At 42.3% G+C, this 215037-nt stretch overlaps 12 protein-coding genes and 1 long non-coding RNA gene across 15 annotated transcripts; 7 read left to right on the top strand and 6 right to left on the bottom strand.

The window, feature by feature from the left end:
• Positions 1–5902: 5902 nt before the first annotated feature.
• LOC147325403 (scavenger receptor cysteine-rich type 1 protein M130-like) lies at positions 5903–16121 on the top strand. The gene is made up of 11 exons (XM_086297735.1): positions 5903–6218; positions 6296–6577; positions 7871–8137; positions 8215–8502; positions 9176–9208; positions 9309–9596; positions 10448–10753; positions 10830–11111; positions 12843–12973; positions 14887–15990; positions 16089–16121. The coding sequence occupies exons 1-11, from the start codon at positions 5903–5905 to the stop codon at positions 16119–16121; spliced, it is 3330 nt and encodes a 1109-aa protein (XP_086153861.1).
• Positions 16122–34030: 17909 nt separating this feature from the next.
• LOC147325404 (uncharacterized) lies at positions 34031–35987 on the top strand. The gene is made up of 2 exons (XM_086299953.1): positions 34031–34562; positions 34627–35987. The coding sequence occupies exons 1-2, from the start codon at positions 34031–34033 to the stop codon at positions 35844–35846; spliced, it is 1752 nt and encodes a 583-aa protein (XP_086156079.1). The 3' UTR covers positions 35847–35987.
• Positions 35988–36528: 541 nt separating this feature from the next.
• LOC147325405 (uncharacterized) lies at positions 36529–45435 on the top strand. The gene is made up of 3 exons (XR_015130323.1): positions 36529–37615; positions 41309–41419; positions 44721–45435. It is a non-coding gene; the product is annotated as an uncharacterized LOC147325405 (long non-coding RNA).
• Positions 45436–48853: 3418 nt separating this feature from the next.
• On the top strand, positions 48854–58997 carry LOC147325406 (scavenger receptor cysteine-rich type 1 protein M130-like). The gene is made up of 7 exons (XM_086299954.1): positions 48854–48906; positions 54129–54158; positions 54257–54547; positions 55170–55475; positions 55553–55840; positions 58200–58505; positions 58584–58997. Exons 1-7 carry the CDS (start codon positions 48867–48869, stop codon positions 58892–58894), a joined length of 1572 nt encoding a protein of 523 aa, XP_086156080.1. The 5' UTR covers positions 48854–48866; the 3' UTR covers positions 58895–58997.
• A 27830-nt stretch (positions 58998–86827) lies between these two features.
• Positions 86828–87879, top strand: LOC147325407 (uncharacterized). Its single transcript, XM_086297736.1, has 3 exons — positions 86828–87128; positions 87259–87585; positions 87848–87879. Exons 1-3 carry the CDS (start codon positions 86828–86830, stop codon positions 87877–87879), a joined length of 660 nt encoding a protein of 219 aa, XP_086153862.1.
• A 332-nt stretch (positions 87880–88211) lies between these two features.
• Positions 88212–97852, top strand: LOC147325408 (uncharacterized). 2 transcript variants are annotated; one of them, XM_086299960.1, is made up of 6 exons: positions 88212–88485; positions 93361–93666; positions 93742–94029; positions 94246–94572; positions 96052–96143; positions 96223–97852. In XM_086299960.1, the coding sequence occupies exons 1-6, from the start codon at positions 88278–88280 to the stop codon at positions 96367–96369; spliced, it is 1368 nt and encodes a 455-aa protein (XP_086156086.1). In that variant the 5' UTR covers positions 88212–88277; the 3' UTR covers positions 96370–97852. The 2 variants fall into 2 exon arrangements, with proteins under 2 accessions (XP_086156086.1, XP_086156087.1); XM_086299961.1 differs by lacking the exon at positions 88212–88485 and having other exon boundaries at positions 93351–93666.
• Positions 97853–98645: 793 nt separating this feature from the next.
• Positions 98646–134840, bottom strand: LOC147325409 (NACHT, LRR and PYD domains-containing protein 3-like). Of its 2 annotated transcripts, XM_086299941.1 has the most exons (8): positions 134721–134782; positions 118436–118515; positions 117159–117441; positions 114995–116804; positions 114733–114906; positions 113423–113596; positions 113096–113251; positions 98646–102192 (listed from the first exon to the last, which is right to left on the bottom strand). In XM_086299941.1, exons 3-8 carry the CDS (start codon positions 117430–117432, stop codon positions 100941–100943), a joined length of 3840 nt encoding a protein of 1279 aa, XP_086156067.1. In that variant the 5' UTR covers positions 117433–117441; positions 118436–118515; positions 134721–134782; the 3' UTR covers positions 98646–100940. The 2 variants fall into 2 exon arrangements, with proteins under 2 accessions (XP_086156067.1, XP_086156068.1); XM_086299942.1 differs by lacking the exon at positions 118436–118515 and having other exon boundaries at positions 134721–134840.
• A 4379-nt stretch (positions 134841–139219) lies between these two features.
• ppp1r3b (protein phosphatase 1, regulatory subunit 3B) lies at positions 139220–144812 on the bottom strand. Its single transcript, XM_086299972.1, has 2 exons — positions 144533–144812; positions 139220–140241 (listed from the first exon to the last, which is right to left on the bottom strand). The coding sequence occupies exon 2, from the start codon at positions 140208–140210 to the stop codon at positions 139368–139370; it is 843 nt and encodes a 280-aa protein (XP_086156098.1). The 5' UTR covers positions 140211–140241; positions 144533–144812; the 3' UTR covers positions 139220–139367.
• A 7826-nt stretch (positions 144813–152638) lies between these two features.
• Positions 152639–177798, top strand: lmbrd2b (LMBR1 domain containing 2b). The gene is made up of 19 exons (XM_086299947.1): positions 152639–152781; positions 158643–158744; positions 166836–167045; positions 168381–168493; positions 168910–169008; positions 169088–169255; positions 169439–169649; positions 169727–169801; positions 169894–170007; positions 170835–171018; positions 171189–171370; positions 171617–171750; positions 172106–172211; positions 172299–172396; positions 172766–172869; positions 172953–172999; positions 173553–173667; positions 173753–173879; positions 177074–177798. Exons 3-19 carry the CDS (start codon positions 166872–166874, stop codon positions 177135–177137), a joined length of 2115 nt encoding a protein of 704 aa, XP_086156073.1. The 5' UTR covers positions 152639–152781; positions 158643–158744; positions 166836–166871; the 3' UTR covers positions 177138–177798.
• LOC147325412 (uncharacterized) lies at positions 155892–158431 on the bottom strand. The gene has a single exon (XM_086299956.1). The coding sequence runs from the start codon at positions 158059–158061 to the stop codon at positions 156553–156555; it is 1509 nt and encodes a 502-aa protein (XP_086156082.1). The 5' UTR covers positions 158062–158431; the 3' UTR covers positions 155892–156552.
• Positions 177799–182972: 5174 nt separating the features above from the next.
• On the bottom strand, positions 182973–186070 carry LOC147325413 (uncharacterized). The gene has a single exon (XM_086299957.1). The coding sequence runs from the start codon at positions 185964–185966 to the stop codon at positions 184464–184466; it is 1503 nt and encodes a 500-aa protein (XP_086156083.1). The 5' UTR covers positions 185967–186070; the 3' UTR covers positions 182973–184463.
• A 1914-nt stretch (positions 186071–187984) lies between these two features.
• On the bottom strand, positions 187985–192606 carry LOC147325414 (uncharacterized). Its single transcript, XM_086299955.1, has 3 exons — positions 192563–192606; positions 192076–192143; positions 187985–189545 (listed from the first exon to the last, which is right to left on the bottom strand). Exons 2-3 carry the CDS (start codon positions 192084–192086, stop codon positions 187985–187987), a joined length of 1572 nt encoding a protein of 523 aa, XP_086156081.1. The 5' UTR covers positions 192087–192143; positions 192563–192606.
• Positions 192607–201920: 9314 nt separating this feature from the next.
• Positions 201921–213189, bottom strand: LOC147325415 (scavenger receptor cysteine-rich type 1 protein M130-like). Its single transcript, XM_086299970.1, has 5 exons — positions 213021–213189; positions 211751–211777; positions 211356–211655; positions 205785–206090; positions 201921–205707 (listed from the first exon to the last, which is right to left on the bottom strand). Exons 1-5 carry the CDS (start codon positions 213070–213072, stop codon positions 205415–205417), a joined length of 978 nt encoding a protein of 325 aa, XP_086156096.1. The 5' UTR covers positions 213073–213189; the 3' UTR covers positions 201921–205414.
• Between the last annotated feature and the right edge of the window lie 1848 nt (positions 213190–215037).

The following is a 215037-nucleotide window of genomic DNA, read 5'->3' on the forward strand; positions in this document are numbered from 1 at the left end:
AAGAGCCGGCTCTTTCAGCTCCCAACTGGCTCTTTGGGTTGTTTTGTTGTTTTAATTAATTTATTATCGACAACAATATAAAATTGTGCACCAAAGGAATTACTAATGTAAACAAATGTGGTTTTATTTATATATGTTTATATAAATATATATGGTGGCCCCTAGAGACAAAGCACGTATAAACTCCAAAACACGTTGCTAGCGTTAACTGAACTTCCAAAACAGAGCTACCTAGATCACTTAAATTACACAATTGGAAGCATATGTCTATTGTGTGTGTATTTATACACAAACACTCATATATATTCCTATACGTCCTGGCTTGTGTAGCCACTAGGTAACCAAAGCTCAACACTACCCCTAGCATCCTGGAACACCTCCATTGTGTTTTGGAATTTGTATCTGTTTTGGAGGTTTCACGTGTTTTGGAGTTTTACGTGCTTCAGAGTTTGTATTAGTTATGTGTCGGTAGCGAACCAATGCGTCTTAGAGCCGACGCATTGAAGTGAAATCTCCTTATTGGGAGCTGTGTTTTTTTGTTTTTGTTTCTTTTCCCTCTCACACTCTCTCTTGCACTTTTTGTCGCTTCACTCTGCACGTGAGCCTTGTGCTTGTGCTGAGCAGAGGGGGGAGGAGCAGTATTTACACTCGCAGTAGCACAGGAACCAGAGGTGGGACCAAGTCATTGTTTTGCAAGTCTCAAGTAAGTCTCAAGTCTTTATCCTCAAGTCTCAAGTCAAGTCTCAAGTAATGTCAGGCAAGTCAGAGTCAAGTCTCAAGTCACTGGTGTAAAAGTCCGAGTCAAGTCACAAGTCTGAAATTTTGAATTTCAAGTCCTTTCGAGTCTTTAAAAAAAAAAAAAAAAATGGTAAATGGTCTGTATTTGTAAATGGTCTGTATTTGTATAGCGCTTTACTAGTCCCTAAGGACCCCAAAGCGCTTTACATATCCAGTCATCCACCCATTCACACACACATTCACACACTGGAAAAAAGCATGTTGCAGTTATGCTAAATGTAAATATTAGACCATGTAATTTTTAAATCTGTGTTTTTCTCAACACATGACGAAATAGTGAACTTAGAAAATATACACAAATTGTGAAATTGCACCTCTTTAAAATACAGCTCAATTAAACCTAGCTCCAAGAATAATTTTCACCGACAGTTCTGAGATAAGCTGCATGTTATTCTTGGATGCGGTTGTAGGACCGGCTTTAAAATTGCATGACAAAAATATCATACACATTAAAAAAAACTGCATCACCAACGTAGCCTGGACAACATTTGCTAGTTAAATGAAGTCAGCTATCTTTACTGACGACAGTTTACCGACGGATGGGTACAGGCCCTTGAAATGCACCGTGTAGAAAGTAAAGACCATCGTACATATCATAAGTTTACCAGTCTCACAAATCGTCATCATAAATACACATTTGTTAACCGTTTATTAATAGGACCTTTGAGCTCAACGGTAATTAATTAGTAGTGGAAATAATTTCTGGTAGCATCACAGAAATGTAGCAGTGACAATAATATTGTATGCTGTAATCGTACTGGGCAATTAGTGATACAAAACAACTGTTTTACCCTGTGAATAAAAGTACATGTTTTTGTCAATGTACCATAATAACAGAAGTGAAACACAATATTGTGTCAGGACAATTCACTATTTATGCACAATAAACACAGGAGCATAGCGCGACAATTTCTGTTCAGCGCCAGACTTGCTTGTAACCTATATCACCAATTATGTTAAGAAAAATGACGCATTAACTACAACAGAAGACTGACCTTTGTGGAAATGCTTGGAGCAGACTAACCTGTGAGCTGGAGTGTTCTGGGACGTTATATTTGGTCTTTGAATGGCAGCAATCTAGGCCATCCGTCGCCTCTTTGTTACTTCGGAAACATGGCTCGAACAATTTCTCTTAAACGTCGTAATCCGATAACAACCGATCTCTTTACCCGTCGGCTTCCCGTGGCTGTCATGCGACCGGCTATTGCAGTTAATAATACAACAGCTTCTTGACATTTTTGTGTTTCTTTTTATCGCTGTGTGACTGATTTCAATTGAAAGCCTGCGTGCGCTAGTACCTCTTGCCACGAGTTTCCAGAATCCTTTGCGGTTTTACCCCTGAATGACGTCACATTTTCAATCTCTATATAATATGCATGTAAAATTTTATATTTGGGGTGAAATATCAATTTGAATTTGAACTCGGTTTCAAATAATGAGCTTAAGTAAAGATTTAAGTTGCAGTTATTTAAATCTTCACTCAAAGACAAGTATCTTTTACAGTGTATATATAGATGTATAATAAACAGGACACAAATATTGTTCTTTTAATATCTTTGCATTACTAAATTTGGCTCAGTGCTTACATATATGAAAATGTACGAGCTGTGAAAACTATTCCTGATAGAATGAAGAGTAGACTGATATATTAAACATTCCTTTATTGGGTGAGAAAATCAGACCATGTCATAACTGCTTTAAGTCATACAGAATAGATATCAGAGCCTTAAACAGGCTGGCTTCTGCTAAATGGGTCAAACTGGGCAGAAAGTATACAAACACATAACATCCTTATAGAATATGATGTAACACTATAGATCAACTTACCTCAGAATATATAAAGCATATAAACAATTACAGCAATATGATGCAACAAACACAGCAGTGCTACTAATCCAAAATACTCAAAGCTTCATAGAACTGAAACAAACATTTATTTTTAGCTCCATTCTGCTGCTGATACATACTTTAGGTTTCTGAACATTAAACTTGTTGCTGCCTTTCATAGTGTGTAACTTGAAGGCCCTGAGTACTTTCTCCCACACTGAAAACACTGGAATGATAAAATTATTTGAATATTACCTAATAAGACTGATTCAGGACAGACAATTAGTTATTTAAACTTTCCTAGCAGTCCTTCACAAACAGGGAACAGTCTATCTATTCTCTCCATCTGTCAGCTGCTGCTGGCTCTTCCTCCTCCTCTTCCTCACACACTGCTGAGTTTGTCCTGGTGGATCATCAGGGGTGCAAAGCCTCACAGATGATGTGCAGCAGTGGGTCCCTCAGTCTGTCCTCACTCTGGACACTTGCAGTTGTCACACATGGAAATCAAAAGTTTGATAAGCTTCAGATGTGACTTTGAGGGATGCAGACCCTGAATTAGGCTGTATCCTTCGGAGCCTGCGTTTGTAGACCAATTACGTTGCAGTAATGCAACAAAGGTTGTCCCAATGTGAAGGCTGCTCCAAATGTGGCCGACAAATGCGTCCTTCATTTCCCTGAATTTGAAGGAAGAGTCGGGTGTATCCTTCATGGCCCAACCTATCCCAGAATTCATAGCACAGCCCAGCCAATTCCAGTTTCCAACAATGGTGGCAGCAACTTACTTTTAATATTACTCTTATTACTCTTTCTGGTTCACAAAATAAACTTTAAAAAAAATTTTAGGCGATGATGTAGGTGTGTAAACTTCAAATATGACTAGAGCCGGTGAGAACAGGCACATCGTTGTCAACCTCCCCCCCCCGTCTTTCGCTAATTAGGTTAAACATGATATACAAGTCATCTAGATAACTTAAAAAGGTTATCGTTTGGCTTTTTCTCAGTGTTTAATTTGTCCCTGAGTAAATCTGTTTGGCTGAGATTAAAGTTAGTTTAGATTAAATAAAACTTTATTAATTCACACAGCTGAATAAATGTCAAACAGAAAACTGATTAAACAGAAGCGTGAGATGGTCGAGAATTTACTCCAGTATCCTGTTATATTTTAGATAGCAAGGAGCAGACGGCTGAGTTTGTTAAACTAAACTGAGTCAGCTGGTGATGCAAATCTGAGGGCTAGACCGTCCAGTTTCACAGCCTCTCACTTCTTGCCTTCTTGGTCTGCAAAGGACCCAGCCCACTTCGACCGCAAAGGCTGGGTTCTCTGAAGGATGCGGCTGAGGTTTTGGGACACAGTCAGTCTCTGTACTGCACGTACGGCACTGTACAGCTGCTTCCTTGTGCTCTGTGTCGAGGAGGCTGCTGATCATTTAACTGTTCTGACTTCTTTTGTTTAGACCAGCTTCTAGGTAGAGTTTTATTTTGATGATGTTATTTGATTAACCATCTGCATTAGTTGAAGTATTTAATAGTTTAAAAGAAAACGCACCCAGCTTTGCTCTCTTGCTTCTTTTTTCAAACTCACTTTTTGTAACTTCCTTTTTTCTTTTGCTGCTCTCCTTCTGTCATAAGTCCCCCCTGACACTCCACCCTGCCTCCACCTCTCTTCTTCCCCTCTTATGTTTGGATGGTTGCCCCCAGATATTTAAACTCATCTACCTTCAGCCAACCCGTTCTCACTCCCAAAGCGTAACATTTTACGCTAGGTGACAAATCGTCACCATATTACGTTTTCGGCTACCCACCACGTTCCTAAATGACGACCTCGGAAAAAAGAGGACATATGAGAACCGTCTGGACTGAATCTACACATGTTCGCTCCTTTTCTTCAAATCGCTTAGAAACACGCTATTTAACATCATTAAAGACCTGGTTAAGGTCAGGAATAAGGTTATGGTCAGGGCTAGGGATAAGGTTAGGTTTAGGGCTGGAATACAGGGCTGGAACGTCTATTACCGCGGGAGCGTCATTGCACTGGATTCCAGCAATAACCCGCCGCGTACCATAAGAACGCCGAAGGTCTCCTTTCGCGTTCCTCAGGAACGCCGCGGGACGTGACAAAACGTCGACATGTTACGCCTCGGGAGTGAGAACGCTCTGTCTCCACACACAGACAACCTCCTTCACTCTGGGCACTTCCTTAATGTAGTGATCCAGTTAGATTTTTTTTAGATTTAGATTAAGATTTTTGGGAGTTTGTTCTAAAATTATTTATTTTGAATTATTAATCTTTTCATAGAAATGCAAAAGATGGAAATTGTTGAAATTATTGCTGAGAAGGAAGGAACATAATAGAGACATCTGCAGGTCGTAATGATGTGGCGTCATTTTGAACATCTTCAAAAATCAGTGAGAGCTGCTCCAGTGTTAAATGTAAATGTCATCACATTCCCACCATCATAGCTACTGTATACTGCCCCCCCAAACCTAACCCTGTCTTCCTCAGTGACTTTGCTAATCTACTAACCCATCTTTCATCTCTCTCCCCAAATGTGATCTTGGTGGGAGATTTCAATATTCACATGGACAATAATGACCTTCTGCTCACCAGAGACCTTTCTTCCTGTTTGGAAGGCTCTGAATTTAAACAATTTATTGACTTTCCCACTCACTCTAAAGGCCACACCCTGGACTTGGTCTGCTGTTCTGGTCTTACTCCCTCGAATCTTTCTGCTACTGAAATCCCCATAAATGACCACTTCCTCCTTTCATTTAACCTCACTCTCTGCTGCTCTTCTACCAAGCCAACCCGTCTCATCTCGTTCCGCAACATCAAGAACATTGATATGGACATTCTCACTACCAGTTTGGACAATGTTCAGATTCCGGACTTCTATTCTACTCCTGATGATTTGTTGTTATCTTATAATAATTGTCTACGCACTGTCCTTGATTCAAATCTGCATATTGACTGTGAATCCACTGTTTGTTAATTTTATCATGTGCTTTTGTTTTATTGTTCTTATCTTGCCATTGTTTTACTATGTGTCTTCTTATTGTAAAGTGTCCTTGGGTGACTTGAAAGGCGCTCGTAAATAAAATTTATTATTATTATTATTATGCTAAAAAGTGTCCAGTGTGTGATGTTATAAAGATGTGTTCTGTTGTTAATGATGAAGTCATGTTGAGTTGTGCTGAGGTTGAATCAGTGAATAGTTGTTTGCTGCCATCTTTTTCTTGTGTGTCTGCTGTCTCTGATCTCTCTGTTTGATCTTCTCTGATGTCTCCAGACTCTGTCAGGCTGCTGAATGGTTCCAGTCTGTGTTCAGGCAGACTGGAGGTGAAGTCTGACCAGAGCTGGTCCTCAGTGTGTGAAGCTGACTTTGACCAGCAGGATGCAGAGGTGGTCTGTAGGCAGCTCGGCTGTGGGCCTCCTTCGGTCCTCCAGGGGGCGCTCTATGGAGAAGTGGAGGCTCCAGCGTGGAGCAAAGAGTTCCAGTGTGGAGGCCATGAGTCTGCTCTCCTGGACTGTAGAAGCTCAGGCTCAGCTAGAAACAGCTGCTCAGCTGGCAAAGCTGTTGGACTCACCTGCTCAGGTAGAAGAGGAGCTGCAGCTTTGATGTGGTTCAAACTCACTTTATTCTTTTACTGATGACTCTCTGCTTTCTTTTAGAGCCTTTCAGGCTGGTGGGAGGAGCCAATCACTGTAAAGGTACAGTGGAGGTGAAACAAGGAGGGTGGAGATCAGTAGGTTCCTCAGACTGGTCCCTGAAGGAGGCAGCTGCTGTTTGCCAACACTTGGACTGTGGATCTGCTGTTTCTGTAGGCCAGAGGAAGGTGGTCTCACTCAGATCTATGTGGAGAATCACTCCTGACTGTGTTCATTCTGGATCTGCTGTGAGAGAGTGTGCAAGACTGAATCTCTTTTTCTATATTCAGCATCTCACCTGCCAAAGTAAGCCCAGTTAAAAAAATAAGTTCAGAGCACAAAAGTGCTTACTGAATAATAAGTTGAACTATTTAGTAAAGAGAAATAAGTGATACACACCTGAAATAGTATTTGCTTACTAAGTGAGGAGCTCGTACAAAGAGTTATTTACAGTCTCTAGTCGGGGCAGGATTTGGGTGACAGATTTACAACTCTGATTTTAACTTAGGTGCTGTAGCAAATTTTAAAGAAGTCATCCCTTAACTGTCATTTTTTACGATGTCATGTGACAATAAAATGCAGAGTAGTTACCTAAACTCTACTCCAGCAGACGTTGGTTGTATAGTTAATACTGTTACATCCTTACTGTGTATGACGCCTAATTACATTTCACTCATTTTAAGACCTTCGTTTGGCCTGAAAAATAGTTTTTGTTGTAGGTTTGGTTTTTTTAGACTCTTGCCAGGCTCAGAGTCAGAGCTTTGTTGAGCCAAACTTAACTTTCAGTAAGTTAACTTTTTGTTTTGCATTTTTTGAGGATGAATTCTTTGCATAAACAAAACCGGTGTGTATATTTGTTACAATCATGCTCGCAATCATAAGACAACTTTTACTTTGAAGATGAACATTCTCCATCTCATGTTTGTGCTGATTTTTTTATTACTTTTACTACAATACAGACAGTAGCTCCAAAAAATTGGTGTATTTCATACAAACTATGCATGACTACTAAAATCTGTGGGTAACCAGTGCAATCACCACCTCCAGCAACCACATTCCAGTCACTTAGGAAATACACATTTTTCCCAATGGTGCAGAGTTTGTGAGGTGGTGGTCAACTGGTCTCTAGTCCTGTTTGACTGAGTTTATGTCTATCGTGTACTGTCTTGAGTTTTACATCCTTTGTGTGATTGTCTTGATTAATTTGAGACGTGTTTCCTTACTCTGCTGTTTCTGTGATTCATAATTTTCCCTCACCTTGTATGACTAGTCCTGTCACTGTTTTGGTACTTTGTCAGAGTGCTAATTGTGCTTACATATGAAGGCAGGTAGCGAAGTCCAGCAAAGGTATGTGAAAGAGAATATTCTAAATAATCCAGTAAGGTTGTAAAAATGGAAAAACAAAGAATAAACACAAGACATTACAGGAAGGCTTAACAGCAAAAAGTAAAAGACAATCTGGCAAGGTTTTTTTCCCCTTATAGTATGCTGTTTTTGTTCACCTTTTCAAAGAACACAAAGTCCTCCTTTTTAAAAAAGTATTTAATATTATTTCTCCAGACTCTGTCAGGCTGCTGAATGGTTCCAGTCTGTGTTCAGGCAGACTGGAGGTGAAGTCTAACCAGAGCTGGTCCTCAGTGTGTGAAGCTGACTTTGACCAGCAGGATGCAGAGGTGGTCTGTAGGGAGCTCGGCTGTGGGCCTCCTTCGGTCCTCCAGGGGGCGCTCTATGGAGAAGTGGAGGCTCCAGTGTGGAGCAAAGAGTTCCAGTGTGGAGGCCATGAGTCTGCTCTCCTGGACTGTAGAAGCTCAGGCTCAGCTAGAAACAGCTGCTCACCTGGCAAAGCTGTTGGACTCACCTGCTCAGGTAGAAGAGGAGCTGCAGCTTTGATGTGGTTCAAACTCACTTTATTCTTTTACTGATGACTCTCTGCTTTCTGTTAGAGCCTGATCGTATCAGGTTGGTGGGAGGAGACAGTCACTGTGAAGGTATACTGGAATTGAAATATTTGGGGGACTGGAAACCAGTTTTTATCCGTCATTGGAACCTGAAGGCAGCAGCTGTTGTTTGTGAACATCTGGGCTGTGGTTCTGCTGTTTCTGCCCAATCTGAAGACTCTACAGAAAAAAATGTGTGGTTAATCAGACCTGACTGTGTCAAACCTGGATCCGCTTTGTGGGAATGTGCAAAATCAGGTTATTCATCCAATGTCCTGAAAGTAACCTGCTCAGGTAAGAACAACAGTGACACATTCTCTGAGCTGATCATTGTTGTATTGAACATTCAATTAGAAGTAAGAGTAATTATACAAACATAACTTTAATTTTTAAGCCAATAGGAAACTTGAGTAAAAATATCAAGGCATGAGTTTAATTTATCTCCTTTGAATGTAACTAACAATTTATCAACCACATAGGATTCCCAATGTTAAAGAGCTGATATTAACAACTGGTTCTACTAATACTAATACTGATGATAGTAATAATAGTGACAATACCCCTCTATGGATTGCCACATTACCATTGTTGAATGGTAGGGGTGTCCCAGTGATATATTCCTGGGCTTTTGATAGAGTCTCCAAAGACAGATTGGTCCTGATTGAGGTGTCAGATAAAGAGTGATTCACAAAAGCCCTGTGGAGAACTGGATCAGGTCAAGGGACAGGTCTACTTTTATATTAAATTCACTTGTTGGCCTGTGTAAAGCACTCTCTGGTCTGTTTTTTCACATGTTCATGTCTCTGAAAGCAGACTGATAAAACGACTCATGGTGAATTTGATAATATGTGAGCTGATAGCAAATTCCTCAAAAACCGGTCTGAGATTTTGTTCTGTCCTCTGCTGAGCTCCAATCAATGTTTTGCCTTAAATATGTGGGTTTTTTCTTCTTTGGTTTCCTACTCAGGACTCCAGGCTGAAGAAAAACACAATGCTACAGGTAAAAGGATGAAATCAGAGAGAATAAAGAATGAAAGTTCAATTAATCTGTTCAGAAGTAAATTCACTTCTTTACTGATGACTCTCTGCTTTCTGTTCAGAGCCGGATGATGTCAGGTTGGTGGGAGGAGCTAATCTCTGTGCAGGTACGGTGGAGGTGAAACACCTCGGAGAGTGGAGACCAGTGGAAGAATCTGACTGGACACTGAAGGCAGCAGCTGTTGTGTGTGAACATCTGGATTGTGGCTCTGCTGTTTCAGTAGAACAGAGACAGAAGTCACTGACATTGGTGTGGCAGCTCAAACCTGATTGTGTTCAGTCTGGATCTGCTCTTAGGGATTGTGTCTCTTCAAGTTTGTCTTTTTTTGTCCTAGATCTCACCTGTTCAGGTAAGCCAATCAGGCAAAAATATTTATGACATCATGTATGGCACAGTAACAGCTTGCAGCACACAGCAGCTAAAGTGAGTTGTACCCTTGTCTCCAGACTATGCTTCCATTTACAGAAGGTATGTCAGTGAGATTTGCGATATCCTCAAAGTATTCCTAAGTGCCAACTCCTCACTCTTTAGATTGTATACAGAAAAGTGGCATGCTCTCCTTAGATGGACCCAACTCTCCAGGATCTTTTTCAGCCTGACCAAAATTTTTGTTCCTTTAACCACACCTAGGTTTTTGATTCTTTAGTCACTAAATCTACCCTTAGCTTGCCCCAGTGATTCTCCCAGCTCCCCTTGGGCACCAAAGCTAACCAATCAATAGGACTCCTTCTTCCGTTCACTTTACATCTGATTATCACAGTCTTTTCAGGAGTGACTGCTGCATCTGTCACTGAAGACCTTACAACCATAGATAATCTGCCTCAGCAATGGAAGTGAATTGGCCTACTTTTCCATCCTGTCTCTCTAAAATCATTAGAACATTTTTTTAAATAGAAGATTTTTATATAGGTTGTATGTGTAGAGCAATAATTGTTGAGTATCAGAAGAGCACAACAAAGAACTGCAGCTGTTTTGCCATCATTTGTAAAACATCATAAATCAGTGAGAGCCTGTCCACTGTATAAAATGTAAATGTGATACTAACATGTCTCCTGTTAGAAAGATGAGTTCTGTTGTTAATGATGAAGTCATGTTACAGTTGTGCTGAGTTTGAATCAGTGAATAGTTGTTTGCTGCCATCTTTTTCTTGTGTGTCTGCTGTCTCTGATCTCTCTGTTTGATCTTCTCTGATGTCTCCAGACTCTGTCAGGCTGCTGAATGGTTCCAGTCTGTGTTCAGGCAGACTGGAGGTGAAGTCTAACCAGAGCTGGTCCTCAGTGTGTGAAGCTGACTTTGACCAGCAGGATGCAGAGGTGGTCTGTAGGGAGCTCGGCTGTGGGCCTCCTTCGGTCCTCCAGGGGGCGCTCTATGGAGAAGTGGAGGCTCCAGTGTGGAGCAAAGAGTACCAGTGTGGAGGCCATGAGTCTGCTCTCCTGGACTGTAGAAGCTCAGGCTCAGCTAGAAACAGCTGCTCACCTGGCAAAGCTGTTGGACTCACCTGCTCAGGTAGAAGAGGAGCTGCAGCTTTTTGTGGTTCAAACTCACTTTATTCTTTTACTGATGACTCTCTGCTTTCTGTTAGAGTCTGTCAGGTTGATGGGAGGAGTCAGTCCCTGTGCAGGTATACTGGAAGTGAAACTGGGAGATTGGAAACCAGTCTTTGTCCCCAACTGGAGCCTGAAGGAGGCAGCTGTTATCTGTGAACATCTGGGCTGTGGTTCTGCTGTTTCTTTGAGAATGATAACAAAGTCCTTAGCCAGACTTCCAACAAGGATCAAACCTGAGTGTGTCCAGTCTTTCTGTGCTGTAAGGGAGTGTGTAACATCAGTTTATTCTCTCAACATCCTCGATTTCACCTGCTCAGGTAGGTCATCTATAACATCCAGTGTTCCCTCTGTCACACTGACAGTTAGTGGTTATTTTTGGTAAAACCCTTGATAGACTTTACCTGGCAGGACACACCTGGGAAAGCTGTGTACTCACTGTTTTTAACCCATTATTTGAATACAGGATGGATGTGACCTCACCTCAGAGCAGACACTCCACAAAGGTTAAAGATGAGTTTATTGCATCAAAACGACCCAGAATGCTTCATGGTAAACTTGAGTAATTTTTTACAGGGATTATGTTCAGTCCCTTACACAGGATTACTTTGCAAGGATTTACAGATAAGTCGTTAATCCATATATTCTTTCATCTAATTTCGATTTGGGGTAAAAACCTGAAGATAAATTCAGTCGTGCTCCTAAGGCTGAAGAGAAAACTTTCCATACCTGTGATGTAAATTGATGGCCACATTCAAAGACTATATTCATTAGGATGCCATGAATGATACCAAGAAAAACATGTCACCCCCCCTACCTGGGTGATATGTAAATCTTGTCACATGCCACAGTGTATCAGAGAAGTAAATGGACATGTTCTGTTTATTTTCTCTATGTTCATGTTTCCTGATTTATTGTGTTAGTCATCTGTCTCCATGCATTGCGTTTAGTTCTACTTCTTGTGTGTTATTAGTCAGATTTGGTTGTAGCTGTGTTCTGACCTGTCTCTTATCATCATCATCACTCCTGTGTATTTAAGTCCTTAGTTTTCTCCTTTTCTGTCTTGTCATCATCGATTTGTGTGTTTCTGGTTCAGTTCAGTCATTCAGTCAGTCTCTATCCTGTTCTGTTCATCCTGTCTCCACAATAAAGACCATCCTTCACCAGCTTGCGAGTGAAGGTCCTCTCTTCCTTCTCTCCACACACCACAATTTGACACTTTGTGGTGATGCCACTTCCCGTCTTCAAGGAAAGCTGGGATCTGGAGTTCTCACCTACTCTTCTTTTCTGCAGGCAGTTGTCTGTCTTGATAGGCAGAGAAACCAATGTTTCAAATGTTTCTGTGTCATCACTTGATGCTACCTCATTCTTCACTTGATCATCTAAACTGTGCAAAACAAACCTCATGATGTGTTTTCAGCACAATCATCAGTGCTCCACTGGCCTTGTCTCAAACTTAGCAACCTATCAGAAGTGTCATCGGGGATAAGGGAATGATCAAACACTAGGGGACGATTCTTCCTCAAAGTTAGAATAATTACACTCCTTATTCAGTAATTGGGTTTGGTGACCGGATGACAATGTAGTAGAAACCTTTGACTCTTCCCTAACTCACCAGAGTGGGCTTCCAGATGTGGAAGGTTGAACTAGGTATACGGGTGGTGAATCAGATGCCAAAGCTGGAGGGCAGGGAGACGCTGTCTGAAGTGGACAGATTGTTCTGATGAGTTTGAGATTTTCAAAAGACTCATAATTTTCTTACTTTCCATATGAATTTCATAAGGATGTCAATCAATTAAAGTAAGAATAAAGTGTTTGGGTGTTAAATATATAACTGTAACTCTAACTTAAACACAAGTTGGGTTCTGTTCTAATAGTTGTTTTGCTGAGTATTTTTGAGTCTTCGTTTGACAATGAAGCCCTCAGTATGTGATGAAGTCAGTCTGATCTATGCACTATCACGTCTCCTCAGGCCAGCAGGAGGCAGAGCTCGAGCAGACGGGAAAACACTGAGCTGGTTTACTCCATTCTCAGTGTTTGTGTACATGAAGGAGAGATGGCTGAAGTGAAAGGAACTAAAGGAGCAGAAGAGGACCTCATCTTACATCCACATGAATTTCCCATCATAGACAGCTTAAGATCAGCTCAGTCAAACTCAGTTTTCTACCAAAGACACAAATCTGTAAACATACCTGACTAACACATTCATTACAAATGAGACCATTAGTATGTGAATCAAAGAATTGTCACTGAAAAATATCCAAAAGTTTCATGTATAAGTTGATTTTGTAAGTTGAGCTAAAAATAATGCACAGCTGAAGTAACCGTGGAACGTGGATCATTTATACAGCCATGACTGTCATCATGTTTATAAGTGCTTTGGCTGATTTTAGTAGCTTACAAACACAAAGGAAGCATTAACTTCTATAACAGCTTTACGTTTAACTTTTACAGTTTTAAGTGTGATTTTCATGAATGAAGCTCAGCCAAGCCATCACAGGCCAAGACTGCTTATTTTTCCATAGTTTTTTGAGTACAACATGAACCAGACTTCACAAATAATTAGAAATAAACATACAAGGCAAAATATCCATCCTTCATTTTTTTCCACATATCCACTCTTGAGTTGTTCATGAGGCCAATGTCACTCAGTGTGTACAGAACCAACGAGATAGGTCCAAAGACCGAACCTCGGGGGAACCGCAGGAGAGGATCCAAAATTAGCAGCAAAAAAGGAAAAACTGCTGTGAATGAGAAGAGAACCACTCCTAAGATGATCCAAAGAGGCCAACATGATTTTTCAGTCAGGATACCGTCATCAACTGTGTCAAAGGCAGCAAGACACGGCAGTACAGAATACTCACCTGGATCTGCATCAAGGTTCTTACAGGTTCTAAAGAACATCACTTATAACCATCATTTCACTAAGCTTATACTTCAGAGGTGTTCAGTTATAATTTAAGGAGAAAATTTCCTCGGACAAAGGTCCAGAATATTATAATTCAGTCAATATATTTTAAAATAGCCTGACTGCTGTGTGTTGATAAAAAGCATAGCAGAAGATGCCAGTGGGTGAATTATGTCCTTTCAGAAAGACAGCTACTGTGATGAAATCTACTCTCCACAGACAAAACTAGACTAAAGCTCTCGCTTTATAAACCCTTTGTGTTAACCGTGGAAGTGACACAGTAAAATTATTATATGTAGAAAGGATACTGACTGATTTTATTTTGAGGTTTATCTTGAAATATTTTGTTATTTCACCTACATCAGAGATATCAAACTCATTTCACATCGTGGGGTCCATACAGGGCACTTCGATCATTTAATAATATATTTAAATATATAAGCAGCTCAATTTTCTGACACGATAAAGAAACACTTCTATACTAAATGAGAGACATATTTCAGTGTCTGACTCTGCATCCTGCAGCACCGAGCTGACGCTGTCTGCAAACCTGTGGAAATATAAAGACTCACTCACTGCTGTTCAACACTTAAACATCAAATCAATTTTCGCCTTCATCCTTTTTCTTTATATTCCCATTTCATTTTACAGAGTTTCACCAGAAGAGTTTTAACAGTGTGACCACTATAAAAAAAAAACCCTACTCATAGGAAAACAAAGGGAGTTGGTGTGAGTGGTGTTCCTGGATTGTAGGACAGAAGTTAACAATGTTATCTCAAAGTTCCTCAGAACAAATTCTCAGGAAAATAACTTGGCACTGTTTAAATAACAACTTATAACCATTAGCATGTGATCAGTTTTAAATCTCCTGTGTGATGAAAGCCTCAGCTTCATGGGAACAAATATTATCATTTTATTCGATGTTATTCTGACCTGTAGTTAGACACTGCATCTTGTAATGCTAATAGTATTCAAACAAAACTCAGATTTGTCTGAGGTTAAAACATTTATTGAATTTAAATGTAATTTTCTTACAATATCTTTCTCTAATAATCTGACAAAACAACATGGCGGCACGTGCACACGCAGCGGCTTCTCTCTCTCCCGAACAAACTACTTTTTCGTGTTTTTCGTCCTGTAAGTTGCAGTGTTTTTGTAAGTCTTTGTCGCGTCTATCTGTGTGCAAGCGAGGATATGCCCGAACACTTCTTCTCGACATCGGCAGAAACAAACTTTTTAAGTTAAACTCTGTGGACATCGAGAAGCTGAAAGATCTGGGTTTGCTCCGAAGGCCTACTCAATCACCGACCCCCACTCCTGCACTTCGCCCACAATGGATGCGCCTCAAGCGGTGTGAGAGGAAGCAGAAGAGGGGTAAGCGCGGTGGCATCCGAGCTAGGCTAGCGGCTAGCCCACACAAACCCGCCATCCCCTCTATCGTTCTGGCCAACGTACGCTCGCTAGAAAATAAACTGGACGACATCCGACTGCTACTTTCATCTCAAAGGAATGTAAAGGACTGCTGTGCTTTTGTGTTCACGGAAACATGGCTTAGCGACAGTGTCCCGGACCGCGCCATTCAGCTCGACCAGCTAACATGCTACCGTGCTGACAGAGTCATCGTCGCGGGAGGTAAGACCCGCGGGGGAGGACTTTGTGTTTACATCAATGACGCCTGGTGTCGCGATGCTGTTGCGGTCTGGAAACACTGCTCACCAGTGCTGGAGTTTATGGTTATTAAGTGCCGGCCATTCTATCTACCGAGGGAATATACAGCCATACTACTGTGCGCTGTGTACATCCCTCCCTCCTCCAATGTCAACAACAGGAGCGAGGCACTGAATGAACTGTACCAGCACATCAGTGAGCAGCAGACAGCCCATGCTGATGCTTTTCTCATCCTGGCTGGGGATTTCAATCATGCAGACTTAAAGTGCGTGTTTCCAAAAATACAACAACACATAGACTTTCCAACAAGGGGAAATAACACACTGGACTTTGTTTACACCACCCAGAGAGGAGCTTACAAAGCTTTTCCCCTCCCCCACCTCGGCGCCTCAGACCACATCACTGTCATGCTAATGCCTGCTTACAGACCGCTCGTTAAAACCACCAAACCGGTTCGTAAGCAGATACAAGTGTGGCCAGAAGGGTCTTCAGAGGCTTTACAGGACTGCTTTAACACCACAGACTGGAACATGTTTAAGCAGGCTGCCACCTACAACAACACCACTGACCTCCAGGAGTACGCAGAGACTGTTACAGCCTACATCAACAAGTGCATTGAGGATGTAACAGTCACGAAAACCATAACTGTCCGGGCCAATCAAAAACCATGGATGACAGGAGAGGTCTACAGGCTGCTGAAAGCTCGGAATGTTGCCTTCAGAGATGGAGACGAGGCGAGCCTGAGGACAGCTAGGGCCAACCTTTCCCGTGGCATCAGAGAGGCTAAGAGACAGTACTCCAGGAAAATATCTCATCACTTCAAAGACAGCAGAGACTCACGGAGCCTGTGGCGGGGCATTCAGACCATCACAGATTACAAGCCCCCACCACAGACTTGTGACAGTACTATCCCCCTGCTGAACGAGCTGAACACTTTCTTTGCTCGCTTTGAAGTCCGAAACAGCACCACTGCACAGAAGACCCCACCCCCTCCTGGTGACCAGGTGATGACTCTGTCCCCGGACAGCGTGAGGAGATCCCTCAGCAGGATCAATGCACGTAAAGCTCCGGGTCCTGACAACATTCCTGGTCGTGCACTGAGAGACTGTGCAGTGGAACTCACTGATGTCTTCACAGACATCTTCAACATATCACTCATCCAGGCTGTCGTCCCCACATGTTTTAAAGCCACCACAATCATTCCGGTCCCAAAAAAGTCATCTCCCTCCTGCTTTAATGACTACCGTCCTGTTGCACTTACTCCCATCCTGATGAAGTGCTTCGAACGACTAGTCATGCAGCACATCAAGACTGTCCTGCCCCCCTCCCTGGACCCCTTCCAGTTTGCGTATCGGCCCAATCGCTCAACCGATGATGCCATCTCCACTGCACTCCACTCAGCACTCACACACCTGGACAAAAAAGATTCATATGTTCGAATGCTGTTCATAGACTTCAGTTCAGCATTCAACACTATAATCCCCCAACAGCTCATTCAAAAACTGGTCCAGCTGGGGCTCAACACCTCACTGTGCAACTGGCTGTTGGATTTCCTCACCGGAAGACCTCAAGCAGTACGGGTCGGCAGTAATACATCCAGCACCATCATTTTAAACACGGGGGCCCCGCAGGGATGTGTGCTGAGCCCCCTCCTCTTCACTCTGCTGACCCATGACTGCACTCCATCACACAGCTCCAACCTCTTCATCAAGTTTGCGGACGACACAACGGTGGTGGGTCTCATTAGCAACAGGGATGAGACCGACTACAGAAGTGAGGTGAGACGCCTGGCCACGTGGTGTGCTGACAACAATCTCTCTCTGAATGTGGAGAAGACGAAGGAGATTGTTGTGGACTTCAGGAGAATGCACACCCAACATGCTCCTCTGACCATTGACGGAGCGTCTGTGGAGAGAGTGAGCAGCACCAAGTTCTTGGGTGTGCACATCACAGAGGATCTCTCCTGGACGTACAACACCACAGCACTGGCCAAGAAATCACAGCAGCGTCTCTTCTTTCTCCGCAAACTAAGAAGAGCAGGAGCTCCAGCCCCCATCATGTACACTTTCTACAGAGGCACCATCGAGAGCATCCTGTCGAGCTGCATCACTGTGTGGTTTGGAGCCTGCAATGCGTCCTGCCATAGAACCCTCCAACGCATAGTGAGAGCTGCAGAGAGGATCATTGGTGTCTCTCTCCCCTCCCTCCAGGACATTTACAGCACCCGTCTCACTAAAAAAGCCCTTTGCATAGCGGCTGATCCCACGCACCCAATGCAAAGCTTCTTCAAGCTGCTGCCGTCAGGGAGGAGACTGCGGAGTCTCCAGGCCAGAACCAGCAGACTGAAGGACAGCTTCATCCATCAGGCTGTCAGGAAGCTAAACTCCCTCCCGATTCTGCCCCCCTCTCCCCTCTTCTCCACCACGGTCTCACTGAACTCTGTCACACACACACACACACTCACTCTCTGACGCACTCACTGGCCTGCTCCAGTCACTTTGTGGAGCATTGGACTGCCATTACCTCATAAGACTTTGCTGTTACACTATCTCTTACCGTACACTACTAAATCTCCATTTGCACTATTTGCCTATTTTGCACCACTATGCCTTCTTACTTGAATATTGTATATTGTATATTGCATAGCTTTTTTTTGTTATACGTAAAATTGTATTGTATTTATTTAAATTTTTACTTTTTAATTATTTTATTTGCATTTTTCTAATCACTAGGGTTTGACAGTAACGCAATTTCTATTCTGTGTATGTCCTGTACATGTGGCAGAATTGACAAATAAAGTTGACTTGACTTGACTTGAAAAACAGCATCTGGTCTCCACTCCACATGTTTCTTACACACTGCATGTTGTTCAGGGTCCTGCTGAGTCAGCAGGTAGTACTACTTCCTTTACACGTTACTGTCATCATCTGAACTCGCTCATTTCAGGCTGTGGAAGCTGCCAGGACACACTGCTTCTTAATGTTTCACTGTGAGACACTAAGGAAGCTCTTTGGTTTGTTCTATGTAGCAGTGCCTTATATCAAAGATAAAAACATTAAAAAAAAACTATGTTCACAGAAATAACATACAGGGTAATTCACACACACACACACACACACACACACACACACACACACACACACACACACACACACAGCATGGTCAGATTAAGTTGTTTTTACAGACAATAGCAATGAGCCAGAACCACACAACAAAAAAGTAATGAATAAAAGACATTTCCACAACAAGTTGTTTGTCTTTGAAAGTTCTCAGTCATCCAGGTCATCATAGTCTAAGTAGCTTGGAAAGAAAAGCGTCTGGACTTAGGTTGTTTGAAGACAGAAGAGCTACCTCGTCAGGCCAGGACTCTGCAGTATATTTACACCTACAGGCCAGTGGACAGTCTTTCAATGATGAGGATGTACACATCTTGGACAGGGAGGAACGCTGGTTTAAGCGCGGAGTCAAGGAGGCCATTTACGTGAAAAGGGAAAGACCATCTCTGAATCAAGGAGGGGGCCTAAGGGTACATCTTTCACCATCTTACAATGCTGTGATTGCAGCCATTCCCCAACTCTCTGTGAATGTTACTCGTGGCCATTGATCAGAGGTTGTTTATCATTGGTCATGAGAATTTGCATAATTAAGATTAAGGAACTGACCTCCCAGCCCATTGTTCCGTCACTGGGCTGGTTTCAGTCATTATGCAAATGTACTGTTTATAAGATTGGGGAAACCTGCAGTCAGGTGAGACTGAAGAAGTCACTTGGATGAGTGACGAAACGTTTCTCCCTCAAAATGCTACGTCCAGATGAACAGAATCAACTTTTGGAGAGTTGCTTGAAGACGTTTCACCTCGCATCTGAGAAGCTTCTTCAGTTCTAGGGTTAAATGGTGGAGAGTCACAGATTTAAGCCCTATGGGAGTGTACCCAAGACGGACATGGACCCCCTAATGATCCTCTACCTAATCATATGAGCCAGCGTGTGAAAACGAGTGTAGGTCACAACCAGCCAAGGTTTTGGGTGAGCTCATTGTGAAACCCAACCCCACCCTATCATGTGATTTCCTGAGGTCAGATGGCCCATGATGTGAGTGGGCGTTACAGTTTTTTACAGACGCTAGGACACATTTCTCAATACTTAGGTCACTTTTGCAAAACTCCTCACACAGTGAGCACAACAGAAGTCTATGTGGGCTAAACTGAGGACCAGTTATCATTGTTTTGGCACAAAATGCATTCAATGACTACATCTCTCAAATTTCATGAATTATCTTCTCACTCAGACACAACAACTGCCAAAAATCTTTGTACGTACAGGACATTTTGCATGTGCTTACATACTGTTTTCAAAACTGTTAAACTTATGATCAAAACAATAACACAATGCAAAACTTAAAAAGACAGCAAAATTCAACAGCAATATTTTAGTGAAACATATTTTAAACTAAAAATGCAGTTTAATCAGCCACAGCTTATTCTCATTGTAGATGAACATCTACACAGGTGTTACTCCTTCAATTTTTCAACTCCTTCAATTCTGGCATGCCAGGAGATTCTTTCCTAGGTGTATTGCCCTAGATGACATAAGATGTGATGTGGATGAGAACCTGTGGCCAAATGGAGAAGACCGAGTAGATTAGCATTACTATTGTATGTGTATCAGTGGATGGTGTGTATACAAATTCTTGTATTTTGGGATTACAAAATGTAATCAAATGGAAAAGTCCCTTTTTTTAAACTTGTTTTATCAGTTTTAATCTTTTAACTTTATGCATCAAGCAAAAATTTAATTATATGCAACATTCTCTGACTGGAAGAAATTTGTTTAACATTTAAACCTATTTTCTGCACATTCCAGCACATGAAATAAAATATTTTTTGTCTTTACACTCACTCTTTCAAATAGATGCAAGTAAAACACAGCAGAAAATAAATAAAGTCAAAGACTAGCGGTCCTGTTGCTCTATTTTCACCTGTAAAGCAGGAGGCGGAGGTTTACCCTGGTGCAGGTGTGCCGCAGCGGTCAGTTGAAGAATCCGCGAGTTTCTCTGTGAGTTTCCCATTACGTCGTTGCGCACTCGGTGCTTGCTTGGAAGTTTAGGGGGTTTTTTTCGCTGTAAAAAGAAGTTTTCTTCCCACGCACAATGGACGCTAATGTTTTTGTCACTTTTTATGGAATCAAACTCAAAGTTAGGTCAGTACGTCCACGTTTTAAACGCTGCACGCTCATACTCTCTCCCACACTTCATATATGATCCATTGTTGATCTGCACACAGCTTTTGTCATGAACTTGCTTACGTCACTGTCATGAGACATTCTCGCAAAAAAATCACGGTTTTAGTAACGCAGTAACGCAGGGTTCCTACGGGAAAGTAACGGTAATCTAATTACCGATTTTGAAATAGTAATCCCTTACTTTACTCGTTACTTGAAAAAAGTAATCAGATTACAGTAACGCGTAACGCGTTACTGTCCATCTCTGCTCTCCACTTGCTGTCCATCTGAGAGCAAGGTGAAATTTGCTATTGGATTAATGTATTATTTAATTATCCACACTTAAAAACTCTCACCAACGTTATATCATTAGTAATAAATTTAAAAAATCTATACTGTATATACTATGGCCACAAGTTTGCATCATGGTGCTGATCCAGAATCCTTCCTTTATTATATATTATAGTGCTATAATTATAAAATAATGATAATACAAAAATAAAGTAATAAATATAAAATGGGGCTAGGGATACGTATTTATGATTATTCAATTTGTTTGACTATCCATTCTGTGCAGCCAGAACGCTAATTAAATGTTTAACCTTTAAAACCGGTCAGAGCGGCATGCTCCGTTTTGCGCAACTACTTTTAAATCCCTGTAGAACTGCAATCACGTAAGCTAGTGCAATAATTTTTTTTGCATATGAAACCGGAGGAGTTGTACTTACATCTTATGCCATCAGCTTGTCCTAGGTCACAGTTTCCTTCCACATATAGCTTTGCAAAAACTGCATAAAAAGCACTTGCACTGTAATATTTGTTTTCGTTTTTCCTGCAGTATATAAAAATTGGTGTATTTCAAAAACAAAACTATGAAGACACTCAAAATAAATTTCCTGTGGTGGGAAACTATTTTGTGCAACTTTTTTGTATTTACAGTTTTGAGGGATAAGCCTCTTAAATTTCTCTAACTAGAAATATATGTTAAAAAAACAAAAACGATTTAAAAATTTTTTTGTAGTTTATTGCACTTTTTGCAATTTATGTAATTACTATGCCCTTAATGCATGCATATTATGAAAATTTGGGCTATAACAGTTGTATTGATGTATAGCAACTTGAAATGCTCCCAAAAATGGCACTACAGCATGTAAAAATATAATATAAGCTCTGGCGGACTTGGGGTAGGTCTTAAAGGGTTAAACTAGAGATAATTTTACTTCTGTAAAATCTGCATTTTGTCATATTTGATACATAAATATAATACAATCTGTCTTTTGATGTATTTTCTTTATAATGTGTGTGTTTTTTATAATCATCCATAATTATGTTGATATGCATATCAGATATTTTTCAGTGAAATATTAGTCCTCCAGAAGGGGGTGCTGCTCTTGTGGCGACCTGCAGCAGGTGTTTACTGGCGTTTTCTTTTTGTTTTTAACTTTGTTTTAATTCTGTTCCTAACTGTGGTTTTAACTTTTTATGAGGTTTTTGCCGAGATGGAGATCTTCTACACCTTATTTTTATTGTTGTTGGCGATATTCACCTGGAGTCAGTCACTCTTTTTTTTTCTTTTTTTCCCAAACTTTATTTGAAATTATAAAGCAAACAGTCAGTCATTCCAGTTCAGTTTGTACAGTAGACATACAAGGCAAATAAGAGTAACAATATACAGTACAATGAAATAAGAAGGATAAATAAATAAAGGGGAAAAAAGGGGGGATTGTGACAGACTTCATAACAACTTTGTACTTGAAAGTGGTGACAGCTCATATGTGTCTATTTTGTGTGCGTGTGCGGGCCAGACGTGGTCTGCGTGAGTGAGTCTGATTGTCATTTTGTATGCAGTCGCTTTTAAGCTGATGAGCAAGCTACACATGTTCAGAGCAGGAGCTGGTTGACCTTATCAGAGGAGAGGGAAACAGAGCTATGATATCTCAAGCATGCAGCTATCCATGAGTTTAGTTTCTTCCTGGCACCCCATATGGGCAACAGCTTTTCTGCATCCTGATTCATGTGTGTGAGACTTTTGTAACATCAGCATCATGTTTTTGTTTTGTCGAAAAGCAGGTGATTGTGTCTGACGTCATGGTGTGTGTGAGTTACAGAGAGGTGTGAAAGTATGTGAGTGAAGTGGTCTCGAACTGGGGAAGACATGATTCTGCAGGTCACCTGCCCAGTGGACACAAAAAAGAAAAAAATTGTTGTGTGGACGAAATATGAATGATAACATGGCAAGTGTTTGGTGTTTCTCAGCCTGAAACAACTGTAATGCCACTTTCTGTTTTTAAGAAAGGAGAGTTCCAAAAAAAAACCAGAGAGAGAGAGATGTGTGTTGTTTAAGCAGTGAGGAGAACAATGAAAATGTCTTAGTTTGTCACTTTCAGGTGAAAAGCAGACCTGGATCAATTTTCCACATGCAGCAGTTGGAAGAAAGTTATAGGTTTCACATCATTAGGAAACACTGAGGCAGAGCTTTTGGCTGAGTGGTGTTTACAGCTTAACTCCCATGTGTTCCTCACCCTGAAAAAACAAGCTCCATGGAAGCTAACCTCTGCCTGAAGACAAGGAGTGCAGTTCCAGAAGCACAGCACATCTACAATTCATAGCAGCCCAAGAGACAACAACAGAGTCCTGAGAGAGGTCCAGCAGCAGTGTGTACAAACGGCATCAGAGAGTAAGAAAACCCCATCATCATGGATGGATGGAGATGCGTTTCCAGCAAGCTGCAACTTCACTGTGTGTGAAGATGACTTTTGAGGAGACTGTCTGAGTGACATTTGCCACTTTTGGAGTGGAATGGCAAGATGAGACAGTGAGGATGACACAGGACAAAGCTGAAGAGAACTGTTTGCCATTGGACTGCAAAGAGTGAGAGGAGCAGGTGAGAACACAGAGGAAGGCTGTCGTTTAGTGTGGGAAATCAAAATTTGGGTTAGCAATCCTGGGAAAAAAGGAAACTGATTTAAGTGGGAAAATTGTGAAGGAGTTTGGACCACAAAATGAGAAAGGTATATAAATCACACACAAGCAGAAAATGCATTAACCATACTAACCCTACATGCATATACACATACAATGACACTCATGAAGACCAGACAGCATCTTAAGCATGAGATTCTGTTTGTCATCTTGTCCAAGTCACTCAGTAAGATGGAAGTGATACGTAGACTAGTGGATTAAATATTATAGGAGGACAGATGATTGTATCATAGGGAGAAAACAGAATGCTGATGAGGAGTTTTGCATGATTGTTGAGTTTCTGGTGGGTGAATAAGTTTTAACATGGCACACATTTGGTTACATCTGCAAGTATGGCTCGTCTGTGAAGCACTTTGTTGTACCTGTGACTTTAAAATGTGCTATAGAAATAAAATTGAAATTGAAATTGAAATTGAAACATGAGAACAGAGATGGGCAGTAACGCGTTACTTGTAACGCGTTACTGTAATCTGATTACTTTTTTACGGTAATGAGTAAAGTAAGGGATTGCTATTGCAAAAACGGTAATTAGATTACAGTTACTTTCCTGTAGGAACGCTGCGTTACTGCATTACTAAAACCGTGATTTTTTTTTGCGAGAATGTCTCATGACAGTGACGTAAGCGAGTGTGACTTTTGTGACAACAGCTGTGTGCAGATCAACAATGGATAATATATCGAGTGCAAGAGAGAGTATGAGCGTGCAGCGTTTAAAGCGTGGAAGTACTGACCTTACTTTAAGTTTGATTCCATAAAAAGTGACAAAAACATTAGCGTCCGTTGTGTGTGGGAAGAAAACTTCTTTTTACACCGAAAAAACCCCCTAAACTTCCGAGCAAGCACTGAGTGCGCAACGACGTAATGGGAAACTCACAGAGAAACTCGCGGATTCTTCAACTGACCGCTGCGGCACACCTGCACCAGGGTAAACCTCCGCCTACCACAGTCCTGCTTTACAGGTGAAAATAGAGCAACAGGACTGCTGAGTCTTTGACTTTATTTATTTTCTGCTGTGTTTTACTTGCATCTATTTGAAAGAGTGAGTGTAAACACAAAAAATATTTTATTTTATGTGTTGGAATGTGTAGAAAATAGGTTTAAATGTTAAACAAATTTCTTCCAGTCAGAGAATGGTGCATATAATTAAATTTTTGCTTGATGCATAAAGTTAAAAGATTAAAACCAATAAAACAAGTATTAAAAAGAGACTTTTCCATTTGATTACATTTTGTATGATGGATTATGCAGAAAAAGTAGAATTGGGCTGAAAGAGCTATCGCTTTATCACCTATTCAGGTGTAATTAATTACTTTTGAAAATAAGTAATCAGTAAAGTAACGGGATTACTTTTTTGGGGAAGTAATTGGTAATTAGTTACTGATTACTTTTTTCAAGTAACTTGACCAACACTGCATGAGAAGAAACTTATTATGTGATGAGACAACAGGGTTATGCTGTATGTTGTGTGTGGTGTGGCTGATTGGATGAATGTTTGAGATTAAACTGGCTGATGATTTGTCTCATGTTACAAAGTTGAGCCTGCCAATTAGGTTTGGTATGATTTATCCCCCTGAAATGAAGAACACGTGTCATGATTTAACAAGGCCTTTCCTTTCCTTTCTTTTCTTTTATTCTTTTTATTTTGTTACTTTCACAGTGCACTGAAAGTTTTGTTCAATATTCTTTGTCATCTAAGCAGATCTAAATGTTTCAATAGGAAGAACTACACAACATGTTGTTGCGAACGGTTGCAAAGTGAGTTTCTCCAAAATTAGAATGGGCTCAGGAGAAAGTCATTTATTTGGGACAATTAGGAAGCGAGTCCCTTTTTCTATAAGGATACAGCGAGGTAATCCAGTCTAAAATTCTTCTTTTTCTTTTCAAAATGTTGTCGTTTTGCTGAGAGTGGAAACGAAATGTGACAATAATTTCCACTATCAGCAAAAGAAAGAATCAATGAGTAAATGAATGAGTGAAAATTAAAAAATGGGGAACTGACTGACTGATTGGTAAAAGCTGACTGGAGAGACAAAAGCTTGACTGACTTGACTCCAGTATGCAAGAGTGCACCTCCACCCAGTGACAAAAGGGTGGATGTATGTATGTATGTTTCTTTTTACAGGAGCAGAAAGATGACAGCAACAGGATGCATGAGCTTTTGGGCTGTGCTGACTTAACCTTTTAATTGCCACTTTCTGTGTCTTTGTGAATTTACCAGCAGTGTGTTATTCATTACCTTGTGTTGCTCACAGAAGTCACTTTGAGAAAGAGTGTATACACCTGCGCAGCGCTAACATTTACATTTCTTTTCTACAACAGAGGGTTAATCATGTGTTTGATCATGTGATTTACAGTATGACACACAATTTAATGTTTTTCTACCACAGGATTACTGAGTTTTTGTGTGAAGAAATGGTATCACTCTTGGCTGGAAGCAGTGCTTAAACAATGGAAAAAACACAAACTTTGTCCAAAAACCTCTCATGTTCAGCTGTTTCCCACTTTTTCTTTGGTCATTTTAGCCTGGGCCCACCTACTATCCTTGGAAACATAAAATGATTGGCTAGAATCTCAAGTGTATCACATCTCAGGGGGGGAAAAAAGCACCGAAATAAAGCTGAGAAATCCTAAATCAGTCTGGTTACCACCGTTTATGCCATAATGGCACCGGATACCGGTACCCATCCCTACTCTCCGGATGCTCCTAATTTTATTCTTCGTGATTTTAACAATTGTAATCTTAAGAAATCACTGAACAATTTCTTTCAATATGTCACTTGTCCTACAAGGCATAACAAAACGCTGGATTTGTGTTATGGACCAATTAAGGGGGCATATAAGTCTGTGGCCAGACCTGCACCAGGTTCTTCGGATCACAATGTTATTCACCTCCTCCCTGCTTACAGATCTGTGATTAGGAGGGAGATGGCCTGTGTCAAGTGGACTAATGTCTGGACAAAAGACAGTTGTGTTGCCCTTCAGGGGTGTATTGATCGCATTGACTGGTCCTTGTTCCAAGACAGCATTTATGATTTGGATGAACTCACTGATGTGGTGTGTAGCTACATCTCTTTTTGCAAAGACTCTGTGATTCCAGTCAGAGAACTTAAGACTTTCCCCAATAACAAACCGTGGCTCTCTAAAGATATTAAGGATCTGATTCTTAGAAGAAAATTGCTTTTAAGGAGGGAGACGTTCCCACTGTGAGAATATTGAAGATGGAGGTGAGGCCTGGAATAAAGATTGCCAAGATGAGGTATAGAAATAAGATTGAGGCAGAACTCAGTAGTAACAACCTCAAAAGAGCTTGGCTTGGTATGAAAACAATGCCAGGGCTACAGACAAAAGGTAAAAATAATATTACCTTAGACGGGTTTACCTCTGACAAACATCTGGCAGACAGTCTTAACAGTTTTTACCTTCGTTTTGAGAACTTTGACTGTTCTAGGCAGACCAGCACACTGAGGGAAAAGACTATCACTCCCCCATCTATTTGTATTGATGAGAGGGGGTAGCTAATCTTTTTAGACACACTAAAAGTAAGAGTCCCGGACCTGACAACATCTGTGGACAGGTACTGAGAACTTGTGCTGATCCGCTGAGTGGGATTTTCACCATATTTTCTCACTTTCTTTAGAGCTACAGACAGTACCTAAGATTTAGAAACATGCTATCATTGTTCCTGTTGCTAAGGGCAGTTCTCCTAAGGTACTGAATGATTTTAGGCCTGTGGCTCTGACTTCTTTAGTGATGAAGACATTTGAGAAGATAATTAAGAAGGAGATTTTAATGCATGTTGAACACCATGAGTGGGGGTGAATCGTGTATTTTCTGATGTGCTCTCCTCCTCTACTGGTTCACCCCAGGGTTGCTGCCTCTCTCCCCTTCTGTTCATTCTGTACACAAATGAGTGTTGCAGCAATTTCACGAACAGACACATCCTGAAGTTTGATGATGACACAGTGATCGTCAGTCTTCTAGTGGGGGACGAGTCAGGCCATGGACAGGTTGTAGATGATTTTGTGAATTGGTGTGATGAGTCCTTCCTTTCACTTAATGTGTCAAAAACTAAAGACATGATTATTGATTTTAGGAAGTCCTCTTATAACTCATCACCTACTATCATTAAAAGTGCTGATATTGGATAGTTGAGAGTTATAAATATCTAGGTGTGGTACTTGACCATAAACTGTGTTTTGAATCTCATGCTGATGACAAACACTGTTCTTTTTAAATTCAAATTCAAATTTTATTTGTCACATACACAGTCATACACAGTACGATATGCAGTGAAATGCTTAGACAACTGCTCGTGACCTAAAACAAAAGACTATGAATAGGATAGGAAATAAATAGGGTAAATTTAACTAAGAAAGAATAAAATAAAATATTAAATTTTAAAATAAAATAACTGTACAACAAAATACACAATACACAAAATATAAATTATAGAAAATGTATAAGAATATATGAAGAAATATAGAACAGTAAGAGCAGCTGTGCAAGTAATAAATGGTAATGGTAAGAAATGTAATGTCCAGGGTTGTGCAATCCACATATTTAAGTGTCTTGTGCAGTGCAAATATGCTTAAAAGTGATTTATTTAAGTGACTTGTGACTAAGTGAGTGATTTTATTAGATGACCATGCAGTGTAGTTGTTCAGTGGCAACTAGTCTAAAGAAATGTCCAGAATGTCCAGTGTGTGTAAGAACTGTATGTGTGGGTCAGTACTGTGTGGTGGTGTGATTGAGAGACCGTATCGCCTGCAGGAAGAAGCTCCTCCTCAGTCTCTCTGTGTTGGTCTTCAGGCAGCGGAATCGCTTTCCTGACCTCAACAGAGAGAACAGTCTGTTGTTGGGATGGCTGAGGTCCTTCACGATCTTCCTGGCCTTGGTCCAGCACCGCCTGCTGTAGACTGAGTGCAGGTCAGGGAGCTCGGAGCGGATGGTGCGCTCGGCTGATCGCACAACCCTCTGTAGAGCTCGTCTGTCCTGCATGGTGCTGTTCCCGAACCAGGTTAAGATGTTTCCCGTCAGGATGCTCTCTATGGTGCACGAGTAAAAGTTCCTGAGCACCTTGGAGGGCAGTCGGAAGTCTCTCAAGCGTCTGAGGTGGTAGAGACGCTGACGGGCCTTTTTCACCACGGTGTTGATGTGACAGGACCATGACAGGTCCTGCGTGATGTAAGCCCCGAGGTATTTGAAGCTTTCCACTTTCTCCACTGGGCACTCGTTGATGACAGGGGTCTGGAAAATTAGATCTTTTAATGTCTCATCTGAGATGCTGTCTTTGTTTTAAAGAAGTTTTATCGAATCTGTGATGTCTGTATCGCTGCCTGGTTTGGTAACCTGACGGTGAAGAATAAGAATCGGTTGGGACTTCTCATAAAAACTGCTAGCAAAATTTTAGGGCGCTGGCAAGATAGACTTTTGGCCATCTACAATAGAAATGTGCTTAGAAAAGCTCATTCTATTATTAATTGTTTGAACCATCTACTTCACAGTGAGTTTGAGTTGTAGCTTTCCGGCCGCCGTTTTAGAGTATCGAGGAGGAGGACTAAAAGACTCCAGGTCTCTTTTATCCCTACTGCATCTTGTCTCCTTAATGGCAAATAACTGTCCTTGGACTTTCTATCACTATTATTGTCATTATTACTTTATAGTATTGTTCTGTTTATTTTTATCCTGCTGCTAAACTAATTTCCCCTTGTGGGACAAAAAAAGAAATTGAATTGAATTGAGAAAGGCAGAGAAAGGCCCTGTAACTTACTTGGTGGATAGAGCTACAGACCCGTGACACCCTTACCCAGTTAGCTACCAGCTATGACCAGTACACGTGTTCAGCTAATAAAATGGTTGTAACTGGCTTCTGTCCAGCTTCTTTTCAGTTATACAGCGATGATGCCCTCTAGTGGTGACTGCAGAGTTAATTGGTACATAATGAGACGTTTGAGTTTTGCCCAGTGTTAAATTTTTTTATCAGGTTTGATTTTTGGGATTTTGGAGACTTGAAGGAAAATACTTTAGGTGAACTTGTATTTTTAATAAGTGCTCTATAAATAGTGATACATTTGATCCAGTTTCATTTCTTCCTGCTTTGCTCCGTAAGCCACTGTGCATTTGCACCTCTGACACTGTCCTTTTTTCATGATCAAATGTAAAGTACAGTGTTCAGCCCTGTTGACCAGGTGGGAAAACAACTGTTTAATGTTTTATATGTTTGCAAGTCCAGCTCCAGATGGGCAAAGTGTGGATTTTGCTATTTGCTTTCAGACCCAGAAAATATCCTGAAGCAGGGTTAGCTACAAGCTGCTTATAGTCTATTCGCTCTGCCAGTTGGCTACTCTCTTTATCACTGAGCAGCAAACTTCAGGCCGACATTCACTGCTTTACAATGCCTGACAGTTTCCATGGTATCTAACCAACAACCCAAAACGTTTGCAGTCACAAACTTTTACTTCGTATCAATGCAGGAAGCCACTACTCTGCCTTAGCTCATCTCGTCTCCCTCAGCCTGCAGCAAAAATCCACACCGTGTACCTGTGTCTGGTTCAATTTAATTGGGGGGGAAACAAAAACAAACCAGCTCTATCAAAGTAAAATGTTTTGTAACAAATTAAATTAAAAACATTACCTAATATAATGATAAATAAATACATCCTTTAACATTTTTAACAGTTTAACCATGAAGTTAATTTGTTATCATGCAACAGAGAATATATTTGAACTTTTTTTAAGCATGTGTTATTTAGCTGTGATTATTGTGAACTGCATATTTATACACATTTTATTCTTTTTTTTTTTTAACTGGGTTACACTCATGTCTCCAAGGTGGTAGACTTTGCTGAAGTGTTGGAGGCACCCAGGTTCAAAGCACCAACCATGTGATTATCAAACATCTGAAACCAGCCTGAAGCAACGTAAACACAGAAAGAGACGAGAACTGATGTTGCAGCACAAATTTGACTTGAAGTATGCAAGTCCCAAATTCAATTTGTCTTAAATTTAGGTGTGTGATTACCATGCCCAAAAGTCCAATCCACCAGCTGTCTGCTGCAAAGTGACACACGATGGCAGAATCTGTCCAAGGCTTCAGCCATGAGGAAAACTGACTAACAACGCAGTGACGTGGGATCAATCCTGGTTTTAGGACCAACGCTAGGGAGGAAATACATGAACATACAACACAAGCACACACAGTTATTAAGTGTCAAACATGCAACACAAATGGTTTAAAAAAACAAAACAAAACTGAATAAAATAAAAACCAATAAAAAGTGAATGTAAAATCCAAATCTCCAAAAGGGTAAAAAATACAAACTGGTGAACTTGAATCATCAAACTTGCAAAAAGAAACCAAAAAGCAGTTCATGAGGACACACAGAAACAGACGGCGATAAAGGCAAATCGACATTGTCTTTATTGACAGAAGGAAAATGAAAGTCTCCCTGGTACTTATTAGGCTGTCAGTGTAAAATGTTCCTTTCTTGAGCAGTGCTGTTGAAATCATGTTTTAGTTATGTAACACCTGCTTAGTATAGTAGGGTTAAACTTATAAACTAGATTCGAGAGGAGTAAAATAAATTTGAGAGAATTGAGTGTTGAACAGCCGGCAGCTTTATTACAATGTTACAATGGTGCAATAACCCAATGTATACAGCACAGAAAATTAACAGAAGATCAACAGAAAAGAGCACTCTTTCGAAAATAACAACAAAATAAAATAAAATGAGTAGTCTCTTTAGACCTGACTCCTGATGAGCAGGATATTGGGACTTCAACAGTTTCCCAGAGAAACAATCTGTATCAAGTAAGCAGTTTATTTGAAATCCTGCGATTCGAAGTATTTCAGACTGTAGCTCTACTCCTGCATCCAGAACAGCTGGCCACACTGCTTTTGGATTCGCCAAGAGTTTTCACAGGGTCTGGCTCGCCATCCATATCCAGAACCACTTCAGATCCAGGATCACAAAAAACCAGTCTGCACATACAGTACAGAGCAATAAACAAAACAGTTCTTAACAGTTTTTCTAAATAAAACGAGATCTTATAGTTTTCAAAATCAAGTACACTGTTGTTTTAACATTGTTCTGTCTCTATGAATTCCATTTGTACTGCTTTACAGCATTACAATCAATTGTATTTATATACCCCTTTTTAAGGCATATGTAATCACATCATGAAATGTTTGTAACGTAAGTAGTTTTACATAACGTATTTACATGAATCAACCCATAACTGAAATGACAAAGTGCAGAAAAAAACACTGGACAACATTTATGGCTAAAAGAAAAGTGCATCCTGCATTAGTTTTGCGCATTTGTGAAGATGCCCAATCAAATAGACAATAAAATAAAATACGACACTCCATTTCACACACAATTCAAGTACTCCGACTGGCTTTAGCTTGTTTTTTTTTTTAGACAATAGGGCTTTGGAGTTGACGTCATGCCGCAATGCATTGTGGGAGCGCAGCTCCATTTTCGGGGTCTACGATCCAAACAAACTCACTGTTGGAACGGCGACGACGACAAGAAACATGTTTAAAAGCAGCTCAAAAGAAAACGGACGGTATAGAGACCGATTGCGTCCAGAGGCGAAGCAGCAGTATTTGAAAAAAAATAGAGTGCATCGCAAATCTGGACCCATACGACATACGGCAGTGGAGTAAAGACCCAGACGACTTACCGCCACTGTCCTACCCCGATATCTTCACCTGTCTTGTTTGTGGAGTAAGCGCTTACACTGCGAACCAGTTTCGTAATTACAAGTCACTGGAGGCGCACATCCAATTTAAAAATGGCTGGGTGCAAGATTTGGCTATTTTCAAGCCGCCAAACTCTTGAGTACGTCGTCAAAGTAAGTCAGCTGGAGTGCATCGAGTGAACTAGCCATTTTCCACCCCCCACCATAATTAATGTTATACATTTATCAGTAAACTGCTAAAATATCGTTATCATATTATGTGCCCATAATTGTAAAGTAGATGCAAATTAACACATTGATAATCGGGCAAATTATTAACGCCAATTTGTGTCCTCCCTGTCTCCTCCTGCGACTCTTTACATAGCACATATGTCTGCAAAGTCACTCCATTTGATGTTTGATCACAATTTCTATAACTTCCGAGACCACCAACGATAATATTATTCAGCTATAAAGTGTGATGTGAACATATTTAGAACTTACCGGAATGAAAATGTCTTGAGCACACCAACTGATATCTGGAGATGTAACAGAACTTGATATCAGCTCGTCTCACGGCTGCTATCCAGGCTAGACGCCTTCGTTTGGTAATATCCGATACATGAGCTCCTTCATGTTGCTTCCAGGTTGGGAAAGCATAAAAAGACAATCCAAACTTTATTCCCATGCCGGTCGTAAGATCGAACATTGCAGCCGACCACACAGCAAGTACGAACCATGGCTATGCTTTCGCTCCTTACTTAGACCCCCAAAATGGCGGATCGGGCCAAAATCCTTTCCACGCCCACCCCCGTGACATCACGCTCCAAAGCCCTATACAGAATTTTCACTGTTGCAGTTGTTACCACATGTAAAATTAGCATAGATTTTCCTGCTAACTTATCATTTTTAGTAACTCACCGGAGTTCCCAAGAAACAAACACACGCTCTGCCTGGTTTTGGTCGAGAGTAAAACACATAAAGGCCTCTGAAAAGTACATAACTTTAAGTTAGAGACTGTAAAAAATACTTTATAACACTTATTTTATACCGAAAGACTCACTGTGTAGCTTGTTAATTGCTCTTGGGTGTCTTGCTCCATTTTGCCTAGCTTAATGCAGCAACGTGCTTTTGTTGCATTTACTGAACTACGGAAAATCAAAGTGTGTTCAAGGGGTGTCGGAAATAATAATACAAGGTAAAAAACAAGAAAATACTAGTAACCATGTCTATAGGGATTACAGTTACATTCATCTTTTTTTCTTTACCATCTTTGGGTGTCAGGGTTATGTATTATATTATTATTATTATTATTATATGTATTTTGGTATTGCTGCTGCTCTCCTCCATGATTGTAGATGTGAGTGTGTGTGTTTATGTCTGCGGGGATGCTTGGAGGATGGAGCTCAGCCACCTGCAGGCCTGAGGGGTGTGGCCCTGCGGAAGGACTGGCCACACCCGAAGCCACACACCTGCCGCTGATCAGGGCTCGTCGGGGGAGCTACTTAGGAGAGTCTTGGAGCTCCCACCGACGCGGGATCATTTCCTTGAGACTCCACGAGGAGCGTGGAAGGCACGAAGAGCAGCGAGCACCGGGGGGTGCTGACACGGGAGCGGAGAGCACAGAGACACGAACTATTAACGCAGAGACACGACACGGGAGTCTGGGAGAACACGGGGATTTATTGTTGTTTTTGTTCCACTCTGTAAATAAACACTGTTTGTACATAGAGCACCGCGCCTGGGTCCTCCTTCCCCACTCCTTCCACGGTGTGCCATGCCATACCGTGACAGAATGATCCCGTCTCTAATGGACCAAGCGGTCTCCGAGGAGAGGCTCAGGAGGGAAGTTATGGACGAAGTGTACCACCTATGTGAGGTGTGGTGGGAGAAGCCAGCGGAAGGTTTGCGTCGCGCCGTGGAGAGGCGGCTGCAGGAGATGCTTTTTAAATTCCCCTGGCTGGTGGACTCCCTTAATGCGGTGGTCCTGGACTTCCTACTTTCCACCCTCCACCTCCACTCTCCTCCTCAGGCTGCCCACCAGCTCGGACAGCTGGTGGATTCACTGCCTGAGACGCCGGCCCCGACGCCGACACGGAAACGACGTTCGCGCCGCCAGCGTTCCTCACCGCAGCTAAATCCACAGACATCTCAACAGCCGGCTGTGGTGAGTCATATGGACAATTCATCGTCACTCACCTCAACTGTTTACTCTGGGGCTATGTTTATACGGTCAGCTGCCCAGCCGGTAGCCAAAGCGCAGCCCGCGGCCCAGCTGGTCGCTGTACCTCAGCCTATCGCCCGGCTAGTGATCCAGCCGTCACCTGCTGAATCATCCCCCGCGACATCTACCTCACCGCTTACCGTTTCATCCTGTTCACCATCCACATCACACGCCATCTTCTCCACCAGCAGCAGCCTCCATTCCACTGCCCACTCCAGCGGCCTTGTCCGGAGAGAGCGACCTCACCCGCGTCCAACGCCTGATGGACTGGGTAACTCACACCACCAACGCAAGGGCAGGAGTGGTGGGGTTAAACGCCATCGAGGCGATCCTGGAGGGAAACCCCTACCTCGGCCAGCTCAAGGGAGTTTCCGCCTGCCTTTGCACCCTGCGTAAAGCCCGGGGGGTAGTGCAAGCTCGGGAAACCTCAGACTTCGTCCAGCTGCAGCAGGAGCTCAGCATGCCCGAGCAGGAGCTCAACGAGCCGGAGGAGCCCGCACCGTCAGCTGAGGCGCTCAGCGAGCCGGAGGAGCTCAGCATGCCCGAGCAGGAGCTCAGCGAGCCGGAGGAGCCCGCACCGCCAGCTGAGGAGCTCAGCGAGCCGGAGGAGCCCGCACCGTCAGCTGAGGCGCTCAGCGAGCCGGAGGAGCTCAGCATGCCCGAGCAGGAGCTCAGCGAGCCGGAGGAGCCCGCACCGCCAGCTGAGGAGCTCAGCAAGCCGGAGGAGCTCGGCATGCCCGAGCAGGAGCTCAGTGAGCCGGAGGAGCCCGCATCGCCAGCTGTGGAGCTCAGCATGCCCGAGCAGGAGCTCGGCGAGCCGGAGGAGCCCGCTCTGCCAGCTGAGGAGCTCAGCGAGCCGGAGGAGGAGCTCTCGCTGCCGGCCGAGGAGGAGCTCTCGCTGCCGGCCGAGGAGGTCAGCGGACCGGAGGGACCTCCACGTCTAGCGCGGCCTCCTCGCCGTCCACGTCCGGTGCGTCCACGTCAGCGATCGGCGCGTCATGGACCTGTTGCCACGCCTCGCTGTTGCTCACCGGAGCAGCGACGTTGCCATCAGACCCGTGGCAGGCCGCCGGAGGGGCAGCGCCACCGCCACCGGACCCGTGGCTGGCCACCGGAACTGTTCCACCGCCACCGGACCCGTGGCAGGCCGCCGGAGGAGCAGCGCCGCCGCCACCGGACCCGTGGCAGGCCCCCTGAACTGTTTTGCTGCTGCCGCCGGACCCGGGGCCGTCCGCCGGAGCTGCTACGTCGCCGCCGTTGGGCTCGAGGTAGGCCCCCTGAACTCTCTTGTTGTGTTGATGGGCCGCCTGTGACTGTTTGTGGCGTCTTTTCGTTTTCTTTTTGCACCGCTGCGGGATGCGCGGTCTGACTCTGAGACTGTGGACTGGGTCGGTTTGTTGTTTTGTTGTTTTTGCTTGTTTTGGTTCTGGCCCTCCGTCCTGGTTCCCCCAGCCGCCCGCCCTGGGTTGGTTGTGCTGTTTTTTTTTTTTTTTTTTTGTTTTGGGGTCGTCGGGAGCCGACCCTTAGAGGGGGGGTACTGTCAGGGTCCTGGGACTGGGCGACCCAGGATCCCTGAGCAGTTATGTATTATATTATTATTATTATTATTATATGTATTTTGGTATTGCTGCTGCTCTCCTCCATGATTGTAGATGTGAGTGTGTGTGTTTATGTCTGCGGGGATGCTTGGAGGATGGAGCTCAGCCACCTGCAGGCCTGAGGGGTGTGGCCCTGCGGAAGGACTGGCCACACCCGAAGCCACACACCTGCCGCTGATCAGGGCTCGTCGGGGGAGCTACTTAGGAGAGTCTTGGAGCTCCCACCGACGCGGGATCATTTCCTTGAGACTCCACGAGGAGCGTGGAAGGCACGAAGAGCAGCGAGCACCGGGGGGTGCTGACACGGGAGCGGAGAGCACAGAGACACGAACTATTCACGCAGAGACACGACACGGGAGTCTGGGAGAACACGGGGATTTATTGTTGTTTTTGTTCCACTCTGTAAATAAACACTGTTTGTACATAGAGCACCGCGCCTGGGTCCTCCTTCCCCACTCCTTCCACGGTGTGCCATGCCATACCGTGACATTGGGAGAGACTCAGCTGATGTTACTCTGCACTTTAAAAGTTTTTGCATTATCAGACAAAACAAGAGCTGCTTTGAAATAATCAGATCACTTTTACACACTTCCTGTCATTCACAAATTCTCTCTTCACTTTAAACTCTGAACTTTTCACCACTAATAACAGAGCACTTCTCCTTCTGCCCTTCTCATTAATCTGATGACCTTTGCCCGGCTTTATCATAGAGAATGCATACATGGCTGCAACGCTCTCACAAGAAAGAAAATGATCTTTTCTACATAATTTACTCAATACCAGTGGCTCATTGTTACAGGGCTGTTATTAACTGACTGATTCAAGCTAAAATAGGCACATTTGCTGGATTCAGTGCAAAGTATTTCTGAGTGATTACCTTTCATAAACATTTCTGCCCTGATGACTGAGATCTCTTCTTCCACAGGACACGAGTGTTTGATGAGGAAGAAAAAAGATCATATGCTCTACATTTCTTAGGGGGCCTGGAGGCCAGTACATAGATGTAGACCCAAATGCAGGTACAGGTACAGGGAGCAATGGTAAGGTTTTTTCAAGACTCTTTGTTTAGTTAACACAAGAGAAAGAAAACATAGGAAGGAGCTTGCTAGAACAACTCTCAGGTGCACTGTGAGCAAAGGGAGAGGTTGATTAGTAATGGGCTGGGAAGGTGGAGAGTAAATGGAGAGACAGATGGTACACAGCAAATTCAAAAGTGTTAAATGTTTTGGTGTTAATAGTCTTCTTGCAAAAGTAGAGTTAATTTTACTCTAAGCAGAGTCACATTCTTTTAATGTAACTCTGAGGTGTAAAATGATAGTAGTTAAAATCGAGTGTTAAAAATGAGTGTTTCTCTGTCAAATCTGGAGGTGTTACAATGGAAACATTAACTCTTGACCTCTTAACTCTGAACTCCTAGAGGGGCTATGACACCAACAGAGTAAATTCACAGACTCCGCCCCCAGCACGGCTCCAATCGAAGCTGAAGTGAAGCCGTTTCAGAACATTTTGCTCTACATATTTGAGTTGTTTGCCATGCTTGGTAAGTCATTTTTTGAAAGATTGTTTCAATTATTATTATGAGCTTTTACTTCTGTGGCTCTTTGGAGTTGAGACAAAGCTGTGTGAAAGGCATTAGCCATGTTGCTCGCTGATAGCATAATATTCTGTTTTAGCTAGCTGAAAGGTATTGTTTGCGGGCAAATACCACAGCCTTGAAAAAAAGCTTGCATGTGAATTTTCAGTCAAATTTTTGGTCAAATACACCTAAAACAATGTCTAGAATGTGAAATGTTGGTATAATGGTGCTACTTGAAGCCTGAAAACGATCGCCCATGAAAAAAACGAGCAAACAGCAGTAGCAGACGTCCTGACTGGGTTCTACGTTAGCATAGATCCCTCCAGAGTTTTGTGCACACGGTTTAGGTAAAAATGAAAAAGGTTGAGGTTTTACATTTAGTTCAGTATTACCTGTTGCCTGTGTCCTTGTCTTTTGGGAAAATACTTTACACAAGTAATGGCTCAAAGAGGATTCCTTTGAGCCATTACTTGCCATTCCTTTCACATGCTTGTGAAGATGGAATATGGGGGAGAGCAGAAGTGCGTTGAAGTTCCACAAAGGGATGAATGAAGGACATGCATATTGTATTAAAGAAATAAGTGATGAGAATGCTGTTATTTGCATTTACCATGTCAGACCTTTTGATAAACAAAATTCTAATGAAAGTGAGAACATGTATACTGTTACATCTTTCAGAAAATGTTTTGAAATTGTGGTGCACAGTTCAGAATAAATGTTTTTCAAAAACCATTGCGTCTTTTTAGTAAATGTTTATTTCCAAAAGAAATTTCTAGAAGTTCAGAACAGGAAAATTCCCGCTTTTTAGAATTAATTAGAAGATAACTCTTACGTAGTTAAACTAAAATACTCTTTGAGAGTTAATATATAAACTCTTTTTTTTTTGTGTGTGTGTGTCCCGTTTGGATCTTTAGCCATCAGAATTGTTGTCTTAAGGCCAAGAAAGATGCCAAACGGATTTATTTTACCAAGTGGATCATCATGGCCTTGCCATATTGGTCCATTTGATTGACCTTTATTATAATTATGAATTTATTTTATTTTCAGTTGCTACAAATGGGACAGACATGACTGGGGGATAGGACAGGGAGAAAGAATGAAAGAAAAAGAGGGAGAGAAAGAAAACCAAAGGGGAGAAGAGACGGTGAGAGGGGGGAGAAAAAAACACCTGGATCACCTGTATGGAGAAAAAAAACAGAAGAGAAAGCAAACAACAAAGAGCAACATAATAAAAAAAAAAAACAGCACCATCACAATAAACTAGCTAGCAGTAGATAACAGTAGATACTAAATAATAAACGATATTGTGCAGCACGCAAGATAGACAGCGCACAATGTGCTTTGAGGTAGCAGCCAAGAAAGCTGTAGTCCGCGTCTGTGAACACCCGTGTGTACACCTGTGTGCATACCTGTGTGGATCAGCATGCTTGTATTCCAAAGGTTTCTCCATGTAACGATCTGCTAGGGAGTGTGGGGAGCCACAACCCCGTCCTCCAGGGTATGAAGCAGGTATGGAGGAGATCCAGGCCCCAGATATCCAGAGGCCCCAGAGTACAAGGACCCGAGGAGGACCACCAAAGGGGGGGGACCGTGCCACCCTACTGGGAAGAGCTGAGTAGAGCCCCAAAGGAGAGGTCACCCCGCAGCTAAGGAGCAGAGGCCAGAGGGGGTTGCAGTGGTGTGCCCGCGGGCTCTGCCGGCAGCCAGCTGTGCCAGAGAGGACCGAGCTTCAGGCCCTGAGGCCAGAGGCCTGAGGGCATCCCACCCCCCGGAAGGAGCCCAGCCGGTCCACAGGCGCCCGGCCCCGCCAATCGGCCACCAGGAGTGAGCTGGTACATACATGAGCGCCCAGCCCCAGACGACAAGGACCACCAAGACACCAACGTCTGAGGGCATCAGCTACCGGCAGGGAGTGTGGTGAGGGGAGATAGGCCTCCGTACTTTAGAGGGCCTGAGATGTACCCAGAGAGGTTGAGTCTAAGACCCAACCTGACATATAGACACAGACGAACAGGCACACGCGGACACAGACGTGCATTCCCACCCCATATGCACAACCAAATACTCGGCACTCACCCAACGTGTAGACAGACACAAATAGACTCTGCACAGACAGTCGCACTCCCCAAGCCTACTCTATATCCCAGGTCCAGGTATCCCCGGCCCTCAGAGGGGCAAGCCGCACCTAGACCCAGGAGATGTAACCCTTCTCTCTGGGGTGGAGGCAAGCGGGGACCACCTCCTTATCTGCAGTAGCAGGGAGGCCCCGCATCCCAGACCCCAGTCTGACGGCCAGCACCTCCTCCCAGCCCCCCAGCCCTGACGGCTAACAAAAGGTGAAGACCTCAAACCTCCCTATGCCCGCTCATATGTAGTGTTGCTGTGTGCTGTTCTAAAGTGCATTTAAAACTCAGGAGAGCATGGTACTAGCTTCCTCTCAGAGAGCAGCACGGCTCTTCCCGAAAACCCTTAGTGTCTAAATGCATTTAAAATTGAGGGTAGGGCACCAGCGCCAGAGGTGGGTTGGAGTACACCGACCATTCTCTGGATGCTGTAAAACGTGCCCACCCCCAAGGCCCTATATGTATGTGTTATGTGAGAGTGTGAGTAATGTGGATGTCTAGGTTGCAGAATAAAAATATATAAACTCTTAACACCTAGTTAGCATTAGTAAGTGTTAAATTATCAACTCCAGACAGATTTGGTGTTTAACACTAAACCGGAGTTAACTTACCAACTCTCCAAAAAGAGTTAAATTAACACTCTCTGATGTGAACCCATATAGACACTTTAATAGTGTTGAAATCTGACAGTGTTAATTTGGACATGCTGGATTTGCTGTGTACCCTCCACGGCTAAATAAATCGGTTTCAGTAATGCACTGATATACAAGAATGAACATAAGGGGCTTCTTTCAAAGAAAAAACTCTGGTAGTATTTTATATATTGTGCTTTGTATGTTGTTCAGTATATTTCTATGCAAAACAAGAGGAATTTCAACACACAGCAGTATATTCACAGTTTAAACCAGATATTTACACACACTTTATGGAAAACACAAGAACATTTTTTTACTGTACAACATCAATTTAGAGTAAACTTGTTTTGTTTTGGTTAAATAAATATTGAAATATCTTTTGAATTAGTTAAATGTCAGAATAAAGAGAGACAGAGCTTCTATTTTTTATCACTTTCATCAAATTTAGGAGTACATATACACTAAGTTTATTGTTAATTAATAAGAAACTCCAGACGATTCCATTCTGAGCTGAAGAAGCTTCTGATAGGTTAGTAGAGTCCATGTGAGTAAACTGGTGGCACAGCTGTGGATGCATATAAGGCAAAACACAGAGCCTGTTTCTGTGACATGGGAAAATTAAGAGATATCAACCAAAACACCAGGAAAAGAATTGTGGAGCTCCATAAGTGTGGCTCAATTTTGAATACAATTTGGTGCCATTTATGATTAAGAAACACAGACAGTTTCTCTCTTTACTCTTAAAGTTAACAAATATGTTTTTTATATTTATCTAAAAAAATAAACATTTAGTCTGATTTGATGTTACAATTAAAAAAGTGTTTCTGTTTTTATCTGAAGAGTAAATATCTGGTTTCAACTGTATATTTGATGATGTTGGTGTTTGGCTTGATTGTCAGCACAAAGAGGGCGAGAGAGGAGCAGAGAGGGCGAGAGAGGAACAGAGAAGAAGAGAGAGGAACAGAGAGAGAGATGGAGAATGACGACAGAACAGAGATGAACAAGAGGAGGTGAGACACACATGTTTGTCAAATGGTTGTTTACCAAAAGTATCACCGTATCATAGGTACTCATGTATCTCGTACCTAGTGTTTCTTTTTAGGTTTGTTATTTTTCAAATTCTACATTTAAGTTTTGCAGGCTTGTTTGCACAACAAGGCTAAATAATTATATAAGCTTTTCTGAATCTAAATATTGTACTTTGGTAGAATTAAACAATAAGTGTAGTGCAGGTCTATGATGATTTTTAGTGCTACTATCATCTAGTTCTGATTCTTGGTTAAATCCTCAGTAGTCCTGATTTTTAACTGTTGTAGTCCTGTTTTAATTCTGGATCAGTTCTGGGTCTGGTTGAATTGGGGTTCAGTCCCTGTGTCTTGATACAGGCCCGACTTTGTTCTGCCTTGCTGCTTAATTAAAAAACTAGTTTAAGGTGTCCTGCATATGTCATATATATTTTTCCCTATATGAAGTCATTCTCTTTTGAACAAAACTCAAAACAGAGCCTATTAATCTTTCAGCCATTTCTAACCCCCCCAATCCCACATGCATACTACCAGAGGTGGGACCAAGTCATTGTTTTGCAAGTCTCAAGTAAGTCTCAAGTCTTTATCCTCAAGTCACAAGTCAAGTCTCAAGTAATGTCAGGCAAGTCAGAGTCGAGTCTCAAGTCACTGGTGTAAAAGTCCGAGTCAAGTCACAAGTCTGAAACTTTGAATTTCAAGTCCTTTTGAGTCTTTAAAAAAAACGAAAAAAGCATGTTGCAGTTATGCTAAATGTAAATATTAGACCATGTAATTTTAAAATCTGTGTTTTTCTCAACACATGACAAAATAGTGAACTTAGAAAATATACACAAATTGTGAAATTGCACCTCTTTAAAATGCAGCTCAATTAAACCTAGCTCCAAGAATAATTTTCACCGACAGTTCTGAGATAAGCTGCATGTTGTTCTTGGATGCGGTTGTAGGACCGGCTTTAAAATCGCATGACAAAAATATCATACATATTAAAAAAAACTGTATCACCAACGTAGCCTGGACAACATTTGCTAGTTAGATGAAGTCAGCTATCTCATCGTAGCATATTTATATGCATATTTATAATCATACGGTTCTTGGAGTGAGTGCATACACTCATGAAGTTTAGTAACTTCAGGTCACTGCAACAAGCCCAGGTACAGTTTACCGACGGATGGGTGCAGGACCTTGAAACGCACCGTGTAGAACGAAAGACCATCGTACATATCATAAGTTTACCAGTCTCACAAATTGTCTTCATAAATACACATTCGTTAACCGTTTATTAATAGGACCTTTGAGCTCAATGGTAATTAATTAGTAGTGGAAATAATTTCTGGTACCCATCACAGAAATGTAGCAGTGACAATAATACTGTATGCTGTAATCGTACTGGGCAATTAGTGATACAAAACAACTGTTTTATCCTGTGAATAAAAGTATATGTTTTTGTCAATGTACCATAATAACAGAAGCGAAACGCAATATTGTGTCAGGACAATTCACTATTTATGCACAATAAACAAAGGAGCATAGCGCGACAATTTCTGTTCAGCGCCAGACTTGCTTGTAACCTATATCACCAATTATGTTATGAAAATGACGTATTAACTACAACAGCAGACTGACCTTTGTGGGAATGCTTGGAGCAGACTAAGTCACAAGTCTTAGAACATTTTTTCAAGTCAAGTCTAAAGTCATAAAATTAATGACTCGAGTCTGACTCGAGTCCAAGTCATGTGACTCGAGTCCAAGTCATGTGACTCGAGTCCACACCTCTGCATACTACCCTTTAAAGCTAAGCCATGGGTGTATCAAATGTCTGCCTCCGCCTCTGCACCACAGTACAGTGAAAAGGATCCTTATTCCTGACTTTAATAAGCTGCAGTTAAAATTATGAAAAACTTACCAACCTTTGCTGAGCAACATGAGAATCTGCTTACAAACGGTGCACTGAGACCTCCTCCATCCTCCATCCATGTCGTGTTTAAACAATAACTAATGTAGAACTCGAGTGCTGGACCCAGACAAGCCAATGAGATGTGGAATATTCTCTTAGAGATTTGGCACATGAATGAACTTAGACAAGCTCTTAGTCCTTAAACAAACAAAATCATGGTGACAAAGTTTAGCCGAACTAAACACAGGAATGAGAGATTGTTATGGGAACAGAGGTAGGCAGGAAGGGACCAGGCAAGATGAGGAAGGGACAAGTTGGGCAGGAATCCAGGGAGGGAGTTTGGTGATTGTGACACAGGACCGAAGGATTGACATTTCAGCTTTGTCGTTTAGCAGCAATTTTACTGACAGTAGTGATTACTGCGGTTTCGGGGTTCTGCCCAGGACCCCTCTGCAACTCTCACACTACCCTCTCCGTCTCACTGCATGACATAAAAACAGTTGCCATTCATCAATCCAGTTTAGCACACCTGCTCTTCCGTGCTTCTGCAGCAGGCCCAAGACCACACCTTCGCCACAGTGATGTTATCCAGAAAATAACTGTAAAAAAGCCTTAGTTGCAAGAGAAAGGGAAAAGAGCAAAACCAAACTAGCCTGTTTACCACACGGAGAGAGCTAATAATCTGGCAGAGTCTAGATGGCTGTGCTGGTCCTTATGTAGAGAGCTGATGAACGACAGGTGATCTGAGGAGGGGTGATGGGGTGGAGGGGAACAGCTGCCCTACAGATTAAAGCCTGTTTGGGTTTTTTTTATAACAAGTTTTATGTTTTAGCTTTGATTGTTTTGTGGGGTGTTTCTTAGTGATGCACTGTAACACTTTCAAAGACAGACCTACAAAGATGGAGCTCAAAAGCTTCAGAAAGTATTTAGAAACTTCATCTTTTGCATGTTGTCTTATAAAATGAAAACATTTTTAATCACCTTTCTTCCACATTCTGATGTTCAGTTTGAACTTCAACAGGTCATCTTGTTTACATGACTAAATGCATTGAGTTGCTGAAGTGGCTATTGAGTAGATTTCATATATATACTGTATACCACCACTGTGACACACACACCAGGTAGTCTAGCAGCAGGCTGTCTCCAGCAGCCTGAAGCTTCTCCTCCTTCAGATTCACAGCTTTCTGCTGGTGTCCAGCAGCAACTCTGGGCCACAGATTTGAACAGAACAGTTCAGCTGGGGTTCATTAGTATCTCCACACTTGTCATTGTCAGTGTCTTTCATTAATTTGCATAAGAGTTTTACTCTGGGTCACAGATCTTCTCAGAAAATCACAAAAATGAGAACGAACCAATCCAATCAGTCTGATCTGTGCTGTCATGTCTCTCCAGGCCTGCAGGGGGCACACCAGCACACCTGAGAACACTGAGCTGGTTTACTGTAACTTCAGTCTTTGTGCACCTGAAGGAGCAGAAGACGACCTCCGAGGAGCTTGTCTCAAACCCAGATGAACTTCTCATTTGTAAAAACAAAGACTGGTTTCTACTGAACCCACATTTACAATCAGAGAACAGTTTCAGTACAAATGAAACTTGAGACTTCCTCAGATTATAAGTTTTACCGTCACAGATACAAACAGTTCTCATCTTTAAGTTTTCCACACATTTAAATTAAAGTCTTGCTGACTCGTGATGAAAGATTGATTTTATTTTAAGAACTTCCTTTTCCTTTCCAGCCATCAGTGTGTTTGATCCACTTGGTACTTTCCACACGTCTTTCATTTCTTCATTTTCATTTTCCACAGTCAGACAAACTGTTCCAACTTCTGCAATCTGGTAGAAGGTTCCGCATCTTCCGGGCAAGGACAGAGAGACTCAAGAGGAGCTTCTATCCCCAAGCCATCCGTGCCCTAAACACACACACCCGCCCTCTCACATCATCTATAATTGACTGAGTCAGGACTCTTCCAGACACTAAACCAAGGCACAATGTACATTTCAATTCCTTTAATTTTAAATATGTTTATATTGTCTATTCTGTAAAATAGTCAGATGTCTATTCATATTAATGTACAGAATTCACCTGCTTGCTACTACTACTGCACATTCACCCAATGTATATACTACATATATATATATATATATATATATATATATATATATATATATATATATATATATATATATATATATATAATGTTCTTCCTCTACAGCCTCCCCTCATTTTTGCACATGTCGAGGAGCGTGTCAGGCTACATTTCACTGTGTGTTATACTTGTATAACTATGCATGTGACAAATAAAGAACCTTGAACCTTGAACCTTGAAGATACCAAATATCAACATCTCTTTAAAGGTGCTGTCAGCAAAACCTTTTGTGTTGATTCTTCATCATAAGTTTACTCTTGAACTAAATCCTAATTTAATCATGAGATTATGGAAACAATCGATTTACAGTCACTTCATTATAAGTTTAAACTTTTATGCATACAGACTTTCAGCTTCATATATTTCTTATTCTTCAGCTTTTTAATATTCCTGTGTGATCTAACCTCCAGCTCCTCTCGTTGGTTTCCTCGGTGATGTCTGAAGGATGGGTGATAATTAGCTCTGGATCTTCTGCTGCTGGTTCAGGGGAGGTACAGTGAGGTTCTGGAGCATGATCTGGGTTTTGTGATGCAGGGTGGGCCTGTCATGAGCTTTCTTTCACAGGTTTCCCATTTCAGTTGGAGTCCTGTGAGTCTTCTTGTCTAAGTCGGGTCTGTGACTCTGCTGTTTTTAGGGCCCTGTGAGGTCCATGATCCTTCCTGGTTCTATCTTCACTGCCTGTCCTTCTTTTTGATTCCTGTGTCCTTCCTGTTTGTCAGCCCCAGATCAGATCCTAATCGTCTTCTTCCATCACGACAGATGTTTTGGTTACTAAGAGATGTAATCAGCATCCACAGCTATGTTTGTTGCAGACGTTTTTTTCAGTGATTTTCGAAAGATGACAAAAAAAAAGAACACAAGGAGGACTTCATAAATATGTGCAATTAACTGAATCATCACACTTAGTCTTTCCTGTGTGTGAGATGCAATGAGTATAGTTTCTTTGAATTCTTGTCTTATTTGTATTAAAATGATTTTATTAAAAGGATGTGGATCGTTATACTCGTATTATGTTTGAGATCATGAAGCAGAGCAGTGGCTGTAAACAGATCATATTTAACTGACGTCACCTTCAAATGAAGTCATTTTGTTTGATCAGCTGTTGTATTAACTCCTCTTTTATTACACACTGTTATCGGCTGAATTGAGGTGAACCCTGATGTTCTTCTTTAATCTCAGTTTTCTCCTCCTTTAGCTCTTTTCTCCTCTGTGCCTCCTGCTCATCAGTCTGCTGTGATTTACTGCCTCACACCAGTTTTGTTGAACACAGAAGGTGGTGCAGAATAAACAGCAGTGAGTTTTCGGGTGTCTGTGGCTCAGGAGGTGGAGTGGGTCATCAACTAATGGGAAAGTTAGTTATTTGATCCTTGCCTCCTCGAGTATGCATGCTGAAGCATTGGCTGGAGAGTACTGAACTGTCAGAGTGTGTGAATGCAGATAAAGTGCTCTAACAGTGTGTGAAGAGGCTAATGAGGCATCATAAATTTTAAGAGGAAGCAAAATCTGCAGGACGAAGCAGGATAAATTCAGGCAGCGCCTTTTCCTTTCATCAGCGATTAGAGGTCAAGATGGAAGGACGAGGAACTGGTGAATGCTGTCTAACCTTCTCTATGAGCTTCACTATTTTTGAAAAGTCATTTAATAATTTATCTGTGCTATTTATATGACCCGAAACGGCTTCTTTTAGCAGGTTTTTATGGTTTTTGTTTCAGTTCTGCTGTCATAAGCATAGATAATCATGCTTGCTTCATACCACAGTAACTGCATGTAATTTGGTTCCTTTTTTCTTATTAATTATTACTAATTTCACTTTAACTATATTTGTTATTTTAATACAGGTTGTGTTTTTTATTGTTATAGCTGTTTAAATAATAAAACATAGCTTCTCTCATCTTCTTCTTCTGAGTCATAAAGAAAAGTTTGCACTTCAGCCCTTCATCCATTTTCAGTTTTAACCCTATTATCAGAACACACTTGTCACGGTTTGCTGGGGCAAGCCGTGTGAATAATAATGGATCCAAACTGCAGGCTGCTGAAGTGGAGGGTGAGTTTATTTGCAACCAAAAGGTACAACAGACAGGGTGGCGAGGAACCGAACGGTGAAAACTCTAAACTGGGAAAACTAAATAAAACACTAACCGGAATACGAACGTGACATGCAGGGAGAATGACCAGAGAATCAACACAGAAGGGTGGAAGGGAAATAACACAGGTGGGAGACACAGCTGGGAGTGAGTAACATGACGAGACCAGGGAGGCAAACTGAAAACACTCACATAAGACGCAGACCTTCACAATAAAACAGGAACACACGGGGGGGAACAGGGTAAACACCAATTAGAGAACAGAACCAAAATCGCGAAGAGAAAACACAAAACGCTGGGTCAAAAGGACCCAGGATCATGACAACACTGTCTTAACATTCTCGTACATTTGTCCTGCAGTAGAGAAATAAAGATGTTATCAGATAACATGAGTTAAAATTTCTGGATTTTTTCATGAACACTGGTAATTTACAGCTCCATCTGGGCTTTTATCTTCAACAGGGAAGAGAAATTATGGAATATAAAATGTGGTGACTTTTTTCCTCTTAGAACTGCTTTTAATCCCACCTTCAGCAAACATTTGGAAAATGTCATCTAAGATTTTACATTTGTAGAAATAGTTGCTGCTACATTTGTTGCCAGCGTAATTTAGTTTTTGGTGTTGTTGATAAAATGATGTGAATTTAATGCGAATGACAGATTTCCAGCATCAGTTACTGCTGCCTGCTTCCACTGTACAGGCTGTGACTACTCTGTGGGATGTTGGTGTGGTTTTAGATGTGCTGTTGATGGACGGCATGTCTGATGGACAGAAAAAAAGACCTGATTTCAGAATGATAGATTCTGCTCATCACCTCTATACTTCTGTCCAAAAATAGGAAACAGTGAAACAAACTAAAACATAGTTTTACACATATATTAACCAGAGTCCTTCTGGGTCAAAACCTACTTGACTTTTATACATCTAAAAATAAAATGTTCAAACTATTATTCATGTCATGAGTAGATATGATTCTAACTGCTGGTCATTATAAGCATTTGAAGCTTGGCTGGTGCCATAAAGTCCGAACAGATGAGAATTTATAGCATAAAAAAAATCATGTACCTGGATACAGGATATTTGGTCTTTTACTAAACAATATGTTCAATAAGACTCTGAAGAATTCAGCCGAGGAAAAGGCTGATGTGATGGAACACAGAGTTCAAGAAAGGTCACAGTGGAGTGACCTCCAGCAGAGCTCACACAACCAACCAACCATCCATCCCACCATCCCGCCCCTTCCTGTTAGCAGAAATATACTGAGGACAGCACATGATGGTCAGAGCAGAGAGACGTACAGCTGGACATGGATCACCTATTAGTGCTGCTTCTCCTGTGGAGCTCAGGTAGGACACCTGCACACACACACAGTTCAGTTTTGAAAAACACCTTCTAGTTAGAATCCTTCAGACTTCGGACAGGTGATCCAGGTGATCCAGGTGATTGATATATGTATTTTTTGTCTGCTTATTTTGTTGGTTTTTGTTTTTTGCCCTTTATCCCCGCTGTTTTTCATTCCCTCTTTCTTTTCCCCAGTCAAGTCTGTCCCGTATCTAGCACGTAAAAATAAAATAAAATAAACAATAAAAGGTGAATCAAATAGACCATTACGGCAAGGCTGGGATGGTCCACTTGGTAAAGTAAATCCGTTGGGCATCTTTCTTTGCCTTTAGACAATAATTCTGATGGCAAAAGAACCAAACAGGACAGGCAAAAAAAAAAAAGAATCCTTCAGACTTTGTCAAATCAAAGCCATATTTTAATATATTGACAGTCACTTGTGAGTTGTTTTGTCCGACAGGTCAATATTCAGTGATGATCTCTGTGCAGCAGCACTCACTGTCGGACTTCCTCACTGATGATGATGAGTCACAGTTCCTTTACTCATGACCAAAAATAACTCAAGAAACTCTAATGTCTCTGTAAAGCTCACTCTGAATAACTAGCTGAACACACCTAAAGACTGTTTCCACCAGCTGGAGCTGATTCTAGCCTCTAACAATCAGAGAGGAGCCCAAACTTTCTGTCTTTCTGGCTGCTGTTACAACCAAATTTCCCCTTGTGGGACAATTAAAGGATTATTCTATTCTAAACTGTACTGTGTTATCCACTATATACACAGCAGACTTAACGCCTCCTCACTAACAACTCCACTTTGAATGAATGAACGAACTACGTCTACTATATTTTAGAGCCCAAAGAGGGAAGCATAGCCCCATCACGTCTAGACTTCTTATGAAAATAATGGAATTTTAAAAAAACAAGACTCACTGTAATAGAGGTTAAAGTAGAGCTCTTCCTTGCCACCATTGCAGTGTGCTGCTCAGAGGAAATCATCAGGTTGTTTGTGACCTTCTACAATAATATAGCCGTTATCCTATTAAATCAAATTGTTTTGTTTTTTTTAATTTAAAAATAGAAAGAACCTTGAGAAGACTATTGTTGTGAATTGGCCTGTTGTGGCTGTGGCTCAGGTGTTAGAACAAGTCGCCTACTAATTGGAAGGCTGGTGGTTTGATCCACATCTGCTGCAGCCTGCATGTCAAATATCCTTGGCCAAGATACTAACCCCAGGTTCCTCTCTGATTGTTTCTCTCACTTTAAAATCATGAATGTTAGATAGAAAGCATTTATATAGAAAAATGTTCTTGAGTGAATGAAGCAAGTTGTACAAAAGCACTTTGAGTGCTCAGTTAGGGTAGAAAGTGGTTTAAAAGAAACAGTCTATTTACCATAAATAAAATAGAATATATATGTGTGTTATTAAACTACAGCAGGGGTGCCCAATCCCGGTCCTCGAGAGCTACCGTCCTGCAGCTTTTAGATGCATCCTTGTTCCCACACACCTGAATCAAATGAATGGCTTGTTATCAGGCATTTGCCAAACATGATGGCATGCTGAAGAGATCAAACCATTTGATTCAGCTGTGTTGGAGTAGGGATGCATCTAAAAGCTGCAGGATAATAGCTCTCGAGGACCGGGATTGGGCACCCCTGAACTACAGTGATAACATGTACTTCCTGTTTTCATCAGAAACTCCTCATTTCACAATAAGGCTTTTATTGTGAAACATTTTCAAGAACATGCTCCTCATTTTGTGACAGTGGCTGTTTCACATGTTTTAGAAAACTTCCTTTGTGAAGTGAGACACACAGAGTAGCATTTATTTTACTTTCAAGGAAGTAAAAGCATACACAGTCAACGTCGAGCGCTCGAGTGCAAGTGCAAGCCTGCGAGTTTCATCCATACACTTTTTCCAGCATTATCCTGTTATAAACTGTCAGCTACATGATGTACTCATACATGATTATAATTGTGCTCTGATTAACAGATGGAAGAGCAGAAATGTGAACTGAAAACAAGATAGATAGAGAGAAACAGAGGGACATACATTTCTTCAGCTTACTGTTAAGAGTATTGCATAACTTTAATAATTTTGCTGTCAATATTTTTGTTTTTGTTCTGTTCACAAGCAGAATATTATACATGCTATCATTAGGGCTATATATATATATATATATATATATATATATATATATATATATAAAGTTCCTAACTTGCAGGGAAAAAAAATCTGCAAATATACAAAATTACATTCTGGATAATGAAGTCAGTGAATCAGATCAGATGCCTGCAGTCAGCATAATACCATGCCCCCATTTCTCTGTATAAGAAAACAAGTTTACCAATTGAAGAGACTTCACCCCTAACAGAAGAAAAAAGGAGAAAGTGCAACTTAATGAATTTAAATAAGAGTGTATAAATGGAAAAAGGACAGCTCCCTTAAGTGTCTCCACTTAAGTGACGGATGTTAAACACCTTTTAAAGATGAGGCTTGGGCTGAAATAACAGGGGTGATGAATATTGTTTCTAATGGGACAATTAGCCTGGCTCAGTGAAAGAAATTATTTAAAAATAAATTTGATGTTGGAAAAAAAAAAGAACCAGCCCACTGTAAGAAAAAGAAGAAAAAGGGCTGACATGTAATCATTGAACCCAAAAAAATAACTCACTTACAAAGAAACATCAATATCATCCAGCATTCTGGGATAGTGCCCAGAAATTAAACTTAGTGATTTCATCCAGTAAGAGGATGTCATTATACATATATACTGTCCTAGAATGTACCACAGGTCTTCAAACTGGCAATAGGTAAACCGTTACTTAAAAAGCCATCTCTAGACCCAGCAGTCTTAGCTAATTATAGGCCAACTCCAACCTTCCTAAAGAGTAGTTGTCAAACAGCTAACAGATCATCTGCAGAGGAATGGCTTATTTGAAGAGTTTCAGTCAGGTTTCAGAGCTCATCACAGCACAGAAACAGCTTTAGTGAAGGTTACAAATGATCTTCTTATGGCCTCAGACAGGGGACTCATCTCTGTGCTTGTCCTGCTAGACCTCAGTGCAGCGTTCGATACTGTTGACCATAATATCCTATTAGAGAGATTAGAACATGCTGTAGGTATTACAGGTACTGCACTGCAGTGGTTTCTATCATATCTATCTAATAGACTCAAATTTGCTCATGTAAATGGAGAGTCCTCTTCACACACTAAGGTCAGTTATGGTGTTCCACAGGGTTCAGTGCTAGGACCAATTCTGTTTACATTATACATGCTTCCCCTAGGCAGCATCATCAGAAGGCATAGCATAAAATTTTACTTCTATGCAGATGACACACAACTTTATCTATTCATGAAGCCAGATAACACACACCAATTAGTTAAACTGCAGGAATGTCTTAAAGACATAAAGACCTGGATGGCCGCTAACTTTCTGCTTCTTAATTCAGATAAAACTGAGGTTATTGTACTCGGCCCTGAAAAGCTTAGAAATATGGCATCTAACCAGATTCTTCCTCTGGATGGCATTACCTTGGCCTCCAGTAACGCTGTGAGGAACCTTGGAGTCATTTTTGACCAGGACATGTCCTTCAACCCACATGTTAAACAAATATGTAAGACTGCGTTCTTCCATTTGCACAACATCTCTAAAATTAGAAACATCCTGTCTCAGAGTGACGCTGAAAAACTAGTTCATGCATTTATTACTTCTAGGCTGGACTACTGCAATTCATTATTATCAGGATGTCCTAAGAATTCTCTGAAAACACTTCAGTTAATCCAAAATGCTGCAGCAAGAGTGCTGACAGGGACTAGAAAGAGAGAGCATATTTCTCCTGTTTTGGCTTCCCTTCATTGGCTTCCTGTTAAATCCAGAATTGAATTCAAAATCCTGCTCCTCACATACAAGGTCTTAAATAATCAGGCCCCATCTTATCTTAATGACCTTGTAGTACCATATCACTCCATTAGAGCTCTTCACTCTCACATTGCAGGCTTACTTGGTGTTCCTAGAGTATTTAGAAGTAGAATGGGAGCTATATAAATAAAATGGAATTGAATTAAATGTTTGTTTAGATACCAGAGAATATTCCATGAAAAGGTTAAAGTCTACACATTTTCAGTTAACATTTTGTGCTGTTAACTCATAATTATATATTTTATTGGTGGTCTAAGGAGCTTGGAAAGAAAAGCATCTGGACTTCTTTAAGCGTGGAGACTTAATTCAAATACATCTACTCTCTGTTTCATAAGGATAAGAGTGCAGATGTGGTGGATCATAAATTTGATTAGTTTTGAAGTTGTACATCTCTGTTCCTTACATTTCATGTCATGCCCTTATTAATGTTTTATTTGTTGCTTTGACTGTTTTCGAATAGAATATGCAGTGGGAATATAGAGGGAGATAAGTAGTGAAAGTTTTGCCTGGGTTGATTGTGCGTCGATCCATTGTTAATGCCTCAGGACTCCAGTAGGTGGGTTCGCGCGCTTCCTCCTTCACTCAATACAGACGAGTGAGAGTGAGAGCTGCGTGTCTGTGCCTTTCTTTCACCTCTCCGCACTATTTCCCCTGTTTAAGGGCACAACACAGACATACTATATCCCAGTGTGGTTTGCCAGCTGCATTGCTCAAGAAAACCGCGCAATCATTACTCTTCAGCTGTGGATACATGTGCAATCAGTAATGATAGTTATACTGGCTGCTAATAAGGGTTAGATTGAAGGTTAGGGTCTTTCTGCAAATTCTAATATGATGCCATAAGCTGCTGATTTATTTGGATCTTTGTGTTTTTGCACTGGTTTGAGATGGCAGCAGCATAAGGCCAGCAGCCCTAACTCAATTTCCTTCGTGGCCAACCTTTGGGATCAATAAAGTTTATTGATTGATTGATTTTTTTTTATTTTATTTACTCTGTTTTTATATTTGATTCTGTCTCACTTCACCCATTTTATCACAGGTTCACTTTTTGTAATAGTAACCCTTCATGCTGAAAAATGGAACATCTTCTCCTGGTATATCATCATCATATTGTGCTTTTGACACACCGATAGTTTTGACAAAACAAGATTACTTTAAGCAATGAGGACCAGAATGGACTGATCCATGAAGTCTTTAAAAACTGCAATGTTGATTTGTGACTTCTTGTTTTACAAGTCAGACTTGGAAAACGAGTCCAGAGTCCTGCTTTAAAATGGCAACTTTTTTCTCTAATGTTCTTTTCAGGAGTCCAGGCTGAAGAAAAACATAACTCAGGTAAATGCAGAAATCAAATACTCACAGAAGCAGCAGATAACTTTACTTTTCAGAAGTCAATTAACTTCTTTACTGATGACTCTGTGCTTTCTGTTCAGAGTCTGATGATGTCAGGTTGGTGGGAGGAGCCAGTCACTGTGCAGGAACACTGGAGCTGAAACATCTGGGAGAGTGGAGAATAGTAGATGGTTATGCTTGGACCCTGAAACATGCAGATGTTGTCTGCCAACTGCTGGACTGTGGCTCTGCTGTTTCTGTAGAATGGAGATTTGAGACCACAAACACACCTGTGTGGAAAATGAAAACTGAATGTATTCAGTCTGGATCTGCTGTGAGAGATTGTGTAACATCATATTCATCTTCTGTCATCACCAATGTCACCTGTGCAGGTGAGCCTATAAGTATAAAGCGTGTCATAAGTGCAACACGTTCACATCAGCTTCTCAGGAGTCACAACAGAGAAAACTTTAGGATTCATCTGGACCAACCACCTCTCTCAAAGGTCTCTTTCAGTTTTCTGAACCACCGTGTCCCATCAGTACCTTCTTATCTGCCCTCATGACAAACAACAAAAACATGCTATCCACTAATTACAACAAATCTCATTGTACACACCCAGACTGTAGAAAGTCTTTGCTGACAAGCAGCATCTGATTGTTGTGACCTGGCTACTGTGGAGGTCTGCTCCATGTGTGTTTGAAAACACACTAAAATCAAAGATAGAGGCTATGTTTCCAGTCCAAAGTATAAATGAACACATCCAAGTAAAAAAGGAGCTACAAGGCAGATTTGAGTATAAAAAAATGGAATACGTAAAGTCATAAGAGGCTAATATCATTAAGAATAAAAGGAAGCAAGTTTTGAACATTGTCAACATGTAATGCATGTTAATGATGAAGTCTAATCAGAATTGTGCTGAGTTTGAGTCAGTGAATAGTTGTTTGCTGCCATCTTTTTCTTGTGTGTCTGCTGTCTCTGATCTCTCTGTTTGATCTTCTCTGATGTCTCCAGACTCTGTCAGGCTGCTGAATGGTTCCAGTCTGTGTTCAGGCAGACTGGAGGTGAAGTCTGACCAGAGCTGGTCCTCAGTGTGTGAAGCTGACTTTGACCAGCAGGATGCAGAGGTGGTCTGTAGGGAGCTCGGCTGTGGGCCTCCTTCGGTCCTCCAGGGGGCGCTCTATGGAGAAGTGGAGGTTCCAGTGTGGAGCAAAGAGTTCCAGTGCGGAGGCCATGAGTCTGCTCTCCTGGACTGTAGAAGCTCAGGCTCAGCTAGAAACAGCTGCTCACCTGGCAAAGCTGTTGGACTCAGCTGCTCAGGTAGAAGAGGAGCTGCAGCTTTGATGTGGTTCAAACTCACTTTATTATTTTACTGATGACTCTCTGCTTTCTGTTAGAGCCTGATGATGTCAGGTTGGTGGGAGGAGCCAGTCGCTGTGCAGGTACACTGGAGCTGAAACATCTGGGAGAGTGGAGACCAATGTTTGAGTTTGGCTGGACGCTGAAAGAGGCAGCTCCTATTTGTGAACATCTGGACTGTGGTTCTGCTGTTTCTTTACAACACACCGAGTCATCATTAAAATTTAGCTGGAGGATCGAACCTGACTGTGTTCAGTCCAGATCTACTCTGAGAGAGTGCACAACATCGGGTTACTACGACCCCACCCTGAATCTTACCTGCGCAGGTAAATATATTTTTGTTGTTATTCAAATCAGATCAATTCAATTTTATTTACATACAGCCAAGTCACAACAGGAGCTATGCTTTATATTGTAAGGTAATGACCCTACAATAATACAGAGAAAGGCTCAGCAATCATATGACCCTTATAAGCAAGCACTGTGGTGACAGTGGGAAGGAAAAAAACTCCCTTTTAACAGGTGTTTTTTCTTCACTTATTATGTGTTTGCACACCCCTCTGCAGGAGATTTCTTCCTCTGAAAAGGGAGTTTTTTCCTTCCCACTGTAATAGTGCTTGTTTATAAGGGTCATATGATTGCTGAGCTTTTCTCTGTTTTCTCTATATTATTGTAGGGTGTACCTTACAACATAAACATCCTTGAGGTGACTGACATCATGATTTGGCACTGTATAAATAAAATTTAACATGTGTTAGATTGATTGGTGATTTGAAAGTAGCCATAGGTGTTATCATGCACAGGGATGCCTCTTTTAACACTGTATCCTGTTCAAGATTTAGCTTCCTTTGACCATGACTGTTGGTATAGGCTCCGCCCTCTCAGAAATCTGAACCGAATGGATGGAAGAAAATGGAGAGACTGGTCTTCTAAATAATCACACCACTGATCATGCCTCTATGAACTATAATTTTTACAGTTACAAGTTACCAAAAAAATTCAAAGAATTTGAAAACGAACATATCAGAGGTTTAAAAGCTAATAATTTCAGTTCCTCCTCTTACAAGACATTGCCCGATTGCATATTTTCACATTACAGTTAGAGCTGGGCGATATGAGATTTTTTCATATCACGATATGTTTTTTTCATTTCAGGCGATAACGATATATATCACGATATAAGCCAAATAACTATATTTGTAAGATTTAAATGTGCCGTTGCTCACAAGTAAAATGTGACATAATCAGCAGCTTGTTTTTATTTAAATATTTATTTCCCATAATAAGTTCAACAGGGTAGATGTACTTAAGGAACATGAGACTTTTTCAGATAAATAAAGGCAAATATTGCAAACTACACAAAAGGCAGCCGCTAAAGCGTTTAAGTTTCAAAATAGAACAAACGAAACAGACTAAATTGTCAATTCCACTTAGAAACAAAATATTAATTCTAAAAATAAATCTTAGTTTGTTTTACAGAAGAACAGACAAAACTGGCTAACTTTTGTCAATATCAAATAAACTGAGAACTAAAAGGAAATTCTCAATCTCTCCTTGTTGTATAGCTTAGCTTTTCAAACAGTTTTAACAGTTACTTTAGTCTGACAAAAGCCGAATGACGAATTAGCGCTTCCAGTCAGAGACTGAGGCTACGTCCACACGTACACGGGTATTTTTGAAAACTGAGATTTTCCGTTTTCGTTTTAAAAAATAATCCCGTCCACACATAAATGCAGAAATGAAGGAAAACGCTGCTATGAACATGCCAAAGCAGCAGGTGGCGCTAGATTCCTAACCGTGCAGAAATATTGGCCAATCAGAAGTCTAGAAGCCTCGGTGGGAAAAAGTAAACAAAGCTGGGGCATAGAAGCAGAACCGAGTCGTATGTGTGGACGGACAGTAACTGTGTGTATATGTAAGCATTTAAACACTGCAGAGAGTACAATTAACAGTAACAGTATTGTAGAAATTCATTTCACCGAAACAATAACGTGGCGCACAGTGTGACGCATGCACCAGTTTATTGTATTTCCAGACTTGCTTTCAGCACAATTTACAGTGCACGCTACTCTGTTTTTTGTCAGACTTGAAATAGCCGAAATACCTTCACACTACGGAACTTCTATGGCTCTTCTGTTCGACAATCTCTCCGGCATTGGAACCATCATCTGTTTTCTCTTCGGTCACGCTCGGTTGATTTTTCTAGTCGGCACACTCATTTCCTCCATTACCCGCTGGCTGCTTCCCAAACAAACACACGTGCGGCTTGGCACTTGTGCTGTACGTAACAAGTCACGCGACGTGACGCTGCGGCTGTGATTGGTTCGGCTCTGCGCTACTTAATTTGGATTGGCTGACCTTTTTTTTTTTTTTTTTTTTTTTTAAGAGGACAAGAGCGGCGAGGTCTATCGCGATAGCTTAATTTCTCTATCGAGTAAAAGTTATATCACGATACATATCATTATCGTTCTATCGCCCAGCTCTAATTACAGTTAAAAGTTTTTGACCTGCTTCTGAAGAAATAAAATGAGCTGAATGTAATTTTAAAGATGTGTTCTGTTGTTAATGATGAAGTCATGTTGAGTTGTGCTGAGTTTGAATCAGTGAATAGTTGTTTGCTGCCATCTTTTTCTTGTGTGTCTGCTGTCTCTGATCTCTCTGTTTGATCTTCTCTGATGTCTCCAGACTCTGTCAGGCTGCTGAATGGTTCCAGTCTGTGTTCAGGCAGACTGGAGGTGAAGTCTAACCAGAGCTGGTCCTCAGTGTGTGAAGCTGACTTTGACCAGCAGGATGCAGAGGTGGTCTGTAGGGAGCTCGGCTGTGGGCCTCCATCGGTCCTCCAAGGGGTGCTCTATGAAGAAGTGGAGGCTCCAGTGTGGAGCAAAGAGTTCCAGTGTGGAGGCCATGAGTCTGCTCTCCTGGACTGTAGAAGCTCAGGCTCAGCTAGAAACAGCTGCTCAGCTGGCAAAGCTGTTGGACTCACCTGCTCAGGTAGAAGAGGAGCTGCAGCTTTGATGTGGTTCAAACTCACTTTATTATTTTACTGATGACTCTTTGCTTTCTGTTCAGAGCCTGATGATGTCAGGTTGGTGGGAGGAGCCAATAACTGTGAGGGCATGATGGAGCTGAGACATCTGGGAGAGTGGAGAACAGTCTCTGCCTTTAGCTGGACGCTGAAAGATGCAGCTTTTGTGTGTAAACATCTGGACTGTGGCTCTGCTGTTTCTGTTGACTCAAGACATGAGTCTTTAAAGAGACCTGCATGGTGGATCAAATATGATTGTGTTCACGTCAGATCTGCACTGAAGGACTGTACAGCATCAAGTTACCATTCCTTCATCCTGAACATCACCTGCTCAGGTAAAATATGTATGACATAATTTAAGACGGTAATGTAGCAGGTTAACATACACAGTAGCAGGAATAGCAGCTGACTGTCTCCAGCCATCATGAAGGCTGACATTTAGAAGTACTCTGAAGGAACCTCTGACCAGTCTGAAAGGACTCTTTCAGCCTAACAGTTTTTTAGTTGCTGATTACAGCAGCTGTTTATGAAGTAATGTGCTCGAACAGCAACTATGCTAACACAAATCACAGCTAGGTCTAGAAAGGTGAACTTAGGGCATGGGCTAATATGGAAGTGGAGATTTGTGAACTGGACCAAGAAACTGAACAGACAGTAGGGCTGCCACAAACGATTATTTTGATAGTCGACTAGTCACCGATTATTTTTGCGATTAGTCGACTAATCAGATCATCATCCATTGAATGTAAAACATACAGCTTATTGCACCAGCAGCATCTGCTCTTATATAACCATCATTAGCTTACAGCTTTAAGTGTTTAAGGTCTGTGCTAACTAAAAATAAAGACAAGATGATAGTTTATTAAATTTTAATGAAATTTGCAGATTGTTTTGGTGAAGTTTAATAAACTCCTTGCTATCTAAAATATAACAGGACACCGGAGTATATTCTTGAGCATCTCACATTTCTGATAATCAGTTGTCAGCTTGACGTTTATTCAGCTGTGTAAAAACTATAACCTTAATCTCAGCCAAACCGATTTACTCAGGAACAAATAAAATACTAAAAAAAAAAGCCAAACAATAACATTTTTAAGTTATCTAAGTGACTCATATATGTTTAACCTGAGTAGGGGAAGACGGCCGTGGGTATGAAAACGATTTCCCCGGAGTCCGCGGTTCTCAGGGGCTCTAGGGAGCCTTGCCGCCGGCTAGCTATCGAGCTAGTGGGTAACAGACATTGGAGCGCTTTTGAAAATATGTGGTGTCTTGATAAACTGAGCAGATATTTCAGGTTTCCACAGCTACATTCTCGCCTGAAAACATGTTAAACGTTTATTTTGTGACCCAGAAAGAATAATAAGAGTAATATTAAAACTAACTAGCTGCCGCCATTGTTGAAAATTGAGCTGGGCTTCGCTATGAATTCTGGGACAGAGCTACTTCTTCTTCTTCGGGGTTTAACGGCAGCTGGCATCCTTGTACATGCAGTGCTGCCATCTTCTGTTTCAGTCCGTTTTTACACTCTTAAATACTACTACTTATTCCTGCGTCTTTTGGGATCTTACAAAGCTTCAAACGACGTGTCGACTATTAAATCAGTCGTCGACGATTTTGATAGTCGACGTAATCGTGACTAGTCGACTAATCGTGGCAGCCCTAACAGACAGTAAGACGAGGTGGGAGATACAGGAACAAATGATGAGACATCATTTGAGATGAGGCATCAGTGATGGTACAGTTGGCTGGAAATACTCAATAGAAATTAGTTCTTGTTAACATGATAGTGGCAGGTGTCTCTAATCCAGGTGTAGGCAACTCCAAGCCTCAAGAGCCGGTGTCCTGCAGGTTTTAGATATCCCCCTGGGTCATCACACCTGAATAAAAGGATTAGTTTATTAGCAGGCATCTGGAGAACTATGCGACACGTTGAGGAGGTAAATCAGCAATTTGAATCAGCTATGTTGGACCAAGGACACATCTAAAACCTGCAGGAAATCCTAACCCTAACCCTACCCTTGAGGTCTGGCGTTGCCTACCCCTGCCCTAATCCTACCCACAGATCACACTCATTATTTTACAGCAATGCAAAAAATACTGGACCAATTGTAGGTTTATAGGAGCGTTGGAGCAAAGCACAATAAAAAAAGATCAGAGCTAGAAATCTTTAAATGACTACCATTACTAAATACAACAACAAACAAAAAGTACATCTACAGCCACTGTTACATAACGCTGAACCCTTCTTTGAATAAAACTGAATTCAGTTAACAATTCCCCTCCCTAAGTTGTTTCCTTAATTATCTAGTTTTTGTCTCTTCTTTTTAGTGAAAGAAGGACAAAGGGTTATAAATCTTAAAATTGGCATTTGTGGATTGAGCAGAGAAATCCACTTTTTTTTTCACCAACACGAAAAACAGTCATGATCAATAAATCAACATGGGTATGAGTCACAAGTTTTATCACTTCCCCTAAATGATGCAAAGAGGACAAAACTAAGGTTACATTCACATGTACACAGGTATTTTTTCTTTTAAACATGTTCCTTTCTTTGTGTTTTGGCCTTTCATTCAGTATTTTGGATGAAAGTATTTTGGACGAAACAGTATTTTGGATCAACAAAAAAGATTTTCATAACCTGGGTGAAGATTTTCAGAAACGTAGTATTTGTGTTGATGTGTGGCAGACAACAACAGAGATTTTTTTTCTCACAAAATCAGAGGCGTGCACCTGTATCTCCATTTTGTCATGCCAGACACTGCACCATACACCATGACTGGGGGCTTTTGAATGGCTAATATTTTTTTCATTATTTGTGTTTTATCACCACCTGTTGCTTGCTGTGCTCATGGCAGCACTTCATAGTGATGATGATGATGATGCTCCCAATCCACTGGTTTCCAAACCCTTCCAAGTGTCAACTGCTACCTTACTCAGAATAAATAAACCAGCCAGGCAACCATTTTTGATCTTTGTTACGTACAGTCATCACTACTTCTGGATGCCTTTTTTGGGTATCTGCCCCGGCCGAAAGCTGCTCCCATTCCCCTGTCAGGCCTTTCCTTAACTACAGCCTCAATTCATGTTCAAGCCATCTGGCGTTATCCACTTAAAATGCTGTCAAACCGTAAATGAGGATGTGGCCCCAGCTATTGAATTGGAGATAAATTATCTGTTGGACTACACCTCCAAACATGTCCCGTCTGGTTCCCTGTTACCCTCCCCACCGGCTCTATAAGCTGTTCATTCTCCTTTTGGTGCCCCACCTTCCCTCCCCATTTTTGATTCATTCACTTATCATTAGTTCATGGGGAAGATTGTGTGAAATCTAAAATGAGGGTGTAGGACCAGGTAGTGAAAAAGACCAAGTCTTACTTCTTGCTGTGTTGTTGCACCTGTAAACTGGAAGATGGTAAATAGACTAGTTCATGTATAGCGCTTTGCAACTCTATCTGAGCACTCAGAGCACATTACTTTACTTGCCTCATTCACACCAGCACTTTTTTCTATCTAACATCCACACACATTCATACTCTGATGGATGCATCCGATAGCAATTTGGGGTTAGTATCTTGCCCAAGGAAATTTAGTGTGCAGACTGGGATCTAACCACCAACTTTCCAGTTAGTAATGGAGTACCACCTGAGATAGAGCCACCCCGACAAGGCTGTCTGCTATGGGTAATACACTGACTAGGCAAAAGTACCTCACACAACCACACTTAAAGACAACTGAACTACCAGTCTCACATTTACACACATCAATTTTGATGTAACCATATTTGAAATTTGAGCGTATATGAAATCCTCTCCCCCCCTTACTTTCAAACAGGTGATAATTTCAATAACTTAATCGTCATAGATCAGTAACTGAGTCAACAGAGCTAATATGGAGCTGACTCATGGAGCAAATAATCGGCTGAATTTAGCCATTCTTCAGATAAATAGTCTAATAGCCTAAATAGACCGCAACTGCAGTTATCAATTCCAACTGAAATTATTTCAGTTTGTCCTCAATAAATTACTGTTTAACATTATTTTATAGCCCTTAGAATATTCTAGAATGTACCAGATACATTTTGATTACATCAGGTACTGAGCAAAGGCATGCTTATAACTACTTACCAGGAGATAGCCAGGGCCAACCAACATTAGCAATTAGAGCAGGGCGATATGACCAAAAATATTTATCACGATATACATCTGAAAATTTGCGATAACGATGTAGCTGACGATATAATTGACACTAGACAAAATACTTTACAACTCCTCAACTTTATTAGTTCAAAAAACCCATCAATGTATTTTCACTTAAACAAGCTGCTGTTTTTTATGTGCATTAAAGTTATATAAAAATTTAACAGTGCAAATGCAAATTCCTTGCTGACAGTTTAACCAAAACCTAAAAAGAGGTTATACACACACAATACGGTAATATTATGTTGAAGCACAGTACGTATCACTCCTCGAGGCTCCTGCCTTACGATAGCCATAATGCTCCGACAATCCATCAAGCTTAGCAAAGTCGTACTAAAACATTTGACAGTGCTGTGTACGACATAAAATCATTTTGAGGTCAGTAAACACAACCAGAATTCATACATAAGGCACATGGGATTATAAGGGGCACTGTGGATTTTCAGAAAAATCAAAGGATTGATTTTAAGTGTGCCGTATTTTCCAAAAAACACGGTAATAACGACGGCCCGCTTGCATGCTCTACCAAAAATAGTGCTTTGTTGTGTATCTGACAGACGAAAGCTAAACCAGTTCCACACCACTGAAGTTGCAGCATTTTTACAAACCAATTCTGGTTCATCCGTTTCATTCAACGATCCGCTTTCGCCCTTCTCATTCTCCGTCGGCGACATGCTTTTTCCGCCATGTGCATATGAAAACAAAGGCAGTGCACATGCGCGTTTTACCCTTATTCTATCACAATATTTCATTTTCTTATCGTTGCCCAACATTATACTGGTATTACCATGAATGGTATGATATGGCCTAGCCCCAGTAGCAGATACGGCCGACACGGGTGGTTGCCCGGGGCGGCATCGTGGTGGGGGACGCCATCACAGACATCGGCAAAAAAAAAGTTGCTCGCACTCTGCTGCTGACCCTACATCAGCCAGCGCATTTTGGAGATGGCATAGGCACCGATCGGTTTTCTATCACCCATTTGCTGGGAGCAAGGCTGGACTGGGACAAAAAATCGGCCCGGGCATTTTGACTAGAGACCGGCCCACCAGGATAAAGATTGAAAATGTGACGTCATTCAGGGGTAAAACCGCAAAGGATTCTGGGAACTTGTGGCAAGAGGTACTAGCGCACGCAGGCTTTTAATTGAACTCAGTTACACAGGATAAAAAGAAACAAAAAATGGCAAGAAGCTGTTGTATTATTAACTGCAACAGCCGGTCGCATGACAGCCACGGGAAGCCGATCTTTTTTTTTTTTTAAATCGGATTACGTCGTTGAAGAGAAATGTTTTAAGCCATGTTTCCGAAGTAAGAGCCGACGGATGGTCTGGATATACCAAATATAACGTCCCAGAACACTCCAGCTAACATGTTAGTCTGCTCCAAACATTCCCACAAAGGTCAGAGTTTTTTAGTCGTTAATGCGTCATTTTCATAACATAATTGGTGATATAGGTTACAAGCAAGTCTGGCGCTGAACAGAAATTGTCGCGCTATGCTCCTTTGTTTATTGTGCATAAATAGTGAATTGTCCTGACACAATATTGCGTTTCACTTCTGTTATTACCATGGTACATTGACAAAAACATATACTTTTATTCACAGGATAAAACAGTTGTTTTGTATCACTAATTGTCCAGTGCGATTACAAGATACAATATTATTGTCACTGCTACATTTCTGTAATGAACCAGAAATTATTTCCACTACTAATTAATTACCGTTGAGCTCAAAGGTCCTATTAATAAACGGTTAACGAATGTGTATTTATGACGATGATTTGTGAGACTGGTAAACTTACCTTTGTTCGTACAATGGTCTTTACACGGTGCGTTTCAAGTCCTGCACCCATCCATCGGTAAACTGTACCTGGGCTTGTTGCAGTGACCTGAAGTTACTAAACTTCATGAGTGTATGCACTCACTCCAAGAACCGTATGATTATAAATATGAGCGTGGTGAAAGTTGGGCAGCACGCTAACGTCTTTTGTCCCTCTGTGTGCTCGTAAGGGTCTGACCCTTTCACACCTTTGATTTTTTTCCTCGTATCTTTTCTTTGTCTTTTCGTCGAGTCTGTCTTTGTACGGACCGGCATTGTTCTCCTTTTGTTTTGTACATACCTTTTTTGTGCGGCAAAAAAAAAACAAGAAGGTATTGGAACCGGAAAATGAACGTTTTGCGGTGCTGCAAATGCTTGCATTTGATGCGGTACTTGGATTGTTTTGCCACGAGTTCCCGGCATGCAATGCGCGAAAACAAGGGGGCGGGTGCATTCGGCCTCCTCGGCTGTAATTGGTCCAGCCCAGAGTCGATCATGACCAATTGGCCAATCCAACACCTTTCATTATATATACCCTTCCTAAAAAAAAAAAAAAAAAAAAAAAAAAATCCATCGGCCCATAAAAACAAAAGTTCGCCAGCGGCCCACCGGGCAAATGCCCGGTATGCCTGATGGCCAGTCCAGCTATGGCTGGGAGTAACGATGCGTTCACACCGAACGTGATAGATGCGATCAAAACGCGCCAGATTCACACCTCGACGCGTGTCCAACGCGAATTCATCGCGTGTCAAACCTGAAATGTGGGAGGAAGTTATGCCAGACGGTATCTTTGCAAGATGGCAGCTGTCGAGCTAGCACTTGAAGAGAGAGTCTCCCTTCTCTATTCACCGTGGAGAGCAGAGCAGCAGCGTAAAAGACGTTCTCGCCGTACCTGGGTCCATCAGATCCTGCAGAGGCGTGAGCAGTTTGGTGAGTTTCACCACTTGCTCCACGAGCTGCGCCTGGATGACGGCCGCTTTCAGCGATACCACCATCTTTCCCTCGCTCAGTTTGAGGACCTGCTGTCCCACGTTGGTCCCAGTATCGCCAAGACACCAACTACAGGCAGAGCGCCTGTCCATCTGCCTGCGGTTAGTAAAAGTGTTTAATACGGTAGTCCTTTATTGATACCTGTGCTAATATATGCTAAACTATTGTTTATACACTGCTAACATGGATGTGGTATGCTAACAGTGAATGCTGTTGGTGTTTACTGAAAGCAAACTGTGGTACAGAGACGACTATTTATAATATTTCTAGTGATTTATGCTGTTATCAGTGTTTGCAATGATAGCATGGCTGTGGTGTCATATCAATGTATGCTCTCGGTGTTTGCTGATATCAAACTGGTATGAGGACCACTGTGGGTTAATCTTTGTAGTGATACTCACTCCTTTTTTTTTTTTATTTAGACCTGGTTTAATTCTGGGATAGTTGAATATTTGTATATAATCCCTGCAGCTGTCAGACTCTATAACAGGGGTCACCAGCCTTTCTTAAAACTGAGAGGCAGATAAAATTGTGAACAGTTTTTAGTTATATGGTTCTATCTAGCATATTTTATCTTGATATGCTGTCTTATCACAGCATATTTTTTTCCAAAATATTAACAATGATTTAAGCAAGGAAAGGGCTACATGTCAACACACAACTCTTTATTTCTATTAATGTCTCACTTCATTCCTACCTGATTGACATGTTTAGGAATTATGAGTGATTGGCTCACTGTAGTTGTAAAAGTTGCTACCAATCAAATTATGATACGTTAAAGTTAAAACAAAACACAACTGACTGTTTTAGATATCATCTAATATACATTTTGTAATTATCCTTATAATTACAAAATGTTTTGTGTAAGATTTAAGTTTTGTGATTTAAATCTGACATCACAGAAGTATTTTGGAATTTGAATAATGTATCTTGTAACTGCAGTACACATAATACTGATTTTGAACAATTTTGTCCAGGTTCCTTGCCACCGGGGACTTCTTTAGGACCATCGTGTTCAGTTTCAGAGTCGGTGTGTCCACGGTGAGCCAGATCACCCCCCAGGTAGCAATGGCCATCTGGGACTGTCTAGTGGACGGCTGTGCCTTCACCTGGAGACTGGCGGTCCATCACAGAGGGATTCCAGGAACGCTGGAACTTCCCTCTGTGCTGTGCAGCTCTGGATGGGAAGCACGTCCAGACAAAGGCACCCCATATATCATATAGGAGACACACACATTGATATACACTAAATATTTATTCCATTTCTTTTTTTGTGGTGCCCACATTTATGCACCTGCTTGATTTTGTTTAAACAATTATTGCACACTTTCTGTAAATCCAGTGAACTTCTTTTCACTTCTCAAGTATCACTGTGTGAGTCTCCTGTATGATATTTAACTGACATTTTTTGTTGTAACAACCAACGATTTATACAGGAAAATAATGTCTATTAACAAGGTTGCCCAAACTTTTGCATCCCACTGTATTAGTATATTTTGTCATTAGTATAATATGAAATAAATTCTACATGTGTCAAGTCGTGTGCCAACATTTGCTGTGTAGTAGAACTGAGACATTAGTCTTTATAAAAATTTATTTTAAGTAATATTAAAATTCTCAAACAGAAAAACATTAAACATAAATATATAAAATATAAGTATTTACAGAGAGACAGGAATAAAAAGGACCAGCTGCTCTCCAGAGCAGGAACAAGGCTGAGGAGGAAATGCTCCATTGGAGACTGGTGTGGCCTCTTCAGGGACACCAGGATGGCCAGCTCCACCACCGATGGACCGTCCTGGGACCCATCCTTCATCTGCCTCGGAGCCGTCCTCCTCTGTGGGCCTGTAAAACACAGCACAAAACACAAAGAAATGAGAAGGCTGCTACTAGATTTTCATTTTCAACATTGAAAAAATCTGTTATAAACAGATTGGTTGTAGATATTTAAAGATATTAAAGATATTTAAAGATATATAAAGGTAATCACAAGGGAATCCCACCAAGTAAAAAGTTATCAGTGCTTGCTGTACATCTGATGCTACAATTACATGAGCAGGAGCTCAGGGACTGGGGAGCCAGGAGAAGCAACAGGGGATGCTCTGCTGCAGAATCAGTTGGTTCTATCAAGTAAATATTAAATGTTAACAGATTGAATACAATAATCAAAGAGAAAGTATATACAGTGGTCCCTCATTTACTGCAGCAGGGGTTCTCAGAATAACTAGCCCCTCGCTACGGACTTTATACACTTTTTCCCCCACACACATGAACATTAGTCACAGTTCTCATAAGTTGATTCTCAAAGTGCAAACCTTTGTAGATTGCAAAACGTAAAAGTAGCAATGACGGATGAACAGCGGGACCACTGTGTGCTGTTTATTAATAAACAATAACATATATTCCTATATGACAATATGCATAAAAGCAGAACGTTATTTGTACATCAGTGGGAAAATAGTGGTGGCTTGCTAGCTTTTGGGCAGCTTCCCAAAAGCTAGCAAGAGCATCTGGCTGCAGCCACTGGGGAGCGCCATATTGCGACCTCCACACTAACCGGAAACACGTAACTTCAGTTAAATCGACTTTGACAGCGAAAACTAAATTGTATTTTTGTTACTATTGATGCTGCTGACAAATAAATTTGATTCTAAGTGGGGGTTTTTTAACAGTCTGGGTTTATTAAAAAAAAAAATCACCATTCCTCCAGCTTTTTCGTGGCCAAAAGTGTCCATGTGTTATATTTTTGTTTCTTTGCTACTTTTTCTGCATAAAGTTTTTTCACAAATATAAAATAGTCATTACGTTTTACATTTTTAATCCTTCAAACACCCTTTTCTAGTACAATGCACTTGTTTGAAGACAACCTCAAACCCACCATCTCATATATCAGCAGTGCTACTGGAAATTATTGTACAGTGATCCCTCGCTGTAACGCGGTTCACCTTTCACGGACTCGCTGATTTTTTTATTTTATTTTTTTTAACAGCAAATTGTTTTGTGCGTTCTGATTGCTGTAGACCATTGTCAATCAATCTAGTGCCGTGTCTTCTGCACGGCAGCAGTCCCCAACACCCAGGCCCGTTTGGTACTGGGCCGCGAGAGTTGAGGCTCGGGTGTGAAGTGTATGGTTTTCAGGGTTTTTAATCGTTAAGTTGGGTTCCCTGGGTCTTTTCCCGTGTTGTAGCCGTGTGTCTCAATGTTGTTGGTGCATTTCAGGAGGACACTGCTAATAAAGTTACACAATCACACAGTGAATTTGCGTTTATTATCATATTTACAAAATACTACAGTTTTTGTCTTTGTCTGTATCATTTTATTTTGTTGTATTTATCCGCGACACCTTAAAGGCCGGTCCGTGAAAATATTTTCTGACATTAAACTGGTCCGTGGTGCAAAAAAGGTTGGGGAGCGCTGCTGTACAGCACAGAATGAGTTTAGTTTGTCGAATTTATATAAATCTTCGATCGCTAGCAGTGTAACTCTGAAGTGCTGCACTGTATGTTTGTAAATTTTCTCCCCGACAAACACAACAATGCCGACGAAACGTTTTGCACGGTTTCATTTTATAATGGACTTATGTTTCTACGAAGGTTTGAACTTTAAGAGTGTTTAAACAAAAGAAAAAAAGTGTGAAAATGTTTGTGCTTGTCTGAGGAAAGTGTATAAAGCATGTAGTGAGGTGTTTTTACAGTCTTAAAACAGCTAAAATAATTGTAAAAAATAAAGTTTACTACATCGCAGATTTCACCTACCGCGGGTTATTTTTAGAATGTAACACCAGCGATAAACGAGGGACCACTGTATTATTAATAGTAGAGTCTGGGACATCTAATTGATTAACATCAACATTGATTATTGTGCACTATTATTTTTGTTCAAGGAGAGCCAAAAATACAAAACTCTCTCTCTACTTTTACCGACCTTAAACCGACACTTTAAATTAGCACCAGTCCTTTTCATCAAAACCAAAATTTTATCTACATTCTGTTTTTTACATTTTAAATCCCAGTTAGGTTATATATTACCAGTAGCTTTTATTTATTATTACCAGTAGCTTTTCAGATAAAACAGTAATAATGGTTTCATAAATCTTCGTATTTTTTTTTTTTTTTCATATAAGCATCAGGGACAAGGCTGTCTTGCAATTGTTGAGGTCACTATAGTGTGCGCCCTATTTCTTCAAGGATCACTCTTCATTTGTAGGTTTTAGTGGACTCCTACTACTGTGAAGTGGTTTTCATGGGACAGAGGCTTGTATTCCAAGATCTCGGAGATTGTAGAGATGAGCAGTGATGCCCTTCTTGCCATCTTTCCAGAAATATAAGTGATCTGGAAGCTGTTAGGCTTACTTACAGCAGCAGCACTTTTTGCACCTGCAGAAACTCCAGGACACATTTACTAACAGTGTTTGTTGCTGTTTGTGCTGCAGCTGCAGCTTTGAATTTTTTTTGAGAGTTAATATTTTGGCTATGGTGTCTTGTTATGAAATGTACAAGAGTAGAAGTGTTAGCAGGTGTGTCAAAGCTAAGTTTGACTGGGAAACTCAAAGCTCAATAGCCTGTATCAACAAAAATTCACTGCAGCCTGTGTAATATTTGATGCATCATAATTTATTCCAGTCTATCTTGCAAATACATGTTTGCGTTGCAATGTCATGCACAAACACACACAACTATTAGATCCTTAAGATCAAACCTGCGTCATTCTTTCGGTCCACTGCAGTGTAGCAGTCAAACAAGAAGAAGAAGAAGTGAAGTGGCCCCAAATGGCCAGGATAGAGATCAGAGGGTTAATGCGTAAAATGTATAAAAATATTATTGATTACAGGATAATACATTAATGTTAATATCAACAACAAGCTTTTTACTCTGAAGTTACAAGTATAAACAATGCTGTTACATTTACAGTTACACTTTTTACTATAAGTATGGACATAAAACAAGTGAACAACATTTTATAATAAGTTTAACTGGAATTCTGTACACTGAAAAACAAACACATAAAAACACAAACAAACAGCCAGTGCCTTCATCTGTCCATTAAATGTCAAACATCGCATTGACCCGTCCCTGCTCATCAGCACATGCTTTTAAAAAGAGCTCCATGTCCTCTGCAAACTGAAAAACAAAGAGGAAGAAGTCCCTCTACACAAAAACACTGCAGATGACAGGCCAGGCAAACATCTATTGATCTGTTTGAATGCCTCCTCATCATGTCAGCCTTGAAGTTTTTTTGTAAGAAGACTAAGACCACAGTGAGGGCATTTCATTTTCATGGACTTTCCACAAGCCACAGTTTCATTTAGCACAGAGGGTAGAGCACATGAACGTTCTACTGAAGATTCAGAAAATGGTTTAGATGCTGGAGACAAGACATCGAGAGGGAGGCGGGGCTCCACGGAGAGTTCAGTGGGGAGCAGTCCTGAATGCTGACATGACAATAATTGCCTTGCCATATCCCCACGCTGTATGACTGTCATGTTACAGACAGGGCAGTGAAAGTGCACCGGTATATCATTTTGTCTGTAACAGAGAAAAAAAAAAGAAAAAATAACAACATGTGTCATGATTCGGCTGTGTGGCAGGCAGGAGAGGACCCAAACGCAAACTCACGGAGACAAAACGTAAACTCAAAAACACAGCTTTAATGCTGGCAAAAAGTGAAACACAAAAACAGTACTAAACTAAACTGGGGAAGCTAAACATAAAGTATACCAGGAACCACGGGGAGAATCACACACAGCATGAGGGAGACTACGACACTGACAAAGAGAAACACAGAGCTTAAATACACAGAGGGTAGTGATGGGTCGTTCGCGAACGAAATGGCTCTTAGAGCCGGCTCTTTGACGTGAACGACGCGAGCCGGCTCCTTATCGCGAGCCGTCACGTGGGTTTTTTTTTTTTTTCTTTCTCTCAGCCTCTCTCTCGCACTTTTTTTCCGCTTCACTCTGCACGCGAGCCTTGTGCTTTACGCTGGGCAGAGGGGGGAGGGGCGGTAGTTACACTCAGTAGCACAGGAACAGAGCCAGAGAGAGAGAAAGAGAGGCAGGGACAACAACATTAGAAAGGTATAGTAATCATCCACAACTATTTTCAGTTGCAGATGATAAAGGATTGAGAAAGTTTATTCATGCAGGTCCATATGACAGAGAATATGCATGTTCTTTTAGTTTTCATATTATAATTTATATTTAATTGTGTTGTGGTTTGCAGTGTTTTGTGTTCTTTTCACTTTAAATTTGTAAAAGGAAAAAGCTGAAAATTTAAATAGTTAAAACTTGAAATGTGAATAGTTGATTTTTGTATTATATGATTTATTTATTACATTTTATGTGGAGTGAATAAATAAAAGTATATTTACGGTGGCCCCTAGAGACAAAGCACATACAAACTTCAAATCACGTACGAACTCTGAAGCATGTACAAACTCCAAAACACGTAAAAACACGTACAAACTCCAAAACACGTAAAAACTCCAAAACACGTACAAACTCAGAAGCACGTAAAAACTCAGAAGCATATAAAAACTCAGAAGCACATAAAAACTCAAAACACGTACAAAAGACAACAGAAGTGCTCCAGGATGCTGGGTGCAGTGTTGAGCCTTTGTTATCTTGTGGCTACACAAGCCAGCAAGTACCAACGACCGGATTTGGTGTGTGGTAATAACAGGTAAATGAACTTTTTTTTAAATTATTTGAATATATATATGAGTGCCTGTGTATAAATACACAAACAATACACACATGCTTTCAATTGTGTAATTTAAGTGATCTAGTAGCTCTGCTTTGGAAGTTCAGTTCATGCTAGAAATGTGTTTTGGAGTTTGTACGTGTTTTGTCTCTAGGGGCCACCGCATATATTTATATATAAACATATATAAATAAAACCACTTGTTTTTATGTTAGTAATTCCTTTTGTGCATAATTTTATGTTATTGTTAATAATAAATTAATTAAAGCAACAAAACAACCTGAAGAGCCGGTTCAGAGCCGAAAGAGCCGGCTCTTTTTAGTGAGCCGAACCGAAAGAGCCGGATCTCTAAAAAGAGCCGGAAATCCCATCACTAACAGAGGGATAACGAGGGAATGAGACACAGAAGGGGAGCACAGCTGGGAGTAATCAGGCTGGACGAGACAGGGACACAAAACTAGAAACACTCACATGAGGCATGGACCTTCAAAGTAAAACAGGAAACACACTGACTGAATTCCAAAACATGCAAACTTAACAGCAACTGGGGAGACAGAACATAGGAACCTGAAACATGGTACAAAACATCAAAGTGGACATAACATGGAACACAGGGAAGCCATATAACAAAGCCAAAGAGCTAAACCTAAGATAACCATCTAGGGAAACAAGAAACAGTACATCAAAGGACTCAGAACATAAACCATAATATAAAAGCACAGGATCTCTTCCAAATAAAATAGGAAACATAATGAGACGCAGACATGACAACCAGAACTTGACAACGTAAGACACAGACATGAAACACATGAAGAGCAGGGGAGTCTTAACATGGGTTGGAAACACAAGGGGGAACTAATAAGCAAATGAACCTAGGAGACCTAATGAGCTTAAACAATACTATAAACATCAAAATGAACTAAAACTCAAAACACTGGGTCATAAGACCCAGGATCGTGACAACATGTAATTTAAATGCAGTTGTATAGAATGCAGTCAGTTTATCTAACAATCAGATTGTACATATTAACAAAAATATCCAAGCCATCCTCAGTAATGAAAGCAAAATGGTGTGGATCACAAGAGCTGTCAAGAAATGTGGTGAACAGGAAAAAAATATTTAATAAAACACACTTTTTTCTCTCGCTGATGAATGCACTGAACTGTACAATGTGAAAAACAACATTTAAGTCAACAGAGAGACTGCAGAAGTGCTGAAAAGAAGTGCATATTTATAACTTTAACTATGAGGTATATTTAATACCAACATACCTTTGAAGGCAAAGCATTTTTAATGTGTCCATTTATATGCTCCTCAATCTTTGCCGTGACAGTAGGGCTGAAAGTGGGGCACAGAGGGCAGTGAAACAGCCAACACGTGGTGCATTCCTGCAATTCTGGCTTGGAGGCAGAACTCCAAATTGATATTTGCATCTAAAACAGAGAGAAAAACAGATAAACATTATATACACATTTAAGTTCAGGTTTTAGCAGAAATAACACGTTACAGTTAGCATGTAAGAGATTTGGGAGAAAATTCTTTACAAAAACATAATTTACAATTTATTTGTGACAGCTACAGGGGTGGCTGTAGCTCAGGTGGCAGAGCAGGTCAGCCACTAATCAGAAGGTCGGTGGTTCGATCCCAAATATCCTTGGGCAAGATACTAACCCCGTGTTTGCCTACTGGTGGTGGTCAGAGGGCCCGGTGGCACCTGTGTCCGGCAGCCTCGCCTCTGTCAGTGCGCCCCAGGGCAGCTGTGGCTACAATGTAGCTTGCTATCGCCAGTGTGTGAATGTGTGTGTGAATGGGTGGATGACTGAATGTAGTGTAAAGCGCTTTGGGGTCCTATGGACTAGAAAAGCGCTATACAAATGCAGGCCATTTACCATTTACCATACTATGGTAAATGGCCTTTTATATTGACATATAAAAGACAACTGAACAAAGGCTAACTAACATCTGGGCAATAAAACTGAATGGAATAGAGAATATTAGTATTTATACATATATAAAACTCTGTGACAACCTTTACAATGTTTTTGCAGGTGGAATGAGAGACATGAACAAAGTGCAATATGCAGTAAATGGAACAATGTGCATTGATGTTACAGATCGTGAAAAGTAGTGAAGTGAATTTGTTCATAACAAGCAAAAATCAAATACGTTTGAAACTGACCACTAAATGCTAATCAGAGGTGTCAAATGTGCACACATTCCTTACTAAAGTTTAGATACCTCGGGGGTCTGACCGTTGTTGTAACGCTAATAAAGTGCTAACATAATCAGTGTAAGCAAACTAGATGATTCCTAGAATTATATAATTATAAACGGCAAATTTAGACATGAAAGACTATGTCCCAACCTTTACGATCCACTTGCAAGGTTTCCACAGTCGATGATCCATGCAGGAACGTATTTCTGCCTACTGTGGAGGTCACGTGTTTCCGGCTACTGTGGAGGTCACATGTTTCCGGTTAGTGTGGAGGTCCCAATATGGCGCTCCCCAGTGGCTGCAGCCAGACCCTTCTCAAAGCTAGCAGCTTCAGTCAAAACTTTCAAAAGAGAAATGAATGAACTTACCAGGTTGCCCGATCTCTTCACATATCTTCCTCCAAGCTTGGTCCTTTATATTCCTGTCTCGGTACAGAAAGCAGCTGGTGTCGTACAGCTCCGGGTGGTTTGCTACGGCGTTGATTAGCCTCTCCTCCATATTGAATTAAGTGTGAAGGGCTTTCGCTGGATCTGCTCCTTTGACCTAGGTCAGAGCCACGTCACCAGGCTCCTGATTGGTTGTCGCGGCGCGAATTGACGCTGAAGTTCAGATTTTTCCAACTCGAGCGGTAGACGCAATAAGCGCAAATTCACAAAATGCAACACAAAAACTGATGCGCGTGGTTTTATTCGCGAGTCAAACGCGCTGCTTTGACGCGCGTTTGACACGTTTTCACGACGCAAATCTGCTTCTGAATTTTCGCGGGACCCTCAATCGCGTGTCATCACCCTTCTCCATTGACTTTACATGTAAACCTGACGCTCTGGTCGCGTCTATCGCGTTTGGTGTGAACACACCGTAAGGGCGCCCTCCGTTTGCGAGGTGCGCCTGCTGCTTGCGGCACAGGGAGGAGAGGCCGGGGCGGCGGGGGATTCTCTGGCTGGCTGGAGCAGCAGCTAATAACCAACTCGCAAAATAAAACAAAATAAAAACAAACCAACAAGTACGAAAACACCAGACATCATGATACGGACTTATAATTTGCACCAATGTTTTTTCGAAATTCTATACACGAAAAGCGAGCGCGAGAGCCCTCGGTGCGCCTGCTCGCTGCTGAAGTCAAAGTAAACTTTATTGTCATCTCTGCTACATACAGTCCAGTATATAGAGAGAAGAGACAATGGGGCTCCAGTTACAGCAGTGCAAGTAAACAAAGAATATATATAAGAAGAGTAAGAAAATAAATACAGTGGGGCAAAAAAGTATTTAGTCAGCCACCGATTGTGCAAGTTCCCCCACTTAAAATGATGACAGAGGTCAGTAATTTGCACCAGAGGTACACTTCAACTGTGAGAGACAGAATGTGAAAAAAAAATCCATGAATTCACATGGTAGGATTTGTAAAGAATTTATTCGTAAATCAGGGTGGAAAATAAGTATTTGGTCACCTCAAACAAGGAAAATCTCTGGCTCTCACAGACCTGTAACGTCTTCTGTAAGAAGCTTTTCTGTCCCCCACTCGTTACCTGTATGAATGGCACCTGTTTGAACTCATCATCTGTATAAAAGACACCTGTCCACAGCCTCAAACAGTCAGACTCCAAACTCCGCCATGGCCAAGACCAAAGAGCTTTCGAAGGACACCAGGAAAAGTATTGTAGACCTGCACCAGACTGGGAAGAGTGAATCTACAATAGGCAAGCAGCTTGGTGTGAAAAAATCAACTGTGGGAGCAATCATCAGAAAATGGAAGACATACAAGACCACTGATAATCTCCCTCGATCTGGGGCTCCACGCAAGATCTCATCCCGTGGGGTCAAAATGATCATGAGAACGGTGAGCAAAGATCCCAGAACCACACGGGGGGACCTGGTGAATGACCTGCAGAGAGCTGGGACCAAAGTAACAAAGGTCACCATCAGTAACACACTACAACGGCAGGGAATCAAATCCCGCACTGCCAGACGTGTTCCGCTGCTGAAGCCAGTGCATGTCCAGGCCCGTCTGAAGTTTGCCAGAGAGCACATGGATGATACAGCAGAGGATTGGGAGAATGTCATGTGGTCAGATGAAACCAAAGTAGAACTTTTTGGTATAAACTCAACTCGTCGTGTTTGGAGGAAGAAGAATACTGAGTTGCATCCCAAGAACACCATACCTACTGTGAAGCATGGGGGTGGAAACATCATGCTATGGGGCTGTTTTTCTGCCAAGGGGACAGGACGACTGATCCGTGTTAAGGACAGAATGAATGGGGCCATGTATCGTGAGATTTTGAGCCAAAACCTCCTTCCATCAGTGAGAACTTTGAAGATGAAACGAGGCTGGGTCTTCCAACATGACAATGATCCAAAACACACCGCCCGGGCAACAAAGGAGTGGCTCCGTAAGAAGCATTTGAAAGTCCTGGAGTGGCCTAGCCAGTCTCCAGACCTCAACCCCATAGAAAATCTGTGGCGGGAGTTGAAAGTCCGTGTTGCTCGGCGACAGCCCCAAAACATCACTGCTCTCGAGAAGATCTGCATGGAGGAATGGGCCAAAATACCAGCTACTGTGTGTGCAAACCTGGTAAAGACCTATAGTAAACGTTTGACCTCTGTTATTGCCAACAAAGGTTATGTTACAAAGTATTGAGTTGTATTTTTGTTATTGACCAAATACTTATTTTCCACCCTGATTTACGAATAAATTCTTTACAAATCCTACCATGTGGATTCATGGATTTTTTTTTCACATTCTGTCTCTCACAGTTGAAGTGTACCTCTGGTGCAAATTACTGACCTCTGTCATCATTTTAAGTGGGGGAACTTGCACAATCGGTGGCTGACTAAATACTTTTTTGCCCCACTGTATACACTTTAGGACTAGGGATAAAGGGATCAGTAACAATTTCAAATTTATAGTTTGATGATTTAAAGTCTCACACACAATCTGTCGAAAGGGGAGGGGGGCCGGCTCCTTCCAAATAGAGCACATTTCCTTCATAATGTTGTAAATCCAAGCCCATTATGCATTCATGATTTGAATCCTGGGTTGTGCGAAACCCCAGAAATAAACCCTAGACAAAGTGAATCTGTGAATTAAGGTGGAGGTCTATTAGGTTTTGTTGTGATCCTCGAGTTGGGGGATGGGTGTTCATACTGGAGTGCAAAATTAAAACCAATGGAAGGAGGACAAGAAAAGTTCAAAGCCATCAGGTGCTCAGTTTAGAAAAAAGAGAAGAGAAAGAGAAACGAGCAAAAGATACAGGTAAGCAGATGTGTCACTGGATCATAGCAGGTCATCCTGAAACAATCAGAGTCAGAATACTTTATTAATCCCTAAGGAAATTATGTGGGTTACAGTTGTTCCAAGAAGAAATGGTAAAAAACAGTAACAGTAATAGACTAAACTCCAAACAATACATTATGTTACAGATTTTAATATTAATTAGTCATTGTCAATTGTTGATTTGTCCTGTACTCATTGTATGACGTGGTTGGTAGCCGTTTGCATACTATGCATACTCTCTCTCTCTTCATATGTGTGTGTGTGTATGTTTCTCTGGTGAAATTCAGTATGGTTCCGACAACAGTTTTATGTTAATGTACAATCCTTAACATGTTTTGTGTGTGTGTGTGTGTGTGTGTGGGAGGGGGGGGGGGGGGGGGGGGGGTTCGCCCAGGGCGCCAAAAAGGCTAGGACCGCCACTGCCCAGCACTATTAGCAACGTCATCGCCAGTGTCTTTTTTGCTAATTTAACCTAGAAACTGTACTATGAACATTCTTTTTTAACGCCTAGGACACAAGTATCATTTACCTTACCTTTATATGCTGGCACAGGTTTGAAGTCAGAAGTTTTATAAGGTGCTAGTTCAGTCCCCTTGGAAAAAACAGCTTACACTGCCTAATAAAGCTGCTGCATTTCTTAAACTTCAAGCTGAAATAGTCCCTTAAATATGGCGGTAGCTTCACTTCGTTTCCTTCCAGTGCAGCTTCAACAAAATGTAACAAAGTTTTGCTTTCACCTGGGTTTGCACCAAGGGTGTCTGACCTGTTTTTGATGAATGATTTTCTTTTCCTTCTCTGGAACTGGGTCATAGGGGCAGCAGCCTAAGCCAGACCTTCCCAAAGTGTGGGGCCCGCCCCCTAGGGGTGAGTGCAGAGCCATTGCAGGGGGGGCACGGCATGAAAAGGGAAAAAAACAAACAAACAATGCTTGGACACTGCTAGCATGGGGCGCCTACACAAACGCAAAGCAGGAGATGAAGCATCGCGGAATATGTTTCCAAACCAACTTCTTTCTAAGCCAAAGACTAGAAAATATGGTGAAGCATGTCTGCCCTTTGGTTTCACCTGCACAAGTGCCGAGGTACTTGTGCAGAATTGGTCTTTCTTTTGTTGGGAGCACGTGCTGGGCTCTCCAAATCACAGACAAACAGGATCCCACATTCTTGATTTTTAGTTCACAAACACTTGTTGTAATGACTAACTACTCCTGACAGGCACATACCTTTAAAGTTGCATGACGAACTCTGTATTCCTCGTCCACACATAAACGCAAAAAATGAGTTTTAAAAAATCTCCGTTTTCGGTGATTCAAAATGCCATTTACGTGTGGACGAAACAGCTGCGTTTTCAAAAATACCCGTGTAGGTGCGGACGTAGTGTAAAAGAGTTAGTAGTTTATTTTCTTACTACCTGCAGATTACTTGTATTTGCTTAATTGTTTACTAAATGTTTGAGGTGTGAAATAAATCGCAATTGAGCAAATATGGGTGTGTGTATTTGGAGGATGTGTTAGTGCATGCGTGTGTGTGACTGAGAAAAGCGACCTGTCGGATTTGAACCCAAGTGTTATTCAGTTACTGAACTTCTGCGCAAATTAATTTGTCTATAACAAACACAATGTTAGGAACATAAGGATGTCTGTAGGTGCACTTGGCACAAGCACACGCTATGTCACAGGTCAATGATTAGTTTTGTAATGGTATCATCAGATCTGCCGCTGTATGTTCTGTACACTCAGGTAAAGAGAGGAGTTCGGCAAAGGTGGGTACTGGACATGCCTAGACTGGCTAAATGTATAGTGAGTAGGGATGGGTATTGTTTAGGTTTTATCCGATACCAGTACCAAACCGGTACTTTTGAAACAGTGCCGGTGCTTAAATGGTGCTCAAACTGGTGCTTAAAGAATGGAGAACACAAAATTGGTCCAAAAACCTCTCATGTTCAGCTGGTTTTTTTTGTAAAAAGATAACAATGCTAGCCTCTTCTGTAGCTATAGGGGATTTATGGTATCACTCTTGGCTGGAAGCAGTGCTTAATCAATCAACACAAACTTTGTCCAAAAACCTCTCATGTTTAGCTGTTTTCCTCTTTTTCTTTGGTCATTTTAGCCTTTTTGGCCAGTGTGAAGGGAGTATCTGCCATCAAACAAGAAGACAGCCGCATGTAACTACGACGGTGTTTGCTAGTTCACCTTACGTGCATTAATGTAATAACGTGGTTAGCTTACATACGAACAACATTAAGCTACTCACGCAGAGAAGAACGGCTGCTGCTGCCATCATCATCCGTGCATCATTTCTGCTACATTGGCAGGGCTACGGGCCAGGACTCTACTCTTCGGGTTTTTGGGGGGATGTTGCTAACTCTGGGTCCGATAACAGGCAACCCACCCGCAGTAGATGTGCACGGCGTGAGGTCTCGCAGCAAGCTATCAAATACGGCGCATTTCTCGGCTTTTAACAAAATGCTATACGTCGCCAGGTGATTCATCAGATTCGAGGAGTTACCTCCTTTGCACAGTATCACCTTAAAGCACTTGTTGCAGGCTGCTGAGTTTGCATCTTTTGCTGTGAAGTACAGCCAGAATTTGACCGCTTCGCCTTGGGCATTTTTAATCTGTAGCTCTGCTCTAAAAGAACGTACGTACCTGGGCCCGCCTACTATCCTTGGAAAGGTAAAATGATTGGCTAGAATTCAAAGTGTGTGACATCTCAAGAAAAATAAAGCACCAAAATGTGCGCTGCTTTTCGGTCTGGTTACTACCATAATGGCACCGGATATCGGTACCCATCCCTAATAGTGAGCATTGGGAGCATCTGACAGAGGCCCCAGTCCACAAGATCTTCAGGTCCCACCTCGATTAGAACTTCAACAGCCTTCCAAACAAAGCTGGGAACACTGAGTCTAAATGAATATTCTGCAACTCTTGTTGAGGATGTGTAGAGAGCTGTAGCGTGCAGCCCTCTGCACCAACCTTACATGGTGGTAAGCCCTGAACTAGATGGTGGAGACTGGAGATGAAAAGAACCATCAACCTGAAGAATGATACCTATGAGGCTTGGTTAGCCTTTGGGCATCTGATGAGGATACATACCGGATGTCCCGTAAGTGAGGTGTAGGCATGTACCCTCGAGAGGAGGCCCTGGGCAGACCTGGATATGCTGGAGATATTGCTAAGCCTAATCATTTTTCTGAGGAGGCTTAGCAATACCTTGGTGCCCCTCTAATTGAGCAAGAGGAGATAACTGGGCAGAGGAAGGTCTGGTCTGCTGCTAATTACTAGAAGAAAAGTTTCTACCTTTTTTGTTTCTCCAAAATATTAAAATATAAGTAGTTCATTTATAGTTATTGGGCAGTATGTGTGAATGGACTGTGCCTTTTGAGAAGGTTCTGCGTGGATTGTACTGTTGTCTGTTGGTATGAAAAAAATAAGTGAACTTCTTGAAACATCTAAAAGAAACTAGCTTCAGTTCCTTTCTCAAATGTCAGATTATTGACAATGTCCTATAAGCAAAATTTAAATATAGTTAATCTAACTTTTCAGACTCTTCCTCACAGTAAAGATTCAAACCACGTGAGAGGAGCATCGCAGTTTGCAATAGGGGCTAATTCTAGATAAATTGAATAAGGAAACACTTTAAACATCAATGGGTGCATTACTGATATAAAAATTTCCCATTGTCATCACATTTTTTCAAATATCCTTTTTGTGTGTTTTTTTCTCATGAATTTCAATTTTTTTGATGAAGGCTTTATTTATTTCCACACTTGTATATTTGCGTCAGTGTTATGCTTAGTGTTCTTGATCAAGGTTGAAGGGAAGTTGCTTTTTCTGGAAATACTTGGTCTGATAAGGAGAGTTCCACCTCCCATTTTTAAAAAAATATGGCTTAGCTTCCTTCCTCCTAATAGAGATTTTCTACTTCATCAACACCTAATAAAAATAAGCACTTAGAATGAAAATAATAAAACTTAATAAGAATTTAATGAGGCTTGTCTTGATTCTTTTTTTTTTTTTTTTTTTTTTTTTGTGTCCCGTTTGGATCTTTAGCCATCAGAATTGTTGTCTTAAGGCCAAGAAAGATGCCAAGCGGATTTATTTCACCAAGTGGATCATCATGGCCTTGCCATATTGCTCCATTTGATTGACCTTTATTGTAATTATGAATTTATTTTATTTTCAGTTGCTACAAACGGGACAGACATGACTGGGGGATAGGACAGGGAGAAAGAATGAAAGAAAGAGAGGGAGAGAAAGAAAGAAAACCAAAGGGGAGAAGAGACGGTGAGAAGGGGGGGAAGAAAGAAAAAACAAACAAACAAAAAAAACAAAACACCTGGGTCACCTGTATGGAGAAAAAAAACAGAAGAGAAAGCAAACAACAAAGAGCAACATAATTAAAAAAACGGCACCATCACAATAAACTAGCTAGCAGTAGATATCAGTAGATACTAAATAATAAACGATATTGTGCAGCACGCAAGATAGACAGCACACAATGTGCTTTGAGGCAGCAGCCAAGAAAGCTGTAGTCCGCGTCTGTGAATACCCGTGTGTACACCTGTGTGCATACCTGTGTGGATCAGCATGCTTGCATTCCAAAGGTTTCTCCATGTAACGATCTGCTAGGGAGTGTGGGGAGCCACAGCCCCGTCCTCCAGGGTATGAAGCAGAATCCAGAGGCCCCCAGAACACAAGAGACCAAGGAAGACCAACAGAGGGGCAGCTGCGCCACTGTCCCAGTAAGAGCTGAGGAGAGTCCCAGATGAGGGCTCACTCAGCAGCCGCGGAGCAGAAGCCAGGGGGAGTTGCAGTGACGCGCCCGTGAGCTCCGCTGGCAGCCAGCTGTGCCTGAGTGACCAAGCCCCAGGCCGAGAGGCCGGGGGCACCCCACCTCCGAAGTGGCCCGAGCGAGCCCCAGGCTCCAGGCCCCGATAAGCGGCCGCCAAGGAGTGAGCCGGTGTGTACCCGGACGCCCACCCCCAGACACAAAGAACCACCAACGCACCGACACCTGAGGGAGTCCGCCACTGGCAGGGGAAGTGGTGGTGGGTGGAGATAGGCCTCCAAACCTTGGAGGGCCTGAGATGTCCCCAGAGAGGTGGCGTCTGATACCCAACCTGACATATAGACACAGACATACAGGCACACACAGATACAAACATCCATTCCCACCCTCATGCTCTCATATGCACTTACTCCAAACCTCCCTCCACCCGCTCATTGTAGTGTTGATGCATGTGTGTTCTAAGGTGCAATTAAAACCCAGGAGGGCATGGAGCTACCTGCCAGAGAGCAGCAGGTAAGCGCATAGTCCCTCCTGCTAGCCCTCAATGTCTACGTGTATTCAAAATTGAGAGGTGGGCAACGACGCCAGGGGTGAGGTGTACACCCTGATGGTAATTTGGACTCCGTGTATCATGCCCACCCCCAAGATCCTATATGTATGTGTAATGAGAGTGTGAGTAATGTGAATGTCTAAGTTGAGGCAGAGGCAGCCAGAAGGGGACAGAGGGGGGGGTAGCCTCCTCTGCACCCTGGTGACATACCCCTACTCCAAGGCCCTGCATGTGTGGGTGGTTGTGGTGGAGCGGGAAGAGGGAGGCAGCTGGAGATGGGGAGGGAAGGAAGGGAGGGGCAGGTGACCCCTCCCTGGGGCCAGCTCCCCCGCTGACCCCAGTAGGCACTCCCATACTCTGCGACCCGCCAGGGAAAGGGGGTGCAGGCCAATCCAGACCGGGGCCCAGCGCAGCAGCGCCCCCCGGCCCCACAGAGCCCGGGACAGTCCACCCAACCCCACCACAGAGAAAACTGCACCCACCACACCATCCACTCATCTTCCAGACTACATGAGACAATAGACACCCAGGCTGAGATCTTCCTCCACCTCTCCTGTATCTCCCCCTCCTGCAGAGAGTTCCTGAGGAGAGGAAAGCTCCTGCAAGGTGTGACAATCTCCCCCACCAGTTGAAGAGCCCCCCAGGTGGCTCGACGCACCGGCGGCACCCTGCGCCAGGGATGGGCCACCATGCACCCACCCGCCCACAACCTCGGCAACACACAAACCAGGACCCAAGGCCCCGAGGCCCGGCCAGGGCCCCAGCCCAGAGACGGAGCGCCCTCAGAACCTCACGCCCATCCCGGACCCACCCAGGGGCAGCCAGGCTACCAGGTCAGTAACCCACGTCCGTCAGCACAGACCCTCCCCTAGCCCCGCTGCACGCAGCCACGAGGAAACAGTCACCCGAGAGCCAAAAGAGCCCCCAACCGGACATGACCGCTACCCCGGGTTGAGTCCCCCAAGGAAGATGACTCCGGGGAACCCCCCGACGCCCTAAGCCTGTCCCTACCCCCACACCAATCACAACAGTGAAGGCGGGACCAAACTATGACCCCCCACCCCCACTAGGTGATGGAGCTGATCAAAGGAGCCCAGAGCAATTGATCTGATGTGGTGGCAGAGGCTGTGTCAAGACTAATGTAATCTAATAGATAATTTCTATATTGGTTAGAATTAAGATTGTTTTTATTTTTCCAGTTCATGAGGACAGTTTTCTTGGCTATGCATAGGGCAGTGAAAACCATATGGGCTATATTCTTTTCTGAAGTGACATTATCTAAGCTGCCCAGTAAACACACTAAGGGGGAAGTTGGAATGTTACATTTCAGACACTTTGATAAGTCTTCACATATCTCGCGCCAAAACTTCTGCACTGGTGGACAGAACCAAAGAGCGTGAATGTAATTGTCTGGTGTATTGCCTTGACAGTGTGAGCAGTTGTTGGAAGATGTAAAGCCCATCTTGAACATCCGATGACCTGTATAGTGCACTCTATGTAGTATTTTGTATTGTATTAATTGCAGACTGGGATTTTTAATCAATTTAAAGGTTTTTAAGCATACCTGAGACCAGAAGTTTTGGTCTAAGCTGACTGATAAATCTGTTTCCCACTTTGCAATAGGAAGGGATATTGATTCATCTAATTTAGAAAGTGTTCTGTATATTTTAGATAATAATTTGGGGATTTAAGAGTAAGGAAATGTGCCGCACTTGGTGGTGTTTGTAATTCAACTTGACTGAGGTTAAATTTCTTTTTTACTATGGATTTAATTTGTTGATATTCTAAAAATCTTTTCTTGTTGATCCCATATTGTGCAACTAGTCTGTCAAATGGAATAAATTCTGTTCCCTCTAATATATGTTCTAAGTATTTAATTCCTTTACAACTCCATTCTGGGAAATTAATCATATTATTGTTTTGTAATATGTCAGGGTTATTCCAGATAGGTGTACGTTTGCATGGGATTAATGAAGACTCCGTTATTTTTAGAAACTCCCACCATGCTGTCAGAGAGAAGCTGATGTTGATACTTTTAAAGCATTCATGTCTTTTGATGTTTGAGCTAATAAATGGTAGTGCCTGTTCAACATCTAGCCAGGGCTCATCTAAGAAGGTATGTTTTGACCATTCTGAGATGAACTGAAGCCTGTTGGCTAAGAAGTATTGGTGAAAATTAGGCAGATCTAATCCTCCTCTATCCTTGGTTCTTTGTAGCGTTTTTAAGCTGATACGCGGGGGTTTATCTTTCCAAAGGAATTTGGAAATATATGAATCCAGAGATCTGAACCAATCTTGTGATGGTTTGTTAGGGATCATCAAAAATAAGTAATTTATTTTTGGCAAGATCATCATTTTTATAGTAGCGACCCTTCCCATGAGTGATATGGGTAAAGATTTCCATCTAGTCAGATCGCCTTCTACTTTCTTTAGAAGTGGGATGTGGTTTAATTTAGTTAAGTCTGAAAGCTTAGGAGAAACATTAATACCTAAATATTTAATATTTCCGGATTGCAGTGGGGCAGAGGAAGAATTATGGAAGGAGCAGTTAATGGGGAGAACTGTAGATTTTGGCCAGTTAATTGAATAATCTGAAACTCTTGAAAACCAGTTTATTAGAGTAATTACCTCAGAGAGGTTGGTTTGTGTGTTTTGCAGAAAAAGCAACACATCATCCGCATAGAGACTGATTTTATGTTCTATGTTCTTACATTTTATGCCCTTAATTGTTGTATGCCCTTAATTGTTGTCTTGATTCTTGCTGCACAGTCTATTTACGCCTACCTACATACCAGTAGACACTCTTTCAATGATGAGCACTCAATGATGATGAGCTGGGAGTCAAAGAGGCCAGGAATCAGTGTCGACTCACAGTTCTTTAGCCACGCAAACAAACCACAATCTGCATAGCAATCCACTGTCGAATCAGTTTGCAAGTTGTCTCTTCCTACATGTTAGCTTAACCTCCGTGCTCTACCATGTGCCTAATAGCGCAACTGTGCTCTCTCACTACAAGGGCGCTCTCACTCACAGTCGGCAGCCTTTTCAACACTTTGCAGCAATTCCCCAACTCTCTGTGAATGATACTCCTTATCATTAAGCAATTGTCATTGATCAATGGTCTTTGATCAGTGGTTGTTGATCAATGATCAGGACAATTTGCATATTAACCTCCTAGGACCTGGCGTCCACATTTCTGGACATCACATTTTGGGATGTCTAGACCAAAATACTTAATTTTTCTCTACCAGGGCCGGATATCCACTTATGAGGAAATTATACTGCCACTGTTCAATCAAAATTTAAAACAAATGTCCTCATATGTGGATCTTATTTTTCTCAGAAACAAAAATTAGGGGAAAAAAATCTGGTAATTCTTTATTTTTACATTGATCAGGTCCCAATCAACCCAAAAAGCAAAGAAAAATGAAAAATGCATGCATGAAAGAGTTCGGGTCTTAGGAGGATAATGATCGTAAACTAACAGCCCATTGTTCATTTAATTGGCTAGTTTCAGTCATTGTGCAAATGTAATGTTTATAAGATTGGAGGAACCTGTAATCAGCTGAGACTAAAGAAGCCAATTGGATGAGTGTTGAAATGTTTCTCCCACTGAAAATGCTAAGTCCAGATGAACAGAGTGAACTTTTTGGGGTTAATGATGGTTATTACAAATTAGTTCTCTCTTCTAAGTCTGATGGTAATCTTTTTTTTCTCACAGTAACCTTGTTATATAAAGAGGAAAATATCAGTTCAAATGTATCAGATCTGTTTCTCTTCAGAGTCTGTCAGGTTGGGGGGAGCCAGTCGCTGTGTAGGAACAGTGGAGCTGAAACATCAAGGAGAATGGAGACCAGCAATTGACTATGACCTCAGGAAAGCAGCTGTTCTCTGTAAACATCTGGACTGTGGATCTGCTGTTTCTGCTGTAATCAGACCAAAGTCCTCACCTGCAGATGTGCTGGGGATCAGCTCTGACTGTTTTCAGTCTGGAACTACTCGAAGTGAGTGTGCAGCACCAAAAGCCTCCAACTACACCCTGGATCTCATTTGCTCAGGTAAGATCATGTGTGACATCATATATGACAGCCAGAATTTCAGGGTAATCCTCCCTCTTTAAGTTTTAAGTTCTCCGAAGAAATGACAGAAATCACCTGCTTCACCTTAAATAATCAACTGTCTTTACAGACTTGCTGGTTCAGCCCATCATCCAGGCATCCTCCATGGATGGGGTTTATGAGGCCCAGGAGCAGGGGCTTACAGTATCCAGGCACTCCAACTTCACCATCAGCTGCTCCATCCAGCCACAATACCCAGGAGGCTCCTTCCAGCTCACCTTCAACTCCACCAACACAGCGTACAGCTACACCCAGCCAGCTGTCAATCACTCTGCCCACTTCCTGTTTCCTGCTGCAGTGCCCGCCCACCAAGGAAACTACAGCTGTGTTTATCACATCTACGTTTTCTCTCATAATTTCACTGCTGAGAGCCACCTGCTGCCTGTCACTGTCTCAGGTAAGCTGAGAGATGATGAAATATCAGTCTGGAAAAAATATCAATCTAAACTTACTGAAAATTATCTGGAAACATCCTATGTGACTAAGATTATAGAAAGTGTATAAATGTCAATAGAAAACATTGTTGTATCACATGCATTAGTAATTAACTTAACACTCATTGGAAACAAGATCGCATATATAGTAGTTTGTTGTTGTTTTTTTTACACATGAAAATGACAGATTAAGATTTTTGCACTCCTGTAACGGTTGTCTTTAAGTTTACTGGTTGTCCTGCTTCCCGTTCCACTAACTCTGTATATGCAGTCTGCGGACTTGTGTTTCTCATATGCATCTCACTGACCACTAAAAAACAAATTAAAAAAAGGCCAGAGTCAGGTTACTGAGATGTTTCAAGGCTGAAATAAAAATTTCTTACTAACCAAGCAGAGAGAGAGAGTTCAGTCCTCAGCTGAGCTTTATTCAAAATCCTAAACTATACTTCAGTACTACAGCTACAAGAAGTATTCAGAGAGGAGTGATGATTTACAGAAGTGCCATCAGCAGTCAAGTATTAAAATCTTTTCAAAAATCTTTTTACTTCTTTCCTTATGACACTCTGCTTTCTGCTCAGAGTTTGTCAGCTTGGTAGGAGGACCCAGTCGCTGTGCAGGAACGCTGGAATTGAAACATTTGGGTGTGTGGAGACCAATGGATAGCTCTGACTGGACCATAAAGGCAGCATCTGTTATCTGTGAACATCTGGATTGTGGCTCTGCTATTTCAGTAGAATGGCGAGAGGATTCCACAGAGAAATCTGTGTGGAAGATCCAAGACGGCTGCATTGAGTCTGGATCAGCTATAAAAGAATGCTTACAACTTAGGTTGTCTTCCTTCTCTCTGTATCTCACGTGCTCAGGTAAGCCTATCAATATGATCACATTACACTGATAGTAATGTGTCAGGTAGACGCATAAATCACCTAGACTGGCAGACAATCTTCATCAGCCTGGCAAAGCAGAGCTTCAGGAGTCCAGTGGAACAACCAGCAGCAGCTTCTTTGGTTGCCACTGTCACATCCCCGAGTGACGGACTGGCCACAAGTGTTAACAGCTCAGCTTAGCCAGGGTTCATTATTACCTTCACCCCGACACAGCCTTTGTTTTCCAGAGCACCTCCAAATACTCCTCATTTGAACTTGTCAATGTATTTGAATGCTAATGCTAGTTTCTAGACAAATGTTAAAAACCTCGGTGTGTGCCTTGAGGGTTCCTTTAGACTGTGTAGACAGGTGAGCGCATTAGTCGAATCTAGCTTTTTTCATCTGAGACCGCTAGCCAAGTAAAGCCATACCTGCCAGCTTGTGTCTTTGAACGTGTTAGTCATCTGTTAATTACTTGCAGACTAGACAACTTTAATCCTCTGTACTTTGGTTTAGACCAGGCTTCTATTTATCATCTGCAGTTGATCCAAAGTGCAGCTGCTCCTCCGCTGACTGGTACAAAATGAAAGGCGCATATAACCCCAGTGTTGGCTTCTCTACATTGGCTTCCTGTTTCTTACAGGATCCAATTTAAAATATTACTCTTTGTTTTTAAATCAGTAAATGGCTGAGCCCTCTCTTACCTTTCTGAGTGTCTATTTATTTTTGCTCCAAAAAGAACCAGGAGGTACGGTTAAAATCCAATGCTATTCATTCCACAGTCTAAACTTAGATCTTGTGGTGATGGAGCCTTCTCTGTGGCAGGTCCCAGACTCTGGAATAGTCTGCCTCTAACTGTTAGATTTGTATAAATGCTGGAACATTTTACATCTGTATTGAAGACACATTTTTATGGTCTGGCTTTTAGCGCAGGTTGACTGAAACATGTTTTCTTTTAACAGTCCTAGTTATTGTTGTTTTAGTTTATTTTATTGTCCTATTGTATTATTCCTTCTGTTTTATATTTTATTGCATCATTGTTGTTCAATTTACTTATTTTAGTTACATTTCAGTTTGAAAAGCACTTTGTGCAGCATGGGGCGTTTGGAATGTGCTATGTAAATAAAGTTGACCATGACTTTTCCTGCATAGCCAGGTCTCCATTTAAGAGACCTTTAATGTTAATGAGACTTTTTACAAGGAAAAATAAACGATATATATTCTCATTATGCAGACACATTTGCACATACATTCCATCCCCATAATGTTCTCTCTATGGTTCCCATTGTGCATGTTTAAGGCTGAGAATTTTTACAACAGACGATATTATTCCAGACCTCAAAGGGAATATCCATAAACATAATAAAAATACAAATATTTATAAGTTACTCTGCATCAACTGTCTGTCTGGTCATCTGGCTGATCTGAATTGCCAAAAAAAACCAAAACAAATAGCCTTCTCAATGTAAGATATACAGTGGTATGCAAAAGTTTAGGCACCCTTGATAATTTTCATGATTTTTCTTCATAAATCATTGGTTGTTTGGATCAGCAATTTCATTTAAATATATCATGTAGCAGATGAACACAATGATATTTGAGAAGTGAAATTAAGTTTATAGGGTTTACAGAAAGTGTGCAATAGTTACTTAAACTAAATTAGGCAGGTGCGTAAATTTGGGTACCCTTGTCATTTTATTGACTTAAATATCTTTAGCACTAATTATTGGAAGACAAAATTTGTTTGGTAAGCTCACTAACCCTTGACCTACATACACAGGTGAATCCAATCATGAGAAAGGGTATTTAAGGTAGCCAATTGCAGGTTTTTCTCCTCTACATCTTCTCTGAAGAGTGACTACATGGGAGCCTCAAAACAACTCTCAAATGACCTAAAAACCAACATTCTTTAACATCATGGTTTAGGGGAAGGATACAAAAAGCTATCTCAGAGATTTCAGCAGTCAGTTTCCACTATAAGGAACATAGTGAGGAAACGGAAGACCACAGGTACAGTTCTGTTTAAGGCCCAAAGAGGCAGGTCAAGGAAAATCTTAGATAAGCAGAGGTGGAGGATGGTGAGAATAGTCACAGTCAACCTACAGACCAGCTCCAAAGACCTACAACATCATCTTGCTGCAGATGGAGTCACTGTGCATCGTTCTAATATTTAGCGCACTTTGCACAAGGAGATGCTGTATGGGAGAGTGATGCAGAAGAAGCCCTTTCTGCGCACATGTCACAAACTGTGTCTCTTGAGGTATTCTAAAGCACATTTGGACAAGCCAGCTTCATTTTGGAATAAGGTGCTGTGGACTGATGAAACTAAAATTTAGTTATTTGGACATAACAAGAGGTGCTATGCATGGTGGAAACAACACAGCATCCCAAGAAAAAAATTTGGTGGTGCTTCCATCATGCTGTGGGGCTGTGTGGCCAGTGCAGGTACTGGGAATCTTGTTAAAGTTGAGGGTCGCATGGATTCCAGTCAATAACAGCAGATTCTTGAGAACAATGTTCAAGAATCAATCACAAAGTTGAAGATGCACCAGGGCTGCATATTTCAACAAGACAACGGCCCCCATATACTGCTCAAAATCCACTAAGGCATTCATGCAGTGAAACAAGTACAACGTTCTGGGATCTCAGTCCCCAGACCTGAATAGCATTGAAAATCTATGGCGTGACTTAAAGTAATAATAATAATAATAATGGATTGGATTTATATAGCACTTTTCAAGGCACCCAAAGTGCTTTACAATACCACTATTCATTCACATTGACACACTGGTGGAGGCAAGCTACGGTTGTAGCCACAGCTGCCCTGGGGCGGACTGACAGAAGTGAGGCTGCCATATCGCACCATCAGCCCCTCTGGCCAACACCAGCAGGCGGTAGGGTAAAGTGTCTTGCCCAAGGACACAACAACCAGGACAGAGAGCCCGGGAATCAAACCGGCGACCTTCTGGTTACAGATGCGCTTCCCAACCCCCTGGTTTTCCTTGCTCGGAAACCATCAAACCTGACTGAACTGGTTATGTTTTGTAAGGAAGAGTGGTCCAAAATACCTTCAATCAGAATCCAAACTCTCATTGGAAGCTGTAGGAAACATTTAGAGGCTGTAATTTTTTCAAAAGGAGGATCTACTAAATATTGATCTAATTTTTCTGTTGGGGTGCCAATACACCTGCCTAATTTCATTTAAGTAACTATGGCACACTTTCTGTAAATCCTATATTCATTTCACTTCTCAAATATCATTGTGTTCATCTGCTATAAGATATACTTAAATGAAATTGCTGATCCAAACAACCAATGGTTTATGAAGAAAAATCATGAAAATTATCAAGGGTGCCTAAACTGAATTCATATCACTATTTTTTTTTGTAAATAGTTTGTAAATAGATCATTGCAAATATTCAAGCATTGTACATATTGAGCGCTGCAGTAGGAGTGGTCAATAGTTAACTTTTTATTTACCATAAAAAGTTGATTAGTGACATTGATATCAGACTTGGCTAATGGTAGCAGAAGTGTTCATCTTAGTAGAGCTGGGCGATATATCGAGTTTTTAAAACATATCGATATATTTTTATACGAGATATAAGATGTGACAATATCCTTTATATCGATATAGTCTATGTTACGTTATAATTATAGTTGTGGAGCCGCAAGTTTGCCTCTCTTTCGTCCACTTTTGTCTCTACGCAACGTTACTCCGCCTCGCCTTCACTGAAGACAACTCCCCCTCCTCCCCCGTCGCTTCACGTGCAGGCAGCGACAAGATGGACACGGCAAATCTCCGTTAACGAGTTACTGCGCATCGCCCCATGCGTGGGGCTGGACGGCGTCAACGTGTTAACGAGCTAACCGCGCTAACGAGCTAACCGCGCTAACCCTAAAATCCTTTCATTCTCTCAAAAGTTGATAGCGCGCCTTATGTATGAATTCTGGTTGTGCTTGATGGCCGCGAACCGATTTTATGTGGAACACGGCGCTCAGCAATCTGTCAAAAAATGTTTTAGTACGACTTTGGTAAACTACGAAGCTGCAGCACTTGATGGATTGTCGGCGCATTACGGCTACCGAGGAGCTTCGCGGAGTGATCCGTACTGTGCTTCAACGTAATATTACCTATTGTGTGTGTATAAGGACCATAAATGGCACCTGTAAGAGACGTGGTTATGAAGCGGATTTCAAACTCCAGGCTGTCAGTCACACAGTAAAACTTGGGAACAGAGCAGCTGTGAAATCTGTCCGTCTTTGTTATTACGCTCAGCATCTTTTAGTTTACATTTTGACTGCACAATTGTGAGCTCTTTGTTTAGCACAAAAACAACATTGTTTTCTTTTATTTATGGAGCATTTTTATTTAATGAATGATCATAATTTAATTTTGAGTAATTTTTCATGTACATCTGTGCTGTATGTTAATAAAAGTGCTTGTGTGACATCTGGGACACAGCTTTGACTAAGAACTCTCTTTTTGTTCTTACTTTATGGCTTAAAAAAAATATCAAGATATATATCTTATATCGCCATCCAGCTAAAAAATATCGAGATATGAATTTTCGGTCATATCGCCCAGCCCTACATCTTAGCTGAGGTTATTCCCCCATAAGAAGTATCTTTTTAAGTGTTCTCCTTTTTCTATTGGTGCTTTCACACCATATAACTGTGAAAGTACCACCAGTCAAATCCAGGTTGATCTACTTCCATGCAGAGGTTGTCTGTTCCTTCTCTCTGTATCTCTGTGGCTACTCTGCCTTCCTCCCACAGTCACAAAACCTCCAAGTTAGTCTCAGAAAAAATATTTTTCTTGTGTGTCTGCTGTCTCTGATCTCTCTGTTTGATCTTCTCTGATGTCTCCAGACTCTGTCAGGCTGCTGAATGGTTCCAGTCTGTGTTCAGGCAGACTGGAGGTGAAGTCTAACCAGAGCTGGTCCTCAGTGTGTGAAGCTGACTTTGACCAGCAGGATGCAGAGGTGGTCTGTAGGGAGCTCGGCTGTGGGCCTCCATCGGTCCTCCAGGGGGCGCTCTATGGAGAAGTGGAGGTTCCAGTGTGGAGCAAAGAGTTGCAGTGTGGAGGCCATGAGTCTGCTCTCCTGGACTGTAGAAGCTCAGGCTCAGCTAGAAACAGCTGCTCACCTGGCAAAGCTGTTGGACTCACCTGCTCAGGTAGAAGAGGAGCTGCAGCTGTGATGTGGTCAAACTCGTTTATTCTTTTACTGATGACTCTCTACTTTCTGTTAGAGCCTCATGATCTCAGGTTGGTGGGAGGAGCCAGTCGTTGTGCAGGATCACTGGAGCTAAAACTGGGAGATTGGAGACCAGTGGAAGCTTCTGAGTGGATCCTGGGCAAAGCAGCTGTTATCTGTGAACATTTGCACTGTGGTTCCCTTGATTATGTGGAGGCTAGAAATGAGTCCTTGCTCAGATCTGTTTGGAGACTCAAACCTGACTGCGTTCAATCTGGATGTGCTCTGAGGGAGTGTGTAACATCAGAATACTCTTTAATGATTATGAATTTCACCTGCTCAGGTAGGCTCACCACTGACATCATCCATGACAGTTATACCTGTCACATGCTTTCTGTCATGAATATAATGTTTGCTTAGTGGTCTTGATTGTAAAGATTGAGAAAGCTTCAGACCCTCCAGGACACACTTGCAGGAAGCATTATGCTCTGTGTTTGGTGCTCATTGTTTGAATGAAAGGTTGATGTAAGGTGACCTTGTAGAATCTGTGTGTTTACAGACCTGCTGGTTCAGCCAAACATCCATGCATCCTCCATGGATGGGGTCTTTGAGGCCCAGCAGCAGGGGCTTCAGGTGTCCAGCCGCTCCAACTTCACCATCAGCTGCTCTATCCAGCCACAGTACCCAGGAGGTTCCTTCCAGCTCACCTTCACCTCCTCCAACACGGCATACAGCTACACCCAGCCAGCTGTCAATCACTCTGCCCACTTCCTGTTTCCTGCTGCAGTGCCCGCCCACCAAGGAAACTACAGCTGTGTTTATCACATCTACGTTTTCTCTCATAACTTCTCCTCCGAGAGCCGCCAGCTGTCTGTTGCTGTTTCACGTAAGCTGAAGTTTTCTGATTTTTTTGGATGCATATAAACACATTTGACCAATCACGGCACTGAAGAGAGTGAAACAGTCAAAGTGTTCAACATGGCGGAACACTTGTTTGTTGTGTCACAGAATAGCTCACAATCAGGTCTTTGAAATCATCTCTTCCTTCTCATGTGTTGTCCCAAATCTGCTACCCCACTGAAATCCTGAAATATGGATGAAAGCTTCAACTGCTGGATCAGACCAGAAAATTCTCCCTGCTGCCGCTTTCTCCTGAGAATGGCATGCACCCAGGATCAGGACTAGCTCATCGTCGCTTGATGTTCTCTCCATTTTTTCCACACAGTGGGCTTTCTGAGGATACTTTTTTTTTTGTAAAAACTTAACGTGCTCAGTGTGTGTGTAGGTTATATGGCAAGTTCACATACGGGAAAAATTATAGCATCTCATTTTTGTGTATGAGCCTTATAATTAGAGCAAAGATCATGTTTCATCACCTGGATAAGTCTGGTTCTGAGTGCGGTCAACTGCGAGAAAGATACAAGCATCATCTCATCTATCATGCACCCCTCAGCCATTTTCAGGTGTACTTCCTACACCTAGCTAAGACTCAGATACTTTATTCAGGACCCAGAACCAGGGTTAATCTGCTAATAGCTCACTTTGTTACTATGATACATAGGGCCATCCTGGCGTGCATGAAGACCCACACCTGATGTTGCGTTCCAGAGTTTTCATTTGTCAAAACCGCAGTGGTCTCAGGACTGATGTTTAGGTTCACTTAATCCCTACAAACCAAAAAGTGCTTCACGGTGAAAATGGATAATGAGCCGAAGCAAACTGAAAAAGTAGCCCAAGAGTTTCTAAAGGAAAAAAGATGGGTGATTCTTTAACAACCAAAACAGCCACCTAATGTCAGCACAACAGAGGAACTTTTCAGAATAACCCACAAGCAGAGCATCTCAGGGAGGGGATCCAGGATTTAGTGAGTGATGTTCATAGGTCCTCAACTTCAGGCAGCCAGTGACTGCAAAGGATTATTATGAGTATAAAAAAACAATCCGTATATTTGACCAATTCGTGAGCATTCTGAAAATATGGATTAAAGTGTTTGTAATTGAATACTTGGTTAATACTTTAGTTTACTGTTTAGCTAAACTTGATGATTTCATTTAAACGTCCCCTGTGATGGTGTACTGAAACAAAACTGTCCAAATACTTTTTCTATACCACAGTACAGTGTCTCAAATTATATTTGTAATATTTCAATGAAGATATATTTGCACTTTCAACAAATAATTAGAGATGTATCACTATTTTTAGTCTGATTAACATATTTCATTTCACATATTCTTATATTACTATTCTTATATCTGAACAGCTGTAAAAATGACTGTTTCTTCTCAGAGATCAATCAAATATTTTATTCAGGTTCAGTGTAATAATTTAAACTACTGAACTCATTAAACTTTGTTCCATCCAACAGCTCCAGCAGCTCCAACAGTTCATACCATCACAGGAGTCATCCTGCTGCTGATTCTCCTGATTGTGATTACTGCCCTTTATTTCTGCTGGAAGGTACTGAAACATCTTTGTTGCTGAGAATGAACTGACAAGAGGATCAATGCAGTCAGTCTGATCTGTGATGTCTCTGCAGGCCAGCAGGGAGCAGACGCTGAGCAGAAAGGACACTGACGTGGTTTACTACAACTACAGTGATCGCGGAGAAGGAGGATCAGCTGAAGATGAAAGTCGCCAGGGAGGAGAGGAGGACCTCAAAGAAGCTCATCTCAAATCCAATTGAATTTCTGAAAAATGACTATCATAATAGTTAACACAACAGTTTTCTATTGAATATAAACTTGTGTACTCACTTCACTGATGTATTGCTTCATTTAAAACTAGAGGGGAAAGCACAATGTCATCCAACAAACCAGGGGCGATTCTAGGATTAGAGCTTTGGAGGTGCTGAGCACCCAGAGAGCTGCCCAGCCAGGCAAGATAAATCATAAGATTCTTAAATTCATCAAGTCTCTCTGTGCCTGGGTCCTCGTCTCAAAACATGACATCACTGTTTTATACATTTTAACACAATTTAATCCCCATATTTGTGAAAGAAAAGCAAAACACTTTTTTGAAAAGTCTGTAACAAAACCATCAAATCTGATCAAGGTTATTTAAATGCTGCAACTGAAGAATGGATCGGAATAAAAAAAAAATACATATCCTAACCTTAATTACTGGGGGAGAATAATGAGTGATGCTCATAGTGAGTAAAAAGTAAACTGAGTGCATTGTTTGGACAGAGATTTACTTTTAATGTGTATGTATAATATAATACATATACATAAAAAACACTCCCAAAACAGAATAAATCATTACAAATAAATCTTTACTGCAGACACTAATTTTACTAATTTAATAATACTAATTTTGTGTTGTAAGATTTATGGGTTTCATTCTTTCATAGTGGTACTTAGGAGAGCTTGACACTGTGAGAAGTTTGAGAAAAACTGATAAGTGTATGTGTGCTTTTGGAAAACATTTAAAGCTGCTGTACAGAATCTTTGAAACAAGCTTAAAACATTTTTAGAATATAAACAGAGCACTCTGCTTCTCTTTACAGCTCCTCACTCCACCAGGACTCTGTTTGGCACTTTCTGATAGTGCGCAAATGTGATGTACGTACTGCAGCAGTCATACAGACAACTGGACGGTCCAAAAGTTGGCCTACCTATTACTGGCTGAGGTTTTATTAGAGTTGTGGCTGAACTACATAAAAATATATCATTAATTTTAATCTCCCCAATCAATGATAATGTTATGTTGGAATGTTTTTAAAGAGGGTCAAAAATGTTTCAACCCAGTTTGTTTTGCAGATTCTGTATAGCAGCTTTAATATAGGGAGGACACAACTTCCAGATTGTTTGAGTAAAATCAGGTTTTTTCTCTTTTTGCCTGTCACTTTTCCTGTCTGTTTTCTTACCTGGTTCTTCCTGACCTTGTACTTTCTCCTCACGTTCCCCTCTTTCCTCGCTCTAATTGTATTCAATTAGATGAAAAATTACATTAATATGAAAAGAATACTATTAAGATCACTAACAAAAAGTCCTCTCTCAGTGTACTTTCAACCAAAAGGCAAATAACCAAACCACATGAACATCTATTAAAAGATATAAACATTGAAACACTGATCCAACATTATTCTTGATTGACGGATCATTGGATTTTACACTTTTACCTGAATGTGGCTTCTTTTTAAAAAAAATAAAACCTCCTTATATCCATTATGAACCTGGCTGTCTCTCTGTACACAAACACACGCGCACACACACACACACACACACACACAACAGCAGTTATAAGGTTAATGGGCATTCAGTCAGTTAGCTAGTTAGTATCCATTTCAAACAGGACAGTGGTAACAACAGCAGGCTACAGACAATTTTAAGTTTTAGATTTTAAATAGGTTGTATAACTTTTAATAAGAGCAACAGGACGGTCAAATGTCGCTGATTTTACTACAGAGCAGGACGGATTGTAGAGTAGCAAACATCAACCGAAAAGTCAAAGGAGCTTGCAAAGAAAAGCGTCTGGACTTCTTTAAGTTGCTTGAAGACGTTTCACCTCTCATCCGAGAAGCTTCTTCAGTTCTAAGGTCAAATGGTGGAGAGTCCCAGATATAAACCTAGTGGGAGTGACCCCCCACAGAGGGACAAAAGGACCCCCTGATGATCCTCTAATCGCCTGAGCCAAGGTGTGAAACTGGGTGTGGGTCCCAATCAGCCAGAGTTTCGGGTGTGTTCATTGTGAAACCTGGCCCCACCTTATCATGCAAATTCCTGGGATCAGATGGCCCAGGATGTGAGTGGGCGTTAAGGCGTCTGGGAAGGGATCTCAAAACTGGATTATAGATGGCAGAGAGTTGGTGTCGTAAACCCCCGCCTCTGTTCAAAGATGGTCGCTCACAGTGGACATAGATGGCTTCTTTCACTCCTCTTTCAAACCATCCGTCCTCTCTGTCCAAAATGTGAACGTTAGCATCCTCAAAAGAGTGTCCTTTATCCTTAAGATGCAGATGGACTGCTGAGTCTTGTCCTGTGGAGGTGGCTCTTCTGTGTTGTGCCATGCGCTTGTGAAGTGGCTGTTTGGTCTCTCCAATGTAGAGGTCTGAGCATTCCTCGCTGCACTGTACAGCATACACCACATTGTTAAGTTTGTGTTTTGGCGTTTTGTCTTTCGGGTGAACCAGTTTCTGTCTGAGCGTGTTGCTGGGTCTGAAATACACTGGAATGTCATGCTTGGAGAAACCGAAAAGTTTTCAACACTGCTGGTTACCTGGTGTAATGTTTTTCAGTAAAAAGAAACATGGTCTGACTCCTACCAACTATATAAAGAGTAACTGAAGGTTAAATGCAGCTAATATGTCCTGTTTTAAGCCAGGCACTTACACCTCTGCTCCGCTGCGTCTCAGCCACCATCGCTCTGGCAGCAACGGCGCTAGAGCCAGAGCAAGGGAGAGCTGGAACAAACCATTTTTTTGGGGGGGGTATCTATACTTTTGTTCTTAAAATGTTACGTCTCAACCAAGTACTGTATGCTTTTTATGTTTTTAGTAGTGTGTCACACAAACAGCAAATATTGTCCAAAAAAGTAAGAAATCTTTGGGGGTGCTTTGATTCATTTTGGGGGTGCTGAAGCACATTTATTTCTTACACTTTAAGCCAGGGGTGGGCAATCTCAGTCCACGCGGGCCGGTGTCCCTGCAGGCTTTAGATGTGTCCTCAAACCAACACAGCTGATTTAAATGGCTAAATTAGCTCCTCAACATGTCCTGAAGTTCTCCAGAGGCCTGGTAACGAACTAATCATGTGATTCAGGTGTGTTGACCCAAGGTGAGATCTAAAACCTGCAGGGACACCGGCCCTCGTAGACTGAGATTGCCCACCCCTGCTTTAAGCCCACAGAGTCGTGCTGACAGATTTTTTTTTTTTGTCCTTTATCACAGCAACTTTTTCTTTATCATTTAGAAGAACAGTTAAATATGGAACTTCTGCAAACTGTATGTGGCCCGCCATGTAAAATGAGTTTGACACCCCATCTAAGCCGTTGTCCAACAGAGTCCTTCCTCTGGACACAGATCCATTCGCATGGTGGAAAAACTTCAAGCATAAGAAGATTGAAGCTACGCTAGCAGAACAAGACCATTTGTTCCAGGTACATCTGCACCAAGTGAGAGGATGACATTGATACTACAAGTACATCTTATCTCTCAACAGAGAGTGTGGACAGACTGATGTTTTTGCAGAGGCAGGTTGTTTTAAAGCGGTGCAGCGTGTGTTATTTTGGTTTATGCAGCATTTTTATATTGATGGCTTGCTGTTTTATTTAATTTTACATTTAGATAATGCAGTAACACATGTTAAGAAACAGCAATATTTCAAATAAATAAAAAGCTTAAATCAGATGAAAGAAGATCAGATTTCAGGACTGGACTCTTCACAAACACTGAAGAGTCAAAGTTGGATTGAACATTTCTACACTGTGTCTGAGTTCAGTGTCTCTAACATCCCCTTTACTCACTGATTAGAAAGACAACAACATGTTGGACTGTTTCTGGATCATGTCAGTGACATGTTACTTTCCCACAACCACTTTACTAACACTGAGTCACCATGAGAGGAGCAGCAGAAACAAGCTCACACTGACAACTTTAGAACAACATTAGAACAACGTGACAGAAACACATGTATTTGTGAAGAACACAGAGTGACTTTGTGTTTAATTTGTGATATCAGGGAGGGAGCTGTTCTCACACACTGTTGTACTGATCATTAAACAGCAGGTGGCGACCTCACTTCAGTTAAAGCACAGTCACAGAAACACACTGTGGGCTTCATATATTCGTGTAAAATTATAGCTGCTGTATCATTTAAATTTGGGATACTTTTTGACGTTTTGATTCGGACAGGGGGAACAAATTGCGGCAGGATCAGCTCAGATCGTGCTCCCAACGCAGGGGAAACCAATTCTGCAGGGGAGACCTACCTTGGCACTTGTGCAGGTGAAGCCAAAGGGAAGATGCTTCACCGTATTTTCTAGTCTTTGGCTTGGAAGAAAGTTGGTTTGGAAACATACTTGGCAATGCTTCATCTCTTGCTTTGCGTTTGTGTGTGAGCCCTGTCAAAAACCTGTCAATTACGCTATCATTGTCCAAGCGTTCTTTTTTTTTTTTTTTTTTTCATACCGCCCCACCCGCCCCTGCAATGGCTCTGCACTCACCCCTAGGGGGCGGGCCTCACACTTTGGGAACCTCTGTGTTAAGGTATTAAAAAATATCACACTGTTAAAAAAAAAAATGAATGTGAACCTTCTTCAGTCCATTTTTAAATATTTTCCCAGCTGCTGTTTGAACCGCAGAGCTGCTCTGGTTCCTTCATCCACTCTGCTTCTCATCTCCTCCAGTTTCTGGACCTTCTCTGTGTTTCCTTTCTCCTTCATCTTCTCAATCAGGAAGTCCAAGTGGACAATGGAAGATGCTGAATCAGCTTTCAGAGCTTGCTCATCCAGTTTGACAACAAGTTTGTAGGACTCATTTAATAACTGTGACTCATCTGCTGTCTGTTGGATAATTTCCTTTTCAGGGTTTCCCAAAAGATTCTCTATTCTTTTCCTATAATTTTTATTTTTCTTCAGACCTTCTGGAAACTGTTTCAGTTCAGTCAGGCCACATCTATCTTTCAGATTTTGGATGCAGGTCGTCAGTCTGATTCGTTCATTCAGAACTTCCACAGATATCATCAGTCTTCGAGCTGTACCTTTTTCCAGAAAGGCTGTGAACTCTCTCATTCCTCTCTCTGTTACTGTCCATGCAAATTCCAAACTAATTTCGTTTTCCTCTGTTCGCTCTTCATGCTGGCAGCTATTAAACAGGAAGTGAACAGGCTGATTCTTCTCATTTTTGGCACATTTAATGTTTGCTGCTTCAAGAGCTCGAAAAGCATTTTTAGGACGTCTTCCATCTGAGTGTGTGATCAGAGCTACAACATTTTTCTCCATGTTTTCTCCAAACAGAGACATCACTGAATCAAAGACATTTATCGCTCGGTCACTCAGTCGATAATCTGACATTTTCATCACCAATCCCAGTGCATGAACTTCATGAACTCCATTCTCTGATCCAAACAAGTCCAATAATTGCTGACTGATGATGTCATGTTTAATCCCTCTGGTGTCTCCATATCCAGGAGTATCGATGATGGTCAGAGAGTAGGGAAGAGTTTTATCTTCAAAACCAAAGATCTCGTACACGATCACATCTAATGTCTGACTTTCTGCCTGACTTTTCTTCTCCTCCTCTACGATCTGAAACCAGACTTCATCCTCCCACTTCACTCCCATGCTGTAGTTAAACAGAGAGTTGATCAGAGTAGATTTTCCTGCTTCTGTTTCACCTACAAGTAAGATGGTTTTATTTGGCTTGTTTGGATTTTTTTCACCAACAGTTATTCTTGTCAGAGTTCCAAACTTCTGTTTTTTTGTTCTCAGCTGGTAAACAGCAGGAGGTCCTGAACGGGTCAGATCACTGTTGGAGATGATGTCCTTGTACTTTGAGATGTTACTTGTCCTGCATAAAAAAGCAGAGTTTCAATCAGAAGTTACAATCGAAGTACAATGTTTTTGAGTAGTCATGTCTGTGCCTCTATTATCTGTATTACTTGCAGGATTTTAAGGCACCTGTATTTCAGTACTGTGTCAAATTACAGCTGCTGTTAGTGATGTGTCGGTCGCGAACGAAACAGCTCTTAGAGTCGGCTCTTTGAAGTGAACGACACGAGCCAGCTCCTTATTGGGAGCCGTGTTTTTTTTTTTTCTTTCTTTCTCTCACCCTCTCTCTCGCGCTTTTTCACTTCACTCCGCACGCGAGCCTTGTGCTTGCGCTGAGCAGAGGGGGGAGGGGCGGTAGTTAAACTCGCAGTAGCACAGGAACAGAGCGGCAGGGAAAGAGAGAGAAAAAGAGCCAGGGACAACAACAAGGGACAAATCGTCACATTAGAAAGGTATGGTAACAGTGTTGCCAACTTAGCGACTTTGTCGCTATATTTTTCAGACTCCTTTAGTGACTGCGGTAATGCAGTCATCTAGCCATCACAACTTGCCTTTTTGTTAAACCCGCTCAAACCCTAACACTTGCTCATTTTTCCTGCTTCTAACATCAGATTTGAAAAGGAAATTTTCACTTGCTCTACTAACAGTAGTGATGGGATTTCCAGCTCTTTTAAGAGAACCGGCTCTTTCGGCTCAGCTCACTAAAAAGAGCCGGCTCTTCAGGTTGTTTTGTTGCTTTAATTAATTTATTATTAACAATAATATAAAATTATGCACAAAAGGAATTACTAATGGAAATAAAAAAGTGGTTTTATTTATATATGTTTATATATAAATATAGGCGGTGCCCCCTAGAGACAAAGCACGTTCAAACTCCAAAACACATTTCTAGCGTTAACTGAACTTCCAAAACAGAGCTACCTAGATCACTTAAATTACACAATTGAAAGCATATGTGTATTGTTTGTGTATTTATACACAAGCACTCATATATATTCAAATAATTAAAAGAAAAATGTTCATTTAGAAGGAGTCCTATCGGGCTTGGTTAGCCTGTGGAACTACGGAGGCAGCTGACAAGGTATCGACAGGCCAAGCGGAATGCGGCTCGGGCAGTGGCTGAAGCAAAAACTCGGGTGTGGGAGGCCATGGAAAAAGACTTTTGGACTGCCTCGAAGAGATTCTGGCAAACCGTCAGGCGTCTCAGGAGGGGAAAGCGGTGCTCTACCTTCACTGTGTATAGTGCTGGCGGAGCGCTGCTGACTTTGACTGAGAAAATTGTCATGCGGTGGAAGGAATACTTCGAGGACCTCCTTAATCCCACTGACACGTCTTCCGAGGACGAAGCAGAGTCTGGGGATGAGGGGAATGACCTGCCAATTTCTGGAGGCGAGGTCACTGAGGCAGTTAAACAACTCCTTGGTGGCAGAGCCCCTGGTGTTGATGCGGTCCGCCCCGAGTTCCTGAAGGCTCTGGACGTTGTAGGGCTGTCCTGGTTGACATGCCTCTACACTGTAATCCCAAAAGTTATTTGCATTCAAATGGTTTAGCTATAATCACTGATGGTAATTAATTCTCTTTGTAAAACTAAAATCATATAACTGTGTCAGACAGAACTCATTGGTGGAAGCTTTTTGCACTTAACCTATATTGTTTTGCATGTGATGCACTAAAATGAATACATTTAACATGGTCCTTTCTATTTTAAGTTTATTCTAATAAATAGTTTAAGTTCAATTTTTTATAAGAGAATAAGTTTTAAACTCAACACTCAAATAATAAAAGTAAATTTGATGTTTACTGATCATGTTTAGTTGAAAGCACTTTCACTATTTTTAAGTTTTTGTTGCCCCTCCCATATTTTTCCCGGCACTGGAACCGAAGAGACGTCTGGACTTGTTTGTCGGGAAAAATTAAGACAAGTCGTTTTTGGTGGTTTTGCCTGGGATTGGACATGTTTGTTTCAGTCTACAGTCGATAGGGAGTACTTTTCCTCAAACCTCCACGCAAACTGGTGAGTTAAATCTTTCTATTTCAACTTTAAGCAAAAATAATTGCATGTTACATTACGCAAATGTGCACGCTAATTCAATCTACAGTGAACCCTCGTTTACCGCGGGGGTTACGTCCCAAAAACAACCCGCAATAAGTGAAATCCGCAAAGTAGTGAAAAGTATTTATTATAAATGTTTTAAGGCTGTAACCCTCACAGCCTTAACCCCTGCTCATGTGTAATGGTTCTAGCATCTTCCTCGTCCATCCAAACCGCGCGTTTCCATTGTGTGATGTGAGCACATCCAAACCGTGTTCAGGGTTAGCCCGGGTCCGGACTCCGGCCCCGGTCAGAGGAGGAGGACCAGAGCACGGCCGGGCACCTCCAGCCGTTCACACGGACAAATAAACCTGTCATTATTCTCTGCACAGCCGCGCTCTGACGCTCAGCCCCTCGCTGAGGCTCGAGGGGCTGAACACCGCTCCTCTGCACCTCGACGGCCTCTCGTAAAGTTTACTTTACTAACATGTGCGCCGCTGCAGCGCCATACAGAGCTGAGCAGCGTCTCGTCCTCGGCCCTCGCTGCTCCGTGCGGTACATCGGTACATGTTCTACAGAGAGCGAAATGAGAATGTACAACTGGAGTGGACCAGAGTAGAAGAGTGGACCAGTGGACGGTGTTAGATGAAGCTCTTCATCTTTATGAAAGAAAAATTACAAAAATATGCACAACAGGTAATCCTCCTTCCAGGTTAAGCCTAGGTCGCAACCTGCTGTACAGGCTCCTGCAGCCAATCTACAAAAACCCATTCTCTTGACGGGTTGCTGCCTTATCAACATTGAAGAATGGGTCAAATGCAGAGGACAAACTTCATTATACAGTTGTATAATGACAATAAGCCTTACAGATTCCCCAAATTTTCCTGTTTTTTTATTTTATTTGAACAATTAACTTGTACTTAAATAATAAACATCATTTATAGAAATACAATACTTTGACCTTTTATACTTGTGTTACTCTCCACCAACAGGTTAACTCACAGTTTTTTCCCCCCCCTCTGTAGAATGCTGCTGATGGTGACCTTGAAATCCCAATAGGAATCATCTTCAATGGTGAAAACGGAAGTCCAGAGCAAGAACTGAACCCCTCCCAGCTGGGAATCCTTCTAGAGGGAAATGTGGTAATGGATTCCATCTGCAGTCTTCCTTTGGCAATGTGTCTCCTGTTTGGACTGACTTATGCGCTCTACTTGGAGTACCCAAAGTGCATGAAGAATACATTCCTGTTTATCCAGCAGATTATGCTGAATCTGGGACAAAACGATCCTCCTCCAAAACTCCAAAGGCTAAAAAATGAGCTTTCAATGTGTGCATAGATACATTGAATGTTCACTCTTCATTGAGCAGCTTTTTCTCAAGTTCAGGAAGTCATTATTGTGTTTGTAATTGTCTTTTTTTGTTTTTAGTGGATGGCAAAACCAGGGCTTAAAGGAGTAGTTCACTGATTTTACATATATGTTCTTACCTTAGCTTTGAAGAGTTGATGCATACCTGTCTTGTCTTTGTGCGAGAGAAAGGCTCTCCCATATATTCCAACTACCTCCACTTTTTGCTCCTTTTAGAAGCTACCGAGCTCCTCCACGTTTTCCCTATTTATGTAAAATTACATGAAAAGTTACACTAAGTTTAGTTTCACTAAATTTAACGTATAGATTTTTTAAGCCGATAAAAAGGGGCACTATATTACAAGTGCGCAGTAACCCTAGTGCACTCTGGAGCATAGACTGAGTTACTGGGGGGATGAAGAAGTGCTCCTACAGTGTTATTACACCTTGTAATATAGAGTCCCTTCTTATCGGCTTAGAAAATCCACACGTTAAATTTAGTTAAACTAAACTTGGAGAGTGTCACTTTTCATGTAATTTTACATAAATAGGGAAAACGTGGAGGAGCTCGGTAGCTTCTAAAAGGAGCAAAAAGTGGAGGTATTTGGAATATATGGGAGAGGCTTTGCTCCATTTGCATGACTGAGGGCACGCACAAAGACAAGACTGGTACACATCAACTCGTCAAAGCTAAGGTAAGAACATATCTTATTATGTAAAATCAGTGAACTATTCCTTTAATTTCATTGTCTCGCTGGGGCCATTCCTTATTCCATAGTTTTTATTTTTCCAAGTTAAAATATTTGTGAAAATAAGTTTTACTGTTACAACTTGTTACCCAGAGTGTTGCACCAAAGTTCTTTACTTGTGATACACAGTTTTATCTGTTTAAAAGGATTGTTTTAAAGAAAATGTTTTATTGGAAGTCCAATTGTGCAAACAAAAAACTTACTGTTCAAAAAAAACTACCTCAGAGACCACAAATAAATTCTTGTCAAAAAGTGGCTAGGAACAACTGAAATATTGTGTTTGTTTCTGAAAGAAATGTCTTCTTAGAAGCGCCATGTGTAAAAATTGGAATACTGTTCAAAGGAAAACAAAAGTCTTGTTTTGTTATAAATAAAGTAAAAAGGTCACGTCCGGTTGAGGGCTCTGTTGGCTCTCAGGTGACTGTTTCCTCGCGGCTGCGTGCAGCGGGGCTAGGGGAGGGTCTGTGCTGACGGACGCGGGTTACTGACCTGGCAACCTGGCTGCCCCTGGGTGGGTCCGGGATGGGCGTGAGGTTCTGGGGGCGCTCCGTCTCTGGGCTGGGGCCCGGGCCGGGCCTCGGGGGCTCGGGTCCTGGTTGGTGTGTTGCCGGGGTTGTGGGCGGGTGGGTGCATGGGGGCCCGCCCCTGGAGCAGGGTGCCGCCGGTGCATCGAGCCGCCTGGGGGGCTCTTCAACTGGTGGGGGGGATGGTCACATCTTGCAGGAGCTTTCTTCTCTCAGGAACTCTCTGCAGGAGGGGGAGATACAGGAGAGGTGGAGGAAGATCTCAGCCTGGGCGTTTACCGTCTTATGTAGTCTGGAAGATGTGTGGTTGGTGGGGTGGGTGCAGTTTTCTCTGTGGTGGGGTTGGGTGGACTGTCCAGGGCTCTGTGGAGCCGGGGGGCGCTACTGCACTGGGCCCGGTCTGATGGGCCTGGGCCCCCCTTCCCTGGCGGGTCGCGGAGGGTGGGAGTGCCTACTGGGGTCAGCGGGGGAGCTGGCCCCAGGGAGGGGTTACCTGCCCCTCCCTTCCTTCCCTCCCCATCTCCAGCTGCCTCCCTCTTCCCGCTCCTCCACAACCACCCACACATGCAGGGCCTTGGAGTGGGGGTATGTCACCAGGGTGCAGAGGAGGCTAACCCCCCCCCCCCCCCCCCTGTCCCCTTCTGGCTGCCTCTGCCTCAATTTTATCCCACAACTTAGACATTCACATTATTCACACTCTCATTACACATACATATAGGATCTTGGGGGTGGGCACAATCACGGAGTCCAAATCACCATCAGGGTGTATACCTCACCCCTGACGTCGTTGCCCACCTCTCAATTTTAAATACACTTAGTCATTGAGGGTTAGCAGGAGGGACTATGCGCTTACCTGCTGCTCCTTGGCAGGTAGCTCCATGCCCTCCTGGGTTTTAATTGCACCTTAGAACACATATGCATCAACACTACAATGAGCGGGTGGAGGGAGGTTTGGAGTCTTCTCCCACCCCCATTCTCTGCGGCCTGCTGGAGCGGGAGGGCTAGTAGGAGGAGTTGGCCGTCCGACTGCGGTCTGGGGTGTGGGGCCTCCCTGCTGCTGCGGAGTCGGGGTGGTCTGCCTCTCCCCACCGCAGGGAAAAGGGTAACACCACCTGGGTCTGGGTGCAATTCCCCCCTCCAGGGGCAAGGGTACCTAGACCCGGTTTGTAGAGTACGCTTGGGGAGTGTGATTGTGTGTACAGCGTCTCTTTATGTCTGTCTCCACGTTGGCTGAGTGTGGAGTGAGTGCATATGAGAGCATGAGGGTGGGAATGGATGTTTGTGTCTGTGTGTGCCTGTATGTCTGTGTCTATATGTCAGGTTGGGTATCAGACGCCACCTCTCTGGGGACACCTCAGGCCCTCCAAGGTTTGGAGGCCTATCTCCACCCACCACCACTTCCCCTGCCGGTGGCGGACTCCCTCAGGTGTCGGTGTGTTGGTGGTTCTTTGTGTCTGGGGGTGGGCGTCCGGGTACACACTGGCTCACTCCTTGGCGGCCGCTTGTCGGGGCCTGGGGCCTGGGGCTCGCTCGGGCCCCTTTGGAGGTGGGGTGCCCCCGGCCTCTCGGCCTAGGGCTCGGTCACTCAGGCGCAGCTGGGGGCCGGCGGAGCTCACGGGCGCGTCACTGCAACTCCCCCTGACTTCTGTTCCGCGGCTGCTGGGCGAGCCCTCATCTGGGACTCTCCTCAGCTCTTACTGGGACAGTGGCGCGGCTGCCCCTCTGTTGGTCTTCCATGGTCTCTTGTGTTCTGGGGGCCTCTGGATGTCTGGAGTTTTGATCTCCTCCATACCCGCTTCACACCCTGGAGGACGGGGCTGTGGCCCCCCCACACTCCCTAGCAGATCATTACATGGAGAAACCTTTGGAATGCAAGCATGCTGATCCACACAGGTATGCACACATGGGTATTCACAGACGCGGACTAAAGCTTTCTTGGCTGCTGCCTCAAAGCACACTGTGCGCTGTCTATCTTGCGTGCTGCACAATATCGTTTATTACTTAGTAAATACTGATATCTATGACTAGCTAGTTTATTGTGATGGTGCTTTGTTTTCTCTATTATTATGTTGCTCTTTGTTGTTTGCTGTCTCCTCTGTTTGTTTTTGTTTGTTTGTTTGTTTGTTTTTTTCTCCATACAGGTGACCCAGGAGTTTTTTTTTTTTTTTTTTTGTCTCTCTTCCCCCCCCTTCTCACCGTCTCTTCTCCCCTTTGGTTTTCTTTCTTTCTCTCCCCCTCTCTCTCTCATTCATTCCCCCTGTCCTATTTAGTAAAAAAAAAAAAAAAAAAAAAAAAAAAAAAAAAATGACAAAGGATGAACTGAAGCTCTGCCATCACGCATACTGCTGTTTCTGATGTCATTTAAAAATAAAAAAATAAAAAATAAAAAAAAATAAAATAAAAAAAATAAAAAAATAAATAAATAAATAAAGTAAAAAAAAAAAAAAAAAAAAACACTTTAGTGGTCTTTGGTTTTGAGTGTGTTTGCCTTGACATATTAAGTTTTAGTAATAATAATACATTTAATTAAAAGACGCTTTTAATACGCAAAAAAGTGAGTTTTGTAATATTAGCACCACTTAAACAATTTAGTTTTTTCTATTAGTATTAAGTTAACTGTACTTAAACAAATTATTTTTGAAATATTGAATACTTAAACACTTTATGTAGCGATGACTCAATATAGTAAATTGTGACAATTTTACTTTTAAGTTTACTTGACTAAATCAGTTAATTTTTTGTTTTGGGTTGATTACTCAAATCATTTGAAGGGAATCGGTTTCCTCAAACGATTTAAGTGTATTGAACTTATCCGGGTTTACAGTGTACAATGTTGCGTGGAGATCAGGGGCAGTACCCCTGGACTGGCAGACTGGGGTGGTGGTCCCCATCTTTAAGAAGGGGGACTGGAGGGTGTGTTCCAACTACAGGGGGATCACACTCCTCAGCCTCCCTGGGAAAGTCTATGCCAGGGTGCTGGAAAGGAGAGTTCGTCTGCTAGTCAAACCTCGGATACTGGAGGAACAATGCGGTTTTCGTCCTGGTCGCGAAACATTGGACCAGCTCTTTATCCTCTCAAGGATACTTGAGGGTGCATGGGAGTTTGCCCAACCAGTCTACATGTGTTTTGTGGACTTGGAGAAGGCATTCGACCATGTCCCTTGGGGTGTCCTGTGGGAGGTGCTGCGGGAGTATGGGGTGTCTGGCCCATCACTACGGGCCATTCAATCCCTATACAACCATTGCAAGAGCTTGGTTCGCATTGCCAGCAATAAGTCGGACTCGTTCCCAGTGGGTGATGGGCTCCGCCAGGGCTGCCCTTTGTCACCGATTCTGTTCATAATTTTTATGGACAGGATTTCTAGGCGCAGCCAAGTGGCGGAGGGCTTTCACTTCAGTGGCCTCAGAATCTCATCTCTGCTTTTCGCAGATGATGTGGTTCTGTTGGTAGTGACCGAAAGAACAAGATCGCGGATACAAGCGGCGGAAATGAGCTTCCTCCAAAGCGTGACTGGCCTCTCCCTTAGAGATAGGGTGAGAAGTTCAGCCATCCGGGAGGGGCTCAGAGTAGAGCCGCTGCTCCTCCACATCGAAAGGAGCCAGGTGGTCCGGGCATCTGACAAGGATGCCTCCTGGGCGCCTCCTGGGTGAGGTGTTCCGGGCATGTTCCACCGGGAGGAGGCCTCGGGGCAGACCCAGGACACACCGGAGAGATTATATCTCTCAGCTGGCCTGAGAACGCCTTGGTGTCCCCCCGGATAAGCTGGAGGAGATGGCTGGGGAGAGGGAGGTCTGGGCTTCTCTGCTTAGGCTGCTGCCCCCGCGACCCGGCCCCGGAAAAAGCGGATGAAGATGGATGGATGGACGTTCATTTACCTGTTCCTACCACACACCAAACCTGGTCGTTGGTACTTTCTGGCTTGTGTAGCCCATAGGTAACAAAAGCTCAACACTGCCCCTAGCATCCTGGAGCACTTCTGTTATCTTTTGTACGTGTTTTGGAGTTTGTACGTCCTTCGGGGCTTGTATGTGCTTCGGAGTTTGTACGTGCTATGGAGTTTGTACATGCTATGGAGTTTTTACGTGTTTTGGAGTTTTTACGTGCTTTGGAGTTTTTACGTGCTTTGGGGTTTGTACGTGCTTTGGGGTTTGTACATGCTTTGGGGTTTGTACATGATTTGGGGTTTGTACATGCTTTGGGGTTTGTACGTGTTTTGGAGTTCGTATGTGTTTTGGAGTTTGTACGTCCTTTGTCTGTAGGGGCCACTGTAAATGTACTTTATTTAATCACTCCACATGAAATGTAATAAATAAATCATATAATACAAAAACCAACTATTCACATTTCAACTTTTAACTATTTACATTTTCATCTTTTTCCTTTTAAACAAATTTAAACTGAAACAACACAAAACACTGCAAACCACAACACAATTAAATATAAATTAAAATATGAAAACGAAAAGAAGATGCATATTCTCTGTCATAAGGGCCTGCATGAATAAACTTTCTGAATCCTTTATCATCCACAGCTGAAAATAGTTGTGGATGATTACTATACCTTTCTAATGTGACGTTGTTGTCCCTGGCTTTCTTTCTCTCTCTTTCCCTCCCACTCTGTTTCTGTGCTACTGCCAGTGTAACTACTGCCCCCCCGCCGCCCTCTTCCCAGCGTAAAGCACAAGGCTCACGTGCGAGTGAAGCAGAAAAAAAGTGCGAGAGAGAGGGTGAGAGAAAGAAAGGAAAAAAAAACAACCCATGGCTCCCAATAAGGAGCCGGCTCACGTCGTTCATTTCAAAGAGCCAGCTCTAAGAGCTGTTTCGTTCGTGACCGACACATCACTAACTAACAGGTGCGATGATAAAGTGATAATGTTATTAATTTCACCTGTCAGTGGCCACGATGTTAACTTTTGATAAGTGTACACTGACTTTATAAAACACTGGAAATTAAACTCTAAAAGCTAAATAAGTGCAAACTTGATAAACTAAATCTTACTTCATGTAAGGTGGTCACATGACAAATTTCACACAGAAATGTGGAAGGTCTTTTTTATCAGAGCAAGAAACAGTGCCTGAGGGTGTTTAGAAGTCTCTGCTGGCACTGTGACTGAAACTCCCTAGGTGTATCAACCCTCTGGGGTCGACGGATGCGCCGGCGCATCAAAATCACATGACCAATTTAAGACGACACAGCTACAAGATGAAGTGACTCAGAGTCTCCATTTGAACTTGGGTCGAAAGCTATATACCAGTTTTTGAATTGTGTCGATGGGCCACGTAACACCAGAGTTATGATAAAAAATACACGCACCGTTTTTTCCTGAACAAAACAGTGGTGTTTACAGTGGGAAGAACGGCGTTTTCTATGGACAGCGCTAGCAAACACTCTCTGATTGCGAGTGAAAAAGGAGAAAGAAAAAACACCCCTTCCCTATTGGTGTTACAGTTTACCATGTCAGCCAATCAAAAAAATGAAATGGCAACATGTGGCACTTGGTTGTCTAGGGAGAAGGGGAAGTTTTAGGAGTGACACCCGCGACTGAAAGTGGGCGAGCGAAAGAAAGAGAGAGCGAGTTTTCATATGTGAGACATTAGTGACGTTTAGCGTGTTTGGAGGCTGTAGTTAGTGTGTTGTGTAGTTATTGTTTTGTATTGTGTGTCAGTTATACTGCTGAATTTCACATTTTCTCCAAAAAAAGCCATAAAAGGCAGATTCCAGTGTAAACGCTGTTACTGAACACAAACTATTTTTTTTTGGACTGGCACAAATAATTTGTGTGCCTTCTTATTTGATGCAGAACACCTGATTGTTCTGTAAATAGTTTTAAATGGTCATATAAAAAACGCCTGAAGCTTTGGCTGAATTTTTAGGTAAATAGTACCATATAACTTTGTTGTTTGCAAAACGTGTGCATAATTTTTAGAAATGTACAATTTCTATTTGCATTTCAAGTTATGAAAATGATTCGTTAAACATGTTTGTGGGTTTTACAGTAAAAAATATACCTTTTTTCTACTCGGATTTTTAATTTTTTGTCTGAATTTAGATCAATTGTGCTAATATAGTATGTCAAAATGAAAAAATAACTCGTATTTCAGATATTTGAGGTTGTGCTGAAAATAATGATACCAAACAAGGCAAGATAAACATCTTTTAAAGGTGAAATATAGAGGTAAAATCAAAAGTAGTCAAAAACGGCCAATTCTACCCTGGAACCCATAGGGTTAATTGAGAATGCAGAAACATTCAACAGATGTGTAATCTCACCAGACAATGGTCTTTGTAGAGCTTTCATGCAGGTTTTTTCCTGACAGCCACAGCTTGTTGTTACTCAGGTCCAGCTCTTTCAGACTACATGACTGGGAGCGGAGAACTGAGAACAGATCATTACAGCTTCTCTCTGATAGGTTACAGTTACTCAGCCTTAAACAGAGCAGCAGATATAACAACACATTACAATCCATTTATGAAATATTTGTGGTAAACAATCAGTAACATTTACTTGCCGTACATGTTGCCATAGTGCCATATGTTCTAATGCTAATAATCTAATGTAGCAGTGTTAAACTTCTGATTAAACAGCTGAATCCTGACCTCAGAGTTTCCAGTTTACAGTGTGGATTCTTCAATCCAGCTGAGAGAAGCTTCATGCCTGAATCCTGGAGCTTATTGTTACTCAGGTCCAACTCTCTTAGATTGCAGGACTTGGAGCTGAGAAGGGAACATAGAGGTTCACAGCTTCTCTCTGACAGATTACAGCAATTCAGCCTTTAAAACAGAAACAGAAGGAATGTAAAAAAAAAACAAAAAACAACACTCACTCATGTAGCCAACTGAGGAACTAAACAAAAATTTCACACAGATGTTAATGATACTCTTGATACAGATGGAATGTAAATGTAATATGAGTAAAAGCAGAAAGCAATATTTTCCAAATCATTTACTGATTAAATTTAATTAAAAAATAATAAGACAACATATCAAATATTGGATCCAGGACATGTTATTATTTTTTGAAGTCTGGTATTGTGTTCCAGTTATGAAGCATGTGTACTTAAACATTTAAAATTTCTTTGCTGAACCTTCTGTCAGTAACTGTTGGCCTCCTCCTGAATCCTTCAAAGTGTATTTGGAATGTATGATTAATCAGATTTGTCAGTATGTTAAAAAAAAAAAAAAAAAAAACTATAGTCAGATTTGAAAGTGCTGTGATCTGGAGATGTGTAGAGCAATAAAAATTATTTAACCCTGAGCTCAGCCTCACAGGATCATGCTTTCAACCTACATACCACTCTCAGTGCATGAGTATCACCATGTGGTGATAGTACCCTATAATTTAAAGAGTGACTTTGGTCAGCTGCTAATGTTGATTTTGCTGATGCAAGGTAGACTGAAATGAACAGACTACAGACTGTTGATGATTTATGCAAGTATGTGTTTACATTTCTTTCATTAGTTGTCAAAAATAGCTAATATCATAGCTATGTTATGATATTATGATATCATAGCTATATATGTAACATTATAGTAATTGTGCTTACTCTGCTTATGGTTTACCTGGCAAACGCATATGTCAAGAGGCAGTAATAAGATAAATGAACCAGTTAGTTCAAAACCCCTCTGTATAGGAGCTACCGTGTTGATGATTTTTATATATTTCCATTCCCATTTAGTGCCTATATGTTTTGGAATTTGCATGTATTTGCATACAAGTAATAATGTGTTGAATATGCCTTGTTGTTTTTCTGACATTTGCCAGGACTTTCTGATTCCTGATTGGTTTGGAAGTTGTTCTATTGAAGTGTGCCAAGAGTAAATGTGCTGCTAAGAAAATTATTCATCTCACGCTTGCTGCTTCTCTTAGTTAAGAGAGCATTAGTACCATATAACTTGGTCTGACAAACCTGACAGTTTGCAGTTTACAGTGTGGATTATTGAGTACTGCAGAAATCAGCTTCACTCCTGAATCGTGCCGTTTGTTGTTACTAAGGTCCAGCTCACTCACACTGCAGAACTGGGAGCTGAGAAGTGAACACAAAGCTTCATAGCTCCTCTCTGAGAGGTTACAGCAACTGAACCTGAAGTGAAAAAAGAAAAACTGTAAAAGTGATATTGTTTTCTTTGGATAAAGGGGCACAACAATTCAATACATTTCCTTGCACTTACAGAGCTTTGTTAGATGCTTCAACCACTGGCAGCAGACCTAGAAAAGCCTTTTCTGAACCAGAGTATTCCTTCAGGTCAAACACAGTCAGATCTTTTTGGGATGACAATATGATGAAGACCAGAGCTGACCACTGAGCTGGAGAAAGGTCATCTAAGACTGTACCCGATCTCAGGAATTGCTGGATCTCCTCCACTGGAGAACCATCCTTCAGCTCATTCAGACAGAGGAACAGGCTGATTCTTCTCTCAGGAGATGGATTTTCTCTGACATTCTTTTTCACAAGTTCTACTATTAGCTTAATGGTCTGTGAGCTACTTCTTGTTTGCAGCAGGTCTTGTAATAGAGGTTTGTTGGTCTGCTGTGAAAGGCCCAGGAGGAAGCGAAGGAACAAGTCCAGATGTCCATCCAGACTCTTTATGGCTTTGTCAACAGTTTTACTGTAGATTTCTGGTATATGTGTTTGGCTGAAAACATTTCCAGGTCTCTTCAAACAAGTCTGTGATTGAGCCAAATTGTCTTCAGTGATAATATCTGAGACCACAAACAGAGCAGCCAAAAACTCCACTACACTCTGATGGACAAAGCTGAACACTTTTTTCCTGCCCTTCTTCAGCTGATGATCCTCTTTAAAGAACCAGAAGAATGCATTTGAAAGCTTTAAGGGTTCTGTGAAAGTGCTTTCATCCTCTGTTAGTTCTTCACTGAAGATCAGGCAGCTTTTCTCCAGCTGGTTAAAAGCCAGTTTTCCAATCATTTTAATGCACTCAAGGCTTTTTTCTGGGCCATATTTTTGCTTCAAATTTCTGATCTGAACATTCAGGAACTCTGTGTAAACCTCAGTCAGGGTCTCCGGCAGATCTCCTCTCTCTTTGCTCTTCAATACCTCCTGCAAAACTGTAGCAGTGCTCCAGCAGTAGACCGGGATGTGGCACATGAAGTGGAGGCTTGGTGATGACTTGATGTGAGAGATGATTCTGCTGGCCTTCTCCTCATCTCTGAATCTCTTCCTGAAGTACTCCTCCCTCTGTAGCTCCGTAAACCCTCGGACCTCAGTTACCATATCAATAAAATCAACAGAGATTGCTTCTCCAGGCCATGTGGTCATCCAGATACGAGCGGAGGGAAGCAGGCAACCTGTGATGAGGTTTGTCAGCAGCACATCCACTGAGGTGGACTTGGTCACATCGACAGGTAGTTTTTCTGTGGCAGTGAAGTTCAGCTGAGGGCAACTCTCATTCAGTCCATCCAACACAAACAGAAGTTTGTATTCACTCTTTTCAAAGTCTGAGTTTCCTGATGTCTGCAGTGTTGTGAAGATGCTGTTAAGCTCCTCCTCTTTGATGTGCACACTTTCAGGGATACACATGTGGATGAGTTTGGCAAAGCTGTACTCTTTGTCCTTTTGCAAATTCAACTCATTAAACATGAAGGGAAATAACAGATCTACATCCTGATTGGTTCTTTTTTCAGCCCAATCCAAAACAAACTTGTGCACCAGGAAGGTTTTACCACTTCCTGCTTCCCCAGCAGTCAGCACAGTTCTTATATTCTTTTTAATGCCAGAAGGATGTATGAAGATGTTGCTAATTTCAGTTCCTGCAGGCCTTCCAGAGGCCATTTCAATCTGCCTGAAGTGACTGGTGGTGTGTGTTTCTCCTCCAGCTGTGATGTACAGATCAGTGTAGATGTCATCCAGGTTCTTTTCATCTTTCTTTGATGTCCATCCTTCTTGTTTGCACATAAACCTGACCTGAAGATTTGACTGAAGTTGTTCTTTGTAACGTGTTATGGGCCGTGGAGACTTCACATCTGTATGACATGAACGTGTAAAGAACAAAGTTTTAAACTTCCATTCCACGCAGACTTAATAAGTAAAAATCGTTGTGTTTTATTTAAATAAATCTGTCACTGCCAGTTTCAGTAACATAGCATATTTCATTATGTGTAAATCAATGTGTCTACCAAAAGATTAAAAAAAAACATTTTAAAAAACTGAGGGTCTACAGTCTCTTAAGGCGATTAAAAAGTTAACATATACACATAAATCCACTCTTTGCATTTTCAGATTGAAGTTATCTGCCTGTCACCTGCAAAGTCAGCCGTAAAGACCAGTCTGATCCTGAGTGATAACCAGACGACATGTGTGGTTCTCCAGCAGTTTACCTTGTGCTGTTGTGCTGATGGTTGATAATCGCTCTGTCAGATCATTTCTGCTGATCTTTGTTAAAGTTTTCTTCACCACCTCCAAAGACTGCTGATTGTAGGTCTGTACTATCTTATCTACTGTTTCTGTCCTCTTTACATTCTCCAGATGACTCTTTGGGATAAATGGGAGGCCATCCAGGTTGTGTGGCTGCTCCAAATACCACTTGAAGTCACTGAATTCTTCATCTCCCAACTCTTCCAGTGTCCTCAAAAGCAGCTCTTTACTGGTCATTGTTTCCTCCTGAACAAAGATTATTTAAAAAAAAAACAAAAAAAACCAGTTTCACTCATATGTAGGATCACTTTTAAACCTGCAGTTTTCTGCATGTATCCTAAACTGCTGTTTTATAAAAAAAAACCCAAAAACAATAAATACTTGAAAACTGGAAGAAACCATGTGTTTGTAAATAAGCTATTAAATTAGAACATTTATGATGCCTATAAAAAGCATATCGCTCCCCTTGGACAGAGTTAAAGTCAAAATATATACAGCAGGTTACACTGTACAGTGAAATTCAGAAATGTTGCCAGTCACCTTTTAACACACAAAAATATTATAAAAATTCTAATAAAATAACAATTAAGAAATTTACAACAGAAAGTGCAAGAAATAAATGTGACAAAAACAAAATGAGTGAGTTACAGTGAGCACTATTTCTACCACTAGATGTCTATCGATTGCAGATTACAGTAAATTTGAGTTCTGCTTTTTTACCCCTACCAATTAAAGCATGGTCCTAATACTGTTTGTCGCAAAAACACATAAACAAATAAATAAACAAAAACATTTAGGAATAAATAAGGACAAAATTGATACAATCTACTAAATATTTTGTGGTAAATGTTTCAGACTGGATCCGCTGGATCCTTTGTCATAAGTATTTCTATAACAATGATGCTGAGTTGTTCAGAGTTGGCTGAACTTTTCTGTCGGTAAGCACTCCAGTTAGCTAGTGTTAGTGAAACTGTCTATGAAATGTTATTGTTGGACTTGGACACTTTGTGAATAAACTGTCATACGATGTGACAGGTGACATAATGTCAGCCTATAACCACAGACAGCTACTCACAATAACTAACTGTGACAATATCAGGAATAAATAAGTATTTTTATGCAATTTTTGTGTTAGAGCCCTGACTTCAGTGCAGGAGGCTTGAGGCAAGGCTTTCCATGGTCGAGCAGCCACATCCAAGTTTAATATGCAACTTGTCAAATGCATCGGTGTAAAGCTCACCACCACTGGACAGGACTGAGTTTGGTGTGGAAGAACTTGACTGGTCTGCACAGAGTCCTGACCTCATTCCAACAGAACACCTTTGGGATGAATTAGAGAGGAGACTGTGAGCCAGGGCTTCTCATTCAACATTAGTGTCTGTCCTCATTAATGTGCTTCAAAAATTCCCATAAACACACCTAAACCTTCTGGAAAACCTTCCCAGAAGAGTTATAGCTGCAAAGGGTGAGACGGCATCATATTGGATTTTATGGATTAAGAATGGGATACCTTTCAAGTTATATACATCTGAAGATGGACGAGTGAATACTTTTGGCAATATAGTGTATGTTGTCAGTCTCTAGCCACAAACATAAAACATGAGTACAGAACAGCAATGTCCATCTCAAAAAGATGTGATTAGCATCTGGATATCCTCCTCACCTTAAGCCTCATCTCCTGAACTGGGCATAAAAATGCTGATTTATTCCCAATACTGTCGTAGGTACTTATTGCCAGCAGATTAGACATGCAACCCTCTCGTTTCTGGACAGCTGACAACATGCCAGCTAAATAATAACAGCTGTTTATAACCCATAATTATGCTAGCTAACATATATAGCTCAAATAGCCTAAAACTCAAAATTTCCCTTTGATAATCAGTTTAATTATATTCTCACATCATGTGAGAGTTTATTTGCTACATGTTTAAATCCAACAAAGCTAGATATATTAAGTAACTTAAAAAAAATGTTATTTGAATGAAACTCCAAAAGATTTCATGACTGGACTAAGCACACAAATTTTCAAGATCCTAGCAACACCCCTGTCTTAAAGACATCAAGGCCTGAATAAACTAAATTGGCCTTAGGACTCTCAGGAATATGGTGACTAATTAGATGCTTTCTCTGGGTGGCATTAACTTGGCCTCCAGTAACACTGAGGAATCTTGAAGTCTTTTCTGACCAGGACGTTTTTAAAATTCTTCCTGCACAGTGTGTCTTAAACACTCAGGCCCCATCTTATCTTAAAGATTTTACTGTACTTTATTATCCTAACAGAACACTTCACTCTCAGACTGCAGGCTTACTTGTTGTTTCTAGAGTATTTAAATGTAGAATGGGAGGTAGAGTCTTCAGTTTTCAGGCCCCTCTTCTGTGGAACCAACTCCCAGTTTGGATTCAAGAGAAAGACACTATTGTGGAGGTAAACACAGACGGCACGAGAGCTCTCGATAAACATTGCTCATTTATTACTCATCACCACAGAACTGAACACTTTCCCTCCAAAACACAGCAACAACACTTCCTGAGAACTGGGTGTGAGTGGAGCCCTCCAGTGGTCCACCACACATGCCCCCCCCGAACACCCAGTAGGGTCATCCCCTAGTCCAGAACCCTTGCTTTAATTAAACGTCCAGAACGGCTGAACCGGGGAGGTGGAGAGCTGGCGGAGGGGAAACGAGCCTGAGGGCCAGGCTGGCACAGGCGGTCAGGAAAAACTGAAGATAGCTCGGGCCCCGCCAGGTGGGGGGCGCTCCCAGAGGAAGAAGCATGGTTGTCCAGTCCAGTGGAAGGCGAGCGGCCACGGCGGGGGGCCTGAGCCGGCACCACCTGGTCATCCAGAAGCACATGTGCTGGTTTAAGTCTGTCAATAGAAACAGCCAACCCCCAAAATCCAAAAGGAAATGCTTCCGGCCCGGTTGAATAACCCGAAAGGGGCCGTCATACAGTGGACGCAGCGGAGGCCTATAAGCGTCATGCCTGACAAAAACAAACTGCGAAGAGTCCAACGACCTCGGAACAAAGGTGTCAGGCACACAATGGTGCACTGGGCCAGGAAGAGAAAACGAGTCTCTTGGGGGACGGAGAGACAGCACAGAGGGAGCGAAGCACGGGGGTGGGCTCTCAGGCAAGAATTCCCCGGGGACCTGGAGGGGCTGACCAAGGACAAGTTCAGCCGGGGAAACCCCAAGGTCTTCTTTAACCGCGCAGCGCAACCCCAGTAAAACCCATGGAAGGCGGTCAACCCAGTTGCCATCTGTGAGAGAAGCACGGAACGCAGCCTTAAGCGACCGGTGGAAACATTCGCACATCCCGTTGGCCTGCGGGTGGTACGCAGTGGTGCGGTGGACCTTGACCCCCAGGCCGTCAGCCATGGCAGACCAAAGCTCGGAAACGAACTGGGGGCCCCTGTCTGAGGTAATGTCGGCGGGGGGACCGAAACGCGAAACCCACGTTGACAAAAATGCCCTGGCCACTGCTGCTGCTGTAGTGGACGCCAGAGGCACTGCCTCAGGCCAGCGGGTTGTGTGGTCCACTACAGTCAAAAGGTGCGTGAAACCTTGTGACTGCGGCAGAGGACCAACCAGATCCACATGCACATGATCAAAACGCCTCCCTGGAACGCGGAAGGATTCGAGGGGCGCCTGTGTGTGCCTATGGATCTTAGCGCGTTGGCATGGGATGCACGCGGCTGCCCAGTCTTTCACCGATTTACGAAGGCCCGGCCAAACGAACCTAGAGCTGACCAGCTTGACCGAGGCCCGGACGCCTGGATGAGAGAGGGCGTGTACGGAGTCGAAAACGCGACGACGCCACGAAAGGGGAACTACAGGGCGTGGACGGCTGGTGGAAACATCGCAAAGCAGGCTAGGCCCACCGTTCCACACGGGTCTGTCCTCCAGTACAAGGCCCGTTTGCGCAGACCGAAGGGCAAGGACGTCCGGGTCGGCCTGTTGGTCAGCGGCCATAGCCTCAAAGTCTATGCCAACATAAACAGGAGAAACCAGCACGCGGGATAGACAGTCAGGACTTACCAGCCACGTGCTGAATGTCAGTTGTGAACTCGGAAATGGCTGCCAACTGGCGCTGCTGACGCCCGCTCCACGGATCAGAGACCTTGGACATCGCGAATGTCAAAGGTTTATGATCGATGTACGCGGTGAAGCTCCGACCCTCGAGAAAAAAACGAAAATGCCGTGTGGCGAGGTGTAGGGCCAGCAACTCCCTGTCAAAAACGCTATATTTGCGCTCACTGTCTCTAAGCGTGCGACTAAAAAAAGCGAGCGGTTGCCAGACACCGGAGACCCGCTGTTCTAACACTGCGCCCACTGCCACGTCCGACACGTCGGAGGTCAACGCAATCTCCGCCGACGGAAACGGGTGGGCCAGCGGGGCCAGCAGGGCGGCGTTTGCCAGCGCGGTCTTGGCCCCAGAAAATGCCTGGATGCGTTCAGGGAGCCAATCAATCGGGTCCTTAGCTGTTTTACCCTTCAAGGCAGCATAGAGAGGCTGCAGCAGGTGCGCAGCTCTTGGGAGAAAGCGGTTGTAGAAATTGACCATCCCCAAGAACTCCTGCAGCGCTTTAATGGACGCAGGACGCGGAAAAGCCGAAACGGCCTGGACCTTGTCTGGCAACGGAACCACACCGTCAGCGGAAATGCGGTGGCCCAAGAAATCCAGAACCGGCAAGCCGAACTGGCACTTGGAGGGGTTGACGATCAGGCCGTGTGCCGCCAAGCGCTGGAAAACCTGATGCAGATGGGACGCGTGCTGACTCTCAGAGCAGCTGGCCACCAATATATCGTCAAGGTACACGAAGACGAAAGGCAGCCCGCGCAAAACAGAGTCCATCAACCGCTGAAAAGTCTGGGCGGCGCCTTTCAGGCCGAACGGCATGCGCAAAAATTCAAACAGGCCGAAAGGGGTAATAACGGCAGTTTTGGGGACGTCTTCGGTGCGCACGGCAACCTGGTGATACCCCCGCACCAAGTCAATTTTAGAAAAAATCTAGGTGCCGGCGAGGTGGGCGGAAAAATCCTGGATGTGGGGAATGGGGTAACGGTCATTCTCCGTGACATTATTCAAACGGCGAAAATCCCCACACGGCCGCCACCGACCGTCTGACTTGGGCACCATGTGTAGCGGAGAAGCCCAGGCACTATTTGAGCGCTGCACTATGCCGAGGCGCTCCATTGCGGCAAACTCTTCCCGAGCGACGGAGAGTTTCGCGGGGTTGAGGCGGCGCGCGCGTGCGAACACCGGGGGACCGACCGTCGGAATATAATGTTCAACCCTGTGCTTCGTTGCCGTGTTCGAGAAATTAGGAACAGTCAGTGAAGGGAACTCCAAGAGCAAACGCTGAAAAACATTCCCTGAAGTCACTAAATTAGCCCGATTCAGGGGCTCGATGGCGCGAGTGAAACAGGGCATTGAAGAAAAAGACAGTGCATCGATTAAGCGTCTGTTAGCGACATCGACCAGCAGGCCATGGGCACAAAGAAAATCAGCGCCCAAAATAGGTACAGAGCTAGCGGCAACAACAAAGGTCCATTGGAAATCCCGGCCATGAAAACAAACAGTCACGAACCTTTCCCCGAACGTTGCGATGGGAGAGCCATTAGCCGCAATAAGCTGCGGTCCGCAGCCCGCTGCTAAACTGTCGGCTCCGGACGGGGGAAGGAGGCTCTTCTGGGAGCCGGAGTCGACCAGGAAACGTCTCCCAGAGCGCGAGTCTTCTATGAAGAGCAGTTTTTCTTTGTCACCAGCAGTCGCCAGCAGTCGCCAGCAGTCGCGGCCGCTACGGCGTGCTGGCGGGGTCCATGTCCCAGGGTCGGAAAAGCGCAAGGCGGCAGGCAGCGGCGCTCTCCGGTGCCAAAACGCTGATGGTAGAAACAGAGCTCCCGTCCTTGGTGTCGCTGTGCCGCGACCTTTGCCGTCAGCGAAGGATCGGGTACGTCGTGGCAGGTCACTGGGGAAGTGGAAGGCGCCGCCGGCGAGGCTGGAACTAGGTCGTGATCGTGGAAAGTGCGGGTAGCCAGGAGAATGCGATCCGCGTCCTCAGCCAGGGAGCGATAATCCTTCGTGCCCAGAAGCGGAGAGTTGGCGAGGCCGGCTCTCACGGCCGCCGGCAGCTGTCGGAGGAAGATGTGGGCGAAGAGGAATCCCCCGTCGTCCGGTCCGAGAAAGGATAGCATGTGCTCCATCAGTTCGAGAGCCGTACCGCCACCCAGGCCTGAGAGGGAGAGGAGCTTCTCGGCTCGCTCTGCGTCGGTGAGGGCATAGCGCCGAAGAAGCAGCTCCTTAAGGGCGGCGTACTTCCCTCGGGTGGGTGGGTCCCGGAGGAGAGTCAACGCATGACGGGTGGCTAGCGGGTCGAGAGAAGCCACCACATGGTGATATTTCGTGTCGTCAGCCGAGATGCTACAAAGGGCGAACTGAGCCTCCACGTGCACGAACCACGACGGGGGATCGTGAAGCCAAAAGTCCGGCAGCTCGAGCGCCACAGCAAACGTAGCTGCAGCCGGAGGCAGAGGGCTGGCGGCTGCTGATGCATCCAGAGCGGAGTCAGCGCCACCATCGGACTGCAGCATGTTCGAGTCAGGGGTCACCAATGTGGAGGTAAACACAGACGACACGAGAGCTCTCGATAAACACTGCTCGTTTATTACTCATCACCACAGAACTGAACACTTTCCCTCCAAAACACAGCAATAACACTTCCTGAGAACTGGGTGTGAGTGGAGCCCTCCAGTGGTCCACCACACTATCTCTACTTTTGAGATTAGGCTTAAAACTTTCTTTTTTGATAAAACGTATACTTAGAGCTGAATTATGTAAAGCTGAACCAAAACGTAGTTATGCTTGTATAGGTTCAGGCTTCTCATGATGCATTCACCACTTCCCCTCCATTCCCTTCTTTTCCATCCTGATGTGTTTACATGCCACCACTGAACATCCTTGAATTTTGTCTTCTCTCTCCTAGAGAGAGAATAATGTCCCCTCTGTCTATTTGGGGGCAACTGGTAGGTGCAGTGTGTTCGATGGCAGTCACAGATGGATGCTGTTCACACATTTAATGGGCTGCTTATGATAATGCAGTATATCCAGGCACATGCAGAGGGGGGAGTGGAAGGGGTTGATCACCTGCCCCTTTACTGATGGGTGCCCCAAGTGCCCTTTTCTTGAGGTAAATGTTTATTTATTTATTTTATTTTATTTTTTAAAGTGTGTGTGCGTGTGGAGTCCTGCCTGTGCCCCTCAACAATAATATTTAACTATTAATCACATTTTGCTAAATAAAAGGATCTGGTGTCCATCAGTCACATGACTGCCATTAACTAATGATCGCCCTTGACGCCAGAGCGCACTGGTTACGTACCAGGAAAGAGCTCTCAAAGAGTACGCACATTTTTTGCCGTCTGGGCGGTGCAGAGCTGTCGGAGAAACAGTTAGTTGGGAGACGCAGACTGATGCAACAAAAACCAGTAAGTAGGGTGTACAGCATACACTGTAGTCTATAGCACACAAGAGTGGTAAGCTGGCTTGTGGCAAATGATGAACTGAAACAAATGCGCGTGCTGTGTGTGTAACAGCGCGACAAATATTACCTGTCCTTTAAGTAACTGCACAAGTAGTGCTGGTCATAGCTGCTAGCTAACTGGGTAAGGGTGTCATGGGTCTGTAGCGCTGTCCACTGTTTTAGGGAAGATATTTAGTTTTAAAGTAACTTACAGGGCATTTCCTTGCTTTTCTGGAGGGCTTATATTTCATTAAAAATATTTAATATGCATATCCACATAATTATGGATTTATTTATTATTTAAACACTGTATTTTAAAGAAAATACATTAAGAAATAGATTATATTAGATTTATATTTCAAATAGGACAATATGCTTATTTTACAGCAGCAACAATACTGTATCTCTACAATTTAAACATTTAATAAGCTTTCTGCCTGCACAGAGTGGATAGTCAAACAAATAGAATCATCATAAATACTTTTATGTATTACTTTTGTTTTATGTATATAGATTTGTTGTTTTTATTATTACTCATGATATAACATTGTCCACATATGTACTGTAAGGACAATGTGTCCAGACTTGTCCTTAGAGGACATGTTTAGCAGCTGTGTGAGGCTGCTAAAGGCAGTGGATCCCTCACCAGCTGGAATAAAAAAAGTACAGGTAGCAATAACATATGTAATAGTTTTTGCATTGCAGAGTTATTCCAGTATAAAAAACAATAATAAACACAATTGCAATGTTTTGGTTCTACAACATTTTCTATCATTACTTTCTTGTGGATTAAATGGAAGAGTTTTTAAGTGTGGATAATTAAATAATAGATGGATGCAATAGCAAATTGTGCCTTTTTCTCAGATTCACGGCGAGTGGAGAGTGATAGCTGAGATGAGGAGATGGAGGAAGAGAGGCAAAGAGTGATTCACAGGAGGAGCCTAGTTTATTTCTCACAGTTTTGTTGCCTTGTGGTTCCAAGCGCTGTCACCAATTTTTGCATTTTATTATTATTTCATAACACTTGTTTAATCAGCGACCATTTCTCCCGTGGACTTTTTACAGTCTACAGTCTCAAATCAACACAGCCCTGCCTTCCAGCACTATCAGCAGCAGGAACAGCAGCAACACGTCAACAGCAACATTGTACCCCATCGGGTAAAACATAGGCTATGTTTGCTTTGCATTGTCCCCTTGAAACTTGTCTGCACACTTCTCTGTGTGAGTTCTTATGTCCAGCACAGGTTTATACCTGTCACACACGGTGGACTACAATCACTTTATGAGATTACTTAAGTTTCAGTCATTATGCTCCTACTTCATCACCTTCACCCTGAGCTGCTCTTTCACTCTGTCCTCTGCAACAGGATGTGAGGATTTCTTAATGCTGCTTCACTTCAAAAGAAACAAAATGCTTTGCAGCGAAGTTTCAGTTTGAATTTTGATTTGATGTTTCATATTAATGATTTCACTTCCACACTGCCACAGCTCTGCCCGGCTATCATAGAAAATGTAGTTTAATACATATGAATTAAAGATTTAGTGTTCAGATCCAAGCTAGAGATAGGACGTTTCACTTACAGTTCAGTTAATGTCCATCACAGCAGCAGGCGCCCTGCATCAGGATAAACCCAGTGAGGCTCCTGCACAGGTACACAGGTGTTTTAGGTAATCGCAGCTTTTTCTCTGTTTTTTGGTTAACTGAGAATAAGATGGTCGACACTGACGTTTCAACACTCAGCAGAACTTCCGAAGGGCGGACGTTTCGAAACACAGCTCAGAAGTGTGGTTCAAAACACGATGGTCACATGACCGTGTGCCTATGGACAGTGGTCACATGTCCGTGGTTTCAAACATAAAAAACATGCAGAAAGTTTGAGTTTGAGTTTTGAGGGTTTTTTTCTGCTATATGGGCAGAAACTGAAGGATTATTCCTGCTCATTCACACACACATCCTCATATACAGGAGATTTATTTCTAACTGTTCTCAGTTTTACTCTCTCTGACACCTCAGTGTAAGCACACCCTCAGACTGTAGCAGTAATAAATTAATATTATTATTATTATAAAGAGTAAAGCTAAAAAAAGTTTCATCCTCTGCTGAGGAATGTGTTTACTCAGGTTGATTAGATATCTGTCAGTATGAAATGGGCGGATGTGATTGGTCATAATTAACCCAGATGGGAGCGTTAAAACGAAAACACATCGAGTCTTTTATTGAAGTCTTTATTATTGAGTTAATTGAAATTTAAAAAAAAAAACAAAAAAACGAATGGCAGCTTTTTTGTTTAACAACGTGTAAAACAAACGTCATGACCGTGAAGTCCGTGAGACATTCGGGATTTGAGTTTGTTTATTCAGCGCTTCGAAAACCTGAAAAGCTGTGAGGTCATCACCACAAAAACAGCAGCTTTTTTCTCACATTATTATTTCATGTATAAACTGAGTTACTAAACAGCTGAAAACCTCATTCATGTTATTTTTGCTGAGGTTCGCTGTTCACAGTTAGTCTTTAATAATTTGAACATTTTTCTTTCTTGATTTCTTTTTTTTTTTTTTTTTTTTTTTTTTTTTTTTTGGCCTGTCCCGTTTGGCTCTTTTGCCCTCAGAATTGTTGTCTAAAGGCAAAGAAAGATGCCCAACGGATTTACTTTACCAAACTGACCATCCCAGCCTTGCCGTAATGGTCCATTTGATTCACCTTTTATTGTTTATTTTATTTTCACTTACTGAATACGGGACAGACTTGACTGGGGGAAAGAAGGGGAGAAAGAAAGAGGGAAAGAGAAAGAGCTGAGAAGAGGGACGGGGGAGAAGGGCAAAAGACAAAAACCAACAGAACGGGCAGAGAAAAAAAAAAATGCATATATCAATCACCTGGATCACCTGCTGAGAAAGAAAAAAGAAAGCAAGCAGAAGAGAACAAGAGTAATAGAATAAACAACATCACAATGATATATGGGAATATGACAGTAAATACTAAATGTTAAACATTATTGTGCAGCACATAAGATCAACAGAACACAGTGTGCTTTGAGGTAGGAGCCAAAAAGGGTGTAGTTTGTGGGTGTGATCACCCGTGTGTACACCTGTGAGCATGGACGCGCTTGTTTTTTGTTTTTTTAAAAGGTTCCTTCATGTAATAATCTGCTAGAGGGTGTGGGGGGGCCACAGCCCCGTCCTCCAGGGCTTGAAGCAGGTGTGGAGGAGATCAAAACTCCAGACATCCAGAGGCCCCCAGAACACAAGAGACTAAGGAAGACCAACAGAGGGGCAGCTGCGCCACTGTCCCGGAAAGAGCTGAGGAGAGTCCCAGATGAGGGCTCACTCAGCAGCCGCGGAGCAGAAGCCAGGGGGAGTTGCAGTGACGCGCCCGTGAGCTCCGCCGGCAGCCAGCTGCGCCTGAGTGACCGAGCCCCAGGCCGAGAGGCCGGGGGCACCCCACCTCCGAAGTGGCCCGAGCGAGCCCCAGGCTCCAGGCCCCGATAAGCGGCCGCCGAGGAGTGAGCCGGTGTGTACCTGGACGCCCATCCCCGGACACAAAGAACCACCAACGCACCGATGTCTGAGGGGGTCCGCCACTGGCAGGGGAAGTGGTGGTAGGGGGAGATAGGCCTCCAAACCTTGGAGGGCCTGAGATGTCCCCAGAGATGTCCCCTGACACCCAACCTGACATATAGACACAGACATACAGGCACACACAGATACAAACATCCATTCCCACCCTCATGCTCTCATATGCACTTACTCCACACTCAACCAACGTGGAGACAGACATAAAGAGACGTTGTACACACGATCACACTCCCCAAGCGTACTCTACAAACCGGGTCTAGGTGCCCCCGCCCCTGGAGGGGGGAACTGCACCCAGACCCAGGTGGTGTTTCCCTTTTCCCTGCGGTAGGGGGAGGCAGACCGCCCCGACTCCGCAGCAGCAGGAAGGCTCCACACTCCAGACCGCAGTCGGACGGCCAACTCCTGCTCCTAGCCCCCCTGCTCCAGCAGGTCGCAGAGAACGGGGGTGAGAGAAGACTCCAAACCTCCCTCCACCCGCTCATTGTAATGTTGATGCATGTGTGTTCTAAGGTGCATTTAAAACCCAGGAGGGCATGGAGCTACCTGCCAGAGAGCAGCAGGTAAGCGCATGGTCCCTCCTGCTAGCCCTCAATGTCTACGTGTATTTAAAATTGAGAGGTGGGCAACGATGCCAGGGGTGGGGTGTACACCCTGATGGTACTTTGGACTCCGTGTATCGTGCCCACCCCCAAGATCCTATATGTATGTGTAATGAGAGTGTGAGTAATGTGAATGTCTAAGTTGTGGGATAAAATTGAGGCAGAGGCAGCCAGAAGGGGACAGAGGGGGGGGTAGCCTCCTCTGCACCCTGGTGACATACCCCTACTCCAAGGCCCTGCATGTGTGGGTGGTTGTGGTGGAGCGGGAAGAGGGAGGCAGCTGGAGATGGGGAGGGAAGGAAGGGAGGGGCAAGTGACCCCTCCCTGGGGCCAGCTCCCCCGCTGACCCCAGTAGGCACCCCCATACTCCGCGACCCGCCAGGGAAAGGGGGCCCAGGCCCATCCAGACCGGGCCCAGTGCAGCAGCGCCGCCCGGCCCCACAGAGCCCGGGACAGTCCACCCAACCCCACCACAGAGAAAACTGCACCCACCCCACCATCCACTCATCTTCCAGACTACATAAGACAATAAACACCCAGGCTGAGATCTTCCTCCACCTCTCCTGTATCTCCCCCTCCTGCAGAGGGAGCTCCTGAGGAGAGGAAAGCTCCTGCAAGATGTGACAATCTCCCCCACCAGTTGAAGAGCCCCCCAGGTGGCTCGACGCACCGGCGGCACCCTGCTCCAGGGCTGGGCCCCCATGCACCCACCCGCCCACAACCCCGGCAACACACCAACCAGGACCCAAGCCCCCGAGGCCCGGTCCGGGTCCCAGCCCAGAGACGGAGCGCCCCCAGAACCTCACGCCCATCCCGGACCCACCCAGGGGCAGCCAGGCTACCAGGTCAGTAACCCACGTCCGTCAGCACAGACCCTCCCCTAGCCCCGCTGCACGCAGCCGCGAGGAAACAGTCACCGGAAAGCCAACAGAGCCCCTAACCGGACATGACCGCTACCCCGGGTTGAGCCCCCCAAGGAAGATGCCTCCGGGGAACCCCCCGACACCCTAAGCCTGTCCCTACCCCCACACCAATCACAACAGTGAAGGCGGGACCAAACTATGACCCCCCACCCCCACTAGGTGATGGAGCTGATCAAAGGAGCCCAGAGCAATTGATCTGATGTGGTGGCAGAGGCTGTATCAAGACTAATGTAATCTAATAGATAATTTCTATATTGGTTAGAATTAAGATTATTTTTATTTTTCCAGTTCATGAGGACTGTTTTCTTGGCTATGCATAGGGCAGTGAAAACCATATGGGCGATATTCTTTTCTGAAGTGACATTATCTAAGCTGCCCAACAAACACACTAAGGGGGAAGTTGGAATGTTACATTTCAGACACTTCGATAAGTCTTCACATATCTCGCGCCAAAACTTCTGAACTGGTGGACAGAACCAAAGAGCGTGGATATAATTGTCCGGTGAATTGGTTTGGCAGTGTGAGCAGTTGTTGGTAGACGTAAAGCCCATCTTGAACATCCGATGACCTGTATAGTGTACTCTATGTAATATTTTGTATTGAATTAATTGAAGACTGGGATTTCTAATTAGATGAAAGGTTTTTAAGCAAGTCTGAGACCAGAAGTTTAGGTCTAAGTTAACTGATAAATCCGCTTCCCATTTTGCAATAGGAAGTGATATTGATTCATCTGTTTTAGAAAGCATTCTGTATATTTTGGATAGTAATTTGGGGGGTTTAAGAGTAAGAAATTGAACCACACTTGGTGGTGCTCAGATTCACGGCGAGTGGAGAGTGATAGCTGAGATGAGGAGATGGAGGAAGAGAGGCAAAGAGTGATTCACAGGAGGAGCCTAGTTTATTTCTCACAGTTTTGTTGCCTTGTGGTTCCAAGCGCTGTCACCAATTTTTGCATTTTATTATTATTTCATAACACTTGTTTAATCAGCGACCATTTCTCCCGTGGACTTTTTACAGTCTACAGTCTCAAATCAACACAGCCCTGCCTTCCAGCACTATCAGCAGCAGGAACAGCAGCAACACGTCAACAGCAACATTGTACCCCATCGGGTAAAACATAGGCTATGTTTGCTTTGCATTGTCCCCTTGAAACTTGTCTGCACACTTCTCTGTGTGAGTTCTTATGTCCAGCACAGGTTTATACCTGTCACACACGGTGGACTACAATCACTTTATGAGATTACTTAAGTTTCAGTCATTATGCTCCTACTTCATCACCTTCACCCTGAGCTGCTCTTTCACTCTGTCCTCTGCAACAGGATGTGAGGATTTCTTAATGCTGCTTCACTTCAAAAGAAACAAAATGCTTTGCAGCGAAGTTTCAGTTTGAATTTTGATTTGATGTTTCATATTAATGATTTCACTTCCACACTGCCACAGCTCTGCCCAGCTATCAAAGAAAATGTAGTTTAATACATATGAATTAAAGATTTAGTGTTCAGATCCAAGCTAGAGATAGGACGTTTCACTTACAGTTCAGTTAATGTCCATCACAGCAGCAGGCGCCCTGCATCAGGATAAACCCAGTGAGGCTCCTGCACAGGTACACAGGTGTTTTAGGTAATCGCAGCTTTTTCTCTGTTTTTTGGTTAACTGAGAATAAGATGGTCGACACTGACGTTTCAACACTCAGCAGAACTTCCGAAGGGCGGACGTTTCGAAACACAGCTCAGAAGTGTGGTTCAAAACACGATGGTCACATGACCGTATGCCTATGGACAGTGGTCACATGTCCGTGGTTTCAAACATAAAAAACATGCAGAAAGTTTGAGTTTGAGTTTTGAGGGTTTTTTTCTGCTATATGGGCAGAAACTGAAGGATTATTCCTGCTCATTCACACACACATCCTCATATACAGGAGATTTATTTCTAACTGTTCTCAGTTTTACTCTCTCTGACACCTCAGTGTAAGCACACCCTCAGACTGTAGCAGTAATAAATTAATATTATTATTATTATAAAGAGTAAAGCTAAAAAAAGTTTCATCCTCTGCTGAGGAATGTGTTTACTCAGGTTGATTAGATATCTGTCAGTATGAAATGGGCGGATGTGATTGGTCATAATTAACCCAGATGGGGGCGTTAAAACGAAAACACATCGAGTCTTTTATTGAAGTCTTTATTATTGAGTTAATTGAAATTTTAAAAAAAACCAAAAAAACGAATGGCAGCTTTTTTGTTTAACAACGTGTAAAACAAACGTCATGACCGTGAAGTCCGTGAGACATTCGGGATTTGAGTTTGTTTATTCAGCGCTTCGAAAACCTGAAAAGCTGTGAGGTCATCACCACAAAAACAGCAGCTTTTTTCTCACATTATTATTTCATGTATAAACTGAGTTACTAAACAGCTGAAAACCTCATTCATGTTATTTTTGCCGAGGTTCGCTGTTCACAGTTAGTCTTTAATAATTTGAACATTTTTCTTTCTTGATTTCTGCTGAACATGTCAATCATACCTGATACTGTACAATATAAAGCGCCTTGAGGCGACTGTTGTTGTGATTTGGCGCTATATAAATAAAATTGAATTGAATTGATACCGTCATATAATAAATACTCCTGTTTAGAATTATGCAGGGTTTATTTTTTTGAATCATTGTTTTAAAGAATGACATTTTCATGACCTGACAACAGCAAAGGCTGTCCAAAATTTGAAGGCTGCTCCAAATGCGGCCCACAAATGCGTCCTGCTTTTCCCCAGATTTGAAGGAGGGGTCTGGCATATCCTTTGTGGCCCACCCTATCACAGGATTCATTGCGAATCGAAGGCTGAAGAATGTTTTGGGGGAAAATGGCAGACAGTCTAAGCGGTCCAAAAATAAACTTCTAAATATAAGTACTGGGTTTTTATGTTACTAAAAATATCCAGTAGAACAGATGTTAGCATAATGAAGAATCTTTGAGTAGGCCAGTTCCTTCAAAGGATGCAGCCCCTGAACTCGGACAGTTCCACACGTCACATCATTGACGTAAATGCGTTTTAAATCGCTGAAAGCAGAAATTCAGCCAACGTGAAGATGATCAGAAACTTTTTTTGAAGTCATTGTTTGAAGGCTTTTGATTGGCCAGCATTTCTTTGTGGTTAGGGTTATATAGCTAGCTTTTTTGGCCTGCTCTTCACAGCACTTCAAATCATTTTGGGTTTTTATGTGTGTGCTTTCATGTGCACAGTGATATAAGTAACCCTGCTTAAAAAAAAAGACTGAAATCTCTTTGCAGGTGAACACGTGGACAGTCTGACTGATCCACTTTGTTTAAACTCTCCAACAGCTCCAGCAGCTCAAAGTGAAGCACGAAACTGTGATCCTGACACAGAGCCCACAGACTCCAGGTTAATGCTCAGCGCCCTGTTTTCAGTCTTTAGATCTTTGCACGATAACAGATTCAAAACCATCCTTCTTTTCATTCACCCTGTCTGTTTTCATTTTATTCATTTCTTATTTTATTATTTTTATCATCAACATCCTTTTAAACGTTTTGATGAACGAAGATGCAGAGTCAGGAAGTTTTTTTAAAAGGTTTAAAAACGTAGGAGGAAGTTCTCTGCTCCATCCACTCTTCCTCACTCTTGATTCCATTTTCTGAAAGTCCTTTGAAGTGAATGTTTTCCACTGTGTTGCAGTCTGCTGACATCAAGGTCAAATGGTGGAGAGTCCCAGATGTCCCAGTACGACACCAACTCTCTGCCATCTATAATCCAGTTTTGAGATCCCTTCCCAGACGCCTTAACACCCACTCCCATCCTGGGCCATCTGACCTCAGGAATTCGCATGATAAGGTGGGGCCAGGTTTCACAATGAACTCACCCGAAACTCTAGCTGATTGGGACCCACACCCAGTTTCACACCTTGGCTCAGGCGATTAGAGGATCATCAGGGGGTTCTTTTGTCCCTCTGTGGGGGGTCACTCCCACTAGGTTTATATCTGGGACTCTCCACCATTTGACCTTAGAACTGAAGAAGCTTCTCGGATGAGAGGTGAAACGTCTTCAAGCAACTTAAAGAAGTCCAGATGCTTTTCTTTGCAAGCTCCTTTGACAATGTGTTATTATTTTCTAACAAAGGAAATGTGCTGATTGATATGGTCTGATATGGCCACGGACCGGTTTATGCTCGACAATATTTTCATGGACCGGCCTTTAAGGTGTCGCGGATAAATACAACAAAATAAAACTAGTACCGGTACCGAAAAAAAAGATTTATTCATAACACACGTGAAAAGACCCAGGAAAACCGAGTTAACGATAAAAACGATAACAAAATAACGCTGAAAACCGATAAAAACCCTGAAAACCATACATTTCACACCTGAGCCTCAACTCTCGCGGCCCGGTACCAAACGACTCACGGACCGGTACCTGTCCGGGGGTTGGGGACCACTGTCTTAAAGAAACGACAGCAGCGCCTTCAATGCTGCACACAAACAGAGCAACAGCGCCCCCTGCTGCAGAACCCAGAACTCCCACTCTGAGCTTTGACTTCTCCAGGCAACCTTCTTTTAGTATTTAGAGAATTCAAACACACACTTCAGAGTCACTTTACTAAGTCAGAAACCTTCCTAACCAAATCTACTGAATCCATTCTCAAATCCATCCAGCTAATTCAGCGTGTGCACATCTTTTTTAATACAGCAGTGAATATACACATGACTGCTGAGAGGGCACCATGCTGACTCAGCCTTAATGGATCCAAATGCAACAAAAGCTGTAAGAAATAAATTGTGAAAATAAATGTCAGTAGTCTGCAGACTTTTGGCAGCATGTGACTGTGTAAATCTGCTGAAGATTAAATGGAATAAAACTGAATGACTAAAGTAAGCTACAGTTCTTCAGAGTTTGTACTTACATGTAGTATTTGAGTAAAGACACTTTCAGGATGCTCTGCTGGTTCTGGATGAAGGTTTGTTCCCGGCTCTGTGCTGGAATATTTAAGTGAAGCTGATCGTTTTACCTGTTTGTGTTTGCTTCATTCACACTTACGTGTAAAGACGTGATATGAATCCGGCCCAAGGTCCGCTCCGCCTTCTTGAAGGTGGGACAGCTCAAAGTTCAGCTGAACACGCTCCTCCTTAAATGAGATGGTCTAATCTGAGCTGCAGGTTCATAGTCCACTTGAAAAAAGCCCAACACTGAAACACTCATTTCATTTTTAAACCTTCTAAGGTTTTTATTCTAACACATCGTTGGTTAGACAGCAGATAAATGCTTTCAGTCTTCACTCAGGAACATTTTACTTGATTGTAATATTTTAATTTAACTAATAAAAGATTTAATAAAAGAAGGAAGTAGCTTTATTAGTCAGTGAAAACTGAAGCCTTAGACTGCTATTCATTGTAAAGTCCAGCAGGGGACGACTCCTCCGGTTTTCTAAAGAAGCCTTATTGTACAAAAGCCCAAGAAAACATGATCCTGCTGCTCACTGTGAAGTCAGTAAACCCTCTCCTGGTGAATTTATTCTCTGAGATGCTTATTTTGAGTCTTATTGGATCAAACATGAAGTTGTACATTTTGGTCCCATTAGAGGCTCAGAAAGCACGTCACCGTTTTTACATCTGCTGATTTAATTACTGACTTGATGACTGAATGAAGGTTTGCTCTTGTTCATGTCTCTTAATGTGTGAATGACTGAAGTGCAAACATGCATGAAACAACAACAGTTATTCTGAACCAGTAACATAACACCTGTTTGCTCCACAGTTTTGAGTACCAGGTGAAACGAATGAATCTTATCCTGTGGTGTAAACCTTACACTTATGCTTTACACTATAGCCTCTTGATTTTTAGTTTTAAGCAATGGAAACGACTGCAGGTGGTTTTAGTGAAGGACTAGAAGATGATTGTGGGAAAGATGGATGACCCCTTATTAAGAGCTTTATTGTTCCCCTCAGAGGACTCTCATGATAAAGTTTGCATGTTTGTGGCAGATGCAAAGAGCAGCTGCTGGCTATGATCCTGGGTCAGTGTGGTTACGTAAGTGAACCTGCAGAACAAACACAGCAGGGCCAGTTGAAGGACGCTGCAGGGCCACGATAACGAGAGGATGGTACAAGCAGACGGGTTAAAGGTTGTCCACAAGCCAATCACATGACATCCAAAAATCAGCTGATTACAGAAACTACAGGGTGGGCCATTTATATGGATACACCGTAAAAACATGGGAATGGTTGGTGATATTAAAGTCCTGTTTGTGGCACATTAGTATATGTGAGGGGGCAAACTCCTCAAGATGGGTGGTGACCATGGTGGCCATTTAGAAGTCGGCCATCTTGGATACAACTTTTGTTTTTTCAATAGGAAGAGGGCCATGTGACACATCAAACTTATTGGTAATGTCACAAGAAAAACAATGGTGTGCTTGGTTTCAACGTAACTTTATTCTTTCATGAGTTATTTACAAGTGTCTGACCACTTATAAAATGTGTTCAATGTGCTGCTGGATTGTCAATGCAACCCTCTTCTCCCACTTTTCACACACTGATAGCAACACCGCAGGAGAAATGCCAGCACAGGCATCCAGTATCCGTAGTTTCAGGTGCTGCACATCTCGTATCTTCACACCATAGACAATTGCCTTCAGATGACCCCAAAGATAAAAGTCTAAGGGGGTCAGATCGGGAGACCTTGGGGGCCATTCAACTGGCCCACGACGACCAATCCACTTTCCAGGAAACTGTTCATTTAGGAATGCTCGGACCTGGCACCCATAATGTGGTGGTGCACCATCTTGCTGGAAGAACTCAGGGAACGTGCCAGCTTCAGTGCATAAAGAGGGAAACACATCATCATGTAGCAATTTCAAATATCCAGTGGCCTTGATGTTTCCATTGATGAAGAATGGACCCACTATCGTTGTACCCCATATACCACACCAAACCATCACTTTTGTTGTTCCAACAGTCTTGGAGGGATCCATCCAATGTGGGTTAGTGTCAGACCAATAGCAGTGGTTTTGTTTGTTAACTTCACCATTCACATAAAAGTTTGCCTCATCACTGAACAAAATCTTCTGCGTGAACTGAGGGTCCTGTTCCCATTTTTGTTTTGCCCATTCTGCAAATTCTGTGCACCGATCTGGGTCATCCTCGTTGAGATGCTGCAGTAGCTGGAGTTTGTAAGGGTGCCATTTGTGAGTAGCTAATATCCGCCGAAGGGATGTTCGACTAATGCCACTCTCCAGTGACATGCGGCGAGTGCTACACTGTGGGCTCTTGCTGAATGAAGCTAGGACAGCCACTAATGTTTCTTCGTTAGTGACAGTTTTCTTTCGTCCACATTTTGGCAAATCCAACACTGAAACTTAGCAAGCAGTTTGCTAACTGTAGCATGGGAGATGGGTGGTCTCGTAGGGTGTCTTGCATTCAAATCTGCTGCAATGACCCGGTTACTGCGTTCACCAGATATCAACACAATTTTGATCCGCTCCTCACGTGTTAACCTCTTCGACATGTCAATGGCTGTGAACAAAGAGAAACCTGTACATAACTCATGAAAGAATAAAGTTATGTTGAAACCAAGCACACCATTGTTTTTCTTGTGACATTATCAATAAGTTTGATGTGTCACATGGCCCTCTTCCTATTGAAAAAACAAAAATTGTATCCAAGATGGCCGACTTCTAAATAGCCACCATCCATCTTGAGGAGTTTGCCCCCTCACATATACTAATGTGCCACAAACAGGACTTTAATATCACCAGCCACTCCCATTTTATTACGGTGTATCCATATAAATAGCCCACTCTGTATTTTCTTTTCCTTGTCTGTATCCACCCTACACCCGAGTGCTTTATTAAAACTTATTTTGTGGTAAAGTTATCAAAATAATTGCCAGGAGGTCTTTCAAGACGTGCTAGGAGAATACTGGCCTGCACAGATGTTATAACCTTTCATCAAGAATGTGTGAATGGCTGTTTACACCTGTGAGAGCTTAACCTGAAAGCTCGCAAAACAGAAGTGTCTCTTTCAGAGGTTTCATTGTGTACATCATGAAAATGATGCAAATGTGACATCTATGCAGAGAAGCTTCCATGTCCCATGTTTAAAAAATGTTGAAGAAAGGGTGATATCTACAACCTGCAGGACACCGGTCCTTGAGGCCTGGGGTTCCCCGCCCGCGACGTTGAACATCCTGTTAGGTCATGATGCTGAACACTACTTTATAGATATCTCAGGCTGACAAGCATTTTGTTTGTTTTTTTAAATATAAAATCCAGGTGAGACTTTGTTCACTTTTCACTGATTCTTTGTTCAGATCGGAGTGAATGTCTTTAGCTGCAGGTCATCAGCTCTTTGGAAAGGTGTGTGTGTGCAAACATAAACCAGACTCCAGCTAAAAACCATCCACATTTTATTGTTCTGTCACTCAGGGGTAAGACAGCAGGCTGTTGCCACAGAAAACATTTCACCGTCACATTACACCAACTTTAAACATTCAACTTTATTCACCGGCTTTCCTTAAAACCCTCGTTAACACACACACTCTTCACTTCAGACACACGACACTGAGCGGCGCGTACAAAATACTTTTTTTAAAAACAGGAAATCGATGCACACACTTACACACATCTAAATGAACATGTAGCTTAAACAGAGTTTGAGAACTAATCCATGAACATCACTCATCACAGCACAGGTGGTAAAAATCACATTTTCCAGGTCACTTTTCTTAAAAAAATAAATTATGTTTTCCTTACCAGCTGCTCTGAGCAGACGCTAAATTAATCAGTGACCGATGTCAGAAGCATTTTCCTACAAACTAATGTGCAAATCTTTGCATTACTGTGAAAGAAAGCAGAAACATTAAAGCTGCAGCCATCCACCCCACAGTCAGACCACCCACCGACCGTCAGCTTCTAAAAGCAGCTCATTTCTGTCACCCAGACAAAAATCTGTCATTAAGACTTAATTCAGTGAGAAATAAAACCGATGATTATCTGCAGGCAGGTCATCCTTTCACAAATCATTCTTTTAAATCATCCAACTTGCCAGAAGGAGCAGCTGAGACCCCGCCCACCTGACCTCAAACATGCTCCCTCACATCACTTGAGATTTACGCCCCCCCAGGAAATCTGAGTCATCCTAAAGTTAAGCAGCTGCTAGTTTTCATCTTTAAACTTGTTTCAGTTGCTTCAGTTTTGTTTCCTTTTCCTATTATTTTTTTTTTTTTGATTAGTGAAGCAGATAACTTCATGATGAAGATTGTAAGAAAACTGAAGACAACCCAAACACAAATTTTCTCTGGCAATTTCTGAACAGCTTCTATTTTTGAAGCATTTCGAAAGTTCATGTTTTAAAGCCAAGAATCACTTCAACCACAAAGCCCCCTCCCCCAAAAGATCCACTCTTGGAAGACTTCCTCCCCCCTCCCCCTCCTGTAGCACTGATGTGAATCTAATGTGATTCAGCATTGGCATTAACGGATGCATGTTTGTAAAAGTGACTCTGCATGTATGTGCAGCATGGCAGTGCGTGCTTTAAAAACAGAGCAAGCATGCTCAGTAGTACGGGCCGATGTTCTCATATCCGGCATAGCCCGGCCAATCAGGGAAGATCCCGTGTGAACACGTGGGGCTGCCATATCGGTCGAAGTGAACCCCATAGTCACAGGAGGGCCTACTCCAGGCCTGCTGATGGCCCCTCCTCATCGAGGACCACGTGATGCTATAGTTGTTGCCTTGGTTGCTGTCCCAGTGCTCGCAGCCATCCACCTGGTAGCAGACGGCAAACTCGATGCGCTCATGCGGCTTCAGCTCGCCAGACACAGACACTTCGAAGGAGAAGGTGTCGTGGTGCAGGCTGGGATAGGAGTCCTTCATGTACACACAGTCCACATCCGTGTGGCTTTTCCACGAGTCAAAGGTCACACGCACCTTCACTGACTTCTCGAAAGACACGTTCCTGACTTTGACGGTTCCCGCGAACGCCTTCTCTTTCAACAGGCAGTGCTCGAGGCAGATGAGGTTCTCCTCCAAGCGCTGACGGAACAGCAGGTAGTCTGAAGCAGGCTGAGCGAAGCCCAACACCAGCCGGTCATCCTCAGCTTTGAGTGACAGAGCTGAGCTCAGCTGCTCCTGGATGTTCATGGGAATGTCGATGGGGTCACTGAATGGAGAGAACATCTTCACCCGGGTCAGAGCCAGGCCTTTGTGGTCGGCAAAGGTTACACGCTTTTTGGTTTTGGTCCCGTTTTTGCTAATGGATCTGTCATCCTGGAGCTCGGACTGATCGAGGAGGTGCGAGTGCTGGAACCTCAGAGCAGGTTTACAGGTTTTCCGAGGCTTCCTGTAGGAAAAGTCCTCTTTGGAGAGGTACAGGGGCAGGGTCATGTCGATCGGCATGGTGGGCTCTGGAGGAAGCACGCACAGAACACTGAAACACAGGAAAGAGCGCTTCTGTTAAAATACATCGTTAAAATAATCTTACTCCATTTTAATATTTATCATTACACTGAGAGCTGACTCAAACTGTCTGCTCTTTGTAACACCAGGACGTTAGTTACAGAGCAACAGGATCAGTCAATGCAGATAAACCTGGATTCTTCTATGGAAATATAAGTGGTTTAATTTCTGCTGCTCACTCCACATTACAAACTCTCACTTTATTACAGATGACAAATATCCAAATTAAGTCATATGGACAAACTGAAAAACAGTGCAAGTCCATCATTTACAGTAAATGATGTGATTAAGTCACAGTACAAAGTTCTCAGCACAACAAGAATGTCATCACAGTCTAGGGCTGCTCAATTAATCGAATTTTAATCTCGATTACGATCTGGGCTTTCAACGATCATTAAAAATGACTGAGCTGATTATTAGCCCCTCCCTCGTACTTTACTCTCGCGCTGCTCTCTGCATTTCGAACACGTGTCACAACAATTAAGAGCAGCGGTCCCCAACCTTTTTTGCGCCACGGACCGGTTTATGCCCGACAATATTTTCATTGACCGGCCTTTAAGGTGCCGCAGATAAATACGACAAAATAAAACTAGTACTGGTACCGAAAACATTATTACTAACACACGTGAAAAGACCAAGGAAAACCGAGTAAACGATAAAAATGATAACAAAATAACGCTGAAAACCGATAAAAAACCCTGAAAACTATACATTTCACACCTGAGCCTCAACTCTCGCGGCCCGGTACCAAACGACTCACGGACCGGTACCGGTCCGAGCCCCGGGGGTTGGGGACCACTGATTAAGGGGACCCGAGGGAAGCTCGGAAAGCTAAGCAGAAGTTATTTGGAGAGGAGAGTGACTGCCGCTGGTTGAAAAGAGGTTAAAAAAAAAAAAACAAAAAAAAAAACAAAAACACTTGTGGTGTGGAAACATTATGGGCTCGCGGAGTCAGACATGGATCAAGTAGACATAGTGTGTAAACTCTGCTACAGTGTCGTAGCTGCAACACAGAGCAACACTGCAAAGTTCACTAAACATAGATGTTTACATTTTTCATTTATGTTTTATATTGCAAACATTTGCACTGTTATCGGTATTTGCACACTATTTTATGACAATCTTTAAAGTCATTATTCAATACATTGTTATTGTTAAATAAATATCGTCAAATAATCGAGATCTCAATTTCAGTGAAAATAATTGTGATTATCATTTTTGCCATAATCGAGCAGCCCTATCACAGTCTGTATCATATTCAAAAAGTACATTTTAAAAGTTTAAGTTTAAACTTCATGATCTTTTTTTGTAACAAAAGTGAACATAAAGAAAATCAATGAGTACAAATCATTTATATGCAGATTGACCAATCACAACAATGTGATTGGTCACTTGCAATGTTGAACCTGGAACAACATTTTCATGATGGTCTGGGAACAACACCAACACGAGGATATCAGATCATCCGTGTGTCATGGTGAGACCACCACAGATTTCACCACATTTTACCTGTAATTGTATGGTAATGTATGTCATGCATCTTTGTGGAACAGGTGACCCACGTTGCTGTAAGTGGTTAGATTTCTGTATAAAAGCTCCAAAGCTCCTTTAGTGGTTTAAGTCCTGCAGCAACTGTGTCAGTGTGTTCTTTACCTGAGGCTCTGAATACAAGTCTTTAATGTGAGTTTACTATGTGTTATTTCATCACTGTATTGTTGTAGTGCATGTATTTTCCAACTTGACCACATTTTACTGCAAACTGATAATAGCCCTTTTTTAAAATTATAATTAAGATGCAGTAAAAAACACCAGTTCTAAGCTCCTAAATTTGACCCGACGATGCTGTAAAGATTCAAACTCAATGAAATTGTCAAAATTTCAGGCTAAACACGAAACAGGTGTAAACTACAGATAACAGCAACAATCCTCATATCGGTCATGAATTATGCCCATATTGGGAAGAGGGGAGCAGAGTCTCTCTTGAGTCTGATATCACATCCAGTAAATTTTCTGTCTGACAACATCTGAAGCAGAGCAAACAGTGACAACAGCCGTGAAGACTGTAAATATCCAGCATATCTTATCTGCACAAACAGTTAATCAGGTCAGTGAAGACAAAGGTGGAGCTCGTATGCCTGAGCCCCTGCAGTAAATCTGACCCTCGTTAATCCACATCAGGACAACACTGGGATTCTGATCCTTCTCACACAGACAGACACCTCAATCAGGAGCTGTGACCTAAACCATCTCATTGTTAAAGTCTTTAAAACACACAGGAAACAACCTTTGACCAAGTGACTGACTTAGAGTCTGGGGTCAGATACAGCCAGTCATCCAGGTGGTGACCTGTACACAGGTGTCTGTGCTGGCGACCTTCATTAATGGGAAAAGATTTAGAGTCCGAGCAGACTTCAGATGATGAGATATGGAATCACAGCATGATATATTTTCAAAATACAGAAATGCAAAAGCAGCATTAGAATTTGTTTTCAAGTAGCACAGCGCATCAGCTTAAGGTAAAAGAAGAAAAAAAACAACAACTGAGCATCAGTGAAACAAACGTTATCCATCAGGAGGAAAACTTTAGCTTCCTCCAATCTGCTTACCTCTAAATCTGACTGCAGCACAGAAGCACTTTAATTACGAGTGTCCTTTAAACCTCCAAGCATGACAGTTAAACAGCAACATCAGTTAGCCATGAGAATAATCGGCTGATGTGAACGAATGTAACACTAGTGTTTGTCACCGACTGTTAGTAAACCATCACACTGTGAATGTGATGCATATTAACAGACTATTGAGGTGTTTCTAATATTCTGACACCCTAGTCTATGTACACAGAAGGACAACATAAGAAACAATGAGTGACAATATTTAATATCAACTAGGGCTGGGCAATATTATACCGTTTATGGTAATACCGGTATAACGTTTGGCAACGATAAGAAAATGAAATATTGCGATAGAATATGGGTAAAAGGCGCATGCGCAGTGCCTTTGTTTTCATATGCACATGGTGGAAAAAGCACGGCGGAGAATGACAAGGGCGAAAGCGGATCGTTGAATGAAACAGATAAACCAGAATTGGTTTGTAAAAATGCTGCAGCTTCAGTGGTGTGGAACTGGTTTAGCTTTCGTCTGTCAGATACACAACAAAGCACTATTTTGGTAGAGCATGCTAGCGGGCCATCGTTATTACCGTGTTTTTTGGAAAATACGGCACACTTAAAATCAATTCTTAGATTTTTCTGAAAATCGACAGTGTCCCTTATAATCCTGTGTGCCTTATGTTTGGATTCTGGTTGTGTTTACTGACCGCGAAATGAGTACGAATTTGCTAAGCTACAAACCCGCACCGCTTGATGGATTGTCGGAGCATTACGGCTATCATAGGCAGGAGCCTCGCGGAGTGATACGTACTGTGCTTCAACATAATATTACCGTATTGTGTGTGTATAACCTCTTTTTAAGTTTTGTGGATATTATACATGGTTATGCTGAGGATAACTGTCAGCAAGGAATTTGCATTTGCACTGTTAAATTTTTATATAACTTCAATACACATAAAAAACAGCAGCTTGTTTAAATGAAAATACATTGATGGGCTTTTTTTTTGCACTAATAAAGTTGTGGAGTTGTAAAGTATTTTGTCTAGTGTCGATTATATCGTCAGTTATATCGTTATCGCAAATTTTCAAATTTTTATCATGATAAATATTTTTGGTCATATCACCCTGCTCTAATATCAACTTCAATTATGAGTCTGTGATAAACATGGCTGAATTGCCAAAAATACTGGAAAATATTTTAAATTTCGAAAAATAAATCCTTAACAGTCTCTTCGTGTTGTATTTAACTCGTTGAGACTGGACAGGTGTACCTAGTAAAACGCCAACATAAAACCTACACTAACACAGTTGCGTTCACGGTGCCCCCTCTCATCAGGTGAAACGGACTTCAGTGAAAACACCGGAGCAGCAGGAGCTCCACACCACAGACACATTTACCTGCTAGCAAACTCTTCAGGTCAACACCAGCAGCACACCCACTCTGACGCTTCACCTTCAGGTGTAGCGTAAGTTTCGTCACACTTCCGTGTCTTGCACGATAAATGGTGCCACAGTCACACCCCCTCCAAGTCACCACGTTGTGGTCACCTTCCGCCATGTCCGTGGGTTTCATTCATTCATTCATTTACCAAAAGCGTGAAAACGTTTGTAAAACCACAGCTTTCTGCGGCCCACGCTACGTCACACACACACCTGAGCTGCTGCCGAGAACCATTTGCGGTTTGTCCGGTTCCGTTGTGCCGTCACCGCGCTGTGCCCTGGTCCTCGGTCTGGTCCTGGTTCCGGGTCTCTGTCCTAGATCTCTGAGGACTCCGCAGCAGCACTCTGCTCGGGCGCTAACTCTCAGCTCACACTAAAACCGGTGAGCCGCTTTTCTTCTTCTCTTGCCTTCAAACGGCCACGCCGCTTTCACGTGGACACGCGTCCGCAGCCAATCAGAGAGCGCGCTGACGGAGTGGTCGGCGGCCTGGCGCCCTGCTGTCAGAGCCGTCTCTCCGCGTGAAGATTGACAGAAAGCCGTAATCTGAGTTATTTATCGTGGTTCGTAGGGCCCAGTTTAGCGCCTCGTGCTGTTTTAGTAAATTAAATGTAGATTAAATCAAACATCATCCGCTTACTACCTGGAAGCATGAATATTAACCCTGTAAAGGTAAAACTTCACAAAAATACCTTTAAAAAACGCCTGGAATAAATAAATACATTGAAAATATATTAATTTGCATTTATGTTTTATAATTTATATCATATTTGCTACATCCGACATTGTTTTCCAATTTATTTATCTCTTTATGTGAAACGTATTTATTTTTATTATTTATTATTGTTATTATTACTATTATTATTATTATTATTATTACCTATTTTTCGGGAGGAAGTAAACTTATGACGTAGAACTCTAAAAAAACTCAAACTGGATCAAATATGATGCAGCTGTTTTACAGAGTTCAGGCTCATATTTTTGTGATTTTAACAGTTTTCTCTTAAGGCCTGTGAATTGGTTCTACTTAAAACTTTAGTTTAAACTCTTAAGTTTTCAATATGTGCATGTTTGTTTTTTCAGATTTTCTTTGGTGTAAAATTTAAAAATGAGCAATAAAATTTGTATATTTATGTGAGAAGAAGCTAAAGTGAGATGCAAAACCTGCTTACAAAAAAGAGGAGAGACTCAAGTCTTCACTGGGCCAAAACACGTGTGAACATGTATAACATTTCATGTCATTTAGATTCTGTCTATATATTTTTGGTTTGTTTTAATACATGAGTGCATGTATACATACACACACACACATATATATTTGTATTTGTACATGTAAATGCAAGTATACATATGTTTATATATTGGCTTGTTGTATATATCTAAAATAAAGAATAAAAAAAATAAAGAATAAAAAAAAATAACATCTGTAAGAGACAGCTGGAGACATGTAACAGCAAACTGTGTCTGCAATGTCTGTGGGTCTCTTTGCCTCTGTTTGCATCTGTGGGTTTAGGATGAGTGAGGGTCTTGGGGTCATTGCTGCAGCACTTGTGGGCTGCATGTGCAGCTGAACCTTTACACCCGAGCACAGACACACTGAATGTTTTTTCTGTAATTCTTCTAAAAACATGAACACACGTGACATTTTCATATTGATTTTCTTTTAACATGAGCTCACTTTGTGTCCGTGTAACAGTGCTTTGTGTTTTGTAGGACACTACAAGTCTCCCCCCCCCCACATGATGCTGAACAGCTGACAGCTTTGTAAATAGCAGCTCTGATTCGGGACACGATCCCAGGTTAGAGAACGGGCTGTGGTATTTTGGTGCTTCACCTTAGCACATGAAGCACAGCTGGTACACACACAGGCACAGGTTACACCTCAGTGCTGTCAGTGAGGTGCGTGGAGTTTGCATTGGTGGTGTGATTAAACAGGAGATCTGAAAACATCCCCACATCCGCTCTGAGATTATAATCTTTACTTATTGTTAATTTTTTTTAAATCTAAACAGCTGATTGATTATCTGAGAAGAAAGTTCCTGGTGAAGTTTATGACTTTACAAAACCGTCCCTTTCACTCTCGCACAAATCACCCGTGACCCTAGTCTCCACCCACTCCACCCTGCCTCCACTCTCAGACACCACCTGTTGTTTTGAATGGTTGACCCCATCTATTTAAACTCCTCCACCTTCCCTTGCTCTGCTCTTGCAGCTTTAGTGATGATTTTCACATATTTAAAGGTTTTAAATATTAACTATTGTCACTTTTGGCATCTTTGACTGTAAATTGTTTTTACAAACTAAACCTTTTGTGCCTTTGTTGTTGATAAAGTTATCAGATTATTATTATTAAATTAATTCCATCAGAAGAAGATATAGAAGATATCTTTATGTTATAATATAAAGCATATTGACTGAATGTTGTTGTGAATTAGGGCAATATAAATAACACTGAATTAAACTGCCTGTTTTATTTCTTAACTCTGATAAATAATCTTCATATTCTAATAATCACAAAGACCAAAATTAGTAAAAAAATTGAATTAAACCCTTCATGTTAAAAAAAACTTGAACTTTAGCAAATACAGGAAAACGAAACTGAACCTAAACTACATTTAACACCGAAAGTAAAGTGCTCAAAAAATCAGGATCAGTCTTAAACTCTCCCCTCTGTACATGTTAACCTAAAACACCTGAAGCATGAGATTAAACTATTATAGATTTCTGAGGTGTCTGCAGCGTGGCTCTGAATGAGGTCCGCAGCTGAAAAAGGAACTTTATTAATTCTGTTCTTTATGCATCTTTGCAAACATCACATAAAGCACAAATACAGTCTTTGCAGAGCACCTCCGACAGCAGCAGGACGTCCCTGCAGAGATACTTTGTGTTCCAGCAGCTGCAGCATGAAATGATGTCAGCACGAATGGTGGCCTTCCAGCCTCGTTAGGAAACAGCCTGCTGCTGTTCTGGCACAGTATCATGTAAATATTTGTTCAGAACTCAACCTACTGAACGCTGGGGTTCAAGAGCAGAAAGAGAAGCTCTCTGCTCTCTGATAAGGACCCTGAACGCAGCACCACATGACTTGAAAATAGACTGAGCTGTGCTGTGACAAAGGTGAAATGTTAATCACGGCAGTCGATCACAGCTGAACACGCTGTGTTCTAAGGCTTCTAACTATCTGTGGGTTCAGTCAGAAGCTGATGAAAATGAAATGGAGTTTACTGTTCAGGGAATAAATTATAAAACATACAGAAATCCATCATCTGCTTCCCAATCACTTCCAGTTTAGAGTCGGTTTGTGCTGGACATGTGTGTGTGTTGGGGGGAGGGGTCTTTTATCAGCACTATATGAGCTGGAATAATAAGAGTAATTATTCTCGGTGTGGAAGAATTTGAACGAAGTCAGAAACAGAGCAAAACAGGACAAAATCTGCTGTGAATAGACATAAATATTAAAGTGACTGAACACAAAAATTTGATTGGTGGTCACATGATTTTGACTAATAGTGCAAATTTGTTTACTGCATGTAATATTTAAATATTTATGTGCGATGTCATGTTAAGTTATAGCAGTTTGTTTCTGTGATCTCAATTGGTCAGAAGAGATTTTGTTGGCAGTGATCCTGAAAAAAAATATGAGTATTGTCCCTGTGCAACTTGTATGTACAGTATATATATATACAGTGTATACATACTGTGTATATGTGCAGTGCTGTGTTGAGTTGTGTTCTGGACTCTGCAGCTAAAAGTTGAAATCAGGTGAAGCGTGTGAACGAGGTGCAGTGGCTTTGGCTTTGATCCTGAACCTTTCAAATCAATCAGTGCTGCTTGTTTAAGGCCATTATGGGACCTCCGCTGTACATGGATGTGCTCATGTCTTTAACCTGCTCTGTCTAGCTTGGGGGAACTGTGAAAGCTTTTGTTAGTTTAAGTTTTATTCTCGCAGAAACCAGAAGAAGCGCACACATCTGTAATTTACACCTAAACTCCACCAGCTGTGGGAATAATTGCTCCATTTCCTCCACGTTAACGATCAGTGAACAATACCGAAGAAGAAATGATTACATTTAAATAACAATGGGCCTGATTTACATATGAAAGCTGCAAAATGCATCAGCACAGAGGTAAGGATGTCTTAATTAGCTACACACACACACACACACACAGTATATGATTTATTGCTGGTTCAGCTCTGTGTAGTTATACTGAGGCAGCTGATCCTGTTCATATGATGTATCACTTTAAAACATTTATGATACAGTTCCTGTAGCTCTGCTGTCCTGATTCTGTGGATTTAAATGTGTTTGTTGGTCTGTTAATTAAAAAGACAAAAATGCATTTTTTATTTGAAGGATAATTCTAATTAAATGTTTGAAAATTAATTAATCTGATATAATTAATTAAGATAAAAAAACGAAATGCCTAATTTATGTTAAATAATTATGTAATTCATAATTTCACTTTTTTAACTTTATAGAAGTTGAATAACAGCAGCTGACACCGACAAAAAAAAGACTCCAGATGTGTTTGAACGGCTGATTAATTATCAGCACTTTGTTGCTTTTATTCATGTTTTTATTAACGTCTGTTTTCATCATGTGGTTCACACATTTCCCTAAACTCAACAAAATGTAGAAATTAAAAATAAATTTCTTTATGAATTATGAATTAAATGGGATTTAAAATGTATCAACTTCAAGCTTTAAAGCTTAAATCATTTATTTATTTAAAGTTATTTTTTTCATGGTCTGTTTTTTCCTCAGTATTATTAACTATTTTTTAAAATTTCTTCTTTCTTGTTTATTTGTTCTTTATTTAAACTTTATTTCATTTCTTGAACTCTCGGTATAGCAGAGTGATGAGAACTTTCTCTGATGAATACTTGAATGGAAGCGGGGATGATCAGCATCAGCAGCTTTCAGAAGGACATGAAGAGCAATGTTCCCTCTAATTTTTCACGTGTCTGAGCGAACACGCAAACTCCTTGAGCGGTCTCTTGGACCTCTGTGAGCAACAGCAGACGTGTGCACTGTGGTCACGCCAGCATCGAATCCATCCAAGTTACATGGTTTATTACAATAATCAAATTACAGCATTTACATTTATGTTACACTACTTTTAATTAACTGCTTTAGCCCACTTACAATGTAAATTTAAAAAAAAAATCTTGTTCATGACCTGTGTAGCATGTTAACACTATTGGAAGTAAAAAATAACTTGAACTCCAATTTTGAAAACACAACTTTTTATTATTATTATTATTTTTTTTTATAAAGCTCTGACTTGTATTATGAGTCTGTGGTCTGGGAGAGAGTCCTGTAACTCTCTGTGTGCAGAATACAGTATATAATGACCAGTGCTGGGCAATTAATTATATAGTTACTTCTTCAAAAAAAGTTACTGAGTTTTGTAAACAAGAAAGTTTTTTGCAGCTGTTTACCTAAAAATGCAGCCAAGGCGTTTTTTAAATAAACATTTCAAACTATTTACAGAACAATCAGCTGTTCTGCATCAAATTTGATGCCACACAAATTATTTGTGCCACTCCAAAAAATCATTTTTGTCCACTATGAGATAAAGGAGAACAACAGCCTGATACCTGCAGGCCTGGCAACAGGAGATGTATCAATCCTGTAACACCTGTAACATTCAGCAGTCGCCTCATTGTTCTGACACACACAACAAAACTATTGACTACACTACACACTAACTACACAAGATTTGCGCTAAACGTCGCAAATCTCTCACATCTCAAAACACCGGCATCACTCCTAAAACTTCCCCCCTCCCTAAACAACTAAATGCTATGTTTTGATTGGTCGACATGGTGCATTTTTCAACCAATAGGAAAGGGCGGGGTTTTTTGGTTTTGTTTTTGCTCACAGGCTTTTGAGTGTTTTCCGTATAAAACGCCGTTTTTACCGTTTCTCCCCGCACTAAATATAAACAACGACAGTATTCAGGAAGAAAACCAAACATTGCATATTTTTATCATAACTCTGGTTTTACGTGGCCTATCAACACAATTTAAAAACTGGTATAAAGTCCACACCTTTTCCGTCAATTGTTCCGTCTGTCCTGCTCACATCTCCAATGGTTGTACACGTTGTCATTAATGTGGCTTCACTCCACATCAGCCGCTTTGCTAGCTAAAACACCGGCGTCGGCACATAAGGATGTATGGCAAGCCATTAGTGCCAATGGCTTGCCATAAGGACGCTGTCATAGCCTGTCAATGACATCAAAGTTAAAGAGAATATAGTTGTGATTGCTTGCAACATTATAATATTGTAAATGGTAAATGGCCTGTATTTGTATAGCGCTTTACTAGTCCCTAAGGGCCCCAAAGCGCTTTACACATCCAGTCACCCACCCATTCACACACTGGTGATGGCAAGCTACATTGTAGCCACAGCCACCCTGGGGCGCACTGACAGAGGCAGAGTGGTAATGGGTGTAAGAACACAAAATAGAAAATAGGCCTGGGATGGGAACAAAGAACTGGGGTGCAGGGCAGAAAGACAATCAACCCCCACCCCCAGGGCATGAAGCAAGAGTTAGAGGGTGAGGGGCAGACAAAGGGCAAATGGACACTACCATAAAAGGAGATGGGGATCAGGGTGTCAGCACCCTTGGCCACTTTCCATTGTGGGGGTGTTTACTGTAGGGGGGAGGAGACCAGAGGTTATAACTGTAACTGTTGCGTGGAGTTCTTTAGATCAGCCTTTAGCATAGGACTGCATAGGAGTGCAGTGTGCTGATCTCCAGATGCATCTGTAAGAATAATGGGTAATAAAAGGATTGTGTAAAACATGGAAACATCTCAGCGTGATCTCTACCAGGACCAAAAGAATTGCAGAGACTGGCGTTGTCTCAACAGTGGCATCGTTCTAATCCCATACAGGAGCAGCCAGTCACTTACTAACTAACACTGCAAAACAGAATTGTTACCGTATTTACCTTAATTTCAATTCAGGTTAGATTTTTTTGTGCGCAACACAGATTTTTTCTGCGCAGAGGCCGTGCCAGCAGTGCGCAATTGTGTACGCGCGCAGCTTAGAGGGAACACTGACGAAGAGATTGCAACTCTCCGGCAAACTGGGACCCATTCAGACCTTCCCTCAGCCCCTTGGCCACCTCCTCATTAAAATTACGTGAATACCAGTCTTACTGCCAGACTGCCCCCTCATAAGGCTCATTAGCCTCCATTCACATGAAGACAATAAAGATCCCTTCAGCCTCATTGATGGAGAAAACAATCAGTTTGCTCTTCTGAGTCAGTGCCTTAGATTAGATTAGATTAGATTAGATTAGATGAAACTTTATTAATCCTTCGGGTGGGTTCCTCCGGGAAATTCAGTTTCCAGTAGCAAGGCACCGAAAGAAGTTGCATTGTACAGATACATTAAGGGGAATGAGAGTAAGGATATAAGCATAAATACACCATATATACACATATACACATATATAGATACAGAATATACAATATGGATAAATAGGATTGCTCATTTGAGTGAGTATATTGCACAGTGATTATTGCACAGTCAAATATAAGAAAAAAAGACAAAACAAAAACAAAAAACAAATATTGCAAATATTGCACAGTGTAGAAAAGCACCTACAGCTCAGTTGTTCCACAACCAGTTCCTTGGTCTTTGAAGTGTTGAGTTGCAGGTGGTTTGTGTGACTCCATGTGACAAAGAGGACTTTGACTTTGTTTTCAGTCCTCAGACCTACATTGAGGCCAAGTGCGATTTAAAGATATGGAGGAGCTTATCTGTCTGTGAAAGACCAGCTGAGGAGAGATAACAACATTAAAATCCATTTATTGATTCATAATCGAATCTAAATAGCTGTGCACACAGGGTGCAGACTGAGAGCTGCAGCATTGGGTTTGAACACCCAATGCTGTGAAAATCACTGTATGGGCTCGAGAACACTTCTGAAAGAACATAAAAATATTAAAGAGAGTGGAGCAACCCCCTCCACATGCACACACACACACACACGCACACACATTTATTTGTGAAGGCTGACACACAGGAAGTAGTTCCTGCAGAAATACCTAATAGTGAAACATTAATGTGTTCACATCTTCGTTAAAGCCCTTGTGTTGTCTTCACCTGCTTAGGAGGTGAAGATCCAGATTAGTGCTTAAATTCAACTAGAGCACAGCTGGAAGCACTTGTGCGTGCAGCTGTGCTCAGCAGGGTGTGAAGATAAGGTGTTTTGACGCTGTGACGCCGATGACGTCATCTTGTGTTCTGGAACCTTCAATCTTCTGTCTCAGGTAATTCCTGATCTATCCGGTGGAGGGCAGTAACGATAAAGCGCTAAGAGAAGCGGCAGAATGACATGGTGTTTGCGCACGCGCAGACTGGCTCTGACGTCATCTGCTCCTCCCGGTAGGGCCGGGATGTGACGGGCTGATGCTACTGAGCTAACGAGCTGAAATCTTGAGGTTACTCTATTCCGTAACCCCTGTTCTCTGATAACATGAGTGAGGTGTCTCACTATGGGGAACGCTCTCTCAGCGTTGTCCTCAGAAGCCTCTATATCATTACTCCAGCCAGCATTGGCTGGCAGTCGTGACGCTTGCGTCAGGGAGGGGCCACCCTCCTCCCTATAAAAGGGTGTGACGCAGCGTCACCCGCCATTCAAGATAAGCTCACCTCTTCCTCGCTTCGTGCAAGGAGGGTGATCTGGTGAGACACCTCACTCATGTTATCAGAGAACAGGGGTTACGGAATAGAGTAACCTCAAGTTCTCTTTCAAACATTCGTTTCGGTGTCTCACTATGGGGATATGCAGACTCCCGTATTGCCAGATAAGCCCATCTGAACGACTGACTGCCAATTTAGGTCTCGTGGGGACCCACACTTAACACAGTGTGGGCTAGAGACGGTGCAGTGACATCCAACCTGTAAAACCTTGCAAAGGTCAAAGGTGAAGCCCAGCTCGCAGCTGCACATATCTCTTCTATAGAGACACCCCTAAAAAGGGCCCAAGAGGTTGCCATCCCTCTGGCAGAATGAGCACGAAGTCCCTCCGGGGGGGGCAGACCCGTGCTGGAATAAGCCAATTGGATCGCCTCAACAATCCAGTGGGAAATGCGTTGTTTGCTAACGGGCTTGCCAAGATGTGGTTTAGCCCAGGAAACAAACAGCTGATCCGACCTCCTGAAAACCTTCGTTCTCTCCATATAGGTACATAAAGCCCTGACTGGACAGAGAGCATGTAGGCGCTCCTGTTCAGGGGAGGAGAAAGGAGGAGGGCAAAAAGCTTCCAGCTCCAATGGGGTGCATTGAAGATAAGGGTTTTTGGGCACAAAGGCCGGATTTGGCCTGAGTGTGACTCTAGAGTTATCCCGTGTGAAGCGGGTGCACTCTTTGTGTATTGACAGCGCATGAATATCACTGACACGCTTCGCAGATGCGAGGGCCAGGAGCAATGCAGTCTTCAAAGACAGGATTTTTATTTCCACCTGGTTTAGTGGTTCAAATGGTGGCTGTGAAACTGCCCCCAGCACCAGGGATAAATCCCACGTGGGAACGAGAGGTTTAGACACTGGGTGGAGCCGTCGTGCCCCTTTCATGAAACGGCAGACTAGCGGGTGATGGCTCACCGGGCCATCTACGAAGCCCACATGGCAGGCTGAAATGGCTGCTAGATATACTTTAATTGTGGAAAAGGCCTTTCCTTTATCTAACAGTTCTTGGAGAAAGGAGAGAATTGTTGTCACAGAGCACTGAAAGGAGAGAGTGTGAGACTTTCCACACCATTCCTCAAATACCCTCCACTTGTTCTCATACAATGATCTTGTGGAGGGGGCTCTAGCACTCTGAATAGTGGCTATAACACCCTGGGGGAGTCCTGCCGTACTCAGACTCAACCTCTCACGGGCCAAGCCCACAGGGCGAGGCGCTCGGGGTGAGGGTGAAAAATCTCCCCCCTGGCTTGGGAGACTAGGTCTCGTCGGAGAGGGAGAGGCCAAGGTTCGCTCCACAAGAGTGGCATGATCTCCGCTAACCAATGGGACCTCATCCACCTTGGGGCGATCAGTATCATTGTTAGCCCTCTCTCTCTCACTCTGGTTAGAGTGGGAGAAATTAAGGCCAGTGGAGGGAACGCATAAAGCAGAGCATGTGGCCAGTTGTGAGCTAATGCGTCTACCCCTAGCGGAGCCTCCTGGTCCCTCAGGGAGAAATACAGTGGACACTGAGCGTTCTCCCTCGAGGCAAACAGATCGACCTGTGGCTGGCCAAAGCGGGTCCAGATTTGGGTCACCACATGTGGGTGCAGGGTCCAGTCCCCGTACTGCGGGTTTCCCCTGGACATTAAGTCTGCTCCCAAGTTCAGGGCTCCTGGAATGTGAGTGGCTCTCAGTGACAACAGATTGATGCTGCTCCACATGATCAGTCTGCGAGCCAGCATGTGCAAAGGACGGGAACGTAACCCGCCCTGTCTGTTGATGTATGCCACAACAGTGGTGTTGTCTGTTCTGATCAGAACATGGTGGTTTCTCAACAGGGGAAGGAAGTGTCTCAGTGCTAGAAAAGCTGCTAGCAATTCTAGCCAATTTATATGAGCACCCCTCTGTTGTGAGTCCCAGCTGCCGCTCACTGCTCTGCCCTCGTGAGTGGCACCCCAACCCGTGAGACTCGCGTCCGTGGTCACCACCTTTCTGGCTGTGACAGCTCCCAGTGACACCCCCTGAGTGAGAAATGTGGGATTTCTCCAACAGTGGAGTGCTGCAGCGCAGTCTGCTGTCACTCTGATATAGCGGTGGGTATGGCGCTTTCGATTCAGTCTCAGTGATGCAACCCATCGCTGAAATTCCCTCATATGCAGTCTGCCTAGTGGAATGACTGCCAGTGAAGACGCCATTAATCCCAGCATCTGCAGGCATTTTCTGAATGGGAGATATCTTCCCAACTGAAAAATGCCGGCATGTGATAGCATTTTTTTTTTACTCTGTCCACAGAGAGACACGCTCTGTACGAGGCGGAGTTTAGAGCTATTCCTATGAAAGAGATGGCCTGAGCTGGCTGCAGGACACTCTTTTGGTAGTTTATGGTGAAACCCAGAGCCATCAGATGATCCACTGTCAACCTGGTGTGCTCCCTTCCCATTATTTCTGACTCTGATAGCAGCAGCCAATCGTCTATGTATGTTGCTATGCGGATGCCCCGCCTCTTCAGTGGGGCTATGGCCGCCTCTGTGCATTTCACAAATACCCGAGGGCTCAGTGAGAGACCAAACGGCAGGACCTGGTACTCGTACATTCTGCCCTGAAACGCAAAGCGCAGGAATTTTCTGTGAGGCGGGTAAATAGGGATGTGAAAATATGCGTCCTTCAGGTCTATTGATGTAAACCAATCGCCTGGGCGCACTACATGCAGCAGAGTGGTGGTCGTCAACATCCTGAATTTGTATGACCTCAGATGCTGATTCAGAGCCCGTAGGTCCAGTATCGGACGTAGTCCCCCTCCCTTCTTGGGCACGAGAAAATACCTTGAGTAAAAGCCGCGTTGGCTCTGCTCCTGGGGTATTTCTCGTACTGCCCCCTTTGATAGCAAGGTAGTTATTTCTTCTTGCAGGATCCTGGCTGATTCGCCTTTTGCAAGAGAGAAAATCACTTTGTGAAATCTGGGAGGGGTGGTTGCGAATTGCAAACGATAGCCTCGCTCTAATGTCCTCACAACCCATTCTGGCGCAGCGAGAGCTCGCCATCTCTCTATTCTTGCTGACAGCGGCCCCAAAGATAGGCGCTCCACAGTAGACGGAGCTCTGGCTCCCTCTTGTGGCGGAAACTGGTCCTTCTGACCAGACCCGACTGCGCATGCGCGAGCGGCCCGCGCTTGACCAGCGCTTATGGGGCCGGACACCACTGAGGGAATCAACCCCGGTGGTGTCTGGGTGCGTGGGGGCATTATGTTTTTCAACATATTTTCTGTGTTTTTCACACATTTTTCCCGTGCCCTTGGCAACATGCCTGGATGCAACGGGTGAGTTTTTAATAAACAGTGTGTTTTGTGAGACAGACATGCTTGAATCAGCTGAACAGCGTTTCGTCGTCTCTTTTTTGAAATCCGCTCTGTGGGATCCAACTCGAGTCCCAGGCGCTGAAAGGTGGAGGCAGAACACACTTCTCCGAACGGGCTCCGGAACTGAGCCCTGGAGTGAACTTGGAGCCCGGGCTGGTCCGGCTCCAATCTCCCCGTGGGGGATGTTAGGCAGTCCGCTTCTTCTTGCGGTCCGACTGCTTGGCTGGTGGTGGGGCACCCTGAGCAGCAGCAGGCGGGACGTGTTTCTTGGGCCAGTGGGTCTTAGGGTTCTGCGATCCTAGAGGACCCTGGGCCGCGACCTGCGGGGCTGGGCGGCGAGGGATTTTAAACGTCGGCACGCCGGCTGGACGGCTGGTGACCTGAGCGAACGTGCGGCGACCGGGTGGAGGCGCAGCCTGGGTCTTCCTAGGGAGACACAGCTGGAGGGCCTCTCCCTCTTTCTTCTTCTCCTCGCACCGTCTTTGCATGGTGGCAACGGCGGTCCCGAAAAGCCCAGCGGGGTCGATGCTTTCGTCCAGAATGTCACGTTTTTCTCTGTCCGAAAGCCCCGACAAGTTCAGCCATCTTGCCCTCTCCTGTAGGACGATGATGCTGAGGGCTCTGCCCGCCGCTTGTACTGCTGCTCTAGTGAGGTGGAGACACTGGTCCGTAACTACGCCCAGCTCTTCCCACAACTCGCTAGCATCCGGGTTCGCAGCAGCCTGGTCCTGGAGCTCCGCCGAGTAGGCTAGCAGGAGCGACGAGGCGTTCAATGCCCTCGCGGTGGTGGCCACCGATTTATACGCCTTGTCAGCCAGGGAGGACTGCAGGCGTTCGGCCTTGGAGGGCAGGGACGGACCAGATGAAATGGAGAGTTTCTGGTTCGGGTGGAGATGAGAAGCCACCAGATTCTCCACTGTGGGAATTTGGTAGATGCCCTTCTCTTTCATTCCAGCGCAGTCAAACGCCGCCGCTCCCTGCACGGGGTTGGGTGACGAAAATGGCTTTTCCCAGCAGCGTGTGACCTCGTCCACGCATTCGGGGAAAAGCGGCAGTACCTGCTTAGTAGTGCGCTTTGCTTTGGGGAGCCTTTTACCCTCGTATCGTGAGGTGGAGGTCTCCGTTGTCACCGCGGGCCATGGGATTGCCAGCTTTTCAGCTGCCCGTTTTGCAACGTCAAATAGCTCCACGCCGCGGGACTGTGTGCCGGGGTTATCACAGTCGGCCCCTTGTGTCGCAGAATTCCGACCAGAGGGGGCAAAGAAAACGTCGTCATCCTCGTCCGAGACGAGATGTTCCGACGCTCCCTCAGAGGATTCGCTGAGTAGCTCGTCATTAGCCTCGAGGGAATCAAGCATAGCTTCGCAGCTGACCTCGGCATCATCCACCAGCGGGAGGACGACATCCATCTCGTCTCCCCAGCTGGTGCCTGGTGTGGCGGACTCAGTGTGCTCCATCGGTGGGCCGATTGGAGACAGCATTGGGTCCTCCTTCGACAGGCTAGCCTGGCGGGCTAGCCTTCGGCGAAGGCTTTTTAGGGTGAAGCGAGCGCAGTGTTCGCATATACCCGGTGTGGAAATAGCCGCTTGGGCGTGTTGCAGCCCGAGGCACATCACACACGCGTCATGTGTATCTGAACCTGAGATTTTGCAACCGCAGGGGCAAATTCTGGGCAGCGGTTTGCAGTCTGCCATATTAAGGAAGCTTGGTGTAGCTAGCTTGGAATGGCTGGACGGCTAACGCTGATCCTTTATTTATTTATTTTTTATTTTTTTGTTTCTTCTCTCGGTCGGGTAGCTATGGTGAGCTAGTATGACCTGGCTAGTGTGGTGGCTAGCGCTTGTGCTACTTGGCTTGGTGACCGTGTGTAGCAAAGACAGTTAGCTTGATCAGCTAACTGTTGTGCTAGGTGCGTGGTGGCAGCTAACACACTCTCCGACCTGGCTCTGTGGTGAAGAGCAGGCGACTCGAAACGCGAGCCGTGCTGGCGCCCGGTGACCAAGGTGTTAGCTTGCTCGTGTGGACAGTTAAGCTAGCACTCACGTTCGCAGTCAGGAGAGATGAGGTTTCTAAGAAGCGAGAAGAGGAAATTGAATGGCGGGTGACGCTGCGTCACACCCTTTTATAGGGAGGAGGGTGGCCCCTCCCTGACGCAAGCGTCACGACTGCCAGCCAATGCTGGCTGGAGTAATGATATAGAGGCTTCTGAGGACAACGCTGAGAGAGCGTTCCCCATAGTGAGACACCGAAACGAATGTTTGAAAGAGAACAAGAGGTTTCTCTCGGAGACCGGTGGCTGATAATAACAGGAGCAGCTCGCGGAGATAAACGTGGCCTCGTCACTCCGAGAGGAGCCGGAGCCCACACAGGAATCACGGTAAGAGCTGATGGGGCTGCTGGGAGGAGGTTGCTAACCCACGGCGGCAGCTAGCCGGAGTTCCTGGTTGATCCGGTGTTCCAGATCTACTGGCGTTTAGATCAACTGGCGTTGGTCGAACAGATGTGTGGCAGTCTTGCGTTTCAGGAGCTGCTACCGACAAACCAGCAAAAAAACGCCAAATGTGTCATCTGTGACACTTGTGAGGTTATCTCAAACACACTCCGTCAGTCTTGATGCTGTTGAACAACAAAATGTTTAAAAATGTGGCGAGTTTACCTGGTGATATCCTCATGCGCGACGCGATCGCGAAAACAGCAAACAAGTAACACCACGCCGATGTTGTTCACAGGACAGCAAGAGTAAACGATCGGGAGACTGTTGTCGTCGTTATCGTTCCCCTCGCACGGTTTATTTCTCCGAATTCAGCGTTTTTGCTTCACAACTAAAGCGAGCAGTTTACTTTGTGCACTAACATGGAGTCGAGTCAACCAGCGCCACCTCTGGCCAAGTGCCACAGCCTACAGCCAGATCAACCTGTGACACATCTGCACCACGTTTGAATCAGTGTCATGAACATTTGTACCTTTCAATTGTGTCTCTGTTAGTGCGTCATGCAAATAAACCTTTGAAAAGAATGAAATGATATCATATATTCCTTATTGGCCTACATTTGTTCAAAATCCCAAATTATATACACAAAGTCATAGAAATCACCACTCCAATTGGTCATCATGATTTTGATATTCTCTTTTTCCATAACAATGAAATATACCTTGGACAAATATGACACATCAATATTTCATTAGTGTTGTAACATCACATGTCGTTAGCATAGTCTGCCTGTGTCTTCCCTCTGCAAACAAACATGTTAGAGTTGGTTGTTATATACAGTCTGTATAAGTGTGGTTAATCTAATAAACATTTGTAAGGAGATGGCAGTTACTGTGAATGTACTGCAGGTGATTAGTAATAAACAGTCAGACAATGACCCTGACAATCTCATTCAATCTTGCAGATTGAATGCACCTTCTGTGGAAAGTGGTACCACACAGTGTTGTGGACAAATGTTGTGGGTGCTAAATAAACAGAAAAAAGTGATCCCTGTTGTCTTTGCTTACTGATTGTTTTTAGTGTTGACAATCCACATTGCTGCCATTGCACCTGTCAACATGTTTGTGGGCAGATTTGGATGTACCAGGGGTAAGTGCAGCCACTCAGCCTCTACTCAATGTGATCATAGCAGCAGGTGCAGATGTGTCACAAGTTAATCTAGTAGTAGGCTATGGTAGTAGTGGACTGACCTCCATTGGAGACTGCTCCAGCTGCTGTGTGATAGTGGATCTGCTACAAATTGAAGATCATAAGCAAGTTTTGGAAATTAACCCTTGTATTATGTTGAAGAACAAACAATTGACATTGATTTTGTTGCGGGTCATTTTGACCCGTACTGTGTAAATCCACTCAGAATTATCCAAAAACTGCAATAAAACAATAGCAACTTTATTTTCCATTAGATAAACATGTAGAACACAGACATACAACAGTTAGACTTTCCATAACTATTTTAGGAACAATTTGGTTTTTCGTTCTTACAAACACATTTCTTTTGAACTTGCCCAACGTTCTCAGTTTTTCAATGCTCAACATTTTCAATTTTGTCCACATGCTGGACAAAATGTGCTTTCTGCAGATGTACTTCTTGCATTCCTCACAGAAAGTGCTTGTTTTCAAACAGGAATCTTCCTAACTAAGATTTAAAACAAAGGATTTCTACGTCTCCTCCAGTCTCACAAACAGATGACAAACCAAGCAACACACCTGAGTCACTGACTTTCTTAAATCCACTCACTCTCACTGGCTCTGTTTATTACTAATCACTGTGTAACTGCTGTGAATTCAAAGTAACTGCCATCTCCTTACAAATGTTCATTAGATTAACCACACTTATACAGACTGTATATAACTCCAGCCATGTTGATGGATTGCCTATATTGGCTGGAAATATTAATTTCCAGGGAACAGACACAGACAAATGATGCTTACAGGATGTGATGTTACAACACTAATGAAATATTGATGTGTCATATTTGTCCAAGGCGTATTTCATTGTTATGGAAAAAGAGAATATTAAAATCATGATGACCAATTGGAGTGGTGATGTCTATGACTTTGTGTATATAATTTGGGATTTTGAACAAATGTAGGCCAATAAGGAATATATGATATCATTTCATTCTTTTCAAAGGTTTATTTGCATGACGCACAAACACACAATTGAAAGGTACAAATGTGCATGACACTGATTCAAACGTGGTGCAGATGTGTCACAGGTTGATCTGGCTGTAGGCTGTGGCACTTGGCCAGAGGTGGCGCTGGTTGACTCGACTCCATGTTAGTGCACAAAGTAAACTGCTCGCTTTAGTTGTGAAGCAAAAACGCTGAATTCGGAGAAATAAACCGTGCGAGGGGAACGATAACGACGACAACAGTCTCCCGATCGTTTACTCTTGCTGTCCTGTGAACAACAACGGCGTGGTGTTACTTGTTTGCTGTTTTCGCGATCGCGTCGCGCATGAGGATATCACCAGGTAAACTCGCCACATTTTTATACATTTTGTTGTTCAACAGCATCAAGACTGACGGAGTGTGTTTGAGACAACCTCACAAGTGTCACAGATGACACATTTGGCGTTTTTTTTTTTTTTGCTGGTTTGTCGGTAGCAGCTCCTGAAACGCAAGACTGCCACACATCTGTTCGACCAACGCCAGTTGATCTAAACGCCAGTAGATCTGGAACACCGGCAGCTGTCGCTCTGCGCGTCTCCGCGAACAGCCCCAAGGCTGATAAGGAGTCGGCGGGCGTTCACGCGCGGCTGTGAAGCTCCGAGAGGCTGTGAGGTCAGCTGCGGGTCACCCGAGTATCTACATCATAACACATAAGGAATCGCAGTTTCCTCCGGGTGTGGTCGCCCAGAAATCCTCCTCATCAGCCGGGAACGGTGATGAATATGTCCGCGGCTGTCAGGCGGAAGTCTGGACTTCCTGTCTGTGATTGGGTCTGCGGTTACAGCTCCTTGTAGCTGCGACACACTGAGAGCCTGTATCATCACTGGGAGCTGTTTACACACCTCTGTAGCATAGGGGTGCAGGGAGGAGGAGGGTGCAGAGGGGCATAAGTGCACATCTGGGTAACCTGCACATCTGTGGAGCCCCATTAATGCTGAATGAGGTTTAAGATCAACATGTGTGATCTGACCAGAGGCAAGAACAGTCACTCAGACTGTCTGACTCCCTCACAGGTTAACTGTATGTTAGTGAGGCCTGACACAGTGATGGTTGCTACTTACCTGAGTCTGAGCCTCTGCAATAGCATATCCACTCTCCTTACTCTTCTGGGAGGTCACTGAGGCATTCCCGGCATTACAGGGTGGGCTGTGGACACAAATGTAAAACCACAGGGCCTACACACATTAACACACACATAGGCCGGACACACAAACTATAAGCCTGTTTAACAACAGTGATATGTTAAACACACATTCACTGAGGCTACATCGGTTGAGTCTGAGCTCATTCCTTCAGCTCATTCCTGCTTGTTGGTTCATCACTGATCATGTGACTTTTCACAACACCAATGGTCTTTTTGGGGACAGATAAAAAATCTTCACATGTTACCCCTGGTCCTTCAGCTGTTCACATAAGGAAGAAATCTGTAGAAATAAAAATAAAATGAAGTGCAAGTGTGAGAAACATCAAGAGAGGCACAAGTCCTGCAGCACAGACTGATGTCACAGCTGTGTGGACACTTTGGTTTTATTGATGGTAATCTCATCTGAGAGAAGATCTCTGACCTTTATACCATCACGAGGAGGATCACATGACCACAGACAGAGAAGCCCAGCTTCCTCTTAAAGCGTTTGCCTCTTCTTCCTCAGAGTCAAAGTTTCTGAATGGATCTGTGGTTATTAAAACAGAAACAGCTAGGTGGCAGATGTTTGCAGCTTGAGAGGAAACGTGAGGCAGAGCAGGTGTGTTTGTTTCAGTAGGACGTCAGAACATTAGACATGCTGTAAAAAAAAAAAAAATACAAAGCAAGCTAAAAGGAACATCTGCAGGCAGTGCCTGTCAGCACTGACAGGGAAATATGTTTTTCATGATTGAACAGTTGAACCTGGACAGAAGTCAGAGAGTGACACAAGGTGTGAGGTAACTAATAGTGTTAGGTGGCCTCACATGTGTGGATGACAGGATGGGCCTCCATGCTTTCTTAGAGTACATTAAGAAATAAACCTCTGACAGAAACTCTGGAGCAATAATCCGCTGCATCAACAGTTAAATCTTCATCCATAGACAGAATCCAACTCCCTGGCTGGGCTTGCAGTAGGCAGCAATGAGCTTTGCACTGCTTTGTGGCTCTTTGTGAGTTCAATACAGGAGCTCATCACCCAGCATAGTCCCGGTGGAGTTTATCCACCGAAGAAGACTGAGAGCAACCTGACCACCAAGCTGGAAGGAAGGGTCGGCTTTAGCAGGGACTGAACTTTCAAAATAAGGGTTAGGCTTAAAAAACCTGAGTGGAATCCAGCTGTTTGTTGTAATAACCACAGATACATTCAGAAACTTTGACTTTGAGGAAGAAGAGGCAGAGTCAAAAGTGGGCAGCTCACCCAGGTGATGTCATTTAGAATAGAATAGAATAGAATTCAACTTTATTGTCATTGCACATGCACAGGTACAGGGCAACAAAATGCAGTTTGCATCCATCCAGAAGTGCTTTAGTGATATAGATATATTACAATATATATTAGCAATAATATAGATATGTGAGTATATTACAGAAATGGGTCTATTATGGTATGTTATAATGTACACGGTATGAAGTATGTTATGAATATGCTATAAGTGTAAGTATGTACAGGCTGTAGTGAGTACAAGCTATGTACAGGCTATGAACAGGATATAAATATGAAAAACTATACAGAAATCTGAGATATACAGCTATACAGAAATGTGAACTGTGCAGGTTATAAACAGTTGTGGAATTAAAAATTATTGTATGTACAGAATGATTATTTACACAGAACTATACAGTAGTGCAGTTAAGATAAGTGAGATATGTGGATAATTTCTACAGAGGCTATATAAAGTGCTAGTGGTTGTGAGTGGTGGTTCAGTCCATGTTATTATTGTGTGTCTGAGGGTACAGTTTTCCATTTTTTGTGTGTGTGTGTGTGTGTGTGTGTGTGTGTGTGTGTGTGTGTGTGTGTGTGTGTGTGTGTGTGTGTGTGTGTGTGTGTGTGTGTCCGTCCAGTCCATGTGTTAACGTGGGTCAGATGTCAGGAGGCAGAGTTCAGGAGTAGGGCTGCCACGATTAGTCGACTAGTCACGATTACGTCGACTATCAAAATCGTCGACGACTGATTTAATAGTCGACGCGTCGTTTGAAGCTTTGTAAGATCCCAAAAGACGCAGGAATGAGTAGTAGGATTTAAGAGTGTAATAACGGACTGAAACAGAAGATGGCAGCACTGCATGTACAAGGACGCCAGCTGCCGTTAAACCCCGAAGAAGAAGAAGAAGCTGTGTCCCAGAATTCATAGCGCAGCCCAGCTCAGTTTACAACAATGGCGGCAGCTAGTTAGTTTTAATATTACTCTTATTATTCTTTCTGGGTCACAAAATAAACGTTTAACATATTTTCAGGCGAGAATGTAGCTGTGTAAACCTCAAATATCTGCTCAGTTTATCAAGACACCGCATATTTTCAAAAGCGCTCCGACGTTTTCGGAGACGTCTGTTACCCACTAGCGCCGTGAGAGCACCGGACTCCTGGCAAATCATTTTCAAACCCACCGCCGTCTTTCGCTACTCAGGTTAAACATGATATATAAGTCACTTAGATAACTTAAAAATGTTATTGTTTGGCTTTCTTTAGTATTTTATTTGTTCCTGAGTGAATCGGTTTGGCTGAGATTAAAGTTATAGTTTCTACACAACTGAATAAACATCAAGCAGACAGCTGATTATCAGAAGTGTGAGATGCTCGAGAATTTACTCCGGTGTCCTGTTATATTTTAGATAGCAAGGAGTTTATTAAATTTTAATGAAATTTGCAGATTGTTTCGGTGAAGTTTAATAAACTATCATCTTGTCTTTATTTTTAGTTAGCACAGATCTTAAACACTTAAAGCTGTAAGCTAATGATAGTTATATAAGAGCAGATGCTGCTGGTGCAATAAGCTGTACGTCCAATGGATGATGATCTGATTAGTCGACTAATCGCAAAAATAATCTGTGACTAGTCGACTATCAAAATAATCGTTTGTGGCAGCCCTAATCAGGAGTCTGACAGCTGTGGGGAAGAAGCTGTTCAGGTACCTGGTTGTCTTAGTCCGGTGGCTCCTGTAGCGCCTCCCAGAGGGCAGGAGGGTGAAGAGTCCATGTGATGGGTTAGCCAGTGATGGTGCTAGAGGGAACACAGAGATGATGTAAAGCTTTGCATAAAGACCCAACGGTTCGTCCAAAGGCTTCTGCACACTTCACCCAGTGAACGTGACCGAATCCTGAGGAAACATCACAGCAGACTTGCTGGCTCTGAGTTTGATGACCCTGCTACGTAACCCCGGTCCCTTGCTGAGGAAAACTGCTGTTTCCCGTGTCGCTTGTTGGAACCTCCATCCCCCAACTTTTCAAAGAAACCACACAAAGAGTCTTTCAGGGCAGGTCGGCGTGCCTCTGCTCATCGGTGCACGTCTGTCCTGATTCTCTGAGATGGCGGTCATCATTATTGTGTTAGACAGCAGTTACTGGCAGCTAACCTAATAACCAACCAACAGCAGCTCCTTTATTGTCACTGTCTGCAGTCAGACTTTCCCACAGAGGTTTAGTGTGAATATTTTTCATTTTTCCAGCTTTCTGCAGGTAATGTGGAGATGATCGTCGAGCCTGACAGATGTGTGCTCTGCTCAAGAGCGCTTCAGATCTCCCACAAATAATGAGACTAAAATCCATCACAGAGCCAACAGATGTAGCATTTGAAGATTCAAAAGTGATTAATGCTTCGTTACAGTTTTTTACAGCCGCTAGGACACATTTCACAATACTTAGGTCACTTTTGAAAAACTCTTCACACAATCCTCCTAACTGACCTTCAGCTTGGCAAAGCAGTTCATTTCACATTCAAAATGCACTACAACTACCAAAACACTTTATTCAGGTCTCAAATAAACTCATTCTTCCAGAACACTAGCAAAGGTTGACAGCCGACAAACACACTTTGTCACCCACAAAACAATGATCTAAAAAACACTAACAACATGTAGCATTACACAGTGTTTTCTTGTGTAAAACAAGGACTCATCTCTGTTTATAATTTCAATATATGTTACTGGAATGAATCAGACATCATGCAGAATTTGTTAATATTTGTTTATGTATTTTTATTGTTTTTGCACTAAGTAATCCCAAAATACAAGAATTTGTATACACACCATCCACTGATACACATACAATAGTAATGCTAATCTACTCGGTCTTCTCCATTTGGCCACAGGTTCTCATCCACATCACATCTTATGTCATCTAGGGCAATACACCTAGGAAAGAATCTTCTGGCTGCCAGAATTGAAGGAGTTGAAAAATTGAAGGAGTAACACCTGTGTAGATGTTCATCTACAATGAGAATAAGCTGTGGCTGGTTAAACTGCATTTTTAGATTTAAAATATGTTTCAATAAAATATTGCTGTTGCATTTTGCTGTCTTTTTAAGTTTTGCATTGTGTTATTGTTTTGGCCATAAGTTTAACAGTTTTGAAAACAGTATGTAAGCACATGCAAAATGTCCTGTACGTACAAAGATTTTTGGCAGTTGTTGTGTCTGAGTGAGAAGATAATTCATGAAATTTGAGAGATGTAGTCATTGAATGCATTTTGTGCCAAAACAATGATAACTGGTCCTCAGTTTAGCCCCCTGTTGTGCTCACTGTGTGAGGAGTTTTGCAAAAGTGACCTAAGTATTGAGAAATGTGTCCTAGCGTCTGTAAAAAACTGTAAAGTGACCACGCCAGTGTTTCTGTCCACCTGCTGCAGGTTTGTGTCAGTGCCTGCTGACGGGAGCGCAGCAGGATGAGTGGGGCGGCGCTCGGCATCGAGATCGTAGTGGTGTTTTTTTTGGCGCTGTTCCTGCTGCACCGATATGGAGACTTCAAGAAGCAGCAGCGCATGGTGCTGTTCGGCACGCTGCTGGCCTGGTACCTGTGCTTCCTCATCGTCTTCATCCTGCCTCTGGACGTCAGCACGGTCAGTATGACACACAGCATCAAACTGAGATCCCTCCAAAGTCCTCAGAGGTGTTCAAGCCTTCCATTCACGAAGCTCCTCAGGACTTTGATGGTTTCTGTCTAGTAGGGCTGCCACAAACGATTATTTTGATAGTCGACTAGTCACCGATTATTTTTGCGATTAGTCGACTAATCAGATCATGGATCTGCTCTTATATAACTATCATTAGCTTACAGCTTGAAGTGTTTGTGCTAACTAAAAATAAAGACAAGATGATAGTTTATTAAATTTTAATGAAGTTTGCAGATTGTTTCAGTGAAGTTTAATAAACTCCTTGCTATCTAAAATATAACAGGACACTGGAGTATATTCTCGAGCATCTCACACTTCTGATAATCAGCTGTCTGCTTGACGTTTATTCAGCTGTGTAAAAACTATAACTTTCATCTCAGCTAAATCGATTTACTCGGGAACAAATAAAATACTAAAAAAATCCAAACAATAACATGTTTAAGTTATCTAAGTGACTTATATATCATGTTTAACCTGAGTAGCGAAAGACGGCGGTGGGTTTGAAAACGATCTGCCGGGAGTCCGGTGTTCTCACGGCTCTATTGAGCTTTGTCCCCGGCTAACTATCGAGCTGGTGGGTAACAGACGTCTCCGAAAACGTCGGAGCGCTTTTGAAAATATGCGGTGTCCTGATAAACTGAGCAGATATTTGAGGTTTACACAGCTACATTCTCGCCTGAAAATATGTTAAACGTTTATTTTGTGACCCAGAAAGAATAATAAGAGTAACATTAAAACTAACTAGCTGCCGCCATTGTTGGAAACTGAGCTGGGCTGCGCTATGAATTCTGGGACACAGCTTCTTCTTCTTCTTCGGGGTTTAACGGCAGCTGGCATCCTTGTACATGCAGTGCTGCCATCTTCTGTTTCAGTCCGTTATTACACTCTTAAATCCTACTACTCATTCCTGCGTCTTTTGTGATCTTACAAAGCTTCAAACGACGCGTCGACTATTAATTCAGTCGTCGACGATTTTGATAGTAGACATAATCGTGACTAATCGACTAATCATGGCCCTACTGTCTAGTTGTTCTTTGTCATTTTTGAGATTCTTTTGTTTTTTAATATAACATCTTTAACTTTTATGACATTTCATAGAGAAGCCTTATGAGCTCCTGTGGACTTCAAGCACATCTGTTACACAACAAAAGATTACTGTTTTATACGGCTCTGATGTAAATGTCAGATTTCGACTTCCATATATGTGGAAAAGATCTTTACATGTTTGATTTCATTCAGTGAATGTGTGTCAGCGTACGTTTGTCTGTCTGCTGCTTACAGACAATCTACAGGCAGTGTGAGCAGGACCACAAGGAGCAGGCGTCTGTTCCCGCCCTCGTCTCACCGCTGTCCAATCGCACTATAGTAAACACAACCGCTGCACCCACAAAAAGGTTTGAATGCTGTGCGTGCGTGTGTGATTTCAGGGTAAAGGTTGAAACCTCTGCAGTGAGTTTTCTGGAAATTTGTTGGTGATTAACAGGAAGTGTTTGACATAATTCATAATTCAGGGACAGAGAGCTGAACCCAAACAACACATCCACTCAGTATGTCCTCTGTGATCTGGACATGAAGGCATTTCAAGTCGTTAATGATCTTTTCACACAGAGAGTCAGAGCAGAAGACAGAGCAGGATTTGAAGCGACTCCTTCTTATTGAACTTGAGTAAATGTACTTTGAAAGTCAGGCGGCTTTTCTTAGAGAGACCTGAGTGTGTTACAAAAAATGTGACTAAAAGAAGTGTTGTCTTAGTAAATAAAACCAGATAACATCAGCAGGTTTCTGAACTCCTGATTGTGTTTCCTCTCAGTGTACGAACGCTGTGCCACAAGCCGTGGAGCTACATCCCTGATGGCATCATGCCAGTGTTCTGGAGGGTGGTGTACTGGACGTCTCAGTGCCTCACGTGGTCAGTACGAGCCCGAGTCTCCTCATGAAACCTCCACATGCTGAGTTTTTGTGTTTTAAAGGTTTTCTTGTGTCGTCAGGCTGCTGCTGCCCTTCATGCAGTCGTACGCTCGCTCCGGAGGCTTCTCCATCACCGGGAAGATCAAAACGGCACTGATTGAGAACGCCATTTATTACGGGACATACCTGCTCATTTTCGGCTCTTTGCTCATTTACGTGGCCGTTCATCCTGAGTTGCGCCTCTCCTGGTGAGTGGACCCTGAGGAAGAACCCCCTTTTTTTGTTTTGTTTTGTCCTGTCTGTGAAGAGAAAGACAGGACAAAGACATGCTGTGACGATTAAATGCAGAGGGCTGTATAAACACATAATCGACTCCTAAACTCCTCCTGATTGGCTGCTGTATGGAGTTACCTGCTCTGTGTGTTACTCAGGTACGAGCTACAGACCATCGGGATCACTGCCGCCAACACCTGGGGTTTGTTCCTGCTGGTGCTGTTACTCGGGTACGGGCTGGTGGAGATCCCTCGGTCCTACTGGAACTCCTCCCGGCACGGACACTTGCTCGTCAAGACCTACTTCAAGGCATCCAAGCTGATGACGGAGAAGGCGGATGCAGAAGAGAACCTGGAGGATGTCATGGAGGTAAGTGACAGCCTCCAGCAGTTACAAACATTTGGTTTAATGTTGCCGTTTTCACTGAGACGTCTGTTCTGCTGTAGGAGGTGAGAAAGGTCAGCGAATCCATCAAATACAACCACCCGCTGAGGAAGTACATCGACACCATCCTCAGGAAAGTACGTAGAGCGAAGCTGAGCGTGAACATGATGGGTGATAACTGTGATGTTTAAGTTCATGAGTGTGATGACGTGCTCGTGGTTTCCCTCAGTGCCCCTTGGACTACCAGGAGAAGATGGGCAGGAACATGGACGACTACGAGGACTTTGATGACAAACAGAATACGTACCCGACGGAGAAGAGCCTGGTGAAGCTTCATAAACAGGTGAGAGGATTTGACGAGTCAATCAGACTGTGCTGCCTTCTTATTGGAGGAATAAAGAGATGAAACAGATTCTAATGAAGACTCCTGACGATGTGGTGGCAGATGTTTTTGTGTTCAGTGAAAGTGTTTCTGTGTGTTTCCTGAATACCTGCACAGAGCACGTCCACCTTAAACTTTATCCACATGATAAAGCTGCTCAGTGAAGGTTGGGGGCATCAGCTAATCTTACAAAGCTCAGTCTAGTGCTGACCTTTGTTAGCCGGGGGTGAGAAGCAAACCATGATGTCAGGCTCCGTCTGTCTGAGATGGACGGACATTTTACTCCCACTGGCCCCCAAAATTTCCACCGTAACAAAGTTTCTGATGTCCATTTTAATTATGTTGCTGATGGTACATTACATGTTCATTATATTTAAAGATGTCTCTTTTTTCTGTTCTTCATATTTATTTATATACATGAGGTGGCCAGAATATTAGAAGTGCCTGAAAATGCAGAACTGAGCTGCACTGAAATGGCTTAGATTGTAAGATTCAGATCGATAAAGATATGAATCATAATCTTTGTAATCACTGCTGTCAGCTGAGCGATAGAAGATAGTCCTCATTCCACTGCAGAACATTTACAGTTACAGTGATGCTGTACAGGTGATGATTTCAAAAAAGAAGAGGATGATGATGAGATGACGATGATGTAAAAAGCGATGAAACAAGGAAAAATCTTTCTCTTTGTGCTTGTAGTTTCCTCCTCACACTGCACACAGCTGAAGTCTTCTGTTTCCTGTTCACTCTGTTTCCCCTACTCTGATGTCCGAACCTGTCGTGTGCAGGTGATCTACGCCGTGCAGAGACACAACCGGACGCGTGTGCAGTGGCAAATCCTCCTGCAGCAGGCCATCCACCTGGAGGACGTGGCCAAGAACGAGACCAGCTCCACCCACCAGTTTGTCCACAGCTTCCCTTCATCAGAGCCGGCCGGCTGGTTCAGCAGATACATCTACACCCCGACTGTAGGTGGGTGTAATGAGATCACTCCTGTAACCACCTGCACAGGTGTCCTGCTACAGTTTTCCTTTGGTTGCTGGTGGCAGTGACGTCGAAGAGTAAACACTGCCCTGTGTGTGTGTGTGTGTGTGTGTGTGTGTGTGTGTGTGTGTGTGTGTGTGTGTGTGTGTGTGTCACAGAGTGGTACTGGGAGTGCTTCCTGAAGCGCTGGTTTTACCGCCTCCTCTCCATCGTCCTGACTCTGTTCAGCGTGGTTGTGGTTTGGTCCGAGTGCACCTTCTTCAGCACACGGCCCGTCCTCTCGCTGTTCGCCATCTTCATCCAGTTGGCTGAGAGAGACTACAACTACCTGTACATCGAGGTGAGCCTGAGAAGACAGACGCTGGTTTACACACAAACCATCAGACACAGAGCTTCATATTTCTGTAGAGCCTCTGAAAGTGTTTAAAGGCTGCTGTGTGATGGAGTGCTGCACAGCTGAGTCTTTGTTGTTTTACAATGAAGGAAACATGACACGTGATGCGTGTTTCAGTTTCACTTTCTTTGTTGAAACACGATCACACTTCATTCAGACCTCTGATCACCTTTTGCTCTCTCTCTCCACCAGATGGCGTGCTTCATCACAATCTTCTTCCTGTGCACCTGTGTTTACTCCACCGTGTTTCGCATCCGAGTCTTCAACTACTACTACCTGGCCTCCCACCACCAGACCGACGCCTACAGCCTCCAGTTCAGCGGCATGTAAGTGACAGCAAGAATGCTTTTATTTTGAAAGGATTCTGAAAGGGACATGTTCAGGAAAGATCGCTGTAAACCAAGAGAAGACATGAGCACACATGTTTCTTTCTAGAATGTTCCTCCTCATATACAAGAAAAACATTTGTACTGTTTCAAAAAACCTCAAATTACTTAATTTTAATACCTGTTCTGTAGAAAGGATCTCCTCTTTATCTTCTTAAAGCACAGAAACTAGAGCGTTTTGTAGTGAGTCAGTGTTATTAAACAACATGTTATGTGACGCAGAAGTTCACTTGGAGGCGATGGAGGAGTTGACCTGATGGAGGTTTAGTGACTCTGTCGTGTTTTCCTCCTGCAGGCTGTTCTGTCGTCTGACTCCTCCTCTCTGTCTCAACTTCCTGGGTTTGATCCACATGGACTCGGCCATCTCCCACCAGGAAAAGCTGCAAACTGCTTACACTTCTGTAAATACCCACACTGTATGAAACCTGTGTAACACACCTGTGCTGCAGTGTCTGCCTGACTCACCTGTTGTTTGTTTGTTGGAACAGATCATGGGATCCATGCGCGTCCTCTCTTTCATTGCTAATGGCTTCTACATCTACTACCCCATGTTGATCGTCATCCTCTGCATCGCCACCTACTTCAGGTGAGATGAGTCTCTGGAGTCTTCCCTGCTGGGCGCTTCTTTAACAGTGTGGATTGGTCATGTGACAGAAGATAGTCTGAAAAGCCAGAACAGGGTTTTACATACAGAATTTGCTGCTTTTCCTTGTTGTTCATGAGTTAAACTGAAGTCTTTGAAAACAAAAAACTGGAAGAGATCCCGACGGATTAAATAATTCAGATTATAAAACCTTTGCATGTCTGGGGTGTTGGTGAGCTGTAGCATTTATAGCAGTCTTTTAGATCCTGCTTCTCTCTGCTGGTTAGTGCAGGATTAAACAGAACCATCAGGCGGTTTATTATATATGTAGTTATGTTTGTGACTCTGTGTTATAATCAATGTTCTCCTCAGTTTGGGGACTCGCTGCCTGAATCTTCTGGGCTTCCAGCAGTTTATGGATGACAGTGAAATGACCTCTGACCTGATCGACGAGGGAAAGGAGCTGATTCGCCGGGGTGAGACTGCCACCATCATCTGAATTCTCTTTGACTTTTTAACATGAAAGTAGTAAAATAGTAAAATACAATATTTTTTACAGAGAAAAGGAAGAGGCAGAGGATTGAAGATGGTGAGAACAGACGGAGGGTGAGTACCTGTTTGCTGCTTCTTTTTAGATATCAGAGAAAACTAATCACATGCATCAAAGTCCCTTTGTATATCTTATTTTAATAATATATATTTTCATTGTTTATTAAGTGCACAGACTGTAGTTTACAGCAGGTTTCCTCAGATATAATATTATATTCCAAAATAACAAAGTCAGCTGCTGGGAGAGGAAACAACACTGAAACAGGAAGTACAGAAGATGCTCATCACTGGGTTTTCTGCCTAAGATTAAAGATTGAACATCAGCGTCCCTGCAGGCCAATAACACAGAGACAGCTATTTAGAATCAGCAGATGAGGCAACTGTAGTGACAACACTGAAATGTTTGTTTTTCTGACTGTTTGATGAATGTGTGAGTGAAAGAAAGCTGATGCCAGGAGTGATGGAATCATGGCGTGACACAGATGACTCGTGTCAGAGCGCTTACACAACCCGTCACGTACAAACATGAACTGATGTCTACTGGGAAACAGCAGGAGTAAAATCCTTGTTCAAGCGTCCTGATCTGTTTGTGTTGTGTCATCTGCTGCAGGAGTGGAAGGAGCGCTACGGGAACCCGAGAGAAGACTACGCTGCGAGGAACAGGAGCAGCCACGAGATGAAGGAGACGAGCTACTCAGACACCGTGAGCTCCAGCAACAGCAGACGTAAGTCAGCAGGTGGTCGGCGCTGCTCTCTGAAGGTGTTTTTGGTGGTTTTCGGGTGACGGAGCACTTCCTGTTGTTTGAACAGAGGCTAAATATTCCCGGTCTGGGAGCCGAGCAGAGAGGGACCGCATCGAGCTGCTGCAGGACGCCGAGCCCTTGGACTTCAACGCCGAAGCGCTGACAGATGACCCGCTGGACGCTGAGTCTGGAAGGTAAGCATGGTGTCATCGTCATGGTTAGGCCACTGTGTTTGGGATGCACGTTTGAGAGTTTCCCTGTTTTCAGCTGCTGGTAATGTTTAATTCTTTAACTTTGTATTTTAATAGTTTTCAGTTTGACTGCTGTTTCATTTCAGAGTGTGTTTTTTTTTTTTTTTTTTTTTTTAAATACAGATAATTATCCAGGATGAGATTCAGGAAGTTATTACAGTACAACACAAGAGTGCATAACTTAATGGCCCCAAGCCAACACAGCAGAGACGTGACACCCAAACACTCTTGTTGGTGGTACGTGTGAAGCGGTTTTCATCAGATCCTCCTGCTGACCCCTAACCTGCTGTTTTTATTGCCCCAATAGATTTAAAGAGGAGTTTCAAATTAGCACTATTGCCTCACAGCAAGAAGGTCCTGAGTTCAGCATCAGGGAGTGGAGGGCGTGTGTGGAGTTTGCATGTTCTCCCTGTGTTTGCGTGGGTTCTCCCCGGGTATTCCGGCTTCCCCCACAGTCCAAAGACATGTAGTTAGTGGGGATAGGGGATAGGCTCCAGCGACCCCTGCGACCCTGAAAAGGAGAAGCGGAAGCGAATGGATGGATAGAGTTTCAAATGCAGATAACTTGACTTTGGTTGCTCATGTTTAGCTCCTGTCTGTTGGCGGGATGTAAAATGTCCGTGACCTGCAGGGTTGATGTCTGCATGCACCAGCCAGAAATATTTAAAAAAGGGTTAACTAAGGGTTAACTAACCAAAATGTTGTTAAAAAGCAAAAGGAAGAAATAATATTTAAATGTTTGGATGTTTTTTGGGTGGATTCAGTAAGAAAAGGTGAAGAAGTGGAGACAGAGAAGTGTGGATAGTTTTCCGTTTACGGAAGCGGTTGTGGGATTTATCGGGAAACTAGCGGACGACACAGCAGAAAGAACTATCATCCGAACGTTTCCCAACCAGAAGCCGTGGGTGGATAAAAACATCCGCGACGCTCTGAGATCACGCACCGCTGCCTACAATGAAGGGCTTGTCTCCGGTAATATGGACCTATACAAGGCTGCGTCCTACAACGTGCGCAGCGCGGTCCGAAAGGCAAAGCGGAGCTACGGGGAAAAACTAGAGTCACAGCTACGACAGTGCGACTCTAGGAGCCTGTGGAAAGGACTGCGGACTATAACGGACTATAAACAACCAGCTTCTTCAATGATGAATGCAGATGCTTCACTGGCTGATGAGCTGAACACGTTTTATGCTTGCTTCGACGCCGCAGCAATTAAAACAACAAACGGCTGCGCGCGCTCGGAGTGCACCAGTGAAGAAAATGCATTCGTCATCACAGAGCATGCCGTGAGGAACACCTTCAGGAGGGTGAACACCAGGAAGGCAGCAGGACCAGATGCAATCCCTGGCCGGGTCCTTAGAGCCTGCGCTGATCAACTAGCACCGGTGTTCACGGAGATCTTCAACCTCTCCCTGGCCCAAGCTGTGGTTCCCACGTGCTTCAAACAGTCCATTATTGTCCCTGTTCCAAAGAAACAACAGCCCGCTTGCCACAATGACTACCGTCCAGTAGCACTGACTTCAATTGTGATGAAGTGTTTTGAAAGACTGATGAGAGATCACATCACTTCTTCACTTCCTGCCACCATCGACTCACTTCAGTTTGCTTACCGGACTAATCGTTCCACAGACGATGCCATATCTCACCTGCTCCACACATCCCTGAGTCACCTGGACACTGGCAGAGGGAATTATGTTAGGATGCTGTTCGTGGACTACAGTTCAGCATTCAACACAATAATTCCCTCTAAGCTTTTCACCAAGTTGACGGATCTAGGACTCAGCTCATCACTGTGTCAGTGGATCCTCAACTTCCTCACAGACAGACCCCAATCAGTGAGGGTGGGAAAACAAGTCTCCCCCTCCATCTCACTCAGCACTGGAGTGCCTCAGGGCTGTGTTTTAAGCCCCCTGCTGTACTCACTGTACACTTATGACTGTGTAGCCACATCAGACACCACCTCCATTGTCAAGTTTGCTGACAACACTGCTGTTGTGGGCCTGATCTCCGACAACATCGAGACGGCCTACCTGGAGGAGATTAGGAACCTGGAGACCTGGTGCCAGGAGAATAACCTCCTCCTAAACATCAGCAAGACTAAGGAGCTGATCGTGGACTTCACTACAAAGCAGGCGAGGAATTACAAACCCCTCATCATCAGTGGCACGCCAGTGGAGAGAGTGGACAGTTTCCGATACCTGGGTGTCCACATCACTCAGGACCTGTCATGGTCCTGTCACATCAACACCCTGGTTAAGAAAGCCCGTCAGCGTCTCTTCTTCCTCAGAAGACTTAGAGACTTCCATCTGCCACTGAAGGCGCTCAAGAACTTCTACTCCTGCACCATCGAGAGCGTCCTGACGTCAAACATCTGCACCTGGTTTGGGAACAGCACCAAGCAGGACAGACGAGATCTGCAAAGGGTGGTGCGCTCGGCCGAACGCATCATTCAATCAGAGCTCCCTGACCTGCTGTCCATCTACACCAAGCGGTGCAAGTCCAAAGCTAGGAAGATTATGATGGACCTCTCCCATCCCAACAATGGACTCTTCTCACTGTTGAGGTCTGGGAAGCGTTTCCGCTCCCTTAAGGCCAAAACAGAGAGAATGAAGAGGAGCTTCTTCCCCCAGGCTATTCGGGGCCTGAACCAGGTGTAGACTGGACTCTCCCAAACACGTCACTATAAGACTGGACTCTCACACACGTCACCACACGCACCACCACACATTTCCTATAATCCTATAATTCCTATAATTTATAATCCTTATCTTTATAATCTCTTCTGCTATTTGCACATTCTTTACTGTAAATTCCTAAGTTAATTTGTAAATTTTTGTAGTAAATTGTAAATATTGTAGAACTTTTCTTCTGTCATTTAATGGTCGGGCATTGTACAGCTACAAGCATTTCACCCCCATGTCATACTGTGTATGGTTGTGTGTGTGTGACAAATAAAATTTGAATTTAAAGAACTTAAAGGGTTTTTTTTATAAAGTTTTCTGATAAATAACTGTCAGTTTGTTCATTTCAGCGCTGACCTCAGTGCTCTTTAATGTGTTGGAGTAAAGCACACCTGTTTCTAATGTGTCTGCACTGACCTATCCAGAGATGTGTGAACTTGTGTGTTTTTGTGTTTTCAGGCACTCTGGAGGACGGTACCTGTCCATGTCGTCATCTCGTAGCCGAATATTTGACGACATCTAGAAGAGAAGTCTGAATCACTGTCCACACGTCCACCTGCAGCATGACCTCCTTCTCTCAGCACTCGGCATGCACACTGAATAAAAGCCGCTCAGGTGAACTTCTCTCACCTGCAAACATCTACATAAACAATTTGCATCCGTTTCTGTATGCAGCTGCAGGTCCATGAAAGCACTTTTGAAGGAATATTAAATTTACTCAGCATGTGACAGACTGCAGGCCTGAGCTTCTCAACAGATCAAACCCTCAATTTACTGCATGTCATGAAGGCAGGAGAGGCAGTCAGAGCACATGAATGTGAATCACTTTATCCGCAGGTTTCATGGAGGCCCTGCTAATATATTTAATTTCTAGTGTTTATTCTTTAATGTTGTAGATTTATTTAACTGTCTGTCATGATGGGAGCTGTTAGGATTCGCTGATTCAGTCACTGATAAACCTGAAATCCTTCAGTCATGTTGGAGGTCAGGGCTTCATGTTTATGGGATTAATGTGCAGTTTAATTGAGTCTGTATTTCTCTGTAATTTAAAGCTAATTGGGAGGTGGTGGTATCTGAAACCATGTGATCACTGTAAACTCTGTGATTAATTACCTGATCGACCTACAACAACTTCACTGTGTTTAAACAGGAATGAATCCAGTTTCACTTTATATATATATATATATATATATATATATATATATATATATATATATATATATATATATATATATATATATATATATATACACACAGCACTGTGCAAAAGTCTTGAGCCCTCATTTGCCCCATTTCTTTACATTTTGCATGAAAACTGGAAATAGGTGCAGCGATTCATTGATATGTGCAAATATTTATAAAAAAAGAAAAAAAAAGAATATGAGGCAAAAACAGAGTTTTTACAGTTCGAACGAGCTTGAAAGTGAATGTTTGGTCCGACCTTCATCCTTCAGCCCCATCTGAACTCTGTGAGGATCTACAGGAACATTTCTCCAGGCTCCTTGAAGGACATTCAAAGCTCTTCTTTGGATGTTTCTCCCTTTTGTGGATAATGATGATAATGATGATGATGATGCCACTCTTTTTATGTCGTTCTGTGCTTTGAGAAGATCAGACCATGACTGACGGTGTTATTGTGTTATATCTCTCAGGTCACTGCTGAACTGTTTCTTAAGGACGCGACTTTAACATACTGTTCAGAAAACATTCAAATATTACAAGAAATTTTGACTTTGAAGCAAATTATAAACAAATTAAGGACAGCTCAAGACTTTTGCACATTACTGTGTCCTGTTGAAGGAAATATTGACAGGTGTTTGCTTCATACATGGATTACGGAAGTAAGAAAAAGAGAAGTGACCTTTTAAAAAGCAGTTTTTAGGGTTAGAGATGTAACCGCTGGGCTGGTCATTATTACAAAGTTGTCATGTTTTAGAGCTTCAGATGGTCTTTCTTACCTTCCAGGCAGCCAACGTTAGTTTCTTTCATCCTAAGTAGGCAGTTCAAGTTTAAACCTGCTGACTTATTCATGTAAAGTGAGCAGTATTTCATCTGTGTGCTGTTAGATTTATATTTGTTTTTGTTTACATTAAAATAAACTGGAAATATAAAGAACTGAGAGCAGATCCCTGAGGAACCCCAGAAGTCATTGTGGGCTTGTATTGATTCCTAAACCAAGCTGCTTATGAATGTATTTATTATAAACTAAAGATTGAGATTGACTTTGAAAGATTGACTGAGGCTGCCTGGAATGTAGGAAAAACAATAAGAAACCATGACAGTGATCTTTGGGGGATTTCTTTAGTCACATTTTTATGAAGCAGTAGTTTATAACATTAATATGAAGTGAGCTGAAACTCTAAAAACACAGAACTGGCCCTTTAAATAGCATTGGCATTAAGTGTTGTGGCGTTGATGAAGATCCTGCTGGCAGAAACGATCTTCAGTCAGAAAGGTGGATGGTCAGGATGAACCTGGACACTTCTCTGTACATATGTATCATATCTTTTGTATGATATGGGATAATAACTGATAGAGACAGATGTGACTTTGTATATATATTTCTTGCAGCCTGTTAACACTGTACCTTCTCTCAGTGACCTCCTGCCTTTACAAATGGCTCTTCTGTGTTTCTGTCTCATCATTCTGGTGATGAATATTTATCGTCCACCATGATCGCAGCACATTGTTCTGGTAGTGATTTATTCCCGGGACAAAATAAAAATGTCCTTTGCTGCCGTGTTGTTACACAATAAAAATGATTGAGGTGTCAGACCTGGTCTAACCCTGGTTATTGTCTCAGATACGACGCATGGCTTCAGTTGGTTTCCTTCATTTGTTTCTTGCTATTTTTCAAACACATCTGCTGCTTAAAACTTTATGAAATAGCTGCACTCACTGTTAAAAGGAAACCCGGAAGAGCAGACACAACAAATAGAAGTGATAATAAAAGCTCCATCCCCACAACTTTACTGGCCTTATGGATCAGTTTATCAAGTCTGTTGGCATCTGCGACCCTCAGCCTGCTCCCCCAGCATGCAACAGCATAGAGGATCGCACTGGCCACAACAGACTCATAGAAAATCCTGAGCATTTTCTGGCAAATGTTGAAGGACCTCAGTCGCCTCAAAAAATAGAGAAAAAACTGGCCCTTCCTGTAAAGTGCTGTGGTGTTTTTAGCCCAGTTGATTTATTTCCACAATTCCATTCAAAACATTAAATTTTCATAGATTATAGATTCAGGGCCCACAACTTAAACGATTTCAAGTACTTAGTTGTTTATTTGTACATAAGTTGGGCTTCCAGCTCATAAAACCCATGAAAACAGGATTTCAAACAATTAGAATACTATGAAGACATCACCATTTACTTCTCATTTTTGCAGGAAAAAAAAGAAATAAATTAGGATCACATCAAATTAATCAAAATGCGATATTTTCAAAATGATATGTCAATCTTCAATACTTGGTTGGGAATCCCTTCGCCTTAATCACTGCCTCGATGTGCCGTGGCATTGAAGCAATCAGCCTGTGGCATTGCCTGGTAGTTATGGAAGCCCAGATTTCCTTGATGCTTGCTGTCAGCTCTTCTTTGTTTTGGGGTCTGGTGGACCTCTTTTTCCTCTTGATTATACCGCATAGATTCTCAATGGGGCTTAGGTCCGGTGAGTTGGCTGGCCAGTCAAGCACTGTGATGGCATGGCAATCAAACCAGGTTTTGGTGCTTCTGGCGGTATGGGCAGGGCCTAGGTCCTGCTGGAAGATGAAATCTGCATCTCCATACAAATCCTCAGCAGAAGGAATCAGGAAATCCTCTAAAACATTCTGGTAGACTGCTGCGGTGACCTTGGATTTAAGAAAGCAGAGTTTACCAACACCTGCATTCCACCCCAAAACACGACAGACTGTGGATATTTCACACTGAACCTCAAGCAGCTTGGGTTCTGTTTCTCACCTGTCTTTCTCCAAACACTTGGACCTTGATTCCTGAATGAAAGGCACACTTTACTTTCATCTGAAAAGAGGACCTTGGACTACTGGCCAACAGTCCAGTCCATCTTCTCCTTGGCCCAGTTGAGTCCTTTGCGACGTTGGCTCAGGCTCAGAAGTGGTTTTGAAGCTTTGACTCCTGCCTCATTCCACTCTTTCTGGATCTCTACCAGATTCTTGAATCTTCTGTCTGATAATCCGCTGAAGGCCACGGTCATCTCTTCTGCTGGTGCATCTGCTCCTGCCACATTTTGCCCTTCCATTAGACTTTCCATTGATATGCTTGGACGCAGCACTCTGTGAACAGCCAGCCTCCTTAGCTATGAACGTTTGTGGCTTACCCATCCTATGGAGGGTATCAATGATGCTCTTCTGGTCAGTCAAGTCTACAGTATTCCCCATATTGCACCTAACTGAAACAATTGGATCAAAGTGAAGCAATTTAATGACACCTGGAAAAACCTGTGCAGGTTCTTTGTGTAGTAGATGAATTATGTGTGACACTCAGTTTAAATCATTCATGCCCTGCAAAATTTGGGCTGATGTCTTCATAGTATTCTATTTTTTCGAAATCCTGTTTTCATGGGTTTTATGAGCTGGAAGCCCAAATTATGTACAAATAAACAACTAAGTGCATGAAATCATTTAAGTTGTGGGCCCTGAATCTATAATCTATGAAAATTTAATGTTTTGAAAGGAATTATGGAAATAAATCAACTTTTCCATGATATTCAAATTTTTTGGAAAGGGTCTGTATATTATGTGATACTGTCATTAGCTATTCAATATATATATTTCCTGTTTATTGTGCACACTGTCACTTAAGCGCTCATTGCAGACTCAGTAACCAGGAGCTTGTGGTTTCTGTAGTCTTGCAGTTTTTTCCACTCTTTTGAGCTGTAGCCGATTGAAGGAGGCAGGTGGTGTATTTGTTTGTGGTGGCACAAACGAATTCTTGGTATCAGAGTGATCTTTGTGAACTGCTTACAAACTGTAAACACACATAAATACATAAAACACACAGGTCCGTGTCACTAATATAAGAATTGCAGACAATATCCATGTGTTTATATTTTACAGAAAAGAATTATACTGTAAGTATTATGTATAGAGAACTGAACTGATGTTATATATAATGTTATAGTTAAATATTATATGTAGGTTGTAAAATAATGTACTCAGTCTCTGTGATTGATATAAAACATGTAAAAGTTCTGGCTCTTCTCCAGCGAGCATCATGCAACATCGGGACTCCACCAGCTGCTAGGTTCCTGTACCGTATCAGCCTGCACCTAATCTGTGCCTAATCTAGGAACTAGTCTGGGAACTGATCAGATAATCTGAATATTTAACCTGTGGTCTGTGTAGCCAGAGAATATCTATAGAAGAATTTGTGCCAGTCATTGTTCAAAAATGAGTAAAGTAGACAGCACACTCTGCTACCACACTTTTGTTTGGTAAGGGTTCTGAAAATCTAAGAGATCCTCTGTTTTCAAACTGTGAACAGGGCCAGTTTAAGCAGAGAACATTGTTCTCATTGAGTTGTTTTCACATCAAACCGCACGCATGCAGGAAGTAAAGAAAGGGAAGTGGTTTGAGAGCTCCGTAAACAGTCTGCATCAGTTGGTTGGTACAGGATTTACACCTGTCAAAGCACAAATACCCAGTGTAAAGTTTAATTGTGATTCAGTTTTTTCTTGCTGTTAAACGTGAGACTGACACAGCGGTGCTGTAAGCTGCTGAGTCACAGTTTCAAATCCTTTGAACAGCACTGAAAACAAAATGTTTCATCTCGAAAGCTTCATCCAGATATAATGATCAGTTTTAATTACTACTAACCTCTTTTCAAACTCAGAGCTCTTACCAACACTTTTTACTGTTTGCATTCAGGCCATTGCAGGACGTTTGACAGCTGCTGCTTATTTCACTGTATGTGAAGCAGGACTGGAGCTCACCGCACATTAACTTTCATGAGATAGTTCCTCCCTCCTACAACCTCACATGCTCCCACTCCGTTATTATGCCTTTTCAACAAAACCAATAAATGTGGGACAATGCTGTCAGAGCAATTTCAGTCCCAGGACATCTAAAGTAAATATTTTTGTAGTAAAGTGAAGGCTGACTTGGTGTATGCAGGAGAGTTTGCCATATAATAATAATAATAATAATAATAATAATAATAATAATAATAATAAATGAAGCAGATACAATAGGGCCTTCGCACTCTCAGTTCTCGGTCCCTAATAACTTTATCTAAAAGAAATATATGAATACAACAAGAAACTGTTTATTTAAATTTAATAACCATAGCACAAAACAAAATCTGTACAAGATTAACAGAAGTAAACATCATAAACAGTTAATGCAAAATCATTGTTCATCCTCTTGAATTAAAAAGTGTTGTTTAACTTGAACAATTTGTCGCTATAAAGAGGCCAAATTACAAAAGGTGTGCTACTGTGCTATTGTGTAAGTATTTGTAGACCTGACTTTTAAGAACCTACAAAGAGAAACAACTGATGATCCAGTGAAGACACTATGAGCAGACTTACTGAATGGAGCAGAGATTTTATTGAGGATTGACAGAAAAGTGCATCAAGCAGGAGATGATTTTATGTGGAACAACAGAATAGAGAGAATTTGAACAAATCTAACATGAAAGGATCCAAATGTTTCCACTCAGCCTGAGTCATCAGAAATATTTCAAGCAGTCATTCAGAGCATGAACACACATGAAGAATCCAATCGGATGAAAGAAGATCAGGTTTCAGGACTGGACTCTTCACAAACACTGAAGTTGGATTTCTAGTCCCCATCTCTCTCATCATGCAATGATCTTTCTACTGTTACTGTACATCAATTAATCGTGTATTATTAGTTGAACACAATTTTAAAATATTGCATGCAGTGACTTTTACATAAAGCTAGGCTATGCTTATTTTTAAGAATATTAAAATGCATTAATAACATAAGAAAAAACAATCTGCTGAATTAAAAGGCTTGAGCATTATGTGATACGGTTAACTGTCATTAGCTATTGGAAGATTAAAATATGAATAAAAATTAAAGGTGGAGTTTTTTTCAAACAACAACATCCATACATCACTCACATGGTGTCATATTAGACAAGTGCTGCTGAGCCTGCACCTGCTTAACTTGCCTGTATTATTAGACAAGACATGCTCCCCTCTCCATCATCATCATAACCTTCCTGACTAATATGAAATATTATAGAATATATAATAATATTATTAATGATATAATTAATTATATAATAATATTAAAGAAGTTATCAAACACTTTTTCAAACTCTACATCACACATGTTAGTAAATGTGGTTAACTAGAGGAAATTCATCTGTTGGGATGAAAAATCACTGAATCTCGTTTATTCCACACATGGTGCAGACAGTAATTGATGTCAGAGAAGTGAACACAGACCAAGGATTTACAAGCACAGATCAGCATTTTATCCACAAAGTGCACGTGCAAACAACCAGAAAACAGCTGCGGACCTCTCAGCTTACCCAGCTCCTGGATATCGACAAACCCATAAAACAGAGACTACAGTTTCCTATGAGCATGAAACAAGTGCTTTCAGCATCAATAGCTGGTTGCTGACACAAGATGGGAGTAATGTAAAGGATGGATGCAAAGGACTGAGGAACTTAATAACGGTGCAGTCTGGGATGAAAGGAGAGAAATTTATATTTGTTTATTTATTAAGTTGACAAATCTTGTATGACCTAAAAAAAACCCAGTGTGGTTTGTTGTGCAAATTTCCATATTTATCAAACAAAAATTAATCAAAAAAGCGAATGATTTGATGTTTAAAGTATCTCCACAGCTCAAAATCAAAAATTAAAAGTTTTTTTTAACTTTAGTGAATCTTTGTTTTTTCACTTTTTTTTTTATCATACTATAACTGTACTGCAGAGCTACTTTGGTTCCTTCATCCACTCTGCTTCTCATCTCCTCTAGTTTCTGGACCTTCTCCATATTTCCTTCCTCATCCATCTTCTCAATCAGGAAGTCCAGGTGGACAATAGTGGACGCTGAATCAGCTTTCAGAGCGATCTGCTCCAGTCTGACAAGATGTTGGTAGGACTGATCCAGGAACTGTGACTTCTCTGCTGTCAGTTGGTTCATTTCACGTTCAAGATTTTGCAACAAGCTCAGTGTGTTCTGACTTTCTGCCTTGTGCTTTTCGTACTTCTGTTTCACATCTTCTATAGCCCTCTGAATTTTTCTTGTCTTTGTCACATAGATCCAGTTGTCTTTCACATGATCTAATGCAAGACACTTTCCAGTGCAAACAGTGCAGCAGCCATCTTTCATGACCTCACAGTGTTTAGCATACCAGGCCATTGTGCATCCAGGATAGTGACAGTTCTCCTCACAGACTTTACAGCAGACAGCTCCTCTATAAAAAACTAAATACATTCCACCATTTATATGTTTTTTATCTTTGTAGACTTCATCAAGTTCAACAGTGAAATTCTGATGTTTTTTCATCCCTTCTTTATGTTTCTTCAGAGCTTCTTGAATCTGTCTGATTTCTGTCTGCTTTAGTTCAGTGAGTTTGATTCTCTCTTGCAGGTTTTGGATGCAGGCTGTCAGTCTGATCCGTTCATTCAGAACATCCACAGTTTTGCCAAGTTTTTGAGGTGAAGTTTTTTCCAGAAAATCTGTGAAATCTCTCATTCCTTTCTCTGATATTTGACCAGCAATTTTCATGTATTCTCCTTCCTCTGTTCGGTCTTCATGCTGGCAGCTATTAAACAGGAAGTAAACAGGCTGGTTCTTCTCATTTTTCGCACAGTTTATTTTTGCTGCTTCAAGAGCTTGAAAAGCATTTTTAGGACGTCTTCCATCTGAGTGTGTGATCAGAGCTACAATGCTTTTCTCCATGTCTTTTCCAAACAGAGACATCACTGAATCAAAGATGTATGACAGTCGGTCACTCAGTCGATTCTCACTCGCCTTCATCACCAGACCCACTGCATGAACTTCATGAACTCCATCCTCTGATCGGAACAAGTCAAATAATCTTTGAATGACAATCTCATCACATCCAATCCCTCTGGTGTCTCCGTATCCAGGAGTATCAATGATGGTCAGAGAGTAGGGCAGAGTTTTATCTTCAAAACCAAAGATCTCGTACACGATCACATCTGAAGTCTGACTTTCTGTCTGACTTGTATTTACGTTTTCTACGATCTGAAACCAGACTTCATCCTCCCACTTCACTCCCATGGTGTAATTGACCAGAGCATTGATCAAAGTAGATTTTCCTGTTCCTGATTCACCCACAAGTAAGATGGTTTTATTTGTTTTTATCACATTTTTTTCACCAACAGTCATTCTTGTCAAAGTTCCAAATGTCTCTTTCTTTGGTCTCAGCTGGTAGACAGCAGGAAATCCTGAAGAGATCAGATCAACATTTTCATCCTCTGATAATCTGTTACTGATCCTGCATAGAAGAAAAAAATAGACTCATTACTTGCTTAAAGTGATTATTTACATGTCAGGAGTCCAAAAAAATCTTCTTGTGATTGCTTTGGCCATGAGCAGACTGCCACAGTCATCCACAGGTAGCACAAGAAGTGCTAACTGGTCTCCAAACACTTCCCAACTAATAATAGCTGAGTGCTACAAAAAAACAGAAATGGAGAATGTTGCCTTCACAGTAAAAGTTGTTGCTTTTGAAATGAAAGACCTAGCTTTTACTTTGAAGGTGAACCTTTTCTATTTCTGGTTTGAATGACACTTTTGTAAGTTGTCTTGCTGCTCAGTTGGTGAGTGATTATAGAAAAGACAGGATCTCCCAGACAACCTGTGGCTGACCACAGTAATCTGCTAGTAACCAAACCAATCACAAGCAGGATTCTGGGTAAGCAGACTCTTTGCGACAGATTTCATTTAGGGAAATCATTCTCCAAGTCTGTGTGACTGAAGTTAGCTTAAAAAATAAACAGTGGCACAGGTCCAGAGATGGAGCAGCTTCAACCTTACGTAGGCTCTTGAGACGCTCGGCTACAGTACATTTGCATAGTCATTATGCAAATGTACTGTTTATAAGATTGGGGAAACCTGCAGTCAGCTGAGACTGAAGAAGTCACTTGGATGACTGACGAAACGTTTCTCCCACAAAACTCTACGTCCAAATGAACAGAATCAACTTTTGGAGAGAGCAGGTAAACAAATTCCACACAAAGACGTAAACACAATGCGTGGACCCGACCCATCAGAATCTGTGAGATGTCGGCTTTCTCACCTGACAGAATGTACGCAGACATGCCGTCGGGGCTGAAAGCTGACATCTCACAGATTCTGATGCTGCAGGTCTCATCACTCTCCAACCAAAATTGACTGAACCAGCAGCAAAAGATATTTGATAAATATCGTCATTAATTTCTTCTTATCTTTGCTGTTTTGCTTCTATGATAAAATCACACTTCCTGCACAGCTCTTTCTCTCTCTCTCTGTCAGTGTACTAAAACAGTTTCCCATCTCAAATCTCTGTTTTCTGCATTATTCCCTCGCTTATTACGCATCAGCTTTTTTTTCAAAAATGAAAAATGAAATTCTCATTTCTACTGTTCAATACCGAAGAAATTTAGACGTTTTAATTGCAAAACTCTTAGCTGTGTCTAAAAAACCATTTGTAACATTACTCTGCTTCACTTCAGCAGCATCAGTTACTGTTGACATGTTGATTCATGGTTTTCTTTCATTTTTGTTCTACTGCAGAATATTTTTAAGGTTATCTGCTATAAAAAACCAGATCAGGAAAATCTCCTTCATGTTTTTCTGTGTTTTATTGTTACTTTGACACAAAGGTATCTGCTGTGATGTTTACACCTCTGATGAAGTCTCACAAGTATCAGGTTTCTTTTTATAGATATGAAAAATATGAATATGTACTGATAAGTGATCAGAATTATAATATTTCTGACTGTCTGAGGCAAAATGTCCCCAATTCAAATCGAGTCGGATCGAAATCGGGGATCGAATCGAATCAGGACCTTGTGAATTGAAATGATGTTAGAAATCAGAGACGATACCCAGCCCTAATTTGTAGTTACTCAGCTGCATACATTCCTGCTCTTTAGGCTGCAGGTCTAGTCTTTCACTCTTCTTTCCTATAGTGTCAAATTCAGCTCATTTTGACCAGAGTCATTTTCACTCTAGTCTACTTATTTTCTTGCCCACCGTCTCACAGCCAATCAACTGTAGGTGTTTGTGCTTTAAATCTCAGTGTTCAGGGCTCACAACAGAGAGTTTCTGCTAAGTGTCCAGCTACTTCAGTTCTACCAACACCATCTAGACTCTGGGATCCTGCCCTACGTCCCTTCAGTTGTTGGACTCCAGTCTGTCAATTAGCAGTTTATTACTTCAACTCTGTACTTAAATAAATCTCTCAGATCATTTCTCCTTATTGAAGTGCTTTTAGTTGAATGTACATACCTTAATGCTGCTCTGGTTCTTTCATCCACTCTGCTTCTCATCTCCTCCAGATTCTGGACCTTCTCTGTGTCTCCTCTCTCCTTCATTTTCTCAATCAGGAACTCCACGTGTACATAAGCTGACACTGAATTAACGTTCTGCTGCAGTGTGACAACAAGTTGGTAGGACTCATCCAGCCACTCTGACTTCTCTCTGGTTAGAACTTTCATGACCTCATTTAGACGTTTTAAAAGTTTCCCTTTGTTCTTAAACTTCATTTTTATTTCCTCTTTGGTTCCCTGAACTCTCTTTCTACTGGTCACATACCTCCACTTGTCTTTCACATGATGTGATGTAGGACACCTACGAGTACATGAAGTGCAGTGGCCCTCTTCCATAACCTCACAGGTTTCAGGGTTGCAAGCAATTGTGCATCCAGGATAGTGACAGTTCTCCTCACAGACCATACAGCAGACAGCTCCTTCATAAAACCCACCACGTATAAGTCGTTTCTCTTTGTAGACCTCATCAATTTCAACAGTGAACTTCTTATTCTCCTGGTTTTTATTCATCAGAGCTTGTTGAAACTGTTGGATTTCTGACTGTTTCAGTTCAGTCAGTTCAATTCGTTCGTGCAGGTTTTGGATGCAGGCTGTTAGTCTGATTCGTTCATTCAACATAAATGTCTCCAGTTGTTGAGGTGAAGTTTTCTCCAGGAACTCTCTTAATCGACGTAATTCTGTATTTGTTACTTTCCATGCGTGCAATAGAAAAAACTCATTTTCATTTTTTCTCAGGAGGTTCTGTTGGTTATTAAACAGGAAGTGAACAGGGACATTTTCCTTATTTCTGACACATTTAATATTTGCATCATCAAAAGCTTTAAGTGTAGTTGTAGGTGTTCCAATCCCCGAGTGTGTGATGAGAACAACAGTGTTTCTCTCCACATCTTTTCCGAATAAAGACAGCACTGAGTTGAAGATGTACGTGAGTCGGTCAGCAAGACGATTCTCCCCCGCCTTCACCACCAGACCCACTGCATGAACTTCATGAACCCCATCCTCTGATCGGAACAAGTCCAATAATGTTTGCCTGACAATTTCATCATGTTTAATCCCTTTATTTTTTCCATATCCAGGAGTATTAATGATGGTCAGAGAGTAGGGCAGAGTTTTATCTTCAAAACCAAAGATCTCGTACACGATCACATCTGATGTCTGACTTTGTGTCTGACTGCTCTTCTCTATGATCTCAAACCAGACTTTATCCTCCCACTTTACTCCCATGGTGTAGTTAAACAGAGCGTTGATCAGAGTAGATTTTCCTGCTCCTGTTTCACCCACAAGTAAGATGGTTTTATTTGTCTTGTTTGGATTTTTTATACCTACAGTGACTGTTGTGAATGTTCCAAAGTTCTTTTTCTGCGGTTTCAGCTTGTAGATAGCAGGAGGTCCTGAACTGATCCACACACTGTTCGATGAGTTTTTCTTCATCCTGCAGAATAATCAAACAATTTATTCAGTATGAAATTATATGTCTGTATCATTTGTGTTTGTACATAATTTTTCATTTTCATTAAATTTATTTAATTTATACAAACTTATATGCTTATTAAAACTAATCGTTCTGCGTAGATCTCACTGCATGTTTGGAGTAAAGAAGTGATATAATAGATGATAAAACACAGTTTCCATCAATACATTTTCTACCTCTTGTCTGAAGCTGCGTCATGGGAACAGCAGCCTAACCAGAGAAGGCCAGACAACCTTGTCCCCATCCGCCTCCTTCGGCTTATCTGGAGAACACAGGTGTTCCCAGGCCAGCCGAGAAATGTCATCTCTCCAGCATGTCCTGGGCGTCCCCCAGAGTTTATCCTCTACTTCTGGTGGAACTTGCCCGTAACACTTCACCCAGGAGGAACCCATATCAGATACCCATATCACCTCAACTGGCTCCTTAGAACGGACTCAGGTCATACTCTGAGTCCCTCCTGAATGACTGAGAACCTCACGCCATCTCTAAGGGAGAACCCAGGCACTAGTATCCTTGATCTAAATGTTTTAGCCACTTCCCAGTGCTTGTGCCCATAGTTGATCCAAATATCGCTCAACCTGCAAATTGACAACTTCGGAGCCTCCCTTCATTGCACCTGTCAACCTCCTGCTCTGCTATTTCCTCATTCAAGAACGAGACCCTTAACTTCAGTAAAATTACTCAAACTCCTCCACTTGAGCACTTTGCCCAATTCTGGCTGAGACCTGTGGCCTCAGACTTAAAGGTGCTGATTCTCATTGCATGTGCTTCACCTGCAAACTGCTCCATTACAAGGTGAAGATAATAAATAAACAAAGTCAACAGAAGCACAGAATTTGCAACAAAAAACTCAACTAAAGCTTATCAGACACAAGAAGGCAAATCATTGCAAACAAACAGATTTTAACGTTAAAAAAAGTGAAACAATAAAAAAACAAAACCTCTGAGATTAAAAATACAGCACTGGGGTCTGCACAGAGCTCAGCTGGTATGTTAATGTTAATAGCACTTTAAATGATTTGGAAAAATTTTACAGCAGCAAATATGCAGAGATGCAGAGATGAGGTTTACGATTTGGTGAGCACTCACTAAGGCTGGAAACACTTTACCTGGTTTTTCACGTGCACTATTATTTGCAAACTTGTTTTTGAGTCATGGTACCCTTTGCAATGAAATATTTTTAAAAACTGAAATGCATCTCAAACATGCCTCTTCATATGTCAGTTAAAAAACAAAAAACAAACCCAAAAGTCACCTGGCAAAGTCAGCTCTGAGTTTCACCCACTCTGAGCCGTGACAGGAAGGATTTGGTTTCTCACTCTTAGCTGGGTTAACCTGTGCATACTAAAGCTTCTGTGTGCATTAAAACAACACCGTTGCTTTGTAACATGATGACTGAATTCTGGTGCTGACCGCAAAGTCTGACATCTGTCTAGAACAATGTCTGCAGCCATGTGAAGGTCAGAAAGGTCTGCTGTGGGCAAACTACTGTATTAGAATACCCTTATCAGTATGAGGGGGTGAACATAATCGCTTTCCAAAGTACAAAAACCTCCCACTGAGAGGACAGCTTCAGAATAACACAATCTTAATGTGTATGCAGTCTGTAAAGATAACACTGTTTTCCTTGGTACAGAGTGTCTACTACCCACCAGGAAGGCTGCAGATGGATTCTTTCATTATTCTTTTGTAAACTGAACCTTTACTTGCGTGACAATCACAAACACTGAGCACCTCCCTGCATGGTCTCCAACATCAGCTTCAGAGTGTTTCTTGACTTGTAAACTATGATCCAGCTCAGCTCTTCAGGTCATCTGGAAAAGTTTGCCCGCTGATGTTGCTTACAGTGTAGGCTTTTCGACTGTGTAAAATAAGTGTGTCATATGATAATCCTTCGTCCAGGATGTTAACATTTTTCCTGAACACTCACTATATTTTGTGGACACAAATCTTTGCCCAAGTACAGGTGGATTCTGTTCATGTTTTTGAGCTGCATAAACACAGCTCAAAAACAGTCTGTCGCTAATGAGCAGCTGAGCCGATGTTGAATGATTCACATTAGCAACCTATGCACTGTTTTTCTTGGTCTTCATGCATAAATTATACGAGAGTTTGCATGTTTTTGTTGGCTGAATACATTTCCAAACAGCAGATGATGATCTGCTGAAGGTGGACAAACCCTCCACCTTCAGGTGTGCCACACATTTGAATTTTGCTTAATATCTGTCTTTTAACAGAGTTACTGGTCCAGGAAACTCAAAGCTGTGGTGGCAGCTGAGATGTGCATGTGGTCAGGTGCTGATTGCTTTTTTAATCTATTTTTTTTTTTGTCTGTATTGTCATTGTTTTACTACCTCAGAGGATGTCATGTTCCACTGATACCTAAAGGTGGCAGTAATTCATCTACAAGCTGTTTGACCACAATTAAAGATGAACAACAGCAGGCGAGTAACTACCAGAGATCAGCTAATGAAGTGTTGTGGTCACTCACTCTGTTGCCATGGTGATTATGTGGCTGAAGGAGTCTTCACACAGCGATGCTTAAACAGGCGTTGGTCTCTAGGGAAAGAAATCGAGTGTTTATTTGATATTGACGAGGACACTTAAATACAGAACCTGTGTTTGTTCCCCTCTGTGACGCTCTCACATCATCTGAGTGCAGAATCACTCAGTGTCAGAATTACAGAGAGATACTGAGAGACTGAGAGTTTGTTCTTTCTGCATTCATCGAGGTTTCTACAGTTTATTGTACAAAAATGAACTGTGCTCACTCATGAATACATCTGTAGATCTATAAATAGAAATATAAATCACATTTATATTTTGCTTTCCTGCTTTAAGTTTTCTGTAATCAAAGGTATTTTAGTTTTTGATGATAACTTTTCTCCTGCTTTCCACACTGTTAGATTTATTTATTGAATAATTTGGTTCAGTTTTTGTGAAATCATTTAGTCTGAGTTTGAATCTTAGCTTCTTACCTGTTGTCTTGGTTTCAGGAAGCTTTCTGATGCTGAGGAGGCAGAGAGATCAGAGGGGCGTGAGTGTTCAGAGCTTTTATACTGACAGGAAGAGACAGATACTGTGTGATCACATGATCTCACAGCAAGTCACGCCAGGAGTTGCTGTACCTACTTTTCAAAATGAAGACTTTCACAGGTCTTTGAAAAAGTACCCGTAGGTGGAAGTGGGGTATGTTTAGAAACGTTACCTCAACCTTTTCAATTATTTACTATAATCCCAGTGATGTGAACATTAAGGTCAATGCCTGCAAAGATCAAACACTTAAATAGCTGAGTCTTGTCCTTGTATGTTCATATTGCTTCACAAGCTCTAAAGAAATAAGGAAATGTGGACTGTTAGGATGCCTGGGTCGTTGACCCAGGGTTTTTGAGTTTATTATATTATTTATCATTTCCAGTCTTTGGTTTCTTTGTTAGAGTTCTGTCTTATGGTTTATGTCTCTGTGTAATCCTTAGTTGCTGTCTCCCCTGTCGGCTATATCTCCGTGTCTGTGTCTGCCCTGGTCCCACGTCTCTGTTCCCTCTGTAGTGCCTGCCTGTGAGTCTGTGTCTGTAAGTTCAGTCTGTGTTATGTTTCCTGTTTTACTTTGAAAGTCTGTGTCTCATGTAAATGCGTCTGGCTTTGCTTTCTTTGTCTCGTTAGGCCTGATTTGCCCCAGCTGTGTTTCCCTCCTGTTACCCATTCCCTGATTGCTCCCTCTGTGTATTTAAGCCCTGTGTTTCTCTGTGTCCGTGTTGTGATCTACCCTTGTTTATGCTGTGTGTTCTGTCTGCCTGCTTATGTAAGTTTATTTGGATTTTTGTTACGTTTTTGCCGTCCAGCAATAAAAGCTGAGTTTGAAGTACACGTTTGCCTGCCGTGAGTCTGCACTTTGGGTCCACTACTCCTGCCTGCACACAGCGACACATGACATGGATTTTCTCTAGTGATGGGCAGATGAAGCCCCATGAAGCACTGAAGCTTTTCATCCAATTGGTTCACCCCAACGCGAAGCTTCATGAAGCTTCATTTGCTCTAGCAGGACACCTACTGGACGTAAAAAATAATAGCTGGCATGAATTTGAAGAGTGTGGCATTTTGCACACAGCCTGTAAATGTCAACAACAAAAGGAGTGTGTAAAACATGTATATTGTAGTGATGGCAGTATACTGTGTATATTTATACTGGCAGTATGGGAATGATTATTTGGAAATGCTTGAAATGGAAATGATCATTTACTGTGAGGTGAGGTGTGGTTGGGGTGTGGACAGTAGTTGTGCTTTTGTAACGTTGAGGTATGGACAGCTACACACTGAGGCTTTGAGCCTCAGTCCTGCCTGTTCACATTTTATTCTGTAAAAACTAAATTTTCACTGCTTTTACGTCCTTTTTAGTGGGGAGAACATAGCTAGGATTTAATGATTTAACAAATCTTTTAAATCCTTTGTCCTCCACAATGCTAAATGGCTGGGAGTCCTCAATCACCATGCTGACCAGGTCTTCATCTATTTGAGATTGTTCTCTGAGGAAAGACAATAAAGATAAAGCACAAATATAAATATCACACACGTAACTTATTACAGCTGTATAATATTGTTATATAATTTAGTAACATTACTGCATCCTATATTATCATTGCATTTGATGGCTCACCTGGTCTTGCTCCACAATCGGTGTTCCCCTTATTCTCATGCAAAGCTCTGTAGTGTCTAAGCATGGATGAGGTGTTGTTGTTATATCCCAGCTCCCTGGCACATAGCAAACACTTCACCTTGTACAAAAGTCAAGACAGCTCAACATAAATTGTATTGCAGCATCAGTATTATGGAAATACATCTTCTGTAGAAATTTACATACCTTGTTGGGAGGAATAAGATCAAAATGTTCCCACACAGGGGAGGACATCCTCCTCTTCTTAGCTGGCTCCATTCTCTCCTGACTTTCTCTCCTCACTCTCATAAACCTCCAAACGGTCTCCAAACTCTCACTAACCGCAACTCTCCATCAAACACCCACATTTTTGAATGAAGTCTGAGGGGTTTATATCGCTGTCATAGCTCGCGGCAAAGTTCAAACCACTTCATGAACCAGTCACGTGGTACAGCCGGGCAGCGAGGCTTCGGACGTCATCATTTTCAGCTCCTCCCATAAATGAAGCAAGCCTCGATACGCGCTTCGCGGAAACGCCCCCTCCATTACTCGACACACGCTCCGAAGCCTCGATACAGAATGTCCCATCACTAATTTTCTCGGACATTCGTTTTAGTAACACTCAGCCAAATTTAAAATATTATGATTTGTTTTTCTTTAGAAAAAATGCATTAGCATTTTCAGTATTTCATTTCATCTATTAACATTTTCCTTTATATTATGATGCTGGATTATTTTGATACTAATGAAATCTAATTTTATTAAAGCAGAAATGGTTAAGTAACAGAATTCGCCAAATGATCCTCTAATTTTTTTTTTAAGATTTCTGCATTATTATGGTGATCTGGTGATAGTTACCAATGATACGCAGCACAGGACACATGATTTGGGTGTGCCTCATACTTCAGGACCTCACACAATACCAGCGACCTCTATCAGAAATAAACCCTTAAATCAGAAATATATTGATCACTGCTTTATTGTTTTCAGAGAGAAACATGGGTGTAAAAACCTGAGCTCATTATTTTGGTTATCAGGCCTGCATCACTCTGTCCCTGGTTTCTGAGCTGCTCTTGGCAGAAAGCTGGTTATTATAGAAATCTCTGGGTCTTTGTATATCAATGCTAATCCTGTCGCTCACCCTGCGACTGGCATCACAATAATTAGCCCTGCTTTGTAAATTGGTTCCTTGGCAAATAAACTGCTGATCAGATGTTCGTCCAAGAGTGTGAGGTTCAAAGTTGAGTTTTGTGTCCAGCTCTTATTGTTGTTTTTGGAACTTCTAAACATTTTAGCAACTTATGGTATGACATCACACCCCATGCGCCACCTTGTCAGTTTTGCTGATTGTTTTCATTGAAGTCTTGGATGATCCGTTGCTGTAAATTATGGGATGGCTTTTTCTCCTGTCCTTTCATAAATTTAATAAATGGTTCCAGTATATCCATTGCTGAAGGAGGTAATGAAGGCAGCACTGAAGATTTCTGTGGCAGAAACAAGCTTCCATAGTTTTTTGCCTTTTCTTCTCTGGGAGCTTGTTGAAGAGTAATCTGCTGATTGAGTTCAATGTGTTCTGTTTTAAAAGCTCACTCCTACCTGCAGTCTCTTTCTGATGCTTGGTCTGAGAGTTTTTCTCCTAGATTATCCCAAATGGTCATACTGACAAGAAGCCTCGGGATATGCTGGATCAATTACAGCTGCAGTCAGCTCGGAAGCACAAAGGTGGATATGTTCAATGTTTAGTTTTCATTGCTCTTTATGCCTGGGACCGTTTTACTTAGTGATATTAAAGTTTAAATGAAATAGAGTCATTGCACAGACATGGTTCAACCAGAACTGAGAAAGAAGTCGAAGAAAATAAAACAAAGATTCTCACATGCATCAAAAACTGTTCACATTTCTTCCAAAAAAGCCTTTTTCACTTTGCAAAAACTTAGGGTTGGGGTTTTGGTCCTCACCATGACCATTTAGATTTCACTGGGTTAAAATTTGGAAACAATAATCCTAAAGGTATCCAGCAGGTGGAGCTAAAGAACGTTTTCCCTCCATTTACTACTAAAAATATAAGAAGCATACAGTACTTGGTTGAGATGTAACATTTTAAGAACAAAAGTATAGATACCCCCCTGCCAGAGCGATGGTGGCTGAGACGCAGCGGAGCAGAGGTATAAGTGCCTGGCTTAAAACAAGACACATTAGCTGCATTTTACCTTCAGTTACTCTTCATATAGTTGGTAGGAGGCAGGCCATGTTTCTTTTTACTGAAAAACATTACACCAGGTAACCAGCAGTGTTGAAAACATGTTTTCCGTCGATGTTTGCTACTCTACAATCCGTCCTGCTCTGTAGTAAAATCAGCGACATTTGACCGTCCTGTTGCTCCCATTGAAATGTATACAGCCTATTTAAAATCTAAAACTTCAAATTGTCCGTAGCCTATTGTTGTTACCACTGTCCTGTTTGAAATGGATACTAACTAGCTAACTGACTGAATGCCCCTTAACATTATAACTCCCATTGTGTGTGTGTGTGTGTGTGTTTGTGTACAGAGAGACAGCCAAGTTCATAATGGATATAAGGAAGTTTGTTTTGTTTTTTTTTAAAAAGGAGCCACATTCAGGTAAAAGTGTAAGATCAAATGATCCGTCTCTCAAAAATAATGTTGGATCAGTGTTTCAATATTTATATCTTTTAATAGATATTCATGTGGTTTGGTTATTTGCCTTTTGGTTGAAAGTACACTGAGAGAGGACTTTGTGTTAGCGATCTTAATAGTATTTTTTTCATATTAATGTAATTTTTCACCTAATTGAATCTATTTGTGTATGATTTTCAGTCCAAAGAGGAGAACGTGAGGAGAAAGTACAAGGTCAGGAAGAACCAGGTAAGAAAACAGACAGGGAACAGTGACAGGCACAACAGAAACTGTTAAACTGACAAAGAGAAAAAACCAGATTTTACTCAAACAATCTGGAAGTTGTGTCCTCCCTATATTAAAGCTGCTGTACAGAATCTGCAAAACAAACTGGGTTGAAACATTTGACCCTCTTTAACAACATTCCAATATAACATTATCATTGATTGGGGAGATTAAAATTAATAATATATTTTTATGTGGTTCAACCACAACTCTAATAAAACCTCAGCCAGTAATAGGTAGGCCAACTTTTGGACCGTCCAGTTGTCTGTATGACTGCTGCAGTACATACATCACATTTGCACACTATCAGAAAGTGCCAAACAGCCCTGGTGGAGTGAGGAGCTGTAAAGAGAAGCAGATGCTCTGTTTATATTCTAAAAATTTTTAAGCTTGTTTCAAAGATTCTGTACTGCAGATTTAAATGTTTTCCAAAAGCACACAGACACTTATTAGTGTTTCTCAAACTTTTTACAGTGTGAGAAAATGTCAAGCTCTCCCAAGTACCACTATGAAAGCATGAAACTCAGAAACTTTACAACACAAAATTAGTATTATTAAATTAATAAAATTAGTGCCTGCAATAAAGATTTTTTCGTACATTCTATACATTCTACCACAGGCAAAGCTGCCTCCATTTCTATAGTTTTTTATTAATATTTTGTAATAATTTATTCTGTTTTGGGAGTATTTTTTTATGTATCTGTATTATACTGTTTACTTTTTACTCACTATTGGCGTCATTCCCCCCCCCCCCCCCCCCCCCCCCCCGTAATTAAGGTTACGGTATGTATTTTTTTTTTATTCCAATCCATTCTTCCTTTGCAGCATTTAAATAACCTTTATCAGATTTGATAATTTTGTTACAGTCTTTTCAAAAGTGTTCTGGTTTTCTTCAATTGTGTGAAAATGTACAAAACGGTGATGTCATGTTTTGTGACGAGGACCCAGGCACAGAGAGACTTAATTTAATTTAATAAAGAAATTTGCAGACTTGCACAGAGATGGTAAAATTTTGATGACTGATAACAGAGACGAAGACAGCAGATGACGAGCACATGGAGGAACAGGGGTTTAAATGCACCAAGGAGACAGTCAGAGGGAACACGGGACAACTGGAGACATGTAAGGATGCAGGGACTGAAAGAGCCAGGGAAGAAGTCTCATCGTGACGAGTAAAGTTCATTGCCTGGCTGGGCAGTTCTCTGGGTGCTCAGCACCCCCAAAGCTCCACTCCTAGAATCGCCCCTGATTAGATCTATTTGATTAATAAATCATTTTAATAAATAAACCTTCCCTGTTTAAACATGTGCCATAGTGTGGTCTCCCTTTGCATGTGACTTCTTGATGTTTGTTCACACACACACACACACACACACCTCAGCATAAATGAGTACACCCCAATTATAGTCTTAGGAGAAAAGCCACACTTAAGACTACACAATTCGAATTAACAGGCATTAAACCACAAGTAGAGCTGGGCGATAGAACGATAACGATATGTATCGCGATATACTTTTACTCGATAGAGAAATTAAGCTATCGCGATAGACCTCGCCGCTCTTGTCCTCAAAAAAAAAAAAAAAAAAAGGTCAGCCAATCCAAATTAAGTAGCGCAGAGCCGAACCAATCACAGCCGCAGCGTCACGTCGCGTGACTTGTTACGTTCAGCACAAGTGCCAAGCCTCACGTGTGTTTGTTTGGGAAGCAGCCAGCGGGTAATGGAGGAAATGAGTGTGCCGACTAGAAAAATCAACCGAGCGTGACCGAAGAGAAAACAGATGATGGTTCCAACGCCGGAGAGATTGTCGAACGGAAGAGCCATAGAAGTTCCGTAGTGTGAAGGTATTTCGGCTATTTCAAGTCTGACAAAAAACAGAGTAGCGTGCACTGTAAATTGTGCCGAAAGCAAGTCTGGAAATACAATAAACTGGTGCATGCGTCACACTGTGCGCCACGTTATTGTTTCGGTGAAATGAATTTCTACAATACTGTTACTGTTAATTCTACTCTCTGCAGTGTTTAAATGCTTACATATACACACAGTTACTGTCCCTCCACACATACGACTCTGTTCTGCTTCTATGCCCCAGCTTTGTTTACTTTTTCCCACCGAGGCTTCTAGACTTCTGATTGGCCAACATTTCTGCACGGTTAGGAATCTAGCGCCACCTGCTGCTTTGGCATGTTCATAGCAGCGTTTTCCTTCATTTCTGCCTTTATGTGTGGACGGGATTATTTTTTTAAAACGAAAACGGAAAATCTCAGTTTTCAAAAATACCCGTGTACGTGTGGACATAGCCTCAGTCTCTGACTGGAAGCGCTAATTCGTCATTCGGCTTTTGTCAGACTAAAGTAACTGTTAAAACTGTTTGAAAAGCTCAGCTATACAACAAGGAGAGATTGAGAATTTCCTTTTAGTTCTCAGTTTATTTGATATTGACAAAAGTTAGTCAGTTTTGTCTGTTCTTCTGTAAAACAAACTAAGATTTATTTTTAGAATTAATATTTTGTTTCTAAGTGGAATTGACAATTTAGTCTGTTTCGTTTGTTCTATTTTGAAACTTAAACGCTTTAGCAGCTGCCTTTTGTGTAGTTTGCAATATTTGCCTTTATTTATCTGAAAAAGTCTCATGTTCCTTAAGTACATCTACCCTGTTGAACTTATTATGGGAAATAAATATTTAAATAAAAACAAGCTGCTGATTATTTCACATTTTACTTGTGAGCAACGGCACATTTAAATCTTACAAATATAGTTATTTGGCTTATATCGTGATAGATATCGTTATCGCCTGAAATGAAAAAAACATATCGTGATATGAAAAAATCTCATATCGCCCAGCTCTAACCACAAGTGAGTCTAATGATTCATTTAAGAGGTGTCCAGCAGACGGGTAACTATAAAAGGGCATTACTTAACAAATAAAAGCCCTTCCCATTTCATGCTGTCAGCAATGGCTCCACATGGAAGAGAAATGTCTGAAAATCTGAGAAAGGAAATCATTTCTTTACACAAAAAGGTGAGGGCTACAAGAAGATCAGCAAATCCTTACATATCAGTCAAAATACTGTAGCAAAAGTGATCCAAAATTTTAAGAAAGATGGAAGTGCAACCATCATACAGAGATGTCCAGGCTGCCAAGTTAAGTTGACATCTCAACAGGAGCGTCTTCTGATGAGAAGGGTTGAAGAAAATCACCATGCAAGTTCACTGCAGTTAGCTAAAGCAGTAGAAAGCCAAACTGGAGGGACTGTTTCCTGTGACACCATACGGTGCACACTCCATAGGAATAGCATGCATGAGTATCGTCCACGAAGGAAGCCTCCCCTAAAGACCATGGACAAAAAGCATGCCTAGAATTTGCTAGGGCTCATGCTGAAAAAGATGAAGACTAATGGGACTCTATACACCGGAGTGATGAAACAAAGATCACTGTTTTTTGGAACTAATAGTTTATAGCTGCATTTCATTGATGGTATCATGAACTCAACAATGTACTGCTCTATAAGATGCTGCCATCACTGCGTACACTTGGTCGTCACGCACTTTTCCAACATGACAATGATCCAAAACACACATCTAAAGCTACTGTTGCATTTCTGAAGAAAAACAGGGTGAAGGTGATTGAAGGGTGAAGTAGGTCTCCTGAACCCAATCGAACACCTGTGGGGAATTCTGAAGCGACAAGTTGAGCATCACTCTCCAGCATCCAGGCTCTAAAAGAGGTTATTCTTGAAGAATGAAAAAAGATAGATGTTGCAATATGTCACCAACTTGTTCATTCCATGCCTAGAAGACTTGGTGCTGTCCTTGAAAATCACAGTGGTCATACAAAACACTAGATATAGTAGTTTATGTTGTGCGGTGTATTCATTTTTGCTTCAACCAGTTTGAGTAAAACTGAAGATTTTATGATCTAAGTTACATTATTAAGCTTAATTTCATGTTATGGAGTTAAACAAGTGTTCAGTAAAACTCAGCCTTGTGAAAATTTTGGATATTGTTCTTTCGTTCACTGAGCTACTGTTTAATTTTGTACTTTTTAAAGGGGGTGTACTCATTTATGCTGAGCACTGTGTGTGTGTGTGTGTGTGTGTGTGTATGTATATATATATAATACGGCTCTGTGTCTTTTTACGTTGCGCACTGGTTCACTATCACTCACAAAAATTACCAAAACACAACACAAATCCCGCCAATGATTCACTTCCTTATAAACCGCTGAATCAGGTACCCAAGCTGTGAAGTACCAAATGAAGCTTCGGATGTCTGGCATGAATACAGTACCTTGTCCTCCAGCACTGCAGTGAAGAACCACGGAGCCACTTTAGACTTCTAGTTTTGATAAACCTGCCTAGATCAGGTGACCCTGAACAAGGAATCATCACTGTTACAATTCTTTTTCTATTTGAGGTTTACATTGTAGTTTAAAGTCTAGGTCAAAAATAATTGCAAGCTGTGAATTTATGCTCTTAGCCTTAATCTCACTGTCTGATAACAACAATGACATCACTCAAATCCAAGAAAATCTGACCATGCTCACAAAGTATAACACACCTTTTAGTTTAGCTGCTGGGGGACTTTCCCAAGAGGCACTGAGCACGATGGAGTTGTTGGATACAACTTATTAACCAAACTCATTAGCTGATAACACTAAATCTTTTAATGTAAACTGTGTTATTTTCAACTCCTGAAAATGGTAAATCCCTAAGGACCCCAAAGCACTTTACACTGCCTTCAGTCATCCACCCATTCACACACACATTCACACACTGGTGATGGCAAGCTACATTGTAGCCACAGCCGCCCTGGGGCGAGGCTGTGGGACACTGGCGCCACCGGACCCTCTGACCACCACCAGTAGGCAACGGGTGAAGTGTCTTGCCCAAGGACACAACGACCGAGACTGTCGGAGCCGGGGCTCGAACCGGCAACCTTCCAATTGCAAGACGAACTGTGAACTCTTGAGCCACGGTTGCCCCGAAAATCATCAGTTGTGATGAAAAACAACTGGAGGCGATGTGTTAATACCAATGGGTGACTTCAAAATTATTAAGTCTCTTTCTTTGCTCTTTCTCAGCTTTCCTGAGAGGCTATATAATACAGTATGCCTCATTTAAAAAGAGGCAAAATATTACTAAACTTCAAAATCTAGAACGTCAAATTAAACTTGCTGATTTAAAATTTAAAAATGATTGTTCTTCATTAAATTTGAATGAATTGACCAAGTTAAAATATGAATTTAATGCAATACTGTCACAAAAAGCTGAATTTTCTCTATTTCGTGCTAGACAAAAACACTTCGAGGAAGGGGATAAGGCCGGAAGGCTCTTAGCAAGATATATTAAACAGAGAGAGACTATGGCTATGATCTCAGCTGTTAAAGATAATAATGGACGTCTTTTCTTTAAACCTAAAAAAATTAATACAATATTTAGTAATTTTTATAAAGATCTTTATAGCTCGGAATCAAGCATTTCAGAGAGTGATATAAAGAAATTTTTGTTATCTTTAAATCTTCCTAGGGTGACAGTGGATCAACTGAAATATTTGGACACTCCCATTACCGTTGAAGAGATAGTGGGAGTTATTAAACACCTGCCCTCTGATAAAGCACCAGGCCTGGATGGATATACAGCTGAATTTTATCAATCCTTTCCAGAAGATCTTGCGCCACTGCTTTTAAACACTTATAAGGAATCTTTTCAAGAGGGTAGGCTCCCACCTTCACTATCTGAAGCCATCATTACACTTATCCTAAAGAAGGATAAGGACCCCACTGACTGTAAAAGCTACAGACCGATAAGTCTGACCTCCTATGATAGTAAGATTTTATCTGGCTAATCGATTAAACCGGGTAATAACCTCTCTTGTACATGTAGATCAAGTTGGTTTCATAAGCTCACGCTCTTCAGCTGATAATATTAAGAGGTTAATTGATATTATGTGGGCGGTTCAGGGCAGCCATTCTCCCATAGCTGCAATTTCGCTGGATGCCGAAAAGGCATTCGACAGAGTCGAGTGGAGATATTTATTCGCTACTTTAGAGTGTTTCGGTTTTACCAAAAGCTTTATTAATTGGATTCAGCTTATATATGCACACCCCAAGGCATCAGTACTCACAAATGGAATAATAGGGCCTTCTTTTGAACTAGGTAGAGGAACCAGGCAGGGGGATCCCCTCTCTCCACTTCTTTTTGCTCTGGCCCTTGAGCCGCTGGCAGTGGCTATTCGTAGGGAGCCCAATTTTCCAGGTGTCAGTATAGGGAGAGACTGTCATAAACTGAGGTTGTACGCCGATGACATTTTGCTTTTTATATCAGACCCAGAAAAGTCTTTAAACTCCTTGCAGGCAATAATAAATACGTTTTCAGCTATTTCTGGTTATAAGGTGAATTGGACCAAATCAGAGGCCCTTCCGTTAACTAATTATTGTCCTAGGTCACTTTTTCAAACCGGTATGTTTTCCTGGCCTCAGAAGGGCATTAAGTATTTAGGCATCACCTTCCCGCCTCATTTGTCAGACCTGATAAAGATAAATTTTGAACCTTTACTCAGTGATATGAAAATTAATATTGATCGCTGGTCTCAGATGTATCTCTCAATGTGGGGAAAGGTAAACGTAATCAAAATGGTATGTACACCTAAGTTCAATTATTTGTTGCAGGCTCTACCAATTCATGTTCCTTTGAAATACACCAAACAGTTTGACCAGCTCTGTAAGTCATTTATATGGAATAATAAAAAGCCTAGATTGAATCTGAGAAAACAGCAAAAACCAGTGGACAGAGGTGGGTTAGGGATGCCTAATCTACTTTTATATCATTATGCTTTTTCTCTTCGGCATTTGGCACATTGGTTCTTACCCCCTGAGAAAGTGCCTCCTTGGTTTTCCATTGAAAGTACTGCTTGCTCGCCATTTACACCATTATATAGCTTATCAACTAATTTGTCCCCCCGTATCCAATCACACCCGGTACTTTCTCATTTGAAAGAAGTATGGAAAAGAATGTCCAAATTATTCACATTTGATCCATATCTTAACCAATCTGCTGGTATTTGGTATAACCCCAAACTTTCTATTTCTAAACTACCCTTCTTTTGGAAGCTCTGGTTTCAGAGAGGTATAACAGTGTTGGGGGATCTTTATGAAAATAGTATATTTAAATCATTTGGAAAACTTGCAGAAGAATTTGATTTACCTAGACAGGAATTTTGGAAATACCTGCAACTAAGACATTTGATGGCCAATACATGTGGTTCATTCGCAAAGTTCCCTTTAAGCTGCGATTTTCTGGAGGAAATAAAAAAAAAACCTTTGGGCGTGGACAAGAGGCATCAGCTTATTACAAAATGCTTTTATTAGCTTCTGATCCTAACACACTGTCCCTCAAAAGAACGTGGGAAATGGACTTAAATCTCAACTTTACAGTGGAGGAATGGAATGGCATCCTCAGGAATCTGAAAAAAATGTCACGCGAATTGAGTTCAAGATTGGTTCAATTTAAGATTTTAAATAGAGTATACTGGACACCCTCACGGTTGCATAGGGTGGGTCTAGCGACTGATGATGCATGCTGGAAATGCCAGCAAGGAAGTGGCACACTTTAACATTTGCTCTGGGGGTGCTCCAAAGTCCAAGATTATTGGATTCATATTCACACTGTAGTAGAGAAGGTTGTAGGTCAAGGGGTCCCATTTATGAACAGTCTTTATGTATTAGGAGACCCTTCAGCTTTGAGTCACTTATCCACTTCTCTTGCTCATTGGGTATTATGCTGGGGAGGAAGCTGCTGGTGAAAGAGTGGAAGGCCTCATCGACTCCTACCTTCTCTCAGTGGTATACCTCTTTGGGACAAGTGGCAGCTTACGAAAGATTATCATATAGACTGCTAAATAGACTGGATGACTATAATGATAAGTGGGCTAACTACTTTTTACATACAGGTCAGTGACGTATCCGGCTAAAGTAGTTAAGGTCGGACTAAATAGGATAGCTGTAATGTGGTCTATGTGAAATGTTGGCATCATTTTTTTTTTTTGTGGGGGGGATGGAAATATGCATTGATTCTCAATTTGTTCTGTTTTTGTTACTGGGAATGTCCATTCTGCTATTCTGCTATCTTTTGGTTTGTTTGTTTTTTTGGGGGGGAGGGGGGGGGGGGGGTGTTTGTATATTAAAATCTAATAAAGTTTGAGTCATAAAAAAGTCTCTTTCTTTGACCTAGAGAGAATGGTTCTAAGAGCTTCCTGGCCTCTTAATTGCCTGAGCAGGTGAGATAGAGGGAGTTGTCAGAGTCATATTGGGATACACAATCTTGTAGAGCAGATGTGGTCAGAAGGCAATGACCTAAAACAGACCATACAGCTCTTATTTGAGGTATCTTTCTCTGTCTGAAAGAAACAGCAGAACCACAACCCAGATGTACACAGAAGACATTAACTGTCTCCATCCTCCAATCAAATGACTCCACTGGTCTCCACTCTCCCAAATGTTTCAGCTCCAGGATTCCTTCACAGCGACTGGCTCCTCCCACAAACCTGACAGGCTCTGAACAGAAAGCAGAAAGTCATCAGTAAAGAATAAAGCGAGTTTGAACCACATCAAAGCTGCAGCTCCTCTTCTACCTGAGCAGGTGAGTCCAACAGCTTTGCCAGGTGAGCAGCTGTTTCTAGCTGAGCCTGAGCTTCTACAGTCCAGGAGAGCAGACTCATGGCCTCCACACTGGTACTCTTTGCTCCACACTGGAGCCTCCACTTCTCCATACAGCGCCCCCTGGAGGACCGAAGGAGGCCCACAGCCGAGCTCCCTACAGACCGCCTCTGCATCCTGCTGGTCAAAGTCAGCTTCACACACTGAGGACCAGCTCTGGTTAGACTTCACCTCCAGTCTGCCTGAACACAGACTGGAACCATTCAGCAGCCTGACAGAGTCTGGAGACATCAGAGAAGATCAAACAGAGAGATCAGAGACAGCAGACACACAAGAAAAAGATGGCAGCAAACAACTATTCACTGATTCAACCTCAGCACAACTCAACATGACTTCATCATTAACAACAGAACACATCTTTATAACGGCACACACCGCAGACATGTTAACACCACATTTAGATTCAAACACCGGACCAGCTCTCAGTAAGTCATTAATATGTGCATCTGAATGGTCCTAACCTGTGCAATAAATAAATAAATATGCATGAAAAATTCATGTTTCGGCACCTGGTGATTTTGTTCTCACCACAATGTGAACATTAGTGAATCAGGATCACTGTAAATAACAGGCTTGTGCTGCCTCAACCAAGTTTATCTGAAAAAGGGACAAAGACACCAGGACTCATTCACAAACAGTCCTTAGTACTGCTGTTACCACTGCTACGAGTACTATTGCTGCATTACATGTGAAGAAAAGAAGAAAATGGAAGGAAAAGATGTAGGCTTTCATCTTTTCATGAAGATACTCTAATATTATCTGATTGTATCTTTCATTAAAATGGCTTCTATCCTTGCTGGTCACTTTCTGACATTTTATTAGTATAATTTGTTTCTCATTGGAGCTCTTGGTGGTTTACAGTGAGCCTGATTTGCTGACTCTTGGTGGTAAAAAATGTGCACGCTTGTTTTTTTCAAGTTATTGATATTATTGTGGTTGTGTGTTGTTACATTCTTCTCACATGTTATGTCATACAGTGGGATGCAAAAGTTTGGGCAACCTTGTTAATAGTCATTATTTCCCTGTATAAATCGTTGGTTGTTACAATAAAAATGCCAGTTAAATATATCATACAGGAGACACACAGTGATATTTGAGAAGTGAAATGAAGTTTATTGGATTTACAGAAAGTGTGCAATAATTGTTTAAACAAAATCAGGCAGGTGCATAAATTTGGGCACTGTTGTCATTTTATTGATTCCAAAACCTTTGAACTAATTATTGGAACTCAAATCGGCTTGGTAAGCTCAGTGACCCCTGACCTACATACACAGGTGAATCCAATAATGAGAAAGAGTATTTAAGGGGGTCAATTGTAAGTTTCCCTCCTCTTTTAATTTTCTCTGAAGTGTAGCAACATGGGGGTCTCAAAACAACCATCATGGTTTAGGGCAGAGCTAGCGTAATGGACAGGGCTCCCACACAAACGCAAAGCAGGAGATGAAGCATCGCCAAATGTGTTTCCAAACCAACTTCCTTCCAAGCCAAAGACTAGAAAATATGGTGAAGCATCTTCCCTTTGGCTTCACCTGCACAAGTGCCAAAGTAGGTCTCCCCTGCAGAATTGGTTTTCCCTTCATCAGGAGCAGCGCTGGGCTCTCCAAATCACAGACAAACAGCATCCCACATTGTTGATTTTTAGTTCACAAACACTTGTTGTAATGAGTAACTACTCCTGAACTTTTGGAGATGTTAGCTCTTATACTGTATATGAGACACATTTTTAGCTTCTAATATTAGAGATCCTGCCACTGGCTTTGGGCTGTGCAGGGCTTTCCCTCTTCCGGAAGATGATTGAATAAACAATTATAAATGTTTTGACCACTCTGAGTCGGGTTTTCTCTGTTCTATCATGGGGATCAAAGAATCGGGTTTAATAATGGGTAAGCCGTGAGTACTCAGACTGAACTGAGTACTCAGCTTCTCTACAATCTTCCCATATGGCGTTAAATAAACACATGGTTTCATTGACCAGATTGATGGCATTGTACATTTTGAAACCCGTGAACCCCTTCCTACCTGGGATAAACAGATTGTAGAGAAGCTCACGGCTTTGCAATGGGAAATAGATAGACCCGGTGACCAGTGATGGACATTAAGAACAACTGCAAAATTGGTGCACTTGTCTGCACTAACTCAAACAATCATCTCCCTCACTCATGCAGCTCAGGAACAACAAATTCTTGTCCCTGATGACGGGACTATGTTTAGTCTCTTTCAAGTACACCTGCATTGGCTGAAGACTGTTGACTTTTGCTTAACCGGGTGAAGGACACTCTCTCTCAAGTTGAACACAGGATACACACACATACACCTCGGATGCTTGCCCCTCGTCCGACGCGCATCTCTGCACTGGAACGCGTAGAGTTGCCGCCATGTGATGCTGCTGTCTGCATTGGCTTACTCTAACCCTGCTCACCCACCCCTGTTGCTTGTCACGTGTTTTCAGGGTGTTACGGTGTGAAGATTCGTGTGCTTTTGTGCTGAGGAGTTTTTGTTTTCTGTTCTCATACTGATCCCCTATCAGGAGCTCAGTCTGAGTAGAGTTCTTTGGCAGCTCTGTTCATCTCTGCTCCCGTCAGCTTTACTCAGCTGCCTGCCCTCCTGCTACAGTTATTGCTCTTCACAGATTCCTTGCTCCTGAAACCCAGCAGCCTTACCCGGACCACCTACCTCCCCCCTGCCATTTCTCCGCCTTCAAAGATGTACTGAGACTCCTGGGTGCATTCCCTGAAGCCCATGCCTTTTCTCCATGCCCCTGAGTTAAAGCATTCCTGATGAAGATTTAGTTTCTCACATATTCAGTGTCATTGTGTTTTTCCCTGGTCATAGTTTCACTAGTTTTTAGCCTCACTGATCTTGTAGACCTTAGTTCATAGTTCACTGTCTAGTTGATTTTGCAATTTCATGTCTTCTAAATAAAATCTTGTTCATCACACTTTCTCGTGTGAGTCCTGCTTCTGAGTCCTTCTGTCTGTCGGCCTCGGCCGTGACACTGTCTGTGACTCATTATGAGTGCTTTTGTTTTTAAGGATGTTCAGATTATTTTCTGAGCACCAGTGGGACAAGTTCTCTACCTCCACGCTGTATACTGTCCCATCTCCATCAGAAATTAGCCCAACCACAGTGGTGTCATCGGCATACTGGTCTATAACGTTGGGTGGGTGGGTTGGTGTACAGTCATAGGTGTACAGGGCTTACAGCAGGGGTGTCAAACTCAAATACACAGTGGGCCAAAATTCAAAACTGGAACAAGGTCGCGGGCTAACATTAATGTTTACTGAAAAAAAAATCTTCCTCCAGATTTAAGAATGAATCTCTTCTTATGGACTTGTTGGGATTCAGAGATTCTTTTATTGCTACCATATAATTTGCCTTATGAAGAATGTATTAATAACATGTTTCACAGTATCATTTATCGGTAATATTTCCTACAGGGTTTGTATTGCATTGAATATGTCTGTCATCACATTGACCTTTCTATTTTTACAGGTTGAGTTCATTCTATACACAATGCATAAATGTGCTTGGTTAGAGTTGATGTTCCATTCTAGAAGGTTTTAAGCTTCACTGGTGAGAGTGTCCAGATGATACATGCTGAGGGGAGATGAGAACATAGCAGGTTAATTGCATGCATGCTTACAATACACATATTAATCTAGTAGCAGGTTTGAGTGAAGGCCTAAGTGTCTTCTGCTTCAGTTTGAGACTGGCTGCAAAGTACTCTACTTAGGGATTAATGACAAGGGTCCATCATTAGCTCTCAGAGATGCTAAGACCTGAAGTTATTACCTTAAAAGGCAAGTAATGTAGAAAGGAGAAGTTATATGTCGGTGTAAGGTTATATGTATGTGATGTACCCTTGTCTGCATGAATTGAACTTTTGCCCGTCTGTCACCATGTATTTTTGAACTGCATTGACGTAGGTGTGATATTTTGTCCTATAAAACCAGAACCCAATGTATTCTTGTCAGAGCAACCCATTCCGTATGCTGACGGTTGGTTGTTCTCCTGTGATAATAAAACTCATCGTTTGATTGCACTTTTCCGGAGCCTCCGTCGTTTGTTGTCTGGTCTAAAGTTGATCGATCTCGCAACAGACTCAAACAAGTTTTGCTGAAAAACTGAATATGGAACAAGCAAAGCTCAATACTAAACAATATATATATTAGCTGTATAATACCAGTAGGCCAGCTCTAATAATAATTTAGTATTGGCTTTGCGGGCCAAATGTAATTAGGCTGCGGACCAAATTTGGCCCGCGGGCCAGAGTTTGACACTAATGGCTTACAGTAAGGGACTGAGAATGCAGCCCTGTGGGGATCCAGTGCTGAGTGACAATTGGGGGGAGATTAAGATGGCTTTGATCAGGTGGCAGGGGGACCTGAAGGTGGTCCAGTTTGGTGGTGAGGATGTCTGGGTTTATGGTGGTGAACATTTAGCTGTAGTCCATGCTCACATAGCTCTTCTTGTTCTTCAGATGGTTCAGTGCTCTGTGAAGGATGATGGTGATGGCATCCTCCATGCTCAATAAGCAAACTGGTGGGGGTCAAGGGAGGGGGGTAGACATTCTCTGATTTGTTGAGACACTATCTGCTATCCACTATCCGTGTGCTGTACAATCCCATAGTAGATTACAATGTCATTAAACTAGTTATTAAACTTCTCATCGCCGTGTCTGGAAAGTGTGAATAAAGTTCATTGTGGTATCTGGGACTCAACAGGTGCAATGATGTCACTGTGGAGTTAAGAAATCTTTTACAGAGGGGATCTACATACACTCTTCCTAAACCTCTGAAATCCTTACCACAGCTATGGGAACTCATGATGTCATTGTAGAAGGTTAATGGTGTTTACTGGTCTTTCAAATTCATTAGATCCAAAGCCTAATTTTATCTCATGACGGATATAAACACATAATATCACTTCAAGATGGTGGAAGATAGGAGAATTTTTGAAAGCAGCAATCCCAGAATAGGTTATTGTCGTTGGCCGTTTTACTTCTTTTCACCGACTAACTAGTCTGACACTGTTTGTTGCAGACAGACTGTTCATACTATTAACCAGCTCCATTATGTGTTACAAGTCTATATTTCATAATTTTGTATCTTTGGTGAAATAGTCCACTTTTTCTAATAGTAGAAACCCAATCATTTTGAATGGGGAGCAATGCCTCTCTCTCAGCTGTGGATTAGTGGCAGAGTTACCACTCACTCTCCTCAGCCTTGTGTGGTGAAGGTTGTGAGTTTAAATGCAGCATGAAGTTTTTTTTTCAACATCACATTTAGTCTATATTGCATATTTACACTTCAACACACTTTTCAAAAATATTGTTTTCCTCCTCATAATCTCAGAAAGAAAACAAAAGGATTCCTACTACAGAGGGACAGCCTTACTGCGACAATGGAAATGTCCCTGATTTTCTCCATAAATACACAGACTAGTTGTCACATATTATGAAAAGATGATAGCAAACATGGGTTTACCTGAACAGGTTATGTCAAAGATGCTGGTAGGTGGCAGTTCCCAAGACACTGCACATTGCCCCAGAGGAGATCGAGACAGAAGACAGTCCCGACTGATCCACCACGTTGTTGGTCTACTCGAGGCATCCTCTCTTCTTCCAACAGAAACAGGAAAGCCACAGTCCAGATGTTCACAGACAACAGCTGCTTCCTTCCGAGTCCATGAATCGCCCTTCACTGCTCTCCACTCTCCCTGATGTTTCAGCTCCAGTATTCCTGCACAGCGACTGGCTCCTCCCACAAGCTTGAAATCATCAGACTCTGAATAGAAAAGGAATTTATGTCTGAAAATATTAAAATCAAACTTGGTAGATTCTGCTCCAGCAATTCTTTAAATCTCTTTTTCTTCTTCTTACCTGTAGACTTCTCTTCAGCCTGGGCTCCTGAGGAGGACATGAGAGAAAACTCATGAACATAAAGAGCAATTCTGAGTGGAGATCAGTCGAGGACAGAACAAACATGCCAGTATACTTTATGTTTTGTCAGTGTGCATGTGAATTAAGGATCTGAAAACACAGCTCACTGTACAAATGAAAACACCACAATTAATGATTTTTGAAAATCAACAAAAGAAAAAATGTTCTTTGCCACATTTATTGAACACCCACAAACGTGCAGGTTCAACAAAAACAAAGAAAGCAAGAAGCGTGTCCAGCATGTCTGCCTTCAGCACAGAGGCCGACAGAGACAACTTCTCCTTCTGTTGTTATATAATACTGATATTCTTACTTTTAATTGTATCTGACGTTAATTTTATGCACCAATTATTCAGCAAGTTGTGTCCAAATCCTTCAATAAAAAAAGTTACATGCTTAAAAGTGTCACACATTTTTACCTTGTACAACATGTGAGTGTATAAGACTGCTTAACAGTTACACAGTTTTTAGTGAAGTCTTTGGAAGCAGAGATCAGTCTTCATGAAGAAAGTACAAAGTCAAAATTTGTGGTAACCCTACAGAATCAATCATCAACTACAAAGCACACGAGAGTTATCTCGACAGAGTTATAGTCAAGGTCAATGTGTAGTATCAGAAGCAGTTAACATCATGATGTATTTAAAATCCAGGCAGCACATAATGTCAGTCACTGTAGTCAGTTGTTATTCTCTCAGAGCAAAGCTTCATGTACATGTTAGAATGAACCATTAATCTGAGAAAATCATCATTCCCAGCATCGGCGTAGTCGAGTTTATGTTTAATCACTCAGTGCAGAATCAGAAGACCCACATACGTATCAGCAAGGTGACAAGTAGGGACTTTTATCCTTTGGCTGCTCAGTTCAAACAAGCAGAGACAAAGGCTCCTTCAGCTCTGCACCACTTTCATCAGGTCACCACACTGTTCTCTTTTCTTCCGCCTGGTATCACCAATTCAACTCAGTCTTCTTAATCAACGTGCTTTAGACGGTGACCACAAAGCAAGAGGGCAGTGTGCTCATAGCTGCTGTCTGCCACGTTCTCTGTGAGCCTGCAGGGTCCTCTGGATACTCCAGCTGATACCCAGAATGTTATGTGTGTCGTGTCATGTCATGTCATGTCGTGCGTGTGCGTGTGTGTGTGATCAGGTTCTTTAATGGTCCAGTCAACTCAGTGAATACTAACTGGGAATTTTTAAAGTACAGTCCTACCTGAGCTCCACAGCAGCAGCAGCAACAGCAGCAGATCATGATGATGATGCATGATCCATGTACACAGACGTCTCTGATGGTCTTCTGTGCTGTGCTCAGTATTTACCTGTAGGGAGAGGCAGGACTTGAGTCCACTGTGTCTAATTTTGTCATTTCATCTTCAAATCTGTTGACCTCATTTGAACCCATATATTCCCGGCTGTGTTTAGCAGACTTCCCGTAAGTCCTCTGACATTCCCATTTATGGTCATGTAACGTAGTACAAGAAGAACGAGGTTAAATACTGACTGTTTTCCTACAGTAAATATTAACCTGCACTTTGTTCTTAAAATAAATGAACTGAACTTCAGTGTGTTTTTTTCTTTCTGTGTAAAGTGATCCTTTGACCTTTCAGCATGGTTATCCACACTCAGACTCCCATCATGCCCCCTGGCCCGTTTGCTTAAAAAGTGTGATGTAAAGACAAAAATAATCAATTTGAGATAATCCATTTTTATTTTTAATTTTTTTTACATGGATCTTGTCATCCAGCTCATTTTTTGTCCTGATTATTCAAAAAGCATTGGATTGTCACGTCATCTATGGCAGATGTATGGAGTGAAAAGAGTGTGGACCCAGATGCAGGAATACAATGACTAAACTAACAAAACCTAAGCAGGGAGGAAAGTAAAAACAAGTAAAAATAAACTAAACACCTGAGACTTGAAACACGGAACCTGGTGGTCACTAACCACTGGCTTTCATGTTTCATGCAAGTGGTGTGTATGAAGATCCTCGATCCTGTCAGGCAGCCTTTGCAATCAGAACTGTGATCTGAATGAGTGGTGCTGCCAAACAAGAAAAGCTACATAGAATCTCTATAGGTTCCTCCTCTTATAGCTGGTTATTTATTCATTTCTATTTGTGCTACTTCCATTATTACCTTATATCTGGTACACTATTATCATGTCTAAGGCAAGCCAGGCAAGAGAATAAAAAAAGAGGATTGATTACATCACATCACATTATATTATATTATATTATATTATATTATATTATATTATATTATATTATATTATATTATATATTAGAGACATCAACAAAAACTCCACAGAGCTCTTTAGGTCATTTTTTACAATTTAAGTTCACATTGTTGACAAACACAACCAGCTCAAACACGCAGTCATTTTTCTGTTACTGCTACACTCAAACATCTGCAGTAAGATATGTTGTAGTTATTATTTGGAAATGGACGTCATTAAGGGGATACGTCCTGTTGGAAATCTTTGATCTTAAATAAAATTAGTATTTTTTTATTGAAATTATGATAAATTAATCAATACAATATTTGAAAAAATAGATTTTTAAAATTTAGAACAATTTTACAGTATTTTTGTTAAAAGCTGGTGTTAGTAAATCTTTAGTAAATACTTCATCCAGTCATATTCATTGATAAATATCTCAAGGCGAATTGCAGCCGTGTTTTTGATACGATCACTTGCAGGCACAAACATTCCTCCAAACAAATGATCTGTCTGTATGAACTTTATTAGATGATAATGATAAGTTGTTCCATTTAATTGGCTCATTACAAAAAGCAGAGCAAATTATTTTCATGCACATCAAAGAAAACTTGATACAGAACAGGAAAAGTGTGTAATCATTGGTTGAGCATTAGTGCAGAAATTCATTTGGATATGAGATGATGCTCTTTGGAGATCATCCTCTGCTCCCTGAGTTTTGTCCTCTTAAACTTCTCAAACACAGAGGTCCCAGTAAACCTGCTCAGCGCCCTCCTGTCAACTCTAGTTCTGACTGTTGCTAGTCTGGAGAGACATGACAGCACACAGATCAGACCGACTGCATCACTCATGTCTGAAAGTAAAAACAGTAAAAGTAGTAAATCACTCACATTCAACTGTAACACACAGGCGAGTATGTGGCAGGTCTGAATGTTGTGTGACCCAAGACATTTGTGCTTCATTTGTAGTGACTGCAATCCTAATATTTTTATCTACTATTTTATTACTCTGTTACT

The sequence above is a fragment of the Aulonocara sp. 'chitande type north' Nkhata Bay genome, linkage group LG7 (genome assembly GCF_057382095.1).
Source record: "Aulonocara sp. 'chitande type north' Nkhata Bay isolate Kocher_YH1m ecotype deep benthic linkage group LG7, A_spYH_male_GT1.1, whole genome shotgun sequence".
NCBI lineage: Eukaryota > Metazoa > Chordata > Actinopteri > Cichliformes > Cichlidae > Aulonocara > Aulonocara sp. 'chitande type north' Nkhata Bay.

What these genes read in the sequence shown, in the direction of transcription:
- ppp1r3b (XM_086299972.1), bottom strand. Translation starts at nt 140,210, where the DNA reads ATGCCGATCGACATGACCCTGCCCCTGTACCTCTCCAAAGAGGACTTT.
- LOC147325404 (XM_086299953.1), top strand. Translation starts at nt 34,031, where the DNA reads ATGCCATACCGTGACAGAATGATCCCGTCTCTAATGGACCAAGCGGTC. An exon ending in TCAGCCTATCGCCCGGCTAG is followed by an intron (nt 34,563 to 34,626) that starts TGATCCAGCCGT and finishes TACCGTTTCATC; the next exon opens with CTGTTCACCATCCACATCAC.
- LOC147325407 (XM_086297736.1), top strand. Translation starts at nt 86,828, where the DNA reads ATGTATCAGATCTGTTTCTCTTCAGAGTCTGTCAGGTTGGGGGGAGCC. An exon ending in CCTGGATCTCATTTGCTCAG is followed by an intron (nt 87,129 to 87,258) that starts GTAAGATCATGT and finishes CTGTCTTTACAG; the next exon opens with ACTTGCTGGTTCAGCCCATC. An exon ending in GCTGCCTGTCACTGTCTCAG is followed by an intron (nt 87,586 to 87,847) that starts GTAAGCTGAGAG and finishes GTTGTCTTTAAG; the next exon opens with TTTACTGGTTGTCCTGCTTC.
- LOC147325409 (XM_086299942.1), bottom strand. Translation starts at nt 117,432, where the DNA reads ATGACCAGTAAAGAGCTGCTTTTGAGGACACTGGAAGAGTTGGGAGAT. An exon ending in TGTAAACTGGAAACTCTGAG is followed by an intron (nt 113,252 to 113,422) that starts GTCAGGATTCAG and finishes GCTCTGTTTAAG; the next exon opens with GCTGAGTAACTGTAACCTAT. An exon ending in TCTACAAAGACCATTGTCTG is followed by an intron (nt 102,193 to 113,095) that starts GTGAGATTACAC and finishes TTTTTTATGCAG; the next exon opens with GACAAGTAACATCTCAAAGT.
- LOC147325403 (XM_086297735.1), top strand. Translation starts at nt 5,903, where the DNA reads ATGTCTCCAGACTCTGTCAGGCTGCTGAATGGTTCCAGTCTGTGTTCA. An exon ending in TGTTGGACTCACCTGCTCAG is followed by an intron (nt 6,219 to 6,295) that starts GTAGAAGAGGAG and finishes GCTTTCTTTTAG; the next exon opens with AGCCTTTCAGGCTGGTGGGA. An exon ending in TCTACCAAAGACACAAATCT is followed by an intron (nt 12,974 to 14,886) that starts GTAAACATACCT and finishes TCTGTGTGCAAG; the next exon opens with CGAGGATATGCCCGAACACT.
- lmbrd2b (XM_086299947.1), top strand. Translation starts at nt 166,872, where the DNA reads ATGAGTGGGGCGGCGCTCGGCATCGAGATCGTAGTGGTGTTTTTTTTG. An exon ending in CCTGAGTTGCGCCTCTCCTG is followed by an intron (nt 169,256 to 169,438) that starts GTGAGTGGACCC and finishes TGTGTTACTCAG; the next exon opens with GTACGAGCTACAGACCATCG. An exon ending in TCGACACCATCCTCAGGAAA is followed by an intron (nt 169,802 to 169,893) that starts GTACGTAGAGCG and finishes GGTTTCCCTCAG; the next exon opens with TGCCCCTTGGACTACCAGGA.
- LOC147325412 (XM_086299956.1), bottom strand. Translation starts at nt 158,061, where the DNA reads ATGGCAGACTGCAAACCGCTGCCCAGAATTTGCCCCTGCGGTTGCAAA.
- LOC147325408 (XM_086299960.1), top strand. Translation starts at nt 88,278, where the DNA reads ATGGATAGCTCTGACTGGACCATAAAGGCAGCATCTGTTATCTGTGAA. An exon ending in TGTTGGACTCACCTGCTCAG is followed by an intron (nt 93,667 to 93,741) that starts GTAGAAGAGGAG and finishes ACTTTCTGTTAG; the next exon opens with AGCCTCATGATCTCAGGTTG. An exon ending in GCTGTCTGTTGCTGTTTCAC is followed by an intron (nt 94,573 to 96,051) that starts GTAAGCTGAAGT and finishes TCCATCCAACAG; the next exon opens with CTCCAGCAGCTCCAACAGTT.
- LOC147325413 (XM_086299957.1), bottom strand. Translation starts at nt 185,966, where the DNA reads ATGACTGTTGGTGAAAAAAATGTGATAAAAACAAATAAAACCATCTTA.
- LOC147325406 (XM_086299954.1), top strand. Translation starts at nt 48,867, where the DNA reads ATGGATCACCTATTAGTGCTGCTTCTCCTGTGGAGCTCAG. An exon ending in GCTTCTCCTGTGGAGCTCAG is followed by an intron (nt 48,907 to 54,128) that starts GTAGGACACCTG and finishes TGTTCTTTTCAG; the next exon opens with GAGTCCAGGCTGAAGAAAAA. An exon ending in CACCAATGTCACCTGTGCAG is followed by an intron (nt 54,548 to 55,169) that starts GTGAGCCTATAA and finishes TGATGTCTCCAG; the next exon opens with ACTCTGTCAGGCTGCTGAAT.
- LOC147325415 (XM_086299970.1), bottom strand. Translation starts at nt 213,072, where the DNA reads ATGCATCATCATCATGATCTGCTGCTGTTGCTGCTGCTGCTGTGGAGC. An exon ending in GGCTGAAGAGAAGTCTACAG is followed by an intron (nt 211,656 to 211,750) that starts GTAAGAAGAAGA and finishes TTTTCTATTCAG; the next exon opens with AGTCTGATGATTTCAAGCTT. An exon ending in CTTTGACATAACCTGTTCAG is followed by an intron (nt 206,091 to 211,355) that starts GTAAACCCATGT and finishes TGATGTCTCCAG; the next exon opens with ACTCTGTCAGGCTGCTGAAT.